The sequence below is a fragment of the Micromys minutus genome (assembly GCF_963924665.1).
Source record: "Micromys minutus genome assembly, chromosome: 9".
NCBI lineage: Eukaryota > Metazoa > Chordata > Mammalia > Rodentia > Muridae > Micromys > Micromys minutus.
Window position 1 is genome coordinate 44,916,196 of NC_137978.1, and position 262,500 is coordinate 45,178,695.

The 262,500-nt window shown below is 46.2% G+C and overlaps 3 protein-coding genes and 3 pseudogenes across 18 annotated transcripts in view; all 6 read left to right on the plus strand.

The window, feature by feature from the left end:
* The window catches only part of NKAIN1 (sodium/potassium transporting ATPase interacting 1), a 37,467-nt gene extending 22,503 nt beyond the window's left edge, over positions 1 to 14,964 (plus strand). Inside the window, exons 2-7 of one of the 2 annotated variants that reach the window (XM_080920685.1) lie at positions 7,987 to 8,124; positions 9,631 to 9,711; positions 12,765 to 12,962; positions 13,982 to 14,042; positions 14,514 to 14,595; positions 14,756 to 14,964. In XM_080920685.1, the coding sequence (XP_080776811.1) occupies positions 7,987 to 8,124; positions 9,631 to 9,711; positions 12,765 to 12,962; positions 13,982 to 14,042; positions 14,514 to 14,595; positions 14,756 to 14,765 (570 nt within the window). In that variant the 3' untranslated portion in view covers positions 14,766 to 14,964. The remainder of the gene's footprint in view (positions 1 to 7,986; positions 8,125 to 9,630; positions 9,712 to 12,764; positions 12,963 to 13,981; positions 14,043 to 14,513; positions 14,596 to 14,755) is intronic. The other variant, XM_080920686.1, reaches the window with a different exon arrangement.
* Positions 14,965 to 23,147: 8,183 nt separating this feature from the next.
* Positions 23,148 to 23,656, plus strand: LOC308424317 (large ribosomal subunit protein uL23-like; annotated as a pseudogene). The gene has a single exon. The product of its transcript is annotated as a large ribosomal subunit protein uL23-like (transcript).
* Positions 23,657 to 33,203: 9,547 nt separating this feature from the next.
* On the plus strand, positions 33,204 to 33,795 carry LOC308424129 (ferritin light chain 1-like; annotated as a pseudogene). Its single transcript has one exon. The product of its transcript is annotated as a ferritin light chain 1-like (transcript).
* A 9,900-nt stretch (positions 33,796 to 43,695) lies between these two features.
* LOC308424219 (small ribosomal subunit protein uS17-like) lies at positions 43,696 to 44,132 on the plus strand (annotated as a pseudogene). The gene has a single exon. The product of its transcript is annotated as a small ribosomal subunit protein uS17-like (transcript).
* A 20,866-nt stretch (positions 44,133 to 64,998) lies between these two features.
* PUM1 (pumilio RNA binding family member 1) lies at positions 64,999 to 174,293 on the plus strand. 12 transcript variants are annotated; one of them, XM_080922075.1, is made up of 22 exons: positions 64,999 to 65,093; positions 70,048 to 70,421; positions 96,350 to 96,418; positions 113,216 to 113,324; positions 114,210 to 114,388; positions 122,544 to 122,710; positions 124,743 to 125,013; positions 135,390 to 135,483; positions 137,592 to 137,696; positions 141,029 to 141,180; positions 143,326 to 143,464; positions 145,199 to 145,342; positions 146,461 to 146,757; positions 147,851 to 148,087; positions 156,304 to 156,571; positions 157,600 to 157,729; positions 159,453 to 159,587; positions 162,458 to 162,595; positions 164,681 to 164,806; positions 165,509 to 165,630; positions 167,191 to 167,383; positions 172,521 to 174,293. In XM_080922075.1, the coding sequence occupies exons 2-22, from the start codon at positions 70,059 to 70,061 to the stop codon at positions 172,650 to 172,652; spliced, it is 3,570 nt and encodes a 1,189-aa protein (XP_080778201.1). In that variant the 5' UTR covers positions 64,999 to 65,093; positions 70,048 to 70,058; the 3' UTR covers positions 172,653 to 174,293. The 12 variants fall into 12 exon arrangements, with proteins under 12 accessions (XP_080778201.1, XP_080778207.1, XP_080778205.1 ...); XM_080922081.1 differs by having other exon boundaries at positions 159,453 to 159,581; XM_080922079.1 differs by having other exon boundaries at positions 137,595 to 137,696.
* Positions 174,294 to 184,829: 10,536 nt separating this feature from the next.
* Positions 184,830 to 217,546, plus strand: SDC3 (syndecan 3). The gene is made up of 5 exons (XM_080920750.1): positions 184,830 to 185,034; positions 209,018 to 209,135; positions 210,400 to 211,025; positions 212,999 to 213,287; positions 213,921 to 217,546. Exons 1-5 carry the CDS (start codon positions 184,903 to 184,905, stop codon positions 214,085 to 214,087), a joined length of 1,332 nt encoding a protein of 443 aa, XP_080776876.1. The 5' UTR covers positions 184,830 to 184,902; the 3' UTR covers positions 214,088 to 217,546.
* Positions 217,547 to 262,500: the final 44,954 nt, after the last annotated feature.

Genomic DNA, 262,500 nt, shown 5'->3' on the forward strand with positions numbered 1-262,500 from the left:
TAAGAATAATGTAGTGAACTCATTTAATCTCGAAATTCCAGGAAGTCAGGGAGGCCATAGGATGGAGAAGCTGAGGCTTATAGGGAAGACAAACCCAGGCTCACACAGTGGGCAGCTAGCATCAGAAACTGGAACAGTCTGGCTTCAGGGCACCTTCTGCTTCCTGCTGTCCAGGGTTAGTGGTGCTGGGGCCAGAGCAGAGTTAGGGCCCTCTGCTCCACTGGAGAGGGGTGGGATAGCGAATGAACTACTCCAAGGCAAAGCCCATAGGTATCCAGGAAAAAGTCAAACGCACAAGTCGGCAGTTAGGTTTGACTCTGTCACCCCAGTTCCCGGAAATGAGGGTCCAGGTCCAGGCGGGAGATAGAGGCATTGCAGCCCCAGATTCAGATTCAAGCTCTCTAGATCTTCTAGGGAATTTTCTAGGTATAGAGTGGGTGACAGAGGTGACAGTTGGGTAGTCCTGGAGTTAGGAAGTGAATCTAAACAACGCCACAAGGTGTGTAACCTTGTCTCAATCTCCAGAGGAGGAAACTGAGTCACAGGCAAGTCTGAAAACCCTCTACACTACCTCCCCCTGTGGCCTCTAAGGGTTTACCAGATGGTGAATGAAGAAACTGGCCCAGTGGGGATAGGGAGGGGTACTTTGATTTTTGCCTGTTTTCCCCTTACAGTCCTGCCCTGGGCTGTTCTAGGGTTTATGCAAATTAATGTAGATGTATGTTAATTGGATCACTACCAGTCTGCACGGTCTAATGGAGCTGCCAGCTCAGAGATATAGTGCTGCAGAGTTGTCCAGAAGGGGCCTAAGAAGCCCCCAGCTGAGAACGGGGTATGGGTCAGTGGACACTGGGATGAAGGGCTAGGGTTGCCATGGATACAGAGGCCAAGGCCCTGCCTCTTGACAGAACCAGACTGGTCAGATCAGCCTGCTGGGCCTCACAGAAGCTCCAAGCTGGTCTCTGAGGATTAATTACCCGGAAGGTGATGGCCAACTGCTTTCCAGCTCCCCCCTGACCCAGCCCAAGTGGAGGGCTGGGCCACAGCAGGAGAGCCGGAGGACAGACAGATGGCGGTCCAAGGTTTGGATAGAGATCTGAAGTGAGAAAGGGTGCTGACTTCCAGAGCAGAAGGACCCCTCCAGCAGTCCTCTTAAGGGGCAGGAGTCCCAAATGCTGGAACGTATGGACAGGCTCAGGGTAGCTCAGAGAGCCCGTGCAGGGAAGATTAGGCCACACAGACTGCCTAGAACTGGACTGGGGTTTTCACAGCTCTGGGACCTCAGTCTCCTTGTATCTTGGGATGGAGGTGTAACATGCACATGAAGGTTAATATAAGCAGTATTGGGCTGGAGAGATCGCTCAGTGCTTAAGAGCACTGGCTGCTCCTCTAGAGGACTTGGGTTCAGTTCCCAGCAACCACATGGCAGCTCACAACTGTCTGTAACTCCAGTTCCACGGGATCCGACCCCCCCAGGCGTGCATGTAGTGCACATAAGTGTGCATGCAGGCAAAACACATGAAATAAATAAATCTTTTATATATGCACGTGTACATATCTGTATAACGTATATGTGTGTCGTGTGTGTGTGTGTCGTGTGTGTGTGTGTGTGTGTGTGCGCGCATGTTATATGTATATATACACAGCAGCTACTGAACAAAGTACACTGAGGTAGACTCTTGAGGTTGTCTGTCCTGGAGACTTTGTCCATGTTCCTCAGTCTCTTTCTCTGAGCTTGGACATATGATCCTGGTGATCTTAATGGAGAGAAAAGACAAGAGCAGAGCTCACTTTTCTCCAGTGAGTTTTCAGGACTCCGCCCACCAGAGGTCATGCTTGCTGCCAAGCTTGGCAGCCCAGGTTCGATGCCTGGGAGCCGATGTGGTGGAACGTGAGAACTGATCTCTGAAAGCTGTCCTTTAACCTCTACACACACACTCACACACAGTACACACATACACACAGTACACTCACAAATAGTACACACTAACACACTCACATACACAGTACATACACATAGTACACACATTCACACACATACACACAGATAGTGCACATACAGTACACACAGTACACACGCTCTCACACACACACAGTACATACTAACACATACACAGTACACACACATACACACACACAGTACACACACAGTACACACTCACACACATAGTACACACACAGACATAGTACACACACATACACACACAGTATACACACTCACACACACATAGTACACATACACACATAGTACACACACTCACACACATAGTACACACAGTACACACACTCACACAGTACACACACACATAGTACACACACTCAATCACAGTACACACACTCACACAGTATACACACTCACACACACATAGTACACACACTCATACATACACAAACATAGTACACATACTCACACACAGTACACACTAACACACACACACATAGTACACACACATACACACAGTATACACACACACACATAGTACACATACTCACATAGTACACACACAGTACACACACTCACACACACATAGTACACACACTCATACACACAGTACACACACTCACAACATAGTATACACACTCACACACACATAGTACACACACTCACACACACATAGTACACACACTCACACACATAGTACACACACTCACACGCATAGTACACATATACACATAGTACACACACAGTATACTCACTCACACACACAGTACACATACACACACAGTACACACACTCACACACACAGTACACACACTCACACACACATAGTACACACTCTCACACACATAGTACACACACTCACACGCATAGTACACATATACACATAGTACACACACACACAGTATACTCATTCACACACACAGTACACATACACACACAGTACACACACTCACACACACAGTACACACACTCACACACACATAGTAAACACACTCACAGCACACACACATAAATGAATAAATAGAAGAACCATCTATAGAATGAATGAATGGATGGATACTGTGCATTCAGAACAGTGTGTCCGGGAGGAGCCCGGTCAGTGGCAGGGAGATGCACTGTGGTTTATTCTGTTGCCTCCCCACACCATCTAGAAAAGCAGTAGATGCAGGACCAGCTTATAAAGTTAGCCACCCCTGTTTGAGTAACTGGAGAAGATCTGGGTGGGAGGAACGGATGGGTCTGGAGGAAGTCAGGCTGAAGGAGGCAGAGCTGTGAGGACCAGGAAGAGTCTATAACAGGCTGGCCTGGGACCTTGCAGGATCATGTGATTAGACTTGGCAGCAACCGCCTTACCCAGTGAGCCATCTCACCAGCCCAGCTCATTTGTTTTGATCTGTTTTGTTTCAAGCAAAGTCTTATGTATATAGCCCAGGCTGGCCTCAAATTCAATATGTAACTGAGGCTGCCCTTGAATTCCTGATCCTCTTGTCTCTACCTCCCCAGTGCCAAGATTACAGGTGTGTGCTACCATGCCTGGCTTTTTAGAACTTTAATCTCAGCATTCAGGAGGCAGAGGCAGGTGGATCTCTGAGTTCTGGGCCATCCTGGTCTACAGAGTGAATTCCAGGACAGCCAGGCTACACAGAGAGATCCTGTCTCTAAAAAAAAAAAAAAAAAAAAAAAAAAAAACCAAACAAACAAACCTCCTTTTGTGTGTGTCAGTGTTGGATTTGAGTCAGACTTATAGACAGTAGCTGTCGGTCAGCTGTCTCCCAGGGTTTAACTTTCATAAACACAGATCTTAGTTGGGAACCAGTTCAGGGCTTCAGATGTGTGTGTGTGTGTTTACAGCCTCCTGTCTTCGTGCTCTGCTCCCCTGAGACAACCCCTCATAGCTGTTGTCTTTCCTGGCTCCTGGTACTGCTTTTGCTGTCATGGGCTTTTGGTGTCTTTTCCTTAACAGTGCTAACGTTGGCTGGTTTCCAGTAGTATCTGGGCTGGGAGGAGGGCTGCTGAGATTCCAGAAAGAAACAGGGACACCATATATGTGCATCAAAGCACCAGGAGTCCCCAGAGGTCACTGGGCACAGAGGAGAGGGACCCCTGTACAGTAGTCCCCAAAATCAGCCACCGTGGCCTGTTTCTCCTCTTCTCCCTTCCTTTCTTCCTGCCTTCTTCCTTCCTTTCCTTCCTTTCTGTCTGTCTGTCTTTCCTTTCTTTTCCCTGCCCCCTTCCTTTCTTCCTTCACTTTCTTTGAGATTCGATTTCACTATAAGGCCCAGGCTGGCATAGAATTTACAGTAGCTCCTCCTGCCTCAGTCTCCTAAGTGCTGGGATTACAGGTGTGTCACCAGAGCATTTTGGGCTTGGACCCTTGCTTTCTAAGGCAGAAGCCACATGGTTTTTTCACTTCTGCACATCTCCCTGTCCCTAGCTCAGGGGCCAGGCACCGATGGTGCTTAAGAAATCTATTCATGGGTTAAGTCCTTTCCAGGTCCTTGTTAAAGACCCTCCTGGCCTTCACGCTCTCCCTTTGAGTCAGCTAAAATATTCTTTCAGCTGACACACAATGGTGCTGGCCCCAGGTGGAGCCCCCCGAGGTGGGTCCAGCTTTGGAGCTGGGGAGCCTCCTCCCCTCAGGCAAGTGGCTGTCCCTCCCAGCTGTCACTGTGCTGAGCCCTAATGAAGGCTTCACCAGCCCATCTCCGGGGCTCCTTCCAGCCTGCGGCATCAGCTCCAGCCCACCCCCTCATTTCACGGATGAGGGGCTGAGTCGAGTGTAATTTTGTCAGCTGCTTCAGAAATCCACTGGGAAGGGGGGCTTCGAGGCATACGGAGGGTTGCTGCCTTGTACGGAGGACCAGCTATGTCAGACACCCTGCCAGATGAGTGTTTTATGTGACAGAACACAGCAGCAAGAAAACCGAGGTTCAGAGAGGAAGAAGAGGCTGACTAGGGTTGCAGGTCACTGAGACTCTAGTCAGGAGGACCCCAGAGTGAGAGGTTCACACCTCAGTCAGTCAGAGACTGAATTGGACTAGACTCTCCATTCCTCCTCGACCTTCAGGGTGCCGCCTTCCTCTTCCGAAAACAGCCAGACTTCGCCAACTAAGGCATATGGCGGCACGCTGAAATATTGACCAGGGAAGTAGTTGACTTGCAAAATTGATGGGCAAGGGCTGAGGTACCAGAGGCTTCTTTCTGATAAGTTCCCTTTGCCCAGCCCCTTCCCTGCCTCTGCCATAGCCAGCTTCTGGGACCTGGGTGGATCCATTTGTATCATTCCCCACCCCCACCCTGCTTCCCACCTGGGATTGGGCTCCTGGGGTTGAAGTCTAGACAGACAAGAGCATCCTACTGAGACCAAAGGCAGCTCTGACAAGGGGCTGAAGGTTCCCATAGCAACAGCATCCCCCCCCCCCACAGCTGGCAGCCACCCGATAAATAAATAATCAGGGTTTGGGGGTGGGGAGCTAAGGGCAGCCTGGCAGACTAGGTCTTCACTCTGGAAAGGAGATGGGGGGAGGGGATACGCAGGTGTCAGACTTCTAATAGTCTGAAAGAAGAGGATTGGAATGGCTAGGTGAGAGAAAAGATGGAGGTTGAAAGGTCAGGTGGGAGATTTGTCCCCTTAGTGACCCTTACCTAGACTTGGGAATATTAGCGAGCAGGAGAAAGGCTTGAGTTAGGACTCGGGTTTCTAGCTCTTGCATGTGGACACATCAGGAAAGTGGACCCTCGAAATGGACCAGGTTTAACAGACTAAGTTTACAGTAAATGCTATGCATGGTGGCATAGGTTTGTAAGCCCAGCACTCTATAAGCTGAGGCAGGAGGATCTCAAATTCCAGGACAGCCTGGGCTCCATAGCAAGACCCTGTGCTCCCTCCCCAAAAAAGTAAAATTGTTTTCAGAGATGAGGCAGGCTCCAGAGACCAGTGAGCAACACAGCCAGCAGAGAAAGTGGTGAGGTAGCCTCAGGGCATTGTGGGGATCAAAAGATGGTCAACCCTCTTGAGGCCTTAGGAGCATAGGATGAAGAAAGAAATCGATGTCCTTCTGGAGAGGACTCTGGGAAGGGTAATGTGAGGGGTTAGGGCCCAGGGCAGGGGGTGGGTGTGGCCTTGTCAGGAGGCACGTGTGACCCTGTGGGCTCAAGAATCTGGAAGACACAATTCTTTGGAGCTTGGTGACTTGTTCTCAGTGATCACTCTGGGCCTTAAAGGAAACTTATCCTCTGAGACGGGGCTCCTGTGTGGCATTGGTGACATTAGTGTTTTGGGAGGTAGTAGAGGTCGTGTGAGTCACCCCAGGGACCTGCCTTCTGTTTCTGTAGGAAAGGTTTAGAAGGCTGTTCCACTCGGCTAGAAGGCTGGGCTGACCACATTAGAAACCCTTGGCTAGGTGAGGTGGTGCACACTCTGGAGGTAGAGGTGGGTGGATCTCTGTGAGTCTGAGGCCAGCCTGGTCTACAGAGTGAGTTTCAGGACTCCAAAAAGAAGAGACACCCTCGGGGCTAGGTGATGGCCCTGTGGGGTACACCTACACAAACACACACATATACTCACACCACACATGCACACATACACATGTACACACAGTCATACATACATATACATACCTCATACACATACATACATACAAACATACACAGACCACACATGTATACACACATATACATATATCATACACACACATACACCTATGCATACATCATACACAACACATAAATGCATATACATAGGCATACACACATACATACACCACATACATGCACTCAAACACTATCTATATATCTATATCTATACACACACACACACACATACACACACACACACACACACACACACACACACATATATATATATATATATATATATATATATATATATATATATATACCACATACATGCACTCAAACACACATTTTTTTAAAGACAAAGAGTACAGTAAGGGAGAGGACAGAGCTTTCTCCCCAAGGTCAGCCATTCACCCAGGTCAGGGCTGGATTGTGGAGTCCACTGATCATTATGTATACATGAGGGGGCCTGAGGCCCAGCAGGGCAGGTGACCCTTCCAAAGTCCCCCAGCAGACACAGAGCCACACTCCCAACTCCACCTGTGCCCCTTGACTCCTCAGCCAATGCCCGCTGGGAAACATGGTACCTTGGTACGAAGATGAGACAGGTGGCAGAGAAAGATCTGTTCTGCCACCTGCCTGCTGTGTGACCTTGAGCAAGTCATTTGTTCTCCCTGAACTTCATGTTCTCCTTCCTCAAGATGACATAACAGTGCCAGGACTGCCTCTCTGCCAACGAATGTACAGGGGGAGCCTCTGACCATCTGCCCGGCCCTGTGAGGCTTGTCACCAGCAGGAGGCAGATGGGAAGGTGCCAGGCTTGATCCTGGCACTACCAGGCTCCCCTCAAGAAACCCAAGCCTGCAACTTCTTTGGTCTCTGCCCAAGCTGTGCCATCTGTGTGGTGGCATCAGCCTGTATCTTCCTGCTGCCCTGGCAGAAAGAGACCCTAGGATATCACTTGACCCAAATCCCCCCATTCCCATTGCTAAGCAGACCCTCTGCTCCCCTCTAAGGAGTTGCCGTTGTCATTGTTTTCAGTGCTGGGATCAAACCCAGAGTCTTTCTCCTACTGGACAAGTGCTTTGGTACTGAGCTCTGTTCCAAGTCCCATTATAAGATAATTACGTTTATTTATTTTGAGGTAACACTTGGGTTGATTGGAGGACACATTGTGGGAACCGTCTGAGTCCTGGGATCATCAACCTCAGGAAGTCAGGCTTGGTGGCAGGCACCTTTACAGAGAGATGAGGTCACTGTTAGGAAGGGCTGCCCAGCAGGTAGGAAGGAAAGCAGGATCCTGGCTCCAATTCTCACCCCTCCCCCACAGCCATGACCAGGCCTAGAAGCCTTGCATTTCCTATCCCTTTGGGGCTGAGGGAGTGGGTGGCTTCAGGTCAGTGTGGTATGAAGGTTGAATCTCTGTCCTGTTGGGTGGCGGTTGTCTCAGCCTGTCTCTTCTACAGGTGGCTGCACTCCAGCGGCAGATCTTCGATTTCCTGGGCTACCAGTGGGCTCCCATCCTGGCCAACTTCCTGCATATCATGGCTGTCATCCTGGGCATCTTTGGTACCGTGCAGTATCGGTCCCGGTATCTCATCTTGGTATGTCTCTTTCCTTGCCCCTGCCTCCCCAGACATAAGTGTTGTCTACCCATAAAGCCCAAATTTGGGACACAAATACCCAAATGTGTGCACTCAGAAGGAACTGGGGTGCCGTTATTTCGTTAGAGAATCTTCCCAGAGGATGTCAACGTCAGCTGCCCAGGGTGGGCCAGCAGAGGGCGTTCTGTTCAACGTCTGTATCTCATCATTACAACAGCCTCCCCTTTGCAGTGACTGAGTCTTCCTTAGGTCACACAGCTAAGAAAGGCAGAGCCAGGCCTGGAGTGAGGGCTCCTACACTGTCATCATCCTGCTATGGGGACATAGAAGGGATCATATAACTATGTTCCCCAGGGAGTCAAGGAAGCAAGCATCAGGCAGCCTTGGGTTCTGTCCCTAATGCCTGAGGTTCACTGAGGACATGGTCTACCAGGTGTGGGGATGCATATCTGTAATCCTAGAACTTGGGAAATAGAGACAGTTTCATCGTGAGTTCAAGGATAGCCTGGGCTACACAGTGAGACCCTCCCTGTATTTAAAAAAGAAAAGAGACAACATGGTCTAGAGTTACTGGTTAGCCTAGGTTATCCTCCACTGCTAATAGTCTTCAGGATGCCTCATCTCCAACATCCTTGGCCCGCTGCTGCTGGTCCGTGGTGCCTCTTCAGGGAGCCATATCCAGGGAAAAGACTTTTCAGTAGATTAACCTACACCCATCCATACGTGGTGCCTACAGTGGCATAGTGGTATAGACGTGCAGTCTCATATAGATGTATAGACCTGTTCAGTCTCATTCCTGGTTATCTCTCCACTTTAAGGCTCAGCTCCACCTTGCTGGTTCTGCTCACAAGTGCCCTCACCCGCTGAGCCTCGGCCATTTGCATTTTTAAGATTTTATTTATTTATTTTTAACTATGGAGGGATACACTTGAGTGTGGTTTACCTGAGGAGGTCAGAATAGGACATTGGATCCCCTGGACCTGAAGTTATGGGTGGGTTTGAGCCTGTGTTTGCGTGGATGCTGGGAACATTTCATGGCTGAGCTATCTCTTCAGCCCCAATTTGTAATTTTGGGGTGGGGGATGTTTGAGGCAGGGTTTCTCTGTCTGTTTCTGATAGTTCTGGCTGTCCTGCAACTTGCTGTAGACCAGGCTGGCTTCAAACTCAGAGATCTGCCTGCCTCTGCCTCCAGTGCTGGGGTTAAAGGCCTGTGACACCACTGCCCGTCCCCGATTTATATTTTAACAAACTCCTCAAAGTAATTGTAATATATCTAGAGGAGGTCTCTCTTCTCCAGGGGCCTGGACTAAGGGTCAGCCGTGCTTCCTAGCTGTGTGATCCAGAGAAGCTCAGCCTGCCTCTGTGTCTTAGTGGAGGGGAGAAGACTCGGCCCCTCTGCAGGGCTGTGAAGGATGGGTGTAAGCCCCCCTCTCCCTTGCAGCCTGTCTCCATTGACTGTGCCATGCCCCTAACACCTCTCCCTTTACTTCCCTCTGCTTTCTGCAGTACGCAGCCTGGCTGGTACTCTGGGTTGGCTGGAATGCCTTCATCATCTGCTTCTACCTGGAAGTTGGACAGCTGTCCCAGGTAAGCCTCGGGCAGAGCACACCCTGACCTTTGCCATCGCGACTTGGGGCTGGGACATAATCTTTTCCACACCCACCCCTTTTTCCCTCCCTCCACACACTCCAATAATCTCTGCAGCCCGCTTGGCCCCCATTTTTGTTTCTGGCCTCTTCTGTAAAAACAAGGATGGCCTGGATGAGGCTAAAGGGCATTTGCTGTGAAGATGAGCCCGGGGCTCTGTTGACCACGAGCTCAGTGAAAACCGAAGGTGTATGTTGGCGCATGATGAAATGCTCAGAGGAAGGTGAAAATGCCACACGCGCACGTTTTATTGCTTAGACACAGAGATGCGGTGGGTCCAGGACTGATCGATATTTTTTCAGAAAGGAGAGAGACTAGGGTGGCATTTGTTCAGGGAAAATTGAACAAGCCATGTTGTGTGGAGAAGATGCTAAAGAAAGCGGGGGTGTGTACCTGGAAGAGGAGCGAGCCCAGAGAGGCACAACTTCTATTTTTAGATATAAAGGAGGACAAATACAGGAATAAAATCTTTGGCTTCATGGCTTGACCCTGCTCCATTTTAGTCTCTGCAGTAACTCTGCCCAGCAGTTCGACACTGGGCAAATGGCCTGTTCACTCTAAGCTTCACTATGCTCTTTCCTCAGATGCGTTTATTATTTATTTATGTGTCTGCGTGTGTGATAGTTACTTTTTTTATCGCTGTGATCAAATACTACCACCAAGGCAACTTATAAAAGAAAGTGTCCAACTCGAGTGTCAGTGGATTAGAGTCCATGATGGCGGAGCAAGGGCTTGGCAGCAGAAACGGCCGAGAGAGAGCTCACATCTTGAGCCACCATGACACATCTCCTCCAATAAGATTGCACCTTCTTTTTTTTTTTTTTTTTTTTTTTTTTTTGAGACAGGGTTTCTCTGTGTAGCCCTGGCTATCCTGAAACTTGCTCTGTAGACCAGGCTGGCCTATAACATAACTCAGAGATGTACCTGCCTCTGCCTCTCTAGTGCTGTGATTGTCTTAGTCAGGGTTTCTATTCCTGCACAAACATCATGACCAAGAAGCAGGTTGGGGAGGAAAGGGTTTATTCAGCTTATACTTCCACATTGCTGTTTATCACCAAAGGAAGTCAGGACTGGAACCCAAGCAGGTCAGGAAGCAGGAACTGATGCAGAGGCCATGGAGGGATGTTACTTACTGGCTTGCTTCCCCTGGCTTGCTCAGCCTGCTTTCTTATAGAACCCAGGTCTACCAGCCCAGGGATGGCACCACCCACAATGGGCTGGGCTCTCCCCTCTTGATCACTGGTTGAGAAAATGCCTTACAGCTGGATCTCATGGAGGCATTTCCTCAAGGAAGGCTTCTTTCTCTGTGATAACTCCAGCTGTGTCAAGTTGACACAAAACCAACCAGTACAGGGATTAAAGGTGGGCACCACCACAGAGCAAGACTAAACCTTCACATCCTCCCCAAACAGTCCCACCAACTGGGGAACCAAGTACTCAAACCGAGGAGCCTGATGTGCGGCGCTGGCAGAGACCAGAAGAGGGCAAATGAACCCAAGGAGCTGGAGTTACAGACAGTTGTGAACTCCCATGTGGGTGCTGGAAATGGAACCCTGGGCCATTGACAGAGCAGCCAGTGGTCTTAACCATTGAGCCATCCCTCCAGTCCCACCTTTTTTTTTGTTTGTTTGTTTTTTGTTTGTTTTTTTGTTTTTTAAAGATGGGACCTCTTGTAACCCAGGCAAACACTATGTATCTAAGGATGGCTTTTTGAACTCCTGATCCTCCCAAATGTTGGGATTCCAGTTATATACCACATGTGGTACTAGGGAGGGAACCCAAGTTAGACAGTCTACCAGATGGTTCACTTGGTTAGAGTGCCCACTGTGCAAGCATGAAACCCTGAGTTCAGATCCCCAGCATCCACATAACACCTTCCAGGGGCATGTATCTGTAACCCCAATGCTGGGAGGTAGCCGGTAGGGCAGAGAAAGAGATTTCCTAAGGTTTCCAAGCCAGCCAGTCTAACCAAACGTGTGAACTCCAGGTTCCGTGAGTGAGAGACCCTGCCTCTAAAAAACAAGACAGGGCCAGAGAAAGAACCCAATGAGTAGAAGTGTTTGTTTTGCAAGTAGGATGACCCAAGCTCAACTCCAGATCCTGTAGTGGAAGGAGAAAAGAGAGTCAGCTCCCAAAAGTTGTATTCAGACCTCTGGACGTGTTCTATAGCTCATGTGTACGCACAGGCACACACACCGCCACCACAACTACCACCACCACCACCTCCAACAACAACAATAATTAAATTTAAAAGAAAAATGGTGGAAAGGCAATTGAGGAAGCCACCCAGTGTATGCGCACACACACACACACACACACACACACACACACACACACACACAGTAGAAGCTTTAATCCCCGCATTTGGCAGGGAGAGGCGGGCAGATCTCAAAGCCAGCCTGATTTATAGAGCAAACTCCAGTATTAACCAGGGCTACACACAGAGGCCCTGTTGGGGGCAGGGGAGGGGGCAGTTGGAGGATGGACCATAGCTACTCCATGTGGTAACTCAGGAGATGAAGCTTGGTCACAGGTCTTCGTGTTTGGTGCCTGGTCAGTGTGGCAAGTCTCAGTCTGACTGAAGGAGTGAAGGCATCCATGGGTACAGGGCTGCACACCTTCTCAACACCTGACCTGGCCCGGCCCCTTCTCCATCTAACACATGGGAGAGGAGAAATTTGTCCGGAATCACATGCAGAACAATGGGAACCCATTGGGTTGTATGGGAGCTTGTATTGCGGATTCCACCAATGCCTGGGGAGTTAGACTCTGTCTGTTAGTGTTCTTTTGAGTCTGAAATTCAGAGGCTCCAATATAGGTTCAATTGGATATCTATCTCAGCAATTACAATGTGAGGTCTACGTGATCACCTGCTGCCCCCTGCTGGCCGTGTTTGAACTTGCAGGCTGTGAGAATCCACATGGGGGTGGGCACCTGGGGAGTCCTCCTATCCCTCCCCACCGCTGAGTATCCCAGGCCCCTCTGCCCCCCAGGACCGGGACTTCATCATGACCTTCAACACATCCCTGCATCGCTCGTGGTGGATGGAGAACGGCCCAGGCTGCCTGGTGACTCCTGTTCTGAACTCCCGCTTGGCCCTGGAGGACCACCATGTCATCTCGGTCACTGGCTGCCTGCTTGATTATCCTTACATAGAAGCCCTCAGTAGTGCCCTGCAGATCTTCCTAGCTGTGAGTCCTATTCGTCACCCAACCTCACATTCCCGGAAGTGCAGATTCCAGGTCATCCACTCGGCCTCCCCATTTGAGAGATGACAGGCCAGATACGGTGGCATGGACCCCCCCCCCCAATTCCAGCAGGCAAGAGGCAGAGGCAGGAGGATTAGGATTACAGGTTTGAGATCAGCCTAGGTTACATAATGAGCTCCACACCCTACCCCTGCCCAAAAATAGAAAAAGAAAAAGAAAAAACTATATATCCCAGCGACACCTCCCTCCTCCTTCGTCCCATCTCCCATCCCCCACCCCTCAAGAAGGGCATGGGCAGGTTTCATGAACGGGATGAGGCATCAGGCCAAGTCTTGCTGGGCTTAGAAATCTAATACAGCCCTGGGACCTTGGACAAGTCATTTGTTTTTCCTAAGCTCCCTTGCTATTTGCATGGGAAGGACATTGCCAACCTTACGGAGCTGAAAGAATAAGAAAGGAGCTCCGACCAGGCATTGGTGGCACTTGGAGTTTATCTCAGCGCTCAGGAGACGGATATAAGCAGATCTCTGAGTATGAGGCCAGTCTGATCGACAGAGCAAGTTCTAGGGCAGCCAGGGCTACACAGAGAAACCTTCCTGGCTCCAAAAAAAAAAAAAAAGAAAAAAGCAAAGCAAAGAAGGGGGTCTAAATAGGGGTCACAGCCAAGCATGGTGGTACACCTGTAACCCCAGCACTTGAAAAGTCAAGGCAGAAGGATGCAGAGCTCAAGGTCAACCTGGGCTACTTGAGACCATTAATGGGAGGACCAACTCTGTCTTAAGGACTTTCAGGGTCATAAAATCCTTTCACCTAACAGACCAGTGACATGATCGGGGCCTCACTGGGAAGACTGGGGCACAAAGAGGTGAACTGCTTGTCAGACACAGCCTTTTCAAACACAGGCATTTAAACGTTTGCTTAGACAAGGCATTGGAGTCCGGTGGGTAGAGTGGACAGGGACAACTTCTCTTTCCCTTCCTGATTGCTATCCCCTCTCTCAGCTGTTCGGCTTCGTGTTTGCCTGTTATGTGAGCAAAGTGTTCCTGGAAGAGGAGGACAGCTGTAAGTATGTCTCCCCAAGAGAGATGAGGTGGGGGTGTCTTTCAGCACCGTGGACAGAGCTTCCTCCCCTCCTGGTTGCCCAGCGTCAGCTTAGGGGCCAGTTTGTAAGGAAAGAAAAGGGATGTTTACTCTGGGTTAAGGCCCAGATGGCTTAGTACTCAATCCAAGGCCCCAGAACCGCTTTTCCCCCCATACTGGATCTAACCCTATAGAAGGGCTCTGAGCCTTAGGGTTTTCCTTCAACCTGACCACCTTCCTTCACCTGCTGGGGGAGGAAGGAGAGGGGCAACACTTGACCCTCCCCTCTCCCACTCCTATGCACAGCCCCACCCACCGGTCCACGTCCTGAGTGAGGCTGTCCCCGGCCCCACTCACCCCTTCTCAGGTTAGGCTATCCAGGAATGGGTTCGAGTCGTGGGGTTTTTCACCTTCAAGACCCAGCCTTCAGTACTCACCCCTTCTCTTCCGCAGTTGACTTCATCGGTGGCTTTGACTCCTATGGATACCAGGCGCCTCAGAAGACATCGCATTTACAGCTGCAGCCTCTGTACACGTGGGTCCCCTGCGGGGGATGGGTGTAACTGGAGGGATGGAGAACTTAGTCTTCAGTTGGTGGAGAAAAGTGCATGGAGAAGGCGTCAGCATCCGGGTCTCTCTGCTCGCCTATTCGCAGGCCTGCAGATACACTTCTAACCTGCTTTTGTTTCCTGCAGGTCCGGGTAGCTTTTGTCCCACACCCACCACGTACAGCTCCCTGGACCACTGGAGCCCGAAGCAGCGCTGTCCGGAGGCTCGGATCAGGGTGGGCAGGAGCGCCCCCTGGCAGCGGTTAGGCTAACTACAGCTTGTGCAGCCTCCTGGATCTTCAGCCCCTGGAACAAATGCGGACTCAGACTTGAACTTGGACCTGACCCTAGCTCTAGCCGGACTTCAGGGTTGGGGCAGGATGGGACGGGGGAGGGGGAGGGGGAATCGCTGGGTTTGTATTTTTTTTAATCTCAGCTTTGTTATGTGCCGGGGTCTTCCTCTTTCTTCAGCTCTACTCCTTATCTAGTATCTTGCCCTCAGTCCAAACAGCAAGACAGACGGATTCACCCCATCCCCCCTCTCATTCACCTGCCCTGGGGAAAGATACTGTGAACTAGAAGCAGGAGTCCTGGGTTCCAGCTACAGCACCATCACTGACATTCTGTGTGACATCGGGCAGAGTCTTTGCTCTCTCCGGGGCTTAGTTTCCCCACCGCAAATAAGTAAAATAATCTCTTAGCAGATGTTGCTTCCAGCCCTCTCGTTTGACGTTAAGTTCCCCGGGCTACGCTGCAGATATGGAAACTAAGGCCCAGAGATGTGTGGTGACTTGCTTGAAGCCACACAGTAAGGTTTTAACAGAGGCAGGCTTTGAATCCTGTATACTCTAGTTGGAGACTCTCCAGTTCAGTATCTGGCCTCTGGGCTGGGTTTACAAGCCCCGCTTCTAGCTTGGGCATTCCCACACACTCGCATATCACCACCCCTACACGCCAGCTCCACTCTTAAAGCAATAGACCAGTTCGTTCTCTTGGGAACCAGACAAACAGAGCCTAAAGCCTTGAGTTCAGCCTGACCCACAGGAAGCCTTTGTAGACTCAGCCCACTCATTTTCGGCAAACTTCTAAACCTCATCCTCCAAGAAAGCAGGACCAGTTCTTCTCTGTCAGGTCCCTAAGCCTGAGTCCCTATCCCATGATCCCCCACCACGCAATCCCAGTAACCCTCGATTCTTCCACACACCCATTGTGGTCTCCGAGGGGAAGAAGATGGCGGTCAGAAGCAAGCCTGGGGATACAAAGGGGCAGAATGAGGATGGGTGACTATGGTCAGGAGACCCAGAACCCCACCTTTCCTGAGGTCGAGCAGAGAGGAGGGCTTTTCTTCATCTTCCTCCGTGGAGGCCCTGAAAACCCTGTGTCCTCAGTAGTGCTTGGTGAGTTATGTGCAGAGAGAACAGACATCAGTGCCTCCGACATGTGAAGCGGAAGTAATAGCAAGGGCAGCTAAGAAGCGAAGGACCTAGCATGGAGCTTGCGCAGTGGAGACACTTGACGTCGCACTGTGGTGAACACGTTGCTCTCCAGGCTTTCCTGAGCTAGCCCGGCAAGCCCCACTTCACTACTCCTTCCAGTGTGCCACACAGAACAGCCAGGCCCAGGAGCTCCTTTGGCCATCCCAGGTCCACGGATGGTGAGCCTAATCAGAGGGGAACACGTTTCTTTTAGACCAGGCTACCTCTCGCCCCTAGGCCACCTCCCACCAGCAACACACTTCTCCCATCCCTTCCCACATCTTTCTCCTCAAGGGTTTAGCCACGGATGCTTCAAAGCCTTTTGGTTTTACAAGCTTGGTCTTGCAGCGGGGGTCTGGGTTTGCTTCTCAACGAGATCTTGTGGGCTGAGACCTCCCTGGTATCCATGCAGGTTGGTTGATTAAAAAAAAAAAAAAAAAAAGAAAGTGTTTTCTTCGCTGTGTGACTGTCTTGCCCTCTTGGTCAGAAAGATCTCCAAAGGGAAAAATGTCCCTGCAAAAAAAAAAAAAGAAAAAAAAAAAAGGGACAAAACTGGGTAGCCATTTCACTTTTAACCTATATACATACATTTATTGTTTGTCCGTTTGAGACAGTCTTGCTCTGTAGCCCTGGCTGATCCAGAATTCATCATGGAACCCATTGTGGCCTTGAGTCCCTAGACATCTACTCGCCCAGCCCTCTGAAGTGCTGGGATTAAAGATGTGAGCTACCCCACCTGCCCCTCCTTTTAAAAATATCTTATAATTATTTGTTTTGAGGGTCACATATACCACAGTGTTCATTTGGAGTAGGAGGACAACGTTTTGGAGTTTGTTCTCTCTGTCCACCTTTTTCCCCCCTTTACTATGTTTCTTTGTGTGTGTGGTGGGGGTTGGGATTGAACACACATGCCAGAGAGCACATGTGAGGTCAGAGAACCAGTTGCCGGAATCAGGTTTTTTCCTACCGTGTAAGTCCTGGGTATCAAACTCAGGTCCCGAGGCTTGCTTAGCAAGTGCCTTTGCCGCTGAGCTAACTCAGTGCACACATGCCTGCTTGTGAGTGTTTTGAAACTAAGTTCCACTGTGTAGCGCAGTCTGTCATTTAATTCATAATCGTCCGGCTTAAGCCCTCAATGGTGGATTGCAAGTGGGCACAACCGTGTGTCTAGCCTTTACCATGTACTCCTGAAGCCCCGGCTTGTGCCTTAGACTGGCTTTGGGCAAGCCACTGTCTTTTCTTTCCTCAAAACAGCACAGAGGCTGCTGGGTAGTTAGTGGTGGTGCACACCTCTAGTCCCAGGACCCCGGAGGCAGATAAAGGTAGATCTTGTGAGTTTGAGGCCAACCTGGTCTACAAAGTACCAGAACAGCCAGGGCTACACAGAAAAACTTGGGGGGTGGGGGGTGGGAAGCAGGAGGTGGGGGGGGAGAAATGCAAAGTGCTTTCTGTTTTATTTGATCTTTCTGATGTTTCTGGGTCTCTTGCATCTTGACTCTCCTTGACAACTGAGTCCCTGGCTTTGAATGATCTGTGTCTTAGATACTGTTCTATTGCTGTGAAGAGACACCATGACCACAGGAACATATAAAGGAAAGCATTTAATTGGGGGTTTGTTTACAGATTCAGAAGGTGAGATCGTGGTCATCACTGCTGGGAGTATGGTGGTCATCACCGCTGGGAGTATGGTTGTCCCGCGCAAGAACGACGCGGCACACGAAATAGGATCCTTCTGCGGTAAACTTTAATGCTCTCGAGAGGCAGAGCATAAGCATACATCATGTAGAAGCGAAGACCATGAACTATCTAGCCCGTCCCCTTATAAAGGGATCAGTCCTTGCCTTGGACGTGGAGCCCCCCTGATTGGTTGAAACTCATCAGGCCCTATGACGCCACGGGAGAGGCAGAGCTCAAGGAGTGGAAAGTTACCCAGCACGTGCGCACATGACCTGTTTACTGCTAACTCCAGCCGGATGTCAGCGCCATCTTGTAATGGAGAATGTGCAGGCGGCGCCCCACATATGGTGGCAGACAGGCAGACAGGCAGGCAGGCAGACAGGCAGGCAGGCAGGCAGGCAGGTGGTAACTAGCTACATCTGATCTATAACTTGCAGGCAGAGGGAGTGAGACTGGGTCTGGTGTGGACTTTTAAAACCTCAAAGTCCACCCTAGTGACATGCCTCCTCCAGCAAGGCCATACCTCCTAATCCTTCCCAATCAGTCTATGGACTGGGAACCAAACTTGGGACCATATGCCCCCAAAACAATTTTTTAAAAAGATTTATTTATTTTATTTATGAGTGCACTGTTGCTGTCCTCAGACACACCAGAAGAGGGCATCAGGTCCCATGACAGATGGTTGTGAGCCACCATGTGGTTGCTGGGATTTGAACTCAGGACCTCTGGAAGAGCAGTGAGTGCTCTTAACTGCTGAGCCATCTCTCCAGCCCTGTGTTCTGTGTTTGAGGTGCCATGTTATTAGACTGGTGCACCCAGGTCATCAGGAGAGCTTCTCACCTTAAGACTTCTCATCTGAGAAGTCCCTTTTGTCAAAGTGGTCCATGCTTGGGTGCCAGGGATTGAGTCTGGAGGGGGCACTCTGCTAACACAGGGAAGGCATTCTACCTGTATATACCTACCTGCATAACTTGGGGTTATATAGCTCCAAGTGTCAGAACCAGGGAAGGCAATGGGATACCATTGAAGATTTCTGCTCATAGACAACCTGAACTGCATTGTCCCTTAGGGAGATCCGGCAGGGCTTCACAAGTGAGTTGGAAGTGTGGACAGTGTTCTGTCTGTAGGAAGCTGACCTGTGCTGGAGATGTATGTGATGGCAGCTCATTATGCATAAACAGGAGAGCCACTAACACAAGGGTGACCAGCATGACAAGCAGGCAGGTCTAGATCACCAGTGCAAGGATGGAGCTGGCCTGCCAAGGAAATGCAGTGCAGTGTCCTTACTGATTGCCATCCCAGGCTGTCATTCTGAAACCTCTGTATCCCGGGAGCCCAGGTAGAGATCTGGGAGTGTGGCTCAATTGAGGTGCTTGCCTCCCATGCACCGGGTCCTGGATTTGACTTAAATACTGTAAAATCTCTGTGTGCCAAGCACACCTAGCGCTTGCCTGTTATCCCAGCACTCAGGAGGCAGAGGTGGAAGAATCAAAGTTCAAGGCTATCCTGGGCTACATGAGACCCTGTCTCAAAGTAAGAAGGGGAGGGCTGGTGAGATAGCTCAGTGGATAAAGATGCCTGCTACTAAACAATGAGTTTGATCACACATGATGGAGAAAGAGAACTGACTCCTTCAAGTTCATCCTCCGACCTCTACATGTGCACTGTGGCACACAGGACATAAATAAAATATAATGTTTCTAAAAGGCATTTGAAGAAAAGCAGCCTCTCCTCCTCTAACCTGTGTCCACTCGCTCTCCCCTGTGACCTTAAGATTTGAGAGCTCAGGACCTGGGCATGTTGGTGGTGCATGCTGTAATTACATGCTGTAATCCCAGCACCCCTGAGGTGAAGCCAAGAAGATCAGAGCTTAAGGACCATCCTCAGCTATGTAGTTAGTTTGAGGCCAGCCTGGGCTACATAAGACTCTGCCTCAAAAAAAAAAAAAAAAAAAAAAAAAAAAAAGAAAGGAAGAAAGGAAGGAAGGAAGAAAAGAAAAAAAGAAGACAGAGAGAGAACCTGGAGCATATTCTTCCTGGTAAATGTGTTTCATGGATGGAAATTGGGGTAACATGGCATCTCTTAATAAATGCTTAAGGAAGAAACTGCTGGATGGATTCCTGTAACCAGGCTCCCAGGTTCATCCTGTTGATGTTTATTGAAGTCTTTGTATTGCCTCTAAGCAAATATGGAGAGGTTGTAGGATCTTCCACACATATCCCGGCTCTGGAAAAGCCAGCAGCTGAGTAAAGAAGCAGTAATCAGAACTCAGGTAAGTAGTCTGTGTCTTCAACAAGGTCGCATGTTCAACACTCCTGCCATCCCAATGAAGAGCTCCGAAGAGGCAGCATAGTCCTCACCCTGTCAGCAGGGTGGCAACTGGCCCCAGACATATCTTTAGCATGCATAGATTCAGAGGGGCCTCTTGGGCAAACCATAGGAAAGGGCATAGATGTCTCTTGATCAGAGTTTTGCACACTCAGCACTGACATTTATACTGGGTCACTCTTAGCTGTGATCAGCTGATCTGTTCACCAAGGATGCTTAGAATCATCCCTGGGTACCACTCACAAGATATGACAACCAAAATTATCTATGGGCATTGCTAAATGACCCTGGGAGGAAAATACCACTCCCAATCAACACAGAATCAGTGAGTCAAGTCATTACAGGGATGGAGTAAGACTTTGGATAAATGAATCTAAAACCATAATCTTATTTTACGTGTGTTTGTGTGCTTCTGTGCCTGGTACCTGTGACAGCCAGCGGAGGGAGTTAGATCTCTTGGAGTTACAGGTGGTTGTGAGCCAGCATGTGGGTGTTGGAAGTCAAACTCTGGTCCTCTGGAAGAGCAGCCAGTGCTCTTCACCACTGAGCCACCGCACTGACTGGTTTTGTGTGTCCACTTGACACAAGCTAGAGTCACCAGAGAGGAAGAAGCTACAGGTGAGGAAATGTCCCCGTGAGATCCAACTGTAAGGCATTCTCTTAATTAGTGATCATTGGGGGAGGGCCCAGCCCATTTTGTGGGTGGGGCCATCCCTAGGCTGATGTGGTCCTGGGCTCTATAAGAAAGCAAGCTGAGCAAGCCAGTAAGAAGCATTCTTCCACAACCTCTGCATCAGCTCCTGCCTCCAGGATCCTGCCCAGTGTGAGTTCTTGTCCTGACTTCCTTCAGTGATGAACAGCAATGTGGAAGTGTGAGCTGAGTAAACCCTTTCCTCCCCAACTTGCTTTTCAGTCATCATGTTTTGTCATGGCAATAAAAATCCTAAGACAGGCAGTTCTCCAGGCCCAAAGACTGAGATCTTTGAGCTTTAAACTCGGGTCTCAGTGTTCCTGTCCGTAAAGTGGGATAAAGAACCTAGGTTTCTAGTGTTCCTCTTATTCCAGCTACTCAGGAGGCAGAGGCAGAAGAAGATGACAATCAAGGCCTCCTGAGCAACTTAGTGATACTTCCATCTCAGAAGAAAAATTAAAAACAAAGGGCCAGAGGACACTGGCTGTGTGCAGAGGACCCAGATTTGGCTCTCAGAATAACCTGGCAGCTCACAACCATCCTTAACTCTAGTGTCAGGGTAACCAGTGGCTTCTACTGGCACTGAGTATGCATAAACTACACATATATATGTGCAGGTAAATCATGTATACACATGCAATTATAATAAATAAGGCTTTTTCAGTGTTTAAAACAGAAGGGTTTAGATATGGCTCAGCGATAGTACATCTGCCTAGCATGTCTAAGCCTCACTGTTGCAAGACAAGCAGACACCTTTCAGTCCCAGCACTCCAGAGTCAGAGACGGGTGGATCTGTGTAGGTTTGGGGCCAGCCTGGTCTACACAGAGCAGTGGTTCTCAGCCTTCCTAATGCTGCAACCCTTCAGTACAGTTCCTCGTGTTGTGGTGACCCCCCCCCCAACCGTAACATTATTTCGTTGCTACTTCATAACTGTAATTTTGCTACTCTCATGGATCAGGGGCTATGCGATCCCTGTGGAACGGCCATTCAACCACCAAGGGGTTGGGACCCCCAGGTTGAGAACCACTGGCAGCCAGAGCTGCATAGAGAAACCTTGTATCAAAAAATACAAAATGGGGGCTGGAGAGATGGCCCAGTGGTTAAGAGCACTGGCTGCCCTTCCAGAGGTCCTGAGTTCAAATCCCAGCAACCATATGGTGGCTCACAACCATCTGTAATGCGATCTGATGCCTTCTTCTGGTGTGTCTGAAAACAGCTACAGTATATATACATATAAATAATTTTTTAAAAAATACAGAATATAATTGAGGTGAGGAGGAGTTGTAAATTGGTAACTTACTGCCCTTTGCCCATGCCTTATTTTTAAACATTTTTTTTTTACACTTAATCTATTTTGTGTGTGTTGGGTGGGAGTAATTTCATGCCCACCATGGTGTGCCTATGGGGGACAGAAGATAATTTCCTTTTTTGAGGCAGATATGTAGATGTGTAGCGCTGACTGTCTTGGAACTCAGAGACCCACCTGCCTCTGCCTCTCATGGGGTTAGATTAGAGGGGTATATCACCATGCATGGCCAGGAGACAACTTTTGGGGGTGTGTTTTCTCCTTCCATAATGGAGGCCAGAGTTGGTTTTTTTTGTTTTGTTTGGTTTGTATTTTTTTGAAGCTGAGGTGAACCCAGGGCCTTGCACTTGCTAAGCAAGTGTTTTACCACTGAGCTAAATCCCCAACCCTGAGACCAGAGTTTTTGGGTTTTTTTTTTTTTAAGATTTATTTTATGTATTTGAGTACACTGTAACTGTCAGACACACCAGAAGAGAGAGAACATCAGAGACCAGAGTTTTTGAATCTGATCACTTTCACTGGCTGAGACACTTCACTGGCCTACCTTCCCGCTCCTCCCCCCATTTCCCCACCCCACCCCCACCAAACACAAAGTCTCTTAGTATCATGTCACCTAAACTGGCCTTGAACTTCTAATCCTCCTGCCTCTGTCTCACAAGTGCGGCAATTACACTGTTGGGCTGCCACACTCAGTTTATACAGTACTGGGGATTCAAGCCAGGGATTTGTGCCAACTGACCTTTATTCCAGCCCCTCAGCCCCTCCAACTAGTCTTGAATTAGATGAAATCCTGTCACAGCCTCCCAAGTGGTAAAATTAAAGATGTGGGCCACTATACCCAGTTCTATCCTTGCTTGCTTCCTTCCTTTTTCCTCTCCCTCCTTCCAGTCCTTCTTATGATATGGTTTGCTATACTATTCAGGCTGTCTTGAACTCCTGGGCCTAACCATGTACCCGGACCATAAGCATGTGTCATTTTAACCCCAAATTCTTGGGCAACATCCTTCCTATCATTAAGAGTTATCCAGCCTTCAGAACAACTGAAAGTCTGGGCCGGAGCAATGGCTCAGCAGTTAAGAGCACTTGCTGAGCCTTTTTTTGCCAATATTGTGCTGAAAGCAAAGAAGGAAGCTCCTGCCCCCCTGCCCACAAAATCAAAGCCAAAGCAAAGACCTTGAGAGCTAAGAAGTCAGTGCTGAAAGTTGTCCACAGCCACACAAAGAAGATCTGAACAACACCCACTTTCTGGCGGCCCAAGACCCTGCAGCTCTGGAGGCAGCCAAAATATCCTCAAAAGAATGCACCCAGGACAAACAAGCTGGACCACTATGCTATCATCAAATTCCCACTGTCCACTGAGTCAGCCATGAAAAAAATAGAGGACAGCAACACTCTTGTGGATGTCAAGGCCAACAAGCACCAGATTAAACAGGCCGTGAAGAAACTCTATGACATTGATATGGCCAAAGTCAATACCCTGATAAGGCCTGATGGAGAGAAGAAGGCATTCGTTTGCTTGGCTCCTGATTATGATGCTCTAGATGTTGCCAACAAGATTGGGATCATCTAAACTGAGATTAGATGGCTAATTCTAAATATACACCTTTTTTCCACCATAAAAACAAACAAACAAGCAAACAAAAACACTTGCTGCTCTTGCAGAGAACCTGAGTTAGATTCCCAGCATCCACATGGCTGTTCATAACCATCTATAGCTCTAGTTTCAGGGGAGCCAATGCCCTCTTCTGACCTCCTTAGGCACCCAGGCTGAGAACCACTGACAGCCAGAGCTTCATAGAGAAACCCTGTACAAAATGGAGGTTCAAATCCCAGCAACCATATGGTGGCTCACAACCATCTGTAATGGGATCTGATGCCTTCTGTGGTATGTCTGAAGACAGCTACTATATATATATATATATATATACAGAATATAATTGAGGTGTATAAAAGCAGAGCACTCATGCATAAGAGAGTAAATGCATCTCTCTTTTCTTTAATACTTATTTATTTCATATATATGAGTACACTGTAGTTGTCTTCAGACACACCAGAAGAGGGCATCAGATCCCATTCCAGATGGTTGTGAGCCTCAGGACCTCTGGAGGAGCAGTCAGTGCTTTTAACCGCTGAGCCATCTCTCCAACCCTGTAAATACATCTCTTTAATATACATACTGAAAGTTGGCAGGGGGAGCCGTAGCCCACACCTTTAATCCCAACACTCGGGAGACAGAGACAATTAGATCTCTGTGAGTTCAAAAGCAGTCTGGCCTACAGATTGAGTTTAGGACAGCCAGGGCTAGTTACAATGAGAAACCCCATCTTTAAAAAAGGAAAAAAAAAATCTGAAGGCAGAAGAGACAGGCAGATATGTGAGCTTGGTCTATAGAGTTAGTTCTAGGACAGACGGAGCTACATAGAGAAACCGTGTCTCAAATAACAACAACAACAATACTGTAAGTCCTAGGGGATTCCGGTGTACTCTTCAGAGGCTCCTGAATATCCTCTAAGACTTGTGGTGGAGGGTGACAGATTAGCTCAATTAGTAGAGTGCTTGTCTAGCATGCCTGAAACTGAGTATCACATAAACTGAGTTTAGTCATACACACTTGTAATCCCAGCACTTGGGAGACAGAAGCAGGAGTTCAAGGTCATCCTCTGTATAGAGAGAGGTAGAGGCTAGCCTGAGAGACACAAGACTTCATCTCAACAAGTAAAGGAAAGTCATCCTCCTCAGAATGTATCTCCACTTGCTTCTCAGGAGACCAGGTTTCAATTCCTGATGGCATCCTTTAGAGCTAAAGAGGTGGCTCAGGGTAAGAGCACTGGCTACTCTTGCAGAGGCCCCAAGTTTGATTCTTAGCACCCACATGTTGGCTCACAGCCATCTGTAACTTCAGTTCCAGGGGATCCAATCCCTTTCTCTGATTTCTACCAGCACCAGGCATGGTACACAGACATACATGCAGACATAACACTCATAAAAATAAAAATAAAATTTCAAAAAGATAGAAAGAAAAGAATACCTTGTCAGGTGAGGCAGCACACACCTTTAATTCCAGCATTCAGGAGACAGAGGCAGGCAGACCTCTAAGTTCAAGGCCAGCCTGGTCTACAGAATGTCCTGGTCTCCAGGACAGCCAGGGCTACACAGTGAAATCCTGTCTTGATAAAACAACAAGATCTAACCAATCAAACAAAAGAAGATAAAAAATAAAGAGCAGTTTGGTTGGGACTCTTAGACCTCAGATACGATCTGGTTGGATCCTATGAAGCTGACCATGTCACCAGAGGACAGAGGACAGTTACAGGTGCTGTAACAGTGAGTTGCCTGATGGGGCATTGGTCTGAGGACAGAGAAACAACTGTGTGACAGAGAGAACATTAGTCCCCACCATAAGTGCCGGCTGAGTTTCATAGTCAGTTAAGACCTACAGCGTTTCCTATCTGTCCAGGTACTAGGGATCTTCATCTCATAGGCAATACCCTGCATGCATTTTTGTCTGTCTTCGCATTCTATCCAGGGAGATCAGACCCACAGTGTCCCTGGGACCTAGCTGTACAAAGAATGGCTGCCAGGAGTTGGGAGTCAGATAGTGGAGGAGCACTCAAGAGGCAAGAAGCAGAGACGGGCAGATCTCTGTGAATATGAGGCCAGTCTCAACTACAGAGCAAGTTTCAGGACAGCCAGGGCTGCTACAGAGAAATCCTGTTTCTAGGGGAAAAAAGTTATCATGTATTCTTAGAGTGCCAAGCTAAGGTTCTGTCTTTGCTGTGACCTTTAAATAGGTGGTTTAAATAGGAATGACCTTCCAGATTGATGTTTGAGTACTCAGCCACAGGGAGTGGCATTGTTAGGAGGTGTGGCTTTGTTAGAGGATGAGTGTCACCGTGGAGACCATCATATATGTTCAGTGTAGGCCAGAGTGGCACGAAGTTTCCTGCTGCCTGCTAATGAAAATGAAAACTTGGCTCCTCCAGCATCTTGTCTACCTGCACACTGCGATGCTTCCCACCATGACAATACTGGACTCAACCTCTGAAACAGCCCCAATTAAATGTTTTCTTTTATAAGAGTTGTGGTGGTCATGGTGAATCTTCATAGCAATGAAACTTTAACCAAAACCCATTTTGAAGCAACTGCCATGTATACTTCCCCTGAGACCAAACCTGCCTCATCTATATTGGCTCCGCCCATGGCCAGGCCCCGCCCCGTGTGCGTATCGCCACGCCTTCAGTCGGGCCCCTGCCCCTGATGTCCAATGCACTCGCGAGTTTACTAGGCTCCGCCTCTTTTGGTCCCGCCCATGGCAGCCTCTCATGGCCCCGCCCTCTGTGCAGCTCCTGCTCCTCCCCGGCTCGGCCCCGCCTAGGTCCCACCCTGGTTCTTCTTTGTTCCGGATGGAAGCCGCGCCTTCGCAGGGAAAAGTGGAATTCTCTCTGTTTAGTCCGTTTGAAGTCCAGTTCTCGCCGGTTCTCGGAACTGCGGGCGCTAAGCCAGCCCTTCCTTTGTTCCCTACATTCTTTGACCCAGCCCTCCTACCTGTGGAGTCCAGATAATGCAGCACGGAAACTGATCGCCTTGTGACCCCTGGCCTGGGCCACCTGCTTCCAGCTGCTGGTGGGGGCAGAGAACCCTGTCCCGGTACCCAAAGTGCTGGCTGCCGGCTCCCGCCTTCGCGAGGTCTCCACGGAAAGAACGAACATGTCTCTCATCACACATCTTCTCTCACCTCACAATTTAAGTCCTGTCTTTGTCTCGCCCCCTGTCCTTGATTTCTCAAACACATCCAAACCCTTGATTCAGTTACCCTAAGGTTCGCTTCTGAAATAATCCCTTACCGGATTTTTCCAATTACTGTTTTAACAATCGAGCCATAATTGGACTGGAAAAAAAGGCTCTGCGATTAAACGCACTTGCTGCTCTGGCAAAGGAGCCTCGTTCGGTTCCCAGTACTCATGTTACAGGGGCAGAACAGGATTGTGTGAGTTTTCCCTCTCAGAGTGCACTTTGTAGCTTTGTTTTTCTTATTTTTATTTCTAATGTCTGAGGTGTTGCGGCTCATACCCAGCAACTTACGAGTAGGTAAGGACTCCCATCACTGAGGTACACCCTAGCCCCATTTTTCTTCACTTATCAAGGTTGGGTAGGAAGACAGAAGAGGTGTTAGATCCTCTAAAACAAGTTACAGACACTTGAGAGCTACTATGTGGGTGCTGAGAACCAAACCCTGATCTTCTGCAAGAGCAGTACGTGTTCTTTCTTAATTCTTCAGACATGTCTCCAGACCCTACTCCTGTTTTTAAAGTTTAGTCAATACATTGCACACGCCTGTTTGTATTTGCAGTGGAATCTCAGGACCCATGTATATCATGAGTTCTATAAATTTTTTACAAGTGAAACTTCCTAATTCATGCCTTTATAAAAATACAGAAAAATACCCCAAAATTAAGGTAAATAAGTAAACGACTTGGGGCTGGAGATATGGTTCAATGGATAAGAGCACTGGCTGTTCTTCAAGGGGACTGGAGTGTGACTCTCAGCTGTAAACATGATGGCTCATGTAACTGTCTTTAGCTCCAGTTCCAGGGGATCTGATGCGCTCTTCTGGCCTTCCGGGGCACTCCATGTATGTTGTTCACACACATAAATATCCATCACATAAATAAGGTGAAACTTTGAGGTCCCTCCCCAGCGACTCCTCCAATATCCTTCACCATAGGGTAAGTTGTTTTGATTTGATTTGAATTTTACATTTTCTTGAGACAGAGTCTCTCTACATAACCCTAGCCGTCCTGGAACTCACTGTGTATGTAGTTCAAAGTGGCCTCAAACTCATAAAGCTGGGATTAAAAATGTGAATCACCACACCTAGCAAGCTTGGGTTTTTTGTTGTTGTTGTTTCTTTTTTCTTTTTAAGATTTATTTCTTTCATGTATGAGTACACTGTAGCTGTCTTCAGACACACCAGAAGAGGGCATCAGATCCCATTACAGATAGTTGTGAACCACCATATGGTTGCTGGGAATTGCACTCAGGACCTAGGAAATAGCAGTCAGTGCTCTTAACCACTGAGCCATCACTCCAGCCCCTGTTGTTTTTTCAAAACATGGTTTCTCTGTGTAGTTCTGGCTGTCCTAGAACTCAATATGTATGTAGACCAGGCTGGCCTCAAACTCACAAGGATGAACTGACCTCTGGCTCACCTCCTGTGGGCAGAGTGCTGGGGTTAAAGGTGTTCACCGCCACAGCCTCACTTTCAGTGGTATCTTAATATAAATGGAAATGCTGATGTTTTGGCATGGTAGTGTATGCCTGGAACCCAGCATTCCTGAAGCCAAAGCAAGATTTCCAGTTTAAGAGCAGTCTGGTCTACATAGAAGGATTACTCAAAGGTAAAAAGGTAGAAGAGGGGAGGTTGGGATGGGAAAGCTGGAGAAATGGCTCCAGGGTTAAGTAAGTGTTGGTGCCCTTCCAGAGCCAGCATCTGTAACTCCAGTTCTGAGAGATACAACACTCGTTCTGTGTCCTTCAAGGGAACCATGTGGCATTTTCTCACACGGAGACACACAGAGAGTTTTGTTTTGTTTGTGGTTTATCTTAAATAGGCCTGGAGAGATGATCTTGCAGAAGACTCAAGTTTGGTTCCCAGCACCAAACCTCAAGCGGTTCACAACTCCCTGTAATTGCAGCTCCTGGGTATCCAACACCTCCGGTCTCCATTCACACCAGCATGTGCACAAACCCACAGACAAGATAGATGCGTATTTAAAAATAGTAAAACGAAATCTTTTATTTTTTTTTTAAATTGCTTTTTATTTCTCTTGCATAAAAGCAGAAAGGCTGGGTCATGGGGTAATTGTGTGTGGTTTTGTCAGAAGCTGCCAAACAGCTGTCCTGACGTGATTATACGCTTTCCCAGGCTCACCAGCAGTGCCTGACTGTTCCTTTTGCCAACACCCTTGCCAATACCCTTGTGAGCAGTTGGCATTGCCAATCTTCTTTCAGCAGTTCTCCTGGGTGCAGTTAACTCTTGATGGTATTGGCTTTCTCTCCCTCTGTCTGTCTGTCTGTGTGTGTGCAGGGAATACATGTTCACCTGGGTATGGACGCGTGTGCATATGAAGGCCAGGGGTCAATGTCTGGTGTCTTCCTTGCTCCCTGCCTTGCCTTTTCTTTTCTTTTTAAAATTACACTTATTTATTTGTGTTTAGGGATGGGACCTGTGCCAGAGCACACATGTGGAGGTTCACACATCCCGGAAATGCAATCAAGTCATTACTGCAGGATTATCCACTGAACAGTTCTGCTACCCCACCTTATTTCTCTGTGTCTTTGTTGTTGTTGTTTTTTTTTTTTTTTTTTTTTTTTGAGACAGGGTTTCTCTGCGTAGCCGTGGCTGTCCTGATCTCACTTCGTAGATCAGGCTGGCCTTGACTTCTGTGCCTCTGCCTCCTGAGTGCTGCAGTTAAAGGCGTGTGTCACCCTGCCCAGCCCCACCATATTTCTTGAGACAGCTCCTGTAGAACCCAGAGCTCATCCTCTGGGCTAGCCTGACCAGCCAATGAGCTCCTGGGATCTTCCTGTCTCAGCTTCTCCAGTTGTGGAGTTATGGATGCCCATGATGCCAGGTTTATATGTGGATGGGAGGATTGAGCTCATGCTTGTGTGGCGGGCACTTTACCAATTGAGCCGTCTCTCCAGCCCCGGCATGACAGATGATTAATACAGGCATGCGACCTCGAATGCTAAAACAAAAAACTAGCAGACAAATGAACAGAAAACCACTCTGAAACGGCTCCCAGCCATACCCCCACCTCACCCCCCAAAAACGGTGAGTTTCAGGAGACTTCCATGTGCACCCAGCTTTGGCTTTGGCTGTCAGTCCTTCTAGAGCCCCAGGAGGGGAGAGACTGCCTGGGGTGTTCACAGTTGCTCTTCGCCACAGCTAGTAATAGCTAATAAATTCTGTTGAACGAATGTTAAGGAACCATTCAGAAAGTCTCAACTCCTGATCTTTATTTGGGGGTGGGGGGGCGGGGGGTGGGGGAATCTCACTGTGTAGCCCTGGCTGGAATTTACTATATGTAGGGCAGGCTGGTCTTGAATTCACAGAGATCAGATCTGCCTGCCTCTGTCCCCAAGTGATAGGATTAAAGGCATTCACTAGTACATGGGGATTTTTTTCCCAACCTCTTATCCATCCATCTACCTCCCTACCTATCTATTGGTTTAGAGACAGGGTTTCCTCCAGCTAAGCCTGGCTTTGAACTCCTGCTCCTTCTATCCCTTGAGTTCCGGGATCACACACACCTCTTTATTATGTTTTAATTCAAGAGAGCAGCAGATCCCTTTGGATAAAACCCGTAAATGAGCGATATCAATAAAAATTTGTTAGATGAATAAACGACGGTGAAGGAAGGTCCCCGGGGGCTCCCACAGACAATGCGCGCTGATTTATTTCTGCTTTTTTTTTTTTTTTTTTTTTTTTTTAGCACTTCCTGTCTGTCGGCTGCTGGGCAAACACTGAAGATGCTCGTCTGTTATTCCTGTCGAGCAGCATTACCTCACCCTTCTGGTAACAGAATCTCCATCTTTCTCAAGGGGATTGTCTTTCTCCACTCAACCCACACTCCCATCAGCTCCAGGGCAAACAAATGAGTCAGAATGTGTCAGCCCCTCGGCAACAGTGATTGGCTGCTCCCTGGTGCGCCACGGTAGACCAATGGAAGCCAGCCCTGGACTTGTGTGGCAAGAGAACTCTGAAGATGGTCTCTCACAGATAATGTCCAGAGAAGCTGAGTGAAGGGGAGGAGTTAGCCACCAGTCATGGAGGGACAGCCCCCTCACACGGGAGGAAAAACAGTTGAGGGGCAGTAGAAGGAGGCAGGAGAAGCTGTGCTGTGGAGGGCTTTGGGTTTTACAATGAGAAGCAATTTGAGTGTTTTGAGCTGAGAATCGGGTAGAGGCCCAGAGATCTCTTCAGTTCAAAGCCAGCCTAGGCTACACTAAGTGAGTTCACGATTAATAGTGAACTGGTCGTTAAAAAAAAAAAAACAAAAAACAAAAAACCGAACAGCAAAAGAAATGCAAACAAAGGAAAAGCAAGCTCTGTAATCCCAACACTTGGGCGGATCAGAAATTCAAAACCATCCATCTGTTTTGAACTGTTTTCTAAGCCAGTTTAGGATACTCGAGATCCTGTCTTTAAACACACACACACACACACACACACACACACGTACGTATGTATGTATGTTTGGAGCAGTGTTGTCATAAAATCTGATCCACTTTGTTAGATCTCTTTGTGAGGGTGTCAAGATGACTCAACAGCTAAAGGGGCTTGTAGCCAAGTCTGATGACGACCTGTGTTTGACCCCTGGAATCTTCAGCACACAGTAGAAGGAGAGTACTCCCTAAAATTGTCCTCTGCCCTCCATACTTGATCCCCCACCCAAATAATTACATGTTTAAAAATAATAAACGAAAGTACTGTTTGAAGATGAAATTGGGAGTGAGGAGAAGGGGGACAAAGGCTGTGCCTGTCATTGAAGACAGAAGATCAAACCCTGGTTTGGCCTAGGGTTTTAGCTCTGGTAACAAAATTTGGCATGGCCTGTTGGAGAACACAAGGACAGCTAAAGAAAACAGAGTCCAGGGATTCTGACGTCATTTGAACACCTGGATCCAGCTATGCCTGAAGCTGTTTCTCTGAGTTTAATGATTATGTGAGCCAATACTTTATTATTTTTAAATATTATTACACTGGGTGGCATAGGTCATTTTCATACACATATGTGTACATATATTTTTCTTTTTATTTATTTGATTTATTTCTTGGTTGTTGAGACAGGGTCTCCCTATTTAGCCAGACTGCTTTAAAACTTGCTATGTAGACTGGTCTAGCCTCAGACTTTCTCTGAAGCAAAAGTTCACTCTATAGCTCTGACTGAACTCAAACTCATGGGAATTCCCCTGACTCAGCCCCATCTCACTTCCTGAGGGCTGGAACTACAGGTCTGTCCAGCCACATCTGGCTTTGGGCTTCACTTGGGAATGAGATCTTTGGGTACATGTGTATTCTCATGAACTGTCAGAGAAAACCAGTGCCAGGGAAGGGTTAGTGTATGTGTAGGGGCATATGCGCATGTGCTTGAGTGTGTATGTGTTCATGTGCACACATGCTTGAGGGTGTGTGTTCTTCTTCTTTGATAATGAGGATGACTCCCCCCATATCTCTTCTAATAAAGGAGAATACTTGTTGCACGCAGTGGCTGGATTAACTTTCACTCATTTTATTGTACTTTGTGAGTCATCAAAACATATTTGAACAGAAAAAAAAAACTGAACTGGGAAATGAATTGTGACATATTTATTTATCTATTTATTTACTTATTTATTATTTCTGACACTGAGTTTCTCTGTGTAGCCCTGGCTGTGCTGGAACTCTGAATGTAGATCCAGGCTGCCCTCAAACTGTGATCTGCCTGCCCCTGCCTCCTGGGTGCTGGGATTAAAGGCACCAGCCACAATGCCTAGCCACACACACTGCTTAACTGAATACTCCTTGAAAACGAGAACGGAGCCAGGCATAGTGGCCCACACCTAGAGTTCCTTCACTCAGGAAGCAGAGCTGGGAGGATGGCTGCAGGTTCAGGGACAGCCTGATCTACATAGTGAGTTCCAGGCTAGCCTGGCAGAGTAAGGCCCCATCTCAAACAAGACAAAGAGGAAGAAGATTGAACTCCGCTTTTCCCTGGAGAAATTCCAAACAATCCTGCTTACTATTTAAACACCGATGTTACAAATCTTGCTGTTACCAATATTATTGAATTCTTATATAAAGTAGAATGTTAGCCCATATATCCATTCAAAATAAAAATGCATGTGAGTCATTTAAAATATACTTCCTGAGCAGCGTCTTTGAGGTCCCGTGGGTTTGTGTCTTGCTTCAACAGTGTTTGAACGGAACAGACCCGGGGGCTTCCATCTTAGCTTCCAGCTGCCCTACAAGTCTCTCCAGTCGCAGCCTCCCGGACCATCTCCTTGCTGTCTCCGGCTCCTAGGACCAGCCAACACCGTCTTCGCGGTCTGCCCCGTACTCCGGACAAGCCATGACTTCTCAGATCCGTCAGAATTATTCCACCGAATTGGAAGCTGCCGTGAACCGCCTGGTCAACTTGCACCTGCGGGCCTCCTACCCTACCTCTCTCTGGGCTTCTTTTTCGATCGGAATGACATGGCTTTGGAGGGCGAAGGCCACTTCTTCCGCGAACTGGCCGAGCATCTCCTCAAGTTGCAGAACGAACGTGGGGGCCGTGCACTCTTCCAGGATGTGCAGAAGCCATCTCAAGATGAGTGGGGTAAAACTCTGGAGGCCATGGGAGCTGCCTTGGCCCTGGAGAAGAACCTGAACCAGGCCCTCTTGGATCTGCATGCCCTGGGTTCTGCCCGCGCAGACCCACATCTCTGTGACTTCCTGGAAAGCCACTTCCTGGATAAGAAGGTGAAGCTCATCAAGAAGATGGGCAACCACCTGACCAACCTCCGTCGGCTGGCAGGGCCACAGCCAGCGCAGACTGGCGTGCCCCAGGGATCTCTGGGCGAGTATCTCTTTGAGCGCCTCACTCTCAAGCACGACTAGGAGGCCTCTGTGCCTTCCAAGGGGCTCCCTCCTCTGCTGCACCAGCAGCCTCAGGACCTCCACCCGAATGAACCTCTAAAGCCACTAGGCTGCTTTGTAACTGCCCTGGAGCCTCTCCCAAGTCTTGGACCAAGAAAAAAAAAAAAAGACTTCCTGAAGCATCACTTCATAGATTTTTATAGTGGGTCAAATAGTAGAAACGTCTTCTGGGTTGTTATTTGTTTATTTATTTATTTGTGTATTATTACTGTTGCTTATTTGTTTGAGATGGAGTCTCACGATGTAGCCTTCATTGTCCTGGAACTCACTATACATATCAGGCTGGCCTCAAACTCACAAAGATCCACCTGCCTTGGCTATGACCAGTTTATTCCTGTATTTGTACGGTGCTAGGGAGTAGACCCAGGATCTCACATGTGCTAAGCAAGTGCTTTGTATTGAGCTGCAGTCCTGATCTTAGGAGGAGGTTTGTTAGTGGTGGTTTGTTTGTTTGTTTGTTTGTTTTTGAGACAGGGTCTTGCTAAGCAGCCTAGGCTGGCTGCTTGAATTCCTGATTATTCATCCCACTTCTAAGGATTGGATAAAACCCTGCTGATGATCTGGCCATCAGTGTTGTTGACCCTCTTTTCATTCTATTCTCCAGACAGAACCCCAGGACCACAAACCTAGAGATTACTGTTTAAATAAACATGCCAGATTTGAAAGGAAAAGCACCCTGTTTGGAATGCTTGTGGAATTGTAGAATCTAAAGGAAGAAAGTAGTAGAAATATAAAAGTCCTGGGCTGAAGAAATGGCTCTCCTAGTAAGAGCACTGGTTGCTCTTGCAGAGGACCTGGGTTTGAGTCCCAGCATCCACATGGTGGCTCGCCTTCTCCAGCAACAGGCGTGCATACATGCAGGCAAAAAAAAACCTATACTCAGAAAAAATGAAAACAAGCACATCTTTTAAAAACTGATGGAATTAAGCCTGTCAGTGGTGGTACATAACTTTAATCCCAGTGCTCAGGAGGCAGAGGCCGGTGGATCTCCATGAGTTCAAAGCCCCTGGTCTATAAAGTGAGTTCCAGGACAGCCAGGGTTGCACAGGGAAACCCTGTTTCAAAAAACCAGGGGGGGGGGGGAAGGAAAAAGAAAAGAAACTCATTTATACATCAGTGTATTGTACACACATACCAAAACCCACAGACACTCTCCTTGTGCCTTAACTAAAGATTTAAACAGGGCTGAGATGCAGCTCACTGGTAGAATCCCTACTAGCATTTCATGTGGCCCTGGGTTTGATCTTTAGCATTCGGAAACTAAGACAAGAAATATAAGCTAAATTAAAAACTCCTCATTTATCTCCTAAAATGTCCCAGGCAGCCAGGGTACGGACTGCAGAAACTTGGGGTTCTGGTTTTCCTTTAGTTCTGAGACAAGTTCTTAGCACCCAGGCTTACTTCAAGTCTGTCACAGAGCTGAGGAAGCCTCTGCACTTCTAATCCCCCTGTCTCTGTCCCAGGAATTAGTGCATTACCACATAAAAGATGCTATGCTTGGATTTTTGTGAACTAAGCTGCAACCCCAGCCCTGCTAACAGGATTTTCTCTCTCTTTTTTCTTTCCTTCTCCCCCAATCCCCTCTCTCTGTCTCTCTTTCTTTCTTTGAGATAGGATTTCTCTGTGTAGAGCTATCATAGAACTCACTGTAGACCAGGCTGGCCATGAATTTATAGAGATCTACCTTCTTCTGCCTCCCTTCCAAGTGCTAGGATTGAAGGAAAGCACCACCACCACCTGGCTGTTAACAGGATTTATAAAAGGTAGCTGTGGGGCTGCAGAGATGGCTCAGTGGTTAAGAGCACTGGCTGCTCTTCCAGAGGACCTGGGTTCAATTCCCAGCAACCACATGGTGGCTCACAACCATCTGTAGTGAGATCTGGTGCCCTCTTCTGGTGTGTCTGAGGACAGCTACAGTGTACTCATATACATAAGATAAATAAATCTTAAAATAACAGGTAGCTGGGGGTTGGCTTAGTAAAACGCTTGTCTACAGTGTAAGGACTCTTACAAGACCCACCTGTGTGTGCATACAATCAATCAATCAATGTAAAAGATTAAAGGAACTGGAGAGCTGAGCATTGTGGTACACGACCTTAATAGCAGCACCCTGGAGGCAGCTCCCATACAATAAATATAAATGTAAAAAATAATTTTAACAAAAAAGAAGAAAATGCAGAGACTGTCAGAGAGACATTTAGATTTTTTCATTTAAGCAAAAAAAAAAAAAAAAAAGAGCAATTTCAAAGTTTCTGGAGCCAGGCATAAAGGCACATGGCTTTAATTCTTAGTACTTTAATTCTAAGACTAAACTCATAGACAGAAGATTCTATGAATTTGAGGCCAGCCGAGTCTACATGGCAAGCTCCAGAACAGCCAGAGCTACACAGTAGGACTCTGTCTCAAAAAAAAAAAAAAAAAAAAAAAAAAGTTTCAGGACATAGAAAGTCATGTAGGACCTGAAAATGCCCAGAAGGGGACACATGGATGGGCCTCTCTTGCTTTCCATAAATATTCAGCTGCTTCTCTCTCATCTGTGTGAAGATGCCACTTTGTGGCCTGACAGAAGTGGCTTCTGCAAAAGGGTATAAATAAGATAGAGGAAGGACCAGAGGGAGAAATCTCAAAGTTCCATCCTTTGAAAGGCCAGTGTCATTTTATGTTATGAAGTCATAAACAGCCAGTGCTCTAAACCACTGAGCCATCTCTGTGAGGTCTTGAGATAGAATTTCCCAGCGATCTGGAGTTAGCTGATTAAGCTAGGCTGGCTAAACAATGAGCGACTGGCATCTGGTGTCTCTGTCCCACATTCTCCCATGCTTACCCCAACCAAAGCTGGGGTTGTAGACACAGGCTGCCGTACCCAGCTTTCACTTGCATCCCATGAACCAAACTTATGGCCTCCAGTTGCAAGGGCTGAGGTTTACCAACTGAGCCATGGCCCCAGGCCTGGGTTAGATTTATTAATTTATTCAATAACAATTTTCTGTCTCTGTCTGCCTCTGCCTCTGTCTCTCAGCCCTTTGCTGGGGAGACCTGATGCACGGGGGCAGTAAGGGTGGCATGTACCCACCAGCTTGTCCCCCCTGCTCTTGCGCATGCTTCATCTCCTCAGAATTTCCTTAGGGACACAGTAGACATAACATCAAGAATTTCACCAGGGCAACAGCAGAGCGGAGTCTAGAGCCGGTCTGGGATATGGCCCCCTGGAAGACCTTATTGATCACATACCTCTCCCCGGAGGCTCCTCAGTCATTTTAGATTTGAGGCATTTTGCATTCCTTTGTTCTACTTTGGGACCAAATCTAAAATAGTAACATAAAAAAATTCCACTCAAAACAGAATGTTTTGTGTGCTTGGCAATCTGCCAGTTCTCTCCCCGTTACCTATTCTCTCCATCACTAATAATTGAATCCCCAGCAATCAGCAGGGCACAAAGACTACATTTCCCAGACTCCTTTAGGTCAAGTGCATCCAGAAGATGATGCTCTCACCAAACAGATGAAGTAAAGCGTGGTACATATCAAATTCAGGTCCTTATGCTATGCTTGGCAGCAAGATCTTTTTTTTCATCCATTTCTTCTTTCTTCTTCTTCTTCTTCTTTTTTTCTTCCTTCTTCTTCTGCTCTCAATCTGTAACTCAGACTAGCCTCAATCTCAAAGCAAACCTCCTGCCATAGCCTGAAGTTTTGGGGTTACAAGTGTAGGCCACCCTACTCAGCTCAAAACAATTTTTCCTCTTCTTTCTTTCTTTCTTTTTTAGATTTATTTATTTATTATATGTAAGTGCATTGTAGCTGTCTTCAGACACACCAGAAGAGAGCATCAGATCCCATTACAGATGGTTGTGAGCCACCATGTGGTTGCTGGGATTTGAACTCAGGACCTCTGGAAGACTCTTAACCGATGAGCCATCTCTCCATGCCCAAAGCAATCTTTCTAAGCTCAGTTTATGACACTCCACTCACCTGTGTATGAGGACTGGGCAGGACACTGGCCCTCTTTTCCTCTTTGCTCTTGTTCTAATGATTTCATTTGTAGTGTACAATAGGAGGCTTTAACACACACACAACACACACACTCATACATACACAACACACACAAACACATAACACACATAATGCAAACACACACATACATACACACCACACATATACACAAAACACACACAATGCAGTAATCACTCCAGTGAAGCTGACACAGCTGTGGTCTTTTTTGGGGGGTGGGTAGGTGTTGAGAGAGAATCACATGTAGCCCAAGCTAGCCTCGAGCCCCTTACACACCCAAGAGCGACTTTGAACTCCTGATTCTCCTGCTTCTACCCTCTGCTTCTGTTTGCTGGATCCCGTGTGTGTCCCGCCACGCCTAGCTCCTTTGCTTTTCTCTCTACTGGCCCATACTCCGTCACTGCATTATAAATGATAACAGAGTTTTTCCAGGGTCAGGAGTGAGGCTTTATTAATCACCAAGTGCCGAGGGCCCGGAAAATGACAGAGGAATGATCCTGAGAGGACAGTGCTGAAAAGACAGACACTGCAACACCTTTTCATTTGGGAATCTCAACACCTGATTTTTAAAACCGTGGGTGTGAGTATGGAAGTAGTCATGGCATCAAAGAGGGATCATCAAAGGGAGAAAATATAATTTGTTAATTAATATTTTTTTTAAGACAGGGTCTCAACCATGCTGTGATGGTGCATGTCTTTAATCCCAGCACTCAGGAAACAGAGGCAGGCAGAGCTCTGTAAGTTCAAGGCCAGCCTGGTCTACAAAGCAAATCCAACATAGCCAAGGCTTTATTACACAGAGAAATGCTGTCTTGAAAAAGCAACAAATAGGAGCTGGAGAGATGGCTCATTGGTTAAGAGCACTGGCTGCTCTTCCAGAGGTTCTGAGTTCAAATTCCCAGCAACCACATGGTGGCTCAAAAGCATCTGTAATGAATCCAATGCCCTTTTTTCCCCGGTGTTTCTGAAGACAGTGACAATATACTCATATACATAAAATAAGTAAATCTTTAAAAAATAAACAAGCAAGTAAAAAGTCAGGGTCTCTATCAAGGATGAGAACATTCTGACAGACCTGTGTTGGGGTTCTATTAAACTCATTGATTTTGGTTCTGGTGCCCTGCTTCATGATGAACCATACATGGACTTTGATGGGACAAGAGTGTACAGCCCTCCAGAGTGGATCTCGAGACACCAGTACCATGCCCTTCCAGCTACCATCTGGTCACTAGGTATCCTACTCAGACATGGTCTGTGGGGACATTCCTTTTGAGAGAGACCAGGAGATTCTGGAGGCTGAGTTCCACTTCCGTGCTCATGTCTCCCCAGATTGCTGTGCCCTAAACTACTGGTGCCTGGCCCCTAAACCCTGCTCCCGACCCTCACTGGAGGAGATTCTGCTGGACCCCTGGATGCAAACACCAGCTGAAGAAAAACCTATCAACCCCTCCAAAGGAAGTCCCACCCCCTTGCCCTGGTCCCTGCTTCCCTAGACCCAGCCAGGCTCTCTGGTTGGAATCCCATGGTCATGCTACAGAGATAGATGGACATCTGTTGACCTGGTTATACAGGTTGTTAAAAATCCAGTATTACTAAGGTCAGGGAATAGGGTTCAGGGGTTAGAAGATAGCCAAGTCTGCCCCGTTCCTATCCCAATCCTGGGAAGGAGCTCTCCTCCCAGAACCTGTGGTCCCTAATTTGGGAGGGGGAGTTACTTGTTTCTTGTTCTGTTAAGGATGTTTATTTGGTTGGATTCCTTCCCTTCTGGGCCCTAAGATTCTAATTCTCACATTGTAGTCCCTACACTGGCACCTCCTATACTACTACTACAAACTTAGACACTTAGTTCAAATGCTCTCACTTGAACTAAGGCAAGGGTGCTTTCCTCAAAATTACTCCCCACCCCCAGCAGCTCTTTAGCAAAAGGGCCTTCCCCTGGGATCTCATTCAGTTGCTGCTTGCCTGCCTTAGCCCAGAAGTGGTTATTCTGGGGAGGTAATGCCCCATTAATTAATTAGTATCCCAGTGCTTTATTTTCCTTGTTTTTTTTTTTTTTCTTCCTTTGTTTGGTGAGGGGACCCTACTGTTATCCCAAGTGCTCTTATTCTGGTGAGAAGAACCTTGCTTCCATAATTTGGGAAGGAATGGGAGATGGACATCACTGGACACCACCAGAGACTAGGATGGGATGGATGGCTTTTGGGGGGATGAGATGGAGGAAATAAGTCTTACTGTTCTCCTGGGGTCCCCCCTCTCCAACTTTTGCTGCCTCCTCCTGACCAGGATCATCCAGTGGTTGAAATGTAAATAGTTGTGTTGGGATTCTGTAAACCCCACCCCTCAGTTACCTAGCAACAGCCAGGTATACCCCACCCCTCAATTACCCAGCAGTGGCCAGGTATGCTCTGCCCCAGTGACCTGACACTATAAAAGGAGCTGCTTGACCCCTCCTCTCTCTCTTGGCCTCTCTTGCTCTTGTGCTCTTGCAGCCTTGCTCTCCCTATTCCCTTCCCCCCTCTCCCACGTGCTCATGGCCTGCCTCTACTCCTCTACTTCTCTCTCTCTCTCTCTATCTCTACCACCCTCTTAACTCTCCCATGACCTGAATAAACTCTATTCCGTACTATACTGTTGTGTGGCTGGTCCCTCAGGGAAGGGATTCCTAACATGGGCCCCTCAGAGGCATCTCCCTTGCCCTCAGGCCTCGCCGCACCTTCATGGGCCATGTGCCCCCCCACTCTCTTCATCCTTCCCCTAACATTGGTGCCTCGACTCGGATCGTTATCCTTTCACAACATTGGTACCCTGTGACTCTTCCTTTCAGTGACTTTTCCTTTCATTGGTGCCCCGTCATCTTTTCCTTACAAGTTGTGCACTGGAGGTGGAGAACGATGAGTGTGCCCTCCTGTCCCTTCTCCCTCTGCCTGGATTATTTAAAAAGCCATGTGTGGAAACCTATTTAATAAATAATGAAGTCATGAAAAAAAAAGTCAGGGTCTCATTTTTTAATTGGGTTATTTGGATTTTTGGAGTCTAACTTATTGAGTTCTTTGTATAGTTTGGATATCAGCCCTCTATCAGATGTAGGGTTAGTGAAGATCTTTTTCCAATCTGCAGGTTGCCACTGTGACTTATTGACCGTGTCCTTTGCCTTACAGGAGCTTTTCAGTTTCATGAGGTCCCATTTGTCAGTCATTGATCTCAGAGCCTGAGTCATGGGTGTTCCGTTCAGGGAGTTTTCCCTTGTGCCTATGCATTCAGGGCTATTTCCCACTTTCTCTTCGGTTAAATAAGGTGTATCTGATTTTATGTGGAATCCACTTGGACTTGATCTTTGTAAAAGGTGATAAATATGAATTATTTTGCATTCTTCTACATGTAGAGTGCCCGTTAGATCAGTACCATTTGTTAAGATGTGTTCTCTTTTTTTTCACTGTATAGTTTTGACTTCTTTGTCAAAGATCATGTGTCCATGTGTGTGTATGTGTGTGTGTTTATTTCTGGGTATTCAATTCTATTCTATTGATTGACCTATTTGTCTCTGTACCAATACCATGTGGGTTTTTTGTTTGTTTGTTTGTTTTCTTTTTTTAATCATTATTGCTCTGTAGTACAGCTTGAAGTCAGGGATGGTGGAAATGCCCGAACAAAAATGGAGCAGAGACTGAAGGAAAGGCCACCCAAATGAGTAGCCCAACATGGGATCCATGCCATGCACAGGCACCAAACCCTGACACTATTACTGATGCTATGTTGTATGTGCAGACAGGAGCCTAGCATGGCTGTCTTCTGAGAGGCTTTACCAGCAGCTGAGACAGATGCAGATACTTACAGCCAACCACTGGACTGAGGTCAGGGACCCCTATGGAAGAGTTAGGGAAGGACTGAAGGAGCTGAAGGGGATGGCAACATTGTAGAAAGACAAACAGTATCAACTAACCTGGACCCCTCAGAGCTCCCAGAGGCTAAGCCACCAACCAAGGAACATACATGGACTAGTTTGTGACCCTCCCCAAAACATATGTAGCAGAGGACTGCCTTGTCTGGCCTCAGTGGGAGATGATGCCCCTAATTCTGTAGAGACTTGATGCCCCAGGGAATGGGGATGCTGGCCTGGGTGAGGTGGTGAGGCACCCTTTCAGAAATAAAAGGGAACTGGGATGGGGTGAAGAACTTGAGGATAGGGACCGGGAAAGGAGGACATTTGGAATGTAAATAAATAAAATAATTTAATCATTAAAAAGAAAAAAGTCAGGGTCTCAGTGTGTAGATCTGGCTGGCCTGAAACTTGCTATGTAGGCCAGACCAGACTGGCCTGGAACCCATAGAGACCTGACCACTTATGCCTCTTGAATGCTGGGATTAAAGTCATGTGCCACTACAACTGGAAAAAAAAAATTAAAGAAATTTCTTTGGGGTGGCTAGAGAGATATCTCCTGTGTTTAAGGACACTTGTTGCTCTTCAAGAGGGCCCAGGTTCGTTTCCCAGCACCAATGTGGGATTCACTGGGCTTTTGTGTCTTCAAGTACACACAAGTATAGACACCTGCAGGCACGCAACACACTCGTAAATAAACTTTTAAAAAGTTTTGTAAATTAAAAAAATATATATATAGTGTGTGTGTGTATGTGTGTGTGTGTGGTGTGGGGGAGGGACACATGTTCCACAGGATGAATATGGAAGTCAGAGAACAACTCTGAGGAGTTGGCTCTCTCCTCCCACTTTATTTGATTCTGAGAATAACACATGCAGGTTGCCAGGTTTGTGTGGCCAGTATCTTCACCTGCTGAGCCACCTTGACAGCCTAGAAAAAGAGGTTTGAAGGAAGAGGGGCAAGGTAATAAAAGCATGAAAATGGGAGGGTGACTCATGGAGGTGGAAGGGTACAGGGTGGGGAGAGACGGCTCAGCAGTTAAGCCAGCTGCTCTTCCAGAGGACCTGGCTTTGATTCCCATTCCCCACATGGCAGCTCACAATCATTTGTAAATCTAGTACCATGGGTGCTAACATCCTCTTCCAGTCTCTTTAGGCAACATACACATGAGGTACACAGACACACTTGAAAATGAGATACTCAAACACATTAAAAAAAAATCTGCCAGGCATAGTGGCCACACTGTAGATTGTCCTGAAACTGTTTGTATTTTAATGTTAATTCCACTTCCCCAAGAAAGACTGCCTAGTCGCTTGACTCCAACTGAACCTTCCCATTTTAATTAGTAAAATAAAGGAAAGCCAGTGACTGGGCAGGGCGAGGGAGGTGGAGAGGGCTGAGAGGTCTGAGGTCAGAGGACAGAGGAGGGTGAAAGTCGTGGCAACTTGGAAGTTCCCAAGGACCAGCTGGACCCAAGTAATATTGATTGGCATTAAATAGCTATGAATGTTAAGGATTTTTTAGGTCTAATATCTCACATAGAAGGGCAGTTTGTATCTTTGTCTATTTGATGTAATCTTGTTGTGTGGAGGGTTTGTGGATTGAGAGTTGAATATATAAACCTGTATGAAAAGCTATCGGGCTGTACAGTTATATTTATGTGGGATTTTGGGGTAGAGAAACACCCCTGGACAGAGGCAGAGAACAGGTGGTGAAAAACCAGCAGGGAAGGGAGTTGCCCGGACAAGTTGGGCTATGGTGATGGCTCAGACCAGGCACCAGAGGTGAGTGCAGCTCCAAACTAAAATCGGGCCTGAGGAGTGAGAGCTCAGGGCTGATAAAGAGAAAAACCGGTATTTTATTTTTTAATATTTACTGCAACAGTGCACACCTTTAATTCTAGCACTTAGAAGGCAGAGGCAGGCAAATCCTGAGTTCAAAACCAGTATGGTCTACAGAGTGAGTTCCAGGACAGTCAAGGCTACATAGAGCAACTCCTGTTTTGAAAAAGAGCAAAAGCTTTTCTCAGACTGCTGGGAAGATGGCGGACATTCAGACACAGAGTCCTTACCAAAAGCAGCCTACAATCTTTTGAAACAAGAAGCAAGTTTTGCTGGGAGAAAACAGTAAGGAAAAACTTCCTCGGTACTACAAAACTCCCAAGGAGGCCATCAAGGGCACCTACATAGACAAGAAATGCCCCTTCACTGTAATGTCTCCATCAGAGGACACATCCTGTCTGGTGTTGGAGATGCAGAGGACCATTGTCATCCACAGGGACTATCTCCATTACAATGGAAACACAACTGCTTTGAGAAGCCTCACAAGAACATGTCTGTGCACCTGTCCCCCTGCTTCAGGGATGTCCAGATAGGTGACATTGTTGAAGAGTACAGGCCCCTGAGCAACACTGTTCGATTCAATGTGCTCAAGGTCACCAAGGCTGCTAGCACCAAGAAGCAATTTCAGAAGTTCTAAGGGGACTCTGACCAATGCCTTAGAACAAATAAAGTCATTTTCCAACTTACAAAAAAAAAAAAAAAAAAAAAAAAAAAAAAAGAAAGAAAGAAAGAAAGAAAGAAAGAAAAGAAAAAGAAAGAAAGACCAAAAAGCCAGGCTGTGGTGATACTCCCCTTTAATCCCAGCACTTGGGAGGCAGAAGCAGATGGGTTTTTCAGGTTTGAGACCAACCTGGTCTACAAATCAAGTTCTGGGACAACCAAGGCTGCATACACAGAGAGAACAAAAAAGAAAGAAAATGAATCAATTAATTAAATCTAGATAAGCAGCCAGGTTTGGTGGCACACCTTTAATGCCCTAACTCCAGAGGCAGAGTCTTATGGATTTCTTACAGAGTACCTGGCCAGCCAGGGCTAAGTAGTGAGATCTTGTCGGGGGAAAACAAAATCAGAGAAAGAAAACCAACAAAAGGCTTTGCCTATAAAAGCCCAGCACTAACAGGAATTCCCTTGCTCGTAATGTGCTCATTCAATAACCAAAACTGCTCGGTGATCTCCACACCCTGTGCCAGTTCTCAGTGAGACCCACAGGATGGTGGCATTTTCTCTGTGGGAACAGAGTGTTGTTGGGAGCAGGTGACAGGGTCTACCATTCCTTAATTACTAGGTAGCCATGATGGGGGTGGAAGGGGGAGAGTGAGCACCCCCTTCTGGGAAGGTAGCTGTAAGGTCCTTCCCACAGCCAGCAGTGATATTCTGCAGGAATTCTCTGCTCCATCTTGGCGCGGTCTTGTATCCATCTCTGCAGCTGGAAATCTGGGATGGCGTGGGATAAGAGACAGCGACAGGGTGCGCTGCCGGCCTGATCCATGCCCTGGGGGAGTCCAGATTCCACCCAGACAGGAACACTAAACCTTCAGGCATCAAAGTTCAAGAAGAAAATGTTTATGACTGGGGATCTGGGTGAAGTGGCTCACACTATTGGGAAGACAGAGGCAGGAAGAAGGCTAAAGGTTCTGGAACCATCTTGGTCCACACAGTAAGTTCAAGCCAGCCAGGGCTACATAATGAGACCACATCTCAAAAACAAGTGAACAAAAGAGATAGGTTACGGTGTCCTCATGATGAAAATCCAAGTATGGGGGCTGGAGAGGTGGCTCAGTGGTTAGAGCGCTGGCTGCTCTTCCTGAGGTCCTGAGTTCAATTCCCAGCAACCACATGGTGATTCACAACCATCTGTAGTGGGACCTGATGCCCTCATCTGGTGTGTCTGAGGACAGCGACAGTGCACGTATATATAATAAATAAATAAATAAAATTTTAAAAAAGAAAAAAAAATCCAAGTACAATGTAAAGGACTGATGTGTTCCAGAGAAAGAGAGAGAGAAAGAGAAAACTAAAGTCACATCATGCATGTGGCCATGATGAAGTTCAAAGAAGGTTGTAGAATCTGGAGAAACTCTGCTTAGGTAAGTGATCTACCTCAAAGAAGTAGGGTGTTCATTAATGTAAGTGACTCAGAGCTGGGCTTCCTGGCACAGGTTTGCAGTTCCAACACTCAGGAGGCTCAGGCAGAAGGATGGCAAGTTCCGAAGCTTGAGTGGCCTAGGCAGATCCTATGTCAAACACAGAGCAGGTGAGGTGATTCAGCATCTAAAGGAGTTTCCGGCCGATCCTGATGCCCTGGAAGTCATGTGGTGGAAGGAGAGAATGTGTGTGTGAGTGTGTGTGTGTGTGTGTGTGTGTGTGGCTTTAGTCAGGACCTCTAGCCTGCATGCCTTCCACATTCTATGCATTGCTTTATTTTCTACTGAAGATAGGAACTAGGACCTCACACAGGCTAGACCAGCACTTTCCACTTGCTGCCCCAGCTCTGTCCAGAGCTTTAGGAAACAGCAGATGAATTGAGAAATTTCTTTTCTTTTTCTTTCTTTCTTTCTTTCTTTCTTTCTTTCTTTTCTTTCTTTCTTCCTTTTTTTTTTTTTTTTTTTGTTTGTTTGCTTGCTTTCAAGACAGCATCTCACTTGTAGTCCTGGCTTTCCAAGAACTATTATGTAGACCAGGCTGGCCATCAAACTTAGAGATCTGCCTGTGCCTCCAAGTGCTCAGACTAAAGGCACATGTCCATACATGTCACCAAAACCCAGCAATTTATGGGAGGAGGGACCTACATACTTCCTCTGACAGTTTATTTTTCCTCTGGGTTCTAGGATACCTATAATACTTGGCTTTAGGAAAAGAACCATGTGTCATTATATATGTCCTCTGAGGCCTCTCATTCCCATTTATCACAGAGAGGGCATGGTACAGGGTGAGGCTTAGGGCCTGGTTCTCTTGCAAGGGTGGCTGGATCAGAGGACAGGACAGGAGCAGTCAGTTTGTTTCAGTTTGTTCCTCAGCTGTTATGGAAAAGGACTTTGTGAACCATACCTTGAGCAGTAAGTTCACCTGGCCCCACGGAGGCCTTCTAGACTTAGTAGAAAGACTCCTAAGGACCTAGCTCTCACTTTCATTGAATGATGGGAGTTTGGATGCGGTAGCTCAGAGACCTAGCAGTTGCTTGGCAGGCGTGAAGCCCAGTTTCATCTCCAGCAAAAGTATTCACTCACCCACTGCCTGGATTAACTTCAAGAACTTGGCTGGAGAGCTGGAGAGATGGCTCAGCGGTTAAGAGCACTGACTGCTCTTTCCTAGGTCCTGAGTTCAATTCTCAGCAACCACATGGTGGCTCACAACCATCTGTAATGGGATCTGATGCTCTCTTCTGGTGTGTCTGAAGACAACTACAGTGAACTCATATATAATAAATAAATAAATAACTCTTAAAAAAAAAAAAAAAAAGGAACTTGGCTGTGGGGAGACCAAGGAAAGCAACTACCTGGCCAGGAACTTGCTCTGTAGACCAAGCTGGCTCCGCCTCTAGAGTGCTGGGATTAAAGGCACAGGACATTACTCACCAGGTGGCCAAGCTGATTTCCCACTGGCCAGTTTTGAACTCAGAGATCTGACTGCCTGTGCCTCCCAAATGCTGGGATTAAAGACAAGTCTATCTAGGCACATTAGTGCTACACAGACAAACATACAGGCAAAATATATGTACACATAAAATCAGGGTTAAATAAATGTTTAAAACAAATATGCCCACAATCTTGTATATATGTTCATGTGTGTGTGTGTGTGTGTGTGTGTGTGTGTGTGTGTGTTTCTCATTTAGCTTTTTCTCAGACTCTCTACTTGAAGGGGGGGGGGGTGATCTTGAATTTTTGATACTGTTTTTTCACCAACTATCAAGTGCTGTTAGTATAGACATGTGTCACATCATACCTGGCTTATTCAGAACTGGGGATCAGTCCATGGGCCCCTGCACGCTAGCCAAGTACACCACCAATTGAGTTCCACTACCTGATCCCCCAAAAAACCTTTTTTTCCTCTCTCCTTTTCTACAGTGTTAGGGATTAAACATCGCAGGGCTTCACGTGTACTAAGCATGCGCTCTACACAGACACTACTGAAATGCTCACAGGGCTTTAGCAGGTTTTGTTGTTGTGGTTTTTGTTTGTTTGTTTTGTTTTTTGAGACAGGGCCTTATGTAGCCAAACTGATCTCCCACAGGATTGAGGGTGACCTTGAGCTCTTAATCTGGCCACTGCCTCCTAAAAACTGGGATTACTGGTAGTGTGGGCTCCCCCAAACTCAGCCCCCACCCCACCTCAACCCCTGCATACTCTTTTTGTCTTAAAGAAGACAATGGTAATTTAATCACGGGGTGATTTGGGGATTGTCACAAATCTCTTATGCTAAACCTGCAGGGAATTTTAGTAAATCAGCGGGAAAGCCTCACCCTGCTGGAAAGGCCCAATGGCCAGGGGGTGTGAGGATGAGGGAGGGCAGGTGTGCTGGAGGTGCAAGAGGACAGCCCTGAGACTGGGGGCTCAGGGAGAGGTGGCAAAACAGGAACTGGAGGAGAAACTGGGAGGCCAGAGAGAAACTGGGAGCCAGAAGCCCAGGCTGAGCTTTCTGACCTGTGTCCTCAGGGCAACGGGAAGGCAGGGAGGGGTGTTGGCTGAGGTTCTCTGGTTATATCAAAGGGCAAAATTGCAACAAACTTGGTCATAGATCAAATTGGCTCTTATTCTGCAAGTTGCTCTGAGAGTCCATACTGGAAAAACAGTAAGTTTTGTAAGATGGGAGCAAAGAAACAAAGGCATAAAAATGATGATTAGTCCGTGCTATTTTGGGGAATGGTTAAACCTGGGACTTCCTTACTGTGCTGACTCAAGTGGACTGGCATCTCCTGTTTTGAGGTACAAGCAGTCTATTTTGGAAAATGTCTGCTTCATGAGAGTTTCCCTGTGATTCTGTGGCACAAGGCTTGAGTTATACTCCATTTTGGTCTGGCTTAGTCTGTTGGGGCCTAGTGCAGAAGCCATTCCAAAATAATGGCCTCCTGAGATTTTTTTAAAAGATGTATTTTATGGTTAATTATGGGTATGTGTATGTAAGTACAGGTGTCCTTGGAGGCTAGAAGGAGGATGTCTGATCCCTTGGAGCTGGAGTTACCGCCTGCTGTGAACTGCTTGATATGGGTGCTAGAAACTTATGTGTTCCCTTGTCCCCAACACTGTGTGCTCTTAACTGATGAGCAATCTCTTCAGTTCTATCATCTTTGTTTAAACAGCAAAAGACTTGGGCCTGGTGATACATACTTGTAATCCCAGCTATGACAGACTTGAGGCAGGAGAACTGCAAGTTCCAGGACAGCGTGAGGGAACTCTGCAAGACTATGTCTTAAATAAAAGTAAACCATGAGCTAGGTAGGGATATAGCCTAGTGGTAGAATGCCTGGCTGGTATACACAAGGCCTTGACTTTGATCCTGAAAGAAAGTAGCTTGGCAAGAGACTACATGCCTGTAACCCCAGCTGGGGTTGTTTTGGAGACTGTGTCTTAATATGTGGTCATCTTAGACTATCACAGGCTGGCCTCCAACTTGCAAGTCTGAGGCAGGAGGATCACAATAGTCTGTAACTCCAGTTTCAGGGGATCTGCTGTGCTCTTCTGGACTCTGTAGGCTCAAAGCACATATGTTTCATATATACATACATGCAGGCAAACACTCATGCAGATAAAAAACACAAGCAAAACAAAGAAAGAAAGAAAAGAAAGGTAGTTAGGAAAGACAAAAGAAAGGGGGGGGGTAAGAAGGAAAGAAGGAAAGAAAGGAACCAAACTCTTAAGAATAGGCAGGGAGAGGCTGGGAGGAGGGAAGGGAGGGGAAACTATGGTTGTCAAATAATATATGAGCAAATAAAAATCCCTGCAGTGGTGGCAAGTACCTTTAATCCCAGCACTCAGGAGGTAGAGGCAGGTGGATCTCTGAGTTTGAGGGCAGCCTGGTCTACACAGAGAGTTCCAGGACAACCAGGGCTATACTGAGAAACCATACATCCAAAAAGAAGCCAAAAAAGCAAAACAAAACAAAACAACCCCCCCAAAACCCAAACAACAATAATAACAACAATAAAAAAAAAAAAAAAACAGCAAAATATAGCAGAGGCTAAGCAGAAACTCAAAGTAAATAAATAAGATACAACCAGAGAGCCAGTTATGAACTGAGCCAAAGGGCTGAGTTTGCTGACTGTGTTTCTGAGGATTAGGAAAAGTCGTATCTGGTTTTGTTTTAATTTTTTGTTTGCTTATTTGTTTAAGATAATGTTTCCATGTGTTGCCCAGAATGATCTTGAACTCCCAGGCTCAAGGAAGATGCTATTTAAATTTCCAAGAATGGGGGGACAAGCTTGTTTCTGGTCATACTACATGAGAGACATAAAAACAAAAACAAAAACAGAGTCTTTAGATGTAGCCCTGGCTGCCCTGTAATTCATTCTGTGGACCAGGCTGGTCTTGAACTCGTAGAGATCCCCGGATTCTGCTTCTGGAGTGCTGGGGTTAGATACCACCATGCCTACTCAACATTTATTAACTACTTCTCAGTCATAATAGTTATTTCAAGTGTGAGTATGTAAGAGGGTGTGTGTGAATGTGCGAGTATGTGTTCGAAAGTGTGTATTCAAATGTGTGTGTGTGTGAGTGTGAAGGTTCTATCCACTGTGTGTGTTTATTTGTTTGTAGGCTCTATCCAACATGTGTTTGTGTGTGTGTGAAGTCCTATCCAGTTGGGGGGGGCACACATGTTGCCAGGGTAACTGTGTGCTCAAAGAATGACCTCAGGTATTGATTTGTACCCTTTATCTGTCAGGAGCAGGGTTCCTTGTGGCTTTCCAGTACTTATACCAGTGTTCTGTGAACAGGGGACTCTCCTGTCTCCACCTCCCATCTCACTGTGGGAAAACTAGGACTAGCCTGTGCCTGGCATTGCTTGAGTTTTGAGGATCCCAAGTTAAGTCCTCATCCCTGCCGACACACTGACTCCCCTTGTTTTTCTTTGCTGTCTTGCACTGACCTGGGGTCTGCTGATTAGGAATCTGTTAGCCTCCCCAGCATTTGGGAATGTAGACACACATCATTAGACTGGCCAGATGACTCCATTGATAGAGGCACGTGTGGCCAAAGCTGAAGACCTGAGGTTCCTGGAACCCACAGGGTGGAAGGAGAGAATGGACTTCTGCAAATCTTGTTGGGTGTTTTGTTTTGATTTTTGAGGCAGAGTGCATTACATAGATTTGATTGGCCTGAAACTCTCTATGTAGACTGAGCTGGCCTTGAACTCACAGAGATCTGCCTGCTTCTGCCTCTAAAGTACTGGGATCAAAGGCATCCACCGCCTCACCTGTCTAGGTAAAGTAATTTTATAATTTAGCTTCTCATCTCGGAAATCACAATCAAATGAGTCTGTCTGCGAGGCTTCATAGCATATGCCAGTAAGCCTGCGGCAAGAGGATCTCCAGTTCCAGTTAGCAGCCTGAGTTCACAGTTATGCACTGTGTCAGAAAGCCAAGGACTGGACATAGACCATAGTGTGAAGTGCATGCCCAGCATCTAGCTGGGATTGAACCTATGACCCTTAAGCATACTCTGTTACTACTGAGTCAAAGCCCAGCCCCACAGATTGATTTATGAGATGTTTGTCTGCAGATTATTTCCTGACAGCTAGTGAGGAAATCACTTTAACAGCTGAACTACTCTAGGTGTGGAAATACTCTTGGAAGGCAGAGCAGGAGGATCAGGATTTCCAGGTCACCTTCTACAACAGGTAGGAGTCCAGCCTGGTCTACAGAGTGAGTTCCAGGCCAACCAGGGCTACATAGAGAGACTCTGTCTCAAACACCGTCAATAACAAAACTAATTTGTGTGCATATGCTGATGCTCACACCAAAGGCCTTTGCATGCTAAACCTGCTCTACCACTGAGCTGTTCTCCCAGGCTCAGAGGAATTCATGGAGGAGATAAATATTCCTACAATTACTTTTTAAGGCTCCTCTGTTGCAATTTTCTATGGGTCCCCCACTTCTTTGCTCCATCTTCATGTCCCTGGGCCATTAGTTTATTTTTTATCTACACTCATTTTGTTTTATTTATTTTTTTTGTAAGTATTCCTATGAGGCTGTGGGATCCTGGTTGAGTTCTCTGCACAGAAAAATTCCCCAAAACATTTATATATAAACGTATTTAGGAAAACAACACACTTAAAATGGCTGTTGTATTTTCTAGATAGCTTGTTCCTGGAACCTTATCTAAAGCAACCGAGCAAGGCAAGTGGCATGGCCCAGGCCTGTAACCTCACTGTGTGGGGGTGGGGACGGGGGTGGGTTAGGCAAGAGGGTTGCTATTACTGTCAGCCCAGTCTAGGCTACAAAACAAGACCATGGCTCAGAAAAATAAGCAACAACAATGACACGAAATAAAATTTTTTAAAATTATTGAGTAAGAGCTTAAAAGTGTAGCTTTTGTCAAGGAACTGGGTTCCTATCACAATCAATCAATCAATCAATCAATCAATCAATAAGGATGTGGTCTCTGAGTTGGAGACCAGTCTGGTCATGCCTGCTCTTTGCTCTGTCTCCACCCTCTTTTGCCCTCTTGCTTCTTCTCCCTCTCCTGGTCCTCTCTCTTGTCCCTCCATCCTCTCTCTCTCCTCTCATGGCCTAGTCTATTCTTTCGGCCCTGTTTAGTCCGTTCTTATCGTCTGCCATGTTTAGGGGTGGTCATGTCCTCATTTTTCTTCAGAGTCCTCCACAAGAACAGTTCATCGGGTGCTGTTTAACCACTAAGCCACCTTGCCTCTTTGTTTTGTTGGTTTTTGGGGACAAGCTTCCCCTGGATAACATGTCTGTGTGTCTGTCTGTCCTGGAACTTGATGTGTAGACCAAATTCGCTTTGAACTCAGAGATCCACCTGTGTATTGTGAGACTCAACTTGTGTATTATAGATGCATTACTTGTCAATTAAAAACCTATAGCCTATGGCTTAGGCAGGGAATAGGAGGTAGGACATTAGGGAGGAGAGAGAATTCTGGGATAGAGCCAGGAGCATGAGACCCACCTGGGAAGACATGAGGACGTGGACACATGGTACCTGAGAACAGGTAACCAGACAGTGGTAGAATATAGGCTGAAATTGTTGGTTTATCTAAGTTATGATCTAGTCAGAGAGGAGCCTGGGTATATGGCCAAGGTATTTGTAAATATATTTTGAGTCTGAGTCTTATTTCTGAGAGGAAGGCGCTGAGAGGAAGAACCAGACATAACTTTTACACACCTGTCCCTGCCTCCTGAGTACTGGGATCATGTACCACCATGCCCAGGTTTTTGTTTTGTTTTGTCTTTTTCTAAACTTACTTATTTATGTATATGAGCATATGATTTAACCCGGCAATACTGTGAGCAGAATCGCCTGGTCTTTCCATGGGTGCTGGGGATTTGAACCCAGGTCCTCAAGAACTATGCTGCAAGTGCTCTTTCCCACTAAACCATCTCCCCAGCTTTTGTATCTACAACTTTAACGTTGTCTTATTCTCCCCTAAACAATATGTGATAATAAGTTGTGCCAATATTTCTATTCTGCATAGATATCCTGCCATAACTGTATTAGATGCTACTGTGGTTCCTGCCAAGGAAGAGAATTTCTCATCACACTCATCAACTTTTTTGGATGACTCTAAACATTCCATCACTAAAAATCTAAATCATAAGCATCATGTTTCAATAACAGCTCCCAATTTCCCCTCATTTTCGCATGGATGTGTACATACATATCTTGGAGGCAGGTTTCAGTTTAGTTTGGTTTGCATGACTTTCCTTTTCCTCGTGTTTATTGGGAACACAACACAGACACTTCCAATCTCTGTGTTCCTTCTCATTCTGGTGTTGGTGAAATACTTCCCAGCCCCCACAGACCTCGTAGTACAGACAAAACAAGAGATTCCTTTACGATGTGATGTATACAAGGCTGGAAGATCACCCCTCCCCAAACCTTTCCTCCAAGGTGACTAGGATGAGATGCCCTCCACAAGCTCAAGCCTCTGAATACTTGGTCCTTTGCTGGTAGCACTGTTTGGGAGCCTTAGGAGTTGTGGCCTTGCTGGAGAAAGTCTGTCACAGAAGATGAGCTTTGAGAGTTGTTGTTTTAATGACGTATTTTATTTTGAATTATGTGTATATGTGTATGTGTGTGAATAAGCAGATGTGTGTGTAGCTGTTCATGGAAAGAGGGTGGCAGAATCCTTGAAGTTAGGGTTTCAGGTGATTGTGAGCTGCTGGTGTGGGTGCTCTGTAAGGGTATTTATTTACTTCATGTATGTGGATGTACTGTCACGGTCTTCAGACACACCAGAAGAGGGCATCAGATCTCATTACAGATGATTGTGAGCCACCATGTGGGTGCTGGGAATTGAACTCAGGACCTCTGGAAGAGCTGTCAGTGATCTTAACTGCTGAGCCATCTCTCTCCAGCCCTCTGCTTCTTTTTAGAAGTTTAAGGTACAGGCTCTCAGCTGTTCTTGCTGCCAAGGCTGTCATCTGCTGTCACAATTCCCTGCTGTGATGAACTCTTATTTCTCTGGAACCAGAAGTTCAAATATACTTCCTTTTACAAATTGCCACGGTCATAGTGATTTATTTATTTATTTTACTTATTTGGTTTTTCAAGACAGCGTTTCTCTTGAAAACCAGGTTTACCTTGGTTGTTCTGGAATTCAATCAGAAAACCAAGCTGGCCTCGAACTCACAGAGATCTTCCTGCCTCTGCTTCTCCAGTGCTGGGATTAAAGAAGTGTGTCACCACTGCCCAGTGTTCATGGTATTTTATCACACAATGAACAAAGTAACTAACACACCCCTACAATTATCATGTTTCCTTAAAATTTCTATTGGTGTTATTATTTAGAAACTGACAAACTTTTATTTGAAATATCTGTTTGCTTAGTTGAGACAGGGTCTCACTATGTAGCTAGCTTGGAACTAACTCTGTAGGCCAGGCTGCCATTACTCATGGATCCCAGCTTCTGCCTCTTGAGTGTTGGAACTAAGGGTGTATACCACTATACCCAGCTTAATTTAATTATTTTTATTTGTCTTTGAATTTTGAGGCTTTTATCTAACTCCAGAAAAACCTCCACAGGAACCCCTTTGCTATGGTCTCACTGTATCTCCTGAAACTTTTATTAAAACTCAACTGTTGCCAAAGCAACAGTATTAACAAACTGGTATTTGTCGGTGGTTTTAGTCCCAGAATTCAGGAGGCAGAGGCAGGTGGACCCATGTGAGTTTAAGGCCAGCCTTAAGTTGAGTTCCAAGCTAATAGGGTTGCACAGTAAGACCCTGTCTCAAAAGAAGGGAAAAAAATTGTCTGTGTGTCTGGCTGTTTTGTCCACAGTTTTGTCCATACAGCATGCTTATGTTTGCTGCTCTCAGAGGCCTGAAGAACTCACTGGAATCACTTATGGGTGTGAGCCACCATCAGGATGCTAGGAATTGAGCCGGTTCCTCTGGAAGAGCAGCCAACGCTCGTAACTGCTGAGCCATCTCTCCAGCCTTGTTTAATGTTTTGAAGGAATTTAGCTTTCTCTGAGTCTTGAACTGAATTAAACGCACAGCCGCCCTTCTTACTAAAGTGGCTGCTGTTGAGGGCTGATGGCTTGCTCCCCATGTTCCTTCCCAAAGACGTTCGAACCAAACACCAAAGCAGGTTCAGAAGCTAAGAACCCAGCCTAAAGGACAGGCTGTGAGAGAGGCAGATGAAAGTGTGTCTCTGGTACCCATGCACACTGGGGCTCTGCAGGACTAGAAATGCATAAATTAAAAAAAAAATAGCACCCTTTATGGAAGCAATGGGAGGGGGAGGGAGGATGGGATTGGGAGAAAGGGGCTACCATCTGAAATGTAAATACAGAGAATATCCAATAAAAATAAAGTTAATTAATTTAAAATTAAATAAGAATTAATTTAAAATTTAACACAATTTAGCAAATTATATAATTGTTTGTATAATTTTAAATTAATTAAAATATTATTTTGTTTTTAATTTAATTTTATTATTTTTTTTAAGGCAGAGTTTTTCTGCGTATCTATGGATGTCCTGGAACTCACTCAGTAGAGCAGGCTGACCTTGAACGCAGAGATCTGCCTGCCCCCTGCCTTTGCCTCTGGAATGGTAGGATTAAAGGTGTGTACCACCACTGCCAGACTATTTTTTATTTTTACTTTTATATTTTTCAAAGCAGGGTTTCTCTGTATAGCCCTGGCTGTCCTGAAATTCAATCTGTAGACCAGGCTGACCCCAAACTCAGATATCTGCTTGCCTCTGCCTTCTGAGTGCTGGGATCAGGGCTCCACTACCATCTGGCAAATTTAAAAATTGTCTGAGACAGGATCTTCCTACATACATAGTATTGGTTTGCTTAAAACTCACAATACAAACCAGTGTGGCCTTGAACTTGTGGGGATCCTGTTGCTTCTGCTTCCCAAGTGCTGAGATTACAGGTGTGTGACATCATCAGGCACACAGGTGTGTGACATCATCAGGCACACAGGTGTGTGACATCATCAGGCACACAGGTGGTTTAAATTCTTCTTAGTGTGCCACGCAGCATTGTCTGGGTTCAGTCACTACCTGACTACAGAGATCTGGGGGTCACTGCCCTGGCTTCTGGGGCATGGTTCTCAGGGGTGACATGATAAGCCCAGAAGCAGATGCCTGATCAGTTTTTGGATTATAACCACATTCCTTGCAGGCTCCAAATATGGCTGCAGTGTGAATGGCCTTTGGGTAGGTAGCTACCTCTGAGAAGGATTTCTAGGCAGAGCAATAAAGACTCCCAGGGGAATGAGAGCTCACAAGCTAAAAGGGTATCTGAGAACTATATAAAAACAACAATAACAACAACAACAAACAGAAAAAAAAAAGAAAAAGATTTAAAAATCTGATTTACCCATGTTATCAGCAAACAAGATCTTAAAAAACAAAAACCTAAGTGCCCAGGCTATAGCCCAATGGCAGAATGCCTGCCTGGAATGTGAGGTCTGGGCACAGCTACTACCAGCGCTGTCAGGGAGGGCACGCAGGATAAGATTCAAAGTACTGTCTTAATTTGGGTTTCACTGTGGTGAACAGAGACCATGACCAAGGCAATTCTTAGAAGGACAACAGTTAATACAGGTCAGAGGTTCAGTCCATTACCCGAAAGGCAAGAACACAGCAGCATCTAGGTGAGAGATCTATCTCTTCATCTGAAGGCTGCTAGCAGAATGCTAGCTCCCAGGCAGCTAGGACAAAGGTATTAAAGTCTACCTCCCCCAAAGCCACACCTACTCCAACAAGGCCACACCTCCCAACAGTGCCACTCCCTGGAACAAGCATGTACAAAACCATCACAAGAACAGTAAAAAGGTGAAGAAAAAAATTAACAATATGAAAAGTAAGCAAGACTAACTTTTAAAAGGGCCAAGGAGGGACCAGAGAGATGGCTCAGAGGGTAAAGGAATTCACTTTCAAGTCCAGAGTTTGATCCTCACCCAGGTGATGGTCACAAAGAATCCACTCTTGCTGGTTGTCCTCTGATCTGTAAACCTGTGTCTTGGTGGTGGGGACACACACACACATAGGCCAAATAGAAGGAATATGAGCGCTGAAGATGTAGCTCAGTGATGGAGTGTTGGCTGGAATGCAGAAGGCCATGAAGGACAGTATACATAGCAGGACTGAGTATGAATAGTTTGAAGAACTCTTTGCTAAAACTTAAACTAGAAACTGTGGTTCATTCCTGCAATTCCAGCACTTAAAGGCTGAGGCAGAAGGATTGATACAAATTGGAGGCCAGCCTGGGATACAAAGTAAGTTTGAGGTTCACCTGGGCCATAGTGTGAGGTCCTGTCAGAAACAAGCAAGCAATGGGATCTAGGCTGCACATTCTCCTGTGCACTCAGTTCCAGTGACTTATGCCAGGAATGGAGTCTAGGACCTTACCTATTGCATGGACACCTCTGTCACTGAGCTATGCTCAGCTGTGTAGGCAGGGCTGACCTCAAAACTGTGATCCTTCTGCCTCAGCCTCCAGAGTGCTATGATTAGTCAGCCTTTCCTACCAACTCCAGTTGTCCTCAGTGCAGACAACTCTTACGGCCCGGGTGATAGCAGTGGTTCCAAGGAGATGAATGCTAGATCAGAAACATCTCCCTCCATAGAGCTCCAGGAGCCAGCATGGACCCTGACTTAACTCGTTCCTGGTTAGTCATCAGGACCTGAAGTCCTTTGGGTTCTTATGACCATCTGGAGAAACTTACAAAAGTTGTAGAGAACTTCCATGACCTGAAGGTTGAAAAGCTGGAGAAAGATGCTTTTGTTCATTAAGGACAGGCTTATTTCTTTATTTTTAGCTGCTCCCTTCTTTCCTTCCCTCCTTTCTTCCTTCCTCTCCTCCTTTCTTTTTTTCTCCCTTCTCTCCTTTCTTTCTCTCTTTCTTTCTGTTTTTTCCTTCCTTTTTTCTTTTCTTTTTCTTTTTTCTTTCTTTCTTTATTTCTTTTTTTTTTTTTTTTTGAGACAGGGTTCCTCTGTGTAGCCCTGGCTGTCCTGGAACTTGCTTTATAGTCCAGGTTGGCCTTGAACTCACAGAGACAGGACATGTGTAGTAAAGTTTCTACACTTCCTGGGAACTGGGGAACATTAAGTATAGTACCCTTCACTCCTGAAGAACTTATATTTTCCCTGGAGAGCTGGGGGAGAGATAAAGAGATTTTTTTTCTTGTAGGTGTGCTCAGGATTCTAAGGCAAAGTTTATCTCTTCCATTCTTAAAGGTTGCAGCAATCTAGAGGTGAAACTCTAAACCCAAGTCACGACTGTTCACAGCAGCTCATCCAGTAAAACCTAAATGCAACTTGTCTTAGGTCTGCATAGCCAGGACATTTTGTAGCCAAGAACTTTGTATCAGTTTCTCCTCTTTTTCTTAAAGATGTCTCCAGGATATATGTCTTTCTAGAATAGGATCATAGTTTACTCAATGCAGTGCTCCAGGATGGGGGCTGGGGACCTGAAAAATCAGAAAGCCTTTAGAGAGAACGGAAGGATAAAATTGTGTATCAAAGAAAATGATGTTACTCAAGAAGCAAGTAGACATGCTCAACATTGTTGATTATTTTTTGGGGTGGGGTTGGGGGGCTGGTTTTGAGACAGAATTTCTCTGTGTAGCTAGCTCTAGCTGTCCTGGAACTCACTTTGTAGACAGGCTGGCCTTGAACTCACAGAGATCCTCCCACATGCTGGGATTAAAAGCCTGTGCCACCGCTACCCAGCAAGTTGTATCTTGAAAATAGAGAAGAGGGCAGTCAAGATGGCTCAGCAAATAGAGGAGCTTGCTACCAGCCTGCTCTGAATGCAAAGGAGCCACATTTTAGAAGGCAGGAGGATTGCAGCAAGCTTGAGCCAGCCTGGAATAAGAAATACGTTTAAGTCCAGCCTGAGCTACATGTCTCCAACAAGAACAACAGCAGCAGCAAAACTGAAACCCAGAATGAAACAGAACATTACAGAATAGTAGGCAAGAATCACTGGGGGTGAAGAAAGCAAAAAGCTAATAAAGTGATAAGCTTGTTTGGGGATGCACAGGGCTCCATGTTGGAGAGCTTGCCCAGCACATAGGACATCCTGCATTTGATAATCAGACCCACTTATAATAGTAAATAAAACCAAGGTTCCCATTCACTTAGAAAATATACACATTCTTAAAAGGGCACTTTTAATGATATAAGGGCACAAAACAGACCAAAAAGAAACTGCCTCCAAAACAAAACCAGGAATTCAAGGCCAGCCAGGGCAGTATGAGGTTTTTAAAACATAAAACAACACACACACACACACACACACACACACACACAACAGAGAGGGCCTTTTGGGAAGCCTCATGGGTAAAGGTTCTTGTTACCAGGCCTGATGTCTTTTATTCCAGAACCCACAGGATTTTCAGGCAGCTAGGATGAGGGTCTTAAATGCCCACAGAGACACACCTACTCCAACAAGGCCAAATCTTCTAATAGTACCACTCCCTGGGCCAAGCATATACAAACCATCACATTCTACTCCCTGGCCCCCTTAGGCTTGTTCAAACAGGAGTCTATGGGGGGGGGGCACACCTAAGCATAGCATAAGGCAAAATCCATTTAGTCCAACTTCCAGAGTCCCCAGTCTGCAGCAGTCTCAACAATGTTAAAAGACTGAAGTTCAAGGTCTCTTCTGTGAGGTTCATCTAATCACTTAACTGCAATCCCCAAAGCAAGACAGAAAACCAGTTGGGCAAACTCTAAACTCTGCATGTCCATGTCTGATGTCAAAGTGGTCTTCAGATCTCCAACTCCCTTTTCATCTTTGTTGACTGCAACAAACTTCTTTCTCCTGGGTTGGTTCCACTCTCCCTTAGCAGCTTTCCTTAGCAGATAGCTCACAGCCCTGTTGTCTTGAACATCTTGGGATCTTCTAGGCAATTTCAATGTTGCAGCTTCTTGTTTCAATGTCTGGGATCTACACATGATCTTCTGGGCTCCTCCAAAGAGCTTTTCCAGCTCTGCCCTCTGTAGCACTCTAAGCTCAGCTTGATGCACTCCATTGCCACTGCTGTTCTTGGTGATCAACCCATGGTACTGGCATTTCCCATGGCCTCTCACACTGCCAAGCCTCAGCTGCTCTTCATGATCCCTTCATGCCTTCAAAACCAGTACCACCTGGGGGACACATACATATTACTAAGTACAGCTGCAGCACAAGGCACAATGGTGGCTGTCTCTGGAACACAGCTTCTTTGTGTTCTCAGAAAACACTTCCCAGAAGATCTCACCTCAATGATGTGGGTCTCTTCTTAATCGCTGCTAATTTCCAACTCCCTCTCTGCCTAAGCTTGTCTTTCTGGTACTTCTTGCTCTGTAGATTGACCTTGAATTCAGAAATCAGCATGGCTCTGTCTCTTGTAATGCTGGGAGTAAAGGCATGTACCACCATGCCTGGATCTAAATTTAGCTGCGTAGGATCTTGCCCCCAAATCCCTTAATCTGTTATCTCATAGAACATAGAATTCACTTCCATTTCACATCCTTATGCCCCTTTAATACTTGAACCATATATTTTATATTTTTTCTTTCTAAGCTTGCTGTGCTTGTTTAAAATCCTCTTCATGAGACTTAACCAGCGAACAAAGTCTATGATGGGCATTTCTGAGACTTTCTTTGTCAATGCAATTAAGCTGATTCTCTTCACCTTAGCCTCAGGCTGACTTTGCAGACCAGGACAAAAGGCAGCCACATTCTTCACCAAATACCACAAAACCAGTTTCTAGGCCACATTCTGAAATTCTCCACCGAAACTTCTTGGGTTAGGTCTGCACAGTTCAAATCATACTCAGCAACAAAGACTTCCAGAGTCCTACTGGGATAGCCCATTAAGACCCATTTAAAACATTCCACTGCTTTCCAAATTCACAATCCTGAAATCCACATTCTTCCAAACAAAAGCATGGTCAGGCTTATCACAGTCCCTGGTACTAATTTATATTTAGTTAGGGTTTTACAGCTATGAACAGACACCATAACAAGGCAAGACTTTTAAAGGACAACTATTCATTGGGGGCTGGCTTACAGGTTCAGAGGTTCAGTTCTTTATTATCAAGGTGGGAGCATGGCAGCATCCAGGCAGGCACAGTGCAGCATCTACTCCAACAAGGACATGCCTTCTAATAGTATCATTCCCTGGGCCAAACATGTATAAATCATCACATTACTCAGCCACACCCCTATCCCTTAGATAGTGTTTCTCAGTGTGACCCTGGCTATACTGGAACTCTGTAGATGAGGTTGGCCTCAAACTCACAGAGATCTACCTGCCTCGGCCTGGAATTAAAGGCATGCACGCCATACCTGACAGTTTCAATGTTTTGATAAGAGAGCTGTTAAAAAGAAGCTTTAACGGTTAAGGTATACATTATAATAAAACAAAGCAAGAGTAGAAGTTACATTGTTTACCTTAAAATATTTTCTAGCAAGGCTGATGATGCCTCACACCTGTAATTACAGTACTTGGGAGGCAGAGGCAAAAAAATGTTCAAAGCTAGTCTAGTTTGTATAGTGAGTTCCAGGCAAACCAGGGCTATATCTTGAAACCCTGTTTTAAAAACTCAGTAGACAAATAGCCCCCCCCCCCCAGTAAAACAAAAACCTAAGCAACCAAACCCCAACGAAAACAAATAAAAAGCCAATCCCAAAGAAACCACAAACCTCTAATCTTCCTCTCAGTTTTCTATAAAAAAAATCCTCACCAAGGGAGTAGTTCCAAAGGACAGGCTTCTTCAGCACCTTCCTAGACCCTGGCCCCTGGCTTAGTAATTCATTCTTTACTTCCTCCTTAGTCTTCCAATATTGTCAAACAGAGCTTTTGAAGAGTTCCTGAGGCCACCTCCCCGTCCCCAGTTTTTTACTTTTCCCACAATGGGAGGATGGCTTAGATCCAAGCCTAGGTGTGGGTGGTGGGTGTGGTTGTGGGAGAGGAGGTTAGTCTGTTGAAATCCACAAAGAAACAAAGTGCTTGTTGGATGGTAACGGTGTAGCAACGAAAACAAGGGAAGCCTTCTGAGGGAGAGTCTGCAACTAAAGTAGCGGACAAGCGTAACACAGTTGAAAATCAATGGGTATAACAAAGTTTCTTTTCAGAAAATTAGAAGACATAAAGGCTGTCTCAGAGTCTTTACAGTGTTTATAAACACGACTTATTAGTTATTATTATTATTGTTATAGAAACATTTATTAGCCAGGAATAATAGTATAGGAGGGACTGAAAATGTCTTTGGAGTCATTGTCAGCAGGTTGCCCCTGCCCACGCTTTGAAAACTGTCCTGTCCAATGAAAGCAGACACCTACTTGAAAGGACTGTTTGTCTGTCTGTCTGTCCATCTGTCTATTATCCACCCATCCATCCATCCATCCATCCATCCATCCATCCATCCATCCATCCATGTATCTATCTTTCCTTGTTGGTCTTCTTATGAAGCTTGGCTAGCCTGGAATTCTCAGTCTTCTTGCTTCTGTCTTTCAAGTGCTGGGATTATATACCCAGTTTCTAAGGTTTTCTTGAATGATCCTCACTAGAAATTTCTGCCCAGAGATGCTGAGCCATCTCCCCAGCCTATGTTCTCTGTCTTGGAGGTTTTTTTTTTTTTTTTTTTTTTTTTTTTCTTTTTTGAAACAGGATTTCTCTGTGTAGCCCTGCCTGTCCAGGACTTCTCTGTAAACCAGGCTGGCCTGGATTTCACAGTGATCCACCTGTCTCTGTCTGGGATTAAGGCATGCACCACCACACCCCATTTATGTTTTCTCATTTTGAAACAGGAATACTGGTGTCCAGTATTATTATGAAATATGATTACTATTTCATAGTCTGGCAGTTTTATTTATTTCAGTTTGGAAATTTTAAGTTAGATAATGAGTAAAAGTCTGAGGGCAGCATATGTCACCCTGGTAAACACTTGATAACAGCAGTCTCATGAGTCTGCTGGCGGCTGTGCTCTGATAGGGTTATTTTGGGGCTGGGTTTGTATCTTACGGCCTTTGAAAGTAATTTCTTTAATGAGATCAGAGATGGTTGTTGTTTACTTGGCTGGGATTGCCTCCCCTGATTGAATAGAGAGCCCTTAAGACTAATCTCTCCCGACTATGGTTAAACCTGTGTTAAAATCTCACCAAGTCAATGACCGAAGCTGAAGTTAAAACTAAGAAAATTAAACAGGACAGTTGGGGGCAGACATCTTAAGTCCCAGCACTCAGAAGGCAGAGGCAGTTGTAGCCTGGTCTACACAGAGAACAAGCTCTAGGACAGCCAGGTCTACCCAGAGAAACCCTGTCTTGAAAAACTACAAAACAAACAAACAAATAAAAAAACCAAACCAAAATCAACCAAATAGACATACAACAAAAGACACTATGGCTCTCAGGATGAAGGCATGGAGCCCAGAGTCTGGTAAGAAGCTGGAAGGTGTAACTGTGTCATATCTGCCATCTTTCTTCCTCCTGTGAGCTTTTGTACTGCGGCTGTTGAGTACTGTCCAGGGCCCTGGCCGGATGGGGCTAAATGCATTATCTTCTTGATTTCACAAAGTATTGTTAGCAGTGTGGGAAATGAAGGTTCGGTTAAGTAATTTCAGGTCTGGTTTCAAGCTGGCTTTCTGAATACAGTACGTTCTTGAGTTTGAGAATATTGAGACCTGGGGACGTAGCTCACTTGTTTGGTAGGGTGTTGCCTAGCATACCCGATGTCCCTGAGTTTGGTATCCAGCACTGCATAAACTGGGTATGACTGAACATGTCTGTAAGAACAGAAGTAGGAAGGTAATGGAGTAAGCTCAGGGGTTCAAGTAATCCTCAGCTACACAGTGAGTTTGAGGGCAGTCTGGGCTATATGATACTATGTCATAAAAAAAGAAAATTGAGGTGGTGGTGACACAGGCCTTTAATCCCAATACTTAGGAGCCAGAGGTGGGGATATCTCAGTGAGTTCTGAGGCCAGCCTGGTCTACAATGTGAGTTCCAGGACAGCCAGGTATACACAGAAAAACTCCGTCTTGAAAAATCAAAAATGGGGTGGGGGGAAGAACTAAAAAAAAAATAAAAATTGAATGGTTCTTTAAGGCAGAGGCAGGTGGATTTCAGTAGGTTAGAGACTAGCCAGGGCTACAACAAAAGACAAAGACCCTGTCACATTAAAAAACAAAACAAAACAAAAAAACAAAAACAAAAAACAAAGAAAACCAACCAACCAATCAAAATGAAATGCATGCAAACATCTCTTGTTCTCAGCTTAATTTGCTTAGTTTGCATCTTGATATTTCTCTTTCTCTCTTTCTTTCTTTTTTTTTTTTTTTTTGCATCTTAATATTTCTAAAGACCTTTGAACAAGGGTCCTGGCATTGTCACTGTGCTCCAGATCCTGCAAATTAGGTTGAGGTTCTGCCCTCCATCAGCGTGGTCTTTCTGTAGTTCTTCTCTTTTGTATGTTACACTGGGGAAACGGAGGCAGGAGGAACATGCAATAAGGCCAGGAGCCAGAAGGCTGGAAGGGGTTCGAACCCAGTTTCGGGCCGGGCTGTGGCAGGTCCTAGCACAGCTCCATGTCGGCGTTCCCTCCCCCCCCCCCCCCCCGACGGCAGGCTGTGCACTCCGTGCGCGCTCCCGCGCCTTCCACCCCGCTCCCGACGCGGCGGCGCGCGCTCGCCCCAGCGGGCGGGCACAGCGGTTGTGTGGCCTGCGAGTTTCCCCGAGTTCACGCAGGCCCTGCGGTTGGCATGGCAACCGGGCAACCTGTTCCAGAGCCGCCCGCCCGCTCCGCACACGCTGCTGCCACCGCCGGAGCCGGGGCCGGCGCCGCTCCCATGATGCACCGCGTCAGCCCAGTCCCCAGTGGGCCGCCATGTTGTCGGAGTGAAAGGTAAGGGGGAGCGAGAGCGCCGGCGAGCGAAGATCGGGGGGCCGGAATCCATCTTCATCCTACCGCTCCGCCCGTGAGTATCCGCGCCCCGGTGGCCCCAAACCGTGCTCCGAACCCCCAGCGAGCCGATGCGCCCCTCGTATTGGCGTTTGGCAGCGGTTGGCGGGGCGAGAAGGGCTTAGAGACGCCGCCGGGCCTGGCGGAGGCTCCGCGCTCGCTCCGCTTGTACGTGTTTGGGAGGCGGCAGCGAGGCCCTATTGTTATCCGCGAGGAGGGGGTGGGGAGCGGGCCGCGGCCGGGGCCCGGCCCGCAGCTGGCGGCGGCTCCGTGCCTCGGTTCGGCCTTGCTGGGAGTCCCTGGAGGTTGGTGCTGCCGTTCGACTCGGCTATTTTTTTTTTTTTTTGGTGATATTTATTTATTTATTTATTTTTGGATGGCTCTGCGAAGCCCCAGGTCCTCTCTTGTGGCCGTGGAGTGGAGATTCTGTGCTCCCGCGGGCTCCTTCGACTTCTGCTGGAGCTTCCGTGGCAGCGCCGAGGGAGGAACAATACATCGCTTTAGAAAGCAGCGGTGGGCCCGGGTCCTCGGGCGAGCCCCCACGGTGGTGGGGGAGTGGGCGATTTTGCAAGCCTTAAATGTGGAGAGGTGGCCATCAGGAAGTTTCAGATCGCTTTTTAAGCTCCTGGGTTTCTTGTGGCCTTTTGTTTCTGTGAGAGCTTGTGTGTGTGTGTGTGTGTGTTTTTCTCCCCTTGAGGCGGGGGGTGTTCTTCCTCTCTGAGCCTCCCTGTGTTGGTGTGCCTTCCTCGCCAAGGGGCTTTCAGTAGGTAGTAGGAAAAACATGTAGATACCTACACAGTGCTTCGGTTTCGGTCCTCACAAACGCGGTCGGTAAACATGGGTCATTTCTTTTACTCGTCAGTACCACTCCCACGTTAAGTGAGGAACACTCCTGTAACTTTTCTCCAGTGAAGCTCACCCCTCTTCCCAAGGTCTCCCTTCCCACATTGAAGAACTCCCACACAGATGACCAGAGACGGCTTTATCCTCACCGTAACTTTGAAGGATTGTTCGTTTCCATTGTGCAAATTATGATAACACTTAGTTACACTCGATCATTTTGCTCACCCCATTAATTACTGGGATTATTAAGATGATTTATGAGGGCTTTTGGGCTTTTCAGTTTTTAAATCCTGTTACTTCTGATGATAGAATTGTAGTTTTAGCTTTTTGTTTTGGTGTAAAAGTTACTAGTGTGGTTCTTCCTTCGAGATAAGCAGCTTCCTTTGGGGCTTTTAGTAAACACAGGAACATTTTGACCCTTCGCTCATTATAACTTTGTAAAACACTAGGGGCTGCGGGTCTTTATCTGATGGTTTGGAAATACCAGGTTCTGAACTTTTAGTACTTTGCTTTCCCACGCTTGAATTCATCTTGTCTAAGACCACAGCTTATTGAAGTTGGGGTTTGTTTAGTTTGGGTCTGTGAACCGCTTTAAGATAAATTTATGTCCACCGAAGGTTTGTTCAGTGTAAAAATAAATTTTAAACCCGAGCATCTTAGTAAAAGGAGATAGATTAAAACTAATCCTCGTTGTTTAAAGAAAACTCATTAGTGATATTTTTAAAAAAAGTAAAAACAAACTACAACATGATCTTTACACAGTTTAAAGCTAGGAAATACCTAGACTTGATATTTCATTGTATTGCTTAAAATACTTGCTTTTAAATGATATGCCATTTGCTTAAAAAAAAAATCACATTTTAAATACCACACATTACTTTAGTGAGCTTTGAGAGTTCCCCAAAAGGTACCATCAGTTTCTTGTTTTTTGGTTCTTAAGGTGACTGATTATTAGTTTTTGTTCTCTCCTTGCCAAGATGTTACAAAATTCTCTCAGACACATGTTAGTGTTTGGTGTTTGCTCACTTTTAAGTTGTCTGTCTTGCTAGGCTCTCTCTTGTTTGAGAAACTACCTTGCCTCATTAGATAAAGCAGGAAGTCAGTTCCAGATAGTCTTACAAAGGCTAATTGTTTTGTTTTAATATTTTTGTAACTGACCCCTCCCCAGTTATTTTTTAGAATGAAATTGCTTTCAGTGACAGTCTTTATTATTCATTTGTTTGCTAGTTTGCTTATTTATTGGTTTTTGAGACAGGATTTCTCTGTATAACCCTGGCTGTCCTGGAACTCACTCTGTAGACTATGCTGGCCTTGAACTCAGAGATCCGTCTAGCTTAACCTGAGTGCTGGGATTTAAAGGTGTGCACAACCACTGGCTAGCTAAACTTTTCTTAATATGAAAATTCATAGGTAGCTTTTAGCAGCTCTCTTCTGTTAGAAACTACTGCATTTACTAGTTTATGAATTCACTTGATGAGTGAGGCTAGGTTGCCTTGACTGGTGTAGGTAACTAAATTCGTGGAATCTTAAGCATGGTGATTAGAGGAAATTTAAAACTTTTATATGCCTTTCCCCCCCCCCCAAGATTTATGTATTTATTACATATAACTACACTGTAGCTGTCTTCAGACACACCAGAAGAGGGTATCAGCTCCCATTACAGATGGTTGTGAGCCACCATGTGGTTGCTGGAATTTGAACTCAGGACTTCTGGAAGAGCAGTCAATGCTCTTAACCACTGAGCCATCTCTCCAGCCCCTTATATACCTTTCAACTTATTGTTAAAAGCTATCAAAAACCAAGGTTTGGGCGAAAACTTTCTTTGGAAACTGACAGAGTGTTAGTTTGGTGGCAAAACTTGAGTTTTGCATCAGTTGGCCTGATGGAGGTTCTCTGAAGAAGCAAATGCACTATGTAGTTGAGGGACTGAGGTCCCTAGAGAACCTAGTGAGGAGGGTTAGGCTGGTGTGTACTTTGCAGAGGTTGAGAATGAAACAACTGTACTTTTCTGGGTTTGTACTTTAGCCTAGACAGCATTTTGTTCATGAGAGCTTAGAAGGCCAAAACTATTCCAGTATAGGACACTTAATTGGTGTGTGTGTGTGTGTGTGTGTGTGTGTGTGTGTGTAGGTAGGTAGGTAGGAGAGCATTGGAATTTTTGAATTACATTCGGCATTTTCAAAGCAGAGTTTTGTTTTTTTTTTTTGTATTTTTGAGAGAATTTTACTGTTCTCAATGTTTGCCTTAAAGTTACAGTATATTATCTCCCCTGACCTCAGAATATTAGCAGTTTTCCTGCTTTAGTCTCCCAGAGTGTTAGGATTACAAACTAGGTTTTGAAGAGATTGCAGTTTCCATGTGACCTCTTCTAGCTTCCTCACCTGGATTAGTTGTGAGAAGCTAGTTCTGTTGCTCCAGGTGAGAGCATGGTGGAGGCTGGAGAGATGCTCTATGCTTTTGCACTTTTGACTTGGTGATTTGCAGAGTACATGTGTTTGGTTCCCAGCACTCACATGGTTCACAATCCTGGCTCCTGTTTTAGAGGCTCTTATGCCTCTGGCCTTCTCTGACACGAGAAGTACATGATACACATACAGGTAAAATAAATACAAAAGAAAACTAAATATCTCAAAAATAGGTTTCTCATTTGTTTTGAACAGTGTTGCTAACTTTGGAAGTTCTCTAGTTGCAGACCAACTACCCTAATTGGTAACCAGTTTACTTTATTCATACAAATGTAATTATTTGATTTTATGGAACTTAACTAGCAATGGTTCCTAGTAACATTTGATTTCTTTGTTGGATTTTCAGAGTTTAGTGTACTGCAGATACAGGGATGATGGTTTAGATCTTTAATCCCATACTTCAGACAGGCAGATCTTAGTGAGTTCAAGGCCAGCCTACTCTACATAGCAAGTTGTAGGCCATCCAGGACTGCATGATGAGACCAAAACAGTGATGAGATCTCTGCTCCTAGCTGGATGGCCATGGGCTCCTCCTAACTCTTGTACTGTTTTACTTGTAAAACAGGGCTAATAGTGCTTCCCTTTCAGTGTCTCTGTGATGAGATAATGTTTGCCATGTATTTGCTACCCTCTGACTGTGAGACAGATCTGGTTTTTACAGTGAGGGTTAGTACCAGCAAAGTGAGTTGGGTTTGTCTTGTCCTGTTTCTAAGAGTTAATAACAAGCATGAGAGCATTGTATTTGCAAATTATTGTTAAAAGTCTTGTTTTTTTTCCTCCATGTTATAAAAACACAGCTGATCTTGGTATTGTTCCACAAGCGTGTTAGACATTTTAAAGGATCCTTTTAAGTTATAGAGTCAAAGCCATATAGGCTTTTGTTTGGTTAGTGACGTGTTTGTTACAGCTGTAAATTCTTTTAAAGCTAATTAGGGCATGGGGGGGTGTCTATGGGATTGAATCTGCTGGGGCTGGGGTGGAGTCCAGGGGATTGAATGTAGGGTCTGTTCAGGCCAGGCCGTCACTCCATTGAGCTACACCTCCAGCCTGTAAACTTGAGTTTACTTTCAAAAGTTCCTGGTCACAGTCCTGTTGATGCATGTCTGTAATCCCAGAAGTAGGATCAGTAGTTCTTGGCCAGCTTTGGCTACCTTTTAATTTCAAAGCCAGCCGGGGTTACATGAAATCTCACCTCAGGAAAAAAAAAGCTGTTTATTTTTATGTACAGTTGACTTAAGGAAAAAGTCAATTGAGTAGGGAAGCTATTGATTAAATTCTGATTCCATATTGCTACTTTGCTTGTTTACTTTTTAAAATTTATGTGGTTCTAGGGCTCCAACTTATGTCCTAGCACATTAGGCAAGTTCCTTGTCTTTCTATGATTACTTTTTAGTAAAGCTCTGGTCACAGTAGTGAACCCTCATCTCAGCACTTGTTGGAGTACCTGCTGCTGTTTACCTTTATTTCTGTACACACAAGCCCAGCAGCTTCAAAGGAGGTTTAGTTCAGAAAGCGGTTACAAGACACTTGACTTCTTGGTAGAAACAGTTTTACAGTATTGACTTGCAGAAGAGAGGGAATTGTTTAGCATTTTGTACTGGAGTATATGGAGTTGTTTTTAAAAATGAAAGCATTAAACATCTGTTAACTGTTTGTTCTCAGGTGTTGGTGGAATGAGCGTTGCATGTGTCTTGAAGAGAAAAGCAGTGCTTTGGCAGGACTCTTTCAGCCCCCACCTGAAACATCACCCTCAAGAACCAGCTAATCCCAACATGCCTGTTGTTTTGACATCTGGAACAGGGTCCCAAGCGCAGCCACAGCCAGCTGCTAATCAGGCTCTTGCAGCTGGGACACACTCCAGCCCTGTCCCAGGATCCATAGGAGTTGCAGGCCGCTCCCAGGACGACGCCATGGTGGACTACTTCTTTCAGAGGCAGCATGGTGAGCAGCTTGGGGGAGGAGGAAGTGGTGGAGGCGGCTATAATACTAGCAAACATCGATGGCCTACAGGGGATAACATTCATGCAGAACACCAGGTAAAAAAAGTTCCCTATTTCAGCTTTGAAACTCTTCTAATCACTGTCTGCTTAGGCTTTCTGCTTTCAGTGACTGTCTTGAAACTCTTCAATTGCTTATTTAGTTTGTTGTAAACAAGAGTCATTTGTTTTAAAGAATGGTTGGTTATTGTAATTGCCATTGGCTTATTTACCATTCTGGTGTTATATAGTAAATTCAGTAAAGAAATCTCAAGAGTGTTTTAATGTTCACAATGTATTTCTAGGAATATCTTTAACAGAATATTTTTGACCTTTGACATGCTCTTAAGAACTGTTTGGGTTTACAGGACAATGTAAAGCAAAGCTTTTATGTTCTGCTCGGGAGACTTATCTTTATATCCTGTTATTTGGAAGCAATAAGAATGTTTAAATTCCCAGGAAGAACTAAACTTAACAGATGTTGTAAATTGGAAATTAAAATAATTACTGGAATAAAAAGATGTTATGGTTGAAAGTGGGGGAAATGAAGAAATCAGTTGCTTGCTTGAGATTTGTTGTTCAAAGTGCAGTTGATTTTTAGGTTTTAACCATCTCTCTCTTGTTCTAAGAATTTAGTTGATATTCATTAATCTTTTTGTTAATTTCTTTTATTAACTTTTTATGAGATACAGGATCTCTGCATATAGGTCATGCAGATCAGGCTGTCCTTGAATCCACTGGGGTTGGCCAGTACTGGGATTAAAGACTTGAGCTCCATGCCTGACTTTATTTTTTTAAACATAAATCTATTTTACTGACAAAGAGTTTAGCCTGTTCTGCTTCCTGAGGATTAGACTTACTTAATCAACTGATTAAGTCTACTCTTGGCAATTGAGTATAGGTGCCATTTGTAAAGATTCATTTGATATTGCCAGTCCAGTGCTTATTAGCAAAAGAAACTGATATCTTGTCTAGGGTTTCTGTCCCCCTGCCCCCCCCCATTCTATTTCAAAACCATAAGCAAGCATACTTGCAAGTCTAAATTTTTAGTTACATGCTTCTTGAACTCGATAGGAAGGATAGTAGTTATTTTTTTTTGTTATTTGTGTGGGTATGCACATATGGTGTATTTGGTATGTGTGTGTGTGTGTGTGTGTGTGTGTGTGTGTTTGTAGATGTGTGCTTGCTTAAGAGCCACACAAAGCTGTCAGGCATCTTTTTCTACTGTTTTTTACCTTTAAAAAAATTTTTTTAAATTGTTTTTTTAAGACAGGATTTCTCTGTGTAACAGCCCTGGCTATCCTGGAACTCTCTGTAGATCAGGCTGCCCTCAAATTCACAAAGAGATCCTCTTGCTTCTGGCCTAAAGTGCTGGGATTAAAGGCTTGTGCTTATGTTTTGAGTTGGACACATTGGGTAGATTGGCTGGCATTGTGCCCTGGGGTTCACATTGGCTTGCTTCCCACCAAGGCTGGGGTCACAGACACATTTCTTTATACTTAGCTTTTATGTTAGTGCTGGGGGGTCTCAAGGCTTCATGGGTTAGTGGCAAACACTACCCAATGATCCATCTGTCCAGCACCTATTTCATTCATTTAAAAATAATTTTATTATATTTTATGTATTTATTTTTTTAAAAGATTCATTTATTTATTTAATGTATATGAGTACACTGTAGCTGTCTTCAGACACTACAGAAGAGGGCATCGGATCTCATTACAAATGGTTCTGAGCCACCATGTGGTTGCTGGGATTTCAACTCAGGACCTCTGGAAGAGCAGTCAGTGCTCTTAACCACTGAGCCATCTCTCCAGCCCTATTTTATGTATTTATATGTACAACAGGTCAGAGGACAGGTTGTAATCAGGCATACAGCCATCTTGCCAGCCCAGCACCTCCCTCCTCTCTTTTTGGTTTCTATTTTTTGGGTGGGGGATGGGTATTGAAACAGGGTAGCCTTGGCTGTTCTGGAACTTTCTGTAGATCAGGCTAGCCTTGAACTCACAGAGCTACCTGCCTCTGTCTCCTGAGTGCTGGGATTACACTTCAGTAGATCATAGATCTGTGTTTTACTGGCAAGGGCATATGTAGGGGAGGGAAGTACTGATAAAGAAAAGGAAGTGTCTTGTGTCCTTCAGTTTTAGTTTGTATTCTGTACTTAAAGCAAGGCATTTATTTACTGTTATAGCAGGGTCAACTCTTTTTCTTGGCTGAAGATAGAACTTGAGCTTCATAGGCAAGACCATTCCCTCTGAATACTACATTCTCAGAAAGGTTTAGTCTTGAAGGTGGTGATTAAATGTACTGATCTCAGTATTAGTCTATACATTTTAGCATGTAAGAAGGTTTGGGAGTTGGATGTGTGTCATACGCCAGCACTGGGGAGGCAGAGGCAGATCTAGAAAGTTTGAGGCCAGTCTGGTCTGTGGAGTGAGTTCCAGGATTGCCAGGGATATACTGTCTTGAAAAACTGAGTAGAAAAAAAAGTTTGAAGAAATTTATTGATTTAATGATTCTCTAAATTTGTGGCTTTTCATTAAGATTGTTTCAAAGAACATGGTAGTGGAGAGAAAGCCTTTGAATGCCAGGCTAAGATGTTGAGTTTTGTGTGTGTGGCACTCAGTGCACACTGGTAGAGAACTCTGGGTAGCTCATATATAGTTAATGGGGTATCCACACAAAAAAATTACTTACACAGTAGTTATATTATAATCCCTCCCCTTTGTTTTTTTGCTGATTGTGTGTAATTGAGGTAGCATCTTACTCTGCCGCTCTGGCTTACTTGGGACTTGAAGTGATCTTCTTTCCTGTTCCTGAGTTCTGGGATGACAGCTATGTCTGGTTTGGTTTTGGTATTTGTCTCACCTTTTGGAGGGAGCTTTATTGTAGGGTAGAGGTTCTGGTGTCTTTTTGGTGCCCTTTCCCCTGGAAGTATTCTGTGATTTTATGTTACCTCAGGACAAAACAGTTGTTTAGTTTTGTCCTCAGGCAGGCAAGTGGGTCTTACAGCTTAGTCATCTTGGAAATGCAAGGCTTGTGACAGGAGTGGAGAGAATACTGGGGAAGCTGTGCAGGTTTGTGTGTGTGTTTTGTTTGAAACCCGCCAAGGTGGCCAGTGCCTATTCACCCAGCACTCAGCAGGAGGAACACTAGAACAGAGGGATGTAACTGTGTAGGGACTCTGCTCTTCTCAGCCAGGGTTACTGGTGATGCAGGAAACTGTGGGATCTGTCAGGTAGGTTGATGTGAAAGAATTTTAAGAGCCAGACAGGGTCTAGGCACTGAGCTGTTTATTAGTTCCTGAATTTGATCCTTACAATTTTGTGGGGTAGCTAAGAATCTTTCGTGAGGGACAAGAAACTGCAATCTAGCTGTGAGGCAGACTTCAGTGCTGGCATTACAGGAGTGTGCCACCACTACAGGAGATGAGGTTTTGAAATAGGCATGGGTTCACTGCAAGTTCTGGGTAGACTTTCACCTTTCCAGGAACATATCCTGGACCCCGGAGAATTACTGTTCAAAGTAGCATATTTTTAGAGTAATGAGTTACTTTACTGGAAAGGTAGAGCTCACAGGCTTGCTATTAGATAAATATAAATGATAGAGACTCATAGTACTACATACAATCTTGTATTCTGTCCCAACAATGGTATGTTGTGTGTTCTGTTTTTATGAAGGTTCTAAGTAGTAATCACTTTACTCAATACAAAGTGATCTTACTCCAGTGCTTACCACTGTTCTACTGGTTTATTCATTTTTGGTGGTGGCTGTTTTCTAAAATTTTTTATTTATTTTTACTTTATTAAGGTTCTGTCATTTAAGATCTTTTTAATGTATATGAGTACACTGTTTCTATCTTCAGACACACCAGAAGAGGACATTGGATCCTATTACAGATGGTTGTGAGCCACCATGTGGTTGCTGGGATTTGAACTCAGGACCTCTGGAAGGGGAGTCAGTGAGTGCTCTTAACTGCTGAGCCCTGTCTTTTCATTTTTAATTTTCTTTTAGATGATTTTTTTTTATCATAATGGATTGACTTCTCCCCCCCTATTATTTTGTTATTTGTTTTGTTTAGGAGACAGTCAAACTCTGTAGCCCTGGCTGGTCTGAACTGGCTGTGTAAATCAGTCTGTCTTTAAATTTACAGATTTTGTGTGCCTCTTTTTCCTTAGTGTTGGGGTTAAAGGCACTTCCATGTTCTGATATAATGGACACAATTTAAGATCAAATTGGTAACACTTTCAGCACTTTAATGCTCAGGGTGGGATTGTGGTAAGACTTATACTTACTGTGTCAAGGTACTTTAGTTTCATTTTCTTCCCTTTTGTGAAAAACTACTTTTTTGGGCTAGAGAAATGGTTCAGCGTTTAAGAGCACTGACTGCTTTTCTAGAGGTCCTGAGTTCAGTTCCCAGCAACCACATGGTGGCTCACAACCATCTGTAGTAGGATTGGCTGCCCTCTTCTGGTGTGTCTGAAGAGAGTGACAGTGCACTCATAAATTAAATAAAATATTTTAAAAGTCTTTACTTTTTTTTTTTTTTTTTAAAGGTTTATTTATGCATGTTTTGCCTGCATGTAAGTGAACCACAATCATGTAGTACTCAGAGTTCTCACAGAGGTCAGAGAAGGTCATCAGATCCCCTGGAGTTAACACAAGGTTGTAAGTTGCCATGTAGGTGTTGGGAACCAAACCTGGCCCTCTTTAAGAGCAGCAAGTACTCTTAACTAATGACCCATCACTACAGCTCATCAGTTGTTTTTTTTTTTTTAATGTTTTTTGGAGAAAATAGTTTATCTGTGTAGTCCCAGCTGTCCTGGAACTTGCTCTGTAGACCAGGCTAGCCTTATACTTGGAAATCCATATGCCTTTGTCTCCTGAGTGCTGGGATTAAAGGCATATTTCATCACTGCCCAACTTTATTTATTTTTTTTAAAGTAGACTGATTTTACTTTTGACATGATGATCTTGCCATATTGCTCAGGTTTGCTATAAGCTCAAGATCTTCTTGCCTTAGCTTCTCAAGTAGCTGGGATTACACACTTGGCTTTTCCACTTTATAAAACTGGACTTTTTAAGGTCAGAATTGTATATATAGTCCTGCCAGATCTGGAATTTGCTTTGTAGACCCCAGAGATCCTCTAACTTCTGTCTCCTGAATGCTGGGATTCAGGTCATGCACTTTGAGACCTGGCTGTACAATGTTCTATTCTTTTTTCTTTTTTTTTAAGTCAGAATACTTTATTGAAACAAGTTTAAGAGGGGCTGGGGAAATGATGGCTCAGTGATTAAGAGAAATGGCTCAATTGGTTCAATTCATGGTACCCACATGGCGGGTTCCAGGGGATCTGGTGCCTTCATCTGGATTCCTACAAGGAAGTGAACTCTGCTTAATAAGCACTGAGCACCTTCCTGCATGACAGCCAAACTGGAGAAACCAACCTGGTCATGTTGGCTCTGCTTAGATACAAGAAACTTCATTGAGGTAGCAATTGTTTACAATTTAATGGCTAATAAATCTTACCCATGTTTACATACATGAGTTTTAGGGTGTCAGACCTAATCTCAGCTTCTGGGATACCCAGATCCAAGCAGCTGGAATTGACTCAGGTATGACAGGAATCCAGTGAGTGTGCCCACAGGAGATGATGTTCTGTTCTTAGGAAGGAGACATATAGGAGGTCCTCCCCACCCATAAGTAAGGTGAGCCTGGTGAGTCTAGGCTCTAATTCAGTAGGCTGAGGCAGAAGAATGGTGAGTGGGAGGGTAGCCTAGGTTTCAGAGTGAGTCCATGTGTTCATGCGTGCCCTATATGAATAGTGAAAGCACATACAACTCTCTGTGTAATTTCATTTAATAAGCAGCATTGTATACATAGTTTGAAATGTCAAAGCCCCCATTTTTGAACTCAGTGGAGGTCTCTGGAGGAGAGGAGGGAAGTGAACTTGGGTTTGGAGGGTTGAAAAGTAAGTAAGCCATTAAAGCACAGACACTGATTCCAGAAATAGGAGTTGTGGGGCACACAGGGTAGCACCCATAGCAAGCCATTAAGACAGCAAATGTGGTGAGGGTGCTAGAGGAGAGCTGGAAGACCTGTTTTACATGTAAATGAACTATATTTAAATAGTAATTTTTATGATTTAAGTTTTTCTGACTAGCATTAAAACTTCTTCATCTTGCAAAACTAAAACTTTGACATGTGATTGTGTACTGTCATTGTGAAATCTATTCTCTGTAAAATCCTGGGAGGTAAAGTAGGTGATGAAATAGGAGAAACGTGTTAAGGTCCATGACTGAACTTTATAGTGGGTTATCCAGGGCAGACATGAGCAGCTCTGCCGTAGCCACAGGGCCACGGAGCATACTCATTTTGCTTGTGGTCACTGACACTAGGACCAGTTAGTTGGTGCTCACTGTAGGTTGGCATCATAAGGGATGATCACAGAGGTGCAAGCAGAGCTCTGTGAGTCAAATGTCTCATTGACTTGTACTGTTGTTTGTCTCTGAAGGGTATCTTACTGTGTCTTTTTCTTCTCTAGTGCTAAGGCAGCTGACAGCTTTTAACTAGTCACCTGGGGTAGATTACTTAGGTTGTTCCTCAGTATTTGAACCAGTAGCACTTGACTAAATAATCTATGTTTCATATTCATACACTCTTTATCCTTTTTCTATGTTTTCTGTACTTTCCAGATTTATAGGTACTTTGTTAAGAAGGTGATTATCAGTCTTTGATTATATACTCTTGAAGAATCATTGTTTCACCTGAAGAAGTGGTCAGGTTGTCCTGTCTTGTGTGTATGCACACATGTCCAGTCAAATATCATTCAAATGCTGAATAGAACTTGATGTGCATACCTTCTAGGCAGTATTGTTTCAAAAAAGCTTTTGGTAAGGTATTAGGGTAAATGATAGATGGTAGTGAGATGTCACAATGGAAAAATGAATTCAGAATTTATTGTCGGTTTCAGGCCAGCCTGGACTATTCAGCGAGATCCTGTGTCAATTAAATAGAAAACTCACAGAAATAATACATGCCAGAATTACAGTTTGCTTTGAGCATCTGTCTGGCTGAAATAAAGAGAATGAAATTAATTAAATTTTGTTGTTGCTTTGGTTCTTTTGTAGACAGGGTCTCCCATGTAACTCTGACTGGCTTAGAACTTACTATGTACATGTTGACCAGGGTGGCCTCAGACTCAGAGATGGAATTAAAGGTGTACAACACCAAACCCCACCATGAAAGTCTTAAGAAAAATACAGCCGTTAGGAGACATGTTTTAAATCTGAGTGAGGGATGCTGTCTAGGTGGCTTGGAGGGTGTAAAGCAAAGAGCTGCTTCTGTTTTTGATGACACCTCTGTGTAGCTGAGACACATCCTTGCATGCAGCCTTTTCAGGAAGCTGCAGTTGTATAAGACTTGTATAAGAGCTGTTTGCTTCAAGAATATTAAGGGAAGTATACCTAGATAGTATTCTTAGGAACCCTGATGCACACTTAGGTACAGGGTGCTGCCACACACTGCCAAGAGAACAGGGGCTGTGTGTGGAAGGGTAATTTTTTCCCCCTTCCTTTTCAGTTTATTTTTCTTTTTAAGAAAAAATTATTTAATGTATGTGAGTACACTGTTGCTGTCTTCAGACACACCAGAAGAGAGCATCAGATCCCATTACAGATGGCTGTGAGCCACCATGTGGTTGCTGGGAATTGAACTCAGGACCTCTGGAAGAGCAGCCAGTGCTCTTAACCGCTGAGCCTTCTCTCCAGCCCTGGCTTTGATTTTTTTTAAAAGCCTCTTCTTTGCTGTGTTTTCCATTCAGTTTCTTCTGGACCCAAGGAGCTATAATTAATCTCAGTGTGTATCTGTTCTGGTACTTTGTTCCGTGCTGATTATGTGCAAATAGCACACAGATTGCAATAGATTGTGTGAGTTTGTTTATTGATGATAATAAGAATTGAACCCACGACTTGGCTTATGTTAGGTTAAGTGTGCTGCTACCCAGCTATATTTTCAGCTCTGAAGTACTTTTCTTAGAATTATTAAGTTTCCAGGAAAGTAATTTTAATGTGTAGAAATAGGGAGCCTTAAGGATGTTGTCTGTAACTACTTTATTGATAAATAGTTTGCTCAATTAAGGTTTTGATTCAGTGCTTGTCTGGTGCTTACCCAGTTGCATAGTCACACTGCAGCTTTCTCAAGACCTTACTTATGCTCACTTACACTCCAGCCCTGGGTAACCACCAACCTGTGGGTGGCCTGTTGAAAACTTTAAATTGGAATAGTCTCTGGTTCTCTGTGAACAAGTCTTTGACTTTAGCCCAGCGTGTGAAGAGGCTCAGCCAGAGTCTGGGGATGAAGCTTTAACAGTGGTGCTGCTTTCTGAGTAATGGGCTTGGACCCATCATTGCAGGGGAGTTGTTGGTGCTGTAAGGATTACCAATTTTTTAAAAGATATATTTATTTTATGTATATGAATATTTGCATATATATGTATCTATATATGTATATGAAAACTTTAGGGTGTCCATGGAGGCCAGGAGAGGATGGTGGGTCCCTTGGAACTGGAATTACAGGTGGTTGTGAGCTGCCATGCAGGTGCTAGGAATTGGACTTGACTCCAGGGAGCACAGCCAGTGATTTTAACTGCTGAACCATCTCTTCAGTCACGGCCGATAATTACAAAATGGTTTTTAATAAAGAGCTTGTTCAAATTTGTGTTTTCCCACAGTTGTAAATATTAGGGAGACATTACTTAGAGTCAGAAGTCTTGGAAAATGCAAACAATGAGTTTGCTTATGTCTTTCCTCTGAATAAACTTGATTTCCTGAAGGGAAGAGAAAAGTACAGAATGATTTTGAATAGCAACTTTAGTGGGTCTGTGCTGATTTGGGTAAGCCTGTGCGTATTTGGGTTATCCAAAACTGTCCCAAGAGTAATTGGCAGATACATCTCCTTCACTTGTTAGTTCATTCCCTAGAAAATAGGCTTTTGGGTGGACATAGTGGAGCCCACCTTCAGTCTCAACAGGAGGCAGAGACAGAGTTCCAGGCAAGCCTGGTCTACATAGTGAGTTACAGGACAATCAGAGCTATATAGTGAGAGACCCTGTCGAGAGAGAGAGAGAGAGAGAGAGAGAGAGAGAGAGAGAGAGAGAGAGAGAGAGAGAGAGAGAGAGAGAGAGAGAGAGAGAGAGAGAGATTGATTGATTGATTTATGTAGGTGATTTATTGATAACTTGGTTTCTTGCCATTTACTATTCCCAAATTTTATCTAAGACAATTTATATGTGTTGTGTGAATGTTGACTTGTCATGCAGTGGTGTATGTATGGAACCAGAGGATTCTTGGCTCTTAGTTCCTCTCTTTCCATTTATGAATCTCTCTCTGTTTTTTGTTCTGATATGTCAGGCTAGCTGGTCTGCAGATCTTGTCTTAAGAACATTAGGATTAGAACCCTGCACCTGCTTTACCTGGGTTCTTGGGATCAAACACAGGTCTTGATCTCATGCTTGTCAGGCTAGTGCCTTTACCTACAGAGGCCTCCTCTCACACCCCCCACCTTGTTTTACAATTTTTTCTATGTAGCTCTCTGGCTGTTCTGGAATTCACTCTGTAGACCAGGTTGATCTCAAACTCAGAGGTTTCCCTCTACCTTCCCAGTGTAGGTGTTAAAGGCATGTACTGCCACCTTCAGCATGGCAGGTTTTGTTGTTGTTTTTTCTCCTTTTTTTCACAGACAAGGTTTCTCTGAAATCCTGGCTGTCCTGGGACTTACCCTGTAGACCAGGCTGGCCTGGAACTCACAGATACTAGCCACCTTCTACCTCCTGAGTGCTAGAATTAATTAAAAGCTGCTAACTTTCCCCTGCCCCGAGTTTTACTCTTACTTACATCGTGAGAATCTCCAATAACATACAGGTTATTTATTGAGCAATTGAATGATGGTAGTGGTAAGGGTACAACCTGGCAGTCTCATTCATCCAGGCCAGTGCTGTCAATGAGCATAGCCCAGCCCTCTGTGTAAGCTTTTATGAATGAGAAAACAGGGTGGAGAAATGTGGTTCTTATGGGAAATGTCCGTTTATGTACTTTCTATAGAGCCATTTGTTGCAGACCCATTGCAACTTAATGCAGGGCAGCTCCCTTTCTAAAGCACAAGCCTGTATTAAAGGACACAGGATTTTAAGAAGTGGAGCTGAACATCTCCCTATCCCAGCCTCGTGTCACACACATTTTTTTTTTTTTTTTTTTTTTTGGTTTTTAAATATGGGATCTATCTGTAGCCTGTCTGGCCTAGAACTGATATGCAAACCTGTTTGGGATCACTAGCTTGTACTGGCATTCTTGTCTGATGATGTTTTTCTTTTCCCTTTTAAAGATTTATTATGTGTGTAATGTTTGCCTGCACGTGTGTGTGTGCATAGCTATTGAGGCCATAAGAGTCTTGGATCCTATGGAACTTGAGTCATAGGTGATGTGAACAGCTGTGAATGTTAGTTTCAGAACCTGGGTCCTTTACAAGAGCATTAAGTGCGCTTAATTGCTGAGCCACTTCAAAAATTTTATTGTTTGTGTATGTATGTGTGTGTGATCACATGCCTGCGGGTGCCTGAGGAGGTCAGAAGAGGCTATCAGCTCCCCAAGAGCTGGAGTCACAGGTGAGCCACTGATGTGGGTGCTGGCAACCAAACTCAGGTCCTAGAAAAGTATTTTAGTCTGCCAAGCTATCTCCAGCCTTTGGCTTTTTTTTTTTTTTTTTTTTTAAATCTTACTGCAAAATAAAGTTTTAAAAAACATTTTCTTTAATTTTTTTAAATTGTTGTGTGTACACTCACATAGGAAGAGGTCAGAAAGGTATCAGATCACTTTGCATTAGGGATGTGGGTGCTGGGACTCGAATGTAGGTCCTTGGTGGCAGTAGTATGTTCTGTTAACCACTGAGCCATCTCTCCAGCCCAGAATTGAGCTCCCCACCCTCTTTGCTATACTCTCTTCTCTTCACCCTTTCTTTCCCTTGATTATGCTGCAAGGGGCAATAACATGAATACATCTTTAAGCCTTCAAGATAATCTGCATATATATATATATATATATTTTTTTTTTTGTAAGATTTATCTATTTTAAGTATATGTGCTGTAGCTGTTTTTGGACACACCAGAAGAAGGCATCCAATCCCACTATATAGATGGCCGTGGGCCACCATCTGGTTGCTGGGAATTGAACTCAGGACCTCTGGAAGAGCAGTGAGTGAGTGCTCTTAACTGCTGAGCCATCTCTCCAGCCCTCACGTTCTTTCTTTCTTTTTTTAAATTTGCTTTTGCTTTTTGTTTTTGAGACATGGTATCTTGTATCCTAGGCTGGACTCCATCTCAGGGTATAGCAGATGTGCGTTTGTTCCATATGTTACCTTCTCCCAAGTGCTCAGGTACAGGCAATCCATCCCCAGTACTCAGTTCATGTGTTGTTGAGGATTGACTCCAGGACTTCCTATCTACAAACAGCTGAGCTGTGGTTTTAGCCTTGTGGTTATTATCTTTTTTTTTTTTTTTTTTTTTTTTCCTTAAAAATAGGGTTTGGCTTTGTAGCCTTGGATGATCTGGATGATCTGGATCTTCCTATGTAGCCTAGGCCAGCTTCAGACTCTGCCAGTTTTTCTTAGTGCTGGGATTACAATAGTGTGCCTTTAGACCAATTTCTTTTTGTTTTCTCTTGAATTTAGGGTAACATCAACTTCCCTTAGAAACAGTATAACAGGTCCTGCTTGGTGTTTCGGTGCAGGTCACCTCTGCTTTTTTCATTGTCTCCACTGAAGCTGTACTGAGTCTATACCTATCAGAACATGCATTTCTAAATATGGTTTGTGCAGTGCTTTCACATGATGCTATTCAATGACTGAATGAAAGCCTTGAATGAATTAATTATATTTTGAGACAGAATCTAGTTGTAACCCTGGCTATCCTAGAACAGAGTTCTGCCTCCCAGTGCTTAGTGACACTGGATTGATTCACAGTGCATTTATTTTTTGTAGTTTACTCTTTAAGCTACCTTGTATTTTTTAAATTAATTTTAATAAATTAAGCTCGCAAAGAGTAGCAGGTTTTATTCTTACCTTTCCATACAATAAATATTATTACACTTTCTTCTTTGCTCCCTACCCCTCTTCCTCCTCCCTATAGGATCCACTATCCTCCCTATTCTAGAACTTCTTTAATCTTTCACAATCCTGTTTTAAGTTTTACTTATATGTGTACATAAAAACCAGCTGGGCAGTGGTGGTATACACTTTTAATCCCAAGGAGTCAGAGGCAGGTGGATTTTCCTGAGTCTTTGGAACCAGTCTGATCTACAGAGCAAGTTCCAGGTCAGCTAGGGTTACACAGAAACCCTGTCTTGGACAAAAAAAGTTAAATCTAGATGTTGTATGTGAGAGAAAGCATACAGTGTTTTCTTGCAGCTGATAAGATATAGGTATGTGTATGTATCACCTTCCTATTTCTCTTTTCCCGAAGGCTTGGCTAAATTAAACTCAAACTATGTGTGTAGCCAAGTATGACCTTAAACTGGGGTCCTTCTGCATAGTCACACCTAGCTGGTGCCATATATTCCTTCTCCACTCATCTGTCAGTTTCTAGTCTTTTCTGTCTTGGCTATTGTGAATAGTGCAGTGTCTTAGGGTTTCTTTTCTTTTTAAAGATTTATTTATTATATGTAATATAATATATTTATGCAATATATATTTAGACTACTTCTTGCTGATTAGGGCCATTGGGTTCCTTGGGGCAAGTCCATTCTTTATCAGGATATCTCCATTCACAAATAGCAGATGGAACAACCTCCATTGCTGCATGCAATCTCAGGGCTCTCAGATTTATACCCTCTTGAGTCCCCAGAATTCTAGACATAAACTGTCTGCAGTGGGCAAAAATCATGCTTCTTGTAGAGCCAGGTAGTGGCTCTGAACACTCTGAAGCGGCCCCATATCCCACACTTGGGATTAAAACAAAGACATATTTACTTAAAATTACTAGGTTTTTAATTCTCATTACACATTAGCCTTCAAGTTTGTTAAAAGTACCTTCATTTCTAGTGGTCGTTGCTAGCTCCCTCTTCCAGAGTTGGATACTTTTGTGCCCTTGTGGTACTTGGCCAAAGCATTTAGCAATGGTTTCTCCTGTCTATTGGATGTTACCATGCTGTTGCAGTAAACTAGTGATGGACTCCAATGCTGAGTTGTCATTCATGTATGTTTGTCGGCCTCCCTCGAAATCCTTATGTGCTCATTAGTTAAGAACTAGTACTTTGGGAAACTTTCTCAAAGAAGTCTTTTGAAGCCTCTTATTCCTAGCATCTGGCAAGTAGTATATAATTGATGAATGAAGACATTATACCACCAGGAGATGTATTGAATGTTTTGAAGAGTATTAAGATGTCCTTTTACCTTGATAAACTTGTAAGGTGCATTTGAGTGTAGGGTCTTGAATACTGAGACAGTTTGGACTTAAAGGGATGGTTAGCATGCTTTGAAAGGTTGCATTGAAGAACCTTAAAGTGTTGGGTGTTCTTCGATTTGTGACTTTTAAAAAAGTTGTTTTTAAGCTTGACAACCTGAACTCGATCCCTGGCACTTTACACTATAAGAGAGAATTTATTCCTGGAAATTGTTCTCTGGGGGCTGGAGAGATGGTTCAGTGGTTTTGCTTCCAGAGGCCCTGAATTCAATTCCCAGCAACCACATGGTGGCTCACAACCATCGGTAATGGAATCCAATGCCCTCTTCTGGTGTGTCTGAAGACAGCTACAGTCTGAGGATGAGCTACAGTTTATTCATATACATAAAAAAATGATTTTTTTTTTAAAAAAAGAAAGTTGTTCTGACCTCCACACTTGTACTGTGGCATGTTGTGAGTCCTCTGCCCCATGCACACAAAATAAATCATAATGTAATAAAAAATGATGTGTTTTGTTTTTAAAATACTTGAATTTTTAAAATGCATTCCTATAACCTCAACAATCAAAGAAGGCTGGTATAGGTTTGCTGTGAGTTTGAGGCCAGTCAGTCTAAGATTGGAAGTGAGACAGTATCCTTAAAGCACGTGAAAACAAAATAAAATATCTGTATGAATAGCTATTGGTTGTTGGCATTTTGAATGGGAATGACCTCCAGAGGGTCAGAGAGACCTTCTCCAGTGTTGTCTGCCTGTGTGCTGCTGTGCTCCCGGTTATAACAGACCTTCGAAGCTATAAGCAAGCCTTAGTTAAAGGATTTCCTTTATAAGAGTTGCTGTGGTTATGGTGACATGACTGATCAAGGCAGTAAATTATGCCTCATTTTAGAAAATGTATGGGACTTCGTGTAATTTAAATTTTCCCCTCACATTTTTAGGATAGGAAAGTAATACTGTCCATTAATACTATATCTCTTGTGTAAACACCCCCCCCCCCCCCCCCATCTTGCTTTTTGAGACAGGATCTCAACATGTAACTTGCCTGGAACTTAACTATGTAGACCAGGGTAGCTTTTTTTTTTTTTTTTTTTTTTTTCCAGGGTAGCTTTAAACTCACACAAATTCACCTTTTTCTGCCTTTGTGGGATTAAAGACATTCACTACCATGCCTGGTTTACCCCATTGACTTGAGACATGCTATTACCATGTGGTCCAGACTAACCTGGTTTGTAATCCTGTCTTAGCTTTCTATATTACAGGTGTGTCCCCATATCTCCCCACCCCCCTTTTATTAAGGTGGTATTTTTCTCTTTTAGACATGGTATTACTATGTAGCTCTGGCTGTTCTGGAACTCAAGATCTGCCTACTTGTCTCCCAAGTGCTGTGATTAACATGCCCTGCTAGGTGGCATATTTTATAGTGAACATAACTTTAGTTTATTTAATGATAAGAGTCTTTCTGTGCTGCTAAACTTGGGCTCAGGTGATCTTTTTCTCTTGGCCCTTTGAATAGCTGTGAGTATAGCTCTACACCACTGTACCCAGCTGGCGTGCAGTTCTATAGAGTTTGTGATATATATGCTTGTACTATCTTAGTCAAGAGATGGAATGTTCTGGTTGTCTGTTGTCTTTAGTAATGCACCCCATCTCTGTTTCTAGTTATTGTTGTTTTTGCAGTTTTACCTTTCTCAATATGTCATACTGGGCATTCATATTTTTTAAGTTACCTTCTGATTTATTTTGTATGCATAGGGCAGAGGACTCACATTCCACACAGTACAAGTGTAGATAGAGGTCAGAGGACAACATTCAGTAGTGAATTCTCTCCTACAGTGAGTGTCAGGAATGGAATTTACGTTGTCAAGTTTTGCAACTAGCACCTTTATCATTGAACCACCTCATAGGTGGTGAGAGACCCAAGCTTCTTTAAAATTAATTAATTAATTAATTAATTTGAGTACACTGTTGCTGTCCTCAGACACACCAGAAGAGGCATCAGATCCCATTACAGATGGTTGTGAGCCACCATGTGGTTGCTGGATTTGAACTCAGGACCTCTGGAAGAGCAGTCAGTGCTCTTAACCATCTTGAAGCTTGATGAAGATGGAAATACTGACCGTAAGCTATGAATAATTATTGGCAGTATCCTCAGCATCAAAACTCAACAGAATAGTGTTCTTTAAATTCATAATCTTATGCAAAATTATAATATCCTGAGAGGTGTTAGAATTATGCCAAATACCTTGCAAGAGTCTGAATTTTCTCCCAGTTATCATTTTAAGTTTTAGTGGTGACACAAATCCATTGGTATTTAATGTGATGTTCAAAAGGCTTCTTACTCCTAAACTTTGAACCTCCTCTTCAATAATTTTAATAGTTTCATAAAGAGTATTTGTCATTCCAAACCCTATATAAATCTTCTTGAACACTCAGTAACATTTTCTGTTACATGATTAACAAAAGTAGCTGTCTTAACTTCTTTCATCAAAGCAGTTACAGAAGCAGCAGTGTTAGCTATTAATGTAATCAAACTGCTATACCAGCAATAATCAGATCCACAACCCTCTTGCTTTTGCTTAAAGCCTGACTCACTTCCAGTTGTAAGCTTTCATCAGAATACCAAGATCCTGTTATACAGGCAATAAAACAAAAGCTGGTTGATAGTCCATCATACAAGACATGCTTGAGTTCAGTGCACTGACACAATTAGAAAGTGTACAATCAATGCAGTTCACATTAAATGCCATAGAAGAAACAAAATTTTAACATGGCCTGTTAATAAAGGATTAGGAGCCTTAACACACACACTAACATTTGTTTGATATCCAAATTTTGTCCCAGTTTTGTCTGTTGTTAACATAACTTCATAGAGAACTGTGGATAACTTCTAAATATGCTGTTGGAAAAGGCCAGCTTCTGATTGCCAAAGACCTACAGACGTCTCCTTTTGCCTAATGTTTGACTGATTTTCTGCCCAGTCAGTAATTCACAAATTATTGGGAACATTAAGCCATATTGGCAGCTGATTATAACATTCTTTCCATCTAACCATTTTGTTAAATGCCTATTCCACATTCTCTGTGGGTTCAGATATGCAAGGTCCTGTCTTATGAGGGTCAGAGGCAGATCCCTCGTAGTATTTTGTCATGCTCATCTCTATGCTTCAAGTTAGTTTGTGACATGTTTTCCTTCCAAGTTTGAGTAAACACAAAAATATGCCCAACATTTGTACTATTCTTCGCAGCAAACAGGAATCCCATCACCAAATGCATTGAAAGTCATGGTCTTATTGTAAGTTTACTCCCTTGTCCAGGGAGATCCACGAAGTTGAGTATTATTACTGGTTACAAGAATCTCTGGTCTGGACCACACCAGAAGTGTGGTGTATCAGTGGTGTATCAAGAACATAGGCTCAGTACAGCTTCCTTGTCATCATTGTCAGGCACTCAGGACACAGCATCATTCTTAGTCCTAGCATCAGCAAGTCTCACCAATTGCTCTGGCAGCCATCACATTCCTTCGGCATCCTGCAGAAAAAAACACAAACTTGCCCTCTTCCACATAATAACAGATTGGGACTATGCCATTGACTTGTCTTATGCTGTAGCATTGCCCTCACTAAGGTGTCCCAACCATCCAGTGTAAGCTAAAAAGGAAGGAACAGTATGTTCTCTTAAATTGAGTTGTATTTGCATGATAATTGCAAAATTTGAGAATTAGCAGTATGTAAAGAAAGGAACAGTTTCAAGCAGTTGTAAACCATGAGCTATATATTGGCTATCAGTATACAAATTAAAAGCTTGATTTTTTTTTTTTCAACATTTCAAAAATAGCTCTAGAGCACTTCAGTTATCTGTGTTGAATTGGGTGCCAGGTGGAGGGGGCAATTCAAGAATAAAGATGTGATCTGATTACACATGCTGCCTTCCCATCAGATGAACTGTCTGTAAATACATAAGCACATCCTCTATGGACTGTATGCACACATTTACAGGAAATACAAAAGCTTGCATAGAGGCAAATTGTAACAACTTATCTTTTGGATATGATTATCCATTTTGCCTAAAAACTTTGCACATGCAATAGGCCAAACATCAGTATTCTGCAGTAAGCGATTTAATTGCTGTTTGGAATAAATATTTCACGAGGCTCTTCTGATTGAATTGTAAACTGCCAATGTTTTCTTAGCTCTAAATATACTTAACTATAATTTTTAAGTTTCTTTTGCAATATCAGAGCATAACCATAATTTTGGAAGGCAAAACTAAATTTTAGGAGTGTAAACAACTCATTCTCTCTATAATACCAAGTGCATTACTTTCATGTTACAAAGTTTGGCTGCTATATGAATGCATGATGGTACAGCTTTTAATACCTCATTAAAGAAACATTGTTTTAAATCCTATTCTTTATAAGTTTTTTCTAGGACAGGAATTACATAGAATATTATCCCAATTTAGAGGTATCTTTAGAGACCTATTTCTCTGGGTTGTTTCATGCCATGTGTTGTTGCCCAGTAACTCCACTCCCAAGTTAACCAGTTTTTTTTTTTTTTTTTTTAAGATTTTTAAAAGTTTATTTTACTCTTCCAGAAGTAATCAGTTCAAATTCCAGCAATGACATGGTGGTTCATCTGTAATGAGATCTGATGCTCTCTTCTGGTGTGTCTGAAGACAGTTATACTGTACTCATATATATATATATATATATATATATATATATATATATATATATATATATAAATAAAATAAATCTTAAGGAAAAAAACCATGATGATGGAGACAGGAGATTTAAAAAAGTATCTATCTATCTATCTATCTATCTATCTATATATATATATATATATAGAGAGAGAGAGAGAGAGAGAGAGAGAACATTGTAGCTGTCTTCAGACACACCAGAAGAGGACATTGGATTCCATTACAGATGGTTATGACCCACCATGTGGTTGTTGGGAATTGAACTCAGGACCTCTGGAAGAGCGGTCAGTGCTCTTAACCACTGAGCTAACTCTCCAGCCCTAGTTACCAGTTTTAAGCCAACTTTCTGTTACCTATGTTGCAAATTTTTAACAATGCTCAATAACTTATAAGCCAATAATATATAACCCAGATATGCAGATCAGTCAGAAACAAACATGAAGGGGCCACACCCATCTTATATAGTTAGAGTAGACAGACAAAATTTTTTACTTTTTCTAGCTATAATTTCAAGGGAGGAGCACTTTGACACCTGCTGAACCCAATTATCATTATCACAGATTTTTATAGGAGAAACAACTATCAGCTTCCTTTCCAGAGAAGTCAAGAAACTGCTGACCCCTTTAAGAGAGGCTTGTATAGACAAATAAGCCCGAGAGAGTTTTTCAGCAATGCTAGACTTACCAGTTTATGTTGTGCCAATTCAGAGTTTTGTTTTTTTTTTTTTTAAACAAATCTTTAAATGAGTTAAAAACTAAATCAAAGAGTGAAGGGCCAGCAGATAAACCACTTTTTTCTTTTGAATATGAAACACAGAGCAACAATCAAGCAACAAAATGAAACCACAGACATAAAATGACAGACTTGGACAGACTGGCAGACCAAGGACACACAGTAAAGAAGAAAGAGAACCAGATGTTCCACCAAAGGGACAGAACTAGGCATTCCCCCAGTGGGGCCAGAGAGGAAGCAGGATGTCCCCCAGCTTCCTTCTAACCCTAGAAGAGCTCTGAATTATCTTACTTTCATTTTCCTTCTCCTTCGCCAAAGTATTCTGGGACAGGGGAGAGGCTTTTCTGAAACCCATTTTCCTTCTCAGTTCTAGGGTCTAAACTATCTCTAATCATGGTCCACAAACTAAAAGTATATATGAGAATTATCTTCACTCTAGGTTTTAGCATAACTCTAAGTGTGTGTGAGCTACAGGTGCTTGCAAGTCTCCTAACATTTGGGTTGGAAAATGAACTTGGGTCCACTGGAAGAGCAGTCAGTTTGTGCTCTTAACCACTAAGCCATTTCTCCAGCCCCTACATTTGCTTTTAGAGCTGGGAGTGCATGTTTATGCTACTGTGCTAGGCACAGACATACATAGAAGTCAGACATTCATACCATAAAGAAATGTAGACATTTAAAGTAGCGGTATCAAAATCTTTAAATACTTGTGTGGTGCCACATACACTGGAGGCAGAGGCAGGCAGATTCTATGGGAAAACTAAACTAAACAAACAAAACCCACAGAAAACCTTTTTTTTTTTTTTTTTTTTAAATTTTTAAGATTTATTTTATTTATATGAGCACACTGTTGCTGTCTTCAGACACACCAGAAGAGGGCATCTGATCCCATTACAGATGGTTGTGAGCCACCATGTGGTTGCTGGGAATTGAACTCAGGGCCTCTGGAAGAGCAGTCAGTGCTCTTAACCGCTGAGCCATCTCTCCAGCCCACAGAAAACCTTTAAAACACATTTGGTGTTTAATAACTTCTGTTTTTGTTTTTTTTTTTTTTTTAGCTTTTTGCTGCTTTCCCCATTATAATAAGAAGTTTGAAATCTTTGTCAGTAAATCTTTGTCCATATTCTAATTATTTGCTTAGAATTTAAATTCTTGGAAGTCAATTTAGCAGGTTAAGTGTCACGGATATTAATAAAATTCATAAAGCTTATTGTCAGATTCTTAGAAAAGCCAGTGAAGCATTGGTTTTCTGTGAGGCAAGAGAAGAACCATTTGACAGAAGCTGCCTCTAGGATACAGTTCCTGCTTTCTTGTCACTCTATTTGCTCCAAGGGAAATTGAAGCCATTCTCTTGGCATTGCCAGACATGTCTCTAGCTGAAATTTGTGAAATCTGTGTATCCCTGGCTGTCCTCAAACTCTGTAGACCAGACCTTCTTCTGCCACCCCTGGATTTATGGGATTGCTACTTAAGGGGAAGCTATTCTTGGGACTATTCTGGCACAGGTGAGGGAAGCAAGAAGTTGCTGTTTTTTTAAAAATTATTTTTGTTACCTTACGTGTATGGTCTTACCTGCATGTGAGCCTGTATACAAATAAGCATGCAAGGCTTATTGAGAACAGAAATGGACATTGGATCTCCTGGAACTAGAGTTGTCTTGTGGGTACTGGGTCCTCTGGAAGAGCAGCAAGTGCTCTTCTAACCACTAAGTCATCTTTTAGGCTCCAAAGTTGCTCTTCTTGACATGTGTTTAAAAAAGTGTCAAGTTAATTGACTTTCTAAGTACATGTATAACTGAACAGAAGAAATTCCTAGTACAGCTTAGTGCATACTGAGTATTGAATTGGCATCCTGATATTCTCTGAGTTTTATTTATCTCTTCTGTATATGCAGCAGAGGACTGGACAAACTGTTGCACCTAGCAGTTGTGGAATAATAATCTGAGGGCTGGAATGCCAGCAAAGCTTTACTTAGAATGTTCTCCAGTCCTGTCTTTCTAAGTGGTATTGAGGATCGAACCCATACACTACTAGGATTCCTGTTGGGGTCCATTCATGCCCTCACAGGGCTCACCTCCGTGTGTCTTATTATGTGGTTCCAGTGACTGCAGGGGTTAGTATTCTATGGTGTATTTTAAGTGAAAGAAATTAGAATTTATGAAACATTTATGAGTGGATCATTAACTTTTAAAAATGTTAGGATTGGAGAGACTGCTCTTCCAGAGGTCCTGAGTTCAAGTCCTAGCACCCACGTGGTGGCTCATAACCATCTAATGAGATCTGATGCCCTCTTCTGGTGTCTCTGAAGACAGCTACAATGTACTTATATATAATAAATAAATCTTTAAAAAACAATGTTAGAGTTTTGTTGTGTGTAGCTTTAATCCATCCTGTCCTGTTCTTGATCTTTTGAGGCAGGGTTTCTCTGTCCTGGCTGTCTTGGAATTCACTGTGTAGACCAGGCTGCTCTTTTTTTACAGAGATCACCCATCTCTGTCTCTAGAAATCTGGGATCAAAGGCATGCACCACCACCACATGGCTTTTCTTTTTATTCCAACAATTTAAGAAGAAAGATTGCCATGGGTAGGAATGAAGCAGTGGGTTTTATGGGCCACAGGATAGTGTCTGAATGGATGCTTTACTCGAGTGTTGTATTTGCTCAGATCTGAGAATTTTTAAATGGGTATACACTGAAGTGTCATAGTTTAGAAAATAAGATGTTCCAGTGTTGGGTTATAGAATTTTCTGGGGAGACACAATCCTCCCTCCCTCCCTCCCTGCCCACATAGGAAGCCTAGGGCAGAGCAAAGTATGAATACCACCAAAGACCATCTTAGTGGACCAATGAGTTTTACTGGGGCTTCAGGAATATGATTGGTGAAGGTTACTGAAGGAGCAGAAGTACCTTAGACATCTTTTAGACAGCTGTGTGGCCAAAGTCAGCATGAGCAACAGCTCATAAAAGTTGAGAACTTCTCTAAAAACAGTTGCAGACAGCTCAGCAGATGGAAAGTATCCTCCGCAGGTGGCTCCTTTTGTCTAGCCCCTTGCTCAAGGCAGCTTAGCTGGTATGGCCTCAGTAGTCTTCTAGTCTGGCTTGTCTGAGAGTAACTCAGCACTTTCTGTTGTTTACTTTTGGGTGGGAAATGAAGCTGGTCAATTTCAGGGACTTTTAGAAACAGAGATGCTTACTTTCTATGTTAAGACTTCCTTCAAGATGGAATGTTTTCCTCTAGGAACAAACTGCTCATAACATCAAGCAATGTAGGTACTTAAGGTATTTTAATGATGGAAATGAAGTCTTGAAGTCAGTACACCTTCCTGGTCCCCCTTCTTCTTTCTTGGGATAACTAAAATTTATCCTCTGGATAAGCATAGAGAAAGAAGGGCTGACTTTTGAGTACTTAACAGACTAGTCAGTGAGGTGAGCACTGTTTGCTGGGTTCTCTCTCTCCCTCTCCCCCTCTCTTTCTCTGGTAAAATTTTATTTATTTTATTTTATTATGTATATGAGTGTTCTCTGCATGTACACCTGTATGGCGGAAGAAGGAATCAGATCCTGTTATCGATGATTGTGAGCCACTATGTGGTTGCTGGGAATTGAACTCAGGACCTTTGGAAGAACAGTCAGTGCTCTTAAGCTCTGTGCCATCATCTTTCTAGCCCAGACTGGATGCTTTCTAAGTATTGGACATTTTGTTTCAGTTATTGATTGGGACATATTTGTGCATGCTGTACAGATGAGAAACAGTGGCGAATGTGCGTTGGGGGTAGGGCATAGCAGTAGGTGTTTGAGATTTGTTATTTTTTTATTTTTAATCTTACATTTTGAGACAATCTTAAGTATGTAACTCTGGCTAGCTAGGAACTCAGAGATCTGTTTTCTTGTCATGCACCACTAAACCCAGCTCTACACGAAGAAACCCTGTCTTGAACAAAATACCAGCTTAATGAGTTAAAATGTGGGGCTAGTTGGGGCAGCATCTGTTCTTCCTGTTAGAAGAAAAGGCAGGTATTGGGCCTTTTGAAAAGGAAGTCCTGGACTCTGGAAGAGGAAAGAAAACTCAGCCTAAGGGTGATGATGTCCTTAGGTGGGATGAAGAGACATGTGTCAGGTCAGGCTCTCAAGTCAGCTTCATGTGCTCTGATGGAGGGGTTGTCTGAGTTGCAGAGAGGAGGCTGCTGTTCTTGCAGTTCCCAGCACCCACATGGCAGCTCATAGAACTCCAGGTCCAGAGAATCTATGGGGCACAAGACATGCATGTGGTGTACATGCAGGCAGGCATTTATACACATAAGATAAAGGTAAATATTTTAAAAAGGGCGATAGTGCTGGTGTTTGGATGGGAGGAGTTAGCCATAGGACAGCAACAGGGAAGCCCAGATGGGGAAAGTTAGGTAACAGTGGCAAGTGCCATAGAGAAACAAGAATTGTTTTTGTGAAAAGACAGGAGATCTTACAGAAATTTAGTAGACAAAAAAGTGGAATTTCTAGACAAGAAATTAACCTGCAGTCAAAGATTTCTGAAGAAAAGAGAGGCAGGGAGTACAATAACATAGAAGAAAGTCCAGTCTTGGTGGGAAGGGTTGGCTACTCAAAGGGACAGCCAGCCTTTTCCCTTGGTGGTGAGAAAGGCTTTGTTCCTTAGTTCAGACATTTTTTACATAACTTTTTATCCTCCAATTTCTTTTAATAATTAGTTTTTAAAAATTTATTTCATGTATGTGAATACACTGTTGCTGTCCTCAGACACACCAGAAAAGGGTATCATATTCCATTACAGATGGTTATGAGCTACTGTGTGGTTGCTGGGAACTGAACTCAGGAACTCTAGAAGAGCAGTCAGTGCTCTTAACCGTTGAGCCATCTCTCCAGTCCTAGTTTTGTTTTTAAAGGAAAGATTTTGGATGGATAGCTGGCCTGATGTCAGTGGCCATATCATATAGAACGCCTATAAAAACAGATGGCTTCCTGAATACTCAATATACATCTGTGAGAAGATTTCTTTGTTTTTGTTTTTGCTTTGGTTAACTGTAGCTGAAATCTTAAATAAAGTTTGTGGTATCCCAGCAAAGCAAGCGAGGCCCCTTTTCAGCATAGGAGGCAGAAGACAGTAGATAGAGAAAAGATAATATTAGTTTCTAGTACAGGTGAGGTGGGTCACTTAGAAACAGAGAGGCCTGGAGGGTGTAATAAAGTAAAAAAGGTGTAAAAGGAGACCCGGGAGAGAGGGAGAAGGATGAGGCATGAAGCTGAAAGGGCATGTTTCCTGTCTAATCTTACTTCTATACGAACAAGATTTCTAGTGTTTTGACCAAACCTGTATTTGATTTTTTTTTAAAGTGTCCAAGAATTGTTTAGTGTTTTTCGTATTAGATCACACAGTAAGATATAGACCAATGTGCTTTCCAAATTCTGCCTGTAGTTAAGAAATAAGTTCATTTAAAAATTTTATGAGTATTTTATCTGCACATATGTATGTGTACTGTGTGTTTCTGGTTCCCATGGAAGTCAGGAGAGGGCGTTGCATTTCTGAAACTTGGAGTTAGGGATGGCTGTGTGCTCTACCACGTGAGTGCTGAGAATCGTAGGCTCTTTATCACAGCAGCAGGTGCTCTTAACTTAGGGGCCACCTCTGCAGTGCCTGTTTCAACCAACACTTCACTAAGTTCAGGCTGGCCTTGAATTTGTGATCTTCCTGCCTCAGTCTTCTAAGTGCTGGGATCATTTAGGTGATACCCAGCTTGTTTACATTTATATTTTTTAGCAAATATTCCCAAGTTGTTACTGCTTAATAAACAGTTTGTTGCCTGTAGGTTTTAAAGTATGATAGAAATCAGTAGTGCTCCTGTAGTTTTATGTACAGTATGTTGACACTTGAGACAAATATTCTAAATTTCACAAGCCCCCTCCCTTGCCCCCAACACACACTTTGATTGGGTTTCTCTGTGTACCCTGGCTGTCCTGGAACTCTGTAGACCAGACCAGCAGCAAACTTACAGAGATCCCATGCCTCTGCTTCCTTTCCTGACTGCTGGGATCAAAGGGGTGCAGCACCATGCCTTGGTTATTAAGTTGGGTTTTAAGTTCTGGCTTTCTCCTGGCTTGGCCCTAGAAATGGTCTACCAACCCCAGGAAGGTGGTGGCTAATAGGACAGCAGGTTTAGTTAGGAGGTTCCTGTTTCAGGAGTCTTGTTTTCAGGTGTGCAGAAATGCCTTCTTTCAAAAATATCTTCTCCAGGCTCTAGCTTCAGAAAGCACAGATGGATTGTTAGTCATATTTGAGAAGACAGCAGATGGCAAAGGGCTTTTGCTGTTCTGAAGCTCACAGTGACCGAACAAAAACTTGCCATCTTTTTTTTTTTTTTTTGACCTGTGAGTTTATGGCTTGATTTTTAACAACTAATTTGAGTACACCTATGCCATCTCATTATCCTTTATCTTATCTTTATAACTACCATTATGTGTTTGTGTGCCTGTGTTTGAGAACAACCTACGGGAGTCAGTTCTTTCCTTGCACCCTGTGGGAAGTTCCTTAATTCAGTCTTCTTAGCAGGTAATGAAGCGGAAGCTTAACTTAGCTGTATATAGATGTGCTTTAGTGAGATGTAAGGAAGGTTTCTTGTTATGTGCTATTTCTTTCTCCCTTGTTTGATATTTGAGGGCTTTCTGAGACTGCCTTCTATAGATAGATAGATGTTAGGGAGCTCTGTAGAGTTTACAGCTTGGTCTCTTTGGAGTTACCCAAGAGTCCTGGTTCAAACTGGCCTCCCTCATACTTGACTGTTGAGGAAGATGCAGTCCTGTTACAGATCAGACTTGCCACTGAGCACCATTGTGCTCATCTCTGCTTATTAAAGCATATGAACAGTAGCTAGCGTTCTCATCATGTGAGGTATTTCCTGTTTTGAAAATGAAAGGCAGTAGGTCGGGTAACACGGAATATTTCTGAATCTTGAAGGTTAAAGGTGAGTGAACTTTTAATCCCTTGAGTTTTGTTACTGTGCTTTTTGCCTTAAAGTAATTATAGATAAGATTTTATTTGTGCATAGTATGTGTGTACTATTCATAATGCTGACGTAATGCTTTCCCTTCTATTCTGAACACTAGGTACGCTCTATGGATGAATTAAATCATGATTTTCAAGCACTTGCTCTGGAAGGGAGAGCTATGGGCGAGGTAAGTAAGCTGGTGTGGTTGACAATGGGTGTTCTTAGGGAAGCCTGGACTTGTCTTTCATCAGTTGTGTCTGAATCTAGTCTCTAGAAATCTGTGCTTGCTTTTTTTTGTTGCCATCCTCAGTAGGACTAGGATGTTGGAGAATTGTGCTAAAACTCTACTGGTAGAGTGTGATTTAGTAACTTAGTTCAGTTTTAAATTACAAAGCACCAAATATGAGCACTAACAATAAACATGTTAATAATAAGTTAGCTGTAATATGAGGTGTGCAAACACTTTAATTTATATTCATCAAGTGTTCTTACCTTTACCTCAGTTTTTAGTGGCTAGGTGTTTTCACAGTTGGACATGGAGTTTAGATGCGCTGTTACTCAGAGCATGTCAGTGGCTTATGTTTTTACACGGGTGTTCTTTAAAGGCTAGTACTCAGGGCTCCATTTTGAATGCGGCTTTTTCTTAGGTTTCTTATGATCTCAGTTGGTCACAGCAAATTCAGAAATAAGAACTTTGGTTTCTTTTTAGCATTTAATTTTTTTCCCATTATAGTGAATCGCCATTGTTCAGGAGAGTGTAGCTAAAGTACTCTGAAGGTTTTGCTTGTTGACAGGAGTCATGTACCGATGACAAATACAGTAGTAGACTCTTCAAATGTATTGCTGAAGAATGCAGAGGTTCATTAAGAGGCTATTTACTTCTGGTTGCCATTCTGGACAGTAACCCTAGAATTGTCTGTTTTCTACTGTACATAAAAAGCTCTCTTAACTACTTCCATGTTTTGAAGGTGGGAGAATGACTCTACTTCAGACTTTCCCTGTGTTCCAGCCATTAGATAACATTTGTTTGGTTTAGTGAATGCTGTTTGGTCCTGGCATTGTGCTGGGTTTGGAAGATCAAGAAGTAATTGCAGTTCCTTTGCTGAGCTTACACCAAGTCTTCCTAGGTACACTCTGGCTTCTACTGCTTTGTCCTGAGAGTCTTGCTCATTTTGTTGGAAGATTTTGCTTTGAATTTTTCTGAATTTTCTTGTGGTCAGAGAGTCTAGTATCTGCCTTACCATCTTGTGTTCTGAATTTTAGGAAACGATTTGTTAAGTGTCCTCTGCCTGCCTTTTATCGAAGCAGCATGTGCTAATAATAAACCTCGCATGTTATTGGGTAAAGGACTTTGTTACTTAATTTCTGGGGTAAGATTTGAAGAGAAAACTAACATTTATGTTATCCATTAAATATGGAAGATAAACTATACGTGTGATTCTAACCTGTTTGTTTAAAGTCTAATTCTAGAGCTGAGCATGTTAGCTCATGCCTTTAATCCCAGGATTGGGAGACTGGGGCAGAAGTAGCTTGAGTTCAAGGTCAGCCTGGATGTCATAGTTGAGTGTATTAGTTAGTTTTCTGTTATGACAAAATGAACAATGGTATTTTAAGGAAAAAAGGAGAGCTTATTTGAGCTTCTGGTTCCAGAGGGAGGGGCAAGGCCATATCTTTGGGAAACAAGAAGCTGAGAGATCACACCTTTTATCTTAGGGTAAGAAGCACACAGAAGGATCTGGGAGTTGGGGAGGAGGCTTTAACCTCTAAGACAGACATTCTTCCTCCTCTTGTGTGACAAGTTGGAGACCAAGGTTCATTTATGCTTGAGCCTGTTAGGCACATTTTTAAAATTCAAACAGTACACCAAACAACACGTTCACAAAGCAACAGTGACTACCATTTGTTAGCTACTTTTTAGGCAGATATTAATTACTTTTTACACATTAGCTTGTTAGCACCCACTGAGGCCTGGCCTCAGTTTTATTGTCCCCCCAGGAAAGCTGTTACTCCCTTCTAAAGCTCAGATGACTTGCACAAGTTATCTCTCCAGAGCACAAATAGGGTGGTGAGATCCTGAGGGAGGGAAACAAGAAGGGCCTGGAGTGCACCTCAGGATCATGAGGAGGTTCCAGGCTGAGAAGCAGTTTCTGGTCAAATGAGGACTTGGTTACACGCAGATTGGCAGCATTTCCCTGCTTAATTCAGGGGACTGTAGTTGTATACCAGAAGCATAGCAATATGTTTTTATAAAAAACCTGAGCTTCTAATTACTTGATTTTTCTTCCCATTTAACAATAAAAGATATGCTCTTGAAGGTAATAATATAGTATTTACTACTACAAACATTAATCTCAAGTGGATTGGATGGATTTTTAAACTGGTGGTGTGTGTGTGAGGGATGTATGTGCAGAGAATACTTAAGTACCCGAATGTATGTGTGTTTACATGTCAAAGAACATTGATTCCCCTGAAAGAAACTGGTTTCTATTAGTGTTAGTTAGGGTTGCTTTACTCAGTTCAAAGCCTTTGCCATAGCTTGTAGCACAGAAAGATTTCCAGTATTTTTTTTTTTAAGTAGAAATTTTGCTAAGAAGTTTTTTTGTTGTTGTCCCCCCACCCCCCCCCAGACAGGGTTTCTCTTTTAACAGCCCTGGTTGTTCTGGAACCTCTATCTGTACACCAGGCTGGCCTCAAACTCAAGATCTGAGCCACTACTGCCTGGCAGGAAGTTGTTACTTAAAATACCATGCTTACACGTTTGCTGGTTGTCTGAAGTGCAGCTGTTTTGTTTGAAAAATAGTTCCTTTTACTATGTGTGTATGGATTTTTTCCTGTGTGTGTGTGTGTGTGTGTGTGTGTGTGTGTGTGTGTGTGTGAGAAGGGGGGGAGAGGCAGGCAGGCAGGCAGGCAGAGAGAGAGAGTGTGAGTATTCATGCACTACACAACTGCCTGGTGCCTGTAGGGAGGGTGTCAGATACCCTGGAACTGGAGTTACTATAGTGTATTATGAGTTTCCATGTGGTTGCTGGGATTTGAAGCTGTGTCCTCTGGAAGAGCATCTAGTGCTCTTAACTACTGAATCAGCTCTCCAGACCTTGAAGTATAGCTGTTTTTAGCCGAAGGGGTCCCTTTCTTCTTGTGTAGAGTGGAAATTAAAGTAGTTCCCATGAGTTTTAATGGCTCCTTAATTCAATTTAAGAGTTCTCAAAAGTTTAAAGACACTTATCTGAGCAGCTTAGTGTTGGTGTGGATTCAGAATATTTTTGTAATAATGGAAAAACTTAATGACTTTTATAGTCTTTTGTGGTCACCCGGACCAAATATTTGGCAGTAACAAAATAAAGGAAGAGTTTTTATCTGTCTGTCTGTCTGTCTGTCTGTCTGTCTGTCTGTCTGTCTATCTATCTATCTATCTATCTATCTATCTATCTATCTATCTATCTATCTATCTATCGTTGTTTTGCCCTTATATATTTGCATTTCTCTCTCTGTCTCTTTCTCTCTGTCTCTCATTCAGAATCATTTTTTTAGCTCTGTTTCAGAGTTTGGAAACATAACAGAGGAGCTTCTTTATGGCAGACAAAAAGCAGACAATGAAAGTGGCATACTGGAAGAGGCCATGATGACAGACTTCACAGGAACACGCCTCCAGGGACTCTTACCTAGTGCCTGCCTCTGCCTTTCCCTTCTTTCCAAAATGTCCTTTTATTCTCGGTATCAGTCTCTGGAGGTGCCCTGATGCACCCAGAATGTCCTCTATTTGGTCCTTAATCTACTCTGAATCCAGTCAGATTGACACTCAACTTATCTACATGTTGATATTAGTTCTGAAATTTCCTACCTTGGTTTCCCTATGGTATCTGCTTTCTGGTTAGAAGGGTAGTTAGGACATGACTACCTAGGTCATAAAAAGGATATATTTGAAAAATAAACACCATGAAAATCGCTGGTAAAAAGATTCCTTTAATCTTTGTTTTTTCTGTTGTTCTTGTGCTCTTAAGAGTTTTAATTTTTTTTTTTTTTCGGGTAGGGTTTCTTTATTTTTCTCCTTTTTTCTTTTTCTTTTTCTTTCTTTCTTTTTTTTTTTTTTTTTGAGACAGGGTTTCTCTGTAACTCTGTCTTGGAACTCTTTCTGTAGGTCTCAAGCTAAGAGATCCACCTGCCTCTACCTCCCTAGTGCTTTAAGGCCTGTGCAATAGGCCACAGATATCTAATTCTTCTGGAACTCACTGTTTTCCAGGCTAACTTTGAAATTGTAGAAGTTCTCTTACCTCAACTAACCAAGGGCTGGGGTTACTAGCATGAGCTAGCTGAATTTTTCTGATTTGTATAGAATGAGTGATTACTTTTCTTTTTATGATGTTGGTGATGGAAATATGGTCTTAGGTAGCTCAGGCTGGGCTTACACTTCACATATAGGTGACTTTGAACTCATTCTCCTGCCTAGGCATTGACAATCACACTGAGCTAAGATTCCATAATGTTTTGTCTAGAATAGTGTAGGCTACCATTTCATTTCTGGATTAAACAATGCATTTAGGAAGGTAGTTAGAAAAATGCTACCCTTAGTGATAGGTTTGAATATGAATGAGAAAGGGCTGGAGAGATACAGTTCACTGGTTAAGAGTATTGGTTGTTCTAGAGACTCAGGTTTAGTTCCCAGCACTTATATGGCAACTTACAGCCATCTATATAACTCAGTTCTAGGGGATCTCACACTCACATGGAATACATGCAGGCAGAAATGCCAAAGCACATAAAATAAAAATACCATTAAAAAAGTCAGATTGAGAAAATGTATAACATTATCTCCCTGTACATGGAGTGATAAGGAGTCCTATTCACCAGAAGTAGATTTTTAAAAAAGATTTATTTATTATGTATATAGTGTTCTGCCTGAATCTGTGCTTGTGTGCCAGAAGAGGGCACCAAGATCCCATTACAGATGGTTGTGAGCCACCATGTGGTTGCTGGGAATTGAACTCAGGACCTTTGGAAGAGCAGTCAGTGCTCTTAACCACTGAGCACTCCAGCCCAGAAGTAGACTTAAAAAAAAAAAGGTTTATTTATTTGTTTTATGTATATGAGTGCACTGTAGCTATCTTCAGATCTCACAGATGGTTGTGAGCCACCATGTGGTTGCTGAGAATTGAACTCAGGACCTCTGGAAGAGCAGCCAGTGCTCTTAACCACTGAGTCATCTCTCCACCCTCTAGAAGTAGACTTTAAATGATAATTGCAGATACCAGAAATTAGAAAGGCATAATAGTATCTCTGAATGTCAGATAGGAGATTTGGGGGCCAGTGTCTCACTGTGTAGCTCCGTATGTCCTCTGCCTCCTGAGTGCTGGGATTAGAAGCAAGTACCACCACATAGACTTAGAGGAGGAGTGATCTTGGCAGCTGCTTACTCAGAGGAAGTAAAACGTGGTTGGATAGAACCAGCACAGAGCCCCGGGCCCTTAGCCAGTGCTTCCATCTGTGCTTCAAACATTTCATCCTTGGACTTTGCTTCTTTCTATCTCTAAGAAATGTTGAGTAAGAGTTTAGTTTCTAGGACTCTCCCATGTCAGAGATTGCTGGAATTTGACCTTAGGTAGAAAAAGAATGGTTAGCCTTTTTGAAGGTGTGAGGAAAAGAGAAATATGCCAAAGGACATTTGTTATTTTAGAACTTTTTATTGGATATTCCCCACTACCCCCACAGGATACCCTACAATAGGGATTCTTGTATTCCAGGCTGGCTTTAACAAACTGTGACCTTGTACAATCTAAAATAATTGTTACGTGTATAGATGTATGCCTGCATGAGCTTATATGAGCATGCAGGAAGGAGGTCATTGAAGTTGAGGTTGTCAAAACTTGTGAATGGACTTACAGGTAGGTGTGAGCTATCATATAGGTGGTGGGAACCAAACTGAGATCATCTGCCAAAACATTAAGTGTTCTTCATTGCTGAGTCACTCTTTCTAGTCCCAACCTCTGATTCTACAGCTTTCATCTCCAGAGTGCTAGAATGTTTATGTGATGCTAGGTTGCATACCTGCTAATGGATGGAACTGCCATCTGAGCTACATTCCTAGCCCACCTTGGGCTTTTCTAAGTGACCCATTCACCTTTCAACAGCTGATTAGAAATATCCATTAGGATACATGGGTTGGAAGCAGGGCATAGTGGCAGTAGCTCAATATGTTAAATTATTTTTCATTATGGACATTGCATTTTAGGATTACAAAGGTGATTTTCTTTTTCTTTTTACCCAGTCTTTTGGCTTTTTGAGGCAGTTTCTCTGTGTAGCCCTAGTTGTCCTGGAACTCACTTTGTAGACCAGTCTAGCCTTGAACTCAGAAATCCGCCCACCCCCACCTCCCAACTGCCATTGCCGTCCAATTTTGAATTAGAAAGTGTTGATTAGCTAAAATGGTTTGTGAATCACATTTCTGAAAAGGACTGCTGTTGAAGTTGGCAATACCTTTTTAGAGGTGCACAGAACAGTTCATTCAGTTGACTACAGGATGGATTGTTAGAAAGGAGACATGCTGCTGCTCAGAAAGTAGTAAGGCACAGCAGGCCTGCACTCTCTGAGCCAATACCTTTCTACCTTTCGTGCTTCTCTTTTGGCTAAATTGCTAGCTTTAATAAGCAGAAGAGCCTGCATCTAGTATTGCACAGTGCCAGCAGTCAGGAGGAGCAGTCTTGTCTACATAGTGAGTTTAGAAAGCTAGGGCAGTGTAGAGAGACCCTGTGTAGCCCAGGCTTACTTTTTAGCTCACAGTGACCTATCTACCTTTATGGTGGGATTAAATGTGTGTACCACTGAGGTAGGCTGTTAGTGGTTTTTTTTTTTTTTTTTTTTTGATGCTTATTTATGTACTTGATTTGAGAGTAAACCAACTAAACATTTACAACAGTAAATGGCAGACTCCAATACCATATTTATAATAATACCATCAATAGCACTATCTGTGATTCTTCCTTTTGTTTTGCTTTGTTTGAAATAAATCTTCACTATGTAGTCCTGGCTGATCTCAAACTTGTGCTTGGAAAATGCTGAGATTATAGGTATGTGTACTGTGTCTGACTTGTACCCCCAAATCCACCTTCCTTTACCTGACTTGTGTAACCACATGTCTTCTGCGCCCCACTTTTTTAGTTTGTTTTTTTTTAAAGATGAAGAAAGGAAGACCAGCTAAGGCTGTAAGTGTCAGTACTGCATAGACTCACTCCATTTTATTTGGCACAGAAAAAGAAATATATTAAACAAATATACATTTTATTTTGGCTATGCTTATTACTTCATAGAATCGATTTTCATGATGGTCCTGCGATGTTAGAATGCTTTTTAAAAACAGATCAGCAGAGACTGATGTGATCTTTCATGTTCCCGCTGTTCAAACCCAGATTCACCACTCGGTCCTTTATGTGGAGTCTTATTTAAATTTTAGCTCGTAGTTTCTGCTCCTCCATGAAGCTTTCTTGCTGTCTTACCAGATAGAAGCTATAGAATGAGTTCAGCTTTCAGGAATTTCTGTTGTTAGGCCTACCACTTGTCCTTCCAGAACTCCATCCAGTTGGGTTCAGTAAAGCTGCAGCACTTAGATGCCGTTCCTGCCCCTAGGACTGTGAAGAGGATGAATGACAGCTGACCAGAACGGCTCTGTTAGGGCAGAAATGCTTCAGCACAGGTACCTACTGATCCACACTGTTGCTGCCCTGCAAGCTGAGTGTGACATGGAGACAGTCTGTATTTGAGCCAGAGACCTACTGTAGAGCCCTGGCCGGCTTGACAGCTACAAACATCTCACCTCTGCCTCATCAGTCCTGGGGAACACTCTCCCCAGAGCATTTGTTACCAAGTTCCTGTAGTTGAACTAGATTAAGAATTGGCTTGGTTTTTTGTTTTTTGTTTTTTTGTTTTTTTTTTTTTTTGTATCATCTGTGTATTATCTAGTCTATGTATGTAGCCAGACATAATGGTATTTATAAAATTGGGCTTACTTGTACTCTGTTGCTTGCCCAGGTGTGCATTAAACTATGACCTATGTGATTGTTTGTTGTTTTCGAGAGCTCTCCTTCCCCCTCTTGTGACAGGGTTTCACTGTGAAGTCCTGGCTGGCCCAGAACTCATAGAGATCTGCTTGCCTTCCCTCCCATTTGCTCTAAGGAACTAGAAAACATCAAACTTATTTCATTGATTTTTGATTTGGTTCTCAGCAGAACATATAGAGAATGTGTTTTCTGCGGATATTCCCTGTATAAATAACAGCTGCATTTTTGAACTAGTCATTTCTGAGGATTCATGAAAAGGTCTCTTCTTCCCCTAGCATGGAGACAGACCCCTGTTGCTCATGCTTAAATGGTGAGAAGTACAAGAGGCCTACTGGCAGTGTGCATGGGTTGAGGGTCCTACTCTTTACCTCTTAGCTATTTGCTTGGCGTTCCAGGATCTAGAGGTTGGTTGTAGACTGATGTTCAAACTGTCTATTCCTGAACTTTGTGATAAGGTGTCTCGGGCAGGTCTTTTGTCTACTAGGGTCTCAAGGAAATTGTGCCTTTTTTGATAGAGGCCCATTTAAACAGGAATATGATTAGAACACATATCATTTATGTATCAACAAAGTATGTGACTTCATCAGTAGGTAACTTTACAGACAACACAGGTACATTTTATTGTGTATTTCTTCCTGTTTTTCTGGGCTGATTGTCAAGTGTTATGAAGATAGTTTCCTTTGTCGCTGTCCCAGTAATTTGAAGTAGGAGCACGTAAAGAATGTGCTCAGTGGACTCAGGAGCGCTTAGTGGAGAGAGAAAGAGAGGTTGGTGTGTTGTTTCCAGTTTAATTTATGCAAAGTGACAGAATTTGAGGTGCTATCTGTGTCTGGATGTCATTGAAGGACTTGTCTCATGAAAGCAACATGTCTTTACAGTCTGTTTCAGGAGAAGGTGCTCCTGATGGCTGTATGTAAAGAGCCAGCCTGTGGCTCTCACTGATGAGTGCCCCAATGGACATCAGTTCTTCGTATCTCCAACCTCCTCCAAGTCACATCTCTTGGTTCCTCAGCATTTCATTGTGGACCTTCAGGGTACCTCACTATCTTCTGGATGGATGAAACACAGCTGTTTGGGTTCTGTTGCCTTTGTGCCTCAGTTGACACTATAGAATAGATTTTCAGTTAAAATAACTTAAGTGATGGCTTCTGTGGTTGTATTCTTGTTCATTATGATGGGCTTTGATTCTTAATTTGTAATTATATTACAAGAGGAGAGATGGCACAGTAGTTAAGAGCCTGTGTTTTTGCAGAGGACCTGGGTTTAATTCCCATTATCCACATGTAACTCCATTTCCAGGATTCTGACCTGAAGGTACCAAGCACTCACATGGTACACATGCAAAACACATAAAATAAATCATTTAAAAAAAATCTTAAAAAAAAAAGAAATTACAAAAATATAAAAATTGCCAACAACAAAAGAAGGGACTACCAATCAGAAAATCAAATCCCAAAACTTGTTTGGAGCACTAGGGATGTAGCTCAGGGCTGGAGGGCTTGTCTCTCATGCACAGGTTCCCAACTGCTGCTCTGTATCACAGTAAATAGACTGAATAAGTGAAGCGGTGGGAAAGCTGAGAGGCATCTCAGAGCCCTTAGCCTTCTCTTAGGGCATCACACCTTAGCTACCACAGATATACCTTCTGGCCCCGCTTAGATCTCTGACTTTGTGGCCAGCCTGATCTCTGATCTACAGAGGGAGTTCCTGGACAGTCAGGGCCATGTAGAGATACCCTGTCTCCTCCCCCCCAACCCTAACAAAACAAAATGAAACAACCCAAAATACCAAGAACCAAAAAGACATCACCAAAAGTGGGTTTCTTAGTGTAGAACCCATGTTAGTGTTGCAGTCCAGTTTCAGTATCCCGGGTGCTAGGATTACAGAATACATTTGCTGACCAACTTTAAGTTTTCCTATAGACAGAAAAATCAGCATTGGTTGTTTTAGATTCAGGAAGGAAAGACTAAGATGACTTGATCTTGGCTAGTTGAGTGATTTTGGGGGGGGGGGACGGCGTGTTCACAATAGTGAAAAAACTAGTGTTGAAAGGCATCAATCCTGCTTTTATAACCCAGGACAGCACAAAATCATTTGTTTCAGGGTCTGGAGAGATGGATCAGGGCTAGTGCTACTCCAGAACTGCCTGTGACTCCAGTGTTGGGGGAGCTCTTCTGGCCTACACATACACACACAAACAAGATAAGAATAATAAAAAAGTGTCTTCCTGTACAAAGGGTTCATGTAATGATGGGCATTAAATTCAGGGTTTTGCAGGCTTGGCAGGCACTCCAGCAACTGGTATTTTTCTTATCTCTTAAAAAAATAATTTTATGTGTATAGTACAATTAGGGGCAGTTATCTTGCTGTGTCCACAATACAGGTTCTGGGGATGATCTCAGTTCATCCAACAAGTGCCTTTACCTGATGATTCATCTCACAGCCCTAGCTTGGAGATTTGATTTAAAATGGAATAATGCATAAAGAGCAGTCTTCATTACATTTGAGGGAGGGAGGGAGAGGAGTGAGGAGGAGCGAAGACTCCTGAATGAGCATGTGTGTTGAGAAAGGATTTTATTTGTAACCTAGGTTTGTGGTAATTCTCCATTAGTCTTGGGATGCTAGGATTACAGGCATATGCACCATCATGCCAGATTCAAGAACTTTTGTTGTTCAGATAAATTATTCTTGGGGATTTAGATGGTCCTGTGTTCATTCTTGCTCTTCTGGTAACAGTTAGCGAGTGACTCAGGTCTTATTTATTTATTTACTTTAGAAAATGTTTATATTTATTTCTGAGACATTGGCTCACATCTCTAACAGGGATGGCAGCATCTGCAGAGGGTGGGCGTTGTGAACATTTCCTGCATTGTCTCATTTGCTTTACAAGAAAAGCTAAATCGGACGGGTTTTTGAGAACAGATTTCTAGAAAATGCTGTTTTCAAGGACTTGTGTATTACCATAGTCACCATCATAGTTCAAATTGCAGTCTCAAAGAGGCTTTTTCCTGACTTAATATCAACTTCTGAGACTTAAAGGGTTTTTTTCTTTTTTCTTTTAATTTCTTGAGTCTTGGTAGGTGATTAAACATTTAGTCATTTCAGGTAAAACTAGGAACTTGGAAATTTGAGTAGCCTGATAAAATGATGAAACCTGATCATGCCTATGTGCTTGTAAGCATCCCTTGTGTCTTATAAGCCAGATTTCTATAGGGAGTGGTGTGGACAGGGAGAAGAGGAGACTGGTGGGTAGAGAGTGGGAGAAAGGAGAAGAGAGGTGGGTGGGTATCTGTGACGTGTTTTACAAGTGTAAGCAGTTAGAGAACACTTAAGAGCATATGTGAACAGAAAGTGCACACTTTTTTTTGGTGGGGGTGGGTTGGGGTTTTGAGACAGGGTTTGGCTATCCTGGAACTTACTCAGTAGAGCAGGGGATCTGTCTGCCATCTGTTTTGCAAATTTGGGGGATAAAGGCATGTGACCATTGCCTGGCCATTGCCCACTTGCTTTTAAGGACCTCTTGAATACTTCCTGTTAGTATTGGGGTGGTCACACTAATCCTCAGAGCTTCTCTGGGTTCCGAAGAACTTCAGTCATGGTTCTTGGGGAGTTTGGTTGGCTAGTGATTTTCACTACAGTGGTAGCACAGTACTAGCTTTGCCTGCTGGCAGAGTTACATGGGCAGCCTTGGGTTGGGGAAATCCTAACGTTATTGCATCATTTCAGTGATGTTTGTGACAGACTGTCATGTGAGATAAGGGAGCAGATGTAAAGCCACATGTGGCATTCAGAGAGTTAGACACCTTAGAGGTTTGTGTGTTAAGGTTCCTTAATAAGGGATATAAGATAACTGTGTGGGGGTTTTAGTTTTAAATACTTGTTTCTGGTGTTTTTGATTTTGAGACAAGGTCTTTGCTAGCTATATTTAGCCTGAAATGTAAAATGTAGACTGAATTGGCTTGTAGTAAATTTATGGTAGTTCTCCTGTCCCCATTGAGACTTCAGGAGATGTAGGCATACTCCACTGAATATAACTTCTTATATAGTTTTTTTTTTTTTTTCTGTTAGACTTAGAAAACAACAAAAGGTGTTCCCAGGTAAAGCATCAGTTTCCCAGTGTCAGGTTGCCGGTAGACCAGCGCTTCTGTCTTACTTTCTCAGTCCTCTCAAAGTGCTTAATTAAGCATTTCTTTTGTGAACCTATGGTTCAGGAGGAGATTCGACATACTGTTTCCCGTCTATCCAATCAGGAATAATGCTTGATGAGATGTTATAGGGAAAGAGAACAAGGTCTGTTTTGCTGAAGATGGGGAGACAGCACACCTTTCTCTCAGTTTGTAGGTTTGTTTGTTTTGTTTCAAGACAGGGTTTAAACTGTGTAACTAGCTCTATGTATCCTGGAACTCATTCTGTAGACCAGGCTAGTCCCAAACTCGGCCTGCTTCTTTTGCCTCTGGAGTGCTGGGAATGAAGGCAAATATTCCCACTCTAGTTTGTAGATCTTAAAGGTGGTTTATTATTCATTCAGAAGAATTGGATTATGACATTGATCCCATCCTGACCAGAACTACCAGACTATTGTGTAAAAGCCAAACTGCAAGCTATTATTTTCTGAGGAGAAACTGTGGCTCTCACTGGACAGGGTTACTGTGGTCAGTGATCACTGTGCTTGGTTACAGATGAAAACAGTTTTGAGAAGCTGCTTGCTGTTAGCATTGGAGATGGAGAAGTTGCTGGGCTGATGATTTTAGTGTTTGTTCAAGCTAACTTCTCTTGTTCTCTATCATAGGTGTGGGTCTGTTTGTGTATCTTGTGCTCTTTTCAACGTTCCATCAGGTTAATACAGTCTGACTGCAACTGTCTCCTTGGCTTTGTTGGACCACTTTTTATAGAATTGCCAGATCTTAATTCTTCATAGCTTTGTTTTTCCTTAAAGTGAATCTTGTAAAGCTGAGCTGTAATTGTTGTGTTTGGTTTTTTTTTGGGGGGGGGGGCTGTAATTTCAGCACCTGGAAGCTGAAGCAGGAGGATTTGCTATAAATCAGCTTGGGCTACTTAGTGAGTTCTTATCAGGCCTGCCTGCCTTTACCTGCCTCACAAAGAAAAGGAAAAAAATCTGCTGGCTGGGAGTGGTGCTCAGCTGCAGAGTGCCCTGAGCCTTTGCTTTGCTTAGGTGGTCTGTATCTGCTGCCATCCCCCATCCCCTCCTAGCCCCCCCCCCCCCCCCCCCCATTCACAAATAAATTTAAGGCTGGTTGCATTTAAATTTGTAGTGATTGAAGTTAGGTCTGGCTGAAGTGAAAGCTTGTTAACTACATGTTTTTGGCAGTGTGTTGGCTTGCGGGATGCTTTATACTGTGGATAGGATTAGTTCTAGAGGTGTTTGCTGAATTTAAATGGCTCTTGAATTTTTATCTTGTTTTGTAATAAAGTTGTTACCTAGCTCTGAAGGCAGATATCCTTACTTTAGTTAACTTTGAAAGTGTTAACACTGCTTGTTGGTCAGCTACTTATTTTTAATGTGGAAAGGTTTTAAGCCAGGGTATGGGAGACATGAAATGAACAGAGTTAATTACTTTTTCCTAAATCAAAACATCAATGTGCTTTCAGCACTGGAAGTGGGATGAGAAGTGTTGGTGTTGGTGTTGTTTTGGTGTTTTGGTTTTTTCCAGACAGGGTTTCTCTGTGTAACCCTGGCTGTCATGGAATTCACAGAGATCTGCCTGCCTCTACCTTTCAAGTACAGAGATCAAAGGTGTGGACCACCATCCATTGAGAAGTTATTTTTAAAACAAAACTCAAGCATTGGAAACAAACTTCCCCATAGTCATTTTGGATCCCCGCCCCCCAACTGATTCCAGATAGCTCAGAAGGCCGTTGTTGAAATCTTACAACTTGATAAGATCTCCCAGGAGCTGCAGGCTCTATCAGGGCTGGTTTTATGCTCAATTTTATCTGAGAAGGATCTTTTTTCAAGATTGATATCAGGATTCAGGCCATCAGACTCTTAGAATGAGGTCTTTAATTTCTAGTGAACTGTTGGGTGGGGATCTCTCTTGATACCTGCCAGGTGGGCTACTTTCTGGTATAGTTCCCGGCATAGCGGCTCTCTGAAGTGAGCAAGCTGGGCAGTGGTGATGGTGCGGGGCACTCCACCATCAAGATCCTCTTTACAGAACATTTGGAGTCAGTCCTGCTGCTTTCCTCAATTGAGTTTAGACAGTAGATTTTTACAGCAAAGGGAGAAAGGCTAGGTTAGGCTCTTTGTGAACTCAGAGATATTAAAGGGCTTAACTAAGTTTGCCCAGATTCCTTGGTTCAGGGATTGCCTTCCTCTTTGCTAAGCACCCATGCAACTCACCCTTTCTACCCTGCCTGGCCCCAGTCAGCATGCTGCACTCTGTGCTTCCACCTTGTTCGGTGTCTTGGGAACTTGCCCAGATAGTGTCTGCTGTTCTCATTGATAACAGCTGACCTCCTCCTCATATGCATAAGGAGCTCTAGCACTGTGGGGGTATTTGTTTTCTATTTTTAGTAGCAGGAGAACTGATTGACGCTTGGTGAATTAGGAATATGCTTTTGATGTGTATTACTTTAAGGCTTGTTGCATGTTACTAATAGAAAGTAGACTCTTCACCTTAACTTTGTTTATATTTGTTTCATTGTTTATTATTTATTGGTGCGCATATGTGTGTGTTTGGACTTGTGTTCCATAGTGAGTGTGTGTGGAACTCAAGTAGTCAGGTTTGGAGGCAAGCACCTTTGTCCCGTGACTCATCTCACCGGATCCAAAGTCTCCATTTTAGCAGTGTGCCTCGTGCCTGCTCTACTCTTTCCCTTTTGAAGGAGTATCTGGCTGCTGCTCTCATCTGCTTGTCTGCACTTGCTGCTTTACATGTTATGACAACTAATAGACTATAGTAAACAATGTCAGAACCTCACAAGTCCCCTTTAGCCCCTTGAGCTCAAAGATTGCTACTTTTAGTTACCAACTTGATAAGTCATAGCAAGACTGTTTATATATGTTGAATCTGGTACTTGTCCAGGCTATTCTTGAATTATGTGGAGGACAAAGGTTGAAAAACAATGATAGCATAGGACTGGTTTACATTACTTTTGCTCTTTACACCATTTCACGGAGCGTAAATTAACCAATAAGAGGCGTGGACTCTTGTACTGATATTGTTGCTCCTTAGTGCACAAAGAAAGTCCTATGTGTGGACTACTGTTTGGTCTCACTCTCTTCAAAATATGAACGAGAATGTTGTCACTTAAAAGTAGGATGTTGGAAGAGATAGAGGTAGTGAGTAAGGAGGTTTTATGGACTCTTGGGTAGGTATTTATTTACAAGATAAAAAGGAGGAAAAAAGTGACAACAGGAGATCTTTTAATTTTTAATGTGTATTGGTATGGTATTTTGTCTGCATATGGGACTATAGTCACAGACAGCTGTGAGCTGCCATTTGGGAACAGTTCTTTTAAATTGACCCTTGTATATTAACAATGCTCAGTATCTCTTCTGGAACTTGTCCATGATTTTGCTTGTGTCTGATGCCACTAAATATATTTCCCAAGAAGCTGTTTGATGAACATTGTGCTTAGTTCTTGCTCATGATGCTTCTGATTGGAACAGCCACGGGGGAAACAAAAGTAGGCGACCAAGAGCAGTTTAATAGTAGTTCCCAGGGCACATCACAGTTATCTAGTCCAGGTATTTCTGGCTCTTTGCTTGGCTTTATTTGGCCACCCGTTTCTCACTCTCTTTGAACCTCTTCCAACTCACTCTAGTTAACAGACCCCAAAAAGCACCGAGGAAGAATTGGTTGATTTTTTTTAATTTAACTGCCCATCTTTGTGGCAGCTTAGTTCAGTGTCATGCCAAAATTTTTTTGTTAGAGATCTTTTTGAAAAAGGTAGCAAATTGCTTGGGTTTGTGTAGGAACCTAGGCTATGGAATAGTTTGGGACTTTTTGAGGGTGCGATACCACTATGCTGAGAAGGCGGTAGTGAGGCTTGAGAGCTGGGGTTTGTTTCCTTAACCAGTTTCATTTTATTATGCTCAGATGTAGCTAAGTAGGTTGGAAAGTTAAACCTGTCCAGGAGGAGAGCAGATCTCTTGGGGTTTCTGGTGTTTTATTCCTGAAAGCTAGCATTACATTTCTGGTATTGCATAAGTCAGTTCTTCAGGTATGCCTGTTTATGCTCAGAAGTAGTGATTATACTTTAGCTCATACTTCTTGGTATCGTGTCTGAGGAATAGCAGTCATTAAAAACATAATTAAAAGGAAACAAGAGGAAGACATTTTATTAAGTAAAGTTGGTGAGCAGATCAAGAATTATGGCAGTCTTCAATAATATTTCTTTCTAACTACAGGCACTGTTTCTTTGATTGAAGTTACTTTAATGATACTATCAAGTATTATTAAACCTAACAGAGATCAGGAAATTTGATTTTCCTTCTGAAAGCAAATGAATGTCTTTTCCCCTCTCTTCTTAAAATCTTAGAATAGATGGATGTGGTATGGAAATGTTAGTTAATAGAAGCTGGGGTTTACAGCTGGGTTGGTGCTCCTGCTTGAGTAACTTTGTGTGCTCAGTCAGTGCATGTGCAGACAGTGTTAACAGTAGCAGGTACTCTTGCAGTTAGAGCCTTCTTAGCAAGCAGTTAGCTAATAGGGCAATGTTTGTACTCTTACCTCCTCAAAACTCTTCACATAGACTAAGTGAACAATTTTAGATAGTGATAAGTGTCCCCTTTTCTGTGTCTTACCAAAGTAGAATAGTGCTCTGATCACAGCTGTGTAGCCAAAAACACCTAGACTGAGACCCTCAGGGCCCTTGAGCATCTTCAGTACCCTTGTCTAAAGAAAGTGTTGACTGCTGTACTTTCATTCTTTATGAATTCTTTAAAAGCATCTATTATTTTTAATTTGCAGCAGCTCTTGCCAGGTAAAAAGTTTTGGGAAACAGATGAATCCAGCAAAGATGGACCAAAAGGAATATTCCTGGGTGATCAATGGCGAGACAGTGCCTGGGGAACATCAGGTAATCTAGCTCTAGCCTCTCTACTGTGATTTATGCCTGTCTTAGAGCTCCCTTCCTCAGCACTTCCTCAGCCAAGTCATGAATTTCAGATGAGTGGCAGAAGCACGCCGAGCAGATGTCCTGTCCTGTAGCATACTTATCACTAAGGAGCGTAGATGATGTCATGTATTAAAGATAATTTCACAGGATTAAGCCTTCAATATTTCCTCAAGTGCTAGTCAAACAAGAATGGACTCATTTGAAGTGACCATAATTTTACTTCTGAGTTTTCCCTCTGTGCTGCTATTAGCTTGCCCAGAGTTGGAAAATCCAAGCCTTTATGTTGAACTTCAAGGTTTTTTTTTTTTTGGGCCCTTGATGTTCGTGCTATATATGAGGCAGTTATCTAAATGTGCGTGGGTCCAAAAGAAATCACCCGGCACAGACATTCTTGGGGTAGACTTCCCCTGAAGAGAGCTGGGGAGAGCTGGTAGAGGCAGAGACACCAACAACAGAAAGAAGCCGCAGCTTCTAGGGAGGGGAAGACAGAAAACCCAACACCAGAGAAACTGTATTCAGGACAATGCAAACTAGAGTCCTCAGATTTGTTTTTGCCAAAAAATGATAAAAGAAATTCTGCAACTTGAAAGAGGTGACCATTGGCTCATCTACCTAGCTATGTGAACTGCTGTACTCCTCTGCTCTCCTAGAGAGAGGAAGGATGTGTGCTGTGTCCTTAGCCTATGTAGAATACCAGTGCTTATTGAAAGACCCAAGAGGAGACCTTGGCTCAGCTGACCGTGGTTGGTCTCCTGATTCCCAGACATTGGTTTATCATGAGACATCACTCATAATTTGTTTGGGCTTCTGGCTGCACTGTGTCACAATTGTGTATCTTTTTTGTAGATCATTCAGTTTCCCAGCCAATCATGGTGCAGAGAAGACCTGGTCAGAGTTTCCATGTGAACAGTGAGGTCAATTCTGTACTGTCCCCACGATCGGAGAGTGGGGGACTAGGCGTTAGCATGGTGGAGTATGTGTTGAGCTCATCCCCGGGCGATTCCTGTCTAAGAAAAGGAGGATTTGTAAGTTGGCTTGAGGAACTCGTTCCTATCTTTCTTCCCCCTTCCCCCAAAGCAAATGTGCCTGTTGAGTTTCCTAGGTTCTCAGTGTTATAGGGTGTTTAAAATCACTTCCATTGTTGCATAGAGCTCAACAAGTATAGCAGGAGAGGCAAACTGCACTTCAGAGATAAAAAAGTAAAGTTTGGGGGGGTGGTGGGGAGTGGTGGTGGGGGTGCATGGTAAGTTAGGTGAGGAAAGAGTCAAAATCAAAGTCTGTTAATTAGGCTACAAGAAAGCATTCTTCATTACAACAAAAAGTGTAAGAGAGAAGGGCTTTCTTTACAAAGAAAGTAGAAATTGCGTATCAGTATGAGGAACTTGTCTTAGAGGAATGGTTGGCCACTACCCAAGAACCTTTCAGGCATGTGGCTCAGTCTTATTTTGCAGGTTAGATGCTAAGTTTATGGTGGCCTTAATTGAGCACCTTTGTCGCCTATGCCTATGCAGTTGGGGAGCTTGCTTTTTTTGTTTTATTTTGTTTTGTCTCTGTTTTCTGGTTTGGTTTTTAACTTATTGCCACTAATCCCACCAGAATGGCAGCCAAAGAGCCTCCTTGCTTACTGCCACTTCCTCCTGAACCTTAGCATTCTATCTGAAGCTTTGTGACGGCCTTTCTTGACAAAATTTTCTATACTATCAGCTTTATAGATAAGGGAATCTTAAGAAATCTATCTACCTGAGCCTCCTTTTGTGCTTTCTGGCTGATGCTGTGTTGTAGCTATCTGCCTGCCCTTTCCATCTAACTCAGCTTGTTCTGTACACTTTAGTTCTTTTCCTGGATGTCATTGTAGCCCAGCTGGCAACTGTTTGAGATACCTTCTTCCCCTCATTATATTACTTTTGATTTCATCTACACACAAGGAGAACAATAGAATTCTATTTTTTCCTTCTTTACATTTTCATTTGATTTCTTCAGAGAAAGTACTGCCTTCTAAATACTGCCTACCACTTTATTTGCTGGAGAAAATTAGTGTGGTTCTTTAATTAGTTGCTAATGTGGTGACCAGTAACCTTGATAATAATGGCTGTGAACTCTCTGACCAGTTTCTGGTTTGTTGACATTAGGTACAGGCACACATCTGGATTACTGTGAAGGTTGCAGGAGGCAGAAAAATCATTTGAATTAATAGTAGGTAAAACAGAAGAATGGAATTACTACTGTCATTTTTAGGACAGTTTTTATGAATAAAGCCCTGCCTTTGGACTCTAATGGAGGGTCTCATACTTTGGGAAACTGGTGAGTTTTAGGTCTTCATTGTATTGAGCCTCAGGCCGGATGAGATTTCTCCACCTCCAGTTGAAAACAGTATTCCCTAGGAAGCAGGATTCCTAGCAGTCAGCTGGATAATTCTCCACATCTTCTTTCTTAAGAGGATGGCCGTGAGAATAAAATGTTATTCAGTATTGTCATCTGTGCTATCTGTAGGTTGATAGAAGAATACCAATGGGTGTCAAGCCAGGGTGTTGGTTGGCAGGTGCCATTTTCTGGCTGATAAAGGCCTGCTGGCCAGAAAACTGGTCAGCACTGGTGTTGTGTTCTGCTGATGTTAACCTAGCTGCAGTTAGGATATTACCTAGAGAAAAACTTTATTTATGGGAAATATCACTCTAGTCCTCATGATACACATGCAACATCGGGAAAAGGGGGGGGCTGTCTTATTCTTTCTCAAGGACAGTGTCAAGGGGTGTTCTTTACAGAGCACGGAACTCTTGGTTAGGGCAGTTAGGACTTTAGTCTAGTAAGCTGAGTGGCCAGTGCCATTTGTGGCACGGTATAGAACTCACAGCAGGAACACAGAAGTCCTTGGATGTGATAGCTGGCAGTCCAGATGTTAACTCTTTAAGTGAAGGTGTCTCATGAGGAGACAGTAGTTTTATGTTCTCATTGAGATTTCCTCGCCACAGCTTGAATAAAAAAGGATTTAAGCTCTTCATCTTCCCTTTCCCATGCTTCCCTGAGTTCCTTTTAGTACTATAAATGCTTTAGGAGTTTTGGTTTGAAATAAGGATTACTTTTAGGAGGTGGGACTTGGTATTTTATGCCAGAGAGAAAGGTCAAATGATCTCTGAGTTTGAAGCCAGCCTGGTCTACATAGTGAGTTCCAGGCCAGCCAGAGCTTGACAGAACCTGCCACAAACTAATTAGCTAAAACTTTTTTGAGATTCAGCAGAAGACTCTGTTGTCACATTTAATTGTGAATGCTATCTAGCACCCAGCATGTGTATCCCCAGCTTTTAGAATACCAGATTTTGGAATAAACTTGAACTCAAAAGTCAAGTCTTTCCCTCTTTTTTAGCTTTTATTTTATTTGTTCCTGGGATAAGATATTTTTCTCCCCATTTCCTGGATTCAGGGGTAGTTACAAAATCACGTATTTTGAAAGCTCATGGATGACATTTCCTATCTAAGGGTACTGCTCTTGGTCCCCCAATCTTCTTCAAATAGGATGAAACCTAGTTATTAAGAACAGTGGATCATCAATGCTACCTTCTGGTTTATCCACTGCAAACATTGGATCAGTGGCAGAGATGTTGGTAGGTCTCCCCATGTTGTGTCAAGTGCCTACTTCTGACCTGGAGGATACATACTTGTAGCTATTCATTTGGGTCACAACTATTTGACTGGGAAGGCTAGTATTATAATTGATTTCTGTGAGACTTGGGATATTGCATTATATAGAGAAGGCAGGGCTTTGAGTCTCAACTGGATTTTTTAATTGTTTAGTAGAAATAATTACCATTCAAGGAAGTGTCCTGATATTGTAACAAAGCAAAGTGATAGTTTTGCACTGATAAACAGTAGCATCATCCCGGGGCTTAGGATTCTTAGGGCATACTCTGGCCTTTCTCAACTGAAGCCTGCCTTTGTTGTTTTGGGTACAAGGTGTCATTGTGTAGTCCTGGCTGGCCTCAAACTTCCAGTCTTGTTGCCTCAGCATTCTGAGTGCTAGGCAGGCAAAAGTGTACCTACCATACCTGCATTTGTAACAAGTGAGCCCTTTCCTGCCCCTGTGATTCACATTAAATTAGGCGAACTCTGTTCTGCACTACTAGAGTCTCCTTGGAAGAGTAGATCATTGGGTGCAGCACCTTTAGATTGTGGAAACCACATGCTGGGTTCTGCAATATTAAACTTATCAGATAAAGCCAAACTATTTTTGAGGATTTTCTAATAAAATCAAACATCACTTCTTGGCTGTTAGATAGGTTTCCTTTTTTTCCCCTCTTAAATATCATTGCAAGTGTCTACTGCTCTCACCTTTCTGCACACCAGGAATTGGGTGATTGTGACCATGCCTGTGTAGGTTATAGTACATTTGTCAGCTTTCCTCCTCCTGAAATGAACACCAATTCACACGGGCCTGTGTCTTACTTGCGCTCTCCTTGTGTTCTTTTCAGTGGGGCATAGCATGTAGTGCCCCAGAGTCAATCTGGTGTATAGTGGCTACATTTTTTCATGTTGATCTTGAAAAACAAGTTGTTTTGTTTTTTATTTCTTTTGAAGAATTGTAATTTTAAGGGTTCCCTCATTTAATCTTTGGAACATCTGTTATGGCAGATTAATTTTATAGATGAGGAAAAAGGTTCAGGGCAAAGTTGGGGTTTTCATTCAAGCTTTACTTTTATTTCAGTTTTGCCTGGGCTGGCTTTTGAGGAGGGTCCTCAACAAGTTGTTCCACAAGGCTAGAAGCTGCAACTTTGTTCTCATTTTCTCTTTCTATCAGAGATGTAAACTGTTATACTTTGAAAAAACGCGATTAAAAAATTTCAGGGGTATGTTGTGTGAAACAAGCATACACAAAGGCTTAGTGTCATCAGAATCATCTTGCTTTGTTTTTGTGCAGCTAGATACACACAGTGCCTGTTTGATGCAGATGGAGAAGAGTCTCTCTCACTGAATGGATCTTTTGCCATGTAAAGTGTTTTTGGTCTGATTTCTTTGGGAACAAGAAAAATGTTTGGAGTTGTCCTACTTTGTGGTTGTCCTGAGAAGGCTGAGCTGTCAGTGAAGAGGCTAACTCTGCTCTCTGGTTCTTACCATATCCGCTTAGCTCCTGGCTCTTTGCTGCTAGCAGCAACAGTGCTCCTCTGCCATGTGTTGCTCTGCACCCTTTTGTTGCCCTGTGAAGAATGTAATAGGGCCTGCATGATGGAGCGGTTTCCAGGCTTCTGATTTTTTTTTTTTTTTTTAAAGGTTAAACCTCTCAAGTAGTTTGAGACTGTGTTCATCAGCCAGGACTATAGAACCACATTTACATGACTGCTCTAGAAGGACCACACCAATTATGTTTGGTTGTGTTTTAAACCCTGCTGAGTGCATCTGTTCTGGTGTATTTTAATGTGTATACAATAAGATTATTAAGCTTCACAATATAGCATTTCATTGCTGTTCATAACTATTAGTTAAACATATCGCTGCTTTATAAATGAGAAAACTAGGATTCAGAATAAATAACCAAAATCCTATGACCAGTGTTACATATAGAACACAGAATAGATTCAGTGCACCTGTATTAATGCTTTCTGAAAGACTTTATAACTATAAACACTTCACCTTGTATAGTATTAAAAACCATAAAGATGTCAACAATTAACAGTTTTTATACTCCTTTTCTATTTTTTCCCTAAGTTCCCTTTTATTTTTTTGTATATGGGTGGTTTGCCTGCATGTTTGCTTGTTCAACACATGCATGCCATGTCCCCGGAGTCCATAAGAGGATGTCAGTTTCCCAAGGAACTGTTTGATCTGCCATATAGGTGCTGGGATTCAACCCTTGTCCTCTCTAAGAGTAGCCAGTGTGCCCTTCTCTGCTGGGCCATCATTCCATTCCACTTTCTTCACAGATGTTTTCTTCTTTCCCCTCCTGTACAAAAATAAGAGACAAGATTTAATATGGGCCTGGAACTCCCTATGTAGCCAAGTCCTTTGAATTTGTGCTAACTCTCCTGTTTTATTACCTGGAAACTGGGATTTCAAGTTTGACTCTCCTGCCCAGTTATAAAGAAAGGTTTCACTGTGTGTGCAGCTCTGGCTGTCTTGGAATTCATTCTGTAGACCAGGCTGTTTGTAGAGATCTTCTTGTCTCTGCCCTCGGGCACTGGGATTAAAGGAATACATCATCACCACCACCTGGAGACCTTTTTGCTGTTCTTTGAGACAGGGCTCTTCATTGTAGCCTTGGCTGGCTGGTAACTTACTGCTTCTCTTCTTCATTGCTGGGACTACAGAAAAACCTGTTGATGATCTTGAACCTGGGGCTGACTTTCTATAGCAGCTGATTTCTCATTCTGATCTCGGCATAATGCACAAGGCAGACTGGATTGCCAGCTATTTTTGTTGCATATCTTTTTGTTTGTTTGTTTGGTTTTTGTTTTCAAAACATGTTTTTTTTTCTGTGTAGTCCTGGCTGTCCCAGGACTTGCTCTGAAGGCCAGGCTGGCCTTAAACTCTGTATGCCTCTGTCTGCCTCAGCCTTTCAATGCTAGGATTAAAGGTGTGTACCACTACAACCTGGCAATAATTGTTTTAAATGAACTTTTTTTCCTTTTTAAAAAGAGATGTGTATATGCAGTCTCACAGACTCATGCACACGTACATATGTGTATACACACCCAGGTCCTGAGCTTATAAATGTTTTCCACAAACTTCTTCAAGATGAGATGCACCACAAAATCAACAGGCAGAAAGAGTTGTCAGTGGTCTGCCAAAAGTTTGCTATTTGATAGGGGGAAAAGTCAGGTAACTAGCTGTAGGAATGTAATGTACAGGGTTAGTGAAAACCACCCACCTCAGGGAGTGTTTTGAAAACTTAGCCCTTGGCCGTGAAATTGATAGGGAAACTATTAGTGGCTGTAGTGAGCATATGAATAGTCTGAGCAGGTTCGCTGATGCCTTGGGAAGGCCAACAAGGAGAATGCTCCAGTGAATATGCTCTCCAGTACCATGCTTGCTGTAGGACTTTTGTGCTGCTGCCTTTTCCTGTCTCCTGTGCAGTTTTATGGGCAAGTCTTTTAACTCTGGGAGATACTGGACAGTTTTTCTTGAGACATGGACTTGATATGTATACTTGTAGATTGTTCACATGAGTCTTTCTGGCCATTGACATGATGGCTTTCTTTTGCCATTGCAGTCAGAGTCTCACCATCTAGATGAGGTTGAGACGATAAAGACAAGATGAAGTTTCTTATTTTGGCACTTACTTTCCCAGGAGGTTTTGACCCTCACCATTAAAATAGTTCTTGGCCATATTTATTGAGCTTCTGCTAGGCAGTGTATTCATCTTTATAGCTGCAGCTATAAAATAGAAAACTCTACTTCTATCCTTCTCTCTGCATTGTGGAGGTTACTACTGGTTCTGGTTTTGTGTAAGCTCTTGGCCTTCAGAGCCTTGTCTTCCCTGTCTGCGCTGGGTGTCAGAGCTCTTTCTTCTTCAGTGCTTCTGCTTCTAAGCTGCATGTTGTAGAAACTACTCCGTCTCCCAGGCACATCCTGTGGTGGCCACTGTTGTGCTTCATTGTCTTGATGCCACTTGAGGCCAAGCTGTGTATACAGTTGACATACAGTCCTGGTTTTGTATTATTCACAAAGGCTTTCGTTTTCTGTGTGCGTTTAAACAGAGAATGGCTTTAAAAGGAAAACTGGCTCTGAAATAGTATCCTACAGGTCTAAGACTGTTGGGGCTCCTGTATTGTAGTTTCTGATTAAGTGATTTCTTACCACTTTGGAGAGGTTTTGTTGCTGTTTTTCTTTTCTTTTTTTTCCCTGTGCAGCCTGACCATTTTTCAGTGGGTCTGCTCACAAAACTAACTGCCTGCTACTCTGTGCTCCACTAAGTCCTACTGGAGTTAAGCTGGTGATTGGACATTTGTCGTAGAAGTGCTTGTCTTCTGTCTATTGGGCTTGCCAGCAACTGTAGTTTGAGCCATGTGCACCTGTTTCCACCATTAAAGCCTGAGTCAGTGTGGGAACAAGATTGCTTCTCTCAGCTTATAACAGCTAACGTTATTTAGTGCCCTGAAGTGCCAGGGTCTTCAAAGCTCTTGCTGTATTGAGTCCACTGATAGTTGCTTTCCTTTTGGAAATGAAGGCATTAAAAATGAATATATCCAGGGCTTATGCTGGGTGCTACTAAGAGGAGACACATTCACATTCTTTAAAAGGCAGGACCTGAATATATCTGGTAACAGATCCATTACAGTAGTGCCCACATTTGAAAGTTTGAAACATTTTAGAAATAAATTCTCTTGTATAAAATGCCCCCAATTATATCATTTAAAGTAATTTGTAGCAAAATATGCAAGTAATGGAAGATATGAGTTTTTAGAGTACGCTTCCCAAAAGGAAGACTTAATTTGTTTTGAAGCATCTTTTTAAAAATGTCAGTGTCGGCTGGGTGTGTGGTACACACTTGTAATCTTGGCATTTAAGAGGTTGAGGCAAGAGGGTTGCCAAAAAAACAGGCCAACCTGAGCTCTGTATGTCATGTGTTCCAAGCTAGCAAGGGATAGCAATAACTTGGCTCAAAAAGCCGAAAGAAAACAAAAGCAACTAGACAAAACATTAAAACAAAATACAAAGATGTCAAGGACTTGGTGCAGCAGGGTGGAACTGGGTGGTAGTACAATTTGGCAAGGCATATATCCCCAGGTCAAGTGAAGAGGGGCTAGATTCAAATGGTTTCAGCCCACATTAAGTTTCGTAGTTAGAAGTAAAGGAGGGGCTTATATAGGATAGTGAGAAGTCGTGGATTTTTCTTTTTTAAAAGCAGGCTTAATGCTTTTCCTCTTAGGAATATGCCAGACAGATTTGAGAGTAGAGAAATAGGCTGAAGAGTACACAGATTCAGTTGGGGTTAGAGAAAAGGGGTGGGGTAGAACGGGGAGCACATGGTATGATAAGATGTCTTCAGTTTGTAACATACCTGTCTGTCTGTCTTCCCCCATTCAGCAAAACTTTCTGCAGTGTTCCTGCCTCTGTGTTGTTTGTAACTAGACTGTAATGTCAGGCATGGACACTGTCCTGTTCCAGTTAGCATTTAGTGTAGTCTGGTGTCCATAGTGGGTATCCATAATTAGTTGATGATGATTAGTGAAGCTGAAGCTATTTTTTAAACAGGGCCCAAGGGATGCAGACAGTGATGAAAACGACAAAGGTGAAAAGAAGAACAAGGGTACGTTTGATGGAGATAAGCTAGGAGATTTGAAGGAGGAGGGAGATGTGATGGACAAGACCAATGGTTTGCCAGTGCAGAATGGGATTGATGCAGACGTCAAAGATTTTAGGTTTGTATATTTTACACTTCTGATTTTTTTGGATGTGGGCTGTGGGTTTTTGTTTTTATTTTAGTCCCTCCCATCCTGTTTCAGTTACAAAAATTGGATCTAGTATAGATGACCTCATAGAGGTGTAAACTAACTGGTAAGGTGGAATTTTCCAAGAGCTGTCTGTGCTTTATACTTTGCCCAAATAGTAGAATTTGTATTTGTATGGAGCTGGGTTTACAGAGTGGTTCCACAGAGGACATTTTAGTAGTTCTAGAACTATGATGTAGGCACTTTGGTACTCCCTGATTGGGCCCACACCACTATACACCTGAGCCATGGACATTGAGGGATGTGTTTTTCTCTCACATTGGAGGAAGAAATAGCTGAGACGTTTTACGCTTTCTCTCGGCAGCTCCATTCTATGTAGGTAGGCCAGTCACCAGTTACTTCAGTTGGAAGAAGTAGAAGTTCAGGTGCAAAGTAAGAGGAGCTCACTATGTAACCCAGGCTGGCTTTGAACTTGGCAATCCTCCTGCCTTGGCCTCTGAGTGCTGGAATTTCAGTTGTATGCTGCCACACCCAGCAAATGGCTTGTTCATAATTGTGTACTTTATGGGTGCCTCTTATCCCATCTCTGGTCATGACTGAGTTGCAGATTTTCCTGGTAATAAAACATCCACAGTATTAAATATTTGTCTTCCACAGTTGATAACCATTCTTCTTTATGTAGACAAGCTTTAGTTACGGTGTGTAATTTCAAAAAGCTTTAAAAATACTTTGTTCAGTGTTATCCATAAACACAAATAATTTAACGCCGTTCTAAAGCTAATGGGTATTTATTTGCAGACAGACACAAATATGTGTTTTTATACCCTTCTAATACCCATTGTATAAAAAAAGTTTTATATCATTTGCAGAGGTATTATAAGCTTAATTATACATATATGTTTAACTATATAGATTTAGAGTCTTTGAAATTTGAGGCAACGGGCAATAAGTTGGATGTGTTCAGACAGCCTTGCCTCTGTGAGTCACAAGCATCTTGACCAATGCTTTGAGGTATCTGCCTGGGGCAGGAGGTGGTGGTGTATGTGTTGGAACATGACAATTCCTTTAACTTGTACCAGCTGAATTTTATTTTATTTTTTTAAATAAAGAGGTGGAGGGATTGAATGTAGCCATAGGCTACCACTCTACATTGCCTGTATAATGGGTTTGGAATTTTACAGTAAGTATAATGGGTTGTGGAATTATACATAGGGTTTTGATATATTACAAGTCCCAGAACAATGTACTCTCTTAAACCTTTTGGCCCAGGTAATCACTTTGCTCTTTGGAGTGTCCTGACATGGAGGATGGAATATAAATACACTTAGGTTTAGAATTGTCTTGCAGTATGAGCTTGTGGTCAGTAATGATACTTTACATATTTTTGACATTTTTGAACTGACTTCCTTCTTCCATTTCCTTGGCAGGTGGGGTAGTGTTCACCACTGGTAAAAATATAAATAATACATGAAAACCTTTTCATTAGAATCCTTACAGGAATTGGAATTACCCTAGGAACCAACTTTAGGTGTTTTGCTTTATTTTGAAACAGTCTTGTGCAGACTCCAGCCTGACTTTGAAACTTTCTGAGTGCTGGGTTATAGTTATGTGCCATTATGCCTGGCTCAGACCAGCCACTCCAGTTGGCTCTGTTTTAAAGATGACCTGCTGCTGTGTTGTGGGGAACACTTGTTTTTGTTTTTATGGCTACCACAGGCAACATTGTTTTAGTTGACTCTGTTTCTTCACTCTAGATTCCATAGTAAGGGTACTGTGGATTGCAGATGATAATACTCAAGAGGTATCTAGAAGGGAAGGCAAACAATGGGAGAATCATTCTAGAGGCTACAACCCTGTAAGCCTTGTCAAAGATCTCTGGTTATTTTTTAGAACTGGCTTTCAGGATTGCTAATGAACTATGTTAAGGACATAAACTGGGGGTTGCTGTAGTGTCCCTCCTCGATCAAAATAAGGTTTAATGCCCTTTACTTTCTCTGTTTAGCCGTACCCCTGGTAATTGCCAGAGCTCTGCTAATGAAGTGGATCTTCTGGGTCCAAACCAGAATGGTTCTGAGGGCTTAGCCCAGCTGACCAGCACCAATGGTGCCAAGCCTGTGGAGGATTTCTCCAACATGGAGTCCCAGAGTGTCCCCTTGGACCCCATGGAACATGTGGGCATGGAGCCTCTGCAGTTTGATTATTCAGGCACGCAGGTACCTGTGGACTCTGCAGCAGCAACTGTGGGACTTTTTGACTACAATTCTCAACAACAGGTACAGTGTGTGTCTTTGTCACCCTTCCCTTTCTTTACAGCTAGTGAGCGCATTATGGGGGTGGGGTGGGCAAGGGTCTTACCAGTTTACAAAGTCTTTAACAGGTTGCTTTGGTCCAGCAATGGAATAAGTTTTAAAAACTCACCTTCTCAGGAAGCTGGTTCTTAGGGTGCAGTTGCTGGCAAGAGAACACCTTGTTTTATACGCACCATGCTTGCTTGGCTCTTTTTTCCCACCTCTGGGGAATGGATGAGCATCCTCTCAGATGCTAAGTAATATTTGGAAGTTTTCTATTGTATGCTTTACTGGTTTGTGTTAAAAAAATAATGAAGGGCTAGAGAGATGCTAAGTGGGTAAGAAAGCAAGAAAATCCAGCTCCAATTCTCTAACACCCTTGTAAAAGCCAGAGTAGCTGTGCATGCCTGAACCCTGTGACTGGAGGCCAGAGATAGGTAGGCATGCTCTGGAGCTTGTTAGCCAGCCTGATAGCCTAGCAGAAACAGTGGGCCTTAGATTCAGTGTTAGAACCAGTTTCCAAAAGTGAAATAGAGAACAATGGAGAGACTTTTATTTACATGTGTACACAGTGCCACATGCATTCATTCCCCAAGTGTGTATATCTTCTATACCCCCAATAAATAAATAGTGGGTTCTTCTGTCCATAACCTCAGTATACCTGTTTGTTTAAATTAGTTACTCTTGATACAGTCTATAACACACATAACAGGCATTCTAATTATTGTAAAATAATAAGAATGATAAACTGAGCACACAAAACAATAGAAGGCCTGCCATGATTCTTTTGGTGCCTGCTGAGGTGGGTGTTACTGAGGAAAGTGTTCGTTTCCCCTGTGCTTATCCTTACAGAGGTCAGAGGAAGATGTTGGATGTTTTCTTCTATTGTTCTTTGCCTAATTCCCTTGAAACAGGGTTTCTCACCAAGTCTGAAATAAAGCACTTTTTCTAGGCTGGCCATTTTCCTAGGCTAGCCAGCTAGTAATCGACAGTTATTTCTTCCCACCCCACCCCCTCTCTAACGGGGGTGGGGGGGGTTCTGTTGTTCTCTGTGCTCTGAGCCATCCCTCCAGGCTTAACTCTCTGCTTTACAAGTTTCTAGAAAAATTTGTTCATGTGTTTACTGTTGTAGTTTTTTTGAGACAGTGTTTTTATGAACCCAAGACTGGCCTGGGATCTACTGTGTAGTCCAGAGTGGCCTCATCTTCATGTCTGTGCTTTGCGAACCCACTGTATGCCATGTGCAAGGAAAATAGAAGAGACTTGAAATCTCTTGATCCTGAAGTTATAGATAGATGTTTATGAGCTTCAGGGGGTTCTGGGAAGTGAACCTGTTAGCAGTTGTCCCTTCTCCAGGTTTAGCCTCTTTGGTAGTACTGAGATCATAGGTGTGAGCCACCATGCCCTAAAACAGTGGCAGCCAGTTTTGAAGGAACAGTAGGCCTAATTCATTAGAAGGGAAATGAGAATCAGAGGGACTACTATGTAGCTTCACAATCCAGAAAAGATTTGATAGATTATACCTTTCTGTTACTCCTTTGGACTGGCACAAAAATAAATTCAGAATGTGGAAGATGGCAGTATTACTTACTCTCTTTGGAGATTATAGTGTTGTGCCTTTACTCGCTGTCATTTAACCGATCCCAAGTGAATTTTGATTGGTAGGTAAATAGGTATCCATAGAAGTTTATGAAAAGAAATCTCTTTAAAGTATGCTCTGAGTATATACAGTTGTTACATTTCTGTTGCTTTTTGCTGTACTGGTGGTAGAGCCTGTGCTTGCCTTACAGGTGCACACGGCCCAGTCATACCCCCAGCCCATGTGTGACTTCATTAGCAAGCTTTTCCCATAGAATGAAAAGTATAATTGAACATTATTCTTTCTGTAGCTCCCAGTAGCTATGTACTTGTAGAAATTGTCTTTCTCATTTTTCTCTTTTCTGGTCTTTACTGGCTCAGTTTATCTGGGGCTGCAGAGATGGCTAAGCAGTTAAGAGCACTGACTGCTCTTCCAGAGGTCCTGAGTTCAATTCCCAGCAACCACCTGGTGGCTCACAACCATCTGTAATGAGATCTGATGCCCTTTTCTGGTGTATCTGAAGATAGCTACAGTGTACTCACATACAAGAGTTCATCTCCTTTGGTTTTTTTTTTTTTTTTTTTTTTTTTTTTAAACTTCAATTCTTTTTTTATCTAACTTTATAGTGAAGGAATTGTGGTCTTTTTGGTTTGTCTATAGTTTCATATTAGCAGGGTTTTGGAGTTTGCTAATTATTAGGACTTAAACATAAATGAACTTTGTCTATATCAGAGATACTAGTTGTACATATGTACAATGTCATAGATGGCTTTTAGACTGGCTAATTTAAAAAGATTTGCACTTTGGAACCTGTTAAGTTACAGCTTTTCATAGATGTCTTAGTTTTCGAAGTTTAGGGGTGTTGCTACGTACATAGACTATGAACTGGGCATTAATTGTTTTAGTTAGGGTTACTGTTGCTATTTTGAAACAGTACGATCACAAGCATGTTGAGGAGAAAAGTTATTTGGCTTATACTTCCAGAGGAAGCAAGGACAGGACCTTAAACACAGCAGAATTCTGGAGGCAGGAGCTGATGTAGACAGAGAAGTTGATCCGGACACAGGCCATAGAAGAGTGCTATTCACTGGCTTGCTCCTATGGCTTCCTATGCCTGCTTTTTTATAGAGCCCAGGACGACCAGCCCATGGATGGCCCAACCCACGGTGGATTGGTCTCTCTCCCATCAATGTACTCAACAAAATACTTTACAGGCTTACCTGCAACCTGACCTTATGGGAACATTTTCTGAATTTTGGTTCCCTCCTATCAGATGACTATAGCTTGTGTCAAAGTTGACATAAATCTCGCTAGCACATTTTATATGCCTTTACTATTGTTTTTTTCCTCCACTCATGCCAGTGACATATTCAATTCACGAGCTGTATTTATTGCCAGTCTAAAAATTTTCTAAGTAGATACATATATTTTAAAATTTTTGTTTTGGGCACCCAGATAACATCTGGCATTCAGTATCCTAAGCTGTCCAGGTATCTTCCCAAACCCAGTTTCCCAGAGGTGCCTGTAGAGAAGCTGGTAAAGTTAAAGAGGAAGGATCATTTGTACGTTGGTATGCATTCGTACTTTTGCATTTTGTATTAGTTTCTCCCTGTTGCTGTGATAAAACATCATGGTCAAAGCAACTTAGAGAATAGGGTTTATTTGGGCTTCCAGTACTAGACAGTGTGTCATTGAAGGGAGACGCGGCAGCAAGTGGCAGGCATGGCTGTGGGAGCAGGAAGCAAGAAGCTGACAGCTTATATCTTTTACTACAAACACAAAACAGAGTGAATCAGAAGTGGCTTGGGCTTCTAATCCCTAAACATCACTCCTTGGTGATATATTTCTTCCCACAAAGTCACACTATCAACTAAATACCAAGTGTTCAAATATCCGAGACTGTGGGGCATTTCATTCAAACCACCGTATTTCTTACCACACTTAACTCCATTCCCATTCTTGTTCTCAGGGCCATCTGTACCACTGTATTTATTTATGTGCAACTGGAAAGTCCCTATTTCTTGAACTCCATTGTATGAAGTGGCTCAGTGACCTCAGAGCCTGTGTCTTTTTCTTTGCCTGTGTATGATATAAGGTATTATTGCTCCTGCCTGCTTGTGAGCTGCGTGAGAGTAAGAGCTATCCCCTGCTTCCCTTTAGCCAAGTGAGCCTTTGGGGGGCTTTCCTTTGTTTCTGCTAGAAAGTTACCCAAATTAAAATATGAAGCTGTGTAATACCTGGGAACGTTGTTGGAAAATTTGTTATATAACCTTCAGTAATATAATATTACAGTGTAATGGCCAGAATAGTTATTTCTTGGATCAGATGAACTATTTTAGTGTAATCGTGTGACTGTCTGACCAAAAATCATGGCCCTTGACATTCTTTTGGGACCAAGCTTTGCGAATTGATTCATGGAGATTGTGGCTTTGCGGGCTACTCATAATAACATGTAGTTAGTACCTTTGTCATCTATAGACAAGTGTATCTTTGATGAATAGAACAATGTTTTCTTTTTGACTCTCTTCTAGTTCTGTTCAGTAGTTAGGATGCTTTTCATCGTTTAGATAGTGTAAGGTATATGAGAAGAAATGGGATATCACTGGAGAGATGGCTCCGTGGGGTTAAATACACCTGCTACTTTTGCACAAGACCTAGGTGGCTCACAACTGCCTACTGGTACCACCAACCAGTTTCTACTATATATATGACTTTGGCTGTCTAGAAATTTGCTATGTAGACCAGGCAGGCCTTAAATTCTGTCTGCCCATGCTCGCTTACTCTGTCTGTCTGCCTGTCTGTCTGTACATATTCAGTTTGCTGTTTCCTTAACTGGCCTGAGGTTCCTGCTTTTATCTTCTCTTTTTAGTAAGAATACCTAATTTTTGTGGTTTTGTGGTAGAAGCAGGTCTAGACACTTTGTTAATATATTAGTTAATTGTTGACTCCAGAGTCCTTGTGGAAGCTTGAGTTGTGCTTGCAGAGGAATCATTTTAAATCAGTTGGTGTAAGTGCTGTCTGCCAGGCATGGGAGGGCTCAGTGATGACCAAGGCCATACTAAAGAGGTGTTTGGGTTGACTGAACAGAGAATTGTATGTAATCACAGTATGCCTGGGCCATAATTCTACCGTCCAGTACAAGACTGCATTGAGTATTGAGTCTCCATTATGGAGGTCTTGGTTGAACCAGATGTGTCTCAGACAGTACCCAAAACATCTGAGGGTTGTTAAGCTCGTGATCCAGAGCACTGTATTGTTCTGCACATTATGCTCTTTGAATTTGGGTTCTTGTAAATGAGGAACAAAGGGCAACCATCTTCCCTTTTTAATTCAAATTGTAGGGCAGCTTTAATTTTGTTTTTGTTTTATTTTTCTTTCTTAGTGGGGTGAGGGGGAAGCTAGTGTGGACAACTACAAAGTAAATGATATCTTGTCCCAGCTCCTTTCCATTGTGACGTTTCCCATTGATGTTGATGGAAGTTGGTTTTGTAACAAAGTGTCAGCTTTATTGAGATACCTGATACAAAGCATCCAGTGAGTAGGGGAAAGGTGATTTTGACTTAGTCTCTTTTAGTCTTTGGGCTTTGGATTCTGTTTTTTTTTTTTTTTTTTTTCTCTAGTCACTGGTACTCATTGTAAATGAGACCTTTCAGGTTTATAAGAGCAAGAATTCTAGAAATCTCTTGGGCAGTTAGGTGACCCCTGTGACTTGCTTTCTTGTCTACTTTGTTTTATGGTGAGGGATTGAACCATAATCCTGTGCAGGCCAAGCACATGCCCTGCTTCTGAGCTGCATTACTAACCCACAGTATTGAGGGTGTGCTTGTGTGTGTGTGTTCTAAATATATGGTATTCAGAAGAGCATGGAGAAAACATTACATTAAAATGTCAATATTTAAAGCAAAATCTATATTTGCTTCTTTATACATGTGAAGCATGAAGTTTTAGCTCATATTGAATGTGACCTCAGTGAAAGAGGAAAATTTACATTGTTTCCATCTGCTGTAATCATAGTGTTAAGGCTAATCATAATCCTTTTTTGGAGAATATTTCAAGAGTTTGAAGAATTCCAATTGAAGAATATACTGAAGAGGTTCCAGGTGGATAAAACATCCATTCAAGTGAGCTGCAGGATTGCCATTCATGGAAAAGGGGCCTCATTTTAAGGGCTATTTTCTTCACACAATATCCTTTTTGATGTACTTCTGGAGTGTTCTTTCTGCTTTCTTGCTTTTCCCTTTTGCCTTCTTAATCTTGAGAAACAGCCCCAAAAGTTTTACCACATTCATGCCATTCTGTTAAGATATTTGAGCAGTTTTAAAATGAAGTAACATACAATTTATAAAAGCAAAAATACATTTATATTCCCACCAAAATATTTTGGAAATCATTACTAAAGTTTATTATATCCTCACCATGTAATTGAAGCTAAAACTGCTATGTTGGCATAAGTTAGAGTGTTGATGCATTTTATTTAGAAAAAATAGCCCAATATAGCATAAGACAGGGTCTTGTTCCTGGGACTGACCCAGAAAATTGTTACTTGTGTAGCTAAAGACCTTGATCCTTCTTTTCCTGTTTGAGGCTGGGATCATAGCGTACACATGTGACTTGTAACTGACTGTAACTCCAGCTACAGGGGATCCAGTGCTCTCTTCTCATCACTCACATGCACTTTGAAAACACACACACACACACACACACACACACACACACACCCTGTCTTTCTGTCTCTCACTCACTCATTTGCTTTATTAGTGATTACCTGTCATTCTCTAGAGGCTGTAAGTATGCATAACTTTAGTGTTTTGTTTTTGAGACACCCAGTCTTTATTTGTAGCCATGGCTGTCCTGGTAATCCTGCACAGATAAAGTGTTTCTCAAATCCAAAGAGAAGTGCCTCCCCTTACCTGCCTCCTCAATGCCAGAATGCTGGCCACCACGACAGCTTGCTTATTTGCATAGCTTTAGTGCAAAACCTTTAAAGTTTACAAATGTCCTATGTGTTGTTATTGAGGAAGACTTTTGACTAGTTTTAGGCTTATTTAAGGTTACCTCAGTATAGTTTTAGCTTGCTCAGTTATACAGAAACATTTATTTGGTAGATGATTGGGTTTTAGTTTTGATTTGAGATCTCAGAATCATTTACTCTGCAATCTCTCCCCTCCTCCCCCTCCCTCTCTCTCCTTCCCTTCTTCCCTCCCTCCCTCTCCTTTAGTGAGATGGTCTTTCCAGCCCTGGCTGTGCTGGAACTCATGAAGACTAGGATGGCCTCAAATTTACAGTGATATATCCTCAGGCCTCTGTGTACACCATGAGATCAATTGGAATTAGTTTATCAGTTAAGGAACTGTGAAGGTGTTGTTGTTGTTGTTTAAATTTAGCATTTGTTTATTTAATGTGTAGGGACTATTGACTCTTTTCTGAGACACATAAACAATAGTAAAACTTGAAACAAGAAGAAAAGGTGAGATGTTTTGGTCTCTAGTGCTAATCTGTTTGTTCCCTTCCCTGTTTCTTATCCTAGGAATGCAAAGGCTTTTGTTTTGTTATGTAGCTTTGTCTCATCTTCAATTCTGCGTTATCCTTAGCCTTTTTCTGAAAGGAGTATAACAAGAAAGCTGTTCTTCTATGATAACTTAGCATCTTTCCTTTTAACTTCCAGAAGACGTTTGTGTGTGTTATATATATGTGCATGTATACATGAAATGAGGGAGGAGAGAGAGAGAGAGACCATACAGAGCACAGCTTGTGGGAGTTTAATCCTTTCACTGTGTAGGATATGCTGATTATAACAGTAATAAAAACAATAACTCCTTTTTGTCTTTTTAAACCATATTGGTAATAACTTTTTTTTTTTTTTTTAATAGCCCACTGAATGGCTCTGTTTGTGTGCTTTGAGCTTTTGGAACAGGAACACTGTCTTTTGTAAACTCACGTAGTGAGGAATGTAGAAGAAAGTCAAAGCAGTTTGTCATAGATACCCAAACTGTGCTTTGAGTATTTATTGTGAATCCCTGTATACCTTTTGGCATGCTTGTTGAATTTGCCCTGTGCTCCCTGTGAATGAGCTGTCACTAGCATAGAGCTTACAATGCACCTTTCTCACTGATTCATGACAGTGGTAGCAGAACTCAGGGGTTTGCCATCAGAGGGCATTAGCGTGAGCTTTTAAGAATCTTTGGAGACTGTCACTTGCCAATTACCCAATTTTGTTATGAGTACTCTATTTCTAGTTAGTATTGTACCAAGGGAACACGACAGAATTGACATCATGTAGTATATAATCATATAAGATGGCTGATGTATAATTAGCTTTTGTTAAATTGTTTACTACAAAATGTTCTCAGAAAGAAAATGTCCTACTTATAATCACTAATTGTCAAGCAGTTCTTAATCACAGGCTACATGTGACCTCTTGCAAGGCTAATATATGTGGTTCCTGTTAGAAGAAATAATCCTTACCTTGATGTGTGACCACATGAGGAGGGTGTGAACTGCAAATTTAGGTTACATTGGAGGATTGCTTTTACAGCATTCACATGTGTGTATTTATAGTGTCTAAATACCGAGTACATGAAGGGTATAGCAAGGAAAGTCTGGAGTATTGTTGGATCATGTCAGGATTCCCTCAGCAGTGACATGTATCACCACTATCTCCCAATTGTATACTCTACGGAAGCCCAACAGTGGGACTTTTCAGTCAAATGGGTTCGTTTAAAGCAGGGCTGTGAGGGTAGAATAGCAAATGGAAGCAGTTGTTGGGAATGTGACTGCTTCAAAAAGTTTTAAATTTTTATGTGGCTTTTGTCTTGGTTTTTATTTATTTGCTTTTTAAAATTATCTTTTGGTACTTGGGATTGAACCCAGGGCTTAATTCATGCTAAGTCTCATCACTAAGCTGCATTTCCACCTCCTTACGGTTTTTCCCTCTTGGCTGCTTCTCTTGTGTGGACTGCTTCCAGTTGCTAGAGACACTGTTCTTGAGATAGACTTGCAAAACCCATATAAATGCAGCTTCTAAGACACACTGACTAGCATCCATCTTAGGGTGGACAAATGTTTTGGATGCTTGAGAAGTTCATCTATTTCCCTGCTTAGTAGTAGATATGTATGAGATAATGCCTTTTTATTTTTATCAGCATCATGGTGAAGTTTTTCTTTAACCTCGAAAGGGGAAGCCAAAGAATTTTTTATTTTTCAAATCTATATAAGATTGTGTTTCCTAAAACTGGCAAGATGAAAATCTGTTTTGCGCCCCCCCCCTTTTTTTTTCTAAAAGAAATACTTGAAGTATAGAAAGTAAGATTCAGGTTCAAGTGGCCACTGTGTTAAACATATGCAACTTTTTATATAAAAGTATTTGTAGGGACTTGGATGGCTCAACAGTTAAGAGCACTGGCTGCTCAGAGGATCCAGATAATTCTCAGCACCCACACGGCAGCTTACAACTGCCTCTAGCTCCTGTTCCAGGGAATCTGACTCCCTTATGAATACACGCAAAACACCAATGTACATAAAAGAAAAATAAATTATCAATATTTTTAGGTTTATGTGTATGAGTGTTTTGCTTGCATGTGTGTGCGCGTGCATACACACGTATCTGGTGCCCACATAGGATTGAACTTGTTGCAAAAGCAATAAATGCTCTAATAAGCTGAACCATCTCTCCAGCCCTGTATGAGACACAGAGTGTAAGGCCACAGGATTAAATCTCTACTGTATCTCTACTGTATACATTAACAGTAAGAATAGTTGCAGTGGAAATTTAGCTGAGTTGAGGTGATGGTACCTTCCGATACTCTTAATAAATACGACTGTGTACTAACTGGGCTGTTGGCTCCTGTAGAAAGAAGAGGTGGGTGGAAGCTGTGTTCTGGGAATAGGGCTGTTTAGCAGTTTGTCTCTGGAAGGAAGCCTTTTGAAGCTTTTTTCAGTCAGGCTGCCAGCTTCACCCTTCCTTCATTACTGTTTATGATATATTTATATAACAAATATAGTAAGTATTTGTTAAATGAATAGGTGAAACACTGACTGAATGTTCTATATTTAAAGGTACATTCATGGGGTCATTTTAGTGAGAAGTGTTTTACACTGTTTTCTCTTTGCTGTGAGTTAAAATTTGTGTGTAAGTGTAGATACTACATAGGTCCTAGGGATTAGACTCAGGTTGTTAGGCTTAGAGTTAGGAACCTTGCTTGTTCAGTGAGAATTTGTAAATAGTTGCACTTCTGTTCTTTTCACTGCCCAAGAAGAATAAGACACTGAAATCCCAAAGCCAGACATTTCTCAAATTCATTCATTAGGAAGAGCTTTAGGAAGGTATGCAAATCATTTTCCTAGACAATAAAGCAAACTTTTCTCATCTTCTCCAAAGCACGACTAGATAAGAACTCAGTACTTGTTGGGTCTTAAAAGACCTTCAGGTAGACTTTATTTAACCTTTGGGGTCACTTTGTAGATTTTTCTTACCTGACATTAAGGTATACCTTATCACTTCATGCTGTACACTGGCTGGTTGCTATTAAGAATTTTTCATGTGTGTGTATCAGGAGTTTAGGGAACATGAGAAATAGGACCCTATGGAGGGGGGAGAACTAGTTGAGGAAGAGAGAATGGATAGACTGAAGTATCATTCCTCCAGGGATTGGAGCAGGCCTTGAGGCATCCTGTTTTGTCAAATATCATGTGTAACAGAGGCAAATGAAATTTGATGTTAAGAGCTTTCAAACATCATTTCACAGGACAGCTCTCTAATTGTAATATCTTTCTCTTGCCTCAGCTATTCCAAAGACCCAATGCACTTGCTGTTCAGCAGTTGACAGCTGCCCAGCAGCAGCAGTATGCACTTGCCGCAGCCCACCAGCCTCACATTGGTAAGTCCTTAAGCCTATGTCTCTTTTTATCTAGAAGAGCTGGATGCTGGGAAAACTAGTAACTTACATTAATAACAAAGTCCATCCTAACGCCTGTGAGTCAGTTTACAAGATACCGTGAGTTCCAGGCCATTCTGATCTATATAATATATAAAACATCTGGGGTGATCCTGGATTGTACAGTGATTCCCTGTGTCCAAAAAAGGAAAGGCAAGGGTGGATGGAATTCAGACAAATGTTTTCTACAGAGTAAGTGACCTCTTTCTTATATCCAGTTATTTCTTGCCCCATATTTTATTTTTGATGTGCTGGACCTGAACTCATAATACTTCTCTAACATCTGTTACTCTTTCCCATCCCTCACCTCTCACCCCCACCCCAGTCAGGATTTAAATAATTTACTAGAGAGATGGCTACTGATACCTCTTGGTAAGACTTCAGGCAACAGTGCTGGGTGTGGTGGTGCACACATTCATCTCAAAACTTGGGAGGCAGAGGCAGGAAGACCTCTATGAATTCAAAGAAAGCCAGCCGGGTTTACAACATAGTAAGTTCCAAGCCAGCCAGGGCTACACAATGACATTCTGTCTCCCAAAATAAATAAATGACTAGATTTCTACATCTGTGATTAGGTTATTGTAATTGTAAATAGACTGGATCAGCTTCTTAGCTTACTGGACAGCAGATAGTGCTTTTTTCCCTTTAAGACCCATCTTTTCTTCCTTTTCTTGGGATGAGTTTAGCAGGCAGTTTAATCTTTATTTTGACCTTTCTACCTATTTGAACCTCTAGTTTTAGATCTTTGAGACAGGATCATGGTGTGGTTTCATGTCGGTTTTCCTGCCTCAGCCTCCCAGGTGTTGATATCACAGATGCGACTGCTGGCAGCCCTGCCAGACCTTCTTAGGAATTCCTCAGCTGTCAGTACTGTGTACATGTAAATTGTCAATAGCACCAAAGTGGTTTTGAAACATTGTTTTTAATATAAATAATTCCTTGTTTAATAAGTGTTTTGAGACAATTGAAAGTTTATGATTTTAAGACTTGGAGATGAAACGCAGCATGCACAGTGGATTCAGTGTCTGCACAGAGCCCTAGATTGAGTCCCCAGCAACACAAATAGTAAAATTAATTCCTATGAGTCTGTCTATCTGGATTTAAAACTATAACAGGGTCAGGTATAGATTGGGGGTGGGGTGTTTGCCTGACATTCAAGAGACTTGATTTTGATCTTAGCAAGGATACAATATAAAAATGATACATTTATAAACATTTCTTTAGTAAAGGTGGGAGAGGTTGTCCAAAATGATCTAAACTGGGCATTGTAGTCCAGCACTTTAAAGATACAGGCAGGAGGATTCAAAAGGAAGTAAGTTCAAGGCCAGTATAAGCCACATAGTGAGACCCCCTATTTCATAGAGCCAACCCGGATTGGGGTGAGGCTTGATAGGTAAAAGTGTTTGCTGGGCAAGCAAAGATCTGAGTTTAAATGTTCAGTACTCACCTGAAGGCAAGTAGATCCCAGCTTTGGGGAATGGGGACAGGAGGATCCAAGGAGCATGCTGGCATATTGGTGTGGCCAAAATGGCAAGTTTCATGTGCAACAAGACAAATTGTCTTAAATAATAAGGTAGAAAGCCTTAGAGCTACAGGTGTCAACCTTTGGACTCTTGTATCAGATATTCATGTTATGATTCAAAATAGGAGAAAAATTACCGTTATGAAGTAGCAATGAAATAATTTTATGGTTGGGGGGGTTCACCACAACATGAGAAACTGAATTAAAGATTCGTAGCATTAGGAAGGTTCAGAACCACCACCATAGAGGAAGGCACCTCTTGTCTTTCTCTGTCCTCCCTGTGTATACACACAGACACACACACACACACACACACACACACACACACACACACACACACACTTGGATAAATGCCACTGACTTTTTATTGAGGTTATATTATCTTTGTGGAATTCCTCTTTACTCTCAGCATTATTCTCTCTTCCCTTTTGTCCCCTTCATCTATAGCCTGGAATGCTAGCCAAACTAGAGAGGTGTGTAGTAGGGCTGCAGTTTGGTCGTTTGTTTTTACTGACAGGTATGTTTCCAGCAGGTTTAGCTCCCGCCGCGTTTGTCCCCAACCCATACATCATCAGCGCTGCTCCCCCAGGGACGGACCCCTACACAGCTGGATTGGCTGCAGCAGCGACACTCGGTGAGACACGTGCTGCATGAGGGGTTTGCTCACCTGCTAGAAACGTCCTTTGAAATGGGCATGCCTTCTTTCTACTCTGCCAAATCCATGTTTCCAACAACGTCTCCTGGTTTTAGTGCCAGTCCCTTGTTAGTCATATTTCTCTGTTTAGCTATTGTCCCTGTTCTGACTAGGAAAATAAGGTGGTCACTTATTCTGCCCTGCAGTAGTTTGGGTCCCCTGAATTGCTTGTTGATAGTGCAGGGCATTTGCTCAGCCTTTTCTCTTGGTTCCATAGGGAGCTTCTTGTTGTTTTACTTTCTCATTGCTCTGTGGCTTTCCCTTCCTCCAGTTCTCTAAAGTGCATTTTGAGCACAAGTTGTTACACTTTACCCTTGGATTTCTCTTCTCCCTACTCTGAAATGTGGCATGGTACTGTTATTGTTACATACAGCTCATCATCAGAGCCTGAGGAGATGATGATGGGTTGGTGCTTGGGATGAGTACTACAAAGGAGCTCTATTAGAATTCTGAAGCTTGGCTAAGGTTGGCATTGTATATCATTCATTCTCCATAGCTTATGTGTGAAGCTGACCAATGCAATGCTCTTTTTTTTCTTGAATGGTCACATTGGTTCACATCATATACCACCGCCAGCCCCATTTGATTTCAGGTTCCTTACTGTACCAACTTGGTTCTGTCTCAGGATACTAATCACTCTAATCACTGCTTGTGCCTGGATTACCAGTTGTTTCTCTGTTGCTGACAGCTGTGGGGTTTATTTGCTTGCGGATGGATTCACAATGGCCCTTTCCTGAACTTTGACTTTTTTTTTTTAATAGTCAAGTACTTTTCTCCTTTGACTCTGTGTAGCACAGTTGCTGTCTCAGAGGGGCCATAAATGTTAAGTGGTTTCATTTCAATATGAAGACAAAGACAACAAACAACCTCTGAAACTTTTGGGGTGCACACCCATGTAAGTTACACCCTTTTCAACTCACTTTTAATGTAAGATTTCCGTTACTGTTCTGTAGCATTTACCTATGGTGTGTAGTTCGCAGTGATGATGTAGGTTATCTCCAGAATTGCTTCCCTGATTATGATGGCAGCCTATTTAATAACTTGCCTTTGGGAGTGTAAACAGTAGCCTCCCTGTCAGTAGTATGTCCTTGGCTGGCTACCACTAACATTTGCCACACACAGGTGCTTTGCACTGTCCTTAGTGCTGTTGTTCTTTCTGAGTTTTTCATCAACAGGATGATGAATGTGTAGTTAATGAAATGATAGGTTGTTTGCACATGACCTAGACTGCAGATGATTTAAATAGTTTGTCAGATGACAAGAAACATTAGCCACCCAAACCACAGAAAGAAGGATTTTGTAAACACAGAAATTGATCCAGGAGGGGTTTTTGTGTTGTTTGTTTTTTGGTAAAGATTTATTTATTTTATTTATATGAGTACACTGTAGCTGTCTTCCTTCAGACACAGTAGAAGAGGGCATCAGATTCCATTACAGATGGTTGTGAGCCATCATGTGGTTGCTGGGAATTGAACTCAGCACCCCTGGGGGAAAATAAAATCAGTGCTCGTAACCACTGAGCCATCTCTTCAGCTGGAACCAGGAGTTCTGATTAGCCAATTTCAGCTAAACTCTGGGGTATTTAATTTTGACCACGTGACCAAGGTTCAAGTAGTAGAAATGCCAGCTCAAGGAAGGATTTGAAGGCAAAGTGCAAGTTTTTAATGTAGTGTCCTTGCAGGTCTCACCCATCTTCTCAAAGGCCACTCTTAACCTGGTACACCTGCTGTGTGAACAAGAAACCCAAGCACCGGGACAGTTTCCTTAGGTGTCGTTACCACCCACGCCCCCTCTGTGGCTTTCTTTACTAGTCTGTGGACACTTGTCAGATGCGTTTGAAGACTGTCATTTTCTTTAACTTGAAGACCAGGATCTTAAATTGTTTAGATTCTGAAAATCATCAAGGCACTTTAATCCATATGCTTACTGTAAGAAGATGGTCCATGTTGTGACACATTTCCTCAACAACACAGTGGGCATTCTTGGTCATGGTAAGCCATAGGTGTCAAACAGCACCCTGATGGAGCCTGTCATTAGGCAGTGATGCAGTCCGACTTTGTTGTGATTTAGAGCCTTGCAGCTCCTCTGCCAGCACAGCTGTACCGTTTGGGACAGTTTGGAGCATCAGTGTAAGGCTGCTCACTGTCAGTCATGCTGCGCCTGCTTCGCCTTTCACTGTGGCTGAGAAAGAAGGAACTGTCATGAACAGTTTCTTAGTTTCCCTTCTTGTGTACGTTCTTTTAATTATGTAAAATACACTCAAACTATTTACTCTGTCACTGTCTTCAGGGTGTATTCACATCTAACTTGAGCATAGCATTTTGACCTAGACCTTGGCCCTAGCGGCTGCTCTCTGAACTACTTTATTATGCTCAGATCTGCTTCTCTGCCTCCTATGCAGACTTTGGAGCTGTCATTTATGAGCAGAGAAAGGGAACAGTTGGCTTGTAGCAGTGTTGAGTTTCTGTGCTGTGGTCAGTGGCTCCGGTGAGTCAGGGTCAAGGTACACTTTGCTTTTGTCAGTAGCAGTCAGCTTGAAATGTGAGACTTGATAGAACAATGTGAGTGTGTGCTTGCTGTGTTGAATAACTTTTGTGACTTTAAAAGTGGAAAAAATAGTCCAAGATTTTTGAAATTGTGTGTGGAGGTCCAGTTATTAGAAGGGTCATAGATTGCACTTGGCATTTGCAATGCAGGGGCTTGGTAGCCTCACCTAGTCCTCAAGTGACTGGTGAAGGCAGAAAGAAAGAAAACAGCTGGATTTTGTTCTTTTCCTTTCTGTTTAAACTCATGTACCTTCCATTTATTTTTCTTTCACAGCAATTTTGTCTGATGTCTGTCATGTATCTTTTCTCTCTCATGGGGTAAACATAACTTCTGACTGGGTTTGCTGTTCCACGTCCAGCACTTGGGAGGCTAGAGAAGGAGCAGATCTAGTTTGAAGCCAGACTGGCCTACATAGCACAACCTTATCTGACAAACAAATCTTCATCTCAGGCAGCTTCGCCTGATTTTAAGCCCCATTCCTCCAGTTCCCCTCCCAGCCTCTCTTCTTAGTCGCTTTATCACCTTACCCATACATGTCTGGCTGTAGTGCAGCCTGGCTTCAGAGGATCAAATACAATCAATCTCAGTCCCCCACCCCCTGCTAAATACTAGCTAGCACAAATCTTTGTGTTCTTTAATATTTTTTTGATCTCACCTTTCAAGAGCTGAATAATCCTAAGATCCTGCTTTTTAAACTTCTCTTACCCTTTTCTGGTTTCTTTTAGGTCCAGCTGTGGTCCCTCACCAATATTATGGAGTCACACCATGGGGTGTCTACCCTGCCAGTCTTTTCCAGCAGCAAGCTGCTGCAGCTGCAGCAGCAACAAACTCTGCTACTCAGCAGAGTGCTCCGCAGGCCCAGCAGGGACAGCAGCAGGTAAAGTCACTACTGTGAGGCAGGCAGTGCATTGTGTGTGCTACTGACAGACTAATGAGCTTGTGTGTGTGTGTGTGTGTGTGTGTGTGTGTGTGTGTGTGTCTCACACATAATGTTGATCTTAATCATAAAGTGCTGAGTGCCTGTGCATGCATGTTCATATACTTCAGTGCTCATTGTTGGGTGTTATGTGGGCCAGAGGTTATTAGCCTCTGGTGTCATTCTTCAGGAGCCCTTGTTTGTTGAGACAAGTATTTCTCACCCATACATGGTGCTCACCAATTAGGCTGGACTATACAGCCATTGGGCCAAACATCTTTGGTCTCTCCTTCTCTGACACTGCAATGACAAGTCCATCACCATATTGTCCTTTGTTGGGTGCTAGGCATCGAGTTCTGGTTCACATGCTTGGGCAGCAAACACTTACTTTTTCAAACATACCTCTCTCCCCCTTTATTTTTTCTGAGGCAGGGTCTCACTATGTAGCCCTGCTTATCCTGGAACTCACTGTGTAGACCAGGTGGTTTTTTGAACTCAAGAGATCTGTCTGCCCCTGCTTCCTGAGTGCTGGTATTCAAGGTGTGGGTCACCATGTCCTGTTGGAGGGGGTTTCAGGACAGCCAAGGCTATACAGAGAAACTGTCATACATACACACACACGGGGGGGGTGGGGGGGTGGGGAGGCGGCGTTTAAGAGGGCTTAGGTTCCAAAGGGTTAGAGTTTCTAACGGCTAAGGGAAGATGGTAGCAACAGGCGAGAGAGAGACCAGGGAGAGAAACATCTCAAACCACAAGTGGGAAGCAAAGAGCATACTGGGAAGAAACTCCAAGCTCACCCTTACTGGCCTACTTCCTCCAACAAGGCTGGACCTCCTAATTCTTCTCAGACTTTTTTTTACCACCTGGAGACAAAGTAGTCAAACATGAACCTATGGTGCCTATTTTCACTTGAAGCTCCATACAAGATACAAAATGAAATGTCATGGTTAAGAATTTTGTGCTTTGGTTTAGGAGTTTTTGCAGTTGGTATTAGCTCAGTGTTTTCCTAGCATGTATGAAGCCCTGGGTTCCATTCCTAGCACCATGTCTAACTGAGCATGGTGGCATGCCTAGTGGAGGTCAGATGATAAATAGTTGAGAATTGACCTGAGTTTGAAGATGCTGTCTAAACATGTATAGGTACCTCCACTTGATGTTGTGACCGCCTCTTGTCTGCGCTGATCCCTCCTAGTTCTTTCTAGTCTTTTTTCACCCATGTGACAGAACTCTGACATTGCATTGTGTTTCCTCCCTCCCTCCAATTTATTTGCTATTATTATATGTACAAGAGTTTTTGAATGCATGTATGTATGTATGTATGCACATGTATCCCCTGGTATCTGCAAGGCCAGAAAAGGGCATTGGCTCTACTGGGACTGGAGTTGCAGGCAGTTGTGAGCCACGGTGTGGGTGCTGAGAACACAACCTGTGTCCTTAATTAAAAGTTTTTACTGTTAAGCTCGGCTATCTCTCCAGCCCTATTATTATAATATCTTCCTTGTTGACTAGAGTACACATGCTTTCCCCTCGTTTATAGATATATTCTTACTGTCTGATCTATGGTAAGAGTTAACTATTTGATTAAAGAGCAATGATATGTTCCAGTTTTTTCTCCTCTCTCTCTCTCTCTCTCTCTCTCTCTCTCTCTCTCTCTCTCTCTCTCTCCCCCTCTCTCTTCCCCTCTCTCCCTCCCCACCTCCCTCTCTCTACTTCTCTACCTCTGCTGGGATTAAAGGGTGTGTGCGGCCACTGTCTGTCATAGTCTACTGTATACTAGAATGCAGTTTTACTGTGTGATGTTATGAATTGAATTTTTACTCTTGTAGCCATACCTTGTGATGAAATCATTATAGTAAATATTTTACTCCTGGCAGCGGTGGCCCATTCCTTTAATACCAGCACTCAGGAGGCAGAGACAGGTGGATCTCTTGAGTGAATGAGTTCCAGAACAGCCAGCACTACACAGAAAAACCCTGCCTTCTTTGAAAAACCAAAAAGGGTGGGGAGAGACCATTTTATTTTTGCTGTCATTTGCTAACTCTAGTACAGCATGTGTTGAATCCTCTGGAACTCCTATGAGATAGCATTTCTGTTTCTTACTCCCAGGTTCTTCGTGGAGGAGCTAGCCAGCGACCTTTGACCCCAAATCAGAACCAGCAGGGACAACAAACAGATCCCCTTGTAGCAGCTGCAGCAGTGAATTCTGCTCTTGCCTTTGGACAAGGATTAGCTGCAGGTATGCCAGGTAAGATTTGCACTGATGTTTCTAATATTTTGTGGGGCCAAAAAAGAATGAATTCAGGGAATGTTTTTGGCTTAGGATTGGTGACTGGCAGGGATGATACATACTTGCCCTTGCTTAGACCAGAGGTCGTTGATGAGAGCTTTGTTCTGAGCCAGTCCTTGGTCAGCATGGTTATCCAAACACATGATGGATATGTGTTTATACATCTGAGAAGGTGAGCTTTGCTTTGTTGGCCTCTTTTGCCTCGGGACTTAAATGAACAGAGCTATCATCCTGTTTTGACAATAGTGAACGCCTGTGTGTTTGAGTAGCTTGACTAACCGCAGACTATATTTGTAGGAGTTCTAAGTGCTGTTTGGCTACCCACTGAGTTGTAAATAAAAATTCATATGTCACATGCATTGGACATAGGTTGATGTCTTATATTTAACTGAAACAGGTCCTTGATTTTGTGACACTTTCCTGTCCCAGTAGCCATTTATTTAAACCAAGAAGCCTCAACTTGCCTTGTGTATTTTGTTACTTACCTCTGTGTTGTGGTTGTCTTCTTTGTATGTGCACTCAGTTCTTACTAAGACTTGGAGATGCTTAGTAGCAGTGAATAATTTTGTCAGTTGAACCTAGCCTAGCTCTTCTTACTATCTTGTGGGGTATGTAGCCTGGATTATGTGTGGTATGCAAATACTGCTGTGGTAAAGAAAGCAGTAAATTGGTCTTGGCTAGCACTTTGATGCAACACTATTCCCTGTCCTAAATTGATCAGCAGAAAAGAGCGCTCCTGTCCCTAAGTACTGAGACCCTTCACACTTTAGTTTTCCCAAGGCCTTTTATAAATTGGGCAGTGAATGCTCAGAGATTCAACTCATTTTAGCTGTGTGAGTGACAGAGCAAAGCTGGATTTGTCTCTATTTATAATATGTTGGTACCCAGTATACATTTTCCTGTGTAATTCAGAAGTTCCTTTGATTACTGTGGGTTGCAAGACTCATGTGTGTGGTTCAGACTGGTTAGTACTGAATCTTGTTTGTTCTATAAACAATAGGAATTCAGTGCCCAGTAGGAGACTGACATCTGTCTTAGTTTTTTTTTCTATTCCTGCAGTAAGGCAGCATGACAACTTGCTGAAGAGTGAGTTTATTTGGGGCTTACAGTTTCAGAGTGTTAGAGTCTAATTCATAACGGCAGAGAACATGGCAGCTGGCATGGTGTTAGAGCAGTAGCTGAGTACTTCCATCTCCATAAACCTGAGGCAGAGAGAGCTAACTGGGAATGAGCTTTTGAATCCACAAAGTCAGCCTCCTGAGATATCATCACTGAGGCCACACTTTGTAATCTTTTCTGAGCAGTTCTACTGGGGACCAGGTATTCAAATATATTAATTAGCCTGTGGAGACCATTCTTCCACCACCTCAGCTAAGAGCTACCATAGACTATAGTGACTGCAATACGGAGAGTTTATGCTGGCACATCAGCAGCCTCAGTACTCAAGCACCGCAGCACCTCCACTGATATGACAATCTGGTAACCTAGGCTACTATCACTGATGGGCAGGTGGCATTTGTAGGGAGGTGGGACTGGAATACTATGTAATTTCATTGTGTCACTTAGAATGGCCATGTGGTTTAATGCTCACAATTTGAGGAATTTACACCCAATACCTTGTATGGTGGTTAAAACCTTGACAGTGGAGACTAACTGACACGTTTCTATCTGTGTACTGCTTATTTTCCCCAGGTTATCCAGTCTTGGCACCTGCCGCTTACTATGACCAAACCGGTGCCCTTGTGGTGAATGCAGGGGCAAGAAATGGCCTCGGGGCTCCAGTTCGACTTGTTGCTCCAGCCCCAGTCATCATTAGCTCCTCAGCTGCACAAGCCGGTGAGCTTTGTTTTGGATGATTCTAGTGGGGGACATTAAGGGGAAGGGTAGCTGGCAGTGATAGTCTTCAGATAGGGTGCACTGTTCTTTAGTTGGTAATCCATATGTTTTTCACCCTGTAATATTTCAAAGAGCATTAGAAACTACAAGGCAGTTTGGTAGATTCAGATTCTGTTGGTGATTGTGTGGTACCTGGTTAGATGCAAAGGGAATGGCAGAGCAGGTAGCATTCAAAGGCTAACAACATATATTTTTGTGGTTTGTTTTTTCCCCTGGTTTGGGGGAAATTGCTTTGAAATAGGTCTGGAGTAAAACTGTGGGGACCAGCATAACAACAGATTGATTGACAGAGAATTTGGTTTTTTAAGCATTTTACATGATTTTTTTTAAAAATGAGAGTCTGGGGACTGTAGAGATGGCTCAGTGGTTAACAGTACTCATTGCTCTTCCAGAGGACTTGAGTTCCGTTCCTGGCACACAGCCATCTGTAATGGGAGCCCTCTACTGGTGTGTCTGAAGACAGCTACAGAACTTGTGTACATGAAATAAATAAATCTTTAAAAGAAAGATTCTCTTAAAGAAATGAGAGTCAGCTCCTTTTGTTTGCACACACTTCTGATTGCAGTTCTTGGGAGGCAGAGGCAGGTGGATCTCTTGAGTTCATATTCCATACCAGTCAGGGTTGCATAATGCAGTCCTGTCTAAATAGGTAGATGTCTGGGTGGGTGGGTGAGAGTAGAGGCTATTATGGAAAAGATCTGCATGTTAAAAGAAGAGCTTAAGTGTATGGCTGAAGGACTTAAATATACGGACAAAATAGTTTCATGAAGAATGTCTCATGGGATCTTTAGGAAGTTGATGTATTTAATGGGTCTATACAATGCTTGAGCCACTTTAACTGATCTGTTTCCAGCATAAAGAGCTTGTGTGGAAGTTTTACTCAAGTTCACAGTAGAAATGGACAGTAAGAGCTTCAGATGAAGGCATCAAAGATGGTTGTGTCAGCCTTAGAAAGATAATGTAGCATTAAAATTATTTTTTTTTAAAGTGGATACAATACAGTCTGGGTATGTGGCTGGAGCCTTTCTTAGCCTAATGCTGTGCTTTATTCCTCACAGCTGTTGCGGCGGCTGCAGCTTCAGCAAATGGAGCAGCCGGTGGTCTTGCTGGAACTACAAATGGACCATTTCGACCTTTAGGCACCCAACAGCCCCAGCCTCAGCCTCAGCAGCAGCCCAGTAATAATCTGGCTTCCAGCTCTTTCTATGGCAACAACTCTCTGAGCAGTAACTCCCAGAGCAGCTCCCTCTTCTCTCAGGGCTCTGCCCAGCCTGCCAACACATCCTTGGGATTTGGAAGCAGCAGTTCCCTTGGTGCCACCCTTGGATCGGCCCTTGGAGGGTTTGGAACAGCAGGTACAAGTTAGGCTGAGAAGCTGTTAAAGCAAATTTGAATGAGGTTTATAATCTTTCTGGAACCCTGACAATGCATGACACCCTGCACAAATACCACAGGCAGATGTGGACCAAGTCCCTGGTACTCTAGCCAGCCCACCTAACTTTTGAGATGTTGGACTATAGAAATCTAGTTATGCAGCCAGGGCCTCTTTCAGGTCCATGTTCATGTTGCTACTTATGTTCACTTTGTCAGTTTGTTTCAGGCGTTGAAAACTAAAGAGAGAGGTTCTTCAGGCACTAGGGAGCTTGTGGAAGGGACTCTAGCAATGTAGATGTTGGGCTGAGGAAGAAGGAATCACAGAAGGTCAAAGGCTGGGCGTTCCGAATTCAGACCTGTGCCTGGGGCTTGGCCCGAACATCTTATTCAGTTAGGCATTTTATACAGTGTTTTGAACAGTGGTAAGGGAGATGCTGTGGAACATTGGGAGGAAGGATGCTAGACCAAAATACTTGTTTTGATGGGAGAAGAATGTAGTCTGTGGACCATGGGATACATGGAGTGGTTATCAACAGTGTGATTTCAGAACAGAATGGCATGTTTGAGAGAAGGTGCACTAATCAGAGTTATAGGCTAGTGGTAGCTCCCGAAGATGACAGGCCTGCATAAGAAAGCCCCGTGTATCGGGCAGTGCCCCGCTTACACATTCCCACCCCACCCCACCCCACCCCACCCCTGTATTCCATTTTTTTTCTGCTAGAACCTTTCAGTTGATGGAAGGCATTCCTTATAGGTCATTTCCTTTCACTTTCCTTAGCTCATGTGGCCATCAGAGCTTTTTAACCTGCCCCCATCCAATTCTGTCTGTGACACTAAAGGAAGGTAAATTTGCCATATTTGTGTGATGGCTTGAATAATAGCTCTGTTACCCCAAGCCATGTCCTCTTTATGACTTTAGCTGCCCCTAGAACTGCTACATTAACAGTGAGGCTGTCTCTGCTGACACATTTGCGGTGGTAAGGAGTCTGAATCAAAGTGTTAGGAACAGGCCACTGGGCTTGTTCTTCAAAGAACAGGCCTGTTCTTATCTGCATTGTTTTAATTCCATTTTAGTTGCAAACTCCAACACTGGCAGTGGCTCCCGCCGTGACTCCCTGACTGGCAGCAGTGACCTTTATAAGAGGACATCGAGCAGCTTGGCCCCCATTGGACACAGTTTTTATAACAGCCTTAGCTTTTCCTCCTCTCCTGGACCCGTGGGCATGCCTCTCCCTAGTCAGGGACCAGGACATTCACAGACACCACCTCCTTCCCTCTCTTCACATGGATCCTCTTCAAGCTTAAACCTGGGTAAGAACCATTGCTCTCACCACCTTGAACGCAGAAGTCTCCTGCCACCGATGACTTTTCAAGTACTTTGCATAAGCAAAGGACAGTCCCTTAATCCTAGAAGTGTCCTGGTGTTCTGTGCCTTTGATAAATTCCTCTAGTTGCTCAGGTTGTACCTGTAGCTTCATAGCAATTGGGGATTACCTAGCATCTGGATACACCCTGTGTATTCACTCCATCCTCAGTGTGAACATTTACTCTTGGGCAGCAGGGAGACAGAGGACACCGAGAAAGAAGAATAGTTACTAGAATAGCTCCTGTGATGACAGCACTCTGAACATACCGCTAAGTTTCTTTGTAGGTCTCTCCCCTTGTATAAAAAGTTAGCTTCACAAAGCATTTTATTGAATTTTTTTTGCCAGATTTTTAAGTATCAGCAAATATACTTTTAAGAAATTCAAACCTATATGGTTGGTTAATAAGTAGATGAAGGTTCTAGACAGCAGGCTCTAAGAATAATAGGAAATTATAGTTGTAGCACTGGGCAGGGGTGCAGAGTTCTTCCCTCCCTCTCGTTTCTCAGGTGTGGATTTCAAGGTACTGATTTACTTCCCAGATGGGGAAAATTGAATTAGAGAAGTGGAGAGCACATCTTGTGAGCAAATGGTGAGGAGAGAGTGTTATTTTGTGGTGGTGGCTTTAAATGAGAGTGTCCTGAACAAACCAGCAAGAATGCACTTGCTAGAAGATTGTGCCATTGAGAATAGCGTGATCTCATTTGGAGAGACATTTATGCAAACCAAGAAAAGTTTAATAAAGTCTACAATAAATCGTTACTTTAGAACAGAGTTTGAAGGCAAGTGATGCATGCGGTGTGTGTGCATGAGCATGTGTGTGCATGCACACATGTGTTTTCTGAGGTGGAGAAAAGTTGGAAGAACATTCCTCCTGGCTGGCCACAATGGATAGATGAGTGGATGGGGCATGTTGTATGGTAGTGTTTTCTGGCAACAGAAAGCCTGACTGCAATATGGCACCAGGAGGGCAATAGGCTCAGATCAGAGGACTGGAACAGCCACTGTCCTGCGGTACCCTCCTCACATTAAGACTCTCACTTCCTACACCTCTGGGAAGCACATGGGTAGGTAGCACCCCATTCCACATGTAGGGAGCCCCCTCAGAGCTCGAGTATTTTGCCTCCCTTGTATGTATCAGATTTAAACAAAATTTAGAAAAAAAAAACTTGTAAATCATGCATTTTAAGTGTATAACCTTTTTATATGATTGTGCCCAGTATATCTTTTGAGCCAGCACATTGTAACTAAAATCTGTAAAAGCTGAGTCGTTTGTGTTGTTGCTGTTGTTGGCTTATTTTGTCTTTTAAAAATTTTTTTAAAAAATGTGTTTGGGTGTCTTACCTGCATGTGTGTTTGTACATCGTATATGTTTCTGGTGTCCAGAAGGCTAAACAGATCCCCTGCAACTGGAGGTAGGGACGGTTGGGAGACACCATGTGGGTTCTGGGAATCTATCCAGAGCAGCCACTGTTTTTTATCTGTTGAGCCATCTCTCCAGCCTTGTTCTTTTCTAATTAAACTAGTTACAAAGTACAGTGAGTAACCAGCCAGATCCTTAGTCCTGAACTATGTGCAGTGGCTCTGGCTGTGCACACTGGATCTGAAAATGCTGATGCAGGGGGCTTTTCCTCTCCAGTCTTTGTGCAGTTGAAGTGAGACCCAGTAGTCAATATGTATTAGAGGATTCTAAGAAAGCAATTGATCTGCTTAATAATTACTTCTATGTGTCTAAGAACCTTCTGTGACTTTTCATTACCATTTGTTTCCATTCTAAATTTAACAACTAAATCTTCTAGTTCTCATTATAAAATTTACATCGTTTGATGCAATCTGTTGAATAAATTTTATTGGCCTTAAGTTCTGTGGCTGTCAAGGTAAATCTTTTATAATGTTTACAGCCTCTCATATCTATCTGCCCTTCATTCTCAACTGCAGTTAATGATGCATTTAATTTGCATTTTATTTTATATATGTTATATTACAGTAGGTATTTCCTTCTTTTTGAACAATTTCTGTGAGCCTATTATCTTTTGTCTGTTCACTCAGGTCTCATGGGCATTTGTTTCTGATTTGGCTGTTACTATAGCTATGAACTATCCCATCCCCCAACAGGGTCTCTGAATAGCCCTGACTGTCCTGAAACTCTCTCTGTAGTCCAGGCTGGGCTTGAAAGCAGAGATTCCTCTACCTCTGCTTCCTGAGTGCCGGAATTAAAGGCGTGGCATTCAGCTGTGAACATTTTAATGCAGGTGTTTTTGTAGGTACCTGTGTGTTAATTGTATGATCTGCCCTTTATGTTTGTTGAGACAGGGTCTGGCTATGTAGTTCTGCCTGGTCTGGACCTCACAGATCTGCCTGCCTCTGCTTTGATAGAGCTCTTTCAGTGGACAAGGAATAGTATATCTCATTGTGCTTTGATTTTTTCCATTTCACTCCTAACTTGTGATCAAAGCATTTTGGGAGAGGGTTGAGACAACTCATTATCTATAGTCTTGTCTGCTTTCAAACTTCGTAATCCTCCTGCTATATCCTCCCAGGTACTAGTTCTGTATGCCCTGGCTTTAGAGCATTGTTTTATGTGCTTTCTAGCCTTTAGCTGTCTTTGAAATTTCTCCTCATATATTGTGCTCATTTAAAACTTTGCGTTACTTGAGTTATAAGTAAGAGATCTTTGTGTTCTCTCTCTTTTTTTTTTTTTTTTTTGTTTCTTCTGTTTTAAAATTGGTGTCTTTAAAGTGTGTCAAGTTTTAATTTGATGAAGTTCATTGAAGTTTTGGTTTTGTAGGAAATACTTTCTTTTTTTCTGTTTAAGATTTATTTATTTTATGTGAGTACACTGTAGCTGTCTTCAGACACACCAGAAGAGGGCCTCTGACCCCTGTTACGGATGGTTGTCAGCTACCATGTGGTTGCTGGGAATTGGACTCAGACCTTTGGAAGGGCAGTCAGTGCTCTTAACCACTGACCCACCTCTCAAGCCCTGGAAATATTTTTTTATCTTCTAAACATTCTTCTTTCTTTCTTTCTTTCTTTCTTTCTTTCTTTCTTTCTTTCTTTCTTTCTTTCTTTCTTTCTCTTTCTTTCTTTCTTTCTTTCTTTCTTTCTTTCTTTCTTTCTTTCTTCCTTCCTTCCTTCCTTCCTTCCTTCCTTCCTTTCTTTCTTTCTTTCTTTCTTTCTTTCTTTCTTTCTTTTTGGTTGATGCTGTGATTTTTTTTTTCTTTAAAATGCATTTTTGTAATTTTAAATCATGTGTATGTCTGAATGTCTATGCATTTGAATGCAGGCACCTTCAGATTCCAGAGTCATTGTCTCTGTAGAGCTCTAGTTGTGAGCTACATGCCGAGAACCAAACTCCTTTGGGAGAGTAGCAAGTGCTTTATTCCCAAGTTTTGTTTTAACTCCTAAACTTACTGTATTCATTTTGAGTTAATAATGTTTTCATCTTGTGGGTTTAGAATTCATCTTGACATGTAACTGTCTAGTTTGTTCCTGTACTTCTTTTCTAGCAGCCAAGTTTTGTAGTTTTCAGTGTTTGGTTTATATGTTACTATGAGTGGGATTGTGTTCTATCTAGTTGAGGATTGTTCATTTTGTTATTGAACTACTACTGAGTTGTATATACTGATTGTGATGTATATGCTTGGCCCAGGGAGTGGCACTATTAGAAGCTGTGGCCTTGTTGGATGGAGTAGGTGTGTCACTTGCGTGCCTTGGTCCTGGTGTTTGTTCACAGCAGTAAAACCTTGACTACGAGACGACGTCTTATCCAGAAAACTTGTTGTTTTGTTTTGTTTATTCTAGTGGTCTTAGGTAAATTCTCTAGGATTTTTACATAACAGAACAGCCCTGAAGTTTGTTTGTCAGTTGGTTTTTGTGGTAGAGCTTTATGGGCATGAGAAAGCTTCCTGCTATCACAAGTTGAGTTGGGTTTTTTTGTTTTCTTCCCCCCCCCCTTTTTTCTATCCTTTTTTTTCCTCTTTTACAACTTATTTTTAAAAAAGAGGGATACATATACAGATTTTTAAGGGTATTTTGGCATAACACTATACGAATATATTTTTGTCAGTACTTAATTCTTTTAGAGGTTTGATAGCATGCATTGAAATCCCACTAGTTACCATAAGCATAAAGTACATGTAGGACAGAGCGTAACATGGAAACAGTCAGTTTTCTTGGTGAGTATAGATTAAGCATAATGATCTTTGAATACCAAAAATTGCCACAAGGCTATATTCTTAGCTCTTGGATTGTTAATGATTTAAGGTCCAGGTATGCCACACTCTGAGAGGGTGCTATATACTTACTTTTTCCCAAGAAGGACTGAGGCTTTCATTTTTTGGCCTTTGTTTTTCTTGAGCTTCATATGGCCTGTGAGTTGTTTCTGGGGTGTTCAGAGCTTTCTGGGGTTAGTATGCAATTATCAGTGACTGCATATTATGTCTCTTCTTTTGTGACTGGGTTACCTCACTCAGGATGATATTCTCTAGATGCATTCATTTTTTTTAAAAAGGAATTTCATAAAGTCATTGTTTCTGATAGCTGAGTAGTACTCCATTGTGTAAATATACCACAATTTTTGTATCCATTTATCTACTGAAGGACATCTGGGTTCTTTCCAGCTTCTGGCTATTATAAATAAGGCTGCTATGAACATTGTGGTGCATGTGTCCTTATTGTATGTTGGAGCATCTCTGGGATATATGCCCAGAAGTGGAATAACTGGGTCTTCAGGTAGGACTATGTCCAATTTTCTGAGGAACCGCCAGACTGATTTCCAGAGTGGTTGTACCAGTTTACAACCCCACCAACATTGGAGGAGTGTTCCTCCTTCTCCGTATCCTCGCCAGCATCTGCTGTCATCTGAGTTTTTGATCTTAGCCATTCTGACTGGTGTGAGGTGGAATCTCAGGGTTGATTTGATTTGCATTTCCCTGATGACTAGGGATGTTGAGCACTTCCTTAGATGCTTCTCAGCCATTTGCTATTCCTCAATTGAGAACTTTTGTTTAGTTCTTTACCCCATTTTTTAATAGAGTTGTTTGATTCTCTGGCGCCTAACTTCTTAAGTTCTTTGTATACATTGCAAATTAAACCTCTTTTTGTTTTTGGGTGGGTGGGTTTTGATATTGTCAAGTACTTTCTGTCTTTGTTGATAATGGTAAGACTCATTTTGTGGAGATTTTGAGAGTTATACATCTGTATTAGTGAAATACAGGTATTATTCTTTTGTGTAATGTCTGTTGTTAGGGTGGTATTAAACTACTTTAAGTATTCCAGTCTCCCGTAGCTTTTAGAAGTTGTGTAGCACAGACGTTATTTCTCCTTTATTTGTTTGCAAATTTCACCAGTAAAAACCATATGGTTTTTAATTACTTTTCTTTTATGTATGGCTGGGGTTTTTCCAAATGGCTTTAGGTCTTATCAGTCTGGTATCTCTCCCCCCCCCCCCCCCACTTCTTTTGTTTTTCAAGACTGGATTCCTTTGTGTAGCTCTGGCTGTATTGATAAGGCTGGCCTTGAACTCAGAGACCTACCTGTCTCGCTCCCAATCACTGGATTAGAGGTGTGTTTTAATTCACCACCACTTGTCATTATCCTTATGACCCGCTGGTTTTGTTTTATTTTCTGAGAAAGGGTTTTACTCTGACTGTCCTGGAACTCACTGTGTAGACTAGCTTGGATGTGAAACAGGTTTTGTGTTTCTTAAGTCAGGTTCGGTAATGGTAATGGTGATTGAGCTCTCCAGGAGATTTGTCCGTTTCATCTTCATTTATAACACAATTGGGGCTGGTTCCATAGCTCAGCTGCTACAACTCTTGCCATGTAAACCTGGTGACCTCTCTTGGTTGCCCAAGACTCACATAAAAATGATACTAACTCGAAAGGGTTGTCTTTAGACCTCCACTTGCATTACCCTTCCTCTAATCTCTTTTTCACATTGCACATATTTACATTGTATGTATACACACATACACAAGCTTGGGAACAACATAGAAAATGTGAATCAAAGCAAACATTTCTTCTACATAGTGGAGCTGTTGTCATAGAGCCTTCTGCAGTGTACATGTGGATTAGATGGAGCCTGTGGGTGCACACTTATGCTTAAAGGATCTCTTTCAGGAAAGGAGTGAGGGTTGATGTCCACTCTGTTGTGGATGTTTCAGAAGTCTGATATTAGTGCTGTCTGCCCAGCTTACCCATGAATCTATTCTGTGATGTTTCGGCTCTCTGGTTCATTTCTCCATGCACATGGTTTTCTGCAGCCCGTAGGTTGTGCTGTAGAAAGCTCTTGAGAATTCAGAGCTGAGAGAATTTGCTTGGCTGCTCCTTCCTTCTTGAACAAATGTACTTGTGTGGTGCTGTGGCACATGAGAATTAGCGACACGCTGAAGAACGATGAAGGCTGGAGGAGCTGAGCCTAAACACAAGGCACATGGCATTTTGGCCAAGGGCCTGGCTTTCTTTTGTTCTGGCAGTTAGGACTATGCATTGCATTTTTGGATGCATTTTGGATTTTTCCTCCTAGTTCTCCGTGAGAACCATAGGCAGCACCTGTGAAGAACTAACTAACTATAGGTTACACTTTGTTACTGTAGCTGTTGTTGTCACTTTGGAAGTTGTGTCCTGGAATTTGTGATGAAAGCCATTAGGTTTCTGTAGTTGCCATTAAATGCTGTTCAGAGCACATGGTGATGGACGTGTTGAATGTCCGTGGATTTGGAGTTGATGTGGTGTTTCTCAATACTTAGCTGTTTTAGGTTGGTTTGTTTACAGTGGGTGGGGAAAAACATCCTGGTGCTGGGGTGCACTTCAGTGGTAGAGCTTTTGAGTAGCACACACTGCACAGACTGCCCCATGGCAGCCTTTTTTCCAAATGCCAAAAAAAAAAAAAACCAAAGATTTTATGTTCTTGATGTCGTACAGTAAAAGTTAAACCATATGCACCAAGCCAGGTGTGGTGGTGCACACCTTTAATCCTGGCACTTCGGAGTCAGAGGCAAGTGGTTTTCTGAGTTTGAGAACAACCAGCGCTACACAGAGGAACCCTGTCTTTGAAAAACCAAAACAAACCAAAAAACTACAACAGAAATTATGTGAGCCATTGTAAGAATGATTGAGGGAAAAAATGTATCTGTTAACCTACTATGCTACTTTCTTGTGTGTGCACGCGTGTGGTGTGCCTGTGTTTTTCCAGGTGGAGTCCAGTGTCATACCTGTGTTAGGTACAGACTCTACCATTGACCTACACCCTAGCCCAGCAATGCTTTTTGTTAAGCAGATGGTCGTGATGCCATCTTACTGTGTAGGGATGCACATTATAACTTAGTCACCTATCAGAGCAGCAGCACACAGGCCGTACGGAGAGTCTCACTGCTGTACCACATGAGTTTTGTCTCATAGGAAATGTTCACATTGCCTGTTGACAAGGACCTTAAAGCTACCCTCTGCCTTGGAATTACTCCTTCCCAAAGTTTTCCAGGGATTTTCTGTACATAAATTAGGATGTCTTGATTTCGTTCCCTCTCCTTACAGCACCAGGACATTCCCAAGCAAGTGCTGTATCCACACCCATTTGTACTGAAAGTTCGGACTTCAGCAGGGAGAGGTTACTTAGGAATGGAGAGTCCCTGTAGTGCTTGGAGTGAACAAGCTCAGAAGCTGCCTCAGTGTGTGCTTTGTATTTTCTGAATCCTTACTGTAGTTGCTGTGTCTCATTTAATTTTTTAAGGAAATACTGTATGTCGCTCTATTCTTTTTATTGGTTTTATTTTCTCCTTTTTAGGTAGTTCTGGGGATTGAACCTAGGTTCTGATACATGCTAGCAAATGGTTCATCTTTGACCCGTGCCTTCAGCCTTTTGCTAGCAGTGTTACTTTTGCTAGCAGTGGTTAAAACAAAACCAAAACAAACAAGAAGCCTAAAGTGAACATTTTTTTCCTTAATCTCATTTTCTTAATGTTTTCTTCAGATTGGTGTGTGAGCCTTAGAAAGCCACGGTAGCGGGGAAAATTGCCTGGTCCTAGCATAGTGCCATAGAGAAGAGAAACAGTGAGGCATGGAGGTAGAGTGGTGGTGCAGGTGGTGCAGGAGTGTGGAGGTGGTGCAGGGTTGCTCCTTCCCTAAGTGTGGACTCAAGTCTTTCTGTTCTGTAATCAACAGGAGGACTCACAAACGGCAGTGGAAGATACATCTCTGCTGCTCCTGGTGCCGAAGCCAAGTACCGAAGCGCAAGCAGTGCCTCCAGCCTCTTCAGCCCCAGCAGCACTCTCTTTTCTTCCTCTCGATTAAGATATGGAATGTCTGATGTTATGCCCTCTGGTAGGAGCAGACTTCTGGAAGATTTTCGAAACAACCGGTACCCTAATTTACAACTGCGGGAGATTGCTGGGCATATAATGGAATTTTCCCAAGACCAGCATGGTTCTAGGTAAGGACCTGGCTTTGGCCCTCAAAGTAACTGAAATCTGTGCCCTGAATTCCATGTCTCAGATAGGTAAACCACACCACAGAAACATCTGCCTTTTTGTGATTCACAATATACCTCTGCTTTGTCTCTCAGTGTTTGTTTCAGAGGAATTTGAGCATGGGGCTCATTAGATGGCCACATGTTTAAAATAGTTCTTAGTGGTTCGCACCATGGTTGTCTTTGAGCAACTTTGTTACCTTTATGAGCAAGTACTCTGTGTTTCTACTTCACAAGAATTTCAAAATGCTGCTGTTTGCCTCTGGCTATGGTTGCATATAACCTATAATCACAGTACCAATGAAACAGAGGCAGGGGGATTACTACAAGTTCAAACATCTTGTTGTACAGTAGTTACAACCATCTCTGCACAAAGAAATCTTCCCAGGAAGCCCTGTGCACAGGTCAGCACCATAAGACCTCTTATGGAGGAGACACTGTTAAATGGCAGTGTGGATCCCCAGTTCCCACTTGCTCTCATCCCTGCTGCTTCAGGGGCAGAGGGGTGCACTATGCCTAGGGACTCAGTGAGGTGAGACAGGGCCACTCATTCTCCCTCCCATCTCTGTTGCGGGTTTTCTCTTCTCTGTCCAGGTTCAGGGAAACTTCTAATGGTCTCCCCGCTCTGGTACTTCTGCTGAGAGTAGAGGCCAGATGCAGAGACAGCAAGGGTTTTCCTGAAGAAGTCAACCAGGGACCACCTTTTCAGAAACTTAGTGACTGATTCTCTTTACTGATACCGGTTATAGGGTGTGGTAAGGACCATAAGTTTCTGATGAGAAATTGCTATCTCAGCACTTGGGGAGGCAGAGGGCAGGATGATCTTTCTTACGTTTGAGTCCAGCCTAGTCTACATAGTGAGACCCTTAAAACACAAGCAAAGGAAACAAGACTCAGTGCATTTATTGGGCCAAATGTTGCAAAACTTATCACCCTCACATTGCAAGTCTTCTCTGTGTGTGGTTTCATTACCCCTTCATTCTGTTCTCCAGATTCATTCAGCTGAAACTAGAACGTGCCACAGCAGCTGAGCGCCAGCTTGTCTTCAACGAGATCCTCCAGGCTGCGTACCAACTTATGGTGGATGTGTTTGGAAATTACGTCATTCAGAAGTTCTTTGAAGTATGTCTTCATTTTTTCTGCACTTTGACATCTTCAGAGCATTTGAATTTTATTGGCTTTTTGAAGCACAACAGCTCATTCCAGCCGTTAAAATGAAGTGCTATGGTCTGCTCGAGGAAGAGTGTTTAGTGTTTCCCCAGTTCCTTATCAGCCACTATTTTGGTCCTCAATGTGTTAGATGCTCTGAGAGTATGGTGTGATAACTGCCCCTATGTGAGACCCAGCACAGAATATAGACCAGACTGGGCTTGAACTCACAGACATTCACCTGCCTCTGCCTCTGTCTTCCAAATGCTGGACTTAAAGGTGTGTACCGCCCCATCTGAGTGCATTAAAAGAGGGTTTTTTTTGTTTGTTTGTTTGGTTGGTTGGTTGTTTTTTTTTTTTTTAAAACATGTTAATATATGGGGTTGGGAGTTGCCTGAGGAGGCCTAAGCCATAATCCCTTTAATCAAGTGGTTGTGCTGGCAATCAAACTCAGATCCTTTGGAAGAGTGATGCTTGCCCTAAGTGCTGAGCCCCACTCTCAGCTTCTACCTCAGTGGTTCAGATGGTCACATGGGTAGTTTAAGGGTATTATAGCAATACAGTGTGAAAATGAAAAGCAATGGAAGATAGCTAGGAGTTGGCTCTGTACCCCAGCCTCAGCTTTTCCACTGTGGCCTGAGGCTATGTGTGGGGACTTTCTTGGCCCTGTCACCTTCTTTTGCCCATTAACTTGATTGAGTCTTTGGGAGTAAATTAGTGATGAATATTGTCTGCTCCCTCAAATTTCAAAGACTTGTGGATTTTTAAAAATTTTTTATTAACATTTATCATAATGCTATTGTCATTGCTTATTATTGTCAGCAGCTTCCAGCTGTTGGATGATGCAGAAACACTGAGAGAAAGGATTGGGTCTGGGAACAGCTGCAGGAACTCTGAGCTTATCTGCTAACATCTGCAGATTTTCACGGTCTTTTATTTGTATGGAACTTTAAGAGTGGCTCTCTCGACTTTACCTGTCCACTTCCTCACAGACACTCAGCTGCACTAAGAAACTGGCCGCTGTGCCTCTGATTCTCTCTTCACTGCTGATGATGTCATTGAGTTAGGGTGCTATGTAGCTGGATATCAGAACGAATGTGGCATGTATGTAGTCCTGTGGTTTAGAACAAGCCAGAGAACTTCTCTAGACCCCATGGGTAGAACATATAGGCTTGGACAGTCCCATGATGGTTGTATTCAAATGACTACAAAAAGTCAAGGTTTGAAAACAACTTTTGGGAGAACTGTAACTCTGCAATGTCACCTTTCAAGTGACATTCTCCTTGCAAAGGCTTCCTGTTCATATGAACAGTCTTTGAAAGACATGAATTCATGAGAGTATTGTGTGTGCTTCACCTCACACTTGGCAGAGTCACTTGGGTGGAAGGCTTGCCAACCACAGATCTTGCACATGTCTGCCTATGCAACACAATTAACTACATTACTATGAGACATATGGAGCCTTGAAGATGGTCCCATTCCTGCAGCTGGCTTGGAATAACAGGTGTCTAGCTTCTTCCCTTCAGAAATTAGTTTCTATGCTTTAATTCTTCAGGACTCTTTAAGGTACGATTGATTGTAGGCAGTAGGACAGCAAGAGGCGGAGGCTGGACACTACACAGGTTATGGAAAAGTTTGTTTTCTCTGGACTTCCTCTTTTACTTAATTAACGGTGTCTCTCATATGTCCTGTCTAGTTTGGCAGCCATGATCAGAAGCTGGCTTTGGCCGAACGGATTCGAGGCCACGTCCTGTCATTGGCGCTGCAGATGTATGGCTGCCGAGTCATCCAGAAAGCTTTGGAATTTATTCCCTCAGACCAGCAGGTAATTGTAAGTTTCCTTTTCACTTTTCTCTTGGTGTTTCTCTGTGGTTCGTGCAGTCGACTGTGAAGACTGTCAGTCTGGACGTCCTTTGCTGGTTTATGATTGTGCTTATGGCTTCCCATCGGCAGAGCAAGCAGGAATTGCCCGGTTAGTTTACAAGATTCCAGTGGATCAGTTAATTTGAAGCCTCATCTCTTTGGTTCCAGTGTAGCCTGAGTAGCTACAGTTTTACAGGGAGGTGCCAGGTGGTGCCAAGGCCTCTGGCCTGCACTCCTCAGCCTTGGTGCTCTGAGCTCCCTCACCCTTCTCAGCGGTGGGGTTGCTGTTGTCTGGCAGTGATGACCCACTTGCCCTCACTGAGGACAAAGTTCGATAATGAGAACCTTTGTTATGGACTCGTTCTGAGCCAGACAGGATCCCACCAGCTCTGATTCAGACCCATTCTACTACCAGGCAGTGTGCAGATGGTGGCAGGTGAAGGCTGGTGGAGCCTGGAGCACTTAAGGCTGAGTCTCATAGCTAGGCATCTGAAAATGCTGTGAAGGTGGGTTTGGTTGGGACAGACCTAGGGCCACATGTGCAGAACAGTTGAGAAGCACCTTCTAGCTGAGTGTAGTTGCAGACAGTGGAATCCCAGCACATTGGGAGCCAGATGCTTCAGGATCACCCCAAGTTTGAAGCCTCCCATAGAAAGCTAGATAGCCAAACCCCATTCTCCAATCACAGGCAGACGTGAGGCTGGCACTTTTTATTTATTGTCATTTGTCATTCACTCCAAATTATGAGTTGTAATAATCTCAGGATTTTTTGTGGCTTAGTGAATCATCTTTAATTCTGTTGCTTTTTTTCCCCCCACATGGAAGCTCCTTTCTCTTCGATCATGTAGCCACTTACCAAAAGAAACCAGCTGTTCTGACCCTTTCATATATTGTCTTCTACTTCCTCACTGAGGAGTTGCTTGCCAGCCTTTCGCCTTTTTATGTCTTTTTTCTCCTCTTTGTCCTTTTCTCTGGTTATTCCTCTTCCCACTTTTTTGGCAATGCTGGGGTCAAATCTCAGACTTCATACAGGTTGCATAACTGCCTGCCTTGACAGACCCCTGCCTGGTTGAGGAGCTGGGGTCGTGGGCTCGTGCCACTAGGCAGAGTTTTTAACATTTGTCCCTTTTTAAGCCCTGTTTCTCTGTTTAGACTACTTTTCTGCTGTGGTCTGTGCTTGCTTTTTTAGAGTTTTATTGGTTCTGTGACTATGTATCCCTGGCCAAAAATAAGGCTCTGATGTTAAGTTAGTAAATGGTCCTTTAGACTAAGCTGTTGTGATTGTGAATGTAATGTCTCCTGTTAGGTGATATCTCACTTGCTCTGCATTAGCACCTTAGGGATCCATCACTGTTCATGAGTGGTGGTATGTTAAAATGGCTGTGCCATTCTAGCCGAAATACAAAGTGCAGATAGAATCAGCAGTTAAATTGGGGGACAGATGGCTGGCCAACCAGGTTCTGCATTTCCATAGGTGATGTGAGGCAGGGAGTGGGTGCCATGAAGAAGGCTCCAGTCACAATTTCAGCTGACTCCAGCGCACACGCAGACACCCATTGTTGTTGCACTCTATCTGTTGTCTTTTGTCACTGTTTGGACACCATTAATGAACTGAAAACCATTCCTGCTGGCTAATCAGTGCACCTTGGTGGAAAAGTAGTTAGACACTGCGAGTCAGTGTGGCTGCTCTGAAATTGGTATTGTATCTCTTTTTGTCTGTCTCCATGTCCTTTTTGACTCTACCAAAGGTAGGAGCCCTTTGAGACATGTTTTTGGCATGTCTAGGTTAACCTTAAACCTCTTGGGTTCTCGAACAGTCTTAGTCTCCCTAGGTGTGTATCACACCACCAATGGCTGTCTATAGTTTATGTCCTGGCAAGTCTGGGACTTGTGTATATCCCCAGCTGGCCTTGAATTTGAGGTAGTCTTCCTGCCTTCGACTCTCAAATGCTAGAATTACTTGGCTTTTTTTTTTTTTTCCTTTTCTTTTTGTTTGTTTATGTTTTAAATATATAGCTTCACTTGTCAGCTTATTTTTCTGTGGCTGGAAGGGCTGCGGGGAGTTATAGAATTGACAGGTGGTTTCCCAGCAAGCACAGGCTATATCATGGTGCCCCGTTGCTTGGGTTTGAGGCTTGGCAGTCCAGGTCTTTTTGAACACGTTTTGTGATTTGTCTGCTCCCATGCTTCCTGTGTGATGTGTTAGGAGGGAGCTAAGCACACTTGGCTCTTGGCTATTTCTCACCTGGGTACAATCTGGATTAGTGCTCTTATTAATAATAGGAGCTTACATGATTGTCAGGATATAAGTGTGCTGAATTGTATGAGCTTTTCAGTCCTGCACACTTCATAACTTTTTTTCTATTTGAAGATGACTTTTGTAATTTTTCAGTTTTCAGAGTCTCGTGTAGCTCAGGTCGGCCTTGAACTGTCTCTGTAAATAAAACTAATCTTGAACTCTTGAACCTGTTGCCATCCCATCAGCACGTATAGTACAAGTTGTACTACCAAACCCTGGCATGTTTTTTAAAGTAGGTTCTGATAGATGTAGTGTAGGCTGGCCTAGAAGTTGCTATGTAGCAACTTAAGTTCTGCCTTCGCTTTTGAGGCCTGGAGTTAGAGGTGTGTTCCCCTACACCCGGCTGGTGTCATGGTTTTTGGAGCCTAGACAAGTTTTATGTCCCACCTGCTTTCACTTGCTTTTATGTTGCTTGGCTACAGTTGGCTTTGATTGTTATGGATCTGTGCAGTGCTTGCTGCTTGGTAGGGAGTGGGGACTATCTGGATGTTTGCTGGCTGTGATTCTAGTGGTGCCTTCTCAATCTTTATCTCCAATAGAACGAGATGGTGCGCGAGCTAGATGGCCATGTCCTGAAGTGTGTGAAAGACCAGAATGGCAACCATGTGGTTCAGAAGTGCATTGAATGTGTGCAGCCCCAGTCTTTGCAGTTCATCATCGATGCATTCAAGGGGCAGGTAAGTTACTTAGGTCATGTTGTTTAGCTAGCTAGGCATTTATTTTACTCTGTGTTTAGAAGCAGTCATAGCAGTGGCATCAACCTGAACATGTCACCAGGTCTCTTCCTTTTACTCTCTTTGGTTCTGCTGTTGGCAGCAAAACTGCTAAGATGTATTAATATCTGAAGGATTATTTTTCCATGGCTAGTTATTATCCTGATTTTTCAAATCTTTTGTTACATAAAAAATTAAGATAGAATCTTGCAGATTATGATTGAATGTATCCTTAAAATAACTAAGTGTCTTTGCTTATAGCTTTCTGAGGGTGTGTGGAACATGATTATTTAAAATGTTACAGAATGCTCACCACCAGGCACAATCACTGCTCTGTTACTAAAATGTGATCTTGCCATGTAGCCCAGGCTAGGCTCCAATTTGTAGTATACCAGTCTTCCAAGTGTATATGGCCACGCCTCGGCTAAGGTTGTCACTTTATTTTGCCATTACTTTTCTAAGTGGCTCTAAATTGGATATCATTGTTAGTTTCTTTGCCAAAAATAGTACTTTTCCCCCCATCTTGCTGACTCAGAACCCAGGGATTACTGGGAATTTCAGGGTTAGTGGAGGGGAGGGAAGACAAATTCATTCACTCAGATGTTATTATTAGAGCTAGAAAGATGGTTCAGTGGCTAAGATCACTTGTTATTCTTGCAGGGGACCTGGGTTTGGTTCCCAGCACCCACATGACTACTCAATTATCTAGTTCCAGGGGATTAGACACTTCTTTCTGGCTTTGGTGGGCACACACATAAATTAAAATCTATAAAAAATTAATTAAATGTCTATAATTTAATCTATAAAACCTTAGATTAATAACAGTTTGCAACAAAAGTAAAACAAAGGAGAAAAATGATTGCTGTGCTTTCTTTCGAGGGAGTGGTGAGGAACCCATGGTGTGCAGCTGTAGCCACAATCCTGCCTCCAGTTCAGGGCTTAAATGCCATCCTGTTGGAACTGCAAGAGTTGGCAGCTAGATTAGATAAAGAACTACTACAGTCCAAGAAAAAAGTATGTGGTAGGAGAAATAGAGAAAACATGAATAAACATTTACAGAAGCCCAGATTGCCAGTTGATACGGAAATCATCTATTCCATTCATTAGGAGGAAAGTGAAAATGAGACCCAGAGACAGGCAGTTCCCACCATGCACTGCAGTGGTGTTTTGAGGCAGGCTCTTACTATGTAGACCTGGCTGGCCTTGAATCTCATGATACTCCTATCCTGGCTTTCTGAGTTCTAGGATTAAAGACACTAACTCTTGAGCTCACATTAGTATTTCCATACAGCTGGGCAAAGCCAGAATCCGGACCTGGAGATGTAGGCTGAGGATGCAGCTGAGTGGTTGTACTTACCTAGCATAAGAAAGAACTCCTGGTTCAATCCCCAGTACCACAAAAGTCAAGTCAAAACAGGACAGTTAAAAATTTCATGCACTTTCTTATAGCTCTGAACCTAACAGCACCCTAGCCAGCCTTTTGAGCAGCAGTTTATTTATATGGGAGCATTTAGATTTAGTTGCTTCTCCAGGTATGTGGGCTTCTTTATGGTTGCCTGTATGCTGGACGAGCCTCCACCAATGAGTGCCTACTGGAACCTTTTTAACTTTGCTACCCTGGCTACCCTGGAGCAGATCCTCGTCTCTGCCTCTAGAGTGCTGAAATTAAATGTGCTAGCCACATGCCCAGTTTCTCCCTCTTCTGTTTTTCATCCTATCTTTTGAAAAGGCAGGTGGTTGACACTTTTGGGTTTTAGTTTTTGTTTTTTGAGACAGAATTTATCTGTGTAACTCTGACTGTCCTGGAGCTCTAGAGCAGGCTGTTGTGGAACTCAGAAGTCCACCTGCCTCTGCTTCCTGAGGAGTTTATATCACCTTGACTTGTTTCCATTTCATTTTAGGCTTCTTGGAAAAGTTTGTTTCAATTACTTTACACACTAATATGAATTTCTAAACAACATAAGTGGGTTAAGTTTATCGGTGAAGCAAGAGGGGTAGGGTCATGATGTGCTAGCACTGAAGTGATTGTCTTAAATTTGTCTACTTCAGGTGTTCGCGTTGTCTACGCACCCTTATGGCTGTAGGGTGATCCAAAGGATCCTAGAGCACTGTCTCCCTGACCAGACCCTCCCTATCCTCGAGGAGCTTCACCAGCACACGGAGCAGCTTGTGCAGGTACTATTGTTGCCAGAAGAGGAGCTGCAGACCTCTGTTGACTCGTATAGGCCCGGAGTGTGTGTTTTATTGGCAGAAAGTATTAACATGTCATCAGTGCCCTTCAGAGCTTTGTGTGTTCCATGAATATAGACAATGATTTGAAACCATGGCTCATGAGTTGGTTGAAGGTCCCCACTCCATCAGCACACAATCACTCGTGCCGCTGGCCTAGTCTTCTGGTATTTGCTGCTTCTGCTGGCACAGTAATGAACAACCCTGAGTGTTAGAAAGATGTCATCAAAACTTTTGCAGTTTTTATTAGAGGAAAACATTTCTTTATTCCCCAAACACTCCTTCCTCAATTCTAAAATGATTATAGGCCTACTTTTTTGTAGTGAGTATTTGTGCAAAGCCCAGCTAGAAACTAAGAGCATAGATATATAGAGAAAAATAGTCTGCTGTCTTGTAACAGTATGTTCTTGTTTTGTAATGAGAGGGAAATTGTTACCACCTAAATATTTAAAATTTTCTAGCAGGATCCTTCCCATTCAGATGTACTGGAGTGCTTTTCTGTCATTACCCCACCCCCTGCCTCTCAAGAGTGATAGACAGTAATTAGATGGAGGACCTAGTAATCCATAGAACTGTTTTTTATGTATATTTTATTTTTTGTTTTTGTTTTTTTCTGTTTTGTTTTGTTTTTTTTTGCTTCTCAAATAGGATCAGTATGGAAATTATGTAATCCAACATGTACTGGAGCATGGTCGTCCTGAGGATAAAAGCAAAATTGTAGCCGAGATCCGAGGCAATGTACTTGTATTGAGTCAGCACAAATTTGCAAGGTGTGTGCTCTGGGGAGCAAGGATTGGGCAGCACTTCAGCTGTAGAATATTTTCCCTAAGTTTACATTTACTTGTTTGTGTGCTTGTGACTATGTGTGCCCATGTGCACTGCACCAGGTGTATGTATGGAAGCTAGAGGACAACCTGAGGGCCGTGGGTCTCTGTTAAATATTGTCTGCTGTAAAAGTCAAGTAGTGTGTTAAGTGTTCTTCCTACTCCTTTGTAATTGCCATGGAAATCTAAGGGCTGTTTCTGACATATTATTTTTGGCCTGTTTGTTTCTTCCCTAGAATGGGCATTTCGAGGTATTCTCCACTCACCTCTCTTTACCTGAGAGGGGTCATTTGTCAGACCTGCCCAGGCCTCTACTTCTCAGTTTTAGGGTAGCAGCAGGCTTGAGAAATCCTGGCCTCTGTGGTCTTCTGAGCAGATTCATTCTTTCTCACTGCTCATAGAAGAACAATACTGCTTAGTTTTCTAATATTTTCTTCCCAGGGGCTTTTATGGGATTAACTAGACAGAGAGCATGACTCATGGGTGTCAGCTCTTACATTGATATTCATTAATACCCACTTTTAATTAAACATATTTTGTGTGTGTGTGTGTGTGTGTGTGTTGTGCGTGTTCATGAATATCTTCCATGGTGCCCGTGTGGAGCTTAGATGGAGTAAATTAATCAAAGGATTTACGTGTGACTTAATCTAGAGAGGCTGGCAGGCCACATGCCTGCAGGGGTCACTTTTGGAGTTGTACTTCTAGAGTTTACAGTCTGCTTTAGGCAGATGAAACTTCTTTTAGTCTTTTTTCCTCGAGGGTTTTGGACCCAACGTTCTCCTCCTTTGCAAAGCCCCAGTTCCTGCCGACTCAGTACTTAATTCTGGGTATTGGGTATTAGGGTCAGTGACAGTGGTCCACATAGCACACTGTATTGTTGACTTGCACAGCTTTGTGCCCATGGAATTGAGGTGAGGGTACATGTCATCTAATAAAGGCAGGCAATCAATAAGAGGAATTGCTCTGCTTGGTGACTAGTCATCAGTGTGGCAGTTTTTCTAACATTGGTTACAAAACTCTGCCTTCATGGAAGCTCTCCTTTACTGCTTTCCCAGTGGAGGTGTGTGAGGTGGTCACAAGTGCTGACACAGCACAGGGCAGCTGGCTGTGCTGTGGGCCACCTTGACTGAGCCTGGTATGCTGCCATGTGCCAGTGTCTGTGTCTTGCATGGAAGCTGTGACAAGCAGAGTCGTCCTAAGTCTTGATGTGTGTTGAAATAGTGATGCAAGCCAGCTGAGCTGTCAGGAAGCTCTGTGGTGAACCGTGTCGGTCTGTCGGCTTCTCACGCTCATTACTATCTCAGGTGAGCAGGTCAGGGCCCCTCTCCTGAACACTGGAGCTCAGGTGACTCACTGCTGGACACCCCAGTGTTTCTGATATTATAGAGCCAGACCCTGGGGAAATGAGTTCCCCATGTGTGCCATCTCCCCTCAATGTCCATCCTGAGAAATGTAGTCTAAGAGGGGATGTTTTCTGATTGTTCCTTTTAATTTGTCTTGTGACAGCAATGTTGTGGAAAAGTGTGTCACTCACGCCTCGCGTACAGAGCGTGCTGTGCTCATTGATGAGGTATGCACCATGAACGATGGTCCCCACAGTGCCTTATACACCATGATGAAGGATCAGTATGCCAACTATGTGGTCCAGAAGATGATCGATGTGGCTGAGCCAGGTCAGCGGAAGATTGTCATGCACAAGGTAAGCAAATTGGGTACCAGCCCAGAGTGGGCAAAGGACCAGATGGAAAGTGTTCAGAGAGGACAGCAGACATTGTGCTTGTTTGTGTTTTTGTGCCAGGCTTGTTCTGTATTCCCTGTTCTTTGTGGAGTCACTGTGGTCTTTCTGTGCTTGCCATTCCTACCCTCAACTCAGTGTGGGAGTATTGTTTAATTTTCTTCATTTTTCTTTTCTCTTATGGCTGTGGATGTTTTGTCTGAATACATATATACCTGTGCACTACATGTTTTTTAACATTTTATTGAGTGTAGATGTTATCGTGCATGTCTAGATCACTCTGAGGTAGTTAGATTTGATGACAAGAGCCCTTTACCAACTGAACTATGTTGCTGGTCCTTGAAGAAGCTTATTTCCTGTTTTCAGATGTTGTTCTGAGGCTGACCCAGGCCTGGTGTGTGCTAGGCTAGCATTCTGCCACTGAGCCACACCCCAGCCTGTGTATGTGCGCAGGGGCTTACTTTGTTATTGGCCTTATTAAATCAGGATCTTTCTGCCTTAGCCTCCAAAGTGCTAGAATTGCAGGCACATGTTTGTAAGGTAAACCGATCCTTGGTCTGAGGTCACATTATCAGTCCGTAGGCAGCCTGTTTCTTGTATCCCCTTTCCTCTTTTCACTCATTCCTGCTGTGTGTCCAGGGAGGTAAAATCTGCTCATTTTCCACAAGTGGCACCAAACCCTCCAGCAAACCTCAACTGTGATTCAGCCCACGTGCCATCTCTGCTCTTCCTCTTGTTCACCAGTCACATGAAGCTTGCCTGCTATGTGTCAGCGGTGGGCAACACAACACATGACTAGGGCCTGGTCCCTGACTTAATGGTCCTTGTAGTGTACAGTAGCAGTGGAAAACAATGCTGGTGGGGTGGGTGTGCTCACCTTTTCCTCTGCAGAATCAAGGTTGGGGAGAGTTAGACAGGAGAAAGGGAACAGAGGCTCAAGCAGCTAGTTAGTTGCTGTGGGTAGGGGTTGATGGGGGAGTCACCAAAGAGGCCCACAGGTAGGGAAGGCACACACATCACCTGTTTGTGCCAGGTGGTGCCAAGGCCTCTGGCCTGCACTCCTCAGCCTTGGTGCTCTGAGCTCCCTCACCCTTCTCAGCGGTGGGGTTGCTGTTGTCTGGCGGTGATGACCCACTTGCCCTCACTGAGGACAAAGTTCGATAATGAGAACCTTTGTTATGGACTCGTTCTGAGCCAGACAGGATCCCACCAGCTCTGATTCAGACCCATTCTACTACCAGGCAGTGTGCAGATGGTGGCAGGTGAAGGCTGGTGGAGCCTGGAGCACTTAAGGCTGAGTCTGCTGAGTCTCTCACCTTGTTGATATATGAAGGTGCTGTGTGGTGGGGCTGATGTATGTAGGAGCTGGAAGTATAGGAAGAGGAGGGCACACAGTGACAAAGGCTTGGGGACCAGAGAGGAGACTCTTGTTTTTAGTTTTAGATTTCATTTGTACTTTATGTGTCATGAATATGAAAGTCAGAGGACTTGATTTCTTTTCTCCTACCATGTGGGCTCTGAGGATGGAACCTGGAGGTTGTCAGGCTTAGTGGAACAATCATTGAGACCCAGGACTATACTTTAAAGAACTCTCCTGCTCTTGCACCACCACTGTAACTTCAGGGAAAGTCGTGGAAGCAGCTGTCCTAATGGCTGGTAGTATTTGTCAGACTGAAGAGAGAGGTGTTCAGTAGAAGCTGAAATCAAGAGGCTAAGGACAGCCAGGAACTGTCTTCATGAAGTTAAGGTGTGTGGGAGGAGAGCAGAGGGTTCCCATTCATAGCTTATTAGTCAAGTTAAAAATGGAGTGCAGGAAAGCTGGAAAGATGGAAGGGGAGGAGTGTGAAGGTTAAGAATGGTGAAAGCCAGATTACACTCAGATTGGGGGTGTGTGCAAAGCAAGGGCACTAGAGTCTGAGAGAAGCCCTTGTTGAGGACTGGGTTCTTACCATACCTGGGGGTGCAGCACTCCTGGGTTCTTTGGATAGGCAAACTTGGGAAGGTATATAGATTGCTACCTAGAACTCAGGACTGTTTGTTACCATCCACTGTCCCTGTAGGTACCCAGATGGAGGTGTGCTGTTTCCTGGCCTGTGTGGGTTCATAGCAATTTCTAGAGCTTCTTGGCCCTTCCCTTGCTCTGAGCTTGCAGTTGACCAGACTAACTGCTGACCTTGCAGGCTTCAGGGTGGGTTACCACCCATCTACTTTGGCATGTTACTCCTTGAGATGATTTGGGGTTGGAAACACAGGTAAAATGCCCCTTAACCCATCTTCTGCTTCCTGGGTGGAAAGATTAATATCTGAGCAGAAGGGAGTCAGCATTGTAACTGACTCTGAGCTCCAAGTAACGTTCCCCCCTCAACTGCGTGCACAGGAACAGATGCAGGACAAGAATGCCCACAGGGGTGACCAGAGCTCAGGATGGAGGAATAAGTCATGGAGGGTGGTGACTGATGCCAGAGATGTATCATGAGTGCTGGAAGAGTACGTTTCTGGTTTTTGCTATTCTTTATCCCTGGTGTGTCTTTGGAGAGATGGTAGAGCCGCCTTTCAGCTGCGCTGGCACAGTGTCCGTCCTCTTCATTTGTCTCTTTTTCTACTTATTGTATCTTAGTTGGGGTTTCTATTGTTGTGAAAAAGCAAGGTGACCACAAGCAACTTTATCACATCTTAAAAAAACTGGTAGCTTACTTACTGTATTGTTGAAGGAATTCAACAGCAGGAACCTGGAGGCAGGAAGTGGTGTTAGAGGCACTGGGGGAATGTTGCATGCTGGCTTGGCTTGATAAGTCTGATTGCTTATAGCACCCAGGACCACTGCCCAGGGGTGTACCACCCACAGTGGGCTGGATCCACAAAATGCACCACAGTCCGGCACTCAAGGCAATCAGTTGGGGGCATTTTCTCAATCAAGGTTCCTTCTAAAGTAACTAACTTGTTGACATTAAACACTAGTCAGCACAGTCAGCCCCCTTGTCAGCTTAACACACAATCTTAGTACTTTTAAAGCATAGCCTTTTCTTGTTCATCTTCAAGATCTCATATTAATATTAACCTCACAATGTAAAACATTTCAATGTTTAAAGCCCTGCAGTCTTTACAGACACTTTAAAGTCTCTTTAAAAAGTTCAAGCCTCTAAAATACCCTCAGTTCCTAAACCTCCAAAGTCTCTCATCTGGCTCCTGTAAAAGCAAAATAAGTTAAATACTTTTTTTATTCCAAGAAGGTAGAGTAGGGCACAGTTGCTCAAAGCAAAACCAAAGCCCAACAGTATAAAGCTCAGTGTCCAAGTTCTGGAATTCACCCAGGATCTTTTGGGTTCCCGCAGAGGGTTTGAACACCACCCCCCACCCCAGCCCACATAGTTTTCTCCTGGGTTTAGGCTGGCTGCTTCTGGGGCCAAGCCAGCTCAGTCAACAGGGTCTTGGAGGAGGGAGTGAAGATTAAAGAAAGAAAAGATAATTAGACAACATTGTAACATGACTCCAGCCAATGCTGAAGCAGGTTTACTTTTTTGAGCCTAGGTATAGTCTAGCAAAGAATAGTCAAGGAACAAACAAGGCAATAAACAAAGTCCATGGTCACTGTGTCTACGGGTTTATCAGGATGACCAAGATACAAGGAATACAATGCATTTCTCAGCTGTATTCATCTTGGTCTTTGTCCTAGCCCAGTGTAAATATTCTTGCCAATATCCTTGAAGCATCATCAAGGGCTCTCCACACCGAAGCATCATCCCATGACACTGGCATCTCCAAAATGCTGTGGTCTCTGTATTGGGTTCCACCTTTACCAATAACTCTCCTGAGTATTCTTCAGGGATTCTGACCCTGATGTATTGTTACCAAGTCTCAACTTCTCTTATGACTCCTTCAGTCTTGGGCCTTCTACCCTCTGAGGCTGCCCCCCATCAGTGGCTCCTTCTACCTTCCCACAATGCCAAGCTTCAAGTTTTTCTCTGTGACTCCTTAAAAGGCAGTTCCACCTGGAAGAGACTCTTCTTACACATCACCAAGGTTGGTTTCAGCATGAGGAGCCTCTTGGCTCCTTCTGGACTACAGCTTCTGTGTACTGACCCTGAGGAGATTTGCTTCACTGATGTTGATCTTAATCCCAGTCCCCACTGACCGGTGTCAGTTGTACCAGCAAAACAGAAGTTTCCCTTTAGTGGCTAATACAGATGTCACTTGAATGCCTGATGACAAACCAGTTCTCTTTTGTCTGTACTACTAGCAGCATTATCTTCAAGCTCTGGGCATACTGCATACTGTGGCTTCTCCAGCCCAAACTTGAGGTACTACCGCAGTCCTCCCTAAACTGTGATCTTGTCTGTCACAGCAATACCCCTGACCTGGTACCAACTTATGTCTTAGTTAGGGTTTCTGTTGTTGTAAACATCACCAAAAGCAGCTGAGGCGGAAAGGATTTGTTTGATCTTACAGTTTTTCCATCATCCAAGGAAGTCGGGGCAGGAACCTGTTGGCATGGGCTGATTCAGAAGTCATGGGGAGTGCTGCTGCTTCTTGCTTGGCTTGGCCCCAGTAATTTGCTCAGCCTACTTTCTTATAGCACCCAGAACCACCAGCACACAGGTGGCACCACTCAAAGTGAGTTGAGCCCTCCCACATCGATCATCAATCATCAAACAAGGAAATGTGTCACAGGCTTGTCCACACACAGCCCAGTCAGGTGGGGACATTTTCTCAATTGAGGTTTCCTCTTCCAAAAAGACTCTAACTTGTAAAGTTAATGTAAAACTAGCCAGTACAATTGGTACTGTTAACTGGAAGCAATCCTGTGCCTTGGAGAGGCAGGGACCCAGTGGTGAGTTCAGACAGCTGGTTCCCCAAATGTGTCTGTCTGTGGTAGGTACTGTGCAGTTCTGTGGTGGGTGGGCTCTCTGTCCTGTGTCAGTGCTTAGGGCAAGAGCTTCTCCTGTCTTTACCTCATGGCTTGCTCGAAATAAGAGTACAAAAGTACCTTTGTGGGATGAAGCACCATATGTGTGCACTGTATAGTGTGTCTATCTGGGAAGGTAGGTGCTGGAGATGCCTCGGGCCTCTGTGGCCAGTGTAACACCTACACTGTCCTCTACAGATCCGGCCACACATCGCGACTCTCCGAAAGTACACCTACGGCAAGCACATCCTGGCCAAGCTAGAGAAGTACTACATGAAGAACGGCGTGGACTTGGGGCCCATTTGTGGTCCCCCTAATGGTATCATCTGAGCAGTGCATCCATCCCTGTCCCGCTGACCTCACTGATCCTGGCAGATCCAACCAGCAGCCAGAGATGCCCAGCTCAGAGTTCGAAGTGGGCAATGGTTGCTCCGGGATTGCTCCCTTCTCCAAAAACGGAATCAGATCCACTTGTGGAAAGGCCTTTGTAAATTTCATTTTATTACACATAACATGTACTAATTATTTTTTTTAATTGACTAATTGCCCTGCTGTTTACTGGTGTATAGGAATTTGTACATAGGTAATCAGTGTACATGGGAGGCCACGTGCTTTGTTCAATGTTGTATCTATATTCCACATGTGGACACTTTCAGGGTGGTTGGTTTAACAAAAAAAAGTTTTAAAAAAAAGACAAAAAAAAGGTTTTTAACTCATTTGCCTTGTGGCAAGTTTTGCAAATAGCTCTTGCCCACCTCCTCATTTTATTAAAAAGAAAAACCTGAGAAATTTGAATTTTAGTTAAATGATCTCAAACTGGCATTTAACACTGTTTATAAAATATATAAATATATATACATATATACATATGAAATGGGAACGTTTCAGAGTTGCTAAAGCATCAGCTTGTGATACGGAGTTTGACTTTTTTGGAGATAACCTTGTGCTGGGGGAGGCGGAGCCTCCAGATCCAGGAGGAGCGGGAACCAGAGGCCCAGGCCAGTGGGCGTGGCCACTAGCTGCCTATGGTTGCCTTCTGTGAACACTGGGAAGCAGAATCTGATTATCTAGCATGAGAGAAAACCCAGCTCTGCTCCTGGTCTGGCTTCTATAGATACATAGTGTATACTTGTGTAGACTTTGCATATATACGGATTTGTAGTATTTTCCTGTTTTGATGTTTAATCTGTATCTATAATGTACCCTAGTAGTTGGACATACTTTTGATTGTACAATTGTACATTTGTATACCTGTAATGTAAATGTGGAGAAGTTTGAATCAACATGAACACGTTTTTTGGTAAGAAGAGAATCAGCCAGCCCGTGCACTCTGTATATCCTCCTTTTATGGTCGTAGCAGATAGTGTTGTATATTGTAAATTGTAATTTCAACCAGAAGTAAATTTTTTTTTTCTTTTGAAGGAATAAATGTTCTTTATACAGCCTAGTTAATGTTTAAAAAGAATAAAATAGCTTGGTTTGTTTGTCAGCTAGTCGAGACGGTAGTGAGAGCCTTTCTAAATGTTACTTCAGATGATTCAGTTCACACTAGTGTTTTTTTTTTTTAAATCCTAAAAAAGGGTAATGTTTTGCTTATTTTGTGACAGTCAAAAAGGACGTGCAGAAGTTTCGCTTGCCCCTTCCCTGCTCAGCACCTCCCCTTGTAAAGTGACTCGCCCTCCGTTTTGTACAGATGAGCTGTATTTTGCATTTTGTCTACTTGTAAGTGAATGTAACATACTGTCAATCCTCGTTTGAATATAGACTGTAACACTACACGGTGTACATTTCCAGAGCCTTGTGTATATTTCCAATGAACTTTTTGCAAGCACACTTGTAACCATATGTGTATAATTAACAAACCTGTGTATGCTTATGCCTGGGCAACTATTTTTTGTAACTCTTGTGTAGATTGTCTCTAAACAATGTGTGATCTTTATTTTGAAAAAATACAGAACTTTGGAATCTGAATTTGTATTCCTCTCACTTCTCAAACCTGCTCAGGTGAGCCTTACTCCATCCTGCCTCTGCTGCTCCAAGGCTGGAGAGGAAGAGTGGGGTGGGGCTGGGGTGTCAAGCTGATGGCTTCTGTGCCTAATTTGACCTGAGAGGTCGAGTTCAGTATACCTCATGTCTGATTTCACAGTGTTTTGTGTTAGTCTTTTCTAGGGACAGACACAACAAGACACACAAGGTACATACTTGCTCTCCCCAGAGAGGGACCCATCTCTGTGGGCCCGTGAGTTTTACTGGGTTGCAGAGCTTGTAAGCAGTTCCACAGTCAGAGCCTTTTATAAAAACTGGGGAGATACCATGAGAATCTTCAGTTTCTGCTCTCCTAAATATGAGCCTTTGTTCACCTCCTGAGTCTTATGAGCCACTCCTCCCTGAGAGGGACTGTTTGAACTAAGAACATTGCCAGACAAGCTTGAGAGGCAGATGTCTTGAGTTCAGGACCAGCCTGGTCTATAGATGGAGTTCCTAGACAGCCCAGGCTACACAGAGAGCGGATCGAGAGAGGAAGGAAGTACCCAACTTGTTCTTCAGTGCAGGTCTCCTCTTGCGAGTCTGTTGATGGCTGAATGCCCTATCCTGCTGATCATCCTGCAGGGTTTTCATTTTGGCTTCTGGCATTTTTAGCATTGGGAAGTATCCTTTCTGAGACTGACAACTCCCATACCTGGGAATGTCCATTTAGGATATCCAGTGTCTAGCTTGCTCTGATTACCCTTAGGTTGACAACCTCTGGGCTCACAGTAGTTCCAGTCCTCAGGATGTCCACCCAGCTGTTTTAAGAGTCACCTTTGGTTGATTTAGCCAGGAAAAGCAGATGGGAGGCCACAGGACTTGGAATTTCACCTGGCCTCCTCCTGCATGTAGGAGTCTTTGTAGTCATGTATGCCAGCGAGCACCCTGGGCCAGAAAAGAGAAGTGATCATTTCTACTCGAGGGCCTGATTATACTTGAACAGCTGGACTTGGGCCATGCCCTGACCTTACCTGTTGGAACTTCCCAGAGCAGGTATGTGCTGAGAGAGGTGGGTAGTGGCTGGGGTCTTTTGTGTCGGGACATCTTGGGGATCTCATTAACCTTCTGCATTTCCTTGTAGTTGCTTGATTTGGGTTCTTTAGCATTTCAGTGGAGAAGTACATGCGAGGAAACCCTGCTAGAATGGGGATGGTCTCCGATTTCAAACCTTGGATGTGTCAGGAGTCTTCAGAATCAGGATTAAATGGAGCTTTTAATCCTCCCAATTTTCTGTAAAAGGGGAAACTACCTGAATACTAATACTAAGCACTTTGAAAAGGAGTTGGGTAGATTGAGATTTTGTAACTGAGTAGTACCCAATGCATTATGTAACAAGTAACATTTGATATTCCCTATTTACTGTTTGTTGGAGACGTCAACTGTACAGAGCCTCTTCTTTCCCTCCCCCACCCACTCCGGCTATGCACAGAACATGGAGGGGGACATGTAAGTCTCAACACTTGGGAGACGAGGCAAGAGGTTTAGGAGTTTTAAGATCATCTCGGCCACAGGGACTGCATGAGGACTCTGTCTGTCTCGGGGGTTTGGAAGGGATGCTTGTTCCATGGCACAGGAGTTCAGAGAACCTTTGCCTGTCCACCCTTACCTTATAGCCTTTTGGAGACAGGTTTTATTTTGTTGATTATATCTCTTCTTCCCATCACATGGTGGTTACATCTGGTTTGACATGGGCTTTATCCTCACAGTTGGGTGGCATGTTCTTCGCACTGAGCCATATTCCAGCCTGAGACCCATCTTAACAGAGACAAACCCAGGAGAAGAAACCTATTAAGCAAAGAAGTTTGTCCAATGCAATTCACTGGACACAAACTCTGCTGACACTAGAAGGTAGCTCTGGGATGTCCATTTCCAATCCACAAGCCAAGGTTCCACACTGGGTGAGATCCTCCACGGCACTGTTTGATGGAGCACGCTGGGCTCCAGGTGGGAGTCCAGATGTTTCAGCCCATGTTGCAGAAGAGCTGGAATGCATTGAAAACCTTGCCAGGGTCCAGCACTCTGTTGATTGCATCTTGCTCTGCCTGTGTGGCCTAGTGATTGCTACCTTCCAGAGTTGCAGCAGCGGCCGTGAGGGCTCAGTGGTACCGGTGCTCACCACCAACTCCGGTGACTGGGTTTGATCCTCAGAACCCGCATGGTGAAAGGAAGAGAACTGGCTCCCATGAGTTGACCTCCAACATACATGCACACGGTGGAACAAACATGTACCCACACGTATATACATGAACACATACTACTTACTCCTCCAGAGAACCCAAATATAGTCTCAGCACCCAAGTAAAGAGCCTCATAATTGCCTGTGACTCTAGCTCCATGTGATCTGAAGCCTTCATCTGGACTCCAGGGATACCCTTGTACACACACACACACACACACACACACACACACACACACACACACACACACACACACGAAAGCACTTGAGGTAGCAAAAGACAGGTTCAATTCCAGCACTCGAGTGGCACCTCAGAACCATCCCTAACTCCAGTTCCAGGTAATATGATGCTCTCCTCTGGCCTCTTTAGGCACTGTGTACATGTAGTGTAAGGACAGACATGTAGACAAAAGACTCACAAATAAAATGAAAAAGTATTAAATTACAAAACCTCAAACAGTTGTGCAGAAATAAATTCAATAATCAAGTTGCAGGAAACTTGTGATTTCTGGTAGTTATCAGCTGTGATCACATGAGGGCGCTGCTGCCTAAAGCAAGCACTGGAGTCTCCAGGGCTCCAGGATTCAAGGCCTGGCTTTCTGAGACCTGGAAATAGAGTGAGATTTGTTTCTTCTTTGCTTCCTCCCCAGGAATCCCTAGTGTGCAGGGCCAAACCTTCCCTCCCTGGGGATGGGAAGCCAAGCTCAGATCCAGTTTTGATTTGCTCTATGACCCCTGTGAAGCCTCTGTCTTCTTTGGGCCTGTGTTTCCCAACTTGTATCCTGGTGAGGTCAGGAACCTGAGAAGAGCACTCCCAGCTTCAAGGCAGCCTAGGCCCCAGCCAACTCATCAAAGCTCCCAAGCAGCACAGCCCAAACCTCTGAGTATTTGCATATCCGGGAACTTCATAGCCCCATCTCCATGTGTCTCTGTAGCTTTCTCCTCCTGTGTAAAATGGGAGGAGAAAAACTACTGCACTGGACATGGGAGCCGCTGACCCCGAGCTGGGCATACAGCTGAGAGACAGCATTACCCTTCATTTCCCTAACTGTACTGAGGCACTCGGATTCTTTGAGACGTGAATGACACGTCTCCAAAACCAGGACACTTCATGGAGAAAGTGGAGCTTTGCTGAGCGCCTAACTGGGGGTGGGGGCGGTGCAGGGGTCCTGCCTGGTGGTGATCTCATCTAGGACCACCAGTCCACAGTTGTGCAGCCCCCAAGGTCCCCTGCGGCATTGTAGCTCTGGGGACATTCAGATGGCGTGTTGTTGACTGGCTTCCTGTGGAAGTTGCACCTGGCACTCTGTAAGCAGAGTTCTAGACACTTGGGAAAGACCCAGCCCCCACAGCCACCCACTCCAGCTGCTCCTCCCTGATCCAGTCTCAGGCACAGAGTGACAGCCCCCTGTGGTGGTGGTAGGATCCACCTCTGTGCCATCACTTGGATTCTGAATACCAGGAATTGGTGGCTCCAGGACTCAACCCTAATCCTGTCCGAGTTGCCAGGTTCCCCTGCCAGCCCCCATCTAGGCAAGGGGAGCACCAGTCTGCTGGAGACAGCAGGGCTGCCCCCATCTGAGGGCAGCTACAAGTTACTGCCTCCCTGTGACCTTCCATGGCAGATTTCTGCCTCTCAGGGGAGGGGGTGTCAATGCCAGTTTCACAAGACACCCCCCCCCACCAAACCTAAGATGTACTAATCCCAACAACAGCTGTGCATGGCCAACAGTCAAGCTGTACTGCCCAGGGGAAGGCAGGATTCCTAACCCTCAGCTCCAGTCTCAAGATGGGGAGAGAAGGGAAAGTATTTTTAGGATTTTTTTTTCTTCCAAGAAAATGACTTTAAATGTGCAATTTATTCCCAGAAGTTTGGGTGCACAATGGAGAGGCTTCTGAGATAATGCCCTTCCCTTTCCCCTCTTCCCTTTTTCTTCTCCCCTCCCTCTCTTACCCCCTCATTTCGTGTCTTTTCTCTCTTCTTCCTCTTAGTGCTTTCCCCTTTCCCATCCCCCTCTCCCTGCCCTCTTCTCTCTTTCCACAGTCATCCTTGGGTCCCTGTCTTAGTCAGGGTTTCTATTCCGCCACAAAACATCACGACCAAGAAGCAAGTTGGGGAGGAAGAGGTTTATTCAGCTTACACTTCCATATTGTTGTTCATCACCAAAGGAAGTCAGGACTGGAACTCAAGCAGGTCAGGAAGCAGGAGCTGATGCAGAGGCCATGGAGGGATGTTACTGGCTTGCTTCCCCTGGCTTGCTCAGCCTGCTTTCTTATAGAACCCAGGTCTACCAGCTCAGGGATGGCACCACCCACAATGGGCTGGACCCTCCCCCCTTGATCACTAGTTGAGAAAATGCCTTACAGCTGGATCTCATGGAGGCATTTCCTCAACTGAGGCTCCTTTCTCTGTGATAACTCCAGCTCGTGGTCAAGTTGACACAAAACCAGCCAGTACAGTCCCCAACCCAGGAGAGAGGACAGGTGTGAACCTAGATTAGTCTAGGCCCAGCTTCCCCACAGCCTTCCTAGTTCTGTGACCTCGGCCAGGGTCTTGGGCAGAGGTCCTAAGACTTTACAGATCAGGGGCAGCTGGACAAGGTTGTCAGGGAGGAGACCCCAGGATGAGCCATCCAGTCCACAGCTCAGTCACAGACTGTGTGGCGTGGAACCTGTCACCTCACCTTTCTCAGTGTGGACTGGACTGACAGAATGACCTGGGCAGGGCAAGGCAAGCTGCTTTCTCCTCTTTGGACAGAACAGTTGCCATCTAGAAGACGTGCTGCGGTGACTCCCGCACACCTTCGGGAGATGGCATCCATTCTGGTGTGAGTTAATAGCGAATGGAAACAAGTACCTGGAGAACAGTGGCCCTCTGCAGCAGGACAGCTGTCCCTAGACTCTCTGAGGGCCTTTTGAAGATGCAGCTGCTTTTGAGTGAGTCACCCATGCTCCTGTGAGCCACCTGAAGCTGGGCTCGGATGGGTTCCTTCTATGGGCTGTTGAGTCCTGTCTGGGTGGAACAAGCACTTCGGTTCATCTCTGGAGGAAAAATAACACTACCTAATCTCGGATTCTCAGAGCATGTCCCCACCTCTGCCCGAGAAAAATGTCAGGATGAAGTTCTAGGTCATACTCCAGATGGCTTCAGAGTACTTGTCTGCCCCAGCCTTCCAGGAGATGTCACTATATGGAAGACCTCCTAGATTTCCCTAGGGGGAAACCTCGCGCTGGCACCAGGCTGGGTCTAAGGATCCATTCAGAGGTGAATGGTAGTTGACAGTGTGGCCACAACCTCAGGCCCCTCACTTGCACAGCCCACTTTTAAGGCTCTGTTCTCAGCGCTATAGTCAGTCCCATAGCCAGTCCCACTGTCTCCCTCCCTTCCTCTTCCCAGCTGCAAGTCTGGAAGCCTCATCTGCCTTCCCGCAGCTCCCTGGCAGTTCTGGCCCAGATACTTTGTGCTGCCAAGGGACCTGTTGGGTTTCCACATGAAGGCAAAGGATGACCTCTGAGTCTCTCCAAGTTCTGCAAAGATGATTCCGGTTCCTCCATGTCTGGTGTGATCCTGCTCGGGTCCTGTTTCAGTTCCTACATTTGGGGGGGTCACTGACTCCTCCGCCTTGCTTCACTTCCCAGAAGTAAATCTTGACTCTGACCTCCATCCTGACTCTTGGGGCAAAACAGAAGTTTGGGTAGGAGAGGGGAGGAGGCTGAAAATGCAGGATATGCTTGTGCGGACTTCCCCTGTCCCAAGGTGACCGACCACCCAGCACTGAGGTTAACAAGCCAGGTTACACAATGGTGACACACACCTTTGATCCCAGTGCTCAAAAGGACAGCCTGATCTACTGAAAGAATTCCAGCCAGCCTGGGTTACATGATGAGACCGTCTCCATTTATTTATCTTTACTTTTAATTCATTACTTTATTTCCTAAGGCGAGAGAAGGTCAAGTGACCGAGTAGTTTAGCAAACTTGCAATGCTTTTGCAGGAACTGAATTTGGGTCTCAGCAGTCACACCAGACCTGATGCTCATGGCTACCCAAACCTCTCCCTCCAGGGGGTCTGATGCCTTCTTCTGGCTTCCAAAGCCACCTTCAAGTCCCTCCCCACATACACATACCTAGACAATGTCAACTTTTTTCCCCCAAAGAGCTGGGTCAAGATTCATGGTTCAAATCCTGGCTCACCCACTTCCCACCTGTGAGACCGAAAGCAACTTAATGACCTCTAAGTCCAGGGTTCTCCAACTGAGGAGTGGGAGCCCTCAGAATCAGCAGGCAAGGCATTCACTGTAGGCTGGGCTCTCTCCGGGGAATTAGTCACTCGGTCCTAACAGCACCAGGCCTGGGAGGGAGTCAAAGAGAGCAGGTGCCTGGCAGGGCTTGGTGACAAGTTGCCCTCTGTAATCTCAGCCATTCCCCAGGGGTTTTGAGGGTCCCATCTGCTTGGCTAAACCTCTGGGAGAGGCAGGTGGAGAGATAATCACTCCTCAGTCAAGTCTGGGGTGTAACCTTGAACAGAGTGGAATGTAGATAATGCTCCCTCCAGTCCTTTTTGGGGTGCTACCATAGTTAGGAAGACAGTTTCACAGGGGTACAAAGGATTGGAGAGACGTGGCTCAGCCAGCTGGTGGGAATTATCTGTGTGCTAGGCTGTGTCTGAGCATGGCCTTGGTGTACAGTATGGCTCCCTCAATAACTCTTTAATTCACTCATCAAACACTTCCCAACATAGCCTGGGGGTAAGAGCAGAGGCCAAGGGCTTGGTTCTCACTGGCTGGGCTTCGGCAGTAAGATGATGATGGGGCATGGGGGGGTTGGTAGGGTGCTGAACTCTTGTCCTGATTTGCTTTCTACTGCTGTAGATAAAATGATCAAGAGGAACTCAGAGAGGAAAGGGTTAACTTCGTCTTACAGCCCTCTGGTCACTCTCAGTCACTGAGGGAAATGGGAGGGGACAGGAGCAAAAGGCAGGAGCACAAGGCAGGAACCTGGAGGCAGGAACCGAAGCAAAGAAAGTATGCTTACTAACTTGTTCCCCAGGGCTTGCTCAGCCTACTTCTTTTCCCTCCCTCCTCTCTCTTCTTCCTTCCCTCCTTTCTTCCCTCTCTACTTCCTTCCCTTTCTCCTTCCTTCCATCCCTCTTTATTCCCTCCTCCCCTCCTTTTCTCCCTCTCTCTTTCCCTTTCTCCCTCCCTCCCTTTCTTTTCTCCTTCCTTCCCTTTTTTCTTATTTCTTTCTTATTTTTTTTTCAGACAGAGTTTCTCTGTGTAGCCTTACCTGTCCTTAACTCACTCTATAGACCAGGTGGGTCTGTTTGCCTCCCTCCTGAGTGGCTGGAATTAAAGTCATGTCACCACCACCTGGATTAAATATTTATTTATGTTTATGTGTAAGAGTGTCTTGCCTGCTTGCCTGTTTGTGCCCAACACTTGTGCTCAAGGAGGAACTGGAATTACAGGCAGTTGTGAGTTGCCTTATGGTTGCTGGGAATTGAACCCAGGTCTCCTAGAAGAGCAGCCAGGGCTCTTAATCACTGAACCATCTCTCTACCCCCAGCCTCCTTTCTTATACACCTGCAAAGGGATCACACCACCCACAGTGGACCGGGCTCTTCCACATTTCAATCATTAATCTAGAAATCCCCACCCACACACCTGTTTATGGGCTAAGCTGATTGAGGCATTTTCTCAACTCTGGTTCCTTGTGACTCCAGTGTGTGTCAACTTGACAACTGCCCATTTCTTCTCCAGCTCTGAAAAAACAGGGACGCATCCTGTCAGAGAGAAGGATGGGGGACAGGCGGCCTGGCTAGAGTCCTGCAGTTAGTATCCATTGAAAAGCTGGATTTCCCCAGTTCCAGGAAAGAAGGACTGTTGAAGGTGGGGTGGATGTGGTCAGGACCACTTATGCCTCAGGAGTCAGGAAGTCTTTGCCAGGTGACCTGCAGCTGGATGAAGGCAGTTTCTGGAGTCTGTTTGGATGTGGATAGCACAGGGAAGGAGACATTCATGTTCTGGGGGTGTGGTAAGGACACACATGGCGGTATAGGCAGGATGACCTATGATGTATCGAATGCCCAGGGACTAAATGTGCACCTGATTCCCAGAGAGACTCCCATCGCCGCTCTGTCTGTGAGTATGCCTGTAGCAGGCAGCAGGTGGCGCTCCTAGCCAAAGATTCCCCCAAGGTTTCCTGCTGGGATCTCCGAGATTGTGGAATCCAGAAGGCAAGGCTGGACCATGCTCCCCAGCAACTTGGTAGGCTCCTTTGAGCAACACTCTGAGCCTTGCTTACCTCCCAATACAGACAGCTCAGTCCTTTGTCCGTCAGTCAAATCCAGCTGTCCCGAGGTTTTCTTTGCACCACGTTGACAAGCCACTCCTTGGGTCTCATCCTTAATCCCCACTAAACCTTTGGAAGCACCTCAGAATCACTCTAGGGCTGCTCACCACTCTGGGAGGTGGTGTCATGCCCATATCCGAGTCCCACACTGGCTGAACTACTAGTACACGAAAAGGAAGAGCTTGCAACAAAACAAAACAAAACAAAACAAAAAAACAAAAACAAAAACAAAAAAAAACTTCCCAGCCTGCCCCTGGTACACACAAGACATTCAATATGTTTGTTGAATGAATAAGTGAAGTCTGTATGGTCATCATTCCCATCATGCACTGGGGAATAGGCTCAGGGAGGTGATGTTGCACGAACAAGTACCACAGCTCATGATTGTCAGAGCCAGGATTTGAACCCCCAAGCACTTGCTTAACCCAGAGCTAGAGTGCTCCAGCTCCCGACTATGCTAGTGATAAGACCAGCTCCCGATTCCTTGGCAGGTCAATCTTTTCCTGTGCTGTTTCTCTAGCTTCAAATGCCAAAATATGCTGAATGGGATTGATGTAAAAGACTATTTTTGAGGGCCTGGGGGTGTAACTCAATTGGTGGAGCACATGCCCCTCTGCACAAAGCCCTGGGTTCGGTTCTTAGCACTGCAAGCATCAGATATGACGGAGGTAGGAGGATCAGACGTTCAAGGTCATACTCGGCTACATCGAAAGTTCAAGGTCAGCCCGAAAGCCCATCTTCTAAAAAACAAGAACAAAAACGTATCGACATTTATTTTTTTTATTATTTTAAAAAGATTTATTTTTATTTTGCACGTGTACGTGTGCACCTGCAGGCACGAGGGCCGCACCTGTGCACACGGTGCAGGTGTCCTTGGAGGCTAAAGGTTTTGGATCCTCTGAAGCTGGGGTTACAGGTAGTTGTGACTTCCCTGAGGTGGGTACTGGGAACTGAACTTACATCCTTTAGTAAGATGCTGCATCTCTCTCCAGCTCTCCCTCCCTTCTTATCTTTGTAAAGATGGAGACTTAGTATGTAGCCCAGGCTTTGAGATCCCTCTGCCTCAGGTTCCTCAGTGCCGACCGCTGGGATTTCAGGCATCTACTGCTCAGGCTTGGCTCTTTCTCAGCCGTCTGTAAACCAGAGTGGACGGCCCCTCCCTTTCCTCATGAGGTCTGCTAGGCCGGCCTGGCATACCTGTGATGCCCCAGGCTCTCACCCCCTCTGGGGAACCCATCTCACGCTCTGCCTTATATGGTGCTGAGCTTCATGCTCTGGGTTTCTTTCCAAGGACGCGTGGCCATCAAATGGATAGTGCTGATTGCAGGGACATCGAGGGTGTCCTGCTCAGCTCACGTGCCAACTAACCAACGCCTACTCTTACCAGCCTTCTCTCCCCCCACCCCCAGGCCCTTTGGTGCAACTGAGAGCCCCTGTGAATGGGAAACTGGTGACTTCACCAACGTGTGGAGCGAGAAGCGTGCTGGTGCTCCCCACGCGTGCTGGTGCTCCCCACGCGTGCCTGTAGCTGACCCAAGCCCCTGCTTCCCGCGCTCACGGTGCTAGGGGCTGTAGCCAGTGTCTCTCAGACAGACAGGCCAAGGAGAGGCTCAGGAGGACCAGGGGGACCCTAACCCGGGGTCCTCTGACACCACCCTGCTTGGGGGCGGAGAGACCCGGGGTGCTGTCTGAAAGGGCGGCTCGCACACGGCGTGCTCCGCGGATCCACAGTTAGGGGGACAAACGTCAACGCCCCTCGTCCCCCCTCTCCGGCGCCGGGGGGGAAACTGAGGCCGGGGGCGGTGTCGCGTGCCGCTGTCGCCGCGGCCCCGCCTTCCTGCTCGCCCCGCCCGCGCGGGGGGCGGCGGTGGCGGCGGCGGCAGCGGCAGCGGCGGCGACGCTTCCTGCGGGCGCGGCCGCTGTGGGCGCGGAGCCGCGAGCGAGCGAACGAACGAGCGAGGCGGAGCCGGCGGCCGAGGAGCCGAGCGCAGGTCCCGCGCAGCCCGCGCCGCGAACAAAGGCCGCCATGAAGCCCGGGCCGCCGCGCCGCGGGACCGCACAGGGGCAGCGCGTGGACACCGCCACCCATGCGCCCGGGGCCCGCGGGCTGTTGCTGCCACCGCTGCTGCTGCTGCTGCTGGCTGGCCGCGCCGCGGGGGTGAGTGATGGGCCCCAGGAGGGTCCCCAGCGGGTACCCCGCGTGTTTTCGCGTGTCCCCTCGTCGCGCACGCCGCGCTGGGTGTGTCCCGGTCTCACGGGGTCCCCTCCTCTCCGGGAAGCGTGTGCGTCCGGTATCCACTGGGATCGCCTTCTCCCCACCCCCACTCCAACCCAAGCCGCCTGCAGGGCCTTGGGGACTCCTGAGGAGGAGGGGATGGGTCGATGAAGGTGACCCGCGGGGGTGAATAAGGGTGACCCGGTGTGTGTCTCTTTCTAAGAAGGGTGCATGGGCACCTGTGGGTGTGGGAACGGGAAAGGCTGGCTCTGTTCATATGGGGTGGATGGCATCTGCATCCCGCTCCACACTAGGGTGACCCATTGTGCACGCTGTGTGTCACCATGGCCTTGGCTGCGTGACTGCTCCGTGAGGGGGTGTGTGCTTTGACCCATGGAAGTATGTGAAAGCACACGCATGTGTGTGCAGGTGTGTGACGATGGTGGGCCTGGCTCAGCTCCCACCCCAGAAGACATGGGTGTGCATGCCGGCAGAGGTGGGTGGGTACCAGGTGACCCCTGGCTGTCCCTTTGAGAAACCCAAGTAGCTATGGGATTGAACTTGGTTCTGGTTTCACTAGCAGAACAGGAGGAAGAGGGTCCTGCAGGTAGACCAGCCAGGTCCCCGCTCTGAGGAACCCAGCTCCCAAGTGAGTTCTGAGTTGACAGGTGTCCAAATGCAGGCCGAGCTGGGGATTCCTGGGTTCTACCCCGGTGGCTGACTCCAGGAGCAATGGCTGTCCCTACCCACTCAGATGACCAGAGCCCAGGCTAGCCGGCACGCCCCTTCTCTCCTAAGCATGGTGGCCAGGTTGTAGGGAGGCAGACAGGCAAGACCCTGAGCTGGCCTGAGGACTGTTAGCTTTGGGGAGGGGACCGCAGCATTCATGCATGCCTTGTCTTTTTTTCTTTTCTTTCTTTCTTTTTTCTTTTCTTTCTTTCTTTCTTCTTCTTCTTCTTCTTCTTCTTCTTTTTTTTTTTTCTGATAGAGGTGAGGGGAGAGGTTCCTGAGAGAAAGGCAGCACCGCCCACACCAGCAGTGGGAACTGCTTTTCAGCAGCAGTGTAGAAAATTACCCTTGACATCAAAGACCTGGTTTCAAAGTCCAGTGAGGACCACCACCCATTCACGGTGAGGTCTTGAGCCAGCCTTTCCACTTCTCTGAGCCCCAGCTTTCCCCTCTGCAAAGACAGACTAAGGGTACCCTTACTGGAGGAAGGTGGACACAGAGTCACCTTTGAGGGTATTTTGGTGTGAGTACAAAGGGCTCAGGACAAATGGCTCCACCGGAGCTACTGTCCCTATGAAGGAAAAGGCTAATGACACACATTCTACCAGTAGGAAAGGGATCCAGGGAGATTTTGAGGACCCAGCACATAGTAGGGCTTCAACCTGGCAGGTGTGCCGGCAACGTGGGGCTGGTGTGGTTCTGACCAATGCTGAGTGACATGCCCAGGTGGTGGGCCTGGCTGAGCAAGAGGAGAGACTGGTAGGGATAGGTCTCAAGAGGTGCTCTCTCTGTGATCACGTTGTCCTCCCAGGGAGGGACTGGGGCTGGAGAGGAAGGGATCTGCCCTGTTACCTGCCTGGCCTGGGAAGCTAAGGGTTAAAGGGTGGTGCTCCCAGAAAGGGCTGAGGCTAAACCAGATGCTCAGCTGATAGTCCCAGGAATGGACTGTGGTGCCCACCTTTGACAGCCAGGGACTGACAGTGATTCGCTCCGTAGGGGAGAAACGGGATGACCCTGGGTCTTGTTGCCCGCCGGGGAGGGCACGGATCAGGGGCCTGGGACTCTAGGGAGGAGAAGGCTGGTTTGATCCAGGCTGTGGCCGGCAAGTTGGGGGTGTGATCTGACCTACAGATTTGAGGTTTCGGTCCTGAGAGAGACTGACTGTTTAGGTCTCTGGGGACCTCAGGCCACCTCAGCTGCTGTGGGCAAGTGACTCTCAGAGAGGCATGGAATGTGGGGACACTAGAAATGATAGCCTTTGGAGAATGTCCTTTAAAGACCCAGATGCCATTCAGCCTGCTGTCAGGGGGTGGTTGGTTATTCAACTGATTTGTGGCTGTGTGACTTTGTGGAAGCGACTTTAACTGTCCTGTCCTCTCTAGAAGATGGAACAGAGATGGAAAGCATAGCTGTAACTCTCAGCCCATGTAGATTCCTTTTTGGTAGGGGTGGGGGCAGGGTCTCATGTAGCTCAGGCTAGCCTCAAACTTGCTACATAGGCAAGGATGATCTTGAACTCCCTAGCCTCCTACTTCCCAAGTGTTGGCATTATGGACAGGAGTCACCGTGCCCTGTTCTTTGTCAGAGTTTTATGTGTGTTTGGAAAGGTGAGGTGCTTGGTGGCCGGTGAGGCTTGCTTGCTCCTGGTATCCAGGAGCCCTTTCCTTTTGCCCTTCTAGACTGGCGACCTCACTGTGGAAAGGAAAAGCTGGGGACTGTTCCAGGCTGGGCACGATAGTAAGCAAAGGGATTCAGTCTCCCTCATCCATCACCTAGAGAAACAGGGTTGGATTTTCAGGGCTGTTGGGTTGGACCTGAAGCCTCCTGCTCTCTGGGAGTGGAATCAGCTTCCTAAAGCCGCCTAGCTGTGGTTGGGCTGCGTGGGAGGGACCACCTGCTTCTTTCGGGAGGAGGAAGGCTCTTGGAAACTGCCCCCACCCCACCTTTCCCAACTTAAGAGTTCTCTGGGCCAGCTCCGGACTGGCTGAGGAGGTCTCCAGGTAGGTGCCACAGTTCCAGGCTGAGCACTGGACAGTCCTGACACCTTGCCCCCAGCATTCTATGTGGCTGAGTGCAGTGTGTAGGACAGAAATAACCAGAATCCCCATTTAACAGATGAGGAGATGAGCCACTTAGTGACTTGCTCAGAGTCACAGAGCCAGAAGTTAGCTGTTTGAAGCTGGGGCCAGGTTGGCTCCTGCCCTGGGTATCATTTCTTAGTCTTTGCCTTCATACTCTGTAAACTTATGTACTTTACATCACCTCTCTGGGGTCTCCTTACCCCCCAAGTTATGCGTTTATTAATTTCTTTTCAAGACAGGGTTTCTCTGTGTAGCCCTGGCTATCCTGGAACTCACTCTTTAAGACCAGGCTAGTCTCAAACTCAAAGATCTGCCTGCCTCGGTTTCCCAAGTGCTGGGATTAAAGGCGTGTGCCACCACCACCACCACCCTACTTATAAAAATAATTTTTGAGACCAAGTCTCATGCAGCTCAGGCTAGCCCTTGAACTTGTGTATTATTTTTCCTGTCTCGACCTGATTGTTGGGATGATGAGCAAGCTTCACGCTGTCTCCCCTTGGCTACTATCAGCAGACGCCCAATCTCATTAGAGGCCATCCCTGCTCCTGTTTCATTACGCTGTTGTCTTGGGGTTACAACAAGCAGCTAAAGGGAAAGGAGGCTTTCCTAGGCTGCTTCCTCTACCAATTCCTGTCACCTGCAAAGGGGTCACTCTCCATGTTCTTGGGGACAGGCTGGGGGAACTTTGTAAGAGAAGTGTACAAAGCCAGGGCAGTATGGTGGCCCATGCCTTTAATTCCAGTACCCAGGAGGCAAAGGCAGGTGAATCTTTTGAGTTGGAGGCCAGCCTGGTTCCAGGACAGCCAGGGTTTCACAGAGACACCCCCCTCCCGTCCCGTACTCCCAAAAGATGTGTAGAGCTTAAGGGCCTTGTGTTGGGTCATATGAGCACAGGGCTGGAAGCATTTAAAATCTCCAATGATAAGGGGCTAAAGATCTGTAGCCCTGGTATGAGGCGAGAGCCATGTCTGCCTCTACACGGGTGACCAGACCTGCCTTTGCATCTCCTACTCCACCCTCTATCCCTAGAAAACCATTAGGAGCCCAGATCTTTGCCTCAGCCTTTCGTTCTGAGCACCAGATCTCTGACCCTCACTTTCTCTCTGTCCTGGCAGCAGAGACAGAGTGACTCACAAGGTCCAAGACAGGATGAAGGGAGTCACAGGACTTTCTTGACAGACCTTGAGCTTCTGGGGGCACCTGAGGCCACTCTGGGCAGCGGGAACTGAGCACAGAAACACAGAAAATGCAGCTGGGCCAGGGACTGCTCCTCTGTGGAGGGATCAGTTTTGGAGGTGGGCGGGGACCCTCTCTATTCAGGGTACTGGTAGCGGACTGGGAGGCGCCAGGGGGCTGCTTAGGGCGGGCCTGTGGTGATGCTGTCACCACCAAGTCTGGCCATGACCATGAGGTTGTGGCTCTGGGCTTCAGCCCAGCTTTGTGCAGCACTGTAATTTTGTGTCTGGGGGCAGGATGACCAAGTGGGACACTGCCTGGGGGCTGGCCCTTTATTTCCATCACCCCTCCTGACTCCCACACCAACCAGAGCAAGGGCTGGGCTGGTGATCACCTGGCCCGTTCAGATCTCTGTTCCACAAAATGTCCTGGGAACATTAGCCTTATTGACCGTCCCCCTCCCCCATTTGCCTTGGCTCCTAGCCTTCCAAGATTCCGGGAGGCTGGGCAGCCTTCACTTCTGGCCCCTCACTCCAGAGCAGGCCCCTAGCCAGAGGGATGGCTGTTCCCCTCCCCCACTCTTACAGATCAGGCCTGGTCTGAGTATCAAACAGGAAGAAGGTGATTACAGAGGGGAGTCTGAGCAGCCATGGCTGGGGGTCCTAGCTGTGGGAGAGTGAGGGACCCTCACAGATGCTCTAGCATCTTTCCCACCTGGAGGCTGAGGGTAGCAGGCTGGAGACATCTTGCTGGCCTGTCATAGTGGGAGGAAGTATTCTCGTAATTCCCACTGCTGAAGTCGGAACTTGTCTTCCCACCCAGACCTTGGTGCTGCGTCTGTTCTTTTTTTTTTTTTGGGGGGGGGGTGCACTGAATCTGAAGGTGAACTTGAAGCAGAAGAGCAGAGGCCTCTGCAACAAATGGTGAGGGTTGAAACCCTGCTGTTTCTAGTTTCTTGCTGTGTGATCTAGGCTCATCTGTCCAACCTCTCTAAGCCTGTTTGGGGGCAGAGGGATGATGGCAGGGGCCCTTGGGAGTTAGGATATGGAGTAAACAGGGAGTGACTACTCCTGCAAATGTTAGATTAGCTTCTTGCTTTTAACTGCCCAGGCTTTTGCTTTTTTTTTTTTTCTTTCTCCTTGCCCTCTTGGTCTTATTAAGGACCTGCTGTCTGGAAGCAGGGCCAGAATTTCCCTACAGAGTGTGGAAGCCAGATCTGATCGTCCTGAGGCAGAGCTCCGGGCCCTCAGTCGGAGAACTTGAGTTGCGACTCCCAGTTGCAGCTGGCTGGATTTAGGCCAGATTAGGCGAAGTACTTTCTAGGCTCTAGGCTGATGAGTTTCTGGGAATTCTGTTCCCTGCAGTGCAGACTGGAGGCAGGTAGGTAGACCTATCTACTGCTCAGACCCCACGGCCTTGGGACTCTCGGAAGATCGGGTTGTCTGTGTGTAAATCCCTGTGCAGGGTGGTGTGTGTGGAATCTGAGCAGCCACGGCCCACACACCCACGGTCTTATAACCCAGAGCGCTTGCCTGTTGATCCCCCAGGTCTGGCTAATGTTTCGGAACCTTGAAGTGGGAGGGTCCTGTAGAGCTGGTCATCCTCAGCCAGTCGCTCTCAGTGGATGGCCTGGGTCTTGCCCAAACATGGTGGTACATTCTGCTGTCATTGGTGGCTGGCTCATTGAGCTTTCCAGCCTCTTTAGGAAACTGGTTATCATTTGTCTCTTGCTCGCACGTGCCAAGAGGACGTGGAGTCTGTGTTCAGCTGCTCCAGTCCTACTCTCAAGCTCTGCCTAAAGTGGCTGATGTTGTGTCGCACCTTCGAGAGTGGGTGGACTGTGCCCAAACAGCGCTGGAGTATCCTGCACCCTCTCCTTGCCCGGCAGACCCCACCCCCACCCCCCACCATCCTCACCTCAGCTCCTAGCCAGGCTGGAACAGTCATGTAGAAGCGGCACCAGTGACATCTGGGAGTCTAATTGCAGCTGGCTGATTGCCAGTTCGATCGTCAGTGGCCGTGGCCGGCACGAGAATGGGCAGAGGGAGGAGGAAGCCATGATGGTTCTTCAGCATCTCCCTCCCTCCGGTTTCAGGCCTGGGGTACTGCTGAGGAATCCTGGGGGGTAGGGAGAGCTATTGGCCTCTGCTCTGAATACCTGGTGGAGCCCATGACTGGCCCACGTCACCAGGGTGTGGCAGGTGTGGGTGTCCATCTATCCTTTTCTCCTGACTGTTGTCACCGCCTCAGCTGGGGTGTAGAGCTTGTATCTGCATCCCACCCACATCCTGTCTTCGGAGGGGTGGAGGCTGGCGGCAGGGAGGACAGTTGCAGGGACAGTGGTCAGAACATACAGGGTTCCAGGCATGAGGTACCTACCGCTGGGTCCTCAGCACAGCCTAAGGGACTTTACGTCCCCCTATTCTACCCTATCTGGGCAGCAAGCTGTCTGCCAAGGTGAACACAGTTGCTCTGCATTCTTCTGGGTGCTTGCATTCTTGGGGGCACTGGGCCACCAAGTAAGCACACAGTGGTGAGGGCTCGGCCACATCCTAGATCCCGATGACAGACTGCTCAGATGGTGCAGCAATCTTTATTAGGCGCCTACTGTATGCGGGGGGGGGCCTGTCCGGTGTGTGGGGGGGGTTGTAGTATTAGTCTGAACAGCCCATCTGCGTGGCTGTGGATGGCTACAGGAGGCTGTGAAGTTTATGGAGATGGGCCTGGATTCCCGCTTCAGCCTCTCAGGGCGAGTCTGGCCCAGCCACAGGAAGGGTCTCCTCTTCTGTGGAGCAGGGACTGGTGGGCTCCTGATCCATTAGGCTTTGAGAGGCAAAGCTGGCTCCCAGTCACTAGTTACAAGGGTAGCAGGTTTTATTTTTAGTATCAACTTCCTCTAAGATTGCTAGGACTCAGAGGTGATTCCTCCAGCAGCCCATCCAGGGAAAGGGAACTGGAACTTTCTGTGAAATGGGGCCATTGAGTGTGGGTGTTCTGGGCCTGCCAGTCCTCACAGCTGACGATGGTCTGACCTCGAGTGTCCCACACCCTTCCCATGTTCTGCTTATGGTTCCTCTTGGGCCTGGGTGGAAGTTCCTTTCCTTTTTAGTCACACTGAGTGCCACCTCACATTCAGGCCACCCAGGGATGGGAAGAGCGCTGGGTGGGGAGTCTGTCCCAGGGTCCTTGTCCTGCTGAAACCCACCAGGGCCCACAGCCCCTGTCTGAGCTTCATGTGTCTCCCCCACCCCCACCCATGTTTGGCTGTAGACCGTATGAAGCTCCAGTAATGGAGAAGGAAGGAGTCAAAGAAGTGAGGTGTTGGTTTGATTCTAGAGGCTGAAGGGAGGCCAGCTCTCAGAGAATGACTGAGGGTCAGAGTGGTCAAAGGCTCAGAAGCAGGAAGGGCCATGGTCTACGGACTGCCAGCCAGAGGAGGAGGGAGCGCCTTGTGTGGAAGTTGAGCATGCCTCTCTTTGGGAGGGAGGCTTTTTCTCTTCCTATCCTGTTGCTAAAGGTGTGGTCTTACTGACCGGCCACTTCCAGGTTTCTAGCTTTGTGCCTCAGCATATTCTGGGGTAAAATATTTGGCCCCACCCAACCCACCCCATACCCCAATGCAGAAGACTCCACCCTCCACCACCTTGTGAGCTGTGATGAACTGAGACCTTTATGTTTTGCTCTAAGGCAGAGGTTGTGGGCTGTGTGTGTGTGTGTGTGTGTGTGTGTGTGTGTAGGTGATACCAAACCCAGTGTATCAAATATCACACTCAGACAGACACAGGTATTATTTTCATTTCTTAGATATGATAGAAACACAGAGAGATGAAATACTTTGAGCAAAGTCACAGAGGTAGTAGAGCTGAGTTAGGATTCGAACCCATGCAGTGTGCTGCTAGGGTCCTATCTATTACACAAACTGCCAGCAGCAGAGAAGGTGTGGGATCCGGTGCTGCATCAAGACTGAAGTAAAGGCCAAGGTCTTGCCAGAGCCGTGAACTTGTGTGACTGCTGGGTGCTGACTCAACCTGGGCCTCCTTGACTGCAGTGATAAGGACGGTTCTCTGTCGTTCCTGTGGAAGCTAACTCAGGCCTGCAGGGGAGGGGACTGCTGGTGGCTGAGGACACAAAGTAACAGCAAGTTGATTACTAAACTGAGATTAAGAACCTTCTAGAGTCCCAGGGTGGGTCCCACTCCCTACACCAGGTTCTGTCTTTCACCTGTCTCCATTTTTTGCCCAGAGTGCAGGTGTGGTTCCACTGTTTGTCTCTAGAAGCCTGGCTGCTCCCAGTTGCTCTTGTGTCCCTCGGCATCTACACCACACCTATTCTCATTGTTCTTCAGTGCAAGGCTTCAGACTAGTTCCTCTGCCCTGCCACACTACCCCAACCAAGGCCCCTTGAGCAGCCCTTTGTGTGATTTTTTTCACACCTATGTATATCATCTCTTAACCCCTCCAGCGAACTTCTACTTATGCTCCAAAGCCCAGCTCAGACGGGCCTTCTTCCTAGCTGCCAAACACAGAGCCCTCCTGCTTACCTCTTCTAGATTCACAGGGCCTGCTCTTTTCCAATCTTAAGATTCTTTGCCAAGCCCAGGTCCTACTTTATCACTTCTTCTTGTCTGGCTCCCCACAGGGTTACATTGTTACCTCCCCTCTGGGGAGCCCTGTCTTGGATACACTGTTGCAGCTGCTACTTTCCCCTCCCCATGACATCATCTCCCAGCCCAACTCACACGTCTACATTTCATTTTCCCCGGTCTGACATTGCTGTATTGTTTCTTTCCCCCATTTTCACACATCCTCATTTTGATTTATTTCTGGTTCTTCTCACTCTAACACCTTGTCTTTCCTCCCTGGCCCTCCCCTGCATGACGACCCCCCCACACACCCCAAGCTGGGGAGAAGAGGGAAGCAGGCTGCAGCTGGGGAAGATGTAGCCATGGAGGTGTGTGTGTGTGTGTGTGTGTGTGTGTGTGTGTGTGTGAGTGTGTGTGTGTGTAGTAGTAGTAGTGCTTTGACTACTTGAAAGTTGGCACTGGGGGCTGAATTACCTGGAGGTGTCTCCTTCAGCCATCCTTCCCCCTCCTCCACCTTTGCTCCCCCCACTTCCTTCCTAGTTTTCTTTTTCTCCTATTTTGATTCCCTGAGACTGTCCCCCCCCCCCGACCCCCGCTGACTGGGACCTCTCCCATCCCTGGCTGTTAGTCAGTGGGGACTTGATGTCTTGTTCCTTGGAGGGACAGGATCTGGTTAGAGCTGGGATAGACATCCCTTTGGAAATCCTCACCTCCTGATCAAGAGCTCATGTCTCCCTTTAACAAGCCCCAAGGAATTTGAGGCCAAAGCTGCTTTGAGGACAGTAGACAGTGGTCTTGCTGGTCAGGGTCCTGTACCCAAGGAAGCTGGGAAGCTTGTTTTATTTTGCTTTCACATGAAGTGGGGAAATAGTTTTAGACCTGGCAGGGAGACGGTGATGGTCCCTAGGTGACCCTTTCTCAGGTACAGTTACGGACATCATGTTTTAGTCCGAGCTTACACTATGGTAAGTGACTAGGTCTTCTGCATGCAGGTGTATAGGGCTATTGCCAGGAGCCTAAGCTGATGGTCAGGAGCCTGGAGTAGCAGACATTGCCTCTCACATTCCCCCCACCCCGCTGCTAAGGCTCACCCCCAACCCAGTGGCTGCACATGGACATTGGTGGAAGAAATTGGGAAATGCTGTGGCAATATTGTGAGGGTCAGATGTGCACACAAAGGCCAGGCACTTGAAGGTCTTGCTGTCAGATGTCATGACCTAGAATCCAGGAAATAGCTAGATGAGCATAGTGACCCATGTGTCAACCCCCACAGCCCACTCCCCATCACCCAGCCACCCTCCCCACACATGCACTTTGGAGGTAGAGGCTGACACAAGGGGTCCCTGGGACAAGTCGTCTAAACCATGCTTCCAGAAACTGAGTTCTGGGTTCTGCAGAGGCTCTACTTCAACCATGAAAGCTGGAGCAGGAAGAGACACCTGACATCAACTTCAGGCTTCCACATGCACTCATACATGTGCACATAGATGTGTACATGGACCAGTGCATACACACATGTGAAGACAGAGATGAATGGACATGGTCTCCTACACAGGTGGCAGGGATCCCCTGTGCTCATAGCAACAGGCTCAGACTCATAGCAACCACACCTACAGTTGAGCCCCTCCCACAAACACACACTATGTACCTAGGTGCTTCCAGGAGCGCTCTGGACGCATGTATGTGCCTTGCAGACACAGCACTGGAGCTGTGCTCACAGGAACAGGCCTGTCCCTAATCCAGGTCTTAATCCCAGGGTCCAGAGCTCTGGCCAGGGGCAGCTGGTCATCTGGCCTCCTTAGGGAGATTAAGGCAAGGGCAGAGGAGACACTGGGAGCTCTGTCTCCTGCCCAACCCCCAGAGGCACTTCATTCTCATCTGCCAAAAAGCTACTCTTGGGCCCCTCGGAGAACTGGTTCTATATGCCACTCATAAATTCTGGGTGTTGTTAAAAGATGATGTTCTGGGTTTCGGCACCAATGTTAGGAAAAGGATGGGGGCGGGGGATATGGCCCATGGAGGTGCGGCGAGGCTTGGGGGCAAGGGAGATGCCTCTGGGGACCAGCCACACGATGGTATAGTACAGAATAGAGTTTATTTGGGTCATGGGGGAGTTAAGGGGGTGGTAGAGGCAGAGAGAGAGAGAGAAGAGAGGAATAGAGAAGTAGAGGAATAGAGGCCGGCCATGAACACGTGGAGAGAGAGGAGGGAAGGGGAAGTGGGGCAAGGGTGGGGGGAGAGTGAAAGAGAGAGAGGAGGGCAAGAGAAGCAAGAGAGAGCAAGAGAGAGAGGAGGGGGCAAGCAGCCCCTTTTATAATGTCAGGTAACTGGGGCAGAGCATACCTGGCTGTTGCCAGGTAACTGAGGGGTGGGGCTTACAGAATCCCAACACTGGGTGCTGACAGGGTGGGAGTGAAGACAAGAGCTGCGTGCCTCCCAAAAAGGGACAACTACTAGAGAGAGGCCAGAAGGGCCATTTCGCATCTCTTAAGTACCTACCTGTCTGCAGTGACCTCTGACCCAGAACCTTCAGCACTGAATGTTGGGGTTCTGTAAACCCCACGCCACAGTTACCTCCACCCCAGTTACCTGACACCATAAAAGGGGCTGCTTGCTCCCTCCTCTCTCTCCCTTTTGCTCTCTTGCTCTTGCTCTACCCTTGTCCCCCCCCCCCCCCAGCCCTGCCACATGCTCATGGCCAGCCTCTGTTTCTCTATTTCTCTTCTCTCCTCTTCTTTCTCTCTCTCTGCCTCTACTACCCCCTTAATTTCCCTCCTCTTCCCCTGAATAAATTCTATTCTGTACTATACCATCATGTGACTGGTCCCTCAGGGGGAAGGGATTCCCAACATGGTTCCTCAAAGGCATCCACCTTGCCCCCATGCCTCGCCACACCTCCATGGAGCATAACCCCTCCCCCCACTCTCTTTATCTTTTACTTAACACCGAAGCCCTCTGATTCTGCTACTAGAGCATCCTGATGAGGCAGGAACATGAAGCCTGGCCAGGACACAACCTATTTTGGGTCCCGAACATGTGTATAGCCGAGATTGAGACCGAGTGGAGGGGAGATCTGAGATGGAGGCCCCGGAGGTGACTAAGGACATTGTTGGTCACTAGCAGAATGGTACAGGGGCTGGCACTGAGTAGGCCGGTCATGGTGCGTGACTGCTGGCTGAGTATGGTCCCTTGGTGGGCTACTGGGCTATGAGGCATATGAAGGAGGAAACACCCCACCGTACCCAGAACTTAAGACTATGCAGGCCGAGCCTTGCCTGTTTCTTCCCACCTCAGATCTGCCCAGGTCTGGATGGGTAGCAGTGTGCATTGAGGACGATGGAAAGAGGTGGCTTAGGTGACAGGGCTGTGACTTGGGCCTTTGCTTGTCAAGTGGGCAGGTCATCTTGTACCTGTGTCTCTAGATCCTCTCTGTAAACAGCTTGGTCCCTGTCCCTTTGAGAAAAGCATTAGGGCTCATGCGGCTGGCTTAAGGTAGTGACCTTGAGCTGTAGCCTGAGTGTTGGTAGTGGGAGGAGTCTCAGCCGCCACAGAGGTGACATCCCCAGCCTATCCCAGGCTTATGAGCAAGACTGCCCTGGCAACAGCCCTCTGGCTGACATCCAGGTTGGTGGCCATCTTTTCAGCTCAGACCCTCTGTCACTATAACACTTCCAAGCTGGATCCTGGGTAAGACCATCTGGTACTCATTCATTTGTCCCCTTGTTCATTCATTCATTCATTCCCTCTCTCATTCATTTATCCCCCTCATTCATTCCATCTCTCACTCATCTCCTTCCTCACCAATTCCTTCCCTCATTTAATTATTCTTTTATTTATCCATTCCTTCTGCACTCTCTTATTAGTCCCCTGCACGACCCCCATTCATTCTTTCCTTTCTATGTTGGCGTTGGCCTTGCCCCACACAGCTCCCTGTAGGGAAGGGGGCCAAGCAGGTGTTATGGGAGTTTTTCCAGCCTTCTCTGGGAAGGGTCTGGGAGGAGTCTTGGTAGAGGGGATGGAGTAGCTTTGTTTTGGGGCCGCAGAGTGGGTGGAGGGCCAGAGCACTCAAGGTCCTTGAAGGCAGGACTTTGAGCCCAGTGCGGAGCCTGTGCTAAGGGTTAAGAGGAGAACAGGACATATATCCCCAAGCATCTTGGGATGCTGATGAGGGCAGACAGCACATGGGGCTTTCCACGCTCCCTACACCCTGTCACTGAGGGGACACTGAGAACCTGCCAGACAAAGGCGGGCAGCTGGGGCCTGGGCCAGGCCTCAGGACAGATGGGGCCTCCGTCTGGGAGCAGAGAGCGGAAACTGCCTGAGGCTTGGCAGCTGCTGCTGGCGTGGTAGAGGTTCGGCCTGGGAGCCAAGTGGAGGTGGGTAAGGCTGAGGGACAGATCCTGGAGCTCACAGGGCTGTCTGTCCTTGAGGCTACACTGGACAGCCACAAGGCAGGGGACCAATAGACTTGTGTCCAGCCCCTGGGACCTCCTTTAGCTCTGTACCTTGTTGTTAGGGCAGCTAGCAGGGCTCCCGAGGGGGCATCTAGATGTGAACTGCACCTATACCATTCAGTGAGTCTTTGAGAGTTGGTGGCCTACAGACACAGAGAGGCCTGGCTAGGTCCCGCTTACCTGAGGGCTCCACAGCAGGGGTTTGTCCATCTGCCACCATGGGGCTTCTCCTGGGTACTGGGTACCCAAAATGGGAGCACTGAGATGTGGTAAGGATGCATGGCATGTTATTTAGAGATTCTGAATTTGAGTCTAGGCTCTGCCGTGCAACCCAAATTCCTCCCTTCCTCCGAGCCTCGATTGTACGCATTTCTGCCTTTATCACACAGTTGTGTTGAGAGGACACTCAACATGCCCGAAAGTGCAGATGTCTCCCTTACCCGTGGCTTTACGCCCTATGCTCAACCAACCTCAGCGTGACAATACTAAGTGGAAAATTCCAGAAATAAGCAGTTCATCAAGTTCAAATTGTGCGTCTTTCTGAATGGTGTGGTTAAATCCTGAGCTGTCACGCTCAGTTCTGCCTGGAAGCACGGGTTGGGGGGGGGTGGGTGGGGCTCATGCTGTGTGTGCATGCAAGTCACTTAGGAACATCTCTGTTACCAGATGGGCTGTCAGTGTGTCGCAGGGCTGGTGACCTTTGCTATGCTTATTAGAAGGCCCAGCATCGGGAGCAGAGATGCAGACAAGGTGCCAGGTATAAGACATGGAAGGACCACTAGGTCCCCTGTGGTTGCAGGGCATTGTGGGAGTCATATAGTCACTCTGGGTCAGTCTGCCTGAGGTTCTGGACACTCTCCAGGGGTCACAGGAGGAGAGTGGAGGCTGCTGTAATTCAGAGCTACAGCCATCACCTAGTTTAGGACTTCAAACAAACAAACAAAACAGGTTTCCAGTAGTCCAGGCTGGCCTCAGGCTTGCTGTGAGCCAAGGATAACCTTGAACTCCTGAGCTTCCTGCTTCTACTTCCAAAGCGCAGGAGTCGGGGGAGTCTACAGATGTGTGCCACCATGCTGGGTTATTTCAGGATGTTTTTATTAGCTGTTTTGTTTTGGGTTTTAAGATAGGGTTTCTCTGTGCAGCCCTGGCTGTTCTAGAACTTACTCCATAAACCAGGCTGTGCTGAACTCACAGAGATCCACCTGCCTCTGCCTCCCAAGTTCTGGATTAAAGGCGTGCACCACCACAACCTTCTGAACTTTTTTTTTTTAATCATTCTGAAAGGAGCACCTGTGCCAATGTCATTGTCCCCTGTGTTCCCAGCATGCCCAGTGCTTGCTGTCAGCAGTCTGGACACTTCCTTGGTGGGGGGCACACAGTGTGAGGCCCGAGGGCCTGATTTTGCCCCTTAGCACAATACTTGAGAGATTTACTCGCTGGGTATTGTCCGCCATCTTTGTAGCTTTCTCCGATGAGTGATATTCTTCTATGGGGAATGGCTCCTGCTCTATGTACGCTCGCAGCGGGTGATGCACGCTAAGAGCAAGGGTTCCATGAACACTGACACGGTGACATGGTAACTGTTCATCTGGTATCAGAGATGTTCCTAGTGACTTGTGTACACACAGCAGGGGCCCTGTGTATCCAGTCATCGCTTTTGCATCTTCTGGACAGCCCTGCTTTTCTGTTTCTTATTGCATTTAATTAATTAATTTATTTTTGCTTATGTTGGGGCATGTGGCGGTCAGAGGGCAATGTGTGTGAGTCTGTTCTTGACTTCTTCCATGTGAGCTCCGGGGATCGAACCCAGGTCTTCAGCCTTGGCAGCAAGTGCCTTTATGAGCTCTTTTTGTGTTTCAAAAATAAAAGACAACAGGACTGCTGGGTCAGATAGACATCCTGTTTCACATTCTGAGGAACTGCTCTTTGAAAGTGGCCCTGCTGTTTTGATGTACCACAGGAGGGGTCTGAGTTTGCTTCTCCTAGCCTCCTAAGTGGGCTGTTCTCTGGCTTCTGAGCGTAGTGGTCCTGCCTGGCTCGGGTGTCCTATGGCATGGCACAGTGGACAAGGCACAAAGCTCAGGGTGATGATGGACAAGAGCTTGCTGAAGGAGCCAGACGGTCTGGGGACCTGGGACTTGAGAGTATGGGGAGAGAGTGGAGGAATCGCCCATGGGCCACCTGCTGTGCTCAGGATCCTGTGCTTCTAAGGTCTGTTTGAGCTGTGTCAGGGTCTGCAGATGGAAGGCTGAGGCTCGGGTGGACAGCTCGCTGAGGAGGGAGGCTCTTCCTGGCTCCCCTGTGTCAGATTCCCCTGATCCTTTGAGGTCGATGTTGTTATTAAGCATACATAAACAAAGCAAAAGAAACTGCAGTTCAGAGAGGTCAGCTTTCTGCCTAGCGTTGCACAGCTGCAGAAAGCCCGTGCTAGGATTTGGCCCCTACTCGGTCTAGCTTGAGTCCCTGTTCCTTTTGGATGATCTATGTGGCTTCCAGGAACCAGGATGAATGTGGCTGGGGACACGTGTGTTGGTTCCTAGGCAGGCTCTGAGCGCTCTGCCAGTCAGACCTCCCTCAGTGTCTTATGTAAATCCTTCTGTATGTATCAGTTTCTACCTGGACATGGGATGGTGGCTCCTGAGGCCTCCAATGCTCAGAGCATTCATGCCCTGAATGAAGCGGCTCTCCTTCTGTGGGACGACGAACTGGGGAAGGGGACCATGGTGAGCACTCCTTGTTGGGAGCATTAACTGTTCTTCACAGTGATGGATGGAACGACACAGATGTTCTCCTAAAAAATGCCCAGAGGATGCTTCATACTACAGCTTGGGTCTGTGTGCACTCTTGGAGGCCCAGGGGCTCAAGTCCTGTTGGGACACACTGGTAGTCAGAAGTCTTAGTGTCTTTATGTGTAAGTGAGAAGCCCCTGGGACCCAACATGGTCAAACACTCTAGCAAAGCCCACTGAGGCCTGGGGACAGGAGCTGGGGTATCACGTAGGAGGATGACTAGGCAGAGGGTGGAGGAGTCAAGGCCCCATGGGTGTTTCTCCTTTGCAAGACTCAGGGCCGGGAATCAGCCCTGTGTCAGGGTGGTCTTAGGGTGATCTGCAAGAGCAGGTGGCGGGAGAGTGGGAGTTGCCTCCGCCTGGGCTGAGGACTTCCCTAGTTTACCAGTGCTGGCCATTTTCATCCCAACACTAGACACAGAATGTGTGCCGTGGAGCCGCTGCCTGTACCTCATGCCTGCCTGGACCGGTAGCTGGTGGGTGCCTGTTTGTAGGACTATCATGATGAGGGTGTCGGCTAGAGTGGAGGAGGGGGCAGCCAGGCCCACCAGGCCCAACTGCTTTTTTGGGGGGGTGTCCACAAAGGAGGAGGGCTGAGGAGGTCATTAGCCACCGGGGGCGGGGCTTCATAGGAAGCATGCACAGGCTCAAGAATGGACAACGTTTAAAGCCTGTGCCAAGTGTTGGGAAACCACAGACTGGCCCAGATAGCCGGCTGGCCGCTCCGAGATGTTAACATGGGGTTGTCACTTCTGTAGCAGGCTCTGTTAGGCTGGCTCGACTCCATGTATTTTTAATAGTCTTCCTTTGGAACTTGATGGTGAGGGTATTAACTGCCAACAGTCCTAGGCCCAGCCTCCATTATGATGCCCCGGAGAGGTCATACCGCCTTTGTTTTGGGAAGGGCAGACCGACAGAGTTGGGGTCCGGCCAGGGCCATTCAGGCACTGAGGGACAGAAGTACCCGGCAGCTACTTTAGCAGTCCAGTTGTCCCTCCCCTGGAAGTCAGTGGACAACTTTTCCCTTATTCTGGAATATTCTTTCAAAACAACTTTAAAAAAAATCTTCTGGGACGCATTGAGGCCTTTTAGGGACCTTATTAGGCAGCACGATGTGAGAAAATGAGTTTACTGACGGTTGCATACTATTCCATGTGCACTAACTTATTTAGCAGTCTCCTATTGTTGGGAAAGGGTCCAGTTTCCCTTCTTATTCAGAGCACTGCCCCGGGGCTCCTGCTCTTGTGGCCCCAATTCAAGAAGGCTGGCAAGGTTCAGCTTAGAGGAATCATTGATGTGTTTATAAAAAGATAAAGAAAAGGTATGTCCTGGGTTTCGGCACCAATGTTAGGAAAAAGATAAAGAGAATAGGGGAGATATGTTCTATGGGGGTGTGGTGAGGTATGGGGGCAAAGGGGATGCCTCTGGCGGACCCATGTTGAGGCATCCCTTCCCCCTGTATAGTATAGAATAGAGTTTATTCAGGGCATGGGGAGGGGAGTTAAGAGGGACGTAGGGGCAGAGAGAGAGAGAGAGAGAGAGAGAGAGAGAGAGAGAGAGAGAGAGAGAGAGAGAAGAGAAGAGAAGAGAAGAGAAGAGAAGAGAAGAGAAGAGGAGAGGAGAGGAGAAGAGGAGTAGAGAAGCAGAGGCCGGCCATGGGCATGTGGGGGGGGGGGATGGAGAGGGGAGGGACAAAGGAGAACAAGGGAGAGCAAGAGCAAGAGACTGAGGGGCAAGCAGCCTCTTTTATAGTGCCAGGTAACTGTGGGGCGGAGCATACCTTTCTGTTGCCAGGTAACTGAGGTGGCGTTTACAGAATCCTAACAGTCCGGACCTGGGCTTCATAGCCTGAGGTTTCTCTTACACTTTACTGAGAGGGAGGAGGAGGAAGAGTCCTATTTGCCAGTGGGGAGGAGCTCACATGACCTGTGCACTGCTGGTGTTCACGGTTGATATCGGTACCACTATACGGGTAGAGATTTGGGGGGCACCAGCAAGCTGGGGAAGGTGATAGAGGGAGGTTTTGCTGACACCCCCGCCCAACCCCCATACCCCTCGGCACACAGAAGGGGAGGGGTGCAGCCGCCATCTTGATTTCCTTTGCAGAGAAGTTGGCTGGCTGGGATGTGCTAGGTGGGGGTGAGGGGTGGGGAGTGGGGTTGGGGGATAGGTGGGTTTTGGGGGTTGGGTGGGAGCTGGGGGCGCAGAAGGGGATGGGATGGGGAAGGGTAGTGGGGGTGCATTTTCTGAACTCAGTGCTGCTCTGTGGGGATGGGGTGGGGTGGAGGGGAAGCTGGGGAGTAAGACTGGGAAGGGGTAGGACTGAGGTTATCCATACTGTCATTGTCACCCTGGCCATCCTTCTGCCCAGAGCCTGGCCACAACCCACATTCCTGCGGAGAGTCTCTGAGTCTCCCAGGTGGAGCTGCTGAGCATGAGAGGCACTGAGTTTTCACAGGGCTGAGGGCCTTCTGGGAAGGAGCCCACAGGGACCCTGGGGCTAACCTGGACTGCTCCCCTCCCCTCCTGTCCATCTCTGCATCTGTTGGGAGAGGGACTCTAACACACTGATTTCTCAGGCCTAGTTTAGACTTAAAATTGAGCTCCGATGTGGGAATGCACGCTGTGGGAGCATCAGCCAAAGACGAGCCAGGACCAACAGTCCGGCTGGCAGCCCTCACGCCTTACGTACAGCCTTGCTGGGTTCTCACAACAGCTCTATGGGGCATAAATTATTATTGTCACTATTTAGCCAAATATAGGCTCAGAGAGGTTATATAACTTGCCCAGAGACACCCAGCAAATAAATAGAGCTTGACTTGAACCCAAGACTTTCTGAGCCTAATGCTGGGCTCTCGGCCCAGCTCTCATTGTCTCTGGTCACCAGGACAGTGGAGCCCTAATCTGGCTAATTGGGGGAAGGAAGCTGGGGCAGAATTAATTACACTTGATTTTGTTCTAGCTTTGGCAGCCTGATTAGCGGGGTGCTGGGCTCCTGGCCCCGGGCGGCTGACCTAATTTATGTGTCTGAATGCTTCTGCACCTTACTCACCCTGTCCTTCATCTTCCAGCCTCTCTTTAGTCCTCTGTGTGGCTTTGGTAATGTTATTCAACCTCTCTGGGCATCAACGGTCTACTCTGTATCTGTCTCCTTCACAAGTGGCTTCACTTCTGTAACTGTGGAGAGATTAACATAACTGGTAATCAATCGCTACTCACCCTACTTGCACCCCCTCCCCGTCTCTGCTTTGCACAGCCCTGGCTACTCCTCCCAGCAGCTCAAGATTCCCGCTCTTACCATCTGGTTTCGCAGATGAGGAACTGAGGGACCAGACTCTGCACTACCCTGTCTCTCTCGAAGGGCAAGGAGGTGGAGAGGGTCCCTTGGGACTTTGTCAGTGACTTTGAAAGGGTTCTGAGTAAGGGATGTGTCTCAGAGCTAGCGGTCAGTGGCTGCTGTGGGCTCTGGGGACATGTCTGATTTGAGGCCTCATCTAGCTTGGTCTGGGGCAGGGAATCTGGGGAGATGGGGTGGCCTGCAGGAGGAAGCCTTCTGCCCAGGCACTGGGAAGCCCAGCAACTCCCACTGTTGCCATGACACTGGGGAGAGAGGCCTGTGGATGGACAGGTGGCTGGATAAGGGAGCTTGCTTACCATAGGGCCAGGACCCCACATGCCTGGACAGGGGTCTGGGTGTCTTTGAGGGCTGAGGCTGTGGTTAGGTTGCAGATGAATGGGATAAGGAGGGGCGGAACATTGTAGCCGATCATGAGCACATGGGTTTGTGCTGTTTCTGGGGTGTTGCATTTCTGTGAGTCTGCAGGGACCTACTCCAGGAGTCAGGGGCCCATGTAATGTGGGGGGAAGGTATGTCTGCGAAGCAAATTCAGTCGCTGAGGCCAAGCTTCGTGAGCAGGTGGGGCTGCAAGCACAGTGCTGGGGTGGGTGTCAGACTGGGCAAACACTTCTGGGCAAACGGGGCTGGCCACACGTGTACAAACCCTGGCTGAACATGGGGTTGGGTGGCCTGGAGCACTCTGAGAGGACTTGGGATAAGGTGGTGCTCATGCCTTGGCTGTTTGCCGGCCTTGTTGTCTGGCTCTATAGACTGAAGATAACAATCCTCTCACCCAGGGACGGATGATGACGATGATGTCGATGACGACCTGCTCTTCAGGTCCCCAATGGCAGGAAGAAAGATGTCCTACTGGCTGTTTGACTTGAGTTGGCCATGGGAGAAAACACATCAGGGGTATTTTTTCCTCTCATGGTGTGTGCTAGACCAGGGGGTGATGCTGGGACATGTGACTGTGAAGGGACCTGATTCAAGTCGTGATGTGTGTGTTTGAATGGAGTAGGCAATGGAACAAGTGTGCCACGTGGCCTAGGGAACATGTACTTACACATGGTAGACCCATCGGTCCATGGTGGTGAGCCTTGGCACATGTGGTCCTGAGTCTGCTGAGGTTTGTGTGGAGCACTTACAGGGGTGAGTCATTCATTCATTCATTCATTCATCCCTAAGGTATGTGCACAGCTTGGACGAGACTGAACTGGCACACGCCACTGACGAGCTCTACTGGGCATGTCTGTCAATGCCGCTTTTAACTGTGTCCATTGGGGAGTGTGAGTGTGTGTGTGTGTGTGTGTGTGTGTGTGTGTGTGTGTGTGCGCGCGAAAAAGTGTATGTATGGGTATGTATGTTCATATATGTATGTGTGTGTGTCTGCTGAAGGGTGTGTGTCCATTGGTGTGTGTGTGTGTGTATGTGTGTGTTGTGTATGTGTGTTGTGTGTGTGTGCTGGGGTTTGTATACATGTGTGTTTATGTATGTGTATACTTGAGTGTGTGTGTGTGTGTTGTGTGTGTGTGCTGGGGTTTGTATACATGTGTGTTTATGTATGTGTATACTTGAGTGTGTGTGTGTGTGTGTGTGTGTGTGTGTGTGTGTGTATGGGGAATGTGTGTGTCACAGGGGTGTGCTGGGGTTGTGTAGTCTGTGTGTGTGCATATTAGCCTGTATCTCCTCTCAGTCACTTGCTGGGGCATGAGTGTCCGAAGGCTGCTCAGTCACAGGGGTTTTAGACTGCTTTAGTGGAGAGCCTCAGGGAGGGTCAGACAGAGAGGCCAGCAGGGTCCAGAGCACTAGAACTCTATTCTTTAAGGGAGTGACAAAGACAGTTGTGTTCATCAAGTGTGAAGTCAGGCAAATGCAGATGCCATTCAGGGGTGAGATGCTGTTTTTGCCCCCTGCCTTAGGGTGACTGGGCTATGGGCTACACCCCTGGCCTGTCCAAGCATCTCATTCTGGAGGAATGATGTCTGGTGGAGGCATGGTGGGGGAAATCATGCCTCCTAAGGTTGCCTCTTCCCAGCAGCCTCTGATGAGTGAGACTAAATTGAGATGTGAGATTTCCCACCCCCCAAAATGTTCTCACCTCCCCTTCTCCCCAGCCCTGCTTGCTCTGGCCTTCCCCCTCTCCATCCATCCTGTCCTCTGATCCTTCCCCATTTCCCTCTCCCACACTCTCCAGCTCTGTGGGGAGCTGCAGCTTCTGGTCCTTAGCATGGAGAATATGGTTGCCATGGCAACTGTTGTCATGTCAATGGCTACCGAGCCAGGATGAATAGTATCTAGGTGAGTGCTACCTGAATGGAGGCTGATGGGTTCATGAGAGGCTATATGCTCCTTTCTGAGTTCAGAGCTGCATGGAACACCCCCCACCCCAGTTCTCTCACACGCCCCCAAAGGCATGCCTGTCTGCTGCCTTCAATGGCTGTCTCTGGGCGAGTGTGTGTTGGTGCATGTCTGTGTCTCTGGCTGTGTCCATTGCAGCGTCCCTGTAACTTTGGAGCTGTCTCTGGGTTTATGCAAGCCCCTTTTAGCCACTGAGGAGCCTTGAGAAGCCCCCATTTTGGCTCCCATGTTTACTCTTATTTTGGGTCTGTAGAATGACAGATCAAGTAGGACATTCCTTCCTAGCCTACTTCAAAGGAAAGAAAGATAGATCCCTGTTTAGCCCCCATCATGCTGTGTGACATCAGGTTACTGGCTGGACAACAAGAGGGGCAGGTGCTCAAAGGTCCCATAGGATTCTAGACGTAACTCTTGCAGCCCAGGACCTAGGAAGTGTGGGCTGGGCAGAGATGGGAGATGCTGGGGGATGATGGGCTTGCTCTGAGCTCCTGGGATGTCTGCAAAGGAGGAAGACCCAATGATTAGTCACGGGGGCAATTACACTAATTGTTCCATCCCGTGACTCACTGGTATAAAGTAAATACTGATTAATTCATTACTTCCAGACGTGTGTGTGTGTGTGTGTGTGTGTGTGTGTGTGTGTGTGTGTGTGTATGAGGGGTATCTCCTGGCTCCCTGCCCTGGCTGCCTTGGCTGGGGCTCTGGAACAGGTGCTGGGGGCTGGGGGCAGGAAGCCAGGACTAAGAGCCTCTCTTTGGCTCTGCACAAATTCTAGAAGGGTCTGTTAGTGACAGGGGTGTGAGATGCTGGGTGTAAATCTAGTGCTGCACCAATCTAGTTCCTCCCCTGCTCACACACCTTCCATGGCTCCCACTGCCAGCTGAGGCAGATGCCTAGGCACTACCCAAGAAACCTGTCCACTGGCCAGGCACTGGGACCTCTGTGACCAGCCTGGCAACTTTGTACTCACACCTCTAGCCATTCCAGGTCTTAACTCCAAATCTGCCATCCTAAGCTTCCTCAGTGACAGGAGCCTTGCTAGACAGGGTAGCCACCATCATGGGACATCTCATCAATAGATGGTGAATGGGAATAGCCCCTTAACATTTGTACTTCAAAGCAAACTGTTCATGAGCTTCAGGCTCATGAGCTTGGGAACACTGGATGCCTTCCGAAAGAAGTCACACTGGAGGTGACTTGGGAAGAATGTGGCAGGGGGAGAGACCAGGGGCTGTGGAGGGTGCTGGGTAAACCTGTAGGATAAGCAAGGCCAGCCCAAGAGAGGTGGTTACATTGACCAACCCCAGGGTGTATTAAGTTTCCCTCCCCAGGGTGCCTTTCTCTTTGGGTTTTGGTTGTAAGACATAAACGCCCCAGGCTTCAAATCCTAATATCGGGAGCTCCCCCTCAAAGCTCTGGGGCTGGGGATCGCAGTCAGGGTAAGTCAGGCAGCAAGTCACGGTCATTTAGCAGTCTTTGGGAATCTACATTCCAGCCTCTGGAGTTCTTAGTGCTGCCTCCAACTGTGGGCTTCTCAGGAGGGCTACAGTTAGAGCCTAAAACATCAGCTCCAGGCTTCCCAGGTTCTGACCGGGAAGGGTTCTTAGGCCTGGGGAGCTAGACGCTTGGAGAAGCAATGGAAACAGAAGTGCTATGGGGCTTGTGCTGATGCTGGGCGTTCATATACTATATGGGGTAGGCCCAGGAAGAGCCTGGGCTGGCTCAGCATGGGCACTCCTCCTCTCCCTTCCCTCCTTATCTTGGTATTTCTCTCCTGGATCCTCAGCCTCCCCAGCACCCATATCTGTCTTATAGAACTAGCTCTCTGCCTTTGCCAGTTTTTGGCGTTATTTGGATCCCAACATTTCACTGCTAGCCCTCTGGACACTGGAGCCTCAGTTTCCTCATCTGTGAGTTGGGCTGGTAGTTGCCGCCGCCTAAAGTCACTTACCTTGAGGCCCCGATGGGATGCTGTCTGTGGGCACTGTTTACGCAGAGGTGACGCTGGACCTGTGTTGAATCTGCAATGTACCAGGGTAATCTCGAGATAGTGAGGGAGCCTTTTGTTTGTTTGTTTATCAAACGTACAAACAGAATGAACAACCTGTCTAGTGTGCAAGCGACTTGTCTTGGTTTCAAACTCAGCACTGCATGCTCTGAGCCCATTCTCCTGCACAGGGGTTCTCTTGGCTGGGGCTGGGGGGTTGGCAGCTGGTGGTCCCTAGTGGCAGTTGGCAGGTAAGGGAGAGCTCTTCTACCATGGCCTTGGGTAGGTGGGAAGTAGCCATCCGCCAATGCGGATACAGTTCTCTGTAGCACACACGGGCCACCCTGCCCATTAATGTACCTGCTGTCTCTTGGGCCTGTTTGGGCCAGTACCTTGGGTGCCCATCCCTGAGCATGTCTGCACCCTTCTAGGCTCAACGCTGGCGCAATGAGAACTTCGAGAGGCCGGTGGACCTTGAGGGCTCGGGGGACGACGACTCGTTCCCTGATGATGAACTGGATGACCTGTACTCCGGGTCAGGCTCTGGCTGTAAGTAATCCCAGGTCTCCCTGCCCACCTTTAGTATCTAGAACCAGCCCAGAGGCCTTTACGGTCACTTGAGTGAGTCCTGCCACTGTATGGAGATCAAGACCTCAAGAAGGAGGAGGGCAGAGCAGCCTTCTGGTAGGGAGAAGGCTAGGGAAGCCTTCAGAGCCCCAGGACTCTTGTCCCTGTGTCCAGCCCCATGGCTCCTGTCCCATGGCTTGTTGAATAAACATAGCCACTCCATGTTCCCTGCTCGGCACCTATTATATTTGGAGGGCCATGGGAAGTCCTCATCAGGAATGACCTTTTTGTTCCCGTCTGGACCCTTTGGGTCCATCAACAGTGGGCAAACTCATGTTGAGGTAGGGCTACAGTGGGCCTCTGGATTTGGATTGGGTTGCTGGCTCTGTCTTTAGTCAACGGTGGGTCAGGCAGGGTGGCAGTGGATGCAGCAGCTCTGTCAGAGCCCTGTGGCCAGGCAGCTGAGTGGCTTCTAACCCCTTGCAACTCCCATATTCCTATCTGCTGAGGAGTTAACTTTCCTGCCATAGGCTCTGGGAGGTGGGGACAGGAAGTCACTGGTGACTGAGAGAGCTATGGAGATGGACCCAGCCAGGGGATGGCTGCTCCAGACTCACGCTACTTCCTGAACTGGCTGGCTTTTCTCTGCCTCTAGTCTCCCTCCAGTGTCTGCTTTAAGCCTCTTCCTTAGGAACCCGGTGCCCTCCTCTAAAATGTCACCCTGACTTGTCATCGCCTTTCCTTACATCTCCTAACTCCCTCCTCTCTTCCCCTCCAAGTCCCTCATCTTATCCCTCCCGGAGCTGTCCCCTGTCCCCGTGGCCTGGGAAGTGCTCTGCAAGAAGCACTTCCCCTCTGTGATCTGCTCATGTCTGGGGGGTGGAGTGGTTCAGGGTCTCTGCTGCCATTGGTTTGTGCTGGGCATGTCCTCGGGTCTGACCTTTCCCACGAGGCCAGGCCTCGCTCTGCTGTAACTCTGAATGGATTCCAGGCAGAGGCTTTGGTCAGCAGTTGCTAGGCCTCAGGTTGGCAGAGTCAGGGTAGGCTGCCCCCGAAGTCGTGACCCCCTCAAGGATTTTGACTAGGTGCTGGCTAGCATCTGCTCAAACCTCTGCCTTTCTGTCTTGTTTTCCTGGGGAAATTGCTTTGAGAAGTGGGGTGTCCTGCTGGGAAGGCAACGCCTGCCTGGGGGTCTGGCAGTGAGGAACACCCACTCCCCAGGGCTCTCCTTTCCCCACCCCCCCAGACTTCGAGCAGGAGTCCGGCCTTGAGACAGCCATGCGGTTCATCCCTGACATGGCCCTGGCTGCGCCTACCACACCCGCCATGCTACCCACGACAGTTATCCAGCCCGTGGATACCCCGTTTGAGGAACTCCTTTCTGAGCACCCCAGCCCTGAACCAGTTACCAGTCCCCCGCTGGTGACAGAGGTGACAGGGGTCGTAGAAGAGCCCAGCCAGAGAGCCACCACCATCTCTGCCACTACCACATCTACCACTGCGGCCACCACCACGGGGGCCCCAACTATGGCCACAGCACCTGCTACAGCAGCCACCACTGCCCCTAGCACTCCTGAGGTGCCCCCTGCCACGGCCACCACTGCTGACGTAAGGACCACCGGCATACAGGGGCTGCTGCCCCTTCCCCTGACCACGGCTGCCACAGCCAAGGTCACTACCCCAGCAGTACCCTCACCGCCCACTACTGTGGCTACCTTGGACACAGAGGCCCCGACACCTAGGCTGGTCAACACAGCTACCTCGCGGCCACGAGCCCTTCCTCGGCCAGTTACCACCCAGGAGCCTGATGTTGCTGAGAGGAGTACCCTGCCATTGGGGACCACCGCTCCTGGACCCACGGAGGTGGCTCAGGTGAGGGGTTAGTGTGGGCAGAGGTGAGTTGGGCAGGGACCAGGAGGTGCCAGGAGTGAGCTAGGCAAGGTGGGCCTGGTGGGTGTGGAGCCTCTGGATGGGGTTGGGTGAAGTCAGAGAGCCAGCCAGGGTAACTGAGTAATGATTGCTATTGAGCCTATTAACACCAATTAGGTGGATCTGTGGGGTGGAGTTGGGGAACATCACGTATGCCTGGCTGGGAGTTCATGTCCAGAACAGCATTAAAAGATTGTCCGCCAACCCGGTGTGGTGGCGCACAATTTTAATCTCAGCACTCTGGAAGCAGAGGCGGGCAGATCTCTGTGACAGCCTGGGCTACAGAGTGAGTTCCAGGATGGCCAGAGGTAGACCCTATCTCAGAAAACAAAGAGGAGAATAAGCAAGAAGCTGCCCATGTGGATTTAAGATGCTGTCCTTTTCTTCCTTAGTCTTAGGACATGAGCTGGGGGTTGGTGAGTTCTATGTCTTCATTTCTTTATCTGGGAGGGGAAAACCGGAGATTACACACACCAGTAATCCTAGCACCGAGGAAGCTGAGGCAGGAGGATTGCTGCAAGTTCAGGTCAGCCTGGGCTACACAGTAAGACCGTTTCAAAGAGCGATTACAGAGCCAGGCAGAGACAGAGAGACAGGGAGAGAGGCCTGTCATGGTCTGCACATGGCCTTGACCATTTAGTTCTTAGAGTTCGTCCATAAACCAGCTGCTTGGCTGTTGTCATTGTCATTGTCACGACCTGAGGATGACTGAGTGGGTGCTGTGGGAAGCACCTGGTGGCAGCCAGTGTAGGGCACTATCTCTGAATACTTCTCCAGCCCCGCCCCCTTTGTCATGCTGACTGATCACCTCTTTTTACTGGTGAGGCTATGGTTCGAGGTTCCTCTGGTAGTAGTTGAATCAGGATTCAAATTCTGGCTGGCTGGGGCCTCTCTTAAGTTGGGCTCCTAAGGCTAGAAATCTCCTGAGGCTAGGGGACTTCTGAAGCTGGGGGCCCCTGAGGCTAGCCACTGTCCAGGGCCAGGGTAGGGCATAGGGATTGAAGGAAAGAGCATGAGAAGGGTGGGGGGACTCCAGGAGGCCACAAATGTACCCAGCAAACCCAGGGTGGTGGCACAGGCCTGTGACCCCAGCACCTGGGAGGTGGAGGCAGGAGGATTAGAAGTTTAAAGCTGTCCTCCCCTATGTAACCAGTTCTAGGTAAGCCTGGGCTACATGAGACCTCGGCTGGAAGAAAAAAGAAAAACTGTTTTCTAGCACCAGGCCGGAAGGGGACACATTGACTATGGAGACCTGCAGAGCAGCCTGTCTCCACCCTTGACTTCGGAGCCCTGCAGACCCTCTCAGGCCCCAACCAGTCCCATAAGACACAGGCCCTTCCCTCAGAGAGGGAGCCTTCCAGGAAGGGCGTGGCCCGGAAGCAGAAGCAGGTGTAGGTTTAGGGCCTGGTCTTGGCCTACTCAGGCTCACCCTCATGAAATTGCTGTGTGTGCCACCCCTCAGCTGCCCTCCCTCTGCAGTGGGGAGCTGTACCCTGCTGGTCACTGGATGCTTTGGGGATACCAGCTCATGCTCAAAGGTTTGCTCATGGGCTGGCCCCCAGGTGAAGGGAACTACTTATGCCGCATATGTGAGAACAGAGCCAGGCCTAGCCAGGCCTAGCAAGCCCCAAACTCCTGTTCCTGAACAGGAATCGACCAAGGATTGTTCTAAGGCAGCTGGAGAGGAAGTCTTGGGGACAGGATGGGGACAGGATGGGGACAGCAGCACACGGTTCAGTAATTAGAAGTGCAGACTGGAGTCAGAGAGATCTAGGTTTCTGTTCTGCTTCCACCATATATTAGCTGTGTGTCCTCAAGAAAGTCACAAAACCTCTCTGGGCTTCTTTACCACTCTGTAAACTGGGGCTACCAATCCTTTCTTTGAGTACCTAACGGTCATACTACCGTTTCTGCAGACCCCAACTCCAGAGTTCCTTCTGACCACCGTCCAGGATGAGCCAGAGGTGCCAGTAAGTGGGGGGCCCAGCGGGGACTTTGAGCTACAAGAAGAGACCACACAGCCGGACACGGCCAATGAAGTGGTGGCTGTGGAGGGAGCCCCAGTCAAGCCGTCACCTCCACTGGGGACACTGCCCAAGGGTGCCCGTCCAGGCCCTGGCCTCCACGACAATGCTATTGACTCTGGCAGCTCAGCCGCTCAGCTCCCTCAGAAGAGTATACTGGAGAGGAAGGAGGTGCTCGTAGGTGAGGCCAGGCTCCAGGCCTGGGGCAAGGCAGGGTGTGGGGTTCCTGTGAGGCAGGAAGGAAGAGCAGAGGCTTGACTGCTGAGCCTCTCCTCCTGTCTTCACTCTGAGTTCTTTTCTCTCTAGGACTCTCTTTATTCCTCTGACCCCTCTAAGACTGACTTAGGAACTTTGCTCTTTGAAGTCACCCCAGTTGGCCCTGTGGAACCTTGTTTTTTTGCCCTAGGTGCTAATCTCTGACCCATCTTTTGGTTGCCTTGACCTTTAACCTAGCCTTGACCTAAGACCTTGAAGGCTTTACCCTGGTAGGACTTTCCATCCGACTGGCTCCCCTATCAAGGTTTCCATCTCCTCAGGAGACCGCGGGTGGTAGTCTGGCGGTGTGGGGGAGGGGCCTCCCCTTCCTAATAGTTTAGGATGGTGGGTGTCTGACTTGTGACACTGACAGGATCATCTGCTGTCATAGGGATGCAGAGTCATTGTAGAGCCATTAGGAAGGAGTTGGAACCGTAGGTGGTACCGGTCCTCCCCTGTATTCTGCCTCTGACTCCAGGTCCAGGAGAATCCCTAGCCTGCCAGCACCCGAACCCTTTAAGCTGCCTCTGGGCCTTGACCCCTGTGTCTCTCTCAACAGCTGTGATCGTGGGTGGCGTGGTGGGCGCCCTCTTCGCTGCCTTCCTGGTCACGCTGCTCATCTACCGAATGAAGAAGAAGGATGAAGGCAGCTACACCTTGGAAGAGCCCAAGCAGGCCAGCGTCACATACCAGAAGCCTGACAAGCAGGAGGAGTTCTATGCTTAGCAGAGCCACAGTGCTTCCTGCAGCCTCGACTCCGCCTTGCCCAGACCCTGGCCCCAACAACAGCCCAAGCCCGGGCCTGGGACGGAGCCTGGTCCTGCTTCCTTCTGCTCAGGCTGCTAGCATAACACAGACTGCCCTAAGGAGCAGAGATGCCACCATCTGCCCCAGACTGTGCCCTATGACCCCTTCTCTAGTCCCATTCCCTCCAGCCTGGGGCTTCAGGATCTTGTGTCCCATGGACAAGGGGAAGGAAGCCTTGGGTTGCTGGTTGAAACATGGGCAGAGTCAGGGTTAAGATGGCCCACAGTGCTTGCTGATGTCCTCTTGCTACAGAGGCCACCATGCTGGTTTCTAGAACCAACATATGGTACATCTAGCCCTCCAATTCAAAATCATCTAGATGCCGCAGCCTCGAGCTGCTGTCCCAAGACCTCTCTCGACAGGAGGGTGTCCTTTGTCACCAGCCTGAGCTCATTATGGGGTCACCACTCCCTCTCTCCTGCCTAATGCACATGTCCCCAGGCTGCACCTCTTTCTGCACTGCCTCCCAGGGAATGGGCTCCCTCAGTGCACAGGGCAGCCAGCGGTAAGGGAGGCTACTGTAGCGTCCCTCCTGAGAGGGGACACCCTATCACCTCCCAACCACTGATACAATCCTATAATGCGTTCACACAGGAGACAAAACCATACCCAGTCCTGACCACCCAGCCAGCGAGACATCACACGCACACACACACACGCACCACCTTCACGCCGTGCTCAGACATCCTGACTCTTCTACCATGTGAACCACTGTCATCGTCACCAGTGGCGACCACACCACCTCCCTCCCACTCTCTCTCTTTACACACATTGGTCCTGCATCTGGCTCCTCTAACCATCCAGGTCACTGAGGAAGGCAGGACCGAGTTGTAGGCATCAGCCCATATTGGGTCCCCCTGAGTCACCCTATCCCACTTGGTCCCCACCATGACACCTATACCAGCCACACTGATGCTGATCCCAGCTGATGTCAGTCACAACCCCACACAGATGCAGGCTCTCCCTTCCCACTGTGGCTCACAGAGAAGTTTGGGGCTAGCCTCTACCACAGCCAAATCCGAAGGAAGAAGGGAGCTAGAGTCTCCCAGGACCAAGGAGCTGTGTGGGTTGTCCCTGGTCTCCATGTATTTCCTTTCTGCTCTGAGCCAGGAGCTGTCTCTGCCTCCCAGGACACGTGTCTCCAAAGTGCCTGTGAGGGTGGGCTCCGCCCAGGCCCTCTGTGTCCCCTGCCCTGCCCTTGCCTGGTGAGGCCAACCTCAGGCCTACCCACCCTGGGTCCTCTTTGTGGACACAACTGACCAGGCAACTTGGCAGTTCTGGCTACAACTGGATGGACCCATAGCCCAGCAGGCTCATTCCAATGCTGTAGGCCCTGAGAGTCATTGATGGGGACAAGAATGTTACAGGCCTCAAGTCTACCATTCTGACTCTGTTTTCCTTAGAAGTGGGACTCTTTCAGAGGTTTTAAAATGTGGGAATCATTCTCTTTGTGAAAGGGGTGTGCCCCCAGAGCTCTCAGCACCAAAGGGACACAGCTCAGGTAGTGATTAGCTGGCACCCCCCCCCCCACTATCTCTCAGATGGCAGATTCAGTCAGGTGACCACATGGTTTCTTTCTGTTTCACTTTAAAGATTCCCTGACAGCAGAGTTGGGCAGAATGAAGACCCACATCTGGGCAATGGGGCAGGATCTAGGCAATTGGCACGGCTTTTTGGAGTGGAGGGTGTCCCCCGCCGGGCTCGGTTCTGTCTTCCAGACCCCTATGACTCCCTTGATGGGGCTTTAGAGGTTTGTAAGGAAGCCAGTTGGCCGGGACTTTAAGGAGGGGAAGGAATGAGAGGTGTCCTAGGGCCATGAGGCATGGAGGAGGGATTTTGGCCAAGATCTTCCCTGCAGCACAGGGGGCTGAGTAGGAAGTAGAGGAGAACCAGTGTCCCAGACCCTCCCACTACTCCCTGGTAAGCTGCGGTCTTGGGGACTAGAGCTTTGGAGAGAAAGGCACAGGAGCTGGGGGAGGCAGCCTCCAGGTGCTCATCCCAAGGGGAGACCGGCCGGGACCAGGGCAAAAGGCTCCAGCTTCTGTGTTGTGGGGCTAGAACTCACTTCTCACATCTCCGGGTGGCTCTGGCCCTGGGGCTGTGGGTTTGGCTTCCTAGACCAACACTTTTTCTGTGACAACGTTTGAGAAGAGGCTGTGGGTCTTAAGTATGGGGTCCAGGTCCTAAGACCAATGCGTACTTTTTATGCCCATGACATTTTGACCTGAAGCTTAATGGTGTGAGCAGCCCAGTTCTACTGGACTAGCCTGGTGAGGCCAGGACAATTTAAGAGAACTCAGTTCCAAGGGTGAACTGAACTCTTCCTTGTGCAATGTGGGTGCGGGGTTCCCATCCTGCCCCAGAAATAGAGCGGTACATGCTGAGCCTGCTCAGAGGAGTCCAGAGACAGCTCGGTGCTGCTGGAAGGTATTCAGGATGCCGGCATGCCTGGAAACATAGTGCGTTCTGGATCAGAGGAGTTGATATGTTCTGGACCTCTCTGGGTCCTGGTTTCCCTAGAGAGTAAGACATGCTAGGGCCAGAGAGCTGAAGAGCTTGGCGTCCTCTCTCTTGGGGGTCAGACTAGGGACTCTCTGTGTGCCAGGTTGATTCCCTTTGAGGCATGTGGGTGACAGCCAGGACCTACAGCAAGAGCTCAGGATGCTGGGGCCAGACCCCCTCGGGCTTGGCTTAGCTACCCATCAGGCCTCCGGCTGGGGCTCATGCCACAGAGCAGAGCCAACACTGCTTTCAGGGCAGGGGTGGCTGCCTGGGCTGTCCTGGATTTCTCCTAGGATGTGCCTCCCCAGCCTTGGTGTCTGTAAATAGAAGCCCACACTGTACAGATCTACAGAGAGACCCACACTGGACCCTGGAGTCACCATCTGAGGGGCTGATGGCCTGGCTTCCTCCAGGTGCCCTCTGGGTGCTTGGCTATGCCTGGCCCCAGCGTGGTGAATGCATGTAAATACTTTTCGTAGACAGTGTGGCTCCAGAGAGCCCCCTAAGACAGTGTCCCCCCTCTACTGGTTCATCCTTTCTCCTGTACAGAGCCCTCCCAGCCCCTGGGCCACCAGGAACTGGGGTTTCCTCCCTTCCCCAGGCTTTTCCTACCCGTTCTCTCCCTATAACCTGTTTATTAACCAACCCTGTCCTGAGTTCATGGCCAAAACGTAAATAAGAAAAAGAGGAAGGGTCAGATGGATAAAGATAAAGATACCAAGGCCTGGTCCATCCTAGCATGGGCGCTAGCTTACCCCTGGCTTGGGAAGGACAGGGCTTGCTTTGTTTTGTTTTCTGTTTGTTTTGTTTTTGTTTTGTTTTGTTTTTTAACATTTCCCTGTGCTGTGCCCATTTATAAGAGGAAATAAAATTAATCTGAAAGATGCTGTGTGGTGGCCCACGTGTGACATGAGTAGGGGATTGACTTGGGAGGGACAGCTCACACTCACCTTGTTTCCCAGCCACTGTCCCTCTGGGAAGATGGAGAATGACCCAGGGCTATAGGACAGCATCCACATGGGAACCATGAAGCAAACATTGTGGTTGGCTGAACAAGGGGAAGTGTTGTATGTGATTGTGTGAGGTTGGGTGGGGGTGGGGAGGTTGCCGTTCATCCCCTGCGGGGAGGCTCCAGCTTCAGGCCGCAAAGAGAATCTGCCTAAAGGATGTGAGAAATGGAACCATGCATGAGGGAAGATGGCGCCTTAGGGCCTATGTTCATTCTTGTTGGTTTGTTTTTTGTTTTTGGAGATGGGTCTGTCTGTGTAGTGTTGGCTGTCTTGAAACTCACTCTGTAGACCAGGCCGTCTTCGAACTCAGAGAGATCCCCCTGTCTCTGCCTCCTGAGTGCTGGGGTTAAAGGTGTGTGCCACCAGCACCCAGCTGTTCCTCTCATTCTTGTGTTCCGGTGGTGGCATTTCCCAACCTTGGGTTCTGGTCTTGGGCGCTCCTAGTCTGTTTCCCTAGCCACAAAGTGTCCCCTGCGGAGAGGGAAAGGGCTCCGTGAGGAACTCAGTCCGATGTTTCCCACTGCTAACTTGCTCTTGGTGTTTTTGAAGATGGTGTAGAGACAAGAGCAGGACTCTGTGGCCCAGATCACAAGGTGCAGGTAGGGCAAGGCTTCTCCTAGCCTCTCTGGGCACCAGAGCCAGGGAGCCTACGTAGCCAGGCCACTCAGTGCCTGTCCCCAGGTTCTTCCCATTCAACGAAAGCTGCCGTGTGCCTCATCATAGTTTGGAGTATCACAATCACAGTCTGTCCTCCTGTAAGGGGAACTTCCTCAGGCTCATGAGGATTCCCTCAGAAAATGGGGCGCCATTTCTGGTAGGCTGGATCCTAAAGCCTGGGAACCTAGTGATGATCTGGCTCCTCCCTCCTGCCCTCCTCCTTCCCCCTTTTCACCAGGAGGGGCTGAGGAGATGACTCAGTGGATAAAACACTTGGCACACAAGGGTGGGGCCTTCAGTTCGAACCCCAAGAACTCGGTAAAGCCAGCTGTAGCTCTTCATGTGTAGTCTCCACACTTACACAACGGGATGCACGTCTCTGGATTCTTGCAGGTGAGCTAGCCTGGGATACCCAGCCGTGAACAAGACACCCTGCCAAGCAAGACAGGCCAGGAATACCAGCTGTGGCATGGCACATGCATGCCTGCACATACATGCACATGCGCGCGCGCGCGCGCGCGCGCACACACACACACACACACACACACACACACCATAGCCAGTTGGACTGTAGTGCCACTAGCCTGGCAGGGAGTTGTTTTTTTCCTTCTGAACTGTCACCTCCACTGGTTCCAACCCTTTGCTGCATTTGAGCAGGAAACACTTATTTTTGATGATGATGATGGTGGTGGATGAGATTGACTGACAATAGCTCTGCTGCTGCTGGTGATGATGGGGATGGTGATGATGATGATGATGATGATTTAACAGCCTTTTAAAGTAGCCTAGGCTAGCCTAGAACTTGTGGCAACCCTCCCTCAGCCTCCCAAGTAATGAGATCACCGGAGTCTATAACTACTCCTCGCTAGGCCTGGCATACTGCCTATTGAGTGAATAAGTGACCTGAACCTGGGCAGGGGTCAGGTGGCCTATGTTAATGCAGTACAGACCCTGACGGGGACCACGAGAGCCAACACTCCTCTGGAGCAGTGCTCTTGGGCCACACAATGGGTTGGGTCCCCGAGAGCAGCCGGGGCCTCCCCTCTGGGCCTCTGGATGAGTGGCAGAACCCAAGGAGAAGGGGGAAGAATGGCTGTTTGTTTCTGTAAGTCCAAGAGGTCACAGAGGCCAGCCGGAGCCTCCTTGGGAACAGAGTGTGCTCAGCTTCCGGAGGCCACCCACCTTGTTCTGCTGGGCTGAGGGTGGGCTGGCGGCCACTGGAGGATCCAGACTGCTTGTGGCAGATTCTGAACCCCATCTCCCCCCGGAAGGACAGAGGCCGGGCCTGCTGTGGTAACAGAGGACTTGGGTTGAGGATGGAGAAGGGGATCAGCTGGCAGAGGAGGCTGGGCCAGGCCCCTCCTTATGCCTTTACCCATACAAGCTCTCTGAGGCAGCCTATGACATCCTTGCAGCGGGCGTTTGCAGATGGAGAAACTGAGGCTCCAAGAATGAGAATGCACAGCCCTACAGCTGAGAGAGTACAGGGGACCCAGGCCAGAGCTCAGTCTTTCCCCCTCCCCCATTTTCTCCCTCTCCTGGGGGAGGGGCGGCTACTCAGCCCAGTCAGTCACTGAGGAGCCACTGGAGGGGTGGGTGTGATTGAGAGACTGACAGAAATAATACATGTGACAACACGGCAGGAGGGGGCTTCTCTTCAGGTTTCGTGACTCCCCCACAGGCTCTGCATTTAGTTCTTATGTACAATCAGCACCTTCATCTCATAGTCGAGATTGGCTTCATCAGCAAAACCCAAGCTATGAAACGTTCTATCAAATGGTCCACTTCCTTCAATCAATCATTTGTAAAGGAAGAGAAAGGAACGTAGGGTATATAGAAAATGTACACGGATGTGTACACAAGCTTATTTGTTAAAATAAAGTTGGGAGGGGGTCTGGATGACATTCCAGTCAGTACGAAGGCTTGCCTCGCAAGGATGAGCGTCTAAGTTCAACCCCTTGCACCCAGACAAAAGGCAGGCATGGTGGGGTGAACTTTGCATTTATAAACCCAGTGCCAGGGAGCCGAGGCTGCCTGATTGGTGAACTCCAGGCCAATGAAAGCTCACGTCTCAAAAGAGGTGAACAGCATTCCTGAGGATGGACACCTGAAGCTGACCTCTGACCTCCACGAGTGGTTCACATATGGAAATAGCACACTCGCATGCAAACATACTAAAAACGAAAATAAAAACCAACTTTTTGAGATGGGATCCTGCCGTGTTACCCAGGCTGGCTCTGAATTCCTGAGCTCAAGTGATTCTCCTTCCTCAGCCTCCTGTACCTTAGACCATAGGTGTGCACCCACCTAAAGACTTCATAAACAAGATTAAAAGATATAGTAGCAAAACACTGTAGAAACTTGATACGGATCCTGCTTCAGATAAATCATATTTAAAAATTCCAGTTATGACACAGTGGAAATTTGAGCTCACTGAAGTCTATATGGCCTGAGTTTATATTTAATTAATTTGCTGTGACAGTCTCCTGAAGCACAGGCTAGCCTCAACTTTCCTAGTAGCTCAGGATGACCTTGAACTTTTGATCCTTCTGCCTCCTCCGCTAACCAACTGTTAAAATTATAGGCATGGACCACCACACATTGTACGGATCTAACCCAGGGCTAAGCCAACGCTGTGGTCACAGCCACAGCCCGACTCCACTCCCTACAATATTTAAAACATTTTTTTAGCCAAGCAGTGAATGCATGTATGTGTGAATACATGTGTGTGTAAATGCATGTGTGTAAATGTATGTATGTGTGTGCATGTATATGTGTATGAATGCACGTGTGGGTGAATGCATGTGTATATATATGTGTGTAAATGCATGTATGTATTGTGAATGCATATATGTATGTGTAAGAATGCATGTGTGGGTGAATGCATGTGTGTGAATGCATGTATGTGTGAACACATGTGTGTGTGAATGCATGTATGTGTAAACACATGTGTGTATGAATGCATGTATGTGTACTTGCCTATGCATGTATATGTGGAGGCCAGAGGTTGTTATCAGGCATCTTCCTCTATCACTCTCCCTCACTGTTTAAAATTTTTACTGCATTATGTATTGTGTGTGTTTGTGTGTGTATGTGGGTGCACTCGTGCCATGGTTCACATGTAGAGGTTAGGTGACGACTTGTGAGAGCTAGTTCTCTCGTTCTACTGTGCCGGTACAGAAGATTGAACTTGGGTTGTCAAGCATGACAGAAGGAGCCTTTACCTACTGAACCATCCTGCCAGCTTTTTCTTCTTCATCCTTTAAGACTCTCTCTCATGTATATGTGTATGCATGTATCTGTGTCTATATATCTATCATATATGTATGTATCTATGTATGTATGTATATCTCTATCTACCATGTATATATGTGTGTATGTGTCTATCTATCATGTATGTATCTATTAGGTTTGTATGTATGATGTATGTATGTATGTGTGTATCATCCATCTTTTTTCCTTCTCTCTCCCTCTCTCACTGAAGTGGACCTTCCCCTCTCAGCTAGACTGCCTGTCTCTGCTCCTGCTCAGCACTAGGGCTACAGATATGAACTTGGCTTTTTGTGTGAGTGCTGGGCGTCCAAACTCAGGTCCTGATGTTTGTGCAGTGACTTTGCTGTCTGTCTGAACCATCTTACTAGCCTTACTTTCATAATGTTTACCACACACACACACACACACACACACACACACACACACACTTCATATACTACTAGAGCTTGAACCTAAGGCCTTGGGCAAACTCTACTGAGCTACATCTCAGCCCCATGTTTGCATTCTTGTCCACAAGATGGTTCTGCTTTCCTACAGAGGACAGATGAGCTCCCGAGGGCTGTGGGGAGCTGAGGGGGACAGAGGCAGAACTGTGCACCCTCTGTCCCTGCTGTCCCTTCCAGTGGCATACTTTTCCACACTGTGTGCCATCCATTTCCTGCTGGTGGCCACCTCCATGGCCCCATTCTCTTTCTGGCTGTCCTCTGACAACAGAGAAGCACATGGAAACTCTCAGCCAGCCACGGCTTCAGAGACCCCTTCCACAGAATCCTGAGAAGGAGCCTTCCTTTCCAAGGAGTGGTGGGCTGAGCCTCCCTCAGCTCCTGGGACATTCCAACCCTGGCTTCTGGAATGATGGCACCATCTTTGAGGATGTGTGATTGGTGTCTTTTCCTCAACCCATTGCCAAGGCCCTGCCAGATCCATACTCCCATCATGTCTGACTGTAAACACTGCTGCTCCCCTCACCAGTCAAATGCGATATAAGAAGGAAGTGTGGACTAGTAGACACAGGTCCTTCCTGGTTGTCTATGGGGGTGGGGGTGGGGTCATCCTGTACCCCTATCTTTAGCTTCATCCCCTATATAGAGGCACTTTGCCTCTTGCCAGACACATCTGCAGACGTTAGATGAGTTCATATGTTAGATGGTTCATTCTCTTTTTTTAATTTTTGACATAGGCCACTATGCTATGCACCTTACATTACTATGTGGCCCAGACTAGCCTCAAACTTGGAGCAACCTTTCTGTCTCAGTCTCCTGCATGTTGGCGTGACAGATGTGCACTACCAGGCCTTGATCTCTTTTCTCTTTTCTTTTTGAGACAGGGATTCTCTGTGTTACCCTGGCTGTCCTGGAACTCACTCTGTAGACCAGGCTGGCCTCAAACTCAAGAGAGCTGCCTGCCTCTGTCTCCTCAGTGCTGGGATTAAAGGAAGGCACCCCCACCACTCCCCGACTCGTTTCTCATTTTGAGACAGAATCTTACTAAGTTGTCCAGGCTGACCTTGAACTTGGGATCTTCCTGAGTCAGCCTCTGGAGTAGCAGGAATGATAGATCTGTGCCAAAATATCCAACTTGGGTTTTGAAGGCTATTCAGGAGTTCTCTATGAAAAGAATAGAGAAAAAAATATTTTCTAGAAGAGACAGATGTATGCAAAGTATCCTAGTGTGGCTGGGGATGGACAAATCAAAGTCAAGGGCGGATGATGGGATGCAGAGTTTGTTAGGGACCTATGCAATCCCATACCGGCTGGTATAGAGTGTGCGCTTGAGTGTGTGCTTTCTGTACTATCTCAGGGAAGTAAGGATGCAGATAGCCTGGCTGTCACTCTCCCAAGCATACTGTAAAACGTCTTTGTCAGCAACTACCCAGACCTCTCCTATCTTTGTTTCCCCCACTTGCTTTTAGGAAGCACTTAGGCAATGCTTCTGTGTTAAAACACAAGTGCCCCAGGTTGTGCCCCTCCCCCAACACACTGTCCACCGTGCTAACACATGCTCTAGGCATGAGGATCATGCAACCCTAGAGGGCTCCCTGGTTTTGACTTAGGGTTGGTGTGTGTGTGTGTTTTCAAGTGTACATGCATGCACACCCATATGCTTTTGAGTGCACACACACACACACACACACACACACACACATACACACACACAGAGAGAGAGAGATCCCTGAGTATGTCTGTAAGCCTAAGTGCATATTATAGAGGCAGGAAATTAAGCCAAACAAAAGCCTGGGATCCGAGGTAGAGAAGATGTTTGCTTTTCTTTTTTCTTTTCTTTTCTTTTCTTTTCTTTCTTTCTTTCTTTCTTTTTTCTTTCTTTCTTTCTTCTTCTTCTTCTTCTTTTTCTTTTTTTTGAGACAGGGTTTTACTCTACAGCACATTGACTCAACCTCCAGAGTACTAGGATTACAAGTCTCTCCCATGCCCAGGCCCTGTGAGGCATTTCGAACGTGACAGAGTCGGGTGTGGTAGTACACACCTGTAGGTGTGCACAGCACGAAGAGGGAGGAGAGGCGGAAAGGTCCCAAGTTTCAGGTCTCTTAGTGCAAGAAGAAACCTGGAAAGGAGAGGCTGACATCTCCTAGTCACACCCAAGCACCAGATGCCACACAAGGGAGAGACTGAACTGGAGAGAACTGAACTGCCTGCCTTTCTACAGACCTGAGTTGGTTTTGAAGGGCTTGTAAAAGGATGCAGGTCGGTCAGGGGAGGGGCCTGGGGAGAGGTGACAGGTGAACTTAGCCAGTGGCCAAGCAGAGTGGAGACTCTGCCTCTGTGGAGACCCTGCCTCTGTGTCCCCCTTTCCTCCCTGCCTCCTTTCCGAGGCTCTTCTGGGTGGGTGGACTGCGTGTGAACGATCTGGGTCTCTGGCTAAGGGAGAGGCTGGGCCAGACCAAGCTTGCCTAGGTTCTTCCATTGTGTGTGAGGCCAGCCAGGAGACAGACAGAGCCTTTTGTCTGCCGAGTCACCCACCCTAGTCTCACTAGCACTAGACTCCAAGGCCATGTTATGGAGACAAATTTTTCTCCCTGGGCAGGCTGTGATGTCATAGTTGAGGGAGGGAGGGAAGAAGAGAGGCAGGGGTGAGAAGTACTGGCCTTCCAGGCTGGCCAAGGGGCTGATAAATTGCCTCATGCCCTCAAGGCTCAGCAATTACCAACCCATTAAATCCTTTAACCCTGGGAAGCAGAGACTGCTGGAGCCTCTGGTCCCAGAGAATCCCAGAGTAATGAGACCTCTTTATAACAGACCCTGTGGACTAAGCCATTCTTAAAGATCATAGACTCAAAGGGCTGGGGTGGCTCCTAGGTAGAGAGAGCACGCACAACCAGACACCATGACATAATTATGAACCTAGTGCTCAAGAAGTAAAGGCAGGAAGATTAGGAGTTCTAAGTCATCCTTGGCTATGCAGTGAGGTTGGGGCCAGCCTGGGCTACTTGAGAACTAGTCTTACAAAATCAAATCAAATCAAAACCAAACCAAACCAACCAAAAAAAAAAAAAAAAAAAAAAAAAAAAAAAAAAAAAAAAGAAAAAAAGAAAAAAACCCCAAAAAACAAAAACAACCCACAGACTCAAGACCTTGTGGATGTGGCTCAATTGTAATGTCCTTCCTTAACAAGGGGAAGGTCCTGGGTTCAAGCCCCAACACTCCCAGAAAATAGACTCATTGATGTTTTCTTTGTAATTCTGTGGTGAGACTACCCTGAAACTGTTTAGGAAACAAGGTACTAAATAGCCATAGGCATACTTTCTAAAGAGCAAGCCTTATCTACACTTTGAGGGACCTTGAACCCAGGGAGGTGGTGTGTCTTGTACATGGACACTCTGTGAGGAAGTGCCTGCCTACACTGACCTGGAGGAAACACAGGTGGGCTGACACCTCTTGAGGTAACTTGTCCCTGTGGTCCAGGCCTCTCTGCTTCTTTCTGAAGCTGAAGGCTTCAGAGGCTCTTCCTTGATTGGAGGCAGGGGGACCCTGAAGTAGCTCTGACTCAGTTTATTGAATCTCAGTTTCTTTGTCTTTAAAAGAGCAATGGAAATCCCCTCTGTGTGTCCCTAGGCAGAGGACAGCAGCTCTCTGAGCAGCTTCCTCCTGCAGGCACTCCTCCTCCAGTGGGGAGACACTGGCCATACCCAGCTGCAAAGATCATCACAGGAAGCCATGCTTAGCCCGGCCTGCATAATACAATGCTGGGTGCTGGCCAGAGGGAGGTGCTTCCCGTGTTTCTAGTCTCCTGTAGGACAGGGATTCCGTCCCTAGAGGATTTCTATTGTCTTAGGATTTCTCTTGCTGCAACAAAACACCATGACAAAATCAAACCAAACCAAACAAAACCAACTAAAACACCCAAAGTGGAGGAAAGGGTTTATTCGCCTTACACTCCCACATTGCTGTTCATCATCAAAGGAACTCGGGCTAGGAACTCAAATGGGGCAGGAACCTGGAGGCAGGAGCTGATGCAGAGGCCATGGAGGGATGCTGCTGACTGGCTTGCTCTCCAAGGTTTGCTCAGCCTGCTTTCTCATAGAACCCAAGACCACCAGCCCAGGAACGGCCCACAGTGGGCTGAGCCCTCTCATATCAATCACTAATTAAACAAACGACTTACAACTGGGTCTTATAGAGGCACTTTCTCAATTGAAGTTCCCTCCCTTCAGATAACTGTAGCTCCTGTATCAAGCTGACCTATGGTCGGGGCAAAGGCTTTAGAAAGAAAGCCCTGCAAAGAAAGCACTTGTGTCTGAATGTGTGTGGGAGCACAATGTACCATCATGCTTGCAAAAGGCAGAGCCGGGACTCAGAATTGAGCTGCGGGCTTGGAATTGCAGCTTCTTCTTCTGGGTCTCCCCAGGGACCAGAGGGTAATAAGTGTTTACTGAAGAAGCCCCACCCCCTGCCAGGCAGAAATGAGATGCTCTAGCCAGCTTGAGAGCTCAGAGCCACCGCCAGGCTGGGGCTGCGAGCCCAGCCTTATTATATTAATGAGCATCAGGGTGAGGATTACCACTAATGAGATTAGTCACCAGCCGAGCACACACCCCTCCCGCGCCCCGCCCACGCCCCCCTCCAGCTTCCAGCGGAGCTTGCGTGCACAGCAGGCACTGGGTACCCAGGCCTAGTCCATCTTCCCAAAGCCCTGGGTGGAGGAAAACACGCCCTGACTTTACGGGTGGGGAAACTGGACCCCAGCAAGGCTCTCCCTCATGGCACGCATGGTGCTTTTTGCTTGCTTGGTCTTTCTCTGGCTTTTAAACATTTACTTTCTGAGTGTGTGTGCGCACGTGGGGATTAGAAGACAATTTACAGGAGTTGGTTCTCTACTTCCACCATGTGGGTCACAGGACTTACACTATCAGGCTTGGCAGCAAGCTCTTTTGACCCAACCACGGAACCTTGAGAGACCTGGCTTTGCGCTCCCCCCCAACCCGCCCCCGAGACAGGGTCTCTTTTGGCTGCCTTGGAACAAACATAGATTCTGCCTCATTCATTGTCCCTTCTTGAGTGCACCGCTGAGGACTGATCTCCGATCCGATAGCATCGGGCCCCTTGTTTTTCCCTTCTGGGACCCCTTTTCTCCCAGCAGTCATCATGGTGGGGCTCTAGATCCCCGGCAGAGCTGAGGTGGAGGCAGAGACTTCCGTTCTGTCTGTCTCTTACCTGCTCAGGCCCCTGTGTCAGGCCAAGCTCTTGGTGTCACCCATTGGGCTGTCACCGTGGCATGTGACAAGCCAGTCAACAAGGACTCAGTGGCTTCTGCGAACCAGGCTGAAAGAGAGAGAATTTCTCTCCTATTTAAGCCAGTTATTTTTGGTTTCTGACTTAGAAGCTAAGCTTACATCCTGTCTAAGAGGCAGACCAGAGGCTATAATCTGCTGGGGCACAGAGAGATGCTGGTATTCTCGGGAGGGAGGGTGCTGTTAGAGCCACATCTGGTGGATCTGTCCAGATGTGTCATTTCTCCTGCCAGTGGGAGGGCCAGAGGGGGTTTGCACTTGTCGGAGTTCAGGCCTGCTCTGCATCCTGGCCCAGAAGGAGACTCACATCTGAGCTGGCGAGTCAGGCCTGTCCGGCTGTCTGCAGCGGCTTCTCCTTATGCCCAGGTGGTTCTGGGAAACGAATCCTCCTCTGTTCTCACAGCCCAGGATGGCAGGATCTTATGAGGGTGGATTTAGGAAGAAGTGAGGGATGATGGGAAGCTGGCCTAGGTGGGGGATGGGATGAGCAATGCCAAGAATTGTGCTGTGAAGCCTCTTTCAGTTACAAGCAACCGGAGTCCAGTGGGGCACCCTGATGCTCCTGTGAAGGCTGGCTGGTGCTTGCTTTGGTGTGTGTGACTCAGAGCCGGGAACTGTCATTCTCCACTCTGCCTCATTGTATTGGGTGGTTTCACCTACAGTGCTTAGATAGCAAGCAGGAGACTTGGCCGTGGGGAGGGAGGGGCATCCCTTTCAGCAGGCAAGGATAGAAACCCAGGCTTCTCTCTCTCCCCCAGAAACAATGTATCAAGTCCTGGGTAATGTCTATGGGCCAGGTGGACCAGGGCCAATCTCTCTGCTGGGAGAGGAAAATGTCCCGATAGCCAGGCCTGGGTGTCCTAATGGCCTCAGGTCATGAGATCATGTCCCTTGGATAAAGGAAGGAAGCACACTGAGAAGGAACCATGTCTTCTGGTACCCAAGACAGAGCTCCTAGGTGGAAAGCAGACATTGCCCACAACTGTAGACAGCCGAGGGAACCCATCCAGGATGTCAGAATGTCAGCAGAAGACAGGAGAATTCAGAGGGAAGAAGGTGGGGCAAGCCAGGTGGGGAGGGGACAATGGTGTTCTTGTTTCTTGGAGTAGCATCTCACTATGTAGCCCAGGTTGGCTGGAACTGGCCATTCCTCTGCCTCATAATCCTGCCAAATGCACACTCATGGACAAATTCACGAAGCCACACCCACAAATATGTATTCAAAGACATATGCACACTCAGAGACTCCAGACAGCCCCCACTCCAACAGATACACAGCCGCACCCACAGGCCTGCTGCAGAAGCCTAGAGAGCAACGTGGCTGCAATTTTACAGGGTTTCCCCTCTCAGGCTGGGACATTTTCCTGTGCCCAGTAGTGCCTGGGAGCCAGCCTGTGACCTCCATTCCTGTGGATGGGACCGCGCCTCTGGCATCAGGATGCAGCTGGTCCAGCTTCCAGCATTGGAAAACAGAGGTGGCTCCTATGCCCCTGGGAGGAGGGAACTGTCACTGGGCCCGAGGGCAGTGCTCTGCTTCTGGGTCAATCCTCCCACACGGTCACAGACGCTTAGGTGCATGCCCTGGGGGAGGGGGAAGTGGTGGGATCCTTACTTCTGCGCTATCTCCAAAGTCTTCACCACCATGGGTGCCCTGGTTCTGATGCTCAGCACACCGCTGAGGACTGGTTCATGGAGCAGTTGCTTCTGGTGCTACCTGTAGACACGGACCTGGGAGGGCAGTTTGTTCCAGGTGGAATGGCAGCGGAGTGACATAAGTTTTCCGCCTGGGACCCTTGAGGTCCTCTACTGTCATGGGATGGGGTAAGGGAGCCACAGACAGCTGATGAGAACCCCCTCCCCAGCTCCAGCCTGGGTTCTGCTCTTTACCTTGTTTTAATGGGTGGGGGGTGCTTTGAAACTCTTGTTGGTTGGCCTGGAACTCACCAGGCTGGTTGGCCTGTAACTCGGGGTCATCCTCCTGCCTCAACTTTCCAAATGCCGGGGCTCACATGTACTCCTCCGCCCTGGGCTTATGCTTTGAGCCCTCACTTCATTCCTTCAGTGAGGGTTGGAGTTGGGCAGCTCAGGAAAAGAAGACAGAGAGAATCTTTTGGGGTGACAGGTTGGGGACCTCCCCTGGGTGACTCTCATCTCCTGACTAAGATTTGGGGTTTAGCCTCAGTCACTTGACTCCAATCCTCATTCCTCTGAGATTCCTAGGGCCAGTCCTCTCTGGGACCCTCCTGAGCCTGGCCGGGGGGCCTCCATGAGTGGAGTAGGCTGGTGAGCCCTCACCTGGGGTCTCTTTGTCTCTACATGGTGGGGATGAGGACCCACAAGTGTCAGGAAGCCACACTCAGGGGGTGTGGGATGGACAACAGATGTGCCAACAGTGGCCCCTGTGGCTCCTGATGCCACAAATTCAGGGATGGGCCTGTCCCATGAATTCCCTACAAAAGCTGTGCATAAGTACCATCTTGAGGATCCCTGGTATGGATTAGCTGTGCTCCCCCACCTCCAGATGCAACCCAGGCATGGACCTCTGCTATCTGAATGTGGCTTCCCTTACCAGACAGTTTCTGCTGGCGGGATCCGGTTTAGATGATGCCTCTGCAGGCTATGGTAGGTCCAGCGCCTGCTGCTCTTCAAGCGGGCCTTTGGATGCACAGGGAAGTTAACGGCGGAGGCAGAGGTTAGAATTTGCTGCCGCAGGCTGGTGAGAGCTGGGAGACATGCGTGGGTCTCAGTCTCTCTGGGAACCCCAACGAGGATCCAGCCCTGCTCTACCCTTGGCCTTTGGGCTTAGCCTCCAGGTCTGGGAGAGAACAGATGCCGTTGTTCGAAGTTTCCATGCTGGTGGTCCTGAGCCCAGCAGTCCTGGGAAACACATAGAGATGCCAGAGACAGAAGACACTGAAGCTCAGAGAGGTTAACTCCTTAGCCCAAGACACACAGCAAGCTGGTACTGAAGTCAGACAGACTCCAGGGCTGTCTGGCAACTAAGCTCATTCCCCTGGCCCGGAGCTGGTGTGACTGGACACCTTGTTTCATGGTCATTTGTACCTAGGATGCACACCATGGGTCTATCTGTCTCCCAGGGCAACTGCCCAAGTACACATTTGAGACGGACACATGGGGCCATCAGGAGACCCCATGCCACTCTTCTCAGAACACAAGCAGGAGAAAGGAGCACAACATTTATGTCTGAGGTGACCAGACCCTGAGGGTCAAGCTCGGCTTCTTACAGTGACTCCATGACACTGCAAGACAGGGTACATTTGGTACCTAGAGCTCTGGACGAGGTTTCTAGAAGTTTTAGTTTCAACCCTCACCAGCCTTGGAACCTGAGAAACTCACTTCCTTCACCTTAGTTTTCCCATCTGAAGAATGGGTATGGGCTCACAGGGCCCAGCATGTAGGGAGGGAACATCTTGGGGCATTGTAGGGACAAAAGGACCCTTGTTTCTACAACTTTCTCACCCACACAGGCTGTGGGATGACGCAGGGGAGGTGATCTGGGGACAGATTCCACCGTGGCTAGGGGGAGGGGAGGGAGGCAAGGGACTACATTCCCTCGGGAAACAGGAAGTCCGTTCTGCTGGCTCCAGGAAGCCAGATGACCCTTCCCAGCTGGGGAGGGAATTCATTGAACTGTCAATAGCCCTGTGACTGTGACTCTCGGAGCTGGGGAGATGGGGGCAAGACATTGCCCAGATGCCCTCTCATGCTACTGGGTGGTTTGCTGAGGCCCAGAGAGGGGAAGGCACCTGCTTCAGGCCACACAGCACACGCAGCACACAGGGCAGGTGTGGGTTGAACTTGAGAGTTAGGAGCTCTCGTGCTTAGTAGGACTGACGTCACAGGAAGGCAGGGTGCCAGCACTCTCATTGTAAGTCCCTCAAGGCCAGCCCCCTTCCCCAAGGACCTCCAACTGCCAGATTCCACCCACAGAACACTGTAGCTACCCTAACCGCCAGGCCTTGTCTCAGTCACCCAGAAGGTCAGCCTTAGACTGCTCCACCCCATCCCCCATGGCTGACAGCCGGCTACCTCCTCTACAATGTTACCCACAAATCCAAGCTGCTCGGCAGTGAGCAGCAGAGGCACCTGCTCTCCTGGGTCCATCAGGATGCCACAAGACCCTCATTGTGCCAGGCTTCCAAGAGTCTTCAGGGGAAGATCTGGCCCGGGTCTGAGCTCTTTGCTTGTTTGTTTCTTCCTGCTCAGATGCAGACAAAAGGCTGGGACCTTGGCAACCATTCTGGGATAGTGAGGCTCTGAAGATGAAGGATGTATGAGGTATGAGAGGGAAGGAACAGTGCTCTGGGATACACCTCTTCCAGCCTAGCTTTTGTTTTTGTTCTTAAGTTGCTGTGGCTTCCTTCTCCTCTTCCTCCTCCTTTGTCCACATGGGCTCTCATGTGGCCCAGACTGACCCCTGATGTTACTATGTAGCCCAGGCTAGCCTTTAACTCTGGATACTCCTCAGTCCCTGAAGTGCTAAAATGAGATCCATGAACCACTACATGAGGTAATCTGGCACTTCAAGCAGAGGACACCATGGCTCAGAGGTATATACGATGACTAATCAAAGTCAAGATCACCAGGGTGGGGGAAGAACTTGTGTGGAGAAAACCGCAGCAGAGAAGGGTCATTCCATTGTCTCTAGTAGCAGCTAACCCTGGTGTAGGCAGATGTGCCCTGGATACAACTGGAGAGTGAGTGAGTCATGGGACAGCGATGGAGCACCCAGGGGCTTCCAGGAGCATGGATGGGGTGCATGATGAGGGTCCTGCCACTGTTCTGAGTCCTTGGCTGTGTAATGGCATGTGATAGTGACAGGAAGACAGAACCCAAGTGCTGTCTGACAAGTGTCTGTCAGGCAAGTGCTGAGGTCTAAGGTGCTCCACGGAAAGACCAACGTGCTCCGTGGAAAGCCAAGGTGCTCCATTGAAAGCCGAGGTGCTCCACTGAAAACCCAAGGTACTCTACGGAAACCCATGGTGTTCCACGGAAAGTCCAGTGCTGGCTTGCAAGTTGGGGAAGAAGCATCCTTTGGCAGAGTCTTCTATTGAGCATATGAACTTGCCCTGCCTGTTGTGTGGTCTGAACCAACTCCTGCCTTCTCTGGGCCTTGGCAGTGGTGAGGGGAAGGCGCTGTGCTCTCCTATAACGAATGATGTGTGGCAGCGGGAAGACTTATTTCTCTGCGTTTCTAAACTCTTTTATGTGCCTCTTCTTTCAGTCACAGGTGCCAGGGTCTCAGGGAGGACCAGAATCTGAGGAGCAAAGGGAAGGTTTGATGTTGGCTTCTGAGAGCACTGCTGCTGTTGTTAGCCCACAGACAATGGTCCAGAAAGCCGGCAGGGGAGGGGCTCCCAAGTCTAGACATGCTCTTTACACACCAAGAACCAGGTCACAGGACTGTGGGCAAGATGAAGAGAGCAGTGAGGGGACACAGAGGCTACCATCCTGGGAGTGAGAGGGACAGGCAAGACAGGAATCCTGGGGTCCCAGGTGGGGAGGGTCTGGGTCAGCTTCTGCTTCTCCTGAGGGGGAAGGGGAAACAGGCCTTGCTGGCTCCTGGGGTGCACAGTTGCTTCAGTCCATACCTGTGAGGAAGCTTCCTGATCCGTGAACTCTCCTGGAACCAGTGCAGGATTTGTGGAGTCCAAGGAGCCGGTGCCAACTGTAGTGCCAGCCCTTGAGAGGCAGGGGGAGGAGCCACAGGTAGAACAAGTGTTACCTGGGCCACGGGGCTATCGGTCTGTGGCCCACTCTGCATGCCCACCCTGCTGGTTCCTTCTGGAAGCTGCATCAACCTCTGTCTCCACCCAGGAGGTCATGGTGGGAAAGGACTATTTTTTTTTTTTTTTTGCTGGGGTTGGAGCCATAGGCCTGTTGGATAGGCATTCCAAGCTGCAGCCTGGCTTTTAAAATGGTTCCTCTTTAGTTTTTCTTTGCAGTGTTTGTTGGGATCCAGGTCCTCACAAATGCTATCCGAACAGTCAATCACTGAGCTACACACCCCTACCATTTGGGGGCAAAGTAGAAAGGTGAGAGAGGTCCTGAAATATTAGGCATTTGTTCTCCCCACAGCCACCGGGTAAATCCCAGACATTGCAAAGGGACAGAGCTATATCTGCGTGTCAAATGCAAGTCCCCTTTCTCTACACCTGCACTGTCAGTGGGTAGGGGTACCAAGAAGACAGCATGCATAAAGATCCTGCAGGGGTGGAGAGATGACTCAGCAGTTAAGAACACTGGCTGCTCTTCCAGAGGTTCTGAGTTCAATTCCCAGTGTCCACATGGTGGCTCACAACCAACCATCTATAATTAGATCTGTTGCCCTGTTTTGGCATGCATGCAGAACACCCATAGATATATTCATTTTAAAAAAGAGATCATCACATGTGTAGGTCTGAGTTCCCTTCCCCAGAGGCTGGCCTCTTGCCTTTGTCTTGTCTCCTCTTGGGACAGGTTTGCCCTGTTGATGACCTGGACACAGGCAGGGTGGCCTGTGGGTAGCTAACAGAAGGTAGAGCTGTCTCTTTAGGAAGCATGCCATTTGTAACACTGTATTTGACAACCTAAAGGTGAGCCCACGTAGTTGGGGCCTCTGAGAAAGCAAATGAATTTTTCTAGGTCACACAACAAATTCTTAACTGAGCTGAGATTTGAACCCGGATCCTGAGAATCCCAAAAGCCACTTGTCTCTCACTTGTACAGGTGTTCCAGAAGCACCATGGCAGGGTGACTGATGACAGTGGCCAGAAAGCCATGATCTACTTGGGAACTGTCCCACCATGTGACAGTAAGCATCCCCAGTGAGTAAAGAGGGGAGGGTGTGGCTCTCCTGAGCTCCTGAAGGCAGCTTTGCCTTACAGAATGAAGCATTGGGCCACAGCTGTCTCAGCCTGAGTTAGTGTTTAAATATGTGGCTGCCACAGAGCCACCAAGCCATTGTTCTGCGTGCTTAGCTGTGGCCAAACTAAAAGAACCCAGGAAGCCCAGGCACAGTTGTAGTTCCAGCGTCTGGGGAAGCTGAACTTTTGTTCAGAGTGGTGAATCAGAGTTTGAGGCCAGCCTGGGCAACTCTGAATTTTTATCTCAAGAGGAAAAGTAAAATCATGGTAGAGCCCAGCTATCTAGCCTGAGACCCTGGGTTCCATCTTCTGTGTCAAGCACACGCGTACACCCACCTGCACAGGCACGTGATGCACTCATAGGCGTGCACACAGAACACCAGACACACAGACTGAGTGAGGGCTGGGTAGAGAACCCCCCACCCTGCAGGAGGCTCTTTCACACATCAGTATTTCTACGATCCTGGTGTGGTGGGCCCCATCCTGTAGGTAAGAAGGCTCTTCCAGGGTCTGGGGCAAGTGGTGGAGAAGTTCCTGTGTGTTTGCATACCTGAGCCTCTCTGGCAGGGTGAAACCCGCCCTACAGGATCAAGTGCAGCTCTTACAGCCGATGACAAAGGGTGAAGCAACTACTATCCTGGTGGGCGAGCCTAGTTCTCATATGGCAGGAAGCCGTGTGAAGGCTGGAAAGAAGCCTTGGGAAGGCTCAGCCCGCTTCCTGGTCTGCCTTGGAGGAGCATCCTTTGGAGGGAGGAGTGACCCATTTGGTGTTCTCATGCGCCATGCATTCTTCCCCAGCTAGCCGGCCCCCCGCTCTCCACTCATTCACACATCCCCATCCCATCTCAGCTCCCATAAAAATGTTTCCACTCCTCTACTGCTTCATCCCTCATTTCACCTCTCCCTTCCTGTCCTCCCTCCATCGCTCCCTCCCTTCCTCCATCCATCCACTTATCCATCTACTTACTTCATCACCAACATTCCTCTATCCCTCCTGCTTCCCTTCCTCTCCTCCTCCAACCCCACATCATTCATCCATCTATCTCTCCACTCATCCATTTTCTTATCCATCCATCCATCCATCCATCCATCCATCCATCCATCCATCCATCCCTCTGTCCACCTACCCATCCATCCATCCATCCATCCATCCACCATCCATCTGCCTGTTGGATATAAGGTAGGTAGGGGAGACCCACGTCTGTCCTGCCACAGGGCTTGTGCTGCTTGAGGAGGCAGGATGTGGGAAGTTTGGACCATGCTTACCCCATGCCTCCACCAAAACCGCTGGGGTGGGTGTCGGGCATAGGGCAGCCACAGGGACACTGCTCTGAGGGTGGAGAAGCACAGTTTGAGGGGCAGGACAGACAGCCAGAGCTGGTTCGGGAGTCCCCAGGCCTGCGATGAGGCCCAGGGACATCCAGTTCCCAGGCTTTTGGACACCCAGGCACTGCTGGATGCAGTGGGAAGGGTGAGTAAGAAGTGGGGGCCTGCAGGCAGGATCTAGCCCAGGGCCGAGGGGGAAGAGGGGGGAGCTCTGTCTGGTCCCTTGTGGGTTCTTGTCAGCAGTTGGCTGCAGGCTTGGTTTGCTGGCAGCCCCAGCTGGGAACATAGAGAGACCTTCTACAGGAGATTAGAAGACAGCAGCTCTGTAGGGGAAGGCCTTCTCTACAGCTCTCAGCCGCAGGTCCCGATAAAAAGAGACAGCCCGTGGTTTTAAGGCATTTATTGTCATGGTGGAAAGTGGATGAGTAAAACCGTACCCTGACTTCTTAAGGTGGACCTGAAATTAAGTATCTTTTGCAGGGCGGAGTGTCTTGGGGAAAAAAACCCTAATTGATTAACCCTCCAGGCCTTTAGGTTCCTATTATAATGAAGATCTGTCTTGAGCCTACGTGACCTGTGGTCACATCCTCACCTGTGGAGGAGGGGCTTGGGGCATTGTCCTACATGACTGATGGCCACAAATCTACAGAGGGTTGTGGCTAGTGATGGCAGCCTGGTCACCTGGAGTTTCAGGGAAGTGCCTACCATCCTGGTAGGGTCACAGGGACTTCAACCTCTCTTGACCAAGAACCAGTGTGCCTTTCATGGTCCTACATCTGCCTATACATCTGTCCATCAATCTGTCCATCCATCCATCATCCATCCATCCATTTGTCCATCTGTCCCTCCGTCCATCTGTCTGTCTGTCCATCCATTCATCCATATACCCACCAGTGACACTGGTTAATCTAGTGATCCAAAGACAGTGCTGGGGACCCAGGTTCTTCCTGAATATTTGCTCTATGGTACTAAGGATGTCAGGCTTTTGTCCTTTGTCATATCTCTCCTGGTTACAAGATGGCTGCACGTCTCTGTATGTGTTATCTCGAACACCCATGTTGGAGACCAGAAGAGAGAATGTTCCCTAACCGAGTTCCTTTAATGAGGTGTTGCTCTTGCTGGGGGCCCCAGTGGGTTTGCTCCTCTGTCTCTTGAGCCTGAGTTGCATCACGTGGGTGTTCCTAAGCAAGTCTCTGGCTGGGGAAAAGATATCATGGCGGACTGGGGCAAAACAAGATGCGTTGCCTGGAGAAGGTCTGCTCCCTGAGTGCTAGCGATTGAATAAAGCTGGGATTCATTTAACATGGAAAATGGCAGGGGAACAGGGAGGCGGCTGTTGGAGTAGTCAAATGCAGGACCACTCCATCCATCTTTCCGTTCTCACCATCCGTGTGGCGATTCATTCATCCATAGCCTTCTCATTTATCCATGCCTGCCTTGACTCATCCATCAAACGCTTATTGATGCCCACTGTGAGCCAGGCCCTCCGCTCGCTCTCTATCTGATGAGAACTCAGAAGAAAAAGATCTCGTTAGGGAGAAATATGGAATTTCCCATAATACCCCTGATAATGGCTTTATTTAGTCGCAGTAAGAAGAATATTGGTGGCGCGCGCGTGCTGTGCGGTGCAGTCTGCAGAGACCTCGCAGGGCCACTTCTTCATTCTGCATGCGTTTGTCAAGCATCTGCTGCATGGCAGGCAGGCTTTGAGCTTTACAGAGTGCTCTTTCCCACATTTGTCAGCAAGAGGCTTCCACAGTCAAGAGACCCGACGGCTTCTAGAGTCAGGAGTATCCCTGGGGCCTTCCTCAGAGTTGCGATGTCTCCCGGGCCAGGTTGTCAGGATGTTTTTCAGAACCTTTCTTGAATGACAGATGAAGCTCTAAGAGTGTGTGATGGGGTGATGCTCATGTGGGGCTGGGGGGTACCCGTGGCTTCTGGGCCATCTCTGACGGAATTGTGACTTTACAGTGTACCATTTCCACTGATCCCAGGTGTTCACAGCCACCTCTCTGAGGGCTGTGATGTTGGTAGTGGTCAGGTTGTCTTTGATGCATGTGTCCATATCCTGGTCAGGACCGGTAGCCTATCCGGGCCCTGTGAGTCTCTCTGGACCTCCATGTTCTTCTTCATCATCAAAAACTTCCATCAACTCATGGCCATTTTCCTGTTCTCTGCTCAGACGGTGCTGGGGTGCCTGTGTTGGTAATCTTCCTTCATGTGTTGGCTAGGGAGCCTTGCCTCCCAGGAGCTTATAGGCCGTGTTCTGAGGACCCGAGGGCTGTGGTCAGGGCACAGAGACTCTCTCAGAACATTGGGCATGGGATTCCTGCTATAAGGGAAGGGATGTCATAGGTCAGTTAACAAGTGACCAGACCTAAACATGGCTTTCTGTCTTATGCAGGCTGAGCCTAGGAGTCCTTTCAAGCCCTGGCCTGTGATTTTTTCCAGCCAGGATGACAAAGATATGTAGACCCAGTGTCTCCGGAATCCCTATAGTCAAAGATTAGAGTCCTCCTCACTCAGTGGAGTCAGCATCCTACAGTCTGTACCCCCACCAGCCATCACCCTTCACCAGCCAGGACCACCACCAGTCAGCACCCCCAGCAGCCAGCACCCCCACCTGTCAGCACCCTCACTGGTCAGCGCCATCTGCACTGAAAACCCATCCTTCCACATCTTTCTGCACACCACAGAGACCTCCAAAGGCGGGGGCCAATGTAGCAGGCTCTCCAGGAAAGGTTGTCTGGATTTTTGGATGTTGTGTTTTTTAGAATCCTAGGCAGGGTATGTTTCATAGTTAAGAAGGGCATGTTTCTTACATTTTGGGGACAGGGTCTTTCCAGAACTATGTAATGCTTTCCTAGACTTAGAATTTTCCAGAGTTGCAACTAACGGGTAGTTTTTCTCTCTGTCCCTCCTTCCCGCTCTCCCTCCTTGCTTTCTTCCTCCTTTCCTCTCTCCCTGTGTCTCTCCTTCCCTCCTCTGACTCTCCCTCCTTCTCTCTGTCTCCCTGTTCTCCCCCCCTTCCTTTTTCGTTCTTTTTGGCCTGGGATTAATGAGGCGCTTGTCCACGTATGGCAAGCTCGTCACCACTGAGTCACATCCCTAGCCATCTATGCCAGGGAAGCGCACCACTACTGAACCATGCCCCTAGCCTCGTCTCTGCCAGGCAAGCACAGTGCCACTGAGGCACGTCATTAGCCCACTTTTTACTTCTCACCTCGAGACAGGGTAACATTAAATTGGCCAGTCTGGCCTTAAACTTGCTCTGTAGTCCAGACTAGCCTTGAACTTTTGATCCCCTTGTCTTGGCTTCCACATTGCTGGGATTACAGGCCTGTAGCCACCAGGCCAAGCCAAGAATTTTCTTGATACAGAGACAGATTCTCCCGGCCTCTCCAATTCATAGCCAGATGCAAAAATAAAAATTCCCTATTTGTCCTTCAGGGTACCAATGGCATTTCCTCCAGAGGCAATGGCCACCTGGTATTCCCAGGTCCTTGTTTTTCCTCCGACTCAGCAACCCTATCCCCAGCCCTGTCCCCATAACCCCAGTTGTAGCTTCTAGAGGTGGGTAGCAAACCTGTTCTCATGTTAGCCATATGAATGGATCCACAGAGAAGCCCACAGTCCAGGCTCTGGAACCCAGAGGGGCAACTCATTCATCTATTTTACTCTTATGAGGAAAGGGCTGAGCTTGTGACCTGCCTTAACCCAGTATGTGGGAAGAGCTCTAGGATCTCTGTCAGCTTGTATCAGCTAGAGGTAGCCTCTGTCTATCTATCTTAATGCTCACAACTGCTCAGAGCCTGCATCAGTGGCTCTGTGGACCTCGACTCTGGCACAGATGCAGATGTGAGCCTTGTCGGAAGCATAGTTGCTCCCTGGGCCAACTTCCCAGCATAGTTCCTGGGAGTAAAGACCCCAAAAAAGATGGCAGGGGTGTGGTGGTGGCAGCATTGGTTCATAGTGGTTGGCATCTCTTAGTGGAGTACCTTGAGAAGATGCAACTTTCTCCTCTGGCTGTTAGGTTTTACACCATCATACCAAAGGTGGCTGAGGGGCTGGGAAGAACTTAGCTGTTAGAGTGTTTGTCCAGCACGCAAGGAGCTCTGGGTTTTATCTCCAACATAGCAGAAGCTAAGTGTGTTGACTTACTCCTGTTATCTCAGCACATAGAAGATGGAGGCAGGAGAGTCAGATGTTCAAGGTCATCCTTAGTTACTCAGTGAGTTTGAGGCCAGTCTGGTCCTTGAAACAAAAACAAGAACAAAAGTAAAAGACCTGATGACAGCCAGTGTCCCGCTGTGATGTGATGGGCAGAATAAAAGCTGCCCCAGAGCCAGCCTGGGAATCATGACACCCAACACAATCCCCCTGCTCGCTTGGGATGGGGCCCTTTCTCTTCTGTCTTTTGGACAGAGGGCTTTATGAGGTAAGCCAGGAAGGTCTTAAACTCATAGTGCTGCTTCCACAGCTGGAGTTGAGAGATTACAAGTGTGTGTCACCATATCCTGGGTACCTTGCAATCTTTGGAATAGGTGTTTTGATGCTCTAAATGTGATGAGTTGGCCAGGGATTCCAGAATAAGTATTCTTTGCCTTAGAGATTTTTCAAGCTAACTCTACAGAGATACCTAATAAAACCAGTGAAACTCAGAATATCTTTCAAGTCTAATTTACATTTCACAGAATGTGTTTTAAGGCTTGAATTGTGATTTTTATTTGTGAAGACCATTGGGCCACTAAAAGGAAAATCCATATAATTGATACAGTAATAATCTAAGCTGACATTTTGATGAAACTGTATCTTCTCTAATTCTTCATGGTTTTGTGTTTAAAAAAAAATATCTGCAATAAAAAATTAGGTTTGGCACCCTGCGTTTAAAATCAAACAAACAAAACAAAATACAAGTGTCCTGCTGAGATAGCAGGTGGCCCCCCCATCCCTGTCCCCTGCACCCAGAAGGGATGAGCAGATGTAGTCACATAGAAGCTGAGTCTGCTCTTAAGACTCATTGGGAGGCAACACACGGGAGAGCCTGTGAGCTTCCTGACTCATCTAACTCCAGTCAGTCAACACTCAAAAGCATAGTGAAACATTTATACACAAAATTATAATGTTAGCTATAAATGTCAGCTATCTTTCTTTTGTTGTTGGTTTTTGAGGCAAGATCTGGGACTCTGTTTGTAGACCAAGCTGGCCTCGAACTCACAGAAAAAAAAAAAAAAGTTCACCCATCAAGGACTTTTGACCCAAATAAAACTTTTAAATGATGAAACAAAGACAATTGTTTTTTATTGGTTGTTTGTTCAAAGCATCTGACTGTAGCTGGACCTCGTTAGGTAGAATGCTTGCCTAGCATGCCTGAAGCTCTGGGTTTGATCCCTAAGCACTGCGTAAGCCAGGTTTGTTGGTCTATGTTTGTGATCCCAGCACTTGGAGGTAGAAATAGAAAAGCAGGGTTGTTCTTGGCTAGAGATTGACTTTAAAGGCAATCTGGGCTACATGGTGCTTAATTTCTTTTTCTTAAATCACTTATCTAGGCCTCTGCTATAGGCCTGTAAGCCCAGATACCACAGAGGCTGAGGCAGGAAGATAGTAAGATCAAGGCTTGACTGGGCTACTGAGTTCAAGCCTACCCTGGCAATGTAATAGTTATGTAATGTAATGAGATAGTTCAAACTGAAAAGTCGGAGAGCTGGGGATCATAGCTCAGCGGGAAAGTGCTTGTCCAGCAGGCTAAAGGCTTGGGTCTGAACCCAAGTACTATAACATAAAAGTCACAGTCAGTGTTCAGTTGTGTGCATGCATGCTTTTAGGGAGGCCGAGAGTGGAGCTTTCCTTTTGGGATGCAATAAACTGCCACAGTGTAGATGACCACCAGACATGTGAATAGCTTAGCGATGCTGAGGAGTCCACCGTGATTCTGCCATGCTCGAGTGCCCTGAGTCCAGCATTTAACAAGTATGGGAGATAGCTCAGCAATAAACCCTCAAACCCCAGGAAAGCCGAGGCTTGACCATACATAGCACAGACTTGTATAGTGTAGGCTACCCCAGAAGTGAGCAAGACACTCATGTCACATGGTGCTTATTTTATGTGTTTAGGATAACTTTTTCTTGTGTGTGTGTGTGTGTGTGTGTGTGTGTGTGTGTGTGTGTGTGTGTGAACCATTCAAGTGTGAACATTCAGCTAGCAAGGCACAAATACAACAAGCTACTTATCAATCCATATTTAATTTCTTAGTGTTATAGATCTCAGACCCCTGCTCCCTCCTGCCTTGGCTTTTTCCCTTCTACCTTACGGATCTTAATATTTTATTTATGAACCTAGCAATTTTTATATAAAGCAAGATCACATTTACTTTCCCATTGATTGGTATTCAATTAAGTCATAAACTTGACAGATTAAATCCTCGTAAACTTTTAAACCACTCCAACATTTAATTAAGCAAATTCCTTTAGATATTTCAAAGTACAATTACAAATTTAATTTATCCAATTCAAACACTTCAAACACCTGACAAGGGAGCCTTACAAATATGATGAACAAATTCTTCTTAAGCACCCAAGCAACTTCTGTAAATCTAATCAGATGTGAAACTAGTTGCTTAGATTTTGTTTTAAATATTATAAAAGCAAGGCATGACAGCGCATGCCTGTCAAGACAGCACAAGAGAGGCTGAGGCAGGAAAATCCCAAGTTTAAGCCCAGTATTGGCTTCCTGGTAGAAACCTGTCTCTTAAGAAACCATAGGAAGCAATGTAGAAAAAAAAAAAAATCTCTTCCCACCCCTCCCCCCAGACCTGGTTAGTGTGTCTTGTTACAACTGGAAACACAAATCATAAAAAGTATCAATTCTATGGGTTTATTTCTTCTTGTGTTAGAGGCAATTGTCTGTCCTTGGACCTCTGTGCTTAATTCCTCAGACCTGGGGATGGAGCCCAGGATCCTGAGCATGGTAGGCAAGAAGTCTATCACTGAATCACAGCAGCCCCTGGACCTCTATCTTTCTCACCCTAATGAAAAAGAACAATGTTTTAAATTAAAGATACTTAGTAGAGAGCTGGGGATGTGGCTCATTTGGGAAAGGACCTGTCCAGCACGCATGCAGCCCTAGGTTCCATCCCTAGGACCACAGAAACCAGGTGACCGGTAAGGCATACCTGCTGTCTCAGCACTTGAGAAGCATCTGCAGGAAAGCCAGAACCTCAAAGTCTGAGCTGGATAGATGGCTCAGTAGTTAAGAAGGCCTGTTTCTCTTTCAAAGGACCAGAGCTTAAGTCCCCATCTCCCCCATTTTGCACACACACACTAATTTTTTAAAAGCTTCATACTGGTTCTTCATAAATTTCACATCATGTACCCCATTCCCACTCATCTCCCCTCCCCCTTTGCAATGACTCCTTGGTTCAAGGCCTCTGGCCTCTGCCACTCCATCAATAATGGAACCTCACTAGGACTCCTGCTGTTGCTGTGTCTTGGAGATCCTGCAGTTTTGCATCTGTGGGTCTGCCCCCCTCTCATACTCCAGCAGTTCATCGATGGGGTAGATGTTCCTGTTCCGGTGGGACAATTCACAGCCCTGGATCTGAGCCTGAGAGGTATCCTAGCTGATCAGCCACCAGCTTTCCCACTCTCATGCCTTTGCAGCTGGCTCACCAGCCAGCCCCCTACCCCCATCCCATCTTCACCTTATCCGCAGCCAGGCCCTGCTTTACCCCACTACCCAGGTGAGGTAAAGAGTCCAGTCTCCCAAGAGTTGCAACTAGTGAGAGGCAGGACCAGGTCTCCTGCTCTTAGAATCCTAAGTGGTGAAGGGGGAAGGGGAAAGAGGGGAGGGAGAAAGGGGGAGGGTCTCCTACTCTCATGGTTCACCTGCAACTCCTGCAATGTGCAGAGGCTGCTCTCCCAAGTACTGCAGCTGGCTAGCGGCGGGGCAGCTCTCCTACCCTTGTACCTTCAGGACCAGCCCCCAAACAACACCCAGGAGAGGGGAGGGGCCAGTTCTGCACAGCTCTCTGACATCACCATGTCCCCAGGTGGCAGCCCAGGTCAGGGACATCACACCCCTGCTGCTGCTGGTCCATGGACCCAGATGTGCCCCTCCTCCTGTAGCAGCACAGACCAGGACCTCCCAGATGGCATCACCAGCTTCTCACATCAGGCTGTTCCCCACTACCCTGAGTCTCCAGTTCTGTCTCTCTTTGTTGTGCCCACATCCTTCTGTTTCTCTTTCTCTCCCATTTCTCCACCACTTTCTTGCTCTTAGGGATTCCCAGGGTCTCTGAGTGTCTGGGATTCTCTCAGGAGTGATCTCAGGAGTGCTAAGCCCCACCCATGCAATATGGCACTGGGCAGGGGTCATCACAGGCATGGTCTGCCCCACCCCCCCCAGGCCTGCTCGACTCTTGACTACTGTTCATATTAGGCTAGCTACCTGTCTGAGTTCTATGGTGATAGTCTGGTGGCCATCTTGGGCTCGCTTCCCACTACCCTGCCTGACCAAGTGTTGTTCTGTCTCCGACTCACTCCCATGCAAAGTCCCCAGTCCCAGGCAGGGATTCTTCTAGTCTCTAGCAGCCGGAATGGGCCTGTGCTGGACTGGTGGTCATCTCAGGCTAGTTCCCTGACCAGATTGTCTCAGTTAGTGTTTTTTTGGGGGGGAGTGTTAGTGTTGGCATTAGGACAGCTCCTACCCCCAGCGATGAGACCTGGCACATCCATCACCATGGAAACAGCCAAGCAATCCCAGGATACACCGTTCAGAAGCCCACCTCCACCTGGAAGCAGATGACGTCACTACCCCATAAAAGACCAAATTCCCCTCTCCTTCTCTCTCTCTCTCTCCTCTTCTCTCCAAGCCCTGTCTCGTGGATCTATTTAACCTCCCCCATGTGGTACTGTGTTGGTTTGGTGTGGTTCGTCCAGGCTCGAGCAGAGAAATCTATTTAACAACAGGTTGCTGATCACTCAGATGTTCACAGGTCAGATCACTGAGCACAGACATAGCCTCTCTCCCCTCTGCCACCTACTGACACACGTGGGACACAGCAGCCACACCTGCAATGCCTCTGGGGGCGGGCAAAGGCGTTGAAGGGTCATCCTCAGCCACAGATGGAGATTGAGGCCAGCCATGGCTGCTCTAGCTCCAATTTGGGGGAAACACAAAAACAACAACGAAAGCACATGACAACAAAGAGCCCACAAGGCCCCAGGTTCATGACACAGAAGACAGGGCCACGAAACACAAGTTGCCGACAGAGGCCAGTGTGGGAGAGCCTGCAGGAATCTGCCATGTTGCTCCAGTTTCCATTGGCCACACCACTGATCCTTGTTTTTAGGCCAGGTTTCACCCAACACCACGAGCCTATCTATTTCCTGGGAGCTAGCAGGTCTGTGAAATTACCGGGGACCCACACCACTCCCTTCTGACAAAGGCAATCACTCTCTAATCACTACTAAAACAGGCTCCAGACACCCATTATCTTTACAAGTTAGTCTGTTTTTCCTCTAAGTCAGTAGATGTTGTATGTTCTGGATCCGAGCTCTTAGCCACACACATGTCCATTGCTGATATATATTTTTAAAGATTTATTTATTTTATGTGTACAAGTACACTGTAGCCATCTTCAGACCCATCAGAAGAGGGCATCAGATCCCATTACAGACGGTTGTGAGGCACCACGTGGTTGCTGGGATTTGAACTCAGGACCTCTGGAAGAGCAGTCAGTGCCCTTAACCCCTGAGCCATCTCTCCAGCCCTGTTGCTGACATTTTAATGCACCTCTTCTGGAGACTGGTCTCTCTCTGAGATCCTCTATTCTACTGCTTACTCCTGATAACCTTGGCCATCGGGCAGGGCAGACTCGATCCATTAACTGTTGTTTCAGTCTGACCCTCAGTCTCCCTCCCCGTCTCCTCTGCTTCTCTGCTTTGAAATCAAAAGTGGGCACTGCATTGCTCCCGCTGCCTCTCCCCCATTTACTGGAACAATGGAACACTGGAGCATACCATAATAAAACAGAAAATTTGTGCAGTTTATGAGAATACAAGTTGCTCATCTTCTATAAATAATTCCTCCCCAATGCTCCTCTGAGTAACCCTAATTAAATGTATTGGTTCCCTAAAAATAAGACATGAAAGGTGGGGATTAGTTGGCAAAAGGAGAGGCATGAGGGGGAGAAGGCAGACAAGAGAAAGTAACAGGTAGAGATAAATATGTTCAAGACACATTGTAACAATACATTATACACAGCACAAAGTACATTATTTCACAATGGAATACATTTTTATATACAATTACTAGATGCTAATAAAAACTGGAACAGTGCACTAACATAATTGCACAACTTAGCAAAGATAAACACCCACACACTCACCACCCACAGTGCCAGAATGCAAAAGTTATTTTGTAAATCCCTTAAAATGTGCATGTGTGCGTGTGCGCGCACACGCTTAACTTTTACCTGTATCTGAACATATTGAGACTGTTTCAAAAAGGCTAGACCTAAACTTGAGTCTATGGCTGGAAGGCCCTGTAGAGCCTGGCCTCTGTCTCTCTGGACCTCGAGCACTGCCCATTCCTGTTGAGCCGTGTGTTCCTAGTTCTTAGAATACTCTTCAGAGTGACAGCAGCTCAGAGAAGGCACACATAAGTCCCTGACATGTCTCTTTTGGTTATCGTTTGAGGAAACCCAAGACTTCCCCAGCTACTCCACAGGGACTTGCTTTCAACTGCTAGTGGGAGGAGACAGGGCTGTAATGTTGCTGGGAGCTCACTAGTCTGTTCTCCCCACCAGAGCTGTTGGACACTGTCCCCGAGTGATCGGGGAGAGCTGGAGTCCCATCTGATGCTGCTTCTAAAGTACAGTGGCTTTTTACTCCCTTTTCATTACCTAATCTTGGATGGATTCTCCCTGTTGACAGAACCCAGAATTGTAAGGCTATCTGGGAAATGTAGTTTTCTAGTCTTCTAGCCCTGCTCCTTCCAGGGAGGTACTGACCTTCCTTAGAAATAGTGCTGGGACAGTGAGGAAGGCCTTTCATGGCTTTGACTGTGGACTTCCTGGCACCTTTGCCTTGGGGATGGGACACTGAGGAAGGCCCGAGGCTGGGTCTTCTGGTTTCAGGGGAATTTGCAGCCCTGATCACCAAGAACTCCAGACTGGCAATCTTGACATCAAAGAAGCAGCTCAATTCTACATGGTATCCACAGCCATCGAGGCCAGGACTTGCTTGAGATCTTGATGACATTAATGTGGCATTATGACACAAATTCAGGATTCAGTCTCACCACTATGTTAATACTCCAGGATGAGCCATTCCCTGAGGACCTGTAGCACCACCACGTGACACTAGCACATGAAAGCAGCATTCTGTGCCGAGCTAATCATGTGCCCCACTGCAGGGCTGCACACATGGAGGTCCCAAGTAGGTCTGCTCACCTGCTTGCATGTTTGCTGAGGATCTGTCATCATGATGGTTGACTAGTGGGTGTGCCATGTACAACATAGAAGAGAGGCCCTATTGGGCTTTGGAAATCTACTGCAGTGGATGAAAAGCTTTCCTCTTCCCTGGAAAGGCTGAGTGTGTGTGTGTGTGTGTGTGTGTGTGTGTGTGTGTGTGTGTGTGTGTCTGAGAGGCAGAGAGAGACAGGGAGGAGAGAAAGAGACTGAGAGGGTAGGGAGAGAAGGAAGGGGAGAGGGAGGCAGGTGGAGGGTGAGGGAAGAGGCAGACCATCCTTAGACCTAGATGGTGGCTATATTACAATAGCTGTGAAAGGGAAGGCTGGGGAAAGGGAGGCAGGAGCAGAGGGAGGCTGGGTCAAAGAGATGGTCCCAGGACTGAGTTTGGTGGGAGCTTGCTGTTGGTGGACTGGGATTTAGGATGAACTTCTGTAACAGGTGCTAGAGCTGGGGTGGGAGAGAGGAGGGAAGGAGGGGGAGAAGAGAGGAGGAAGATCTTTTCAATTTAGTACACGGTTGAAGCTATCATTGTATACACAGATAACATGGATGTTGTAGACCATCGTCATGACCCTGGTTGGTTGTCAGGAACCCTCTCCCCCAACTTTCTAGGTAAGCAGGGACAGCAATCCAATCACTTGTTCTGGGCTGTCCCCATCCTTTTTTGCCTGATCTCCACTCTGGCAAGAGTGCTCAGCATTTGTCAACCCTGCTCAGCACCTGCAGAAACTGGTCTCCGTTCTCCCTCCTGCTCATCCTTCATGGCAACCGAAGTATTTGTCTCTCTCATCACATGTCCCCACACATCACGACCCCTCCTCTCTTTCTTGGGTGTGGTTCAGAGCTCCTTGACATCACTTTCAAACCTTTTGGGGACCTCACTCTTGCATTTCTTTCTGATTTAGGCCAACTCCTCTTTTTCAGTCTTCCCATCATAGCTCCTAATTTCCTGCCACCGTGCCCCAAGTGCTCCCTGCCTCTGGTCTGAGCACAGGATGGAACCGTTTCCCTATTTATTCTCTATTGTCCAGAAAACGTCAACTCTGTTTTGCTGTCTCCCAGAAGCCTCCACGACCCAGTGGATGAATTGGAACATCTCAAAAAGTACCCATGGACCCTTAACATAAACTTGCAATTCTCGGCTGTTTGCTTACTCAGCCATGGCAGGGCTTCAGGGCACAAACTTAGAGGGACTCCTCTGTCCGCGCAGAGGCCAGCGCTGCCTTGCGTGGTTAAGTGTGCCTGGCTGTCTGCAGGTGCCTGTGTAGTGACGGGGTGGGGCCAGTCACCGAATGGAAGGGAATGGTTGTGGCAGAGAAATGGTTGGTGTCGTTAGAGGAGTTCTGGTTTCTACTGGAGCTTGTTTTTGCTCTTGAGATCCCAGGAGAGGTCCCTGGAATTGAATGGGAATCCCCGGAGAGAAGAGGGGAGCCTCCTTCTGGCATCTTTGCGCAATGCCGGTCCAAACTGTCATAGCAACAGCGCGCACCGGCGCAGGGACCAGCCAATGGCAGCGCGTTCCGGTGAGGTAATGCCCAGGCTTGGCATCCCATTGGCTCTGCTTTGGCCCACGCTGGGATCCCGGGCGCGGGTGGAGCAGGTTAGGGAGCAAGAGGAGCGCGTGCTCAACGCCGGGCTCCATGCGCGCTCTTGCATGTGGCCTTGCGCGTGCACGGGTTCTCTCTTTGCCTGCTCCACTGTTCTGGATCTGGCTGCATCATCCTTTTCTCTGTCCCCAATTATCTGGATCCTTCTGTGACCCTCCCGGTGTGTCTCAGAGCCTTGGCGACTCCTGATGACTATCCTGTCTCTGCGCTGCAGCTCCTGGTCTTCTCCAAACAAGGGCGCACTGAGGGTTCCTTGACTTGTAGCCAGGAGGTGACTCACCACCTCAGACTGCAGCCTGGCTTGGCCAGCCTCAGGGGCAGGACCTGGAGACCGAGTTGAGCCCTGGATTGTGCTAGCTCACCAGGTGCTTTTGGCCTAGTCCAGGGAAAGGCAGGGGAGTCTGTGTTTTGGAGTTGGAGAAGGGGCAGGCACAGAGATGGGCATGAACTTCAGCATTTTCAGCAATTATAGTAAAGGTAGTTAGACAAGTGTATATGTCAAGGTAGCTGGACTTTGGCTCTAATCATGCATACCACGGTCTGTCCATGAATACAACATGCCCCTCTTACCATATTCATATTTTTCATTTATTCACGGGGAGTGTCTGGGAGCCACAGGCTTATCTGGGAAGCTAGGAGAGACTTCAGGGCAGAATGGCAAGGGACTCAAAAGGAAAGATCAGTGTGGCTGAGGTGGGCAGTCCAGAAACGTACCCACATGGGGGAATTTGCACTTGACCCCGAGAACAGTCATGGGGGAGGCACTGAGTGGGTCTGAGCAGGGGAAGGTCATGGTCCAGCACTGGTTTCACGCAGTTCTGGAGAATGTTTTGCTCAGTTCCTATGCCCAGCTTGAGGCCCTGTATGACGGTAGGGAGGGGACAGACACTTGTCGAAGGAAAGTAAGCACTAGAGGGGGTGTCTCTGATGGCAGGGGACATGATGACGATGACGTGAGTGTGTTCCTGTGGTGGAGGGGTGAGGACTCTGCTGGCTTACTTACAACAGTAGGGACAACTGTGGGACAACAACCACGGTGGGAAATCCAGAACCGTGGGAGACGTGCCCAGGGCAACACCTACTATGCTGGATGGAACATCTGAGTGTGCTTGGTGGGACAGATGGGGTAGATTTCGGAGAGGCGGGCAGTGCGGAGTTGGAGCCCCGGAGTCTTAGAGCTGGGAGGTAGGAGTTGGGGTGTCTAGCTGGGGCTGCCATGGGGAGGCGTGGGCTGGGGTTTCCTGGGTGAAGAAGTGAGACTCCTTGAGGACAGGGACGCTGAAGGGTGACTGTGTCAGGGGAGGATATCCCGAGGAGACCAAGTTCGGGGTTGGGTCTCAGGTGGAATCTGACACTGGTTTGCCGCGAGAGTTTGAGCGAGTTACTCTTCCTCAGGAAGATTGTCTCTGCTCTGCCAGCAGAGCCTCGCAGAGGCGCAGAGAGAGGGCTTCGAGGGCTCTTCTCTTTTTCTGCTCCATGCCTACTAAGAGATTCTATTTTTATACTCCTTATTATGTTCATAGTGGGTGTATGACTTCGCGCATGTCACAGGATGGGTAGGCGCTTGCTGCCAAGCCCGATGACCGGAGGCCAAACCCCAGAACGCGTATGGTAGAGGGAGAGAATGGGTTCCCGAAAGTTGTCCTTTGACCTCTGTATGTGCTCAATGACATGGGTGTGTGCACACATGTGCATGTGTGTGGTGGGGTATGTGGAGTGTAGGCTAGCCTGGAACTTGCTGTGTAGATAAGTTAGGGATGACCCTGACCTCCTGCTCCTCCTTTGTCTACCTTCTGAGTGCTAGGGTTTCAGAAGTACATCAGCATGTCTGGTTTATGCAGCGCTGGAGATTGAACCCAGGGCTTCCTGCATAACAGGCAAGTGCTCTACCACACACATAGAGATACCCTGGTTTAGTTAGCTTCAGCTGTCAACTTGACATGGCCTGGAATCATCTGAGGGAAGTCTCAATTGAAGGGTTACCCGGACTAGATGAACCTACAGCCATGTCTGCCAGAAATTATTTTGATGGGTCACTGATATGGGAGGCTCAGCCCACTGTGGGAGGTACCATCCCTAGGCAGATGGACCTGAGCCAGATAGTAGATCAGTTAGCAACATCCTCAATGGTTCCTGCTTGAGTCCTGCCCTGACTTTCCTCAGTGATGAACTGTGACTGGAAGTAAAGCCAAATAAACCCTTTCCTCCCCCAACTGAATTTCTTGGGGATACAACTTAGATCTTAGAGTCAAGGTCAACTCAAGGCAAGGCTGAGGCTGAGGGCGGTGTCCTCCAGGTCAGATCCATGCATATCCAGACCCCACCTAGCTGCTGCACTTGAAGATACTCAGGGGCAGGCTCTAGAGTTTGTTTCAACCATCCCGAAACGGATTCAGAAGCACCTATCGTGTGAGAGGCTGTACTATAGAGTACAGCATGGTTCTTGGTCCCAGTGTGACATCAGTAGGGACTAATTCCTGCCTACCAAGCACTGGTCTACTCATCTGCTTTGGGTGACTTCTTGTGTTCCACCCCCTGAACAGCATGGTATCACTTAGATTACCTCCACTTTCCAGCTGATAGGAACCTGAGGGCAGGTTCCTCTGAGCTTGGGATGAGCAAGGAGATGGCCTCATGCTTCAGGCTTTGGGTTCTGTCGTCTGAGGACCTGTGAGAGCTCCAGGTTGGGAGAAGCTCCCAGGAGACAGAAGGTTACATGAGGTGTGTTCTCTGGACTATGAGGCTCAGCGACCAGGGACTGATGTGCTTTTATCTTCCTCCGTCATGCATATTTGGTATGTGTAACAGAATTTGTGAAGATATGTGTATAAGTATGTTAGAATGCCACATACCCACATGGCAACACACATACCGAGAGACACACATACACACACACACACACACACACACACACAGAGAGAGAGAGAGAGAGAGAGAGAGAGAGAAAGAGAGAGACAGACAGACAGACAGACAGACAGAGAGGGGTGGGGGTGTTGGTCTTGCTGCCAAAAAGTCCATGGGAATTCATCCTCCTGCACAATGCTTGAGTTTCCATGTCCAGCTGGAAATGTCATCGCTGTGCTGAACGCCAGTCCCTGCTTAGAGCAGGAGCCTTCTCTCCTCTCAAAGGCTGTACTCTGAAAGGCATGGACTATGCCAGGCTGGGAATCCTGGCAGAATTAAGGCTAGAGGCCAGGAATTGAAAAGCCAGGCCCCAGGAGGGAAAAGCAGTGTACACTACAAACCAGAACCGTGCCTGACTTTTTTTCTTTTCTTTTCTTTGGAGACAGAATTCCATGTAGCCCAGGCTGACTTTAAACCCAAAGATGACTTTGGGTTTTCTGACCCTCTTTTCTCTGCCTTCTCAGTTCTGAGATTACAGGTGCATGCCAGTATGCTCAGTTTATGAGGTGCTGGGGATTGAACTCAGGGCTTTATGCATGCTAGGCAGGTACTCTACCAACTGAGCCACATCCATGGCCATCCATCTATTTCTTCCTCACTGTGTCCCCGACATCTCATCGACGTCATCCCATTTTTCAGAAGAAGAAACTCAGTTTTGGAGAGGCCTGCACACTTGCTAGAGCTCACATGGCTGGAAAGGGGCAGGGCAGAGAGTGTAGGTGCCAAGAGAGAAAGCGCCTTGGGGTCACCCGTGTGCAAGGTAAAGCTGGGATTTGAACTCAAGTCTCTGCTCCTGTGGTCTGTGCTCTTTGTGTACCTTCCTTCCCAAGTTCTGTGGTGAACAGGCACGCACCAAGGGTGAGTAACAAGACAGACAAGGGTGGTCAGGGGACAAAAGGGCTGATTCTGTCTGTAGGGTCAGAATACAAGTCGTGAATGACAGCTGGGGCTGATGGGGGGGTAGGTCAGAGAAGAGAAGAGAAAGGCGTACAGGCGTGAAATGGGGTGCCACATTCTGGTGCTTTATGACTGGCCCGCTGAGCGGGAAGATGACCTCCATTTCTCCCTGCCCCCACCCAGCCTGGTTCAGAAAGCTTTACTGTCCTCACCACCCCCCCTCCTCTCAGTGCCCCCTCCCCTGCAGGCTCCTGAGATATGGACAAGAAAGGAACTTGTCTTTCCTGGCTCTGCTGGAGTCCTGCCTCTGAGGTTTGGTTACCATGGCGACAGGCTCCATGGAAACCCTCAGCTGGCCTTTTCCAGGATGGGCCTGGACCCAAGCCCACCTGCTGGTGCTTTGCCTCTGCGCCTTAGCATCTGGGGAGATGTGTGGGTGGTCATTCTGGGGGTTTGCTTACATCCACAAGCTTACCTTGGCAGGAGCAGTCCTGGTACGGAGGGTACCAGTGGGGTGGCCCCAGGATTCCACATTAAGCCCAGGCACAGAAGCCCAAATTCTCACATGGCGACAAACTAGGGGGCTGTCTGTCTGCGGCTACTGGTTGGTGATCTGCCATGCTGTGCCCACGTCTGCGTCTGTTTCTCCCTGCTCTGCTTCTCTCTGAGTTCTGCTCCAGCCAGCTCATCATCTACCCCACGTCCTCTGCTCATTTTGTTTCCAGGGCAGCTAAGAGACTGCTTTCGTTGTGAGGTGTGGCACTTGGACATGCCACCCACTCTTCCCGAGCCACAGGCTCACTCACTCTCTCTCTCTCCTCTTCCTTCTCTTCTAAGGCAAGATCCTTTCATGTAGCCCAGGCTGTCTTCAGACTGGAGATTCTCCTGCCTCAGGCTTCTGAGTGCTGGGATTGCAGGTGTGTGCCGCCGAGCTCCAGCCTGTATATCTGCAGCACCTCTCGTAGGGCTGCTGCTTATCCATGTACACGAACTGAACTAGGCAATCGCTGCGTTTACGCAGCACTTACTGACGTCCTTGCATCTGGTATGTTCTTGGTGCTAAAAGCTGCTCTTACACCATCTCATGCTCATCACGAGACAGAATTCTCATGCATGCTGGGCACACACTCTCCCACCAGCTACACATGCCTATGCTATGCCATAACCCACAAATGGAGGTCAGAGGACGGTCTGCAGGAGGTGGCTCTCCTTCCATATATGGGACCTTGGGATCAAACTCATGTTGTCGGGCCTGGTGGCAGGTGCCTTTACCGGCTGATCTGGAGCCTGAGCCAATTTTCATCCCGCTTGTCTTTGTGCTGGGGTGAGGAAGGGGGAGGTCCTGTCACAAAGCCACCAGGGAAGCAAAAGAACATTGCCGGCCTGATGGCTAAGCGTCACTCTTAAACACTTCATTTCGTGGTCTGTCAGCTTTTATTGAACGCCAACTACACCATGACCTCCTAGCTTCTGCCCTGCTGGAGCTGCTGCAGGGCACAGAGACAGGACGGTGGATGGAGGCAATGCTTGTTTTAGCTTTATTCTATTTTCGGTTGATGAACGCTAATCATGCAGGCTCATGGGTTACATCGGGAGGTGTTGATGAGTGTACACATCGCATGATGAAAGTTTGGGGGTAGTTAGCATATCTCTCACCCCAAATCATTATCATTTTGTTGTGGGGGAACTCCAGATTTCCCCTGGCAACATCAGCATCAACGCTGCACCATTGCTGACTGAGGAGCAGGTTTGTGAGGAGGAGGAGGATGACGGCATCTCGGAGCAGGTGGCATGCAAGGATGTGATCTGAGGATGAAGAAGAACCAGTCTCAGAGGTAGAGATCTAGGCAGGGCCAGCATGGGAGGGCCTTGACAGGGGTGGGGCCTGGTGTGTTCTCAGGTAGGAAAAAACCAAGGAGCTGGGAGATCTGGGTGACCGGGGAGAGAGTTGGGGAAAGTGGGAGGCTCAGTCTCACAAGTGCTAGAGATGCAGGTGTGTACTGTGGTTGGTTGTGAGAACAGTAGAAGGTGTTAGAAGGTTCTGTATGGAAACAGGAGAGAGTGGGCCAGGAGGCCAGGAGGCTGTTCCAGTGGTCCAGGGTGAGGATGCTGGTGGTTTGGGTTACAGAGGAGATGGAGTTGCTGGGTAGGATGCTCTTATGCATTTGGAGCAGACAGAACTCGCTGGTGGACATTGAATGGATCAGGAGGTTACCTCCCTCCCCTGTGCCTCTAGCACCTGCAGGAAGGATGACAGACAGGAAGCACTGAGGAATTCTGGGACAGTGTGTCAGGCAGCAAACTTCTGAGGGAAGAGGTTCAGAGCATGTACTGGGTTTGGAGAAGGGCATCTGGGTGAGACCTTGAGGGCTGAGATTTTGGTGTGAGATTTGGGCTGCAGGGGAAAACTTGGGTGCCGTAGACCGCTATTTTAAGTCATGGGCTTGTGAGAAAAGAGAAGGGTGGAGAGAGGACAGGGAGGAGAGAGACAGAAATGAGAGGAGACAGAGAGGTAGAGAGGAATGGGAAGACAGGGAGAGGGGAGAGGGATGGGAGACATTTGCTCATCACATGATGGGCATTTACCCATAAGACCTGTCCTGGTGTGCACCATGAACCCAGCACCAAGGAGCAGACAGAGGATTCCATGGGTGTGGTGAGTCCCAGACATGCCCTGAGTCTAGAGGCTCAGCCTGGATTATCTACTGTGGTTCTGAACATTCTGTGTAATACTGGGCTTCGAGGAGAGCAGGTTGCAGCAGGATGCTAGGAAGGAGTGAGTTGGGAGAGGAGTTCCCTGGAGATCTAAAGGATGTGGAGGAGGAAGGGGAGAGCCAAACTGGAGACGGGCAGATGCTCGGTGAGGGAGGGGGAGGAAGGTAGCAGGAATGACACAACTCATGGAGACCTGCAGGTACTCCTGGTTGCTGGAGCAGAGGAGCTTCCAGTGGCTCCTTTCCCATCCTCATCCCAAGAAGGCCACCAGCTTCCTGGATTTCCACGTTTTGGTGTCTGCCTGACCTACTAGCACACATACCCCTGAGGCAGACAGCACATGCTGGTGCATATGTGTGAGTCAGAGAGCACATGTCAGGTTGCAGAATCTGGCTGGGACAGCTTGGAGTCTTAAAATGTCTGACCGTGGGGACAGCTATGAGCCGTGAGCTTTGGACAAGGGATGCCCAGCAGCTGCTAGACTAGGGTGTCACCCGGAAGAGTGAGCGGCAGCCTGTGGCGGTGTCCTGCCAGCTCTGCTGCTCTGTCCTAATGTGACTGAGCTCACAGCTGCACAGCTGTGAAGCCCTGCAGTAGGGTCATCCTGAGAGAGGGACAGAGATGGTGACCAGCTGGGCAGAGGGCTGGGCATGAGATTACAGGTGTGAGGACCGCAGAGATGGTTCAGAGGTTGATGCGTTGGCGGCCCCCAACACGCACAAGGCAGCTTACATCTCCTGTAACTCTAGTTGGGTCTGATATGATCTCTTCTAGTCTCTGTGGCCACCAGGTACATGTGTGTTACATAGACATACATGCAGACCAAACACCCAAACATATAAAAATAAAAAAGGACCAGGTGTGTATGTGGGAACGCAATAGAGACATTGAGACTAAAAGGTACTGAGGCAAAGCCAGAAAGAGAGAATGCACTTCCAGAAGTTGTCTCCCCTAATCTCCGTGTTGCGGTAAGGCCCGTGTCAGATGCACACAACTCAGTTATAATAGTTGTAAGCCGCACACCTGGGTCTCACTGCTCCATCCCAGCTATGGGACCTCCTGCTGCTGCAACTTCTCCAGGCCATGTGGTTCCCCTCCATCTTCCTCTTACCTCCTCTTTCTCCATCCTTCCTCCTCCCTCTCCCCTTCTTCCCCCTCTCTAAAGCCTCCAGCCGCACCCTTCCCTTTCACTGCGCAATAATAGGCTCTGGCCTTTATTTTGACCATTAAAATGGAGAGAAGGTTCATGAAATCGCCTGAGTACGTGATCCAATCCTGGGCAGGGCAGCCCGCCCCTCTTGAGAAAGCAGAATTAACATCAGAATACAAACAGCACCAGGGCAATCAATACCTTCATATCCTGAATACATATGTATTCATGTACACACTCATGCACACATACACACACTTATGCATAACATACATGCATATATACTCATGCACACATGCATGCAACACACTTATGCATAACATACATGCATATATACTCATGCACACATGCACACACATGCATATACCCATGCACTCATGCACACGCATGCATACACACATGCAGTCATGTGTACACTCATGTACACATACACATGCACTCATGCACACACATGCAACATACACTCAAGCATACACACATGCATACATACATGTGCTCATGTACATATACACTTTAATACATACACATGCATATATATATATATACACATAATAAATAAATTTGCAATAAAAATATAAAAATGGTTTTTAGATGTAAGTTGGGTCTTTTAGCTTTCTGCAATTTGAAAATATCTGAGGAAAGTTTAGTGATTTGCATGCAAATTAACCTGGAAATTTAACTTCATAGAATTTATTCAAAGGAGATAATCATGGACACGCTGATGATTTAATTGCAAGGATGTTTTTGAAGCATCAGTTGGTAATAGCAAAAAAAGTTCCCAAGAAACAACAAAAAAAAAAAAAAAAAAAAAAAAGGAAAACCACTCTCTGAATATATAGAAATGGGCAAATAGACCAATAAAAGATGGGTCCATTTGCAGAATGGAGCTTTTTCTTATGCTTATCCACACAGTGGATTTCCAAGTGGCCTTTCAAACAATGTGGAAGGCGGAAGGGCTCACTACAGTCCAATCTTACTAAAACAAAAACCATTGGCTGCCTGTCGAACGACCTAGAATTTAAAAATTCACAACATTTTTGTTTATTTTTATTATGTGTATGGTGTGTGTGTGTGAGAGAGGGGGGGGGTAGGCGGGGGGAGAACACATTTCTGCCATGGCTCTCATGAGGAGGTCAAAGGCCAGCTTTGTGAGTTGGTGCTCTTCATCCATCTTTATGTAGGTTCTGGGGTCTGGCCCAGGTTGTCAGGCCCTGCGGCAAGTGCTTTGCAGGCTGAGCCCTCTTGCCAGACCAACTGTCGGGAACTTCTATCGACCAGGTAATAACTTCATTGTGCAGCCGCAAGAACGCTAGAAGTGAGTTGCATCGCTGCCCCGTGATAGAGGCTCCATGCCGGGCTGCCCTCCTGTCTTGGTGAGTTCTCCGGGACACAGAGGTGGTGGTGATTGTCCAAGTGTGATTTCGATGGTCACCATTAAATCCCACCTCATCCATGACAATTCACACAGATATATGCCACCTCTTCTCTGCTAACTGTCCCATGGGAGCTGAAGCCAGCTGCTGCCCATTCAGAAAAACAATCTCTTGCATCTTAATAGGCACCGAGGCAGTCTGCTCTCCTGACAGTTGCAAATGGATATTTTTAAAGGTGGGTGCTTTGGTGGTCTCTTTGAGGCAAGGAAGGGAACCCTGACACTGGCATGTCAGGTGCATGGAGAAGGCTCACACACACGTCAGGGCTCTGTCTCTTTCCTTCCTTCCCTTCCTCGAGGAAATAAAAATAAGACAAACAGGGGAGAGATGGTTCAGTGTTTAAGAGAAAATGGCTGCTCTCCCAGAGGACCCAGATTTGATTTCCAGCATTCACATAGCAGCTTACAACAGCCTGTTAACGCCACTCTGGAGGGAGCCCCCTTCTGGCCTCTGTGGGTACTGCAACATTCATGAGGCTCATACACCGTGCACATACATATACATACACGCCCACGCTCATGCAGAAACAAAACACTCATACATATAAAATAAATTGGAAAAAATAGGGAAGTGGTAAAGTTAGAAACACCTCAAGGCGCCTGAGAAAATTTCTTCCTCTTCGGCCACTCTCGGATGTGCTGAGGATTGAACCCAGGGTCTCACATTCACAAACGAATCCTGTACCAGATGCTGAGTCCATCTCTCTGACTATCTGCTTTCTGCACTCAATCTGATCTGGAGCAGAGGTAGAGAAACATAAAGCCTAAGCCACCACTTCTTTCCAGAGCTCAGCTGTCATCTGTGTCTGTAAAAATGAGACGGTTCTCCTTCCCCGGGATGGGAGAAGGGTTCTTCATTCCACATCTACACTTTCTACCCAGCAGACAGCTGATGGCTGCCCAAGGGTCACAGCCGGTTTCCCTCCAGCTTTCAGAGTGGATAAATCCACAGAGAGGCCGCAGGGCCTCAGTGGCGGGCCTTCCTGTCAGCACTGGTCTCCTCTTCCACAGTCCTTGGCCACAGTCTGATGTTTCAGATTCTCGGTCCTCAGACAGGAGTCATTCCTTCACATCCTCAGTCCCTGCACTGATTCCGGGTGTGCCCACTGGGATGGTGATTAGATTTCAAGTGAGATGTTACCTTGGCAACCAAGTTACCGGCTCACTCAATTAACCCGCTTTCCCCTTGTAATCAATACTCATTAGCTTCCAATCTCTTCTTTTGTGTGTGTGTGTGTGTGTGTGTGTGTGTGTCTTGTAGCTTTAACTGCATTCAGGCCCAGGCTGCTTCTTACAGGCAAAGGCCAGCTCACTCTCAAAACCTAGTGCCCATTTGAATCCGGCATAAACTTTCCCAGAGACCTTGGGGCTGTTGCCTTCCCTCAGGCTCGTTGGAGAACATGCTAGCTGGTCTGGTGGGTCAGACATGCCAAGAGACCCTCCATGTGGCTTCTGGTAATCCAATGCACCACAGGAAAGTTGACAAAGAAAATGACGGCACGTTAGTCTTCAGAACCAGAAAGGGCTTTTTTTGTCCCCCGGAAACCATTGGGTCTTCAGATGGGTTTGGTAGGCAACACAGGCTGAAGATAGAGAGAAAACCATAGATGTCCTGCCATCTGTTCCCTCCTCTCTCTGCTTCTCCAGGGTGGCAGTGACATCCATGGGGAGAGAAGGTTCCAGACACCTTCCTTCACTGCACAGAGGTGGGACCATGACAACAGACATTCCAAAACCTCTGTCCCGGTCCAGAGCTGGTGCCTTGCAGGAACCTGGCCTAGACCTTGGTGGAACAAAGATGTCACTGGGGCTGGTCACAGGGGACAGTGGGATTGTTCTAATGAAGCCAGAGTCATAGGCATCTGACTGCTGCGTTTGAACCATGGTACACGTGTAACACCACCTTCCACATGTACACACATGCACGCAGAACAAACAAGCAAAAATATAATATACACGCATAAACAAAAATATAATGCAAATTAGAAAAAAGGGCTACTTCTGCCTTTAGCAACACGCTATTGGTAGAAGCGTCCTGTTGGGTGGTCAGCTGACTAAGTTGAATGAGCTCTCTCTCTCTCTCTCTCTCTCTCTCTCTCTCTCCCTCCCTTCCTCCCTCCTCCTCCATCCTCTCTCTTTTTTTTGCTATTTCATTTTTAGAAAATTCCTTAAAACTATTAAAATTATATGTGGGTGTTCTGCCTGCATGACTGTGTACCTTGGGCATGCAGTGTCTGGGGAGGCAGAAAGGGGGCACCAGATCCCTCGGAACTGCAGTTACAGACAGACACAATGTACAACTCCATGTGTGTGCTGGGAATCGAACCTGAGTCCTCTGGAAGGGCACCAGGCTCTTAACCACTGAGACATCCTCCAGCCCCTGTTGGTTTGCTTATTTGTTTGTTTGTTTATAAATAAGGTGGTTCCTGATTAATTATAAGGATGACTTTGAACTCCTGATCCTGCTTCTGCCTCCCTAGTGCTGGGACTACAGTGTGCTCCCTGGTTTGCTCAGTTCAGTATGTAGCAGAGGATGACCCTGGGCTCCCATCCTCCTGCCTCCGTGCCTCAGGACTAGGCTAATATATATGTATAAACAATGCTGTCTATTTGGCTGAGCTCAGTGGGTGTTGAGCTCTCTGCCTCCCCAGAGACAGGCTACCATGCAGTTTTGAATCTGACTCGTGGTCCTCACAAGCTCAGAACCACTGATGAAGAAACTAAGGCACAGAGATAAACTTGGAACGAGTCACCTGCAGTTGAGAGAGACAATCGGGACTTGTCCTTTGGGTTCCTGATTTTTATACATGCTGTTGCCCTTTCCCCTTATCTCTTTGAACTCCTATTCACCCTTCAAGACCCAGTTCAAATATAACCAATGCCACCTCTTTCAAGAACCCTCTCCTGGTGTCCCCCTATACTCTGGGCTGGGCACAGACTTCTAGGGAGTCACAAATTAAGACAAGGATGGGGCACTAGTTACTGTCTTAGCCTGGACTCAAAGTCCAGCTCCCCTACCCCAGGAAGTGGGGGGCAACCGTCCACTTCTACGCACACTGTGGGGTAGGCAGACAAGAGGGATTCGACTTGTGATATTCCCTAGTGAGTGTCCTGAGGTTTGAAACAGAATAGGTGTTCCCTAAAGAGTATCTGCTCTCCTTTCTCATGGAAGACTCTGGAACCCTCCACTGCCTCGGTTTCCCTGCCTGTCAACCGGAGGCACAGCAGTGCTTCCTCCGAAGGTTGGGAGAAGACAGCATGACTGAAATCGGCGAAGCATCCCGTTCCCCGCAGGTGACTGCCGGTGGCCAGCTCCGCTCACTCAGAACTCTTATTTTCATTAATCTCATTACCGAAGGGCGCATGGTTACGGGCTGCTCGCCAGAGCCTCCTCCCCGGGGTTGGGCTGTGTCTTCAGGCCAGGCAGGGCCTGGCTCTGTGCCCAGCTTCAGGGAGCAGCTTTTTCAAAGGAAGAAGAAATGATTGTGTAGCCCAGGGAGGGTTCACTGGAGAGAGGATGAGTGTGGAGCAGGGTCAGCATCATTGGGGGTGGCCCACTTCTGTGGGGCAGATCCAGGGCAGGAGCCAGCAGGTAAGTCACCGCCCTGACCTCACCATCCACTTGATATTTACCTGTAACTGGATCTCATTCCTGACCTCTGCTAAGACACTGGATCTGCACTCACTTCGGACCCTGGGGAGGGTTCTTACAGTCTTTGTATCTCAGTTGCCTCCTGGGGACTGGGATCCAGCCCACTGGGGTCATTGCTAACCAAGTTGGTCCCAGGAAATGGCTCAGAACAGGTATAGCACGTGTTCAATAGAATGATAGCCTGGGCTACTTGGCACCTGGGAGACGCTTGTGGGAAGGTCCAGGGTTTGCTCTGAGCTCTGCCCCGTTACTACCTGTGTGATCTTAGGCCTCTGTTCATCTGAGGGAGCCGAAGGGTCTTTGTCTGTATATAGGTGCAGTGTCCATCTCAGACCGTGACAATCCGTAGTCAGACATTGGCTCCCACTTGACACCATTTTGATGGGAAGGGAGAAAGAGAAGGAGAGGAAGGAAGGGAATGAGGGAGGGGGAGAGACAGAGACAGATAGACAGAGAGGAAGAGAGAACAAATGTCAGGCATACATGTGAGGGCTGGCTCACACTTGGTTCTCTCCTTCCAGCATGTACGCTCAGGGCTCAGGGATTGAACTTGGGTGTGTCAGGCTTGGCAGCACGCGCCTTTACCTATTGAGCCATCTTGCTAGCTCTTTTGCTTGGGGTATGTGTGTGCCTTTAAGGTGAGGTCGGACTCCCAGTACTAAGAGTCAAGCCCATCTCCCAGAGAAGCTGCATCAGGCTGAGCATTAGATATGCTTTATTTAATAACCCACAAAATAACTCTGTCTCAGGAGGAGTTAGGAGCCCATCTGAGGCTCAGAGAAGCCGAGGATATGGCTCCAGATCACACAGATCCATGGCCAATCCCCAGACTTCCCCTCGTTGTGAGCCCTGAGCCTCGGCCCTCCCAGAGCTGGTTCTGAGAACTCTCAGAGCTGCTGGTCTGTCTGCTGTATTCTTTCAGATCCTGTGTAATACCTTGGCTCTCAAACAGCTCAGCTCTAAAGAGTGGCCTTGGCTGGGGGGGGGGGCAGGGGGGGAGGAGGAATGAGGGAGGGAAACGGCTTCTCAGAAATCCAATAAGTCAAGTGACTCAGTGTGTGGGCATCCCCCTCCCCACCCCAGCCTCATTCTAGTCCTAGCCAGCCCTGGTCATGGTCACCT

Bases quoted from the DNA above. Each gene is read 5' to 3' on its own strand.
- PUM1 (XM_080922075.1), top strand. From the start codon at position 70,059: ATGAGCGTTGCATGTGTCTTGAAGAGAAAAGCAGTGCTTTGGCAGGAC. The intron at 135,484-137,591 runs GTAAGTCCTTAA...GTATGTTTCCAG, and splicing joins AGCCCACCAGCCTCACATTG to CAGGTTTAGCTCCCGCCGCG. The intron at 141,181-143,325 runs GTAAAGTCACTA...TCTTACTCCCAG, and splicing joins CCCAGCAGGGACAGCAGCAG to GTTCTTCGTGGAGGAGCTAG.
- SDC3 (XM_080920750.1), top strand. From the start codon at position 184,903: ATGAAGCCCGGGCCGCCGCGCCGCGGGACCGCACAGGGGCAGCGCGTG. The intron at 211,026-212,998 runs GTGAGGGGTTAG...CCGTTTCTGCAG, and splicing joins GACCCACGGAGGTGGCTCAG to ACCCCAACTCCAGAGTTCCT. The intron at 213,288-213,920 runs GTGAGGCCAGGC...CTCTCTCAACAG, and splicing joins GAGGAAGGAGGTGCTCGTAG to CTGTGATCGTGGGTGGCGTG.